At 39.7% G+C, this 288358-nt stretch overlaps 2 protein-coding genes and 3 pseudogenes across 5 annotated transcripts; 4 read left to right on the top strand and 1 right to left on the bottom strand.

The window, feature by feature from the left end:
• Positions 1-27634: 27634 nt before the first annotated feature.
• Positions 27635-29771, top strand: LOC119819088 (annotated as a pseudogene).
• A 27175-nt stretch (positions 29772-56946) lies between these two features.
• Insm2 (INSM transcriptional repressor 2) lies at positions 56947-58434 on the top strand. Its single transcript, XM_038335717.1, has one exon. The coding sequence runs from the start codon at positions 56947-56949 to the stop codon at positions 58432-58434; it is 1488 nt and encodes a 495-aa protein (XP_038191645.1).
• A 1926-nt stretch (positions 58435-60360) lies between these two features.
• Ralgapa1 (Ral GTPase activating protein catalytic subunit alpha 1) lies at positions 60361-269435 on the bottom strand. 4 transcript variants are annotated; one of them, XM_038335966.2, is made up of 41 exons: positions 269278-269316; positions 249819-249885; positions 243624-243734; positions 242924-242973; positions 239854-239911; positions 234300-234343; positions 232936-233113; positions 229363-229478; positions 223197-223335; positions 221892-222100; positions 216003-216242; positions 207049-207246; positions 204200-204334; positions 202221-202369; positions 196738-196867; positions 194188-194425; positions 193079-193240; positions 178983-180518; positions 177124-177248; positions 175567-175783; positions 173892-174068; positions 166633-166785; positions 161794-161987; positions 161269-161367; positions 160505-160660; positions 157882-158010; positions 152717-152842; positions 151822-151880; positions 149530-149638; positions 148016-148126; positions 140124-140192; positions 135179-135313; positions 134618-134801; positions 125630-126491; positions 122658-122729; positions 113098-113221; positions 107158-107313; positions 92646-92804; positions 90925-91052; positions 69605-69729; positions 60361-61735 (listed from the first exon to the last, which is right to left on the bottom strand). In XM_038335966.2, the coding sequence occupies exons 2-41, from the start codon at positions 249832-249834 to the stop codon at positions 61587-61589; spliced, it is 7527 nt and encodes a 2508-aa protein (XP_038191894.1). In that variant the 5' UTR covers positions 249835-249885; positions 269278-269316; the 3' UTR covers positions 60361-61586. The 4 variants fall into 4 exon arrangements, with proteins under 4 accessions (XP_038191894.1, XP_038191893.1, XP_038191896.1 ...); XM_038335967.1 differs by lacking the exon at positions 249819-249885 and adding an exon at positions 69061-69091 and having other exon boundaries at positions 61599-61735; positions 269278-269435; XM_038335965.2 differs by lacking the exon at positions 249819-249885 and having other exon boundaries at positions 269278-269435.
• Positions 186571-186838, top strand: LOC119818515 (annotated as a pseudogene).
• Positions 246692-246860, top strand: LOC119818516 (annotated as a pseudogene).
• Positions 269436-288358: the final 18923 nt, after the last annotated feature.

The following is a 288358-nucleotide window of genomic DNA, read 5'->3' as shown; positions in this document are numbered from 1 at the left end:
AACATCATCCATTGAAGTAACAAGGCTGCTCAAGATTAGAATTTTATTTCTCAAAACTTAAATCTTTGGAAAGTCTGGAGTTTGTGGGAAAGAGAAGGAGAGGTTCTCAGTTGGAGGTAGTATGTTATCCTGGCTGGTTTTGTGTCAGCTCGGCTCTAGCTAGAGTCATCTGAAAGAGGGAACCTCAGTTGAGAAAACACCTCCATAAGATTCAGTTGTAAAGCATTTTCTTAATTACTGATTGATGTGGGAGGGCCCAGCCCCTTGGCTTTAGGCTCACCCCTGGGCTGGTGGTCCTGGGTTCTATAAGAAACCAGGATGAGTAAGCCATGGGGAGCAAGTCAGTAAGCAGCAGTCCTCCACGGCCTCTGCATGAGCTCCCGCATCAGGTTTCTCCTCTTCTTCAGCTCCTGTCCTGACGTCCTTCAGTGAGGGACTGCAGTGTGGAGGTGTAAGCCAGATAAACCCTTTCCTCCCCAACTTGCTTTTGGTCATGGTGTTTCTTTATCACAGCAATAGTGACCCAAACTAAGACAGAAGTAAGTACCAGGAATGTGGGACATTGCTGGGATGAGACCTGACCATGTGTTTGGAGGACTGTGGGAGGATTTTGGAACTTTGTGCAAGATAAGTCATGGAATGTTCAGTGCTCTCTGAGCTGTTCTGTGAGGACTGGGAAGGTGAGAACCTGGAGAGCATTGCAGACGATGGAGGCCTGGCTCTGGAAGTTTCAGAGGGAAGTTGAAAGAGACTCTCAGGGACATTTGTTATTCTGAATTAAGATTCTGTGGTTCTGGTTAGCTGGGGCTGAAGAATCAGCTGTGGTTAACAAGATACCAGAACTATTAAAGTGAAACCTTTGCTGGCATTCTTAATGCTTGGTAGCCGGGGTGGGGAAATTCGCAGTGACTAAGAAGAAACCACCATTGCCCCGTGATGCTGGCGCACGCCTTTAATCCCAACACTTGGGAGGCAGAGGCAGGCAGATCTCTGTGAGTTTGAGGCCAGCTTGGTCTACACAGCAAGTTCCAGGACAGGCTCTAAATCTACACATAGAAATCCTGTCTCGAAAAGCAAAGCAAAGCAAAACAAAGAGACCAGCACCACTGAGTTGAAATCTCCTGGGAAGTGTTTCCCCTGTCAGCATAGAAGCTGTGTCCTAGGAGCAGTCAAGGTTGTTTTTCACACTGGCAACCAAACTTGGTAGTTAGTGTAGGAGTCACCCAGGAGGTCCTGGTTTTGAATCATGAAGGGGTCATGGAGAATAGCTGAGGCTCGGCCTTGTGAGAGGCCAGGAGAGGCCATTGGTGAAGATGCAGCCTCAGTGGCAAATGAAGGCCCAGGACTGAAGAGGTCACGAAAAAAAGTTGAGGCTTGGCACCATGAGGAGAGCCTAGGAGAGGCTATTGGGGAAAGTGCAGTCCAGTTGCCCCAGAAGACCCCAGCACTTTGGAGATGCCAGATGCCATGGGATGACCACCAAGAATACCAGCAACGGTGGGGTGGAGCCTGCTGGAGCCAAGAAGACAGACTCTGTCTGCTGCAGAAGTCACCCAAGCCCCTTGGGAGGAGTCCAGAAGATTTTTAGCAAATCCCAGACATTGGACATTGAGTTATTTACAGTTTTGGAGTTTGGTTTTGATTTGATTTGGTTATGGCTGTTCCCTGGTTCTTCCTTCTTGAAGTAAAGACATATTTAACATTTCTCCTTAATTTTACAGGAGCCCACAGTTGAGAAGCTGAATGTTTAGAAGAGATTTTAGGTTTCAAAGAGACTTTTGATTTTTTTTTAAAGAGACTGAATTCTAATGTGTTTGAATTTGTAAAGACTACGAGACTTTTAAAGTTTATAAAATGTTTTATATCTTGATGTTGGTGTTAATGTGTGGTATTGGGGTGAACAAGAAAGGAAAGGCTTACCAGTGATGTTGTGTGTCCAGTTGACAAAGGGTCAGTTGTTTTGGATAATTTTATGTCAACTTGACATAAGTTAGAGTCAGCTGAAAGGAGGGAACTTCAACTGAGAAAATGTCTCCTTAAGTTCCGGTTGTAAGGCGTCTTTGTAAAATTAGTGATTGATGCTGAGGGCCCAGCCCATTGTGAGAACAATCACCCCTGGGAGGGTGGTGGTCCTGGGTTCTATAAAAAAATCAGACCGAGCAAGCCATGGGGAGCAAGTCAGTAAACAGCAGCACCCATGGCCTCTGCATCAGTTCCTGCCTCCAGGTTCCTCTCCTGTTTGAGTTTCTGTCCTGACATCCTTCCGTGATAGACTATGGCATGGAAGTGTAAGCCAGGTCAACCCTTTCCTCCCCAACCTGCTTTTGGTCACGGTGTTTCATCCCAGCATTGGTAACCTAAGACATATGTCCCAGAGAGATGAAGATATAGGGTTTTCTCAGCACTCCATTCCAACAAACACGACAGACAAACTGAAACACACACATCACACACACACACACAATATATTAGCAGCACAAGAAGCATATCTAAATACCAGAGCATTGTTGTCCAGTCCTGGCTCTTTTGCAGCAGAGAGCTAGGGCAAGGAGCTGTTGCTTCTGAGTGTATGAAGTTCAGTCAGTTTTAAACAAGAAGTAGAAGAGAAGAGCCAACGGTGGTGCCATTCTGTAGTGGAAAGAGCGGCGGAGGGACGCTTTCCGCCACCCGGCTAGCTTTACCCAAAATAATTACAGTCAGAAGTTAATTGTTTATGTAAAGTGATATTTCTCTCTATATGACCAAATCTACATAGTGCCTTCTTCCATTTAGGCTGCATATATCTTATCTATATCTATGTCCTTAAATATCTTTCTATCCGGAGGGCTTATACACAGCACAAGTTTGTTTCCAATAGTCATGGAGGCTGGGAAGCCCAAAATCAAGGCGCTGGCAGGCTTGGTGGCACCTGCTATCTGGTTAATAGAAGGAATCCTTTCCTTCTGTTCTCAAATGGCGTAAAGAAGAATTCTTTCTGCTCTCTCATCCTTACCAGATCACTAATCCCCTTCTCGAGGGTTCTGCCCTCATGACCAAATCACTTCCCAAAGACCTCTCCTTCAAATGCCATCACTTGAAGGTGACATGGGGCTGGAAGGATGTCTCAGTGGTTAAGAGCACTGGATGATCTTCCAGAGTATCCCAGTTCAATTCTCAGCATCCATATGGCTGCCCACCATAGTTTGTAACTCCAGTTCCTGGGGATCTGATGCCCTCTTCTGGCTTTCATAGACACCAGGCATGCATGTGGAGCACAGACACACTGCATGCAAACAAAACATACAAACAAATAATAAACAAGTATTTCAACATGGGAATTTGAGGAGTGCCACAAACATTCAGACCATGCCTATTTACTATTTATGATTAAATTGCTGAGACTCACCAAAGTTGCCTAAACTCAAAGCTGAAAGAACCCCAGTGTTTAAGGAAGTCAAACATAGCTCCAGCTGTGTAGAACTCATGTGCCAATGGCTGGGAATGCTGCTGGGCCAAAGCAGACAGCTAGTGTAGGTAGAGGAGAGGAGTAGACAGGATCCTTCAGTTCTTGGCACACACCATTGTCCGAGAATCTTTCTCCTGCTTTATTGTTTTTCCTCCTCCCTTAGTCAGCTGTTTGTCAGTGTGATTAAACATCCAAGAAGATCAACTTAACAAAGAGGTTTGGGCTCATTGTTCTGGGGTCTTGGGTGGTGGTCAGAATGACCTGCTGATTTGGGGCCTGACGCAAGCATCACTGCGTTGGAGCTTGTGTCAGGCACCTCATGGCAGCCTGGAAGACGAGAGAGAGGGAATGTCGAGCATTCAACATGCTCTTCAATAGTATGTCTCCAGCGACCAAGCCTCTACTCCAAAGCTCTGCCCTTTAAAGGTCCACCAGGCTGGTCACCAAGCCTTTATCCTGTGGCTTTTAGGAGACATTTTAGACCCAAACTATCATACCATTTAGGCACTTAGTCTGCAGGCTTTTCCCAGGGTGATCCCGGGAGGATTGCAACAGTCCAAGTATCTCATAAAAACAAACAAACAAACAAACAAAACCCCCAAACAATTCTCTGGGCTACACAGTGGGTCCATTGAGACGGCTATGTAATGGGACCCCGTCACAAAGGAACCAAACCAAGGGTTTGAGTAAATAGCTCAGTGGGCACCACCACTTGTGGTGTATGAAGATCTGTGTTTGAATCCCCAGCACCCATGTTAAAGTCAGGCATAGCTGTGTGTGCCTGGCACCCCAGCACTGGGGGTTGGAACAGACTGATTCTAGAAGCCTCCGGCCACTCAGCCTAGTGGAAACGGAGAGCTTCAGGTTCAGTGAGAGATCTTGTCTGAGGATATAAAGCAGGGAATGAGAGAGGAAGACCCCCGATGTCCTTTCCTGGCCTGACACACACACACATACACACACACACACACACACACACACACACACGCTCACACACACATACACATATACACACACACACACACAAATCACTGTTGCAATACCCTCCTGGGCTGGGGCTATAGCTCAGTGGTAGACTGTTTGTTTAGTATAAATGAAGTCCTAGGTTTTGTCTTCACTCTTTAGAAAACCCAGACAGACCCAAACCTCCCATCAAACAACACCATAGAAATAAAATATCCAGTTTTCACATAGACAAGTGTCTAACAGGTTCCAAAGGAGTGAGCTGGGTTAAGTCACCTAGAAGACTCTTCCTATGTGAAATGAAGTGGGCAGCCGTCCCTATGTCCAACACAATACTGTACAGAGAAGGAAACTGAGGCAATGATTGGGAAGCCTCAGGCAGCTCGCAAATATCGGCTACGCTAAGAAGCCACGGGAATCTTAGGGCTCTGATGGGGACAGTCAGAAGTCTGTCTTCATTGGTATGTCAACCACACATTGGGAGGGCAACTTACTGACCTGAAAAAACACATTTCGAACCAGTGTGCGCTCCGGCTAATTGACTAATCAGACCAAGAAAGACCCGGATGACTTTAGACTAATTCAGATCAGAGTCGATGCTGATAGGGCAGCTGGTGAGTGGCACAGAAAGACAGATTTAATTTATTTACTCGTTGTTTTCTAGTTTTGTAATTTTAATTAAAGAGAGTAAAGAATCTTGCCTAAGCATTTTTTTCCCTCCCTAGTATGAAAAGCGTTGACACATCATGTCATTGAGTTGGGAAGATAAAGACAGGAAAAGGATTGGAATTTGGTGTGAATTAACATAGCGCAGGGCTCTCGAGCCTGTAAGAGGTGAGGAAACAAAAAACACACGTGTTAATTCGACTCCCGCTGCAAAGGGATGCTGTCAAGGCATGCGGGCTTGCATGGCCAAATGCTGTTGATTCCAAAAGTGTAATTTCATTTGATGGATTTTATTGTAATTAACACAGGGAGTTGCATCAACTCAGAACTCTTAGCATGGTGTCTTGGGAGGAGTTATGAAATTCGTGTACTTACAAGATAGGATTCATATCCTGCTGAGGGCTTCTATCGCTAATAGGTCCTAGAAATCTTCTGGGATTATGTCTTCATACTTCCAGTTAGAATTTCTGCATCGCCCTCACAAGCATGGCTACCTGGAGCGTGTTAGCTTATGTGGCATTTACTAGAATGTGGAAGCGATTCAGCTCAGGGATCCCGTGTTCTTGCCCTATGGCCAAGCACTGGCTTTCGCCGCTAGGGAAGCCAGTAGTCTCTTCTCATGAGCACATCTGCTTATTTAAACCTGGTGGAGATCATCTCTGACACTGAGCCATTCCCTGGAGCACACTTTTCATGAACACACTAGCATGTGTAGAGGGCTTGTTATTTATTTTGATAATTGAGCAAAGCCTTCGAGATTTGTGTGGAGGTAGAGTAAACAGGAAACGCAACAGGAAAACGGAAAACAGAGGATGGGATTCCATTTGGTATCTCAGAAGAGAGTTGCCCAGCCTTCACTTCAGGGTGGGACCTGCCTGAAGGTTGAGCTCAGCTCACAACTTGAATACTGTAAAAGCAGTGTGTGTGTGTGTGTGTGTGTGTGTGTGTGTGTCCTTTCAAATCTCTCCTTGGGAAACTAATTAGCAGAATAATAAAAAGGCAAGACCAACTCTTGTCTTGCTTGTTGGGGATATAAAAAACAGTAGTTCTAATTAGCAATAATTAAAATTTAATTAAGAAGCTCTTCACAATCCATTCCCTCCTCCCGCGGCTGACGCTGGCCAGCTCTTGGTGGAAGAGCTGTTTTAATTCCCGTGGTGCCGAGTCATGGCTTAATCAGAAGCCACAGATCTCCGCTCAGCCGGCCCCTGCTAATCGCCACTCCCTTCCAAGAGGGCAGACACACAGTCCATGTTTAAAGAGCATTCCTCAGTTTTATGATCATGAATTTTGATTCTTCTACCCTCTTTATCAGCCGATTACAGATGTCATTGCCTTTTTTTTTTTTAAAATAAAATACTTTTTATCACTTCCTTTCATTTTTACCCCTACCAAGAATACAGGACCCTAAATTCAATTTTTGCAGCAGAAACTTAGCTTAGGACTAAAGACAAAGTCACTGACAAAACCCTGGCTTTAAAAAAGGAAAATGTTTGAGGCTATTAAAAAAACAAATAAAATAGCACATTCTAGTTGAGAATCAGGGAAAGCCAGTTTGGCATTTAATGTTTCTTATAAGCTCAGATGGAGTTTAAGTGCTAATTTTAATTTAGGATATTTCAGATTCCAAAAGGGACTAATCATACATACATACATATACATACATATGGATCTAATGGTATATCGTGTGTCCTATAGATTTTATTTCCATAGAAAAATGAACTACAGGCCTGACTCTGTCCTAGTTTTGGGCATGAAGATTAATCTCTTAGTTTACAGAGAGGAAAAACCAGAAAAGCCCAAACCCCAATGTTCGATAGTTCATTATCAGCAAAAGAAAAAGGAAATAATCAAAAACAGAGGGAAATTAGTTTTTTAAAAGCCACTAGACTAAGAAGCATAAACCCGGCTCTTTAATTATTAAGGGAAGGCCCTGAATCCGCTCCATTATCTTAATTATGTTTCTGGAGCAAACATTATCTCAATGTGATAAAGGATGACACGACACTGGGGGTAAAGCCGGCAGATGTTACGTGGGTAACAAGCCAGGAGGCCCACATTCTGGTAATTTCTTCCCCACTAGACATGTTCTCATTAATCTGTGATTAATAGGATTTGAGTGTAGTAAATGATGATGGTCTATTGTCTGTCTGTGGAGCACCATGGAGGGAGCAATTTGTCAGCTCAGCTTTTGTGTGACTATTTAATAGCAAAGCGAGAGAGAGAGAAAAGACGCTAATCTTCTAATTGGCATCTGAAGAGATGACCTGGAATACTGTCTGTTTGGAAAGAGCCCCCGTGTAATTCCTATGCCCGAGGACGCAAATGTGGGCTATATGTATCCTTTATGCCTCTGTGCCTTGAAGAGCGGAAAAGATGGGGGGGGGCGGTGAGAAAGAAAACACAGCAATAAGACAATCCGTAGAGATCACAAGGTAACGGCTATTAGCCTAGTTATGAGGCTTTGTCCATGGTAATGACTTGCTAAGAAAGGGACAGAAGAAAGAAACTATTTTTGGTTAAAATTAGTTGCCCAGATAGACCCTTCCCCCACCAAAATGCACACTCACATATACACTCATACATCCCCCCCCCCCCAGGTCACCACCATCACCATGACTTCCAACAACACTATGCTGTAGTCATAAAAAGGTTAACGATTGGACTCATGGGCTGTTTGGAGCTGGCAGAACGATGTCCGGTGCCACGCTTTCCCTGCCCCCTTTCCTTTCTGACTTTTAAATCTTCCCGGGTGTCCCCCTATTTGTGCTGTCTCAGTTACTCGTCTGCTTGCTGGAAATGAACAGGACACGGTCTCACTGGGAAGCCAGCAATTATTAGTTCACAGAGAGCATGTAATGAACAGCTTCTCCCGGAGCAGGCTCGGGAAGAGAGTGGGAAAGACTAAGAAGAGGCACCTGGACCAGGAACATAGGTGCCAGGATGACAGCCCTGGGTGCTACCCTGGCACCTTGTAAAGCAGGCGTGTTGCCGCGTTCCCGTAAAACTCAGGACCTGGGTGGTAGAGACAGGGCGATCAGAACTTCAAGGTCATCCTCAGCTACAGTTTAGTGAGTTCTAGGCTAGCCAGAGCTACAGGAGACTGTCTCTCAAAAAACCAAAATAAATAACTAATGACCTGGGCTTGCATATGAAAGGAAGCATTTGTCTTTCCACGTCTGGCTTATCTTCCCCATTGCGGGCATCTCCAGTTCTGTCCTTTCATTCTTCTTTACAGCCCAGTAAAGCTCCATTGGGTGTTTAACCAAGTTGTCTTTGTCAAGCCATCCACGGATGGACACCCAGACAGATTCCATAACTCGTCTATTATGGATAGCACCATGACAAACATGGCTGTGCAGGTTCTCTATTCTGTGCTGACCCTGATTGCTTTGGGTTGTATACCCAGGTAAAGCAGGAACGTGCTGGTTTGGTAGTTCTATTTTTAGTTTTTTTTTTTTTTAAATTGTGCATCCTGCCAGCAGAGTCCAAGGGTTTGCCTTCCCCTTCTGAGACTGATAAACACCTTCTCTTATTCTTTCACCTTCCTTCCTGCCTCCTCTTCCTCTTGTTTCTTTTTAATTTAGCTTTTAAGTTTTTATTTTTATTCTTTTATGTTCTTTTTGCTTGGATGTATATCTGTGCACCACTTGTGTGCCTGATGCCTGTGGAGGGAGAAGGTATTGGATCCCTTGGAACTGGAGTTACAGTTGTGAGCTATGTTGGTGCAGGGAACCTAGCCAGAGTCCTCTGGAAGAGTGGCCAGTGCTTTTAACCTCTGAGCCATCTCCAGCCTACTGTTTGGTTTGGTCTGTTTGTTTGTTTAAGCAATAGCTCAGGCTAGCCCAAACTTCCCAAATTCTGGGATTACAGCCATGTCTGACCAAGGAAACACGTTTCCTGTGGTGATTAGCTCCAAATTCAGGCCTCATGCCCTGGACACTCAGGGCCCCTTTTACTCTTGCCAGAATATCCTCAACATAGCTCAGAAATCATTAGAGTAACCAGATAAATAAAGCAAACTTATGAAGGTGATTTAGGTGTGCTATCATTAAAACATATGCAAAATAAGATGCACTTAGATTGATACATATGAGCTAAGACGGAAAAATGTGCATGGGACCACAGAGCGCCAAATCCCAGTTTGTAGCCATCTTGGAGAGAGGGAAGTTTCAACAGCATTTCTAGTATTTATTAAAACAGCAGCAAAAGCATCAGAGTTCCTGAATTACACATAGTTCTTAGGAGGCTGTGGTGAAGGACCAATTTGAGCTAAACTTGAAGCTAGCTGCTGGGAAAGACTACTGGAGAAACAGGCAAACATAGAAAAAAAAAGGTGTGTGTGTGGGAAACAGAAGATATATAACACAATTGAAGACTGGATAATTCTTAGGAGTATACATTTGCTGTACTTCCTATTTTTCAGAATGTTTTTAGATAGTTGACTATTTTTAAGGCGAGGTCTCGCTGTATAGACCAGGCTGGCCTTAGATTCACATAGATCCACCTGCCTCTGTCTCCTAAGTGCCGGGATGAAAGGTGTGTGCCCCCACATCAGCCTGAAATAGCTAATAGTTCTAAAATGCAAAAATAAATGTATATGGGTTAAAAATAATCGTTGGCTTTTGGTTTTCAGGTATTCATGCTGTGGCAATGCAGCTTTTGCAATTTGACAGAGGGTATGGTGTGGCTATGGAGTACCCTATGTAGACACACACAGACAGGCATGGAGTACCCTATGTAGACACAGACAGGCATGGAGTACCCTATGTAGACACAGACAGGCATGGAGTACCCTATGTAGACACAGACAGGCATGGAGTACCCTATGTAGACACAGACAGGCATGGACTGGCTCACACATTCTTTTAGCTATGTATTAAGAGTCACTTTTATACTAAGTAGGCTAAAAAATGATTTATATAATACTAAAAATTATTATTATTTTATTTTTTGTATTTCTTTATGTACGTCTGTGTGCTTGTGAGTGGATGCATGTAACCACATGTGTGCAGGAGCCTGTGGAGAGAAGAAATTACAGATCTCCTGGAGCTGGACCTACAGATGCTGCGAGCCATCATGTGGTGCTGGGAACTGGACCCAGGCCCTCTGCAAGAGCAGCCAATGCTCTTCACCACTGAACCATCTCTCTAGCCCCATATTTTTTTAATCATTTATTTTTTAAGTTTTATTTGTGTGTGGGTGTGTGTAGGAGCACACTGGAGACCAGAAGAGAGCATTAGAGTCCCTGGAGCCTGAGTACCAGATGGATGAGCTAGCCAGGATGGATGCTGGGATCCAAACTCTGGTCCTCTGGAAGAAGAGTTTGTTAGGCACTGAGACATTTCACAGCCCTGTACCATGGAGATGGAACATGCATTCATCTTTGTAGGTAGGGTGTGATAATTTGATTTGTATAGACAAGATGTAAGGGTCAAATCGGGGTAATGATTATAATTCCTCTTCTAGGTCAGGGGCTTCATGCTCCACAGTTTCTTTTCTCTTAGTATAGATTAATTGTACAAAGTAGGAGTTTTGTTATGACATTTCCATACAGGCATAGGGAATCATACCCATCCCTGCTTCCTTCTTAAATTTTTAAATAAATATTTAGTGTGTGTGTGTATGTGTGTGTGTGTGTGTGTGTACAGGCTCACAGCACACATGTGAAGTTCAGAGGACAACTTATAGGAAGCTAGTCTCTCCTTCTACCCTATGGTTCCAGGGATGACACCCTGAGCCACCTCTCCAGTTCCTCTTCCTTCCCCAATTGTTGAAGATGCTGAATCAGGAAAACCTTTCTTAAAGGTGCCACGAAACCCCTGTTTGCCAGCAAACAGAGCCTATCTGAAAAAATACAGCTACTAAGAAGTTGTGCTTGGCTCCCATTTTTTGTGAGTCTAGAAGTCCTCTTTTTTTAAGTTTTATTTTTTTTTAGGTCTTATGTGGATCCATGCCTGAGAGAGTGGGTGCCAATCTGTTGGCTGCTTGTTAGTTCCTGGCCACCCAGACCCGAAATAATCACACAGAAACTGTATTATTTGCAATACTGTTTGGCCTATTAGCTCACGCTTCTTATTGGCTAGCTTTTATATCTTAAATTAACCAATTTCTATTAATCTGTGTATTGCCACATGGCTGTGGTCTACCTTACTAATCTACAGTAAGGTTCTGTCCAGTGTCAGGAGTCTGTCTCCTCCGGCAGCTACATGGCTTCTCCTGACTCCTCCTACTCTCTCCTACTCTATCTGCTTGGAATTCCCGCCTTTCCCTATTCTGTACTGCAATAGGCCCAAAGCAGATTCTTTATTAACCACTGGTATTCACAGAATACAGAGGAGAATCCCACATCACCACTCTGTCCTTGAACTCATAATCTTCCTGCCACTGTCTCCTCAGATTAGAGCATTAAAACATTTTTTTAAAACGATTTTTAAATTAAATTTAATTTTTTTTATTTTTTTTGTATTTGAGAGTTTTGGTTGCATGTATGTCTATTCACTATGTGTGTATCTGGTGTCTGGGTTCAGAAGAGGGCATTAGGAGTGTGGGAACTGGACTTAATCAATGGTTGTGAGCCACTATGTGGGAATTCAGCTTTCTGCAGCAACATGTACTCTTAACTGCAAAAACCAGTCGAGAAAGCTTTTAAAAGCCCTCGCAATTCTAAAAATGTCAATGAATTCTGCCTTTTTGCCTTTCAGATCAAGTTAGTTCAGGCTAACCTTGTCTGCTCTGTAGCTGAGGATGGCCTTGAACTCTTGTTCTTCCTGCTTGCATCTCCTACTTGCAGAGAGTCGAGGCATGCACTACCCAGCCTGGCTTACGTGGTCCTGGGGATTGAACTCACAACTTCATGCGTACTCGGTAAATACTAAATCCTCACCCCTTACTCTGTTTTGTGTGTTCACTGAAAACACCTCCGTTTATACGAAACCAAAATAGATGAAAAAGATTTTCTGAGATTTGTCCCCAAGTCACTCATAACATTTATATATTCATTCATGAGATGTTTGGAAACCATGATTGAGCAGAGTTATATATTCATTCATGAGATGTTGTATGGAAGCCATTGTTGAGCAGGGCACACAGATTTGGAGAACGTATTCCTTCTTCAAGAAGCATGCGAGGAGAGAGCTAGAGAGAGGCCCGGCAGACTTTTAGACAGTCATGTCTGTCGATACAGGTTACTTATGTAGGAACTTCTGGTATAATATGCAAAGCATTTTGCCTTGCATATTAAATTTCTGAACAGGAGTCTGCACTGGGGGTGATTATTTTCAGACCAAGCGATGAGTCAGATTTCTTTGGTCCCACATGCTGAGCTGCAAATATCCCCCCCAGTGACTTTAATCACTTAAGTTAGTCTATGAAAAATAATAGAGGAAAGTTATTCCGCTCTGCTCAGTGATAACAGCTGGCGTGGTGGTAGGTCCTTGCTGGCCTGCAGTCTCAGCCCTTTGGGATGTTGATTCTTGGCTCAGACAGAGATGATTCAAGAGGACAGAGGTAGGGAAAGGCAGATCATATTGCTTTCACCTTAGGGCCCAACAGATCAGATGTTAGGTAGAGTATTTCCAAAGGCTTCTCAAGCTCTCCTTTCGTTTGCTCTAGGTTGAAAAGGAATCTGTCCCTTACGCGCTGTGTATTTTGCTGTTCTGAAGAACCAAATCCCAAGGCCGTGTGCACGTGAGAGAAAGGCTCTGCCACCTCTAAATGCTCGCACGCTGCACCCCACCGAGCCCCACTCCGCACCCTACCTCTTCTGCTTTGGTTGGTAGGGGCTATACTGTGGATTGGTTAGAAGAACAGACTGCATCCTTCTTGCTGTCTGGCTTTTGTCCTCATCATTCCGCAGAAAAATATTCTAAAACAAATGGCTCCTTTTTTTCTCTTCTCCTTTTTACCTTTATAGATTCTCAGGAGTTGTGAAAAATAGTAGAAAAAGGACCAGTGTACCCCCATGTGGAAAATTTTTATATAAAATCTTATATGAAAAGATAAAGGTGCTTATCCTTCCCAAAATTTCTGCCCACTAGTGCAGTAGATTTGGGGAGTCTACTGGGTGGGATTGACCAGGGAAAATAGAGTCTTCTCTTAGGGCCCTTAACCTCATTAATAAAAGAACTTAAGAACAGATTTAAAAAGTCTTAAGGACGATTTTATTACAGTTGAAAGGCAGAGCCAAGGCTGGTCAGCTGTGGATCTCGACAGCTGCCAGGATGAGGAAGATGGAGCAGAGGGAGAGAGAGACGTCATACCCTTGGAGTTAAGCTGGCACGGAGGGGCACACCTGCATGGCAGGAGGGAACTTAGAGAAGGAGCAACGCCTAAGTGTTAGAGGCAGAATGCTCAGGAGAGAGACAGAAGGAAGGGAAAAGTCACGCTTTCCTGAGTAGTTCTGGGTGGGAAATACACTTTTCCATTATATAGTCTTATTAAAGGGTCGATTATTTCTTCCCACACTGGCAGGTTGGCTGAAGGTGAACCTGCATTCCTGAGGAGTGGGGCCTTGCCCGGCGATTGGCGCGCTCATCTGGATTAACGCTGTTCCTCAAGCTTTATTTTTATTAATATGTGTTGTGTACACCTAGTTGCCTGTGTGTGTATCACATGAATAGACACACAGAGGGAGGCCACGAGAAGGTGTTGGTCCCCTGGAATGGAGTTACAGGCAGTTGTGGACTAACAGATGTGGGTGTGGGAACGGGAACTGACTGAGCCATCTTTCCAGCCCCTACATTAACTCTTTTTTTTAAAAAAGGTTTATCTTTAACTCTCTCTCCTCTCTCTCTCTCTCTCTCTCTCTCTCTCTCTCTCTCTCTCTCTCTGTGTGTGTGTGTGTGTGTGTTGAATGTCGATGCCCATGGAGGCCAGAGGTGTTGGACACCCTGGAGCTGGAGTGACAGGTGGTTGAAGCTACCTAATGTGGGTGCTGGGATTTGAACTCCAGTCCTCTGGAAGAACAGTGCTTGTTCTTAGCCACTGATCCACTTCTCCAGCCCCTACATTAACTAACTCTTAAGGGAGAAGCAATGATGTCTCCACCCAGATAAGAATATGCTCTTTTGGCTAAGAGGTAAGGGCTCCCCTTAGTGGGTTTTCAACGTGGCTGTAACAAACGGTTTCAGTTCTTTCAAGATTCTCTAGTGAAAATACTGAGCCCAGAAGCTGTGTTTACGGATCAGTGATATTTTATATTTGTTTGTTGGTTTATATATCCATATTTGGTATTCACCAAAGCACACCCTGCTTCCTGGCATTCTAAAACCCTTGGAATCTCTGAAGAAATATCTTCTGGTATGCTAACGAGGTGATGGATGGTTGGCATCCCCAAGGCGGCTTCAGGATGGGGTCTGACTGGAAAGATCAAGTCAGGCTTCTGGGTTGGGACTTTTAGCAACTTCTCCTCAACCTATGGGAATGGGAGAATGGTCGAAAATGAAGGTGATCCCCAGTGGCCTTGGTTGAATCAACTAATCAGCCAATTATGCTTAGATAATGAATTAACCACAGAACGCCAAAGGACAGGTTTCTCAAAGCTGATGGGATAGCTGGCATTCTTCATGGCTTCTGGGTGACAAGCCAGAGAGAACATGGAGGCTTCACACCACCCTCCCGTGTGACTTTGCCAACCCATCTCCTTCTCTGGGCTTGTTTCTTTTGCGTTAGTCTTCACAGTTAACCAGCAGCCATCAGCAAGCATTTCTTGGATTCTTTGAGCTGTTCTAGCAAACTGCTTGGGTCTGAAGAAGGAATTGTGGGAACTCCGGTTTGTAACCCCGGTTTGCAAGAGGCACAGGGAAACAGCCCCAGAGACTGTGATCTGCACACGAAGTGGTGGTTGGAGCAGACAAGCATCCGTCCTGAATGGCATCTGCTGAGGTCTGATGCTTCAGTGTGAAAGTGGGCAGGAAAACCCCACGCAGGAAGAGGTGAGCACTCATGAAATGATCTTGTGCCTATGCTCTGAGAGAGCCTGGAAAGAGCAGTTGCTCCCCGTGCTGGGTTTCTGGTTTATTATACTACGTCCCTTGTGGTTTTCTGCACTACCAAGACAGAAGAGGTACGGGTTATTTTTAGATTCAGAGTGGGGGGATAAAGTCTGTTTTCACTGGACTTTTAACTCTGGCCACCACTACAGAAAATTTTAAGGCTGAGACTGTTGCTTAGTGGCCGAGCAATGGCCTGCCTGGGCTTGAGCAGCGAGTAAGAGGAGATACCAAGCTGGCTCACGGCATCCCCCCCAACCCCAGTGTGCAAGCCTTATAAGTGCAGGTGCAAGGCAGCAATCCCTGCCATTTTTGGTGGCGTAAGTGCCACACAGTTTCATTCTGTGAATGTCCACTGCTTCCTATATTACTCTAATATCCAAATGACAGAGGGCATGTCACCCTGTGGTGACCCGAGAGTCTGACCATGCAATGACATATAAGGACTGGTAATTTAGCCCAATGGTAGGGTACTTGGCTAGTATATGTGAGGCCGTATTCTCTATCCCCAGTGTTTTAAAAGCCACAGCAACAACAAATAAAACCAGCTCTAGGTCTGCCTGGAAGGGAAGTCTCACGCCAGTCACATTATCCCTAACCTCATTTGTAAAAAATAATTCCCAGAGTTGTAAAAGATCACGGAAGTTCTTCCATATTTCCTGACAGAACTCAAGGGCTCAGGTCTCCCAGTGCAGAATGTCAGCAGGCCATTGCCAACTGAAGTCATGGACATCAACACAGACCCTGGCCATGGTAGGGCTATGGAAGACTTACTTTTTAATGATATAACTTTGTATTTTCAATGGGGATTAAAAAAATTGTAACTCTGTTTCAGAAACAAGTAAACTAAGTGCAGTATGCAGACCTCTGATCCAAGCACTAGGGAGGCCAAGGCAGAAGCTCACATGTTCGAGACCAACCTGGGCTGCATAGTGAAACTCTGTCTTAATAAAAACCCTCAAACCAAAGTAAGCAGGGTATTATGGCTTGTGACTATGATTCAGCCACCATTTCGGAGGCTGAAGCAGAAGGACTGTTGCTAGGAATACAAGGCCAGCCAAGGCTACAGTGTGACACCCTTGTCTAAAAAAACAAAAACAAAAACAAAACAACACAAAAAAACCCCAAAAACCCAGATCTAAATAAGCCAAAACCAAACAGCTACCACCAAAAAACTCCAAACAAACAAAAACCTTAAACGGACAAATTACCACCCAGCCACACAAGCTTCCCAATTATTTGGTGACACTCTGTGGTCACAAAAGAGTGTTTCCATTGGTGTCCCCGGCAGGTGAGGCCCTTTCAAGCTGGAGTTAATTCTGTGTTCTAAGTCAAGAACTGTAAATGCATCGTCTGAGGCTCCTGCATACATACTGATCTTTCTCTTGTCGGGGTGAGGGGATACAGAACCAGCCGCCTTTAAAATTCTGCCTGGAAGAGAACTCAGGAAGGAAGTGAAGTTGGTAGCACAATCCTTGAAACCGAGAATCAGAATCAAACTCTAATCTCCGGCACCCTTTCTTCTGAAGATTCTGGGGGATGCATTTTGATAGTCTGAACCAAATCTAACACAGAAGCAATCGCTAAGTGCTAACGAGCAAAGGAAAAGTGTAACTCAGTCTAAGAGGATGGTTTTGATCCCCAATGAAACCATTTTCTCTTCCTGCTAGTCAGGCAGAAATCTAATTACTCTTGTCTGCTCTGCTCTGGGGAGGCCGAGGCTGAGTGCTATGGATTATGGACAGTTGTATTGATTTTAATCTTAGAAATCAACAAGTGAAGATTTTACACTTTGCACATAGTTACTTAACCGGTGCTAAGAATAAAACACAATCAATAGCAATCATTTTTGTTTTACTGTGACTTGTTCTAATTTTAATGTGAGGTTGTACTGTTTATGTGAAGGCTTTAAAGATAACCTCTCTCCACACGAGAGTTTAGCATGGAATTATTTTTAGCTCCATATAATGTTTTGGAAACCAAACTAGAATACAACTTAAAGATACTGCCTGGTAAGGCTGGGGGCAGAGAGGAAGATGAACTAATCGAGATTAACCCCATCTTAGGGCTGAGGGGTCTAGGGCAGAAGGAGGGCACTTGCCTGGCGTGCTTCAGGCCCCAAGTTTGACCTCTAATGATGTCCTTTCTAAAGAAGGGGCTTAAAGGTGGAGCAAGCCTCTTTTAAGCTGTGCCTGGTCACCATACACGAGGATAGGCAAGGGTGGGTCACTTCCCTGTCCCCATGTTTGCTTGGTTCCCTGCCACGCACTGCGCCCCCCGTGTCTGTGCTCTGTGTGCTTGAACCCTGTTACCGAGCTTCCGGCAAGGGGGCTGGAGGTTAAAATACACAGACACACACAGACAGAGAGACAGCGACACGGGTCATCCTTGAATTCCCCAAGAATGCCCCCTTTATTGTGTTCAGGGGCAGATTATATAGAGATAGCCATGCCCCAGCCAAACCCACCAGAAACCACTCTCCTGCCATCAGGAACTCCTGAAGTTCTCGTGCTCAGGGCAGCTGTAGGCACTCAGATCAGGGGATTACAAGAAATTCATGATCTGGGGTCTCACTGCTCCCAGCAGTTCCCAGATGTCTAAGGAAGCCTAGGCTGTCTGTTCAGACCTGGTACTGAAGGAGAGAACCACAGGGCCAAGGCCAAGCCGTGTGTGGTGACTCACACCTACAATCCCAGCAACTGGAAGGCAGGAACAGGAAGACAGCTCCAGTTCCAGGGCTTCTCTGGGAGACATGATAATTTCCAGGACAGCCTGGGCTACAGAGTGACTGCCTGTTAAAAAAAAAAATGGTGGTGAGAAGGTTTGAATTGCTTGCAGCTGAACCTGATAATGACTGGAGTTTGAGTCCGTGGTAGAAGGAAAGACCCGACTCCCTCAGGTTGTCCTGTGACTCCCTCCTCCCACCTCCTCCCACCTCACTCGCCCACAGTGGTGCACCTGCCTCCACCACCTACAAATAAATGTAATACTCCCCCCCCCCCCCTTTTTTTTTAAGAAGAAAGGGCCGAGGCGTGGGTCTGGTCTCTTACTCTACACTCCTTATAGTCCTTGAAGCAAGTCTATTAAGAAAATGGAATGACTCCTTTGACAGGCAAGGGAATGGGACTTCTGAGAGGTAGGCAACATGACCCAGTAATAGGATGGACAAGGAGGAAATATTTTGAAGATCGGATGAGATAATGCTTAAGAAATGACTTTGGCAGCTGTCGAATGCTGACTGAGCGGTGCATGCCTGCTTCAGCCCTCCACCGGGGAACTGAAGACCCATCCCAAGTGCTCCTTCCAGACCTGAGATCACTTACTCTGCATTAAATCGGCTCGGCTCCCTCTCCAGACAGCGTGATTAGCGTTAGAAGCCGCTTCTGGGGACCTGCGTACGCACCTGCAGAAATAGTTTGCCAAATTGGTGACAAGCGGAAGACGAAGCAACACCATCCCACCTTCCACATGACTCTGCTAGGATTTCATAAAATCCTGCTATGTTCCTAAGACAGTGAGCGTGGCAGGCATAGGAATGGCAACTGGCAACGGCTGGGATCCCATCTATCCCGGGGGAAGGTTCCTCTGCTGTTGAGACTTCAGCCAGGCTGTGGCAGCGCAAGCCTTAAATTCCTGCAGTAGGGGAGGCAGAGGTAGGCAGATTTGAGTTCAAGGCCAGCCTGGTCCACAGCGTGAGTTCCAGGACAGCCAGGGCTATGCAGAGAAATTCTGTCTCAAAAGACCAAAAACCAAACCAAACCAAAGCAACAATGACAAAAAAACCCCAAAAACAAAACAAAAAAGCTTAGCAGTCACATAAGCGGGCCACACACAACACAACCTATTTGTCAACTTCGCCTCGACTTCGCCAGCTGTCATCTGTGCTGTCTATGAAGCTTCCTATCGTCCAGGGAGTTGTGGTCGGTGCAACCTGGTGTCTGTGGGGCAACTGGCAGCTTCTGCGGAAGAGGCTGCACCCTCTTTCTCACAAGGAAGCTGACAAAGCACCCCATTCATGTTTGTTTTCCCCGTGTCTATAATCACCACTGAAACCCACTTCTGCAGGCAGGTTATAATAATAAGCAGAAAGAGGAGAAGCTTATGTGTTCTGACTAGGATTGTGTGTATGTGTGTATGTGTGTGTATGTGTGTGTGTGTATGTGTGTGTGTGTGTGTGTGTGTGTGTTTTAATGCTGCCCCAGCTGATGCTACCTGTGATAATTTTTTGCCTGCTTTGCTTCCCAGGATGCAATCATCCAGTATGGCATTTTGTTAATTCTCATGATCAGGATGCATCTATGTTCTTTGTTTATTTTGTTGGGAAAGACTTCAGGAATTGGCAGGCCAGCTGATAGCAGGAAACACGAGTGGTAGAAGAAATCCAAGGACCTGCCATACTACTGGACTCTCCAGTCCACACCAAACGGCCATTTTGGTATCTTGGTTTTTTTTTTTTTTTTCTTCCATTAAAAAAAAAGTGAAAGTAAGAATTTCCCTCTTAGGCTCTGAGCATGAGCGGAATTGACTGAGGTTGTGCCTGTGGCCCGTGATGGCCAACACTGTCCTGCTGTACTGACCGACACGCCAACCGATCCCTTCCTCCCAGACTCAAGGGCAGCAGCTGTTCTCTGCCCTCTGCCCCAGACAGCCCCTAGTCCTTCTGCAGGCCATGTAAGCGATCTACCCCTAGGCCACAAGCAGAGCCATTGAGGTTTTCTCACCGGGTGTTCTGACATCTGTCATACAGTCCAGGAGGGTCTTGAACCCAGTATCTTCCTGCCTCTTTCCCTAAGTGCTGGGCAGCCAGGCATATAGCGCTCTGCCTAGCTGTACTTTTTTTTTTTTTTTTTTTTTTTGTAAAGACAACACCGATATACTGCTACTATGTTTATAGATATGGGAGTGGAGGTTCTTTTTTAACTGAAAGTTTCTTAGCATTTGTCTGTGTTCACATGGCTGTGTGTGTATGACCCTTGTTGGACAGAGGACAACTTTGTGGAGTCCGTCCTTCCCACTTGAACATAGGTCCTGGAGATCAAAGTCAAGTTGGCTGTCAGGTTTGTTCTGCAAGCTCCTTTAGCTGCTGAACCATCTTACAAGCTGGCCTTGGTCTCTCTCTCTCTCTTTCGTAAGGATTTATTTATTTATGTATTTTATGTATACGGTGTGCAATTTGCGTGTATGCCTGTGTGACAGAAGAGAGGGTCAGATCCCATTACAGATGATTCTGAGTCACCATGTGGGTGTTGGGAATTAAACTCAGGACCTCTGGGAGAGCAGTCAGTGCTCTTAACCCCTGAGCCATCCTTCCAGCCCCTGGTTTCTCTTTTATTCAAGACAGGATCTCATGTTACATAGGCTGAGCTTGAAGCTGATCTACAGCTAAAGCTGGATTTGAACTCCCGAATTCCTTTCCCTCCATCTCTCAAGTGCTGTTGTTACAGATATGCTACCACAACTGCTTTAATGTACATCAAAATTATTTTGTAATATTTATGTAATAAATGCAAATTTTAATCCTAATTAAGTAAAGGGCTTATCTTAGACCAGCGGTTCTAAACCTGTGGGTTGTGGCTCCTTTGGGGGTCACTTATCAGATATTCTGCATATCGGATATTTACATTACAATTCATAACAATAGCAAACTACAGTTATGAAGTAGTGGCAAAATAATTTTACAGTTGGGGATAGCACAGTATGAGGAACTGTATTAAATGGTGGAAGCATTAGAGAGATTGAGATCCATTGTCTTAGACCCCATAACTAGCTGTGATGTCCCTCTTGTGATCATTTTGTTCTCTTCTATGTCCTGCACTAACTATAGCTTCAAAAAGTTTAGTGTGTGTGTGTGTCTCTCTCTCTTTCTCTCTCTCTCCTCCCTCTCTCTCCCTGTCTGTCTGTGTTTGTATGTGGGAGTGTGGGCACATGTGATCCACGTGTGTCTGTGCGTGTTTGTATGTGGGAGTGTAGGCACATGTGATCCATGTGTGTCTGTGCATGTTTGTATGTGAGTGTGTGGATGCATGTGATCTATTGTAGTGAGGAGCTGCCGGCAGGCCTGCTTTTCATCCTGCCTGGCTCCCGGCCACAGGCTAGCTTATGCCCCAAAATAATTACACGGAAACTTTATTCTTTTAAAACACTGCCTGGCCCATTAGTTTTAGCCTCTTACATCTTGACTAACCCATATCTAATAATCTGTGTAACATCATGAGTGGTGTCTTACCGGGAAAGATTCAGCATGTCTGACCTGGCGGCTGGCTTCATCGCATCTGTCTCCCTGAGGAGAGGCGGGGCAATTGCCCAAAGCATCTACTTCACTTCCTTCTTCCTGTTCTGTCTACTCCACCCACCTAAGGGCCGGCCTATTAAATGGGCCAAGGCAGTTTCTTTATTAATGAATGAAATCAACACAAACAGAAGACTCTCCCACGTCAATCTACAGTATCCATGTGTGGAGGTCGGAGAACTACTTTGGGTGTCAGTTCTATCCTTCCACACCTTGTTTGACAGTCCTTTGTTTACCATGGCTTACCTCAGGCTAGCCTCTCTGCATTCTCCTGTCTCATCTTGCTTCCGGAGTGCTGGGGTTACAGATGCTCATGTCTGTGTCCAGTTTCACCTAGAATCTGGTCCTTATGCTTGTATGGCAAATGCTTTACCCATCAAATCACCTCCCCAGCCCCTGTTTTGTTTTGTTTTTGAGACATATGCTTGCTGAGTAGCCCAGGCTGTCCCTCAACTTGTGATCCTACTACCTCAGCTTTCTGAGTGTTGAGATCATGGGGCTGTACCAACCATGCTCAGCTGATAACTATGATGCTTTAAGATAGTTTTTATTTCTCACATAAATAGCATTATAGAAAAATATTTCAAATATCTATTCTTTGACATGAAATCAATAGTTTTAATTGACTGTTCTGAGTTGCCTCTGGTACTAGAATATATGTATTTATAACTCTATGCAATTGAAATTACAACACAGGTAGAATTTTATAATCTGATTTTATTTATTGATTTGCAGTGTTGGGAATCAAATTGATGGCTCATGCAGATAAGCAATCACGGTGCCCCTGCGCCACATCCACACCCGGGTATTAAGTCTTCATTAAGTACTTCATAGACTCCACCACCAAGTCATCCTGCCATGGACTTCTGTCTTTATTTGGGAAGTTTTAGGTCATGGCTGTTAGAAATAGTCTGTCATGGTCTCCACAAATCCCTCAGTCTTCATTTTTGTTCCTCAGATTTAATTATGCAAATCAATGTTTTTAAATCCCCGATTCTAGCTGGTTGTAGTGGTACCCTTAGAAGCCCAGCATTCTGGGAGTGGCGGGAGGAAGATCAGGTGTTCACGGTCAACCCCAGCTCCAGAATGACCCAGAGGTTAACCTGTTTTACGCAGGGACCCTTGCTTAAAGAATAACAACTAAAAAGCCAGCTGTGGGCGATATGCTTTTAATCTCAGTGCTTAGGAGCAAAGGTGGGGGATCAGAAGTTTGAGCTAACCCTCCGATACATAGGGAATTTGAGATAGCCTACGCTACACGAAACCCACCCCAGACCAAATCAAGTCTCCCTTTAAGTTCGTTGATGCGTCTCAGGTCTTTTCTGAGCTCCCACCATGTCCTCATCACGCGTGTGACTTTCCAAATTCCCCTGGGAGTCTTTGTGAACAGAGGTGCCCCTTTTTATTTTTAAATTTATTTATTTTGTGTGTCTGTATAAGGGGATACATGTGGAGACCAGAGAACAGCTTGTGGGAGTTGGTTTTCTCCGTCCATTTTGTGGGTTCTGGGGATTAAACTCAGGTTGGCAGCAAGCACCTCTTTACTGGATGAACCATCTCACTGGTCCCCATGGGCGATTTCCCAAAGAATCACCCTGAGCCTTAGGGCATCTGTGATGGTCTTCATCTTCTACCCTCAGTATGTGTGGGTCATTAGCTTGCCTTTGGAGGTTTTGTTTGTCCCTTACTGAGACTGTGCTCTTTGGTCTCAGCCTCTGCAGTAGCCAGGACTACAGGTGTGCAGCCATGAGTTATTGTTGCTGTTTTGACTTGAGTGAGTTCAGAGTTAGAGAAAACTGAGGTCTGCCTTGAATCAGTCCCTTGGGCAGCCTCGGAGTAGTAGGCATAGACATGCATAGTAATTTGCAGATAAGTTAATCTCTTCTCCCTCAGGGACCAGAAGCTAGGGCCTATACTAGGAATACAAGTGGCTGCCACTTCAACCCAGACATTACCCAGTAGGAGACCCCTGGCTTTCCCACTAGTCCCCAATTGCCTTTTTTCTTGACTGAGTATTTATTCGGATGCTGTAAACGTTTGGCTGGATTTCAGCTTGTGCTCTGAGTTTTTCAGTTTCTGGTGTTCTGTAGTGTTTCTGTTGGGAGAGAATAGGACAGGAGAGCTGGGAGCTAGCTCGCCCAACCCTCTATGGAAGACAAGACACAGATCTTTGGAGCCACCCTTCCCTGCTTTCTGAAGACTCAGGGACACTTAGCAGGCTGAATTTTGGTTTATAAAGATTCTCTCACTTCTGTAGTGACTCCCTGTTTGTTGAGTAGTATTGGTCCTAGCTCATTTCTCCTATTAGAGACAGAGGTTGTCTCCAACGGCTGCAGGAATTTGTGTGTAGATTCCTGTGAGTCATTAGTTCTCGACCTTGCTACATCTATGGGGTTTTTTAAAAAAAGATTCTCAGAATTCTCTTCCCACTTGGAGAATCATAAGTTCTTGGGGCAAATAGTGAGTGAAGCTAGGGTTCTGCCATTGGTCTACTGTGAAGGATTGTCCTCTACAACTGTGCGCGCGTGCGCGCGCGCACACACACACACACACACACGCACTCACTAAGTAAATTAAAATGTGATGGTGTATACCTTTAAAAACTAGCACTGGGGAGGTAGAGGCAGTCAGTCTCTCTGAGTTCAAGACCACCCTGGTCTACAGAGAGAGTTTCAGGCCAGACAAAGCTACACAGTGAGACCCTGTCTCCAAAAAAAAAAAAAAAAAAAACAAAACAAAAAAGTTCTACAAATCCAACAAGATGGCTTAGTGAGTAAAAGTGCCAGTCACACATGACTGAGAGCCTGAGTTTGATGTCCAGAACCCACATGTAAAGAAACGTCAGGTGAGATGTAGGTGTGCGTCTATAACCTCAGCACATCTGCAGTGGAAGATAAAGAGGGGAGAATCATACCAGGAGCTCACTGGCCAGCTATCCTGAAGTACAGAGCATAGCAATAAAATCAAGAGAGACCCTGCCTGACAAGGTGGGCGGGGAGAGACCCTGCCTGACAAGGTGGGCGGGGAGAGGCCCCGCCTGACAAGGTGGGCACTGAGAGACCCTGCCTGACAAGGTGGGAATTGAACTCTGAAGGTTGTCCTCTGCTCTCTACATGTGCTTTCCCTCCCTATGTTCACAGAGCTCGGAATAAACATAGAACTTTGTGTCTGCTGGACGAGTCTGCCATGAAGCTGTACCCTCACTTTGAAATTTGCATCAGTGCATCTTAATAAGAAAAAAATTGGCATGATGAAATAGATCTGTAATTACATAGCTCAATAGTCATTAGCAATGTGACAGTATTGATTATTTTTGTAGGGTTAATTTGCTTAGCACATTTGATTTTGGGAAATATCAGTCTAAAGTAAAACATAAAGAACAACAGCTAAAGGTTCATCATGAAGAGCCCTGAACCCCAATGGTTGTCCCCAGAATGCTTTATTTCTGCCATCTGAACTGGTCACCACACCATCTCCCCACATGCCACCCCGCTTTCTATAGTTGAAAGGCTCACAAACACTCTTTAGTTTAGTGTTTGGCAGCGCTTGATGATATTTATCATCAAGCATTTTCCTTCTCCAGAAAGCCTGTCTATGTATCCTTCCCATTTCTCTTTTTAAAGACTTGGACAAAAAGAAAATGGTCCACTCTTTCAGCAGAGGCACGTTCATGTCCCCTCCTTAAACAGGAATGTACAGAAAATGCCTTAGGACAACATGCTAGACCAATGTCCTCGGTGCTCCCTTTAATGAAAGACACTGACGTAACGTTGTCCTCGAGAGCAAGGTGGTACCCTCTCATTTCTACTGTCTTTGTATAAGCCTTAGACAAAGCCTATTGAAGAGTGGACGCGTTACAGAATCCCCCCCACCCTGCCGCTGTCCCTCCCCACCAGGCAGACACACTCACTACTACGGCTGAACACTTTTGTTCATTCTTCTACTTTATTTTTCTTGATAAATAGCCACCATATTTTAGGAATCTCACTCTCCATTATTGTTTTTAACATGATATTTGTATTAATTCTTTGAGAATAGCACACACACATACAATGTGTTTTGATCGTCTTTATCCAGCTCTTCCCCCAACCCCTCCTAGCCCTGGCCCCCACTCTCTCCATGTTCTTGGCATTGGCTAGGGTCAAAGAGCCGAGGTGGGACAGGGAACGCTGGAGTCTCTGCATTATCTCACGAAGTGCTGATCCCCAGGAAGGCAAACGGCCTATCTCAAGATTTGCTTTGCAAAGAATATAATCAGGAAATCTTCTGAAAGGACTGGACAGAAGGTGTGCTTAATCTCTTGTAATGCTGGTTCACTCCAGTTTCAGACCAAGAGTGATGATACTTGGGGAAAAGATTGGGAATCTGCCTGCGGGCAACATTCACCCCTGATGGAGAGATTGCTACAGAAAGCTAACCCTGGGAAGTTCTCAACGTCCAAGGAAGGATTTATTAAAGGAATTAATATCTTTGAAGGCTCAGAAAGCAATCCCGTTTCCTGCAAGACGGATGAAAGGCAGAGATTTCAAAACATTTGCTAGAAAACATCAATAGCCAATCCTGCTGATTTAATTTTTTCAATCCCTCAGGCATCAAAAGGAGTTGTGACTTGTCCACATTTACCTTGGAAGCAAAGCAATATTGTAAATTAGAAATGGCCAAGGCTTCGCTGGATGCGTTTCATTTCTAATTAGTTCAAGTTTCAGGAAACTTTGGAGTGTTGCTTCCGCAGAAGCTGAAGAGCTTGCCCCTTGCATTTGTTGTGCACGCAGGCGTATCTGGCGACATTCGCTTACATATGACAAATCTTTCGGGTCCAGTTGCCCATCACAAGCACCCCAAGAATGGCATTCAGCCACCCCCACTTCCAGTTTATTCTTGAGTAAGCATACATCTTATTCTTTGGTTGGGAGCTCACCAAACATTTACTTGTCAAAGGTGGATCCTAAAAATCAAGTTTCTAACCACGCAAAACACCTTCGTTGCAAAAGGGCTGAAGTAGTGGCTGATTTTTCTTCTCTTGGTAAACCCATGGGAGGCAACACTAGGGTTGCCCATGACTTTGAAATTAAGGTTTCCTCTGAATATAAATCTAAAACAGAGGTCATATAATGCAATAGCCCGAATCATTCATTCACTTAACATACAAGCCATGTGGCAGTGTGAGTTTGTCTCTGCTTGCTACTCAGGATCATTTGAGGCCAGGAGTTCAAGGCCAGCCTGGATAGCATAGTAAGGCTCCTCGCTCAAAACACAAATCAATGAAAACTCCAAAGAACAAAAAATATTTTATTGACTACATTAAATAAAAATTCAATGTCTCTGGCTGGAAATAAACTCCCCATCTTCCTGCATTAGCCTCCTGATTGCTGGGATCTCAGGCCGCACTGCCATGCCTGGGCTAGTTACTGGGTGTCTAACAGTATTTCAAGTACCCAGTATTTTTAAGATAAAGCAGCCAACAAATCAAGTCCCTAAATGTCAGGCAACTTATGTTCATTCATGGAAATACCTAGCCCTGAACAATAGCTCAGGAACACCTGACCTCTACTAGAGTAGGAAGAATATATCTTCTCAAATAGACTATCTTAGTACGATGACTAATCTTGATCATCAGCTTGATGGCATCTGAAATCAGCTGAAACGGAAACTTTCGGGCACTCCTGGGAGGGATTTTCTTGGTCGAATCACCTGAAGCAGAAAAACCCTGAATGTGTACAGCACCTTCTGGTGGCAGCTCAGTCGAGGGACACAGAAGAAGGAAGCTTTTGCTTTTTGCTTGCTTGCCCTCACTCTTGTAGGTAAGTTCATCTGTTTTGTTACAGCAGTGTTCCTCTGTGGATATTAGAGGCAGCTTCTGATAAAAGACCAGCTCTCCAGGGATCCTCTACCTTCAGCACCAGACCGAGACTGCTGAGACAGCCTGCCTCGGGGACTGAGCAACTACTAGGTTCTCAGCCTCTCTGTGAACTAGCTGGGCCATCTCTCTCTCTCTCTCTCTCTCTCTCTCTCTCTCTCTCTCTCTCTCTCTCTCTCTCTCACACACACACACACACACACACACACAAACACCCACACTCACAATACTCTTACACAGACACACACTTACAGACACTCACACAAAAACACACACGCTCATACAGATGCACACAGACACACACAGAGTCACACAGACACATACACTCTCAAATAGATGCACACAGACGTACACACACCCCCCCCTCACATACACATTAAAGAATAAAAGTTTTTTTTAAAAGGAAGGGATAATAGGTATTTTAGTCTTAAACTTCTATACTGCTTTTATATCAGAGATTATATTTAATTATAAAAAAGTATTTTATAAAGTTATGCCATTGTAAGATTTTTAGCTTAAAAAAGAGGCTTACTTGTTTTTATTCTATGTGTAGGACTGTTTCTGTGTACATATGGTCAACACATGTATGCAGTGTCCGAGGCCGCCAGAAGAGGGTATTGGGTGTCCTGGAGCTGGAGTTACAGGTGGTTGTGAGCCACTCCATGTGGGTGCTGGGGACCAAACTCAGGTCCTCTGCAATGTCAGTAAGCGCTCTCAACTGCCGAACTCCAGCCCAAGATCTTAAGTTTCGGTTAGGAAAATTAATTTGTAGATCCTTGTAAAAGAAACACACAAAAGTAATTTTAACATGAATCTTTGAATTTCAGATGATTAGCCGGTTGGAAACTGCCACTTTTCTTGTTGAATATTAACTTTTGAGCCCGGTGGTGGTGGCGCATGTCTTTAATCCCAGTACTGAGGAGTCAGAGACAGGTGATCTCCTAAGTGAGACCAGCCTGATGTGCTCCCCGGCATCACCAGCTGCACAGGCTGTGTTCTCTCGGAACACGCTATAGATCCAGGTTCTGGTGACCCTAGCAGCATTGGCTCCACAGGCCTCTCGCTCACCAGCCGGCTAACCCCCTCCTCCGTGCCAGGAACGTGCGGCCACCAGCACTATGTCCTACCCATACCCAGCACTGACCCCGGAGCAGAAGAAGGAGCTGTCAGATGTCGCTCACTGAGTTGTGACTCCGGCCAAGGGCATCCTGGCTGCAGATGAGGCCACTGGAGGCATCGCCAAGAGGCTGCAGTCATTGGCACGGAGAACACGGAGAATAGACGCTCCTACCGCCAGCTGCTGCTGACTGCTGCCGACTGTGTGAATCTCTGCATTGGGAGCGTGATCCTCTTCCACGTGACACTGTACCAGAAGGCAGGGATGGAGTCCTTTCCCCCAAATTATCAAGCCCAAGGGTGGTGTTGTGGGCGTTAAGGTAGACAAGAGCGTGGTGCCCCTGACAGGAACTAATGGCGAGACCACCACCCAAGGGCTGGATGAGCTGTCTGGACGCTGTGCCCAGTACAAGGATGGAGCCGACTTTGCCAAGCGGCGTTGTGTGCTGAAGATTGCTGTCATGGAAAATGCCAATGTTCTGACTCGGTATGCCAGCATCTGCCAGCAGAATTGCATTGTACCCATCCTGGAGCCTGTAATCCTCCCTGACGGCGACCATGACTTGAAGCGCCATCAGTGTGTAACTGAGAAGGTACTGGCTTTGAGCCACCTTGTCTACCTGGAAGGTACCTTGATGAAGTCTAACATGCTCACCCCAGGCCATGCTTGCCTCTGGAAATTTTCCAGTGAGGAGATAGTCACAGCATTTCCTCACAGTGTCCCCTGCTGTCCTGGGATCCCTTCCCTGAGGAAGAGGCGGCACCGCCAACCTCAAGGCTATCAACGAGTTCTCCCTGCTGAAGCCATGGGCCTTGATGTTTTCCTATGGCCGAGCCCTGCAGGCTTCTAAAAAGGCTTGAGTGAGAAAACTGAGAACATGAAGCTTGCCCAGGGGGAGAACATTAAGTGTGCCCTAGCTGACAGTCTCACTTGTCAAAGAAAGTAACCCACCGCACTCCAAGTGGTCAGTCAGGGGCAGCAGCCAGCTGACTCCCTCTCTGTCTCTAACCATGCCTACTGAGCAGAAGTGACCTAGGGCTGCCCCTCCAACACCTCAGCCCCGGCCTACCCGCCTGCTCTTGAGAAGGAGGCCTCCGGGCTCTTTCCTGTCAGTCACTCTTGCTGGCCCTCATGACTTTGGTGTGTGGTCTTGTCTGTGAATGCTGACTCTGCCATCCCTTCTAGCCCGCTGCTCATCAACAACTATATATAAGGGACAAAGAGAGCCCCCTCCATCCCTTTCTCTCGAAGACTGGATAGGAGCGGATGGAGTAGAACATCAAATCATCTTCAGGGTATGTCTCTAATATCACTTAAAGCTTTCCTGTTGCAGCAAGTCTACTTCAAACAGGTGTTTCTTAGTTTCCTGCCTTCTGCCTAGGCCCTACTGTAAACTTAGAAAACTGGACTGTTTTGACAGTCAGCAGCTGCCAAGCCTCGGGTCTACATATCAGCAAATGTGTTTAACTATCTTTTCACAGTCATAAGAGAAATAAACATATAAAATAAACGCATCTCAATGCATAGCTGTGCAGAGTACAGATGTTTTATTAATGAAAATGAATCCAGCTTTTGGTAAGTCATGGCAGCAATATAACATTTCATTGTTTGGTTCTGTGCTAGACAGTCCCTGCTGTTTCCACAAATTCCTGTAATGCCTAATGGACATCTGGAAGAATTCAGCCAATTAATCGAATCCACATAGGAGCTGGGCTAATGGCTGTCTGAAAGGCAGATTACATTAAATCAAACTTGCAATATGAATGAAAGCACTTAATCATACATGCAACATTCATTAGATGCGACACAGCGCGTGTTTTGATTGCTTTAATGAAAGATCAGGTAAAGTGCATCAACTGAGCAGATTGAAAAGGCAGCCTGCTTACAAATGTTTGATTATGCCGAATATCAACAGAAACGGTGCCAGTAATTTATAGCAAAACATATTTGTGGGCGTCTAGAGCTACTGAAGGCAGGGAAATGCGAGCTCGGGTGAACAGCGATTAATATGTGATAAAACTGTAGTGTCAGGAAGAGACCGGGGTTCGGTCATTTGTAGGCACGGGTACCTTCATGCTGTGAGTGACGAGATCTCTGTGAACCCCAGTTCCATTTACTTCAAGGTTCTTTCGTGAAAAGGTAACACCAGAGTAGGAACCCCTGAATTAAAAGAGAACTCACCTCTGGAGGAGGGGGAGGCTTCAAAATCTTCTGGCAGGAGTCAAAATCCTAGTGTCCATGGTTATGCCTGCCCTCTAGAGCCGTGGATATTTCTACCTTCCCTGTATTTTCTTAGTAGACCATCCCAGCATTCTAGAAAACTTACAAAGTATGTTTCCTACATTACTGGATTTACAAATTCTAGAATGAAATGCCATTTGCAGATTTTTTTTTTGGCAGAAAATAAGGATTAAGAATAAATGATATATATATATATATTTTTTTTTTTTTGGTTTTTCGAGACAGGGTTTCTCTGTAGCTTTTGGAGCCTGTCCTGGAACTAGCTCTTGTAGACCAGGCTGGTCTCGAACTCACAGAGATCCGCCTGCCTCTGCCTCCCGAGTGCTGGGATTAAAGGTGTGAATAAATGATATTTTAAAATTACCTTTAATGTATAGGTAGGTTTGTAAAACAGGGTCTACCTATATAGACCAGGGTGGTCCTGAATTCAAAGTCTTCTCTCCTTTATCTTCCAGGGTGACACTGTGTACCAGTGTACTGAAATGAGGTGAGCAGGCCCGCTTTTCGTCCTGCCAGGCTACCGCACGGCTAGCTTAGCCCCGGAAATAACAACACACAAACTGTATTCATTTAAACACTGCCTGGCCCATTAGTTTCAGCCTCTTATCGGCTAATTCTTACATCTTGATTAGCCCATTTCTATTATTATGTGTAGCGCCATGAAGTGGTGGCTTACCGGGAAAGATTCAGCATGTCTGTCCTGGCGGCTGGATCCACGGCGTCTGACCCAGAGAGGAGAGGCATGGTGATTGCCTCACTTCCCTCCTCCTCCCAGCATTCTGTTCTGTCTACTCCACCCACCTAAGGGCTGGCCTATCAAATAGCCAAGGCAGTTTCTTTATTAACCAATGAAACCAACACAAAACAGAAGACCCTCCCACATCATACCAGCATACCCAGTAATACATTTGGGATTAATTTTGTAATTTAAAAAAAACTATAAAACAAGAACAATTGCATTTTACACAACTGTGTATGACTTCTCTATGGTGAATTTTAATATTGGACAGGACTGTCTTTAGAGATGGTGAGAACCACGCTTTCTCCGGGAGCGAAAGAAGAACTGACTTTCATTGTTTTAGATTGGTAGTAATGGAGTTCTGAAAACAGAAATGAGATAGCACCTGGCAGATCCTACTTAGACATAGTCTCCAATTCAAGCAGACCCCCAATGGAGCAAGGGTTCCATTGCTTTGGTGGCAGGGGAGACACCAAGACAGCAAGAGTGGAGTTGTAGCCACAGGTGTTTCTAATGTCCTATCCAGCAAGGCATTGCAAAAGAAAACCGAAGCAATTACAAGCAAGAGAACAACTCAGTCCAGAACTCTCGCAAGCATCAGGAAGTAGAGATTTATGAATTTTTTAAAAGAAAGGCAGGGAAGAGTTGGAATGGGAAAATGGATATCTGAGACGCTTAGTTCATTCGTTAAGAAATATGACGAGATTATTAAAAAGCCGCTGTTGAGGAAGGAAGCCGCCTTTGACCCGTCTGGGCTGCTGTAACAACGTTACTAGGAACCAGGTGACTTATAAAGAACAGACAGCTATTTCTCACTGTTCTAGACGAGGAGACGTCCAAGGTCAAAACTCGTGCAGGCAGTGTATCTGGAGAGGGTCTGCATTCTGGCGCCACCTGTACCCCGCTTCCGCGCTTCACTTGAGAAGGTTAGAAGGTTCCCTCACCACTTGCCAAGGGCCTCGCTTCTCAAGGCCACCCACTTAGGGTTCCCCCTCAGTGTATGAATTTTGGAGTCACATGCATTTAGACCATAGTAAAGTATACAGAAACTCGTGTGATTGCTGTTTTATCTATCCACACTATATATACGTTTACAGAAAGAGAAAAGAAAGATGTCTGGACCAGATGTAGCCTTTATTTATTACATCTCCCACTTAATGGTCCTTCTATTCTCTCTCTCTCTCTCTCTCTCTCTCTCTCTCTCTCTCTCTCTCTCTCTCTCTCTCTTTTGAGACACAGACTCATGTTCCCAGGTTGACCTCAGCATAAAACATATGTAACCAAAAATGAATTTGAACTTCTGATCCTCCTGTCTCTGCCTCTCAAATGCTGGGGTTACAACCATGCACCATCATGCCTGGTTTATCCAGGACTGGGGATTAACCCTAAGGCTTTGTGTATGTTGTTAATTAGTCTATATCCCCAGATCTTATCTGAAATAAGGTCTCATGTATTTCAGGCTGGCTTTGAACTTGCTTTAAATCTTTGATCCTCCTGCTTCAGCCTCTGGCCACTAGAATTATAGGTATGCACCACCATACCCAGTGTATCTACGATCCCTTGACTTTTAGGGGCGGATAGACCTACATGGTGGCTTCATGTAATGCTGCTGCTTGCTTAAATCTATCAAAAACATTTACTTAAAAGCATCCACATTGTCAATCATTTCACCAGTTTATAGGGGGGAAAACCCAGTATTATCCTAAATCGTTTGCTTTGTCACAGTTAATATTTGTTATTGTGAAATATAGTAGTGTATTATAATCTTAAAATTTCAAGTTATTAATGCTTCTGTTTGGAAATATAGTTATTATTTAGATTCACTCAGGCGAGTCAACATACACTAAAAGCCTACATTCCTCTCCTTGGGCAAACCATCCATCTCTTGGAGTAAAGGGCAAGCAGCTGACAAACAATTTTTTTGCAGCGTCCATTTTGACCTCACTCACTGTGGAGACCCCCTCCTCTAAAACAATTCTAATAACAATCCCTGTCGCCTTCTGGTCTACCCATCTTCAGGAATCAGCCACAGGATAACATGCCGTTGCTGTTATAAGCAGGCCCAGGCTCTGCTCATCCCTCTACTCTTTGGATCACTTTGTCAGACTTGGCTGGTGAGCAAAGGACTTGAAATGTCTTCCTCCTTTCTGGACAGCAGCCCCGTGGAAAGTGGAAGTCTTTCTATCCAGGTTCAGCGGCTTTATTTATTTAGGGCCTTTTTTTTCTTCTTTTGAGAAAAAAAAAAACCCATCGTTTTGTAGTATGGTGTGAGTGTGGACACACGTGTGCCACACATAGGGTGCACGCAGGGGTGAGAGGACAACTTTGGGCCTGAGTCTTTATCTCCCCGCCGTGAGGCAGGGTCTCATGTTCTGCTTCACACACCAAGCTGTCTGGCATTGCAGATGTGTACTCTCACACTTGGTTTCATGTGATTCTGGGGGTCTGAGCTCAGGGGATCGTGATCGCAGGGGAGAGTTTACTCACGAAGTCATCTCCCGAGCCCCTTAGTTTTTTGGAGATGGGAACCTTGCTATGTAGCCCAGGCTGGCTTCGAGCTTGTGGTGATCCTCCTGCTTCTGCCTCCTGCATGGGAGTCTATTTGTAGGTGTGTTTCACTGTACCTGGCTTCATTGTTCTTCTGCCAAAGGCTTCCACCCTCCAAATGGAACTCGGAGTGAGATAGGACAGGGAGAAAGTTGTCATGCCTGATCCTGGCATGCTTTAAATGGCGATGAGAAAGCCTTTTGTTTAATTGCTCCACTAAGACAGCAAGGGCTAATATACCTTCTGGAGGGCAGGGAAGTATATTCAGAGGCTAAGCAAGTCCCTCAAGGTAACGGAGCAAGTTTCCCAGCCGCGATGAGAGGTCACATGTGTGTGGCTTTCAGGCGGTGTCGGTAAGCTACATTTACTCAGCTCTGCTTGGTTGTGTGATGTTTTACCCTTTTGACTTTTGGGGGGCCCATCACCCAACTCCCAAATAAATCACACAGAGGCTTATTATCACTTATGAATGCCCGGCCTTAGCGTGGCTTGTTTCTTGTCAGCTTTCCTTATCTTAAATTATCCCGGCTACCTTTTGCCTCTGGGCGTTTATCTTCCTCTACTTCTGTATACCTTACTTTACTTCTTCCTCCATGGCTTGCTGTGCAGCACCTAGGTGGCTGCCCCCTAGTATCCTCCTCTCCTTGTTCTCTTGTTCGTTCTCTCTAGTTCTTCTATTTATCCTCTGCCTGCTAACTCCGCCTAGCCTAGCTACTGCCTCACTATTGGGCATTCAGCTCTTTATTAGGACCATCAGGTGTTTTAGACAGGCAAAGAACCACAGCTTTACAGAGTTAAATAAATGCAGTGTAAACAAAAGTAACACACCTGAAAATAATATTCCCCAGCACTGGCTCTCCTTGCATGACTCGCGTCTCCCTCTGTCACCAGTGTACTTTTTGTACAATGCTTCTCTTTGTAGCGTCTGAACTGTCCTAAGTCTCTTGTGTTTGAGACAGGGACAGGGGCTTGCTATATGACCCAAGCTAGCCTTGGTCTCTGCAATCCTGCCTCAGCCTTCTGTTGCTGGGATGATAGCCATAAACTTCCACATCCAACTAATCTGTAAATTGTAGAGTATAATCTTTATTAACAATTCCACAGAGAGGAATTCAGTTATACTTCTACACAAATATCCATAAAATTGTTTCAGATCAGCTTCCAGGGCTTTGCCAAGTGACTCTCAACAAAGGGACTATTTGGAGTGTGGAGATAACGGGCAGAAGCATTACTACACTGAGTTCATTTTGGCTCCGGGATTTCTGCAGTGCACGATCTAAGAAAGCCTATGATTTAGTTCTATTTAATTGTCTAGGATCGTCTCTTGAATATTTGCTATGAGTAAAACATTGTTCTGGACACTTTGTGGCTAGGTCCAATCAGTTCCTTCACTTAATGCTGTCACATGTTTAATTAACGTAAACACAGAGCTGGTGGCTAGAGTGTGAGGTCTCAAGGTGTCGGGTGGTGGTGCATGGTGCTGCCCTCCTATACTGCTGTGTGGGGAGCTGGTATTCTGGAGGCTCTGTGGGTCTGAGATGAAATCACCTGTAGGCGCTTCAGTCACAAAACAGACCACACTCCAGTCAGTTCCTGCGAACGATCCGCGATTCTGTGGTAGTTAAACTCTGTGGGGTCACAAGGAAACCGAAGAAAGCAGAAGTAAGCTTCAACATCCAACAGCACAACAATATTTCTCCTCAACAGTCACACAAAATAAATAAACAAAAAAGGAAAATGGCCACCTTGAGAGGAGCGAGAAGGGCAGGTGACAGCGCAGCTTTGTCTCCATTAGCTCTCACAGCGAAGGCTTTTAAAGTACTTTACAAAATATTATGCCTCGCCCTCCGTGAAAGAGGAAAGGGTTATTATCTCCAGAGAAAGGTGGAAGGAAGGAGGAACAAAGGGTTACTCCTTTTATGCCAACTGTTTTGTGGAGTATTTGAAATGAGACTTGAAGCTAGAGAAGCAAGAGAGAGGAGGCTGGAAGAATTTGTAATTGAGGGGCATAATTTCACACGACGTAAGTGTCTAGAGAATGTTAATACAGCGGATCTTCGTGCCCAGTGAAGTGGAATGAAAGCCTTGGCTGCTTCCACGCAGCAGCGCATCCCGAGAAGAGCGATCCCAGCTTCAGAGACCCCTGCACTCACAGTTCGGTGAAAACCGCCGTGATGAGCATTCTGGCACAATCGTCCAAAATGTGTCCTTGCTGTTCCGCTAGGCACACACGCTTTCTTGGGCGGACTATTAAGTATTTGCAGGACGGGGCGCGGACTCCAGCGGTAGGTGCAGGGAGACCTGGCGCAGCCGGATTGTGGTCCTGTCCTTTTCATACTGCTTTTCTTGCTTTGTAACCCATTTCTGTGATTTGTCTCATGGAACTTCCATGAAGGAATTCTACACAGGAAAATAGACGTAATAGCTTAATAAGAAAAATATTGCTCTGTTTCATAGTTATGAGAAAGTCTATAAAATCTGCACACACAGTAACTTCCTTTGAAGACTCCTAGTCCCAATGTTGCCATGGAAAAAAAATGGCACCCATCGTTATTTACATATATTTATATATACTTATTTTTATGTGTGTGTGTGTGTGTGTCTGTCTGTCTGTCTTCATGTGAATATGCTACATATGTGCATGCCAAGAGGTTAGAAGAAGACGTTGAATTCCCCGGAGTCCCAGTCAGTTGTGAGCTGCCTAATGAGGGTGCGGAGAACTGAACTCAGGCCCTCTGGACAAGTGGCAAGTGCTCATAATTGCTGAGACGTCGCTCCAGTGCTAAGCATTTTTTAAAGAGATGATGGCCTCAATCTGTTATTCAGGATGACTAGCCACGAACTTCTGGGTTCTAATGGTCCTCCTGCCTCAGCCCTCTGAGTAAATGACACTCACGAGCAGCTGATGTGGACACACACACATACACACACACACACACACACACACACACACATGTATGTGTGTGTCCACATCTATACACATATGGTTATATATACTTTTGGAGGGCAGTATTGGGAGTTGAATCTAGGTCCTCTTACTGTAAAACAAACACCCTGCCCCTGAACCACAGCCCCAGGCTGTTTCATTTTGTTTATTTCTAGTTTTTAAATAGCACCCTAACTCTTAACAGTCACTGCGTGCATGCTCCATTCTAGGGAACCAGGGCACGGTGGGAAGCCTAGCCAGGCCTGAGGTTGCTAGGCAATGCACTTCTCTTCCCCCAGTGGGGAGCCTTGTGCAAAGCCCAGGGCAGGCTCTATGCCCTGACCCACCCCAGGTGAGGGAGCTCCTTAGCTGGCACTGAGCTCCTCTCATGGGTGTCCGGAGAAAGGAACCCTAATTTCTTCTCAGCATTGGCTGTGTGGAACCTTCAAAGTCACAAGCAGGGGGAGCCTTCTGTACTGCTGCAGGCGTGTTCACTCTTTGAAGCTTCTGGAGAGAGGAAGTCCATTCCGAAACGTCCTCAGGGAAGCAGGGACAGTGCACTGATGGCCACATCTCACTCCTACTGGCTGCTGCAGTCTTCTGGTTTCTGCATCTGGTCACGTGGTCTCTTTTGTGAGTCAGATCTCCCTCTACCTTGCTCTTTTGTTTAGAATTTTCTTATCTATTATCTGACATTAGACAGTGTGTCTTGATCAAATCCACCCAACCCCTCCCCTACTCTCATCTTCAGGTCTTCCTCCCCTTCCCACTTCCTTTTTACAGACCTACATGCCTGTACATGGGTGTGATGTCATCCTCTGTACCTGCATGCCTGTACATGGGTGTGATGTCATCCACTAGACCTACATGCATGTACATGGATGTGATGTCATCCTCTGGAAATACATGCCTGTATATGGGTGTGATGCCATCTTCTAGACCTGAATGCCTGTATATGGTGTGATGACAACCACTAGACCTACATGCCTGTACATGGGTGTGGTGTCATTCACTGGATCTGCATGTAGGTACACAGATATGATGTCATCCATTACAGTATGAACAACCTCTCACCTGTCACCCCAGTCCATCCACCAAAGAAAGATGACTCCTCCCCTAAGCCAGAAACTCCTCAGCTAGGGTGGAACCTCATGAACCACTCCCACATCCATCCAGGTTATTTGACTTGATCCTGTCCAAGTGACTGTAGCGAGTCCCTGGGTGTAAGGTCTGGAGCAGCCTTCCCTGCCCTTGGTTCTTACATTCTTTCTGCTCCTCTTCTGAAATTGTCTCTGAGCCTTGAGGGCATTGGTGCAGAAGCTTCATTCAGGGCTGAATACTCGGTAGTTGTGGTAGCCTTTTGACCAGTAACGGGCCTCTGCGGCGACAAGGAGACCCTGCAGAAGAATCCTCCATCACCAGGGTTGAGGGCAGCACCAAGCTCTGGGTGCACGCGCAAATATCACGAAGACGATTTGACAACATGTCTCTATGCATTTCATTGGAGTGCTGGAGGTTGAAACGTTCAGGAAGCGAGGTTGTCCATCAACAAGTTGTTGCCGAAAATATGAATGAATGAAGTCTATTGATCTGGATGCCTAATTAGGACGAGAGAGTGTGTGTGTGTGTGTGTGTGTGTGTGTGTGGGTTACAGATAAGCACGTGTGTTCTGTGTGCAGGAGTGTGTGGAGGCCACAGGTCAGCTGTGGGGGTCTTCTTCAGTTACTTTCCACTTTATTCATTCATTGTGAGACAGGCTCTCTCACCGAAACAGGAGCTCCCTTATTCAGCTAGGCTTCCTGGCCAATGAGCTCCGGGGATTTTCCTGACTCCACCTCCCTCTTTCCACACCCCACTCCCATGCTGGGGTTACAGCTGCGCGCTGCAATTCTGTTGTTTTTCTTTTTTGCTATTGTTTGTGCTTGAGAGTGCAGTACTCTCAGAAACCAGCAAGAAGCTGCCCTGGAGCTCGAGCTGAGCTACAAGGGTGCAGGGAACGGAATTTAGGTCCTCTAAAACAGCAGTAAGCATTCTTAACTGCTGAACCATCTCTCCAGCTCTCAAGATATATAATAACAACAATCACAACATCAATTTTGCTATTTATATTTAATTTGATATTTACATATTATTGTTGTTGTTTTGAGACAAGGTCTCATCATGTAGCCCTGGCTGTCTTAGAACTCTCTATGTACACCAGGCTGGCCTTAAACTCACAGAGATCCACCTACCTCTTGTCTCCCGAATGCTGGGATTAAATGTGTTCAGCATCATGCCCCAGCCTACATGTCCTTAACAACCTCCCCTCCTCCACACCAGCAGTAATAATCATGCCTTTGGTCAAATCTTTACTGGGAAGTAAGGTAGTCCTTTCCCTAAAGGCACTGCAGTTAGCATGCACCTGGGCAGGTAAAAGCTTTCTTAATGATTGACAGCTCTGATATACAACGCTCTCCAGGGAGGCCAGTACTGTCATTACTCCCGTGTAAAGTACCTAGAGACGTGGAAAGGGTAAAGGAAATGAAACCAAGACTTAATACGCATCCTTTCCCTTCTCAATAACACTTTCCAGCAGAGTATTTAATGCATTGCACTAAAGAAGCATGGTTGATATCTGAGAGTAGAACTTCAGAACGCAAGAAAACATTAGGATAATTGATCCTGTGAGTTATGCCCTTCATTTAAAAAGCAAAGAAAACAGACGGCTTCCCAGTGAGAGCAGCGAGGACCAGAGGACACGCTGACCTTAGGCCTTCGGAATTCCTTCCTGCCTGTTTCTCCTGGGTTTTGGCCACTTAGTTATTACAATGGATTTTTATTATTTTATAGACACTTCAGCTACATTCTTCTGGTAAAGGAGATAGTTTGGGTAAGTAAACGAGGATGAGTATTTTTTTTTGTTTTTTTTTTTTGTTGTTGTTGTTTTTTTTTGTTTTTTTTTTTTTTTTTTTTTTTTTTTTTTTTTTTTTTTCGAGACAGGGTTTCCCTGTAGTTTCTAGAGCCTGTCCTGGAACTAGCTCTTGTAGACCAGGCTGGCCTCGAACTCAGAGATCCGCCTGCCTCTGCCTCCCGAGTGCTGGGATTAAAGGCGTGCGAGTATTTTGTTTATTTTGTCTCTCCTGGCTTGTTTGGATCTTCTCACAAATGACACTCTCCTGAGTTGATTGCAACGGGTCCAGCAATGCATCACACACACTTAGTGGGTACATTATCCCTTAGCAGTTATGAGTGGATTTCAAAACGTGGGTTTGTTTTGAGCGTCTCTAGCGATACACCGAGAGCATCAGGGAAGCTGCCCCAGTAGTCCAAGCGGAGCCTGAAGGTAAGATAGCAACACAGAAAGGAAGCAGAAGTTCGCTCCTCTCTCTCCCTTTCCAGAAAAGCATTTTGCTCGTGCGTTAACTTTTTCAGGTAGCCTGGTGCCTGATTTGATTGTCTCAAAGTTAATGCATAGTTTTAGACAAATGCCACTTATAAAGGTCAGCTACAGACTTCAAAGGCCGTCATAAGTATGTGAAATTGCGTCAACAATATCACACCTTCCAGGGGAGGGGATCTTATGCCGGATGGTGAATAGCATTTGCTTATTTACTTTGATTTTTTTCATTAGTTAGTTTGTTTTTGAGACAAGATGTCACTATGTAGTTCTGACTGTCCCAGAACTCACAGAGATTCACCCTCCTTTGCCTCTTGAATGCTGGGCTTAGTGGTGTGTGCCACCATGTCTGGGCTGCTCGGTTATCTTAGAATAAAGAGAGCCTATCCTTCCATGTGGGTTTGTCTGAGACAGGGTCTTGTGATTTAACCTAGACTGGGCTTGAATTTACTATGTAGTCCAGGCTATGCTTAAATTCTCAACCATCCCGAGTTAGCCCTTCAGGGCTAGGACTACAGGCACGTACCACCACGTCTGACATAACCATAATTTTTCTTGAAGTACATTGACCATTCTTCCATAGCACAAGGTATAACATTTCTCAATAAAATCATATCTAATACATCTCATTATTAATTTCTGATATAAAATTCGATTTCAACTAAATGTTGTCAATTACCAGGAAATCTAATATTACTAAATACTAAAGGCACATATGAAGGAAGATAATTTTTTTTTTTACATTTCCTGTCAATGCAGTAAAACACAACTTAAGCTATTTAATACCATGGTTTAGGAAACAATGTTGCCAGCTCAAGCTGTAGCATGGTTGAACACATAGTATGTTTCAGGTAACCTATCAAATACAAACCTTTCGGAGCTAGGCTTGATTGGTTTAGATACTTGCCTGCTTGTTGCGCAGAGCACTTCGTTAAGTGAAAGGAAGAATAATGTCTCCAATTGGAAAACAGAGGGAGTTTGGGGCTGGCAGAATGCAATTGCCCAAGTTAGAGCTGGCCAAATTGATCTGAAATCATTTAGATAACAATGTGATAGGCAGTGGAAAGCATTTGTTTACGAAGACAGATAATGCCAGGCAAATCTGATTTATTTGGTCTTATAAAATTACTCGACAAGTTGGTGGCTACAGAAAACTCCATGGACAAGCATATATCTAAATGTTTGTAAAAGCCTTTGATGTGGGTCTGCATAGGATTAGGGTAATTGAATGCTCGGAAGATGCCGTCCAGATAACAACGCAATTGTGCGCCTATCAGATTTAAACCAGAATAATCGTAAAACAGATCATAATGTCTAGCTATTATATTTGGCACAGACAGTAGAAAGGGCCAGTATCTTCACAGACCAACGCTGTAAGGAAATATGAAAATGATTTAGCCCACTTACATCAGCTCTTCCTTTCTTCAGAGGTACACACATGAGAGATTTGTCTAAAATGTCTCATGACTTGTTTTTCCCTCTGCTGAGGTTCACAGAATTTGGAATCTGTGGTTTTCCTCAAAGGCATTACGATGGAGTACTGCAAGTCTGGGTGGTGTCCAAAGCAGGGTAAATTTGAGTGAAAATTTTATGTAAATAAATTCCCTTGCAAGATTTTTTAAGAGCTGAAATATAATTTATGAGAGAACAACCATGAAGATGGGCACATGCCTTTAATCCTAGCACCCGAGAGACAGGGTTTCAGGACAGCCAGGGCTGTTACACAGAGAAACCCTGTCTCAAACAAACAAACAAACAAACAACAAACAAACCTGTCATACTTTTTTTGAGAAATAAAAGCAGAAAATAATCAAATTAAAGAAATTAAAAGGGATAAGGAAGAAAGTATGTTTTATTTAATTGTTTGTCTTTTTTTAAAAAAAATATATTTCCTGTGTATAACCACAAGGGTGGCAATAAAAATAATGTAATTGAGGTGGCTACTAGCCCGTTAGAGAAAAGGCGGGGCCACAGACCTCACCCCAGGCCTGGGGTTGGACGTTCTGGTCGGGATGGTGGAAAACAGAGGTGTGGATTTAGCTGAGGCTGGAGACGCGGGCTGAGAGCGCGGGAAAGCCTTCTCTGACCGCTGCGGAAGCATTTTCAAATTTTAACAACCAGTGTAGCTTTGCTGGTGGGTTCCAGCTGTGAAATTGCCAGAGGACTCCAAGGGAGCTACGTAACAGCAAGTCGGATACGGTTAAATCACAAAAAGAAAGACTGAGTATGTGGCTCAGTTACTGAGAGCTTGTCGAACACACACGGGGCCCTGAGTTCGAGTTCCAACATAAAAGGAAATGAACTATCACATTAACAGATTACGGGATGTTGAATTCCATCAATAATAAATGCAAGTTTGTTTGAAGACAGCAATACTCTTAGCTTATCTAATTGTCCCTCATAAGTGACAGAACATAATAACCAAAGAAATAGGGCAAGTGGGACTTTTTGCCTGCTGATCCGCATCAGATAGGCAAGGATAGATTGGAAGGATAGTTTGCAATATTTAGTAAAATCTTTGAAGATGCTTAATGTAGTATTTCTGATAATGGCAGACTCTTAGCTGCATCCTCCCAGTGAAAACAGGAAAAGTGCTGGTGGCGGCCAGGGTGGCTCAGCAGTTTCTCGTTCTCGCAGAGGACCTGGGCTTGGTGTGCAGCTCCCACACCTCCCAGCCATCTGCACCTCAAGACCTGACACTCTTGATTCTTGGGTATGATACACACATTCTGCCTCCATACCTTCAGGCAAAACACTCATAAACACAGAAAAGGAAAAAGCATTCTTTAAAACATAATTATTACTATTGTTATTGTTGTTGTTGTTATTTGTCTGCCTGTATGTCTGTTTCTCTCTCTGTGTGCCCACCCGCAAATGCCCTTGAGTGGTTGTGCATTGCCACAGTGAGTGTGGAGGTTACTCTTCTTCCACATGGACCCCCAGGAATTGAACTTATGTCACAGGCTTGGAGGGGTAAGCATTTTAACTCACTAAACCGCATTGTTGACCCTGAATTTCTTTTTTAAAATCTCCTCTAGCTCTTGGTGGAGACCCAGCTTAGCTCTTCCTGTGTCTCTGGTTTGGCAGGACCAGTCCCTTCATGCATTCCAGCAAGCATAGATGGGGTAGATGTTGGGGTGAGCCAACTCAAAGACCTGGAGGTGTGCTTGGGTGGCAGCTGAGCTGGTCAGTTGGGCAGCTGGGACCACCCACCTCCGGTAAGTTGCAGAGTCAGCTCTTCCACGCCCGCGGTGAGGGATGGGTCCAGCTTTCCCAGGCCCAGGTTTGGATGCCACCATGAAGCCACTCATATCGGCTTCATATCGATGCAAAAATTCTTCATAAAATACTTGCAAACCAAACTGAAGAACACATCGAAAAGATCATCCACCATGATCAAGTGGCTTCATTCCAGAGGTGCAGAGGTGATTTAACATATGAAATCAACAAATACAGCCCACCACATAAAGAGACTGAAAGACAAAAATCACATGATCATCCCATTAAGATGCAGAAGAGGCCTTTGACACAACCCAACACCCCTTCATGAGAAAGTCCTAGAAAGACTAGACCCAAGGGACATACCTCAATATATCAAAGACAGTTACAGCAACCCACAGCCAACATCAGCCTAAATGGAAAGAAACTCAGAGCATTTCCACTGAGTTCAAGACAAGAGTGTCCACTCTCTGTATACCTTTTCAGTATAGCACGTGAAGTCTTAGGGCAATAAGATAACTGAAGGAGATACAAACGGGAAAGAAAGAAGTCAAAGTATCTTTATGTATTAAGATTTTATACATAAAAGACCCTAAAAACTCCATCAGGAAATTTCTATAGTTGCTAAATGCTTTCAGTAAAGTAACATAATACAAAATTAATACACAAAAATCAATAGTTTACCAATATATAAATGACAAATTTATATATTTATCTCTAAATGAGAAAGAAATCAGGTCTCACTGTGTATTTTAACTACACCCCAGGCCAGGCCAGAATGCTCAGGAGGAATTGGTCAATACAAAAGTAACTCAGTGGTATTTTTTTGTAAACTTCTTATCTTGTTTAGCTTTGTTTGGGCACTTTTTTTTTGTCATTGATCTTTTGCTCGCTTATTTTGGTTTTCATTTTTGTGTTTTTTTTTCTGGTGTGTTTCTTGTTTTGTTGTTATTGTCGTTTTGTTTCTTTTATTTGAAAGAAAGGAAACAAAGTTGTGTGGGTAAGGAGATGGAGAGAAATTGGGGGTGGGAAAACATGATCATATATATTGTATGAATTTTTTAATACAAAGTTTGAAAAAAACTGTATTTTTCTTTATGTGTATGTGCATATCTATGAGTATTTATGCCACATATGTACAGACATCTGCTGAGGCCAGAAAGGGGCACAGAATCCTCTGTAGCTAGAGTCAGAGAGGTGTGAGTTGCCCAGCATGGGTACTGGAATCTGAGCTAGAGTATAGGATAAGTAGCAGGGGCTCTTGGCTGCTCAGCCATCTCTCCAGCCCTTACAACAGTCTTTTTTTTTCTTTTAAGATTTTATTTATGTGCATTGGTGTTTTGTCTGCATTTGGGTCTGGGTGAGGATGCTGCATCCCCTGGAGCTGGAGTTACAGATGGTTGTGAGCTGCCATGTGGGTACTGGGGATTGAACTCAGGTCCTCTGCAAGAGCAGCCAGTGTTCTTAAGTGCTGAGACATCTCTCCAGCTCCCACTTTATAGCATTCTTAAAGCATAAAAAGATCTGAAAGGACAGTGTGAAGTGGCTAGGCCAAAGTGAAGAAATACCAGCAAGCAGAGGAAGCATGCACGTGGAGGAAGATGATGGAATTTCCCTGTCCATGATAGTTAGGAAGATCTGTCTCGACAGATGTGCAGGACAAGAGAGACAGAACCAGAAACAGGACCTGGATAAAGGAGGTCTAACAGAAGATCTTCCCTTACAAGATGCTGGCATCCAAGCCTTCCAGTTTTATTTATTTATTCAAATTGCCTTCCACTGAGTCTCAAGCCCTGAGCTCAGGTGAAAGCAGTCTGGCTTGCTGTGTCCAGGAGAAGCAAATTCAGGTCCTCTCTGAAGTGTGATTCCTTCATCCTGGGCCTAAAATCACTGTTGAAACAACCCTTCCCCTGAAAGGTTGATCCCATAAACCAAGAAACCAAGCCCATCAAATAAACAATGACCCAAAGAGTCATAGGGCTTCAGATACTGGGTTTAATGGCTTAAGGCTATAAGATAATAACATAGAAAGTAGTTTCTCAGCTGCTGAAGGGATTTGCCATTCAAGCCTGAGCACTTAATTTGATTCCTGGAACCAATGTAAAGATAGAAGGAATGAACGGACTCCGCAAAATGGTCCTCTGACCTCCACATATATGCTGTGTGGTGTGTGTGCCCTCTCCTGACAGACAGATAGACGGACAGACACACACACACACACACACCCATATACAAGTAAAGAAATAAATAACGAAGTTTAACATTTTAAAAAGACAATAAGATAGTAATGAAGAGCTTGTTTACATTTTTATTTTTAGGCAGTCCTGGGGATTGAGCCTGAAGTATTGTGCGTCCAAGGTAGGTGCTCTTCCACCAAGCTACAGCCCCAGACATAAAAGACCAGGGTCAGTGGCAGAGACTCAGCAAGATCAAGTCAGCAGATCTGAGTTCCATCTCCAGAACTCACATGATAGAAGGAGAGAACTGAATCCCCCAAGTTATCCTCTGACCTCCTCATGTGCACTGTGGCATGCATGATGCATGCGTGAGCACACACACACACACACACACACACACACACACGCATACACACACTCATAAAACAAAAACTACAAAGGACATGCAAGACCAGCTTTGGTGACCCCTACAGAGAACATGAAGCCTTGCAGAAAAAAGCAACTGTAGCACGAATTTTAATTGGTCTTAATAAATAAAACCCAGAGTCAGACATTTGGGAGTAAAAGCTGAAGGATCAGAGAAGCAGAGAGACCTTTTACCTCTATCAATGCTCAGGCTGAAGGGGCGATCCTGTCCTCAGACTGCATCCTCAGACTGCACTGAGCTCCGGTCTCCTTCCACCTTATATTCCTCTCTCCGCCCAGAGATATCACTCCTGTCTCCACCTCCCTAGTGCTGAGATTAGAGGTGTGGGATTCCAAGGGCTGGGATCACCTTTGTGTAAGCTCTGCTTCTCCTTTAGACAGATTCTGTTGGGATTAATGAGTCCTGGCCTTCAGTTGCTTTTCCCTCCTAAAACCTTCTAATATACATTACTAGAAGCTGTGCCTAGTTAGAGGATCAGAGGATCACCTGTTGACTATTAACTGCAGTGTATTTAAGTCTACATGGTGTTAATAAAGAGAGGCTTTCTGAACCAGCGTTGGGAGTTCTATGTGTCAGTCTGTCACTGCGTCTGAGTTCTCAACCTCCAGCACCTTTCCTGAAGCTCTCAAACTGAGGTCTAGTACATAGAGCACAGACCGGGGCCGAGATTTCGGCAAGATTCAATCTCATATAGACCAGGGTGGTCTTGAACTAACAGAGATCCCTCTGCCTCTCTCTCCCGAGTCTTGGGGTTAAAGGTGTGTGCCACCACTGCCTGGCCTCTGGTGGCTTAGCTCTGTACTCTGATCTTCAGGCAAGCTTTATTTGTTAAAACACAAACAAAATATCACTACAAGCAACTGCTGGTTCAGATAGACAGAGAGATCACACCAGCCAACAGCAAGACATGGGACAGCCAGCAGCAACTCTTGGCTTGCCATCGCATGGACCTCTGTGACTGTCTTGAAGACAGCCTATGCTGTTTGTTCTGTTCTACTGAATGCTGAACTGAACCCCACTGTGACTCCGAGCGGCCCGACGAGCAAATAGAAATCACATGTGCACAAACAACTAACAGAAATGTGCTGGATAATTCAGAGCCTCAAACTGTGGGGATTGGGTTTGTTTATTATGAGGCAGGCAGGACTTTGTGTATCCCAAGCTAGCCTCAAACTTCATATGTAGCCAGGGATGACCTCGAGCTCTTGTCTCTACCTCCTAAGTGCCAGGGCGTCAGATGTGTGTTACTGTGCCTAGCTTTAAACCAGGAGGTCTTTAGGGAACTTATCGTGATTGCTAAAATTGTCACTCTAGGTTGCATTTTAAGATTGATATTTTCAAATAACAAAGATTTAGAAACTACAACAGGCATTGATGGTGATTTTGGGTGCCGTAAGTTTCACTATCTTATGTAAATTTAGATGGATTATTTCTTAACAATCAGATTTAAACCTGTCTGTATCAAGTGAGAATTTTTTTTGCATGATTTCTATAGACTCAAATCTCAACACCTATTACTTGGTTAAACAAAATATCATCTTACAGCATCGGTCACCACACGGTGTCAACTGTCAGCTGCGTGCAGCGATAGCTCACCAGTGTACAGACGGAGCATCATGCAAATGGCCAGTGTGCCCCATGATCAGCGATCATCTCGACAATCAGTCCCTATGCATCCGTGATACGCTCACAGCAAGGCTTATCGCTGTGGTCTTTCCATGTCACCCACGTGACATTTTACAAAAGTAGAGAGGATTGGAGAGAAGGAAGCGGCCAGCAGAGCTGAAGGTACAGCGAAGCACGAAGCAGGGAGCAAGGGCGATGCTGTGATGATCTCTGACCGGAACGCGTGCGCGCACATGGCTGCAGAAGACTGACTGCGTGTGTGTGGGGGGGGGGGGGGGGGGGGGGAGGGGGGGGGGGGGCGCTGGTATTGCTGCTCTTCCTAGAAATGCTTCAGAGGAACCTGGCGAAGGCAAGCTACCGCCACCAATGTGACGAAAAGCATCAATATGTCCCCAAAGAAAGAAAAACGCCACATTAAAGGATATATTGTGAATACAGCAATGTTTTATAACGCTGGAAAAAAAAAGACATCAAACAATAGAAGCTGATCTAAATTTAACGGGAAGGGGACCAGTCACCCTGACACAGCAAAGAAAGATGTGTGGTGGCAAATGTTACTCAAAGGGCAAAGTGCTGTTTATGCCACTGTGGTTTTCTTTCGCATGTGTGTACATATGGTTTCCAAGTGCATATTGTGTTTGTATGTGTGTGGGTACTCATGTGTGTGGATGCATTTGCTTGTGGAGACCTGGGGTTGCTGTCGGTAATCACCCTGGGTCACTCGTTGAGTCAGTTCTCCCCATCAAACCTGGAACTTACGGGTATGTCTGGTCCCGCCAGCCAGCTTGCTCTGGAGTACGGGCTGGAACCACAGGCGGGGCCAAGACAGCTGGCAGGCATTTCGGTGGGTCCTGGGGATCTGAACTCCAGGCGAGCACTTAAACCATGGAGCCCTCTATCTACCCAGCCTCTCAAACTGCTCTGGATTTTGACAGCGAAACAAAACTCTCCAGTTCTCAGTGTAGAAGCCTTCACTTTCTTGTGTTCATCACTGAGAGCGGGAAGTTTTAAATACTTTAACAGAATTTTAAAGGTCACAGAAGAACCCTGTTCTCCCTCACAATATTAAAAACAGCCAGGATAAAGGTGCATTACTTTCAAGAGAGCAGCAGCTACCAACACTTGCCCTTTCCCTGGTACAAGTGGGAAATAAGAAACAGCGCAATGGCTTTACTATTGGCTAACAGATACCAGGAAGGCTGCTCAGTGGGTAAGCGCATGCGCACGTGTTGCTCCTGGAGAGGTCCTGTCTTGATTTCCAGCATCCAGAAAACCCTGTTCTGGCCTCCGTGGGCATCTGCTCTCATATGTACATACCTCCCACCCGACACACACACACCTATAATTAAAGAGACCATAAATCTTAAGCTAAATTTTCATAATAGATAAAGCAAGGCATTTCAGGGCCAGTGAGTTGACTCAGTTGTCATGTTTGACCCGAGGGGACCTACATGGTGGAGAGAGAGAACTGACTCCCACAAACTATCTTTTGACCATCGGACACACAAAACAAACACAAAACAAAAAGCACAAAACAAACACAAGATAGAAACATAATAGCTGACTGTTAAAAATAAAAACATTTCAGATATGCTACAATGGATATATTTACCACTGCTGAATCTGTGTATGCACACGTATGTAAATATATATCAATAAATTAAATCTGTTTTGTTTTGGAGACAGGCTCTCCTATAGTTCAAGGTTGACCTTGACATACAAGCTGAGAGGGACCTTGTGCTGCTTGCTTTAAAGATTCACTGCTACTATGTGTCTGTGTACACATAAGTGCAGGTGAACCAGATGCATTGTCTCTTCTGGAGCTGGCTCTAGGCAGCTGTAAACCCCTGATGTAGTGCTGGGAAAGTGTTATCTAGTTTTAAAAACAAGGAAGGAACATAAGTGAAGGCTTTAAGCTGGTTAAGAGGCGTTGTATGTATAAGAACCAGACACTAACAAGGAAGAAAAGAGGAGAAAGAAAGAAACGCAACTGAGCAAACACAAAGCCTTTAGAGAGACAGCAGATTCGATTCCAAATGTAATAGCGATTAGGCACAGGGAGGGGCTAAAAGTTCAGTTACGTTAAAGCCATCACTGGCTAAAATAAATGGGGACTGTTATTAGTAGGACTCACTGCCGGCGTAACGATAAAGAGAGGTTGAAAATGAAGATATGGACCTTGGGGACAACAACCAAAAGACAGCTGACATGTCTCCCAAAAGAACAACCTAGCCAACGCACTTTATGGCAGAAAACATCCCTGCAGATACTGAGAGTTGATGGTGGTGAAGGGTTCGGTGAGCCAAACAGATGTGGCAGTGATTAGTATGAACCTTGAAACTATCAGGATTATATTCAGTAGCAGTTGCGAGACAGCAAAGAGAATACTCTGTAACTTGCCAGGTGGGGCAGGCGTATAGATATACTTACATAGTCTTGGCATGTTCAGCTGCAAAGTGCGTGTTCTTTCAAGCATGCAATTGGATAGGAAGTCTAATAACATATGCAAATAAAAACTGACAAGGCCTTACTCCCCCAGCCAGGCAACACTTTCATCAAGTGTCCAAGGTGCTCAAGAGGCTTGTTTGGAACGAACACACGTACATTATTTGTATAACAAAGAGTGGACTGCATTGTCTCTAGCCCTGTGAGTTCACACCCCCAAGTATGGATACTTGTATTCTCACGACAAGCGTGACCAGGAGCCAACACTGCAGATGATTCTAGTTTATCTTGTTTAATTTATATTCTATATTCTACATATTGCAATGCCTAATTGAGAGCCAAGGAAAAACACATTTAAACACTTTCCAGTAAGCTGCAGTGCCAGGATTCAAACCTGCATTATTTTTCCCTGTTCAGTGAATGCATTTCAGAAAGTACTTATTCCTTTGACACTGGAAGGAAGGAGGGAAGTGTGCTTACAGGAGAATCTGTAGTAATATTTGGCAGCTACCTTTATGCACTGCTGACAAAGGCTTTAAGTATCTGTGGTGTGGGAGCACTACACCCTGGGCACAGGAAATGTGTGAGGGGTCTTGGAAGGGAAGACTGAGCTCTGGAGTGTGACGCTGGCTGGAAGGACCCAGCAGGCACCCGGCACGATGGAAACTAAACTCTCCTGTAGGACATCTCCTGCCACTGAAAACCCTTTCCTGCAAGTTCAAGTTCGCTATTTTCTCATTACTTATAGTTCTTGAAATGAATCCCAATTTCAAAAGGCAGCCAGCCTTTCGCAGGCAAGTGAAGGTCAAGTGGTACGTCCTCTCTACTCTCAAGTTTTTCAAATGTGCATCTATTTTACTGCTTAACACGGGGAGAGCACTTGGAAAGTGTAATCACATAGTTTCAATCAATTATTTAAATATATTCAGCATTTTAATGATTAAGCCCACATTATCTTCTATCATGTCCTATGATATTTTCTGGCCTGCCCTACTTGCCTCACGGTTCATCTTTCTCTCAGTTTCTCCACATCGTCTCCTCAGCCCTCCAGCTTGGCTCCAACACAGCCCGTAAACTGATCTTTCCAAAATAAAGATTAGAGGTGGGGTGGAAGGGGGACACGGAGGAGGGTGTGCCATGATCAGAACGAAGTATAATGATATATATGCATGAAAATGTCACCATAAAACCCACTTCTTTGTAGAAGAAATTTTAAAAGTTAGCTACTGGGGACTTGGGAGATGGCTCAGTGGATAAAACAATTGCCCCAGAAGCATGAGGGGCAGGGTGGGATCCCCAGCACCCACATAAAAGATAGATGGGCAGGTGGGATCCCCAGCACCCACATAAAAGATAAATGGGCAGGTGGGATCCCCAGCACCCACATGAAAGCTAGGTGGACTAGTGGGATCCCCAGCACCCAACATAAAATCTGGCAGGGCAGGTGATGTCTTGTATTCCCAGCCCTCTGGAAGCAGAGACAGGATCCCAGGAACATCTCTAGCCAGACTCACCCTGTGGGTCGAATGACCCTTTCACGGGGGTCACCTAAGACCGATGGAAAACACAGATGTTTAAATTATGATTCATAACAGTAGCAAAGTTACAGTTATGAAGTAGCAACAAGAATGATTGTCTGTGGGGGGATAGCCACAGCATGAGGAGCTGGATTAAAGGGTCACAGTGCCGGGAAGGTTGAGAACCACTGTACTGGCAGAAGAAAACAACCTTAAGGTGGGAGAGGGCTTGTTCCATCTGAAGAAACTAAGAGGGGTCAGTGTGGATGGAACAGATGGAATGAGGAGCAGGGATAGGAAATGTGGTTTAAAATAGCTAAGGGTCGGGGCTTGGAGACTTACTTGTGTAGCACGCTACAGACCGTGGGCTAAACCTCCAGCATTGAGGAAAACACCCACCCACCCACCCACCCAACCAACCAACCAACCAACTGAGCAGGGACCTGGTTGAGTATATGCTAGAGACATTTGTAGGTGGGCTGATGCTTTCACCTGACATTTTCAAGTAAAACGGCGACATCGGTTCCCTCTGCTACTCTGAAGAGCGTAGGGGAGAGCAGTGGTGGAGGCGGAGGCGGAGGCGGAGGCGGAGATGGAGGCGGAACGTGACGATGAGGAACCTGAGAAGGATTCGGAGTCAGGAAAGGGTCTGAAGGTAGAAATGGTAAGAACTGTTAAGGGGTTGTGTATGGGGTAGCCTGAGCCGGCCTCTCGCAGTGACAAATGATGTTAGTTTTTACAGGAACATTTGTAGGCAGACGTGACAGGGTAGGAAATAGGAGATAAAGCTGTTCTTGAGCAAGACCCCAGATAGTCAAGGGATTAAAAAGTAGACCCAGCCTATCTCATAGACACGATGATCGCAGGGCAAGGGGATCGTCTTTCTTCCTAAGTATTTCCTCAGTATTTGAGTTATTTTGCTGTGGTGATGGTATATTGTTTGTACAAAAAATGGGTTTCATGATAACAGTCCCATGCATATATGTAGTGTGTCCTAATTTGCTTTCCATTGATTTGATAAATACCATGACCTGAAACTGAAAAGCAAAGGACACGGTCAACAAGACAAAACGGCAGCCTACAGAATGGGAAAAGATCTTCACCAGCCCCACATCAGACAGAGGTCTGATCTCCAAAATATACAAAGAACTCAAGAAGTTGGTCATCAAAAGAACACATCATTCAATAAAAAAATGGAGTACAGACCAAAACAGAGAACTCTCAACAGAGGAATCTAAAATGGCTGAAAGACACTTAAGGAAATGCTCAACATCCTTAGTCATCAGAGAAATGCAAATCAAAACAACTCTGAGATTCCATCTTACACTTGAGAATGGCCAAGATCAAAAACACTGATGACAACTTATGCTGGAGAGGTTGTGGGGTAAAGGGAACGCTTCTGCGTTGCTGGTGGGAATGCAAGCTGGTACAACCCCTTTGGATGTCAGTGTGGCGATTTCTCAGAAAATTAGGAAACAACCTTCCTCAAGACCCAGCAATACTACTTTTGGTTATATATCCAAAGGATGCTCAATCATTCCACAAGGACATGTGCTTAACTATGTTCACAGCAGCATTGTTTGTCATAGCCAGAACCTGGAAACAATTTAAAGGCCCCTTGACAGAAGAATGGATAAGGAAAATGTGGTACACTACACAGCAGAAAAAATAACAATTTCTTGAATTTTGCAGGAAAATGGATGGAGCTTGAAAACATTATTTTGAGTAACGTAACCCAGACACAGAAAGACAATTATCACATGTACTCACTCACAGGTGGCTTTTAAACATAAAGCAAAGAAAGCCAGCCTACAAATCACAATCCCAGAGAACTTAGACAACAATGCGGACACTAAGAGAGACTTACGTATATCTAATCTACATGGGAAGTAGAAAAAGGCAAGATCTCCTGAGTAAATTGGGAGCATGGGAACCTTGTGGGAGGGTTGAAGGGGAGGGGAGAGGCAGGGAGGGGAGCAGAGAAAAATGTAGCGCTCAATAAAAATCAATTTAAAAAGATAAATACCATGGCCAAAAGAAAATTATAGAGAAAAGGGTTTATTTCACCTTACAGCTTACAGTCCACCGTGAAGGGAGGTGGGGACCTGGAGGCAATCTGAGGTAGAGCACATAGAAGAATGCTGCCTACTGGCTTGGTCCCTCTGGTTTGTTCAGCTTGCTTTCTTAAGCAGCTAACGCTGTTCTGAGAGAGGGCAACCTGGCCTCTTACACCCATCATGAATCAAAGAATGCCCCAGAGATATGTCCACAGGTCCATATGGTGCAGGCAACTCTGAAAATGAGGTTCTCTCTTTCCCAGGTGACTCTAGTTTGTGTCACACCGATGAAATCTAAGCAGTGCAGTAGGTGTGGGTTACATTGGGCTCACGCCCACTCTTGTGTCCCCCCCCCACCCCCGTTCTTCCCACTTGTCTCCCTTCTGCTGTCAAGTCCTTTCTCCCTTCAAAATTTATGAATTGAAGTCAGACTTATTCTACAATGAAAGACTTAAATCTCGAGAGATGATTCCGCACACGCGAGTTTTTGTCCAAGTATGACAGAGTAGAAGATGGTTCTACATGTTTAAAAGGAGGAACATGTTGGCAACCTGAAGAGGAAGGAGGTGGGTACCACAAACTTTCACTCACTTTCTGGGCCCCACTCTCTACATCTTGATGCTTTAGTGAGAAGACAGAAAGGATTGCTGGTGTTCTGAAGAATCCTCCAGGTTTCTACCCCAGAGGGAGGTGTGCTACAAGTCCTTTCGTTCACCAACGTTTTAAATCTTTCCAATTTTCAACTCCTAGGAGTGCTCTCCAGTTGGAAGGTCTACATGGCAGAGACTGCCACCTCTGTGTCAGGGACACAGAGAATGCTTAGTAAATCTACAAGTCTCCATTTGATGTTTGTGGTGTCCTAGGGAAAGCTGCCACATTTAATTCTAGCTTTTTGGGTGATGTATTCTTTATTTTTTGTTTTTTTTTCCTTCTGATACCCAGAGTTGTGTGTTCTTTTTGCAGGGTACTTAAAAGATCTAAAAACTCTTACAATTCTTACTAGGTAGAGGAACAGTACAACAACGCTTTGGCATCGTTTCCTCCCAGTGTCTGCATTTTATTCCCCCATAGTTGAGCTCCGTAGCACGTGGGCACCGTCATGCCCTGCCGTTTGCGCTTACGGCCACGATGCACACTTTTAGTTCCGTGGATGCTCATGGCTAACTCGCCATCTTCAGCTTCACAATGATATCCTTGAGGTAATTTCAGATCGTCTACAAACACCAATACTAGGTAGTAAACAGTTTTCTTACAAATATTTTCCAGAAAGTGGCAGATTAAGATTTTTTTTTTTAAAGTTCCTGGTGTCACTGCTTTCCAGAGGGCTGTTATTGAAGGGGGCGGGGCGCTATAGAATCTTAGGGAAAACATGCGGCAATGTTTTTTGGCTCAGGGAAAAAACCTTCCTGGCAAGGGTCTATCTTCAAGTATTGCCATTCTTACACCTGTGTTTCTACATCACAGGTATTTCTGGGTCATGAGAAGAAAGAATAAGAGGAAGACAGAGATAAGTTTGTGTTAGAAGTGATGTCATGTGTAGCTGACATGTCAGGAACGATCAGCTTGGGAAACTGAGCTTATCAAGCTACTTAGGGCCACGGCATTTTAGTGATTCATGATATGAGTTTTGATTGCAAATTATTGTACACGACTCCACACTATTTAATGAGAAGCACCGTAACTTCTGGTCTTAATCCAGTCCTTAAAACACAATGGGACTGGCCAGAAAACCTGAGACTCTAGTGTGTTGTTAAGTATTATTTTTTGAAACTTGTTTTCAGGTGTGTGTGTGTGTACTTTAAGACTTATTGCTCATTATGAGAGGCAGTTAAAGAAGTAGTTTGAAGTTACTGGTATAATGGAAAGAATCTAGGCATTGGAATCTGCCAGGCTTTGGTTTGAATTTGTCCTGTGTGATTCTTGCTGGTCATCTACATTCTAACTTAATCTACCTATTGCGTAAAGAGTACTCTCTCTCTCTCTCTCTCTCTCTCTCTCTCTCTCTCTCTCTCTCTCTCTCTCTTCCTAGCATAATCTGATACATAATCAGAGTCAAATAGATATTTGTGCCTCTTTCCTTAAATAGTGTCCTCCATGTAAAATCACTTCACCGATAATGGGGACCTTAGTCTACATTCCACTTTAATCCTGCCTCCAGATTTTTAAATTTTCTTTATTTTTATATTATTATTATTATTATTATTATTATTATTATTATTTTGCGAGCAGTCTTGAGCACAGTTCTTTGCCCTTCCTCTTCTCACACTGCACAAGTTTTTGTTATCAAAGGCTGGCACGGTCCCTCTGCCGAATACTGGCTAATAATTTCACTGTGCACTTAGTATTACAAACTTTAAAATCTCTTCTGGTTCTTAACAACAACAGCGAAGTGCCGGACTGGTGGCAGGGGGCCAGACGACAATCTGTTGAGTTTGGTCTACCGCACATCCCTTGCAGCGTCCCTTGTCATGTACAGGGAAGCAGATGCGATGCCGATTCCACCAGCATTTCTCACTCAGTCTTCTCCATGCTAAACAGGCCAGCTAGGCATTAAGTCATGTCTCTGGGTAGCTTAAGTGGAAAGTGTGAACAGAGAAACCACTTTATGTGAGGACAGCCGAAAATTAGATCCCTTCCCCTCCCTACTCCTTCCCCCAAGGGAGGAGGCACTTATCAGCCAAGAGCTCGATGCCCGAACCGTGCAGCGTCCTGAGCTCCAGAGGTTTGCCAGCACGCACGATCTGCGGCGCCGAGAGCCCTTCTCTCCAGATGAATTCTCATAGTATCACAGACGCGCGCAGTCCGGATCGATACTGGATGGCAGACGTGCTCTCGCCGTCAAGTGTAGGCACAGGACGGCGGATTGAGCCGCCCTGCAGTTTGTTCGCTGCTTCTCATCAGCTCAGTCCTGACAGAGGACATTAACCCGTTCCCGCACGGATTCCCGCCCTGTCGCGGCGGTCGTCCCTCCGTTGTCCTCCCGCGGGGGCGTAGTCTTTCAGCCCGACGCCCAGGCGCGGGCTCGGTCTGCTCCCGGCGCGTGGCGGGCTGGTGGCGCCCGGGTCCCCAGAGCGCGGTCCCTGGAGGGAGGACAGGGCGCTCCAAGCTCCTCGCGCCCGCTCGTCTTCCCGGGTCCGGATCCCGGTGCCCGGCCTGGCAAAGGCCCCGCCCCGGGATCCGCTCCCACTCCTGATTGGCCGGCGCAGCTCGAGGGGCCCGGCCCGACCCGGCCCGGCTTCTTAGCTATAAAGCGGGTCGCCGCATGCCTGGCCCGGCTCAACCCGCCTAGCTCCGGGGCTCGCACACGCACCCGACCCACCATGCCGAGGGGCTTCCTGGTGAAGCGAACCAAGCGCTCGGGCAGCTCCTACCGCTCGCGCCCGGCCGAACCGCTTTTTCCCCCGCCGGGTCCCCGCGCAGCACCGCCCTGCCCCGAGGAGCCCGGCCGGGGGCTGTCGGGGTCCCCCTGCTTCGAGCCCGCGTTGGACGGCGCCGAGTGGGGCGCAGGTGGCGGAGACGGCCCGGGACCCAGCCCCGCGAGGCCGGCGGGCTCCGAGCTGCGCCGAGCGTTCCTGGAGCGTTGCCTTCGCTCACCAGTTTCGGCCGAGTCCTTCCCCAGCGCCACTGCCTTCTGCTCCGCAGCGCCCGCGGCCGCGACCTCGGGGGAGCAGTTGGAGCCGCCTCGGGTCGCCGTCCCCAGCTCTGTCCCCGCACCCGCGCCCGTCGCTGCCCCGCACAGCCTCCAGCGCCGGGGCAAGGGCGCCCTGGGCTGCACTTCAGCGCCCGCGGCCGTCAGGAAGCCTAAGGCGGTGCGGAGGCTGAGCTTTGCAGACGAGGTGACCACTTCCCCGGTGCTCGGTCTGAAGATCAAGGAGGAGGAGCCCGGGGCGCCTGAGCGGGCTTTGGGCGGCGTCCGCACGCCGCTGGGGGAGTTCATCTGCCAACTGTGCAAGCAGCAGTACGCGGACCCCTTCGCTCTGGCTCAGCACCGCTGCTCCCGCATCGTGCGCGTTGAGTACCGCTGTCCCGAGTGCGACAAGGTCTTCAGCTGCCCCGCGAACCTCGCCTCCCACCGCCGCTGGCACAAGCCACGTCCCACGCCGTCTTGCGCCGCGAGTAAACCTCCCTCCGCGCCGTTGACCCCTCCGGACCCTTCCCTCGCGGCGGGCAAGGAGAACGGCCGCATGCCGCGGACCGGCGATCAGCACCCGCAGGTCAGGGACAGCTCCGGGGACGGTCAGCACCGGGACAGCGCCGCGCGCCCAGGCCTGCAGGCGTTGGTGCACCCGGAGGTAGCACGACCGCAGGCTCCCTACCCCGAGGTGATGCTAGGGCGCCGCGGTCTCGGGCCAGGTGGTGCCAGCCCGGGGGCGACATCTGAGGTCTTCGTGTGCCCGTATTGCCACAAAAAGTTCCGTCGCCAAGCCTATCTGCGCAAGCACCTGGGCACCCACGAGGCGGGCCCGGCGCGAGCACCAGCCCCGAGTTTCGGCTCGGAGCGCACAGCCCCACTAGCCTTTGCATGCCCGCTTTGCGGGGCGCACTTCCCGTCCGCGGATATCCGAGAGAAGCACCGGCTATGGCATGCTGTCCGCGAGGAGCTGCTACTGCCCGCCTTGGTCGGGGCTCCTTCGGAAGCGGGCCCTGGAGGGGGATCCGACGGTAGCACTCAGCAGATTTTCTCATGCAAGTACTGCCCTTCCACTTTTTTTAGCTCCCCGGGCTTGACCCGGCACATCAATAAGTGTCATCCCTCAGAAAGCCGGCAAGTGCTGCTGCTGCAGATGCCACTGAGGCCTGGCTGCTGAGGGACCCAAGCCTGGAGGGATTTCCAGATGGCTGGAGAAAACAATATGGGGACTCCTGTGGGGCTTTTTTCATCTTGCAATTTCCTCTTTCCTTCCCTTGCCTTCCCTCTTAAAACTCTCCTAGTCATGATCCGTCCGGGGAGAAGGCAGCGAGATGTAAAACCCCCTCTAGAGCAGGTATGTATCTGGCATAAAAATTCATGATCAAAGCTGACAGCTTTAAATCCTCATTTCCCCACTAAAATAGGGCATCCCCTTCCTTAAAACGCTGGAGACCCCAATGAATCCTATACGGTTTGTAGTTCCTATGGAAAGTCGCAGTGAACGCGTGCAAGTCTCAGTGTGTACACAAGGTTCTACCTGAAGTGGTAGTCATCAACGATTTCTCCTCTTGCCACCACAGGCACTTCTGTCGTTTCTGTCTCAATAGGGTCAGATTTCTTGCCTTGTATATTCTGTGAATCAAGCTATGTGACTGATGCCAAACTTGCAGGGAAGGAAGACTTAGACCCTTGTAGTTGGACAGGAATATAAGAGGATGCTGCTGTCCGGTGTGAAAATATCCCTGGAACTTTCTTTCCTCAATTGAATGTATTTGTCCCTTCTTTTAAATTAGGTTTTGGAGGTGGGGGAGGTGCTGCTTAATGGGAAGGAGCTGGTGTGCCCTCTGCATTCTTTAACTGTTTTATGTGCTGCATCCAGGAGGAGCTACTTAAAGGTTTTCTTTACATAACCTTTTTTTTTTTTTTTTAAAAAAAAACCCACTATACTCATTCCTAAAGTTTGAATGTTTTAGAAAGATTTCATTCAAATTATTATGATTTTGCTGTAAATCTGCTGCACACTGCATCGTAAACTGTTCAATTTAAGGAAGATGTTAACACCTGTAGCCCACTATGGAACTGAATGTCAATCAATTCACTCAATATTCTATATTTTCTTTTCAGGAACATTTGGATTTCTTTGTAAATCATATTCAATGTATATTCTGTATCTATTCCCTCAATAGCCAGAGTCTGGGATACTGGCTGAGCACTGTCCAACAATAGATTTGTAAGCTGCTTCCACCAAATAAATGTATGTAGACTGTGCCTCTTTCATTGTCTTATGTGGTTGAATACAGTGTATTTTCCAAGGCACATCTCTTACTTCCTCAATACCAACATTTAACTTTAGGATCTTAGGGACCCGTTTTGACAGAGTACAAATGCCATCTTGCAAGTGACTATAATAGTGTTGAAATGCAGCGGGACCTCCTCCTGTAGAGTCTACTACAGACTGCAGCTCCATGGAGGAGCGAATACAGACTTGCTTTTTTTTTTTTTTTTTTTTGCTTGTTTTAAGTCTATTCAACAGGGTTACAGAAATTATATAAATGGTGCTAATTAGTTTCACTATTTCAAATCAACATTTTTGTTTGTCTTGTTACCTGTTATCAATACAATAGAAATATATAAGAAGTTTGATTTTTCTTTGAAAAATTCTTTCTGTTGGCTGTGGAAACTACACTGTTTTAAACACATTCCCACAGGTTCTCTCTACTATTCCAATTGTTTTATTTATGAGCACTAATTTAAAAGGTGCACAGGAACTCTAAAAATTCGCTTAGAAAAATTTGGTAGAAAGTTTAATTCCTGAACATATACTAAAAAACACTGAAACGTAACAAGTCAAATGTCATGAGAGAGATACGTTGATTTTGGTCGAGTTTCTGGCAGCCCTAGGAAGCAGCGACTTCCTGTGCTGGAACTGGCCCTGGGAGGACCTCTGAGAAGCGCGCTGGGCTGCTTCTGAAAATGGCGTTTGTGTTTATTTTTTCATGATTAGCTAAGCTACCTTAGGGGGCATGTTACATCGCCCAATCACACAGCCCTGCTGCTTTTAAGTCTGAAAATACATGAATAGAATACAATCACGGACAGGAAGTGTGAAGAATATTTTATTGTGTTTTATTAAATACCATGTCATCTTTTTGTCCCATTACAAATCTGCAGATACTGCATGAATGATACATAATTTATATTCTGTGGCTTGTCAGGATGATGTATTTACACATGCAGTTGGTATCAATCATGCTACATTTCCTTAGGAGATGCCCATGTTAAACAAAAGGGGGCAGCTTATTTACTACAGGAAATACTTCTGGAGGTGGGATGCATACCAACCTGCACCTGCAGCAAGTTCAGTACTAAAATATTAGATTTAACTTAGACTCCTGGGTTATTTTCCCTTACTTTTTAAACAATACACATAATTTGAGCAAACATTTATATGAGAACAGTCTTCCACCCTCGTCTCCACCACCTTCTCTATTGGTACTCTGGAGCGCACACAGACACACCAGGATAAACTGGTCAGTGATATAGGACCACAGCCTCCAAACAGAAATGGTACTCAACAGTGATATCACCTCAAACAGCAGAACAAGGTTGTTTGGGACCTAAAAGAAATCAAAGTCCTGTGGTGATTTTCCTAGTTATTCGAGAGGTTGTGTCGTCATCTGCGCTGCCGAGAAATGAGAAAAGTTAATGAATGTAATTTCAGTTGGAATCTGAGCTGCTGCATGGCCATTAGATGTCTCTGTGTCTGTAGCAAACAATCTGTACACATGCTACACAAAGGACAGATGTGCAGCTTTTGCTCTCGTTTTATAAAGGCTTATAGTCATTTTTATTGCAGGGCTGGGCTGTGAAGGACAGTGTGCTTGCCTAGCGTGCTTGGGATGCTGGCTTCCATTCCCAGCACTACAAAAAAAGGTTACATTTGTAAAAACTATGGATTTATTAAATTATAAAGTTGTAATGAGGCAAATAAATAACACAAGACTATCTGTCCAATTATATTTTGGCTCAACATTAATCATGAACTTGAAGGTAGCACTACTTAGACATGATTATCTAGGAAGGTCAAGAGTATGAATTAAAACTCGATCCCCTCAGAATATGACAGCATGGAGTGTGGGAAAAAAACTGAACTAAATAAATAGTCCAAATTTAAAATAAGAAGTTGCAAATTGCTTTAAGTCCAGTGTTTTCTCAAAGAAGTGTACAGGAAGAAACATGAATGCTGTGGCAAACATGAGGCCTGAAAGAGTTAACACTATGTTTGTGCCAGGGTGGTTACTGTTGATCACTGCTGGGCTGTTTGTCTCCTTAGGATTTATTGGCTGAGCCAGAGGACCGACGCAGCTTCATGGACATGCGGCTTTTGCTAGTTCGAGGAGACATTGGAGAGGCCAGGTCAGCCCCATCTACCTGTGCTGCTGTGGGAGCGTCACTGGGTAGACTCTCTGGGTAGGATCCTGTGGGAGAGAGTGAGCATGTTAGTATTCTCCAGTCCCAGACCGTAACCACCTCCTGCTGCTATCCAGAGCAGGATTCCCCACCCTTCACAAGGACTTCAGAAGTTAAAAAAAGCAATCCCCAGAGTTTACTAATGTACCCGAAACCCTGTGATCTGGTGGCTCATGTCATATTAAAGAAAGCACCAACCATCATGTCCAGAGCCAGTACCCTGGAAACAGCAATGGGAAATAAAATCTTTGGGTCTGAAAGACCAGCAACTCAAAGCACCACCAGCATGCAGGGCAGGGCACGGAAGGTGGGAAGGAAGACCAGCCACACTGCGCAGCCACAGGGCATCCTCATACTATATGCTAGGCTCCAAACAGGAAGGTCCTCAGGAGACCATTCTAGGTACGTAATTGTTATAGAAAGAGCAGACAAATTCTTGCGAGAAGGAAAAAGATAGAAATTTTCATTTGAAAGCCAGTCAGAAAAGACAAACCGACCTCAGAAAAATGTCTTTGGCCGTAGGTATTGCTTTTTGTGTTCATTAGCTTAGATGTTTACAGTTAGCAGTACAATTAGTAGACACAGAATTTTAAAATAGGCAAAACAAATTCGAATAGGAAAATCCTGTGTCATTTACAGGGCAGTTCTTCTCACTGACATTTGGGCTTGGGAATAATTATGCTAGTGTTTCAATGTAGTGGAACACCCATGCTTAAAATGAAGGTATACATATTTCTAAGAGAAACCAAAAATGCTTACTAACAGATCCTGTTGAGGTATCTTAAGAATATATCTCCAAAGAGTTCTTCAAAGTACTTTTAAAGGAAAAGTAGTAAAATGATACCTAGGGACAGATGAACATTTCCAAGGGAAACTGTTATGTCACTTGTACCTGTGAACTGCCTGCTCAAAATGTCTTCCCCAACATTTCCTTTCTAGCCCGGATGAGGCTGGCCTATAAAGCAGGAAGTTTCTTTGTTTTTTTCAAATTTACTCTTCCCGATGATCTGAGCTGGCTCCATAGTAGACGCAGACTAGAATACTCAGAGAATGTGCGTCCACAGCCCATTTAGGGAAGCCTGGCACCAGAGTGGGAAAGACAGCGAGGAGCAGCAGCTGAGCTTCCTGGTGCCACACAGGTGCTGCTGTGTGAGGAGAGGTCTTCCCTCCCAGCGCTGTCTCTGGCGGAGGTTGGGAGGGCCAGAACTAGCAGTACATGCCTTTCTGCTGTGAAGGAAGAAACGTAGTAGCAGGCAGAGTGGAGAACAAAAGAGAAGATAGACAACAGGCGTGAGGGAGACTGCGGTGCTACAGGCGTTACCTGAGTAACGGAGAGCAATCAGGGTGGTATTATGAACACAACTGGCATGCAATGAGTATGGGTGGGGGACGTTCCACAATGGCTAGTGCTCCTCTGGTTCAGATGGCATACTTACCAACTAACAAAACAAGTTCAAACAGGAAAAGAGAATAGGAAAAAGTCTGTGAGAGAGCCGAGAAACACCTACTGTCTAACGTGTGCACTGATTGTCTTACAATCCAGTCCCTGGACCTCAGAGACAGTGTAATGAGGTAATAGCTACAACTATGTATGAGGTAATAGTTCAGCTTTCATGTAATTAAAATTGGAAATTGAAATTCCTTGCTACGCTAGCCATATTCAAGCGCTGAGTCACGCCTGGTTAGCTGCTGTCATCTTGGATAGAGCAGACACGTGACATTTACATCACCACAGGAGTTTACTGACAGGAACCTGCTGTCAAGTCTCCCAGTAGAGAGCATTTCTTTATCCTCAAACCCAGTGCTAGAATGAAGACTCTTTGGAGAAAACCAAAATTTTTCCATCAACTTTTTTTGTTGGTTGAAACTCTTGAACTCTTGAAGGCGCCTGACAAGAGAATTACTGGTTTCCCACGACTTTTTAATGACAGTAATGAAAGCCCATCTCTGGGCATCAGGGTGTATACCCCATTTCCCTATTTAGGATCTGCTTTCTTCAAACCCAGCAATTCTCCCATGCCTTCTTTATTGCCTCCCAATTTGGTCATAAGAACTCGATAAAGGAACTGTATAATGAAGTAGTTATAGCCACATTAAAAATGATTAAATTTCCTTTTGTGCAATTAAAAATCAACGGAGGCAGGCAGGGCTGGTGTAGGTCTCACGCTAACGTCGCTGCAGACGACACAAGTGGAGGACTCAGCACAGCCACTACAGCAGCGCAGGCGAGGCAGGCCTCAGCTTGGATTTGGAAAGAAAACAGTCACACTTGCCATTTCCTGACACAACCTACTCTTCCTAATTATGATTTATACCACGGAAGTCATGAAGGTAGGACTGAGTTGTTCCTGTGTCTAATGTATCTTCCAGGGTAGTGTAAGAAAGTATCCATGGCTCCTACGTTCATGCAGTACAAGCTGGTATACCGCATGCTGAGTACAATAAACCATCATAAATGATACTATGGATATGACTTTGGGGGCTCCACAGACATTTTAAAAGGGAATATAAATGGTTTTAAAATTTATTTTGGTTTGGTCTATACTGTCTGTTGGTAAGCATGGCCACTTTAAAACTTCCTCAAGTATTTGGCTAATAAAGTCTTTAAAATATTGTAACTTTGAAAGCAACTTCAATTATATGAACTAAAAGACAATGTGAACATGTTAGAAAGAATGGATTAGGCACTTCTGGACTCTTCCTTTATAATAATAATTATTATTATGTATCCACATTTATTTATTTGTTTTTTATTCTCTCTCCCTCTGTGTGCATGAATGCCATGGTACATGTGTGGACGACAGAGGACAGCTTGTGAGAATCTGTTCTCTTCCTCTACCATATGTTCCTGGGTATCAAACTTGGGTTGTCTGGCTTGGTGGTAAACACCTTACCTGCCGAGCCATTTTGCTGACCCATCTCTTGCTTTACTGACTGCTCCATGTCGGGCAAGCTGACTGGAGTCATTTTCTTATTTGTGAGATGGAGACAAGAACAGCTACCGTGTCAGGTTGTGGAGATTAATGACTACGCAGCAAAGGGCCTAGTGTGCAACAGGTACAGAGCAAGTATGGCTACATAAAAAGTTCTTAGAGAGCAAATAGGAGACTCTGAATCAGAACAGATAAGGATTTGGAAGGAAGAGTAGAAACTAGAAAGATTTTTGGATAAAATGATTGCCTATGAAATATAATCATTCAAATGTGGAGAATATCTGTAATGTACATTTAAGTTTAACTTTCAGAAATCAAAGAGTTTGTCCTCTTTTATGTTGACTGTGCTATAAATCCAGCCTTAAAGGTTGACAGAGCCAATGACTGAGATTGCATGGACACTGCCCCAAACTGTCGCAAAGGAAGTGTCACATTATTCAAAACAAACTGTACAGAAATCAGGCCAACAAGTGGTTTCATTCTAAGAACTGAAAAACTATCGCTGTAGACATGAACAAACCAGGTCAGGTTTCTTGTATTTTCTCTCTACCTTACAAGTGAGAAAACTGGTATAGCACAGACTGATTTGACTTCATGTAGTATAAATGTCAGGACTATAATTTAAATCTAGTCTATTTCAAAACATACTTCTTCCCTGGCAACCCCCCCCCAAACTCTTTTTAAAGAATTTTTCAATGGAAAAGTAGAGCCCTACAAACACAGATTTCTAATGTCTCTGAGTTGTAAATGTGATGGGTATTGGGTAATCACTCTCTCTCTCTCTCTCTCTCTCTCTCTCTCTCTCTCTCTCTCTCTCTCTCTCTCTCTCTCTCTCTCCTTCTCTCTCTTCTTGCCTTCCTCTCTCCCTTCCCCTGACCCTCTCCCTTTCTCATTGCTAGCAATAACAAGGGCTGAAAGACCAATGGCAACTGTGATGTTGAGACCGTGGGCTCTGGAGGCAGACGGGGTCAGGGTACAAGGCTGACCTCGCCACCTGTGAGGTTGCACAGACATGCTGTGAGGATGTAATGAAGGGGTCCACAGACTGCAGTAGGCACAGTGTCTCACACTCAATTATTACTTCATGAGTGTTCTATATGAAAACTGAAGCCAGTTATTATTGCCACAAATTATGCTATTTAACTCAATTTTTATGGTTAACAACATAAAAGTCAAATTTCTAAGTTTAAGATACTAAAAAGAACTCATGTGCCTGCCTACAAGTTTAGACTAATCCACTGACACACAAATTTGAGCAGGAAATACTTTAACATTTAAAGAACCCTGAGCTTAAAGTACCTAAAACAATGTCTGATTTTGATGACATGTCCTCCTCAAAGATTTAGAAAGACTTGACAGCCATACATTCTAAAGTATCACACATGGCAACACCTACCATGGGAAAGAACAGCAAGATTGACATTTTCTAAATACACATATAAAAACGGTGTAAATATAAACTTATCTACATATACATATATTCATGTACATATATGTAGATAAAGTTATTAGTCAACTCATTGATTGTTAAAGAATAGCTAAGCTGCTGAAAAACAACTCAAAAATTGGTAGTATTAGAGCTTACATGTAATTCCAGATATACTATATAATATTTTATGGTTGATACAACAAAAATACTAGTACTAGAATTCTGGGTATATTTTTAATGGTGAAATTATGAAAGACAAACTAATTAGTATTTATTGTTCACAACAAAATAGGATTCTGTTCCTTAATAGAATTTTATAATTTTTAATTACAAAAAAATCCAGGTTAACATTAGGGAAAAATATGAATATTTTTGAACTATCACTGTAATATGGGTCAGGAACAAGAACAATTTTATTTTCAAATTTACAGTAAGAAGAAATGTGTCATATATATACATATACATATATTTGAGATTTTCCACATTCATGCCTGACAAAGATAAAGCAAAATTTCCTGTAACTTTTTTTTTAAAATAAAGGACAAGAAAAATTTAATAATGTTTTAATGTAGTTATGGAAGATCAACACTGTGTGACATCACAGTATTTCCCTCAATGACCTTAGGGATAAAAATAATTTCCCTTAAGTTATCAGTCTAGTGGCACAGACAGTACATTTTGAGAAAACACAGTTATGAAATTTATGGATCAATTATATACCGAAATCTTTCACATCTATTTAAATAAAGTTACATGAAAATTTTTTTTTAGATTTAAATGTCACCACTATTAGTCGATTACTGTTAACCAGGAAATTTTAGATGAACTGAATTATATAAATACACATACACTCCCCCCACTCATCCCCTCCCCAGTTAGGGAATGAGCTCAGCCAGGGCTCTGAGTCGGTAAACATACATCTACCACTGGGCTATCCTTCCAGTCCTCTATGAATATAGTTCTCAATACTATTCCACTGAGTCTAAATAAAGTATATTACAGGGTTGGCTACAAGGAATACCTATATATCAGCATTCTTTAAGAACTTAATTTTATGAATATAATTATTGATTAGTATTATTTTACATACACAGGATATCTAAAGTTGATTCTCAATTGCAATAATCCGTTTCCTAAAGGGGGCAAAGAAACTTTATAATTAAAAAACTTGGTGCAAGCCTATATACAATCCTAGTGTTCACAAGAGTTCAAAGCTAACCTGGGCTATACAGTAAGACTCTTGTCTCAAAAAAAAAATCAATAAACATCGTACTATGTCAGTTTTGCAAAGGAGCAGTCAGGTCCCAATTGTTATGACATACTTATTTCGAAGTTTCTCATTTTGACTTAAAGTATGAAAGATTGTTTTCTATGTAAGAGGTGAAATATGACAGGAAAATAAAGATTTGAAATAAATGGGAGAAAAATTATTCTTCAGGTAGTATTTTTGTAACTATAGTTTTTATTGTGTTGAACTGTGTAGTATCATTCTGAAAAAAATTGTCATAACTATTAAAGTCTACAATAAATGGTTAATATTGCTACATGTCATTCGGAGTTAGAACACCTTTTATAAAACCAGAGCACATGTCTAATGGTCCAAAAGGCAGAGACAATTTAAAAAATTTTAACTTAAAAATTATAATACAATAATAGGTCCATGTTTAAATTCATATTTTTAATTATTGTTTAGATAACAATCACATCAAGTGTCACGTTGAATAAATTCATAAGAACATTCACACATTTAAAATGAAGTCAACGGAGCCTTGGATGGCTAAATGTTCCAACGCTCAAAATGTCACTTCCTACGTGTCTACCTGCTAACTGTTCAGGAAATACAGCAAAAGTAAAAAGAACTTCAAGATGACAAATCCTAAAGATTCAAGCTGGTGAACAGCAATAGGAGTGGAGCAGCATTTGTGAGCAGATGCAGAGAGCGAGCCCAGTGTGGAGCCCACTATCTCCTGACCATGGAACTTGTTAACTACAGGGACAAAGTCTTATTCCTATCACTTAGCATGGTCTCACATCTCATCAGATGGCTCTGTGACTGACAATGCCAATGCCCAGGTATACAAAAGGGGTTTTCATTCTGCCGTTCACTAATTCACCTCTGATACCTTTCCTATCTTTCACCTTTTTTTTTTATCTTAATGCCAAACTGATCATTTTTATATAGTGTCCATCTATGAATGTGAATCTTACACTTTTTATATTATTTTCAAAAAATTTAAACTCAGATAACCTATTTCTCTTTGCTAGGTTTTTTATTTTAGTTGAAAGGTTTCTAAGTTCTTTGGCAAAATTACTTTTCTGATGGCAAATTAATTATTACTGAAAGGAAAACTTAAATTTGACTAATGAAACTTCAACTGAGAATTACAATTCTATTTAAAAACAGATTAGGTTACAAAAACTGCTGTGCGTCTAACTTTATCTGCTACAAAGAGACAGAGTTGACGTAATGAGAATCAGAAGCAGTATATTGTGGCCAAGTTCCTATTATGCTTGTCCTACTTCCCTTGACATCACCACAAGACCCATCCCTGGACTTCAGGTGCCCAGTGCAGTGCAAGGCACACAGAGAAAAGCCAACCATGAGTTCAGGAATCTGGTAACAATAGAATGTGTTGCAAAAATACAAAGACACACGAAGTCAATTCAATAGCGCTACTTTTCATGCTGAGAAACAAACAGACAGAAGAAGTCAATATAACAGGGCATAACTAGTTCAGCCAAGGAGTCGACCATTAGTTACTTTATCCCCAAACCATGTTAGTGTTCCATGCAGACCTGGGTTAGTTAGTGTAATTCTGGGAAAGAATTTAGTGACAACTTCTGAAATGTTTAGTATGAACCAGGGCAGTGTTAAGTCTGCTTATTGTCTGAGTTACAAGCACAGAGCTTGCTAGTTCTGGAAAAAGGGAATGGGAGAACAGAAGATGCTTTGGTTGACACTTTGTCTTACCTTCAGATAAACAGAACTGATACTTAATGATCTAAAGAGGGAAAATAAAATAAATGAAACAATCGTAAGGAGTGCAAGATATTACAGAATAGGAAGGCCACGAGTCATTTTTTCTGATTTGTTTAAAATTAGTTAATTGCATTAATGCATTACCCTCTTAAAATCTTCAAATAGCAAAACATAATTTGCTGTACTAATTGCTTCTAAATCTAGACTGGTTTAGCTTTACTTATAAAGTTTTAGATGATGACATTGTGTCTTTGGCCATAAAATCTGATCCTCTGAAGTGGGGAGTTCCCTCTGCTTCAGAACCTCAGGAAACACAAGAGTCAGTGACTGTGATGTGGACCATGTATTATTATGAAGATTATGGATTTTTAAATGAGCCACATTCAGATAAAAGAAAATGAATTTACAGGCCAAACTCAAATAGCCATAAATAATATATTTCAATGACCAGAATTTTATTCAACCAATATTTAGAAGAAAAGGGTATTGCATTTTGAGTCTGTAACAAGTAACCAAGACCTTCGTTTCTTCTTACCTGTATCAGAAGGTGAGTGATGGAAGGGAGCTGGAGAGAAAACCTGTGCTGCAAAGTCTTCAAACGTAGTTGGCTCTAAATGGTGCTGGACAATTGTTTGCAGGTACCGCGCTCTCTCCTCATAGCTGGTTCCCTTCTGTTAAGGATGAACTGAGATGCAGTGTACACTGTGAGCAAGCACATTTTATGTGAGGACCATAAGAGTGCATCCTTACTTAGTCAACTGTTTCCTGTTCTTACACATGACTAAAAGTGTCCCTTCTTAAAGTATAAAAATGTACTTTTTAGTGGCAGTTTATTTCTCTTGACTCCATAACAATGGATAGTTTAATAGGAATTTACTAGAGAATAATTACACCAGTTTGTTATTAGCACAGTTTGAGGAAAGACGCAACTGATAGCTGGTCAGCCTGAGCCCTTCCTCCTCTTGTTAAGCAACATTCATCTGCAGATTTACTCCCAAAAGTCATTCAATGAAAGTATTATATTGCATTTAAAATACTATGTCCCAAATTCTCCACTTTTTATTTGTAAAGTCTTATTGTAAAATTCCTACATATCTTCTTCAATTTTTAAAATCTCTGTATTTTTTCAACAATTGTTCTCGTTTTGAATGGAAGACTAGTGTTGCTATAATCCTTGAATAACTCCATGCAGTTACGATAAATGCATAGCTGAATCTGCGTGTCAGTAAAAAAAAATACCCCACCAATTACAACCCGGAAACAAGCAGGAGTATTTGTGAGGAGTCCACGGGGCTCCTAACTACTGTCCAACAAAGCATCTACAGGGCACTGACACTGACAGAGAGAGACTGTACTCCGCTCTCACCACACATTATTCCCTGATATTATTGACAAGCAACCAGTACCTTGAAGTGCTGTTGCTTTTGAACAACCCACTCCAGGCTTCCTGTTTCAGCAGGTCTGATTGTGCTGTTAGCATAGAAAGGGCAAGAAAGAGAGAGAATATTTCTGTTGTTCATGAAAGCAACTATGGAAATGGCTGTCAAAGTGTAGAGCAGCAGGCAGCAACAGACAATTATCAGGAAAAAACACATGTCGACTTCGTGTGGTACAGTTCCTGAACTGAGAAAGCACCTAACGTTTCTTCTTCAGGTTTTAAGTTTTCGGGCTGTATCTGGTGACATGTACATAGGGACAGTGAACAAACAAAGACAATGGAGATGCACACAGAACATTTACATAGGGCAGTAAAAATTCACACAGTAGTTTTCCTTTGTCCATTGCCTTTTTCTCCCCCTAAAAGCCATTTCAGTATTTCTGTCTTAAAATTTTTATTCTCTTTTAAAAATTATAATTCAATATTTCAGTTCTATAATTCTAGGAATTACAACTCAAACTAGGAAAAATCATTTGGGAGCTAATTTAAACTGATAATTCAATGGGTGATATTACGGACAGCTATGTTTACAAAAGTTTAATAAGAGGCGGTGAAAAGCTTGCTAGTTAGAGGCCAGACTGAGTACCATCGAGACTTGACTTTGATGAATCATTCGCTTTTTTAATGGCTTGTATTCTAGCTTCTTGGATTAGAATTTATTTTTGTGTCAAATATTGAAATAACCTGGATACTAGCTCTTTATAATCTATTATTTTCAATTTTGTACATTGCAGCTGAACTCTAAAAGAATTTTACTTCTGAGATAGCAGCAACAGGGTAAGACGTATTGAAATGACGGTGTAAGGAAGGATTTTATGGAAGGATGGCAGACATTTATGAGGCAAACTTAACATGGAAACGTAGCAGAGCAGGTTTATAAAGAAGATGCATGGTTCTAAATGGAGGAGGATGAAACTGACTGCTCAATCTAAATAATACCACATATCTCACAACTTGTTGGAAAGTACTTTTTTCATTGGGGGAGATTCACAGCTGCCGAATTTTCTGCAGTTAATAGAGTCCTTTGATTCACAGCAGTGCCCCTTGTACAAAAAATACTGGCCTTTGTGTATTACCAGAAACTAATTTTCTATTTGGCTGAAAAGGGAAAAATGGGGTTATTGCTTCTCCCTCCTACAGAGCTTTTCATTATGCCTGATGCACTCAACTTCTAAGCTCTTCTGAGAAAAAAAAATAACTGAAGAGGCAAGAGGTAGAAAAGTGAGCTTGTTAGCACATTAGAAGTGAAGTATCTTGGTGGGCCCTAGAAACTCCCAGTGGTGTGTTAACTTATCACTCTATGCATGCTGGCACTGATAGTCTCCCAATTGATCACTCGCTTTTCGCACCAAAGGTGCTGCCAGGAAGCAAAGGCTGAAGGCCCACAGGAGAACAGTCTGCTATCAAAACAAGCTGTTTTTAAAAGTCTACTTGAATGGGTAAAACGCTTCATGAAAAGCAGGGTAGAGACAGCTACCTGCTTTGAAAATGCTCTACTTTAGTGGGTCTATAAATGAAATATTTTACTTTATCTTATTTAGAGTTTACATAAAAAACTAGGCAGAAAAAGCAAATGTTAATATTCTTAAAACAAGGAGGATCGTTCCATTGTGCCAAATTTATCAAAGCAAAAAAAAAAAAAAGATTAGGTAAATAAAGCACAATGAAAGGAAACATCTTGCACTATATAAAGTAACTCGAAGCCATAATACATAGCCTTATAAAATGGGAGGTGTTCCAGACATCTAACATTTTATATAAAATACACAGTGTGTTTAATAAAATCAGACTTCTTAATTTTGAGAAGTTTAAGTCTCTGTGATGAAAGAGTAGCTTTTACACAGGAAACTCCTCACATATTAGCGCAGGCTAACACCCAAACTTTCCTTTTTGTGGGTTAAATTCAGAAAATACTGCTAGCTTGGTAAATACTTGCAGCCTAAAGGATCGCAATGTCTAAACGTGAGTGTTCTTTATAGTTCCCCTTTAAGAGTGCTGCAGTCAAATTAAGTAACACAAAAATGAGCCAACTTAATCTACTGTACAAACACTATCACAAGTTGTGGCTCAGAAAACATACAATTAGGAGATGGATAAACTTGCACCACGGTCCTGGGTCCACACTGTTGTGACTGCAATGATTATAAAGCTCTAAGGAGTAGCTTTAGCATCTGAGGTGTCATCAGCTCCTGAAGCAGCTAATGCCTGTACCTCTTCATAACAGATCTTAAAGACTCGTAAAGAGGCAGCTCTCTAGGGAAGAGTTATCAGTACCTATAAGTTGGCTACACAGACTATGGGGCTAGCAAGAAGAGAACAATTCAAGCTACAGTCCTATTGTAATCGGGTGTTGCAAGTGGCATTAAAATTAAAACACCGGAATGAGCAAGATGATAAAAAGGCGAAGGGAAACTAACAAAAATATTCAGAAGCAAAACTGAATTAAAGTGAAGACCTCAGCTGAGTTCATAGAAGCGTTTGTTATAAACTTTAAGACATCTCAAGGTAAAATTATCTTAAAAATTTGATAAAGGAGACTTAGTTGGTAGGCATCTTTAATACAGAAGTAGTCTATCACACACACACACACACACACACACACACACACACACACAAACCCTCATCCCTATACTCCCACCACACCCTTACACATACATACACCCTTACATAGGCCCTCACACCTACACAATACCCCCTACAATACACCCCACCGCTACAACACTCCCCTATACCCCCACCCTTACACACTCCCCACCCTCACACCCACCCCCACACCCTTACACCCTCACCCTAGATACACAATCACATCCACCACACCCTTACAGATACACTTCCCCACACCTACACACACACATACACCTCATACCCACCCTTACATACACCCCACAGCCACACACTGCTCCCCTTCCCATGCATACAGGTGCTACAATCCTCGCACTATAATCGCCCACTAATCCTGTCCTTATACTTTCTGCAAAGCAGAAAAGGAAGGGACATTACAATTCTGAACATGACGAAGGATACTACACATGTTCTGTCACAAAATAGCTTAAATCTAAACTGAACTTCATTAAGTTTACATTAGTAGACATTGTGAGTAATTGCTTTTAATTTTAAATTTCAATACAGGCTGTTAAGAAACTAGAGATCAGCTTTATCCTGACCCTGGAAGAAGTATGAATTCTCTTTTCTACAGTTTACAGGGACATCGCCATCTGTCCTATTTACTTTATCAGGGCTTTAAAAATATAAATAAAGGTGCCTCTGTATCTGAGCTGAGAATTATTTATTTTCATTGCTACTGTGGTACAAATGCTGTTATATATTTCTTGAACTTAAAATTTATTTAAAAGTATGTCCAATACTTAATGAAATATGGACTGTAGCTGGATAAATAGTTTCAATGAGCTTTTTAGGAATTATGAAACTCAAAGTAACTCTTCATCTACTCTACTGGACAAATTCTCCTTTGTTAGCAATGTAACCAATATAACCAATACATTATTTTTGCACTAGTTTAGTGTTTGGCGCACAACTTTGTAAATGGCACATGCTGTCTACAGCCCCCCTTCCTATCCTGTCCAAGCTAACCTTGAACACAGGACCTGGAACTACAGGTGCACTCCACCATGCCCTGCTCTAGGGAAGTTTTTAATGCAAGGCAGGAAGTGCATCTCTGTTGCCAGATATGCTTGCATACACCTGTAATCTTAGCACTTCGAAAGCTGAGACTTGGGCTACAAAGTGATCAACCATCTATCCATCTATCCATCCATCCATCCATCCATCCATCCATCCATCCATCCATCCATCCATCCATCCATCCAAAACATAGCCATATTCATGTGTCAGGACTGTATAATGTCAGTAATGTTTCTTATTTGTGGTCTGTACAGAGGGCTTTTGATTTATTGATATAAGTAAATTAAACATGAAGAAAACATTAAGCACTAAATATTTCCATTTTACTAAACTGCAAGGAGACTAGACTAAAAGGGAGGTTTGTTCTTAAAGAAGTTACAACCTTCAGTCTCTACAATTGTCTTTTTTTCTTTTGTGACATGGTCTCCCTATTATGTAGCAATGGTTGTCCAGGAACTTGTTCTGTAGACCAGGCTGGCCTCCGACTTCCAGAGATCCACCTGGAAAGTTCTGCACGCACATGCACTTTAAATACATATACACAGAATGAGTAAAACGTAATTCATGTGACATGAAAATTTTAGTTGTAAACAAATACCAAATATTTTTAATATTGCTTACTTTTCTCTCTTATGGTTTAATGACTTATCTCCTAAATGGGGGGGGGGAACACCACAAAGATAGTTTCTTTTAAAGGAAGCCTGAAGTTGGTATCTGTTATCAATGGCAGTCACACGGAGGGATGTAAAGCCTACTTGGGAATTGCTGACTGTCTAGGCATTTCTACACTCAGCCTGTGCCTTCTCTGTAGCTTTGAGTAGTAGTTCCTTGCCTCTTCTCTGTATTCCAAGAATATTATCCCAGGGAGAATTCTGACAGAAACCATTATTTAGTAATCCTGACTACTGAATGAACAACTGTATTGGAGAGTGTTATTTAAACTGCACTTTTAGTTGTAACTGAAGTAACTATAATCTGAGTACTACTTAAATCATTAGAACCAACTGGTCAATAAACATGCTATCTGTAAGACAGCTTTGCAACTTGTGCTAGGTACCAAAACTACAATGATCAAAAAATGCATGGCCTCTGCCTCTGCTCAAGGCATCAGTCTCTCCCCAAGTCTCACCACAAAACAAAACACGGATAAACATGCACAGAACCTCTACTCTACGAAGTGCAACAGCAACACTGAAATTCCACCAGAATCTACTCCTCAAAGTCAGTGACAGAAAGGACTTTTTCTCTTCTTTCCTGTTTCTTGAGATAAGGTTTTAAGTAGTCCAGGGTGGCCTAGAACTCACTGTGTAGCCAAGGATGATCCTGAACTCCTGATTCTTCTGACTCAAACTCCCAAGTCTGGGATAATAGGTGTGAGTCACTGACCCTGACAGAACTGATTTAAGAGAGCGTAGTTTACTAGAATAAACACCAGGAAAGAGACTATAGAGATGGGAAAGGGAAAAGCACCAATACCAATTTTTAAAAAAAATGTGTGAAAGAGAGCAAGAAAGAGAGAGATGGGGGGGAGGAATGGAGGATGGATATGCAAGTATCTTTGGGCCATAGTGCATATGTGGGGAGGTTAGAAGACAGGCTCATGCCTTCTACCTTGAGACACATCCCTTATCTCCCTCTGCTTACACCAGTTTACTTAGCTTGAATCTTCCAGGGATTCTAGCATTTTCCCCTCCTGTCTTGTGAAGGGACACAGTTACAGGCAGAACTATGTACTTCTGTGTCTTGTTTCCTATATGTCCTTCTGGGATTTGAATTTGGATCTTCATGCTTGTCCAGTAAACACTTATCCCATTGAGCCAACTCCCTTAATCCCAACTCAGCCCATTTCCAGTTATTCTTATGAGTATACTTGGTTCTGTCCCACCTCTTGATCTTGCTGACCCTTTGAATTAAAAAAAAAAAACATAGAAAAAAAAAAAGAAAAAAGAAAAGAAAAAGCAGTGTAGCAGACGCAGATGCCTTTAGTTCCAGCACTCCGGAAGCAGAGGCAGGCCAATCCCCATGAGCTCTAGGCCATCCAGGGTTACACAGCGAGAACTTTCTCACACAAAAAAAGCAAGCACAATGTATAAATAGGTAAAGTTTAACATCAGCAGAAAGGAAAACTGGATTCTGCTCTTTAAATATTTTGAATAACTGGTTAAAGAAAACATTCTATGAATGCTGTAAAGAATTATAATGCATCATAATTCAGCACTAAAACAACTATGCACCCCCACTTTCAATAATTCTTAAAAGGAAATTTAACATTTCAAATTTCTTTGTGATTTTATAATAGCATTCTTAAAGAAAATCCATGTAGGTAATAAGATGTGGGTTAATTTAAAATAATTTAGGGCATGTTTCAGCTTGGTACACAAGGACAAAGGCACTATTTTAATATAGTGGCACATGCCTAAAACCCCAATGCTTAGAAGGCTGGGGCAGGAGAACTGCTGTGAGTTCAAGGTGGCCAGCCTGTGCTAAAGAGTGAGAGAAACTGACAAAAATAAATAAAGAGCTTAAAAACATTTAAATATAGATGAGCTTCAACTTATAATGGGGGTTATTTCCCAATTACATCTACTGCAGGTAAAAATTAAGTTTAAAATGCATCTAACACAGCAAGTCTATTGAACATCCCAGCTAGAACACTGGCACGCTGAGGAGTTCAGGGTTAATTTCCACTATCCCGTGGATGAGTAGGAGGGGCAAGTGCACATTCCATAGTCGATGGGTATGCAAATGCTGTTCTTCTGAATGTCCCTCTTTCTACACAAGGGGACCATATAAAGCTGACCCAAAATAAACATGAGCTATCTTTTTTTTTAAAAAAATGTTTTTGAAGACAGTCTTGTTTTGGGGCTCAGGCTGGCCTAAAACTCATCATCATCCTACCTTATCATATGCCTGACTGTTTTTGTCCACCCCAAAACCAGAAAAATGTTTATTCAGCAATAAGTCCTCCTTGCTTTGAGGAGGACTACTGCAAAGTATACACAACCAAAGCTGCTGCTGAGCCAGTGGGGCTGGACACCTGGCCTAACGGACGCCTCAGTGCTCCTTAATCCAATCTCACTGCTCTGTGTGTTTGAGGAGGAGAAAAAAATGCTACGAGTCATGTTATCTCAAAGATGGCCAAGACAATGAGCATTAGCGAAATTCCGAGGCTGTTTTGAAAACATGTTTGTATCTCTACACTATAATTATTGTACTTTAATATATATACCATAGTAAAAAAACCCATATAATAAAAAACAATTCAAGTAATATTTAACAGTTTAGTTTTAGAAGGCCATGGTATACTTTTAAACACTGTGAGGCAAAAATCATTGAGTAGCCTTGAATCATGAAGATGAATTTTATTGAGATGTGCAGTATGTGTATCTTAAAAATACATTTCAAAATTTTTATGTTACTATTTATCATAAAGTACTATATGAGCCTGACATATAAAGGGCAACTCAAGCACCGGATGAACTAATAGGCATTATTCATTTATAAAATTAATGTAAACTACATTGTTTACCTTATAAAGCAATGTCTGGTAAACTAGTGATCTGGCAAGGGGAAGGATATTCCATTTCTTTCCTATTGTACTAACTCCGCTGAGAAACATGCAGTCTAGTTTACTTGCAGTGAAAACAAATTCTCCTAAATATCATAGTTTAACTGCACCACGCTAGCAGAAGTCCTTCTCAAAGAGCCTGCAACAGGTTATGATCAACTGTCTGCTTTCTGACATCCTGTATTAATGCAGTTCTGTAGTAGCTGACTATCTACACCATTAGGAAAAGCTGTGATTTGTCAGCACGGACAAAGCTGGGCTTTAATCCATCCTTTAGCCACACTGCCAAGTCCGCATTGTTTTCCCTGCGTCTCAATTAGAGATAGGCAGGACACCTGGTACTTCTTTATCGGAGTCCCATGGCTGCCAGATGACTCAAAATCCATAGCAGGTGCTAAGGCAGTGTGAGCATAGCCCATTGCTGAAAGCTGGAGTAGAATACATTTGTACCATATGTAATTGCTCGTAAATCAGTCAATTACTAAATGAAAACATTAGAAGAGTTGATAAGTCCATTTCTACCAATGTTCATATAAATACATTAAGATTAGCCTCAAATAAATAGGCTTAAAAATTCAAACCTATCTAAAGTCTCTGAAAATACTTCCTGATTTAATAATCATTAGTGATTTCCCAATGTCAATAGCATGACTACCAAATATTTATATATCCCTCTCCTACCTTCAAAAAAGGTGCATGAAACAAAACATCTAAAAGAAAAACTAAGTTATCTGTACTTTAAGTGTAATGAAATTAAAAATTTGTACCTATTCTTGTTAAGATATACTTGAGAATACTATCATTAATTTGTAATAATAAAGTTTTCCTACTGAGTTAAGAACTGTTCCAAAATTACTGCTATTAGAGCAAGTTTAAAACTACTGGGAGGTTTGAGAAACACAGTGCCTTTGTGCTGTTCCATTGGAGAACAGATTTTCAGTACATCAAAGCAGAGAAAATTAATGCAGGAGTTTCAATTAACTATTAAGCTTGAACCTTGTCGGATGATTGCAACAACAACAACAACACACAAACACACACACAGAAAACAAAAATGAAAACCACCCCAAACCAAAAAGTTTCCTAAACTCTAAAGTGAGATTTTACAGTATACAATTACTTAAGTGTTATCTTTACTTAAATGTGCACTAATGTAATTAAGATTTTAAATGCTGTAATTATTGGGATATAGAAAAGTGATTTTATTATCATAGCAAGTATTAACAAAGCACAGCAAATTGCCATTTCAAACGTGGTCACAGAATCTATGATAAGGAGTACATTGGCTTAAACTAATGCACTGTGTGCCCCCAGGGAATGATAGCCTGGGACACTGGGCTTTAACATCAAATCTGTCCATTAATCTTGACTTTAAATATAATCTATTCTGCAGTAGAAGGAAGAATGGGCATTCAATGAATTACTGTTTTTGAAATACTGCACTAGTGCCATTTACTAAAATCACTTAAGAGGATACAAGGAGAGGGAATTCTAGTAAATTTACAGATTCACTAATTTTATAAACATGCACTCGACTCTCTTCAACTTCAACAAGAACATCTCATTATATAAGAAGTTACAGTAAGAAGTTTTAAAAATTGCTCTTCCTGCTCTTATATAAGGGCAGCTGTCTAAAATTGTAACACCAAATATAACTTAGTCAATTTAATTTCAGCTGGAAAAAGAATCACCCATGGATATACACTGTGGAGTCAGATTTCTGGAGGCTTAACTTAAAAAAGAAAAAAAAAGCAGATCACTGTTTGCATGCTTCAGAATGATCGGCTTGTTGAGAAAGTTCCAGAAGGACATAGAAAGCTCCTGGAGTGTTTACACAAATTCCAGGGCATATGACAGTTCATAAAAAGGAAACAGCCATCCTGTTTTTCAAAGATACTCAAACTCGTCAGAACTCATTGAGGTAAGGGTACATGATTAAAACTGCCCTTAGTGACTTATCAAATGGTAAATGGTAAATGTAACAACTGACCTTAAGATGTGCTGAATCATTTATTTTAGTAATTATTTTAGCATCTGTAATTGTTACAGTTGATTTACATTTCTATAATAATATATGATATAATATATATATATATATACACACACACACACATACACACACACACACACACACACACACACACATTTTCAGATGTCACTTGGGAATTCCAAGATGACAAAGTGTAAAGGAAACTAAACTAGATAGCTTTATCTGACATATGAATTGTGGGGGTTTTAAGCCATTCTCATCTAAAAATTTTATGGATTTAAAATACGTTTTCATCTAAACAAAAATATATCATGAAATAAAATCACATTGCTGTAGTAGAAGCTGGTGGGCTGAAAAGAGACACGCATATTAACACAGGAGCACTGCAGGTGGCTGTTTAAATATATTCATTTGCTTTCTTTTTGATAGTAGCTAGGTACTAAAGGAAAGTCAACACTCGTATCAAGAGAGTAAGTAAATGTGGAAACATCAGTTCTACAGCAGCTATTTTTGCTCCTTCTCTTTTTCTGAGCAGCAATTAGTAAAGCAAGCCCTTCCCCTCCTCCCTAGCTGTCAAGCTGTTCATGGCAGTTTGCGACTTGACAATGGTACCATTGTGAATGCTCTCTGGGCTTCCTTCCCACAGAGAGTTAAATGGGCAGTTCCTGCTGCCCATGATTGGTGTCCAGTGAAATAATACTCAAGAGCCAGGTTTTATCAGCTTCACGCCAAAGAAGTGAAGCCAGGGAGCCCAAGCCTTCATATCATGCTGGACCATATGCCAACCCTGATGGCCCCGAAGGTTTATCACTAAGAATCAGGATCCGTCATGTCCCCTGTGCAATGTCACTGCACATACCTTATGTGAAATGCACAGCTTCACTAAAACTGAACCTTCTTTGCAACTGGCATGAACAGATGGACGCTAACAGTGGTTTGGCATAGGTTATACTGTAGTGTTTGAGAGAATATGTCTAGAAGAAAATGGGGAGATTTGTGACCGATGCTTTAATTTTAATTCTATTATTGAATTAATAAAAATTCAGTTTAAAAACTCTTAGTAAAATGATAAGGCTTAAAGGCACTTCAGGTCCTATGTCAAACAGGTTTAATGAATTAGACTCATTTCTATCTTATAGCTTTCTTTGTTTGTTCTCTGAATCCCCCAAATATCAATTGAGTCTACAGTTTTTTTTTTTACATTTAAACAAAGACTAGAATGCAATTTGTACATCAGTGTGGGGAATAATAATATAAATATACCAGCCTATCCTTATCACTCACAGAAAACAGGTTTTTAACACGGGGAAGAGAATCCTGTTTCAGCACAGGTGAGAAATGAAAGATAAAAGCAGACCAACATCAACTCTGGATGTTTTCTAGAAGCAATATGTCCAGGCCCTCAGTGAGTTCTCTATGTTGCCTCTGGTATACTGAGATATGACCAAACTGTCTAGACTGGTATTTGTGGACCATATTGTAACACTAGATTTGACAAAAATGTATAAGATAGTAGAAATAGTTTTTTTTGTCATGAAGCTAAGATATAATAATAGGGCATCACCCCTAAAGAGATGGGCCATAAGAACTTCATTTGCCAGTATTGTTTAAAAGCATAATACATAAAAACAGTAAGTTAAGATTGCTATGTAAGAATGCATAGTCTAAACCAGGTAGGGAGTGCACATCCGTAAACTCAGGAACTCGGGAGGCAGCAGAGTGCTTGTGCAGTGCACACACACTGAGCTTGATTCTCGGCACTACAAAGAACCTGTCATGGGAAACATAAAATCTCAAATGTTCTTCAAAAAAGTGACAAATGTGTGCAAATATTATCAAACACTACAAATGCCTTCTCAATCTAAGAAAAAAACATACACTAGCTATTACTTTTAATAGCCTGACAAGAATTGCTTGATAAAATATTTAAAAATTGAGATTTATGAAAATGAGTTAATAAAACATACATTGGCAAGGCTTCTCCAAGGATAAGAATTCTTAATTCAAACTGTGATTCCTCTACTAATCATCAGGCAAAAGGCATACAAAAGCAGACGGGATTGTCACTGGGACCATACTGTCAGAGCACTAGAAAACTTAGACACATTTCATCTTCACCTGCTACTGCTCTTCCATATGCACGGCATCACCCAACAGTGTGATCTGGGGCAGAGAAAATGCACGTGGAGTCAGAGAACAACTTTTGTGTGAGCTGGTTCTCTTCTTCCGCTTTGTTTTGGGGCAGGGTTTTCCATTCTGGCAGCTGGAGCCCTGAAGCGAGCTTCTATCTTGCAGAGACGAGCTGGGGATACAGATGCACAGCACTGCACCTGGCTTCCATGCGGGCCAAGAGGGATGAACTCAGGCTGCTGGGTTTTCATAGCTGATAGTTCAGTTTTACTCACTCAATTATCACCCCAGACTGGTCCCAACTTGCATTTCTTGACCACATTACACTTCACATGTTGCCATGTCCCTTTCCCACCTGAAAAACTTTGATTTTCTCTAAGTCCTGTGTATTTTTTTTTAATCTGCAGAACAGAATTCTTTGATAAAGTCATTCCTAATCCGCTCCATTCCAACACCATCTTTTCTCCCTGACAATCAATGAATCACCATTCCTCTCCTACTTTGCAGGTGTCACTCCTGTCTGCTGGGCTCTTTCTGTGTGCAGTTCACTAATCTAATCTAGTGCACAGGGTTCTTCTCTCCCACACCATACTGTGTGCTTCTCAAAATGGTGTTTTTTTTTTTTTTTTGACAAGGTCTTACATGCATTTTTGGCTGTTCTGGAACTCAGTAACTCACTATGTAGATGAGGCTGACCTCAAACTCACAGATTCACCTGCCTCTGCCTCCTAAGTGCTAGAATTAAAAACTGCGCCCCTGCATCCACACCTGGAGTAAGCTGTGGCTTTTTCAATTCCAGTTTTTCTCTGACAGTGTCTTTAGACTGAAGGTGGACAACAAATATGTAAGTGAATAACCTCAAAATCCTTAGTGATATGGTTAATATTAGTTCTTGGTAGAGGATAAACTCTGTATCTCAGATGACAACAGTGTTTAAAAAAATAATATTGAAGCCAGGCGGTGCAACTTTAATCCCAGTATTCTGAAAGCAGGGGCAGGTTAAAGGCCATCCAGGTCTACAGAGTGAATTCTAGGACAGCCAAGGCTACACAGAGAAAGCCTGCACAGGGTGAGGGGGAAGTAAGGAGAATAAGAATATGGTACCTTTAGATTATTGGTTCAATTTCACAGAACAAACTTACTCAACTATCATCACATATTTATTACACACCAGAGTTTCAAATATATTCCCTTTCTTTTTTGGGTTCCCCTCCCCTCTTCTTCCTCCCTCAACCTCTTTTCAGTATTAGAGATTTGTGTATGCTAGGCAAATGTTCTTCCATAAAGTTCCAGCCCCTTTAAAAATAAACCTTTTCGTTTTTAAATTTGGAGACATAGTGAACTTATGCATTCTAATCTGGTCTAAAACTTGTAATCCTCCTGCCTCAGCTTTCCAAGAAGTTGGTTCTATAGGTGTTTGCCACTATAGCTGGTTGCTTTTATTTTTCCCTTGTTGAAAGTGGAAGTCAGATTTGGTATTTCCAAATCAGTAATAACTTTAAATATGTGTGATAAAAGATTTCTACAATGACTGAAAAGAATCTACTAGAGAATTAGTAGTGTCACCAATGAGCAGATACTTTCCATTCAATATGAGTAGCTAAAAAAATTACGTAGTAAGAAATCTACAGTGTCACTATAGATGTGCTACATATATCCCAGGGCCCCTGTTTAAACAACTGCTCTGTTTGCAGAAACACTGTTAGGGTCAGCAACAAAATATAGGTCAATGGGATATATAAGGATACCAAAATTTTCTTTTAAAGTAATATCCATGTCTTTAGTACAGAAGAAGTTGTAAATAAATGCTCCAATTAGAGACTGTCAGTCAAATAAGAATATTTTCAACTCTTGGAAAAGTCCTAACATAATTACTCTTAAGAACAATGGCTGCAAGCACATCAAAGACCCTCTTTTCATATTTCTGAGCACATTAACTAGCTAACTGATTTGTCCATTAACTTCAAGATAGTGATTCAGAAAGTATGAAGACCAATTCCATCAGATATGGAGGTTCCCAGTGGAACTGTTAATGATACAAATAATACTGGTACAAATGTTCCAGCAGTGAGCACCCAGAGTACCGCAGCTCCCTCTGCTGCTCACGTGTGGCTCTCACCTTTCTTGCCATCTAATGTGTGAGCATTTGGAACTTTAATCTTGGTAAAATGGTACAAAATCTTCCATAGCCACTGCCATAAAGTCAGACATGTCTTGGTTCACTTTTCTCCCTAACAGATACTCTTTGCCCCTTATCTTTGCATTATCTTTGCCCTATTCATCTCTGAAAATGAATGTTCCTCATTAAACATAATGTTCACTAATGAAAATACACCAACTAACCAATCAAAACACAAACTTTTGGGGTGTGGTGGTACACACCTTTAATTCTAGTACACAGGAGGCAGAGGCAAGCAGATCTCTGTGAGTGCAAGGCCAGCCTGGTCCACAATTCTAGGCCAGCCAGGGCTACACAGTAAGACCCTTTCTCAAAAACCACAACCCTTCCTATGTATATGCTGTTGTTTTATTCGTGTGCTGTGATGGCTATTCTTAGTTGTCAGCTTGCCTAGAGAATGGCACACCTTTAATCTGCGCCACATCTTCTGCTGGAAGCCTTTATTTATATAAGGACAATGGAAGAAGGAAGACTTCCTTGTTCTTTGCTTGCTTGCCCATTCCTTCACTGGTATTGGAAGCTACTTCTTTGGGATTTCAGCATACATGAAGGCCAGTTGAGACACCCAGGCTTGTGGGACTGAGCAGCTATTATATTCTTGGGCTTTCTATTCATAGCTAGCCATTGTTGGATTAGTTCAACTGCAGCCTGTAAGTCATTCCAGTAAGTTCCCTTTAGATATAGTGTGTGTGTGTGTGTGTGTGTATACATTCCATAAGTTCTGTTACTCTAGAAAACCTTGGTTAATACATGTGCCAAAGGCAATTTCTTCTGGTTCTAGGTTTCCTCATTTTACCTACCTAGCACACTCTTCAAAGTGGCAGCTAGGTTATAATTTTTTTAAAGACTTATTTTATATGTGTGAGTACTTTTCTTGCATGCATGTATATGCCCCACATGTATGTCATGTGTCAGTGGCGTTCACAAGAGGATACTGGATTCCCTTAAACTTGTGTTACAGATGGTTATGCGTCTCCAGTGGGTGCTGGAAACTGAAATTAGTTCCTCTTTAAGAGTAACGAGTGCTCAACCTTTGAGCCATCTCTCCAACCCCATGCAACTTAGCTTAATATGAATTACAAATAAATTTTTCTTTTACTTTTCAAAAATTAAACTAATCATAAACTTCAAAAACATAGTTAATGGACTGGAGAGATAGCTTAGTAGTTAAGCATAGTGCTTTTCTCTTGCAGAGGATCTGAGTTTACTTCCGACACCTATGTTGAAAGGCTTGTAACCACATGTAACTTCAGCTCCAGGGAGACCTGATGTCTCTGCACTCACATATGAGTAAACACACACACACACACACATACACACACTTTCTATCTTAAAACACAATAAAAAAATCTTTAAAAACATAGGTAATAAGAATACATGTGAACTTCAGGAAATTTAGAGTACACTTGGAATTGAGTAGCAATTTTCTGCTGAAGAAAAAAGTTAGCTAAGACTCCATCCATGAATGGTACCCTTTGTTCTATTATAATAAGCCACCACTCATTTACCATAGGCCAAACACAGTGCTAAGTCAGTGAAATCAGGAGGAAGGTAAGATTTACTAATAATGTGCACAAACACATAAGTACTATAGCAAAATGTTTTGAGGCAGTGTGAGCAGTAATTTTGCCTAGTGGAGAAATTATTTTTATTTTTTGCCCCCTAAAGATGTTTCATTTAGGTCATAATGAACAAGTGTATTAGATAGAAAACAGCAGAGATACATATTCTTGGTGTTTAAACCATGAGCATTCACAGAAGATGAATTAGGTTTACCTGGACAAAGGTAGCTTCCTGTGTGTTAGTGCAGTCGGCGAGCACTGCAGAGAAGGGATATGGGGTTGAGGAGGTGTGCGGCTATGCTGACAGAGCTGTAACGAGAACTACAAGGCTGGGAGGGCAAGATAAAAGAACAGTTTGCAGATGACCAACCGAATGTAGACCTGTTTCAGTAGGCAGTGAACTGCTGCATGCTGTTAGCGTGCCCAGGTCTCTGTTTTAGACAGCAATAATGCATGTCATCAGTTCCTACACAGCTACAGTGTTGGAGCTGCTGCTGGAGACGACAGGAAGGCTGACTAGTGCTTTTCACAAGATATTTTTATTTAATCCTTACCCTAATCTTGAGTTTGGTGCTATAATTATCTCCTTCTTACAGATTAAATTAAGGATGGTCCATATTTATTGATGTTATCTTCTAAGAAAATGCTTCACAAAAGACAGTAAATACAGAAAATTATGTAATTCTTCAAGAATCTCATTTTCTTCTAACACGGAATGGCAGCAATATTGATGAGGTCCCCTAAGGAGCTTTACAATGTCCATCATGATGAAAGGGAACTGCATTAGTGGAGCCAATCAATTACCATTCATTTAGTTTTGGCTCTCATACTTCGCAACAGGTCCCTTACATTTGGGTAGTAGAACTGCAGCATCAACTGTGACTAATTGAAGAATTATCATTGGATTTTGAAATCTGTCTGATAAAGTTAAACAAAGCCAATTCTGGCATTCAAGAACAAGTCAATCTACACAGATTGAAAAAAAAAATCAAATAATATTGGTTGTGGTAGGAAAGCATATTAAGCCTAGGTATAAAGAATTCTTTAAAGATGCCTTTTAACTGTATAGTACCTTATACTGTGTATCTCAGAGTATCACATATATTGTATATAGATACATACAAAGCCCCAGCTATAAATCAGAACAACTATACATTGGCTGGGCCTGGTGGCACATGCCTTTAATCCTAGCACTCAGGAGACAGAGGCAGATGAATTTCTGAGAATTTGGGCCAGCCTGGTCTACCCAGTGGGTTCCAGGACAGTCAGGGCTACATAAAAAGACCCTGTCTCAAAACTAAACCAAACCAAACCAAACCAACCAACCAACCAAACAAAAAACCCAAAAAACCAATAACAAAAAGAATTATAGCATGTGACATTCCATCTATTCAAATCCTATCCGTTGAGATCCAGACTTTCTACATAATCTTTCCTAATTTTATTCCAAACTAATTTCTTCCTCCATGGGACTCTAATACAAATTTGCTTGTAACTTTACTTAAATTATAATCATTACTATCCATATTCTTCCTTATCAAATTATTACTTTTATAAGAGTATCATCTGAATGTTTGCATTATTTCAAAATTGTTGTGAATGTGTAAATAATATGTGTATATACATATATATGGACACATCTATATGTGTATATACATATATGTATACATATACATACATGCATATGTTTTTTTTTCTTTTTAGATAGAGTCTTGTTATTATTGCCCAGGTGGTTTCAAACTCAAAATCCTCCTGTCTCAGGTACTACCATGCTGGAACTTATAGCTTTGTGCCACTGGCCCTGGTTTTTAATAAATATACTTGAGTCTGGCACCATAGACCACCTGGCTATCTTGACACCCCAATAAATATTTATGAAAGAAAAAACCCTACAGTTGTATTTCTGACCTCTTAATAGTAAGTATAATAATACGTCAACATTTAAGATATAAAGCAAATCATAATATGTTAGTGAATATTGTGTGCCAACTTGGCTGGTTACAGACACAGTGTTTTTCTGAACAGCAGTCTATTTTGTCTACTAAATTAGTAGACCCAAGCAAAGCCCTTTACCTTTGTAACACAAGGAGGCCTCATCCAGTCAAGGTTTTTTGAGAACAACCTGAGGCCACTTGAGAAAAGAAGGAATTCTGCTACTAGATGCCTTAAGACTGACAGCAACATCAGCTCTTCCTAGATCTACAGAATTGGTACTCACTTGCCAATCCCCACAGCCAGGGAAGCCAATTCCTTAAAGTGCACCTTTCTCATTATTTATTTAACATTTACATTGTATTAGTTATAATAAGCAATCTAAAGATGATTAACATAAAGAGAATTTGTGTGGGTTATATGAAAATGTATCAGTTAATATAAGAGAGTGGAGCTCTGGGTTTATTAATGTGATCATATACCACAAATTCTGAAAATCCCTACATGTCCCAAACCCCCACTCTGAAACAGGAAGCACAATGGCAGCACTATACTAAACACATGTATGCTTAGAGTCACAGTGAGAACTAAGAATCTTAAGGATCAAAACGATTTCTTTAAAAATGTTTACTTAAGGAATAGTCACAACTAGTAAGGCCATGAAATAAAAATTTTAGAATTATTTCCATTGTAAAACCTAAAACTAAGCAACCCAACTGGAACTCTTTCGAGGTAGCTAATCCAGTGATGGCCTAAGAGAACTGAAGCACTCCTCTGGCTCAGTGGCCACCCAGAGTCTGACTGGCCTTCCTCCCGAGTGTGGCAATTCAATTCTAATTGTATGATCAAACCAACAAATTGAGCTGAAGAGACAAAAGTACCTAGCTGACAAAATCAGAGGTTGCATGAAAATGTTTCTCCAGTACAAGTCATGTGAGAAACAACAAGTGAAGTGAGGGAGACTTTCAGAGCTTGAAAGACAGTCATCAATACTGACAGATTACTGTAATTCTGGTCGCTAGCATGATCGATTTGGGCAGCATATGACAATCAATATTGTCCTCATTTTCTGAACATTAGATTCATGGTTAGAGAAGCTGTTCCTAGGATAGAATTTAAACTCCATTTAATGATCATAAATAGCACAATTTATGCTGTGGAATCTTAGTAGGTACTATTATTGGGCATAAGATAACTGACCCAGCAGTATAATTACAATTGAGTTTATTACATTCTACCTCTTTACTTCTTTGATGAGGATTAAAGTATTAGTTCTGGTGGATTTCAAAACTGATTTCTATTTCAATTCCTACTAAAATTTATGTTAAGTGTATTGATATAGTTCATGTTAAGTATATTTTAGAATACACAATTTCTCTTCACTGAAAATCTGATGTCAAAAACATACATTTAAAAATCTGACACATTTATGAAACCAGAATGTTACTTAAAATGAACAGATATCCCTATTCTTAAATACCTGTAAATCAAGTATCCAGTTTAATTTATTATATAACCCTTCATGCTAAAATCAAGTAAAGGCGTCACTTCCCACACATTCCTCCCTACTACCATTCATTCATTCAGGCTTCTGAGCTGAGGTCACTCTGGATGTGGTTTATGTTCAATTCTTGATCTGAAGTGATCCTCCCAATCCCATACAATAGAATATTCTTTAGTTAACAAACAATAGGAATATATATAATTACATATTTCTATTGGTATATTGGTATCTGGGTGGTATTTTTCCCACCCAGGAACTACCACGGATAGCAAAAATCTGTGGACACTAAAGTCCCCATTGTATAGTGGTAAGGTATTTGCATATAATCAAATTTCTGTATTACATATAGTAATAGATATATAAGTACCATATCAGTAGTTGTTACACTATGCTGTTAAGGGGATAATGATAAGAAAAAACTCATTTTTTTCCTAAATATTTTTCACATAAAATTGGATTAATTTTTCAAATGAAGAACTCATGGATATGGAAGGCCAACTACTGTTAAATTGTGTGAATAAACAATTTTCTATGCCTTAGAAAAAATTTGTTTGGTATACTATATAATGTTTTTACTCTAAGTGTTCTTTTTTAAAAAAAGGTTTTAATTGTGTGTGTGAATGAGTACAGGTTCCTGAAGAGGCCAGAAGCATCAGAACCTTCTGGAGCTCAAATTACAGATGGTTGTGAGCTGTATGATGCGTGTGCTGGGAACCAAATGAGGTCCTTTGCAAAAGCAGCACATGAGCTTAACTACTAAGCCATCTCTCCAGCACCCCATTCTAAGTATTCTACAAGCGATTCTGTTGACAGGAACTGCTCACATTTGATGTTTTTAAAAAAGTTTTCAGGCCTACCATTTTAATAGAAATCATTTCTTTTCATTCTAGAATATTTTCGAATGTGGCAACCATTATCTCAATATGATAAAATACTGAAAATGTCATAAAGTAAAACTGAGAATTCACTTTAAGCAACTAATCAGCCTAATAGAAAAGCTCAATTAAGCAACTCCTTAATCTTGGGTGGAGATGCTTTATATTGACTGTAATACCTACAAATAGTATAATTAATAACTACATAAAATCTGATAATAATAATAATAATGCTGACTCATAATAATGCTGACATAATATTGGAATCCTTTTATAGATAAAGAAAGTGAGATTCAAGGGTACCGTAACTTGGACTGGGATTATGACTCAGTGGTAGAGTGACTGCCTAGCATGCTCAAGGCCTGAGTTTAATTCTAGACACTGAAAAGAAGAACAAAACAATACAAAACAAAACCTGGTTCTGTAGCCTGACCAAGATCATGAGGAAGTTACTGTCACTGAGTTCATTTCCTAGGCAAGTGTGCCAGGGACCAGGGAGGTTATCCAGCTCCAGACTGGCAGCACCTGATCAGACAGACTGGCTCCGTAAGTCATGTTCCTAAGCATTTCCCCATCTTCTCACACCTTCATGTCTCCTCAGCATGCTGCACCCGGTTTAGAAGGTTCTGTTCCATTTGATTATTTTTCCTAAGTGTTTCTGGACACAAACTTACAGTTGAGTGGCAGACCCCTTGTTAGTATACATCCTGCACACTCCTCTTTTAAAACACAGTAATGAAGAAATACGTTTTTCCATGTAGACTGAATTCTTTTCAATGATTGTTTTGATTATTTCTACACCTCCAGAGCAGCACAGAGCATGATATATAATGCCATTCTAAATAACTAGGTCAAAGATTAATATTTATTAAAAGTATATAAGAAAACAAACCATTCAAATATAACTCAATCACTAGGGAGGAATTCTGACATTTCAATAAACAGAAACGCTTAAGTCTTAACACATAAGATACCTTTACCTTTTGTAAAGCAGATGTACACTAGTGTACTAACCACATGGTTAAGAAAGGATACAAGTTTTGATACAATGGAATCAGTGATTTCAGAGCACGGCTAGCATTTATTGCTGTGGATCGAACCATGATGGGCAGAACTTTTCCATTCACAATAGCACCATCAAAAAGTGGACCAAAGAAGGGAACCTGATGGAGAGATCAGAACACAACTTTAACTGTAGAAAGACTGGAGTAAAACAAACAAGATCTTTTACACACAAATGTTGTTGCTTCCTCTTTGTTCTTTCAATTAAAAACATTCAAATTCAGTTCTTTACATGATGAATCACCCATACTAGCACAACAAACAAAATGCCCAAGGTCAACAGGGTGTACATTCAAAAGAACTATGTGCTTTGTGTAATTAAGTAATTTATATCCTCTGCCAGTTTCTAAAGTTCTGTAATTTCAGCTATGCACACACACCATCAATTCCTCTACTAAGTAAACCATATGTTTACTTAGTAAACAGACACATTCTTAAAGGCAGGCAGTTAGATGATCATTTTTGTGAGATACCAGTTTTTTTATTCTTATGGTTTGGACATTAAATGTCTCCCCCAAACTCATGCTGAATGCTTAGTTCCCAGGACCATGTTTAGAAGGGTAGCTCTGGGGAGAGACCGGGTCACGAGAGCTTTGACCCAAAGGCACAGAAGCAAGAAGCCAAAAGACCATGGACTGAAACTATGAGACAAAATATATACATCTTTCGTCTTATAACATGTTTTCCAAGATTTTGTCAGAGTAACAAAAAGTAAGTATAGAACCTAAGACACACTTGGCTTGGTCAGTTAAAAAACAAAATCTGTGCTTTGCTAACTAATGGTCACTTTTATTAGCTGACAAGTTAGAACTGTGATGGATACAGGTCAGTGGTAAAGCACTAACCTAGCTTGGTGTAAGGCACAAAAAACTATTAAATATGGTTGACAAAAATGGTAGATCAAGGCAAGACAATTCTCTGTGGATTACATAGTGTTATAGACTTTGTGGCCATATGATATCTCACTTTTGTGAAATTTACAATTTTTGTAAAAATGCTTGAAAAATATAAAAAACATTCTCAGTTTGTAGGCTACTCAAAATTAAGTTGTGCCCTGTCATGAGCTGACTTCTGGTTTATATAAACCTTAAAAAAATACTTGTCATTCAGGAAAATTTACAGACGGAAGCCTGGCTCAATTCAAGGAATTCTGAAGATTCTGAATCAACTGTCAAAACAATTTTCTATTAAAAGCATTCACCTTAAAAAAAAAAGAACACATGAAAATAATGCCAAACTTTTATTATTTCAGAAAGAAATACTTCTGAAATAGTTGTTGAAATACTGTGGTACATCTAAGATATGCAACTGGAGGACAGGTAAGTCTCTTTAACATTTAAAAGTATTTGCAGGCATTTCATTTATTATCTTAAAATTACTTTTGGATAGAGGCTCATTAAGTAGCACAGACTAGCCTTGAACCTGTGGTGACTGATTATCTTGCCTCTGCTCTGCTGGACCATGACTGTACCTCACTAACAGATGGCTGCTCTTACTGTGCCTTTTGGGAACTGTAACTGTTTTCTGTGTCACTAAAGGGTGAGCTAAGCACAAAGGAACGTCCACCCAGGTCCCACCCAGCCGCCTCAGTTTTTCTAACTAGGCTTAGGACAAGCGACACAGCTAGAGTCTGGCATTTCCCCCATTTTACAACTGAAAATCTATTACTAAGGCAGAAGCGGAGGAGTTCTTACCTCTGGTTTCTTCATGATCTGGATACTGAACATATGGTTTTTCATTGGATATATAACAATGAGGACATCGCCAAATTCTGTAGGAATAATTCCTCTTCTGTAGTCTCTAGTATGTTCTGACCAAACAATGTGTACTTCATCATTTCCTAGGTGTCTCAACTGGAAAAATCAAGGAAACAGTTTATAGTACTTTATAAAAGCCGTGTGAGCATAGTTATACAGCTAGTGACAACAGAGCACACCGAAGAGAAACAGTCGATCATTTTCATGACACTCAAGATACAAACACTCAAAGCCATCAAGAAGACCAGGCACTCTCAATTCCCAGTCAACAAGACAGAAAGACTGCAGAGAAGAGACACAGCCCGCTCTTTCAATTAGCAACTGTGCCAATGCAATTCCACACTCAAGCCTCTCAGAGACTGTTTTAAAGAGCGACTGACTTAAGATTCTTCTCCCCTTCTTCTATGCATTTCTGAAGTGCTAATGAATAGCAAGGTGGTCTGAAGAAGGCAGTCAGAAGAGGAGCAAAGCAATAGGTGACTGTGCATTTTATAATCCTTACTCAGCACGAGAAAGTTGGTCTAACAAATTAATTTCAGCACCTCCCCACAATGTTAACTTAGACACCCTCCAAACAGAGCCTGGATATTGATTAGACCCTAGGAATGTAACTTAGATATTTGTGCTGCTGACAAAGGTGCTCCTGGCAATCTTGAGAGGGTTTGTAATTAAAACTGTAAGAAAGAAAAGTATTAAAAGTTGTGTTTCCCTGGAGCCACCTGAGGGTTGTCAAGAGACTTGACTCTAGAGGGGTTCCCAGGTTTCCAGGGAGACGCCCCCAGTTAGTTCCTTGGGCAGCTGAGGAGAGGGAGCCTGAAAAGGCCAGTTCCTATAGCCATACTGATGAATTTCTTGCATATCACCATAGAACCTCCACCTGACGATAGATGAAGAAAATGACAGAGCCCCACATTGGAGCACCGGACTGAGCTCCCAAGGTCCTGATGAGGAGCAGGAGAGAGAACATGAGAAAGAAAGTCAGGACCGTGAGGGAACCTCCAGCTGGCGATAGATGGGGAAAATGACTGAGCCCCACATTGGAGCACTGGACTGAGCTCCCAAGGTCCTGATGAGGAGCAGAAGGAGAGAGAGAACATGAGGGAGAAAGTCAGGAACGTGAGGGGTGCGTTCACTCATGGAGACGGTGGGACAGAACTAATGGGAGATCACCAACTCAAGTTGGAATGGGACTGATGGATCATGCGACCAAACCCGTCTCTCTGAATGTGGCCAACAGTGGGGGCTGACTGAGAAGCAAAGGACAATGGCGCTGGGCTCTGATTCTTCTGCATGGACGGGCTCTGTGGGAGCCTTCTCAGCTTGGTAGATCACCTTCCTGGACCTGGGGGGAGTTGGGAGGACCTTGGTCTTAGCATAGAGTAGGGAACCCTGATGGCTCCTTGGCCTTGAGAGGGAGGGAGGGGAGGTATGGGTGGAGGGGAGGGGAGGGAAGGGGGAGAAGGAGAGGAGGAAAGGGGGAGGAGGAGGGGAGGGAGGGGGGAGGAGGAGGGGAGGAGATGGAAATTTTTTAAATATAAAAAAATAAACCATGAGAAAAAAAATAAAAGTTGTGTTTCTAGTAAGTTGTTAAAAAATGAACACAATGCATGTTACTGACTTTTCCTCATAGAGATTATGGTATAAACATCACTTTTATTATAAACTTCTGTCATCTAGTGTATCTGGAACATGTGAGTCTATGTTTGGCAGATGCTTTCCCCTGGCCTTTCCATTACTGTCAGGTATCTAGCCACACTGTGGTTGGGAAAGTTTAGAAGAAGAAAAAAGATAAAGCCAGTCTGAGAAAATGTACGGTGATTTCTATTTTTATATATGCAATTGTTGGATTAAAAACCATAAGGCAGGTATAGAAGAATTTAATGTCTGACAAACAAAAAGAGGACTAAAGTTCAATTTCTGAAAGGATCTTTTCAGCCCCTCCTTAGCCCAGGAATTGACTCCTTACACCTGTGTATACAAACAGGCATAACATAAATGCAGACTTAGACTATGCCATTTCTAAAAAGAAAAAGAGAAAAAGCAAAAAGAAAAAGAAAAGATTACAGAGCCTAGAAAAGCTATGGCTCCATAATTTCATTTTTTAATCAAAATACTTTAAAAATATCCTTCCTATACAGCCATCCCCATGTGTCAGCTTCCCTAATAGGTTTATGTTAACTGAATACAAAAGAAATGTGAAATAAATGTAACCAGGAGGGATGATCCAATCTAATTCTGATACATTAATGTCATATGCTGTACATGTTACAATAGCAGCCAGATCTAATACTACGCTCCAGGCTATCCTGAGATTTCCAAATGGCAGATTGTTCTAAGTGATATCAAGTATAATTGAAGTAATAAATGATAGTAAAAGCTGAGCACACTGTCAGGAAGAATTTAAGTATTTACTTTTTAAAATTAAATGAGTTAGGCTAGGAAAGACAAGACAACTGAAATAATGCAGGTCTCAATTTACAGAAAATTCCTTTTATTTATCTGCTACATTAACCCTTGAACTCTTGCCAAAATTACCTATAATTTCTAGTGCCACTTATCTAAAGAAATAAGAGAACAAGGCACTGTACTATTATCTTTTAACCAAGGCTGTCTTCAAACATCTTCCACATAGTATTTAAAGGGCTGCTATAGAAGCTTATAAAAGCACACTTAATTTATTTTTTTTTGGTCAAGATGTTGTAATTTTTTTTTGCATAGAAACATGTGTACCAACAAATCATTCTACATGTGTTTGATATTTAAAGGAAGAATTTTCATGAAAACTACTTTATTATTTAGATTCAAATGCTAAAAATATAATTGTTTGAGGCTGTCCTAATGATATCATTAACTTTAAAACATGCAGATGTTAATCATCGATGTGCATTGGGGGTTTCTGAGAGACTACTCAAAGATGGCTTTCTAGTGACCAAAAGGTGTCAGAAGTCATAATGCCAGCAATAAAAACAAGTTAGCAAACACATGTCTACATTGGTACATTACTTTTTATACAATTTTATATTTATATTTATTTATTTCTTATCTCTTAAGGACTTAAAAGACTATGTCCTAGGTATACTCAGTAAGTTTTTCTGTACTCTAAAATTTCTCAGAGGAGTACCTATCTATATGATATTCTCTCTCTTGTTTTTTGAGACAGGGTTTCTCTGTGTAGCTCTGGCTGTCCTGGAACTCAATATATAGATGAGGCTGGCCTCAAACACAGAAATCCTGCCTCTGTTTCCTGAGTATTTGTACTAAAGGCATGTACCACCATATCCAGACTATCTGATTTTGAACCCATGTGCAAATCACTTTTTGAAAGAGCAGCAGACTGCTGTGTATATGGGACAGATCTTTCTGACGACTGGCAACCAAAGTATCCATCTAAATTCACTTTCAAGTGGTACTAACATCACTCTGGAACCTAAACTGTACTGTATGTTACAGATGACCAGCATTAATCCATGAAGAAAATACAATGAAAGTCAACATGTGTAAACTGAAGTCTTTTATCCATTACAGGATGTTAATATTGGAAGATATGCTAAAGGAGTAATATCACACCCAATACCTCAACTGTGATATCCCAAAGAGTAGATATCTGACCTCTAAAACTTTTAAAGTTGGAGTGTAGTTGTTCATAATTAGCCCAGTCTACCTCTAAGGAGTGAAAATCATAACACTCTTTTACATGAAGCAAATGAGCCTTACCATATGAATCCAATATGTATTCTATCTTTTTAAATCTTTTCAGGTATTTGAAGGTCCTTTCAATATCTGCACTTTTTTTCAGGCTAAAAGTGTCTTTTTGCTGGATTACTGTCTTAGTATTCTGGTAATTCTATGAGACTGCAATGTCTGGAATGAATATCAAATATATTCTCTGATACAGTAAACTCTAATGTGACTATTTCTTCCTCTGTCACTAAATTATTTTCTGAAACTTTATGGCACCAAACAGCTAGCCAAAGTTCTTTTTTAAAAATCTTGCCAGGCGTAGTGACTCCTCTCTAGTAGTCCCAGCACTCTGGTAGGCAGAGATGAGTGGATTTCTGAGTTCAAGGCCAGCTTGGTCTACAACGTAAGTTCCAGGACAGTGAGGGCTACACAGGGCTACCCTGTCTCAAAAATCTAAAAAAATTCTTACAATATCCAGAGGGAGGGAGGGAGGGAGGGAGAGAGCGCATATGTGTTTGCACACACTCCACAGTGTAAGTGTGGGAGTCAGAGGGCAGCTTGTTCTCCCCTTCCACCATGTACATTTATAGGGAACTGAACTTAGGTTGCCAGGCTTGGCAGCAAGCTCCTCCATCTACTCAGACACCCTCAAAGTTTTTTAAGCAGGTAAAATCAATTGCTCCATTTAAAGAAAGGATTCCATATTTATTGTTACCATTTTACTTTGCCAAGTCTAGGTTATCTTTAAGCTTGCTAGGGTCTATTGTTAGCCTGATTCTGCTATTCAATGTGCTATTCAATGTGCTGTTCATTCTTTTCTAGATCAGAGTTAACATTAAGTTAACATTCCTATGACTTCATTCAAGTTCTGAACATAAATATCAAATGGCTGACATAACAGTCATTTGCAGGTTTTCACTCTGCTTAAAAAGACACCTTTCATTTATTGAGGGTATTTATTACATATTATTTATTAAGGGTACACTATTCTATATATTCTATGATAATTCATTTCATTATCACAACAATTAAAAAGCAAGTACAATCAGTATTACTACTATTTTTCCAGATAAACATTTGAAGCTTAAAGGAAAAAGTTTGGCTAAGATTAAAAAAAAAAAGCTGTGAGAAAAACAACATTCAAACACAGGCAGTCTGGGTCTAGAAGACAAACTTGAGACACTTTGCAGTATTTCCTCCTGTTAAAGCATTTTTATGCTGAATATGATTATACAACCAGTCATCACCATGCATACCAAACTGTTATGACCATACTGCTTCAACTTACACACAACAAAAAACTTCACACAGTCTACGGTTGGTCCTGAACTAGTAATCCTATTAAAACAAATTCAGTTTTATGTGATTAGTTGTGCCGAACTTACCACAGCTCCTAGTGATCACCCCCTCATTATCTATACTCACAAGCCATCTGCAAGTGTTGGTATTTTCAGGGGCATGGCCTGTTTCACACCCCACTGTAAAGCCAGATGTTTGCCACTGTTATAGATGTCTGCATGCTCCTAAAGCTTACGTGCGAGCCTCCACTGGATGCTATTAACAATTTGGGTCCCACCAGGTAGGGACTTGGAGAGGTGATTACATCATTTTTAAAGGGGTTAGTGTCCATAAAAAAAAAGACTCCACGGGCGGCGGTGGTGCACGCCTTTAATCCCAGCACTCGGGAGGCAGAGGCAGGCGGATCTCTGTGAGTTCGAGACCAGCCTGGTTTACAAGAGCTAGTTCCAGGACAGCTCCAAAGCTACAGAGAAACCCTGTCTTGAAAAACCAAAAATAAAATAAAATTAAATTAAATTAAAAAAAAAAAGACTCCAGAGAGCTTGTTTGCCACTTTCAACATATGTGGTTATTGTGGGCAGCCCAGTCATCTGTGAACAGGTTAGTGGCTCCTCAACAGACACGGATCTGCCAGTCTCCTGATCTTGCCAGCCCCTACCACTGTGAGGAGAAACTTGTATGTCATCCAATCCCTGGCATTTTTTACAGTAGTATAAAAGAACTAAAACATCCACTTATGGCAATACAACACATTCATTTTTATCAACAAATAATCTGGAGCTAATGTTTTACTTCCTTAGTGTCATGAAATGGGGTTGGGGACTAGAAATCATGGAAGGTAACTATTTCTGCCTCATAAGTTAGACTATCCTCTCTCCCTCTCTCCCTCTCTCCCTCTCCCTCTCTCTCTCTCTCTCTCCTCTCTCTCTCTGAAACAGGGTTTCTCTGTGTAACAATCCTGCCTGTCCCGGATTTATTAAAATACAAATAATATGTTTATTTATTTACAAACAATATATGTATTATTAAAATACAAATATTATCACTGTATTTCCATCTTTGTCTATAATAAAAAGGCTATAAATAATACAAGAAAACTATATACAGCAAGTACAATAACTACAGGCAATAAGTACATCAACAATGTTCAGTCCATTTGCATTGACAAATTCAGAGAAAATACTTTACATCTATCCTATCTTGGTGAGTTCAAATTTTGGTACCCAATTTACTTTCTAAGACAACTTGCATTACCATCCCAAACTATCTTTTGATATCTCTCAACTTTATACTTTATATACTTTACATTTCTTTAGTGGATTTTTCTGAATATCGTAAAATAAGGGAGACTATAACTATCTCATCTTCAACTGCCTCAGAGACCTGAGAAGGAAATAATATTAATTGATTAAGCATGAAGTGCAAGAAAGTGACTTCTGAAAAAAAGTAATGACAGAAACAGTTGGCCTCGAACTCAGAGAGATCCACCTGCTTCTACCTTCCAAGTGCTGGGATTAAAGGTGTGGGCACCACTGCCTGGCCAACTCCATTTCTGTTAAAAGCAGGAACCAACTAATTACACTCTCTCAATCAAAACCCGAGTCTTCGATCCTCCTGGCTGCATCACCACACCTCTAACAAGCTCTCCATTTGAAAAAAGTGTTAGTTTTTGTTCTTTCCTTCCTATTTCCTCTACAGGTGCTCTACATTAAATAATTCATCCACATACCCAAACTAGTTCATGAATTCTCAAAAAGCTCTTCTCTCTTCTATCCTTCTTTACTTCCTTTCAACCTACCTTCTTTCTTTTATTACTAGGTGAGTCTGAAAGCTGTCTGTACTAGCTTTTGCAAATGCTCTGAGGATTGACAAATGTGATCTCTGAGCTCAAAGCCTTGGGTTCCATGAAAACAAAAGTAAAATAAGCTAACAAACACCAAGTAAGTTACAGACAACGTTCCAAACAGTTTTTTTTCTGAATATAAATAGCAAAGGACACCAGTCTATAATGGCACTTGCACTAAAAGCTAAAGTATACATACAATATTTAAATTACGAGTTAAAGTACCCATGGAAGCAGAAACAGCCCCTGTGAGGAAATCCAAACAGGACTCTTACTGCTCCAATCTCACCCACTGAGCTAGATGGGGTTTTACTATGTAGCCCAGGCTGACCTCAAAGTGAACTATGGCAATTTTCCTGCTTCAGCATCCTGAGTATCATATATAATTTTATAGTTTAAATATTTTCATACACTCATTAGCTATGTGGGTCATTCATTATAATCAATTAAGAAAAGTTTAACAGGATATGGTGGTCCAAGTCCTGGATCCCAGCACTTGGGGCAGAGGCAGGTGGATCTCTAAGTTCAAAGCTATCTTGATTTACAAAGAGAGTTCCAGACAGGGCTAAATAGAGAAACTCTCTCTCCAAAAAACAAACAAAAGTTTCTCTTTTCAAAGATTAATTTTTTATTATCTTAAATTATGTTATGTGTGTTAATTCACATATGGGTATGTGCATGGGTGCCAATGACCGCAGAAGCTAGGGGCACTGGAGCTGGGACAGTAGTGGGCCACATGAACTGGGTGCTTGGAACTGTACTCTGGTCTTTTGCAAGAGCAGTAAGTGCTCTTACTCATCGAGCCATCTCTCCAAGAAGAAAAATTAATTCTTAAAAGCCTCCCGAGTGCTGGGATTAAAGGCGTGTGCCACCACCACCTGGCTAGATTCAGTAACATTTTTGTTCATTACACCAATAGGCTTAGTTCTAGGTTCTAGAAATACAATACTTAAGAAAGTCTTTATCTTTCTTGTAGAATATGGTATTATAGTGTGTACATGTGGGGAATCAAATAAATATATAAAGAATAAGCAAATAGTGAACTTGAAACCTTCTAGGAGAGGGAAAGCTGGCTCTCCCCAATGGAGTGGCACTGTATACAGCCACACTTCCAAGACGGACTCCAGGCCCAGGAGTAGGAGCTGCCTAGGCAGAGTGGACTCCTTGGTTGGTTGTTTTTGTCTGTTTTATCTTTTGTTTGGATTTTTAAAAAATCGTTTTTTAATTTGTTTGCTTCTTTTTTTTTTGAGAGCGAGAGAGAGAAAGAACATGAAGTTGGGTGGAGGTGTGGAGGATCTGGGAAGGGAGAAAATAGGATTAAAATATATTGTAGCCAGGTAGTGGTAGAATACCCTTTAATCCCAGCATTTTGGAAGCAGAGGCAGTTTGAGGCCAGCCTGGTCTACAGAGTGAGTTCCAGGATAGCCAGGGCTACTCAGAGAAACTCTGTTTTAAAAAACCAATATATAGATGATATATGTATATTTTAAATAATAAAAATAAAATAAGCAAACATGATAACTTTGCACGGTGACAAGTGCTATAAAGAAAACATGCTAAGGTAAGGAGATGACTTAGAGGGTAGTGTTTGACATGGAAGCATGAGGACATGCGCCAGGTTCTCAGAACCCAGGAACGTCAGGAGCTTGCCAGCTAGTCAGGTGTACACAGTGACAGAATGAGAGAGCCCAACTCAATCAAAGTAGAAGGTGAGGACTGACAATCTGAGGTTGTTTTCTGATGACTGTGTATGTGTGGCGGGCACTGCTAGTATGCACACACATGTGCACACACACCACAAAGATTTGAAAATGCAATGCAGAGCAAAGGGACAGCGTTCCTGAGTAGAGGGAGGTCTTTAGCTAGAATGAGCCGTCTGAGCAACTGCCAAGCAAGTGTGAGAATAGGACAGTGAGAACGAAGCAGCCTGGGGAAATGCAGACTGCGAACCCTTCAGGATCTACAGCCGCACACAGGAGCGCACTTGATTTGGAGGGCGATGAGAAAGGTGAAATGAGCAGGACAGAAAGACGACCAGAGGGGAGCAGAGAGCTAAGCAGGAAGGTAGTCACACATGTGGAGGACACTGCGCTTAAGTCTTACCCAGTGTGCAACGAGGAGCTACTGCTTTCCTGTCCAGATCATGCTGCTCACAGTAGTGAGAAAGGCTGGCATGGAACTACTGATATTACTTCTACCCTCTGTCTTTTTCATCAGGAGTACACTTAAGAAAGGTGGGGTTATGGGGGAATATGATATTGAATAGAATTGTAACATTAATTGTTATATTTTTGATCTGAAACTATGAGCAGAATTTCTGTGTCTGTTTTTGTCAACCTGACAAAGCTTGGGCGATCTGGGAAGAGGGAACATCAACAGAGAAGATGCCTCCCTCAGACTGACCTGCAGACATGTCTGGGGGGCATTTTCTTGAGTAATAACTGATGTGGGAGGGCTCAGCCCACTATGGATACTGGGCAGTTTGGTCTTGTATAAAAAAAGGAAGCCAAGGAAGCCACTAAGGAGAGTTCCTACATGGGCCCTGCTTCTGCTTCAGCTCCTGGCCTGGCTTCCCTCATGGAGGGACTGTGACTGGTTTATACAAGCCTTTCTTCCTTCACATTGCTTTTAGTCATGGAGTTTACCATAGCGACAGGAAGCTCTAGGACGATTCCATAATGCCTATCAATTATATTATTAATCCCATTTTTACTGAAATAATAAAACCTTTTTGGTATTATTCTATAGTTGTTTTCCAGTTAATTTTACAGATAATATTTAGCTTGTAGTCCTTTGGGAAATCTCTCACATGCTAATTTTATTTTAAAATTAAAATAAAAATAGATTTGAAATACAAGCTGGACCAAGTAGAGTCTTTAAGAACCGCTTATTGAGAAACTACTGTGGTCAAGTCTCGAGACATGACAGGTTGTCCATCACACTAATAGTGTGATGTTTCAAAGGAAATAGACTTAAACAGAGTACTTCTTTTTCCTCTTTTGGGGGTTCAGAAAATGAAAGAGAGCCTAGAGAGTCCAACTAAGTATTTTACAATTATCTCAACTTGATCTTCACCAAACTTCTAAAAGGATGACTCAGCTACCTTGGCAGCAGAGTGTCAGCAAGTGGCTGTGACAAGGGGACAGAGGAGCTGAGAGCAGTTCCGCTCAGCACTTTACACCAATTCTTGCTGCACTTTTGATTTTTAGGGGTGAAAACAGTCAGCTAAGTGGAAATTATTTTTAACCACTTTCCATCACTCTTTCTCAGGTAGAAATAATTTATAGAACGGATGGCTTGGAGTGGGGTCATATCAGGATTTTTGATACAGTGGCATAATATTCCTAAGAGAGATTTTACTAGATTGAATGGATAATTTGTTCAAAAAGTATAGTTTATATTACAAAAATTCTGCTGCTATTATCTTGGGCTTTGAAATACCTTGCTTCACTTTACACACACACACACACACACACACACACACACACACACACACACACACGCTATACTTAAATAGATCCAGGGACATTAACTTTGTATTCTGAGAAAATAAAATGTTTAAAAATAATTTACAAAAGTACTACGTAATATTTAAAATAAAAAGTCAGAACTAAATTTAGTTTTTATAAAATGGATATAAATGACTTTTCTTCAACCAAGTTTAAAACACAGAATCAGAGTCATAAATAATTCTAGCTTGCCAGAGGCATGGCTATTTCTTTATACTGACTGTTGACTATCTAATTTAATTAGAGGTATTAAACTCCATGTTGAGGTCAACAAGCTTTACTTCCTCCAATATTACACTGCAACCGGTGCTCATTAATGTGTCTACTGAATGGATTAACACACCTGAAGATATATGTACAAAGGACAGGGGGGACAACCTAATGAAATCCAATTGTTCATTTGTAATAGGACATGTTCTAGGCCTCAACTTATTACCACTAATGTGGAATTTATTAAATTCGGGAGAAAAAATACCAATACAGAAAGTGATTTTTTATTAAAAGGAACTGGTGTAAGACAACTGGCTTCTATGATTAAGTTTAAACATTTAACCTGTTAGAAAAAAGTGATATTATAATAAAACTAAAATATAAGGCTGCTATTGAGAAAAAATATTACTAGGATGCTTGAAGAGCATATTAACAGGAAGCACCATAAAGAATAAAGAAAAGGGAAAATTAGTATATGGAAAAAAACAGTATGTTTTTGTTTTTGATGTCTATGAAAAGGTTTAGAGTAGCAATACTGAATTATGAGATTATATTTATATCTTCTGTTTGATTTTGAGAGAGACAAACCCTTTAAAATTGCCTTAAATAAAAAGCTAATTTAGGCTGGGTATTTCTTCAACAATACTTAATTTAACAGTAATGCACATGCCTATATTATAAAAGTTCAAAAATTATTACCATTACATTAAAAAAATTAGAAGGTGCCGACAAGAGGGTTCAGCAGGTAAGGCGCCTGACAGCCTGAGTTCAACCTTGAGAATCCGTAGGTGGAAGGAAAAACCAACCTCCTCAAGTTGTTCTCCAACCTCCACATGTACTGTGGCATACAGGCAAGCATGTGTTCATGTACACACACACACACACACACACACACACACACACACACACACACACATACTCCAAACAAACAAACAAAGATACATACATAACAGGCCAGAAAGGTAGCTCAGCAAGAACAAAGCTCCTGTTGCCAGGCTGATGAGTCAACGTGCACCACTGGGACCCACATGATGGAAGCAGACAGCGGGTTCTCAATGACCTCCACGTTTGTATCGTTACAAGTACACAAAATAAATTCTGAAATGCAATAAAAAAAACCTCAAAGGCACAACACTAATTGTACCTGATGTTATCTACAGGTTCAACATATCTCTATCAAAATCCCAACAATTTAACAGAGGGACCAAAGTAACACTATATGTATGTATAAAAATGTCATAACTCCTTATTTTCTACTTGGTAATTAGAAAAGAAAGAATTCCAGTAGATTCTGGAATAGAAATAGAAACCCATTCTAAAGCTTTTATATATAATTTTAAGAGCTGTTTAAAGCCAAAACAATCCTGAGAAAAAGCTGGAAGATTCATATTTCTTGAGTCCAAATTAGAATGGGATAGCCATCAAGAGTATGGAATTGGTATAAGGACAGATATGTAGACTAATGAACTAGAATGCAGCAGTTTCTCTATAAATAGTGATGAAAAAGACAGGCATTTATAGATACAGAGTATCTGAATCTTAGTATGAATAGAGAACCTAGATGCCAGGAGGTAAAACTAAAAAAGCTCTCTGAGGAAAACAGAGAATCATCGCCATGGTACTGGATTTGGCAATGGTTTCTTGGATTGACATTAAATACAAAGGTAACAAAAAAAATCAAATTGGAGTCCATAAATATTGATCAATCATAGGATAAGGGATTAATATCTACAATATATAAAGAACTCCTAAGATGACATAAGACAGTAAAAAATGCGCAAAAGACCAGAACACATATTTCTCCAAAGAGAAGTTAAACCAAAGAGGTGTATGGAAAGGAAGTTATTTTCCTGAGAATGTGAAATTAAAATAACGACAAGCTTTGATGGACGGTTATTATAAAAAGAGGAGAGCACTGCTGTGAGGGTGTAGAATGGAGCAATCACGGAACACAGCACAGACCGCTAAGAAGAGAACGGCATGTGAACTACCAATCTCCCTGAGGACATGCACAAAGAGGTGAAGCCACCACCCGCTCCAGCTTCCTTTCTGTCAGTGTGAGAAAACTCTCGGACCTAAAGCAACTTAACAGAGGAAAGGATTTATTGTAGCTTACAGCTTATAATATATTCCCAAAGGAAAGAAGGCAGGAATTCAAGCATGAACTCTTCACAGACATGAAAATACAGCAAGAATCATGGGAAATACTCCCTGCCAGCTCTGGTCCATTCTTAGCTAGTTTTTGTATTCAGTCCAGAACAATCTGCCAAGGATACAGAGTGGGCAGGCCCTCCTGTATCAATAATAATAACAACAACCCCCTCTCCCAAAGACATGTTTCACAGGCTAATCTGATCTAGGCAATTCCTTAACAGAAGCTTTCTTCTCAGATGATTGTAGGCTGTATTAAGTTGACAAAGTGAACTAGGCTATGATCTCATAAAGGTATGCACACTCCCAGGTTTCTTGCAGAATATTCATAAAACCTAGGAAATGGAACATCCTATAGATCTGTAATAGCTAGCTTTATCGATCAATCTGACACAACCTAGAATTACCTCAGAAGAGAGTCTCAGTGAAGGATTGGGTTGACCTGTGGGCATGCCTGTGGGGAACTGTCTTAAGAAAACTCATGAGGAAAGGAAGGACCAGCCCACTGTGGGATGCACCGGTCCCTAGACAGGGGTTCCTGAACTATTAAGACTGGAAAAATTACGCTAAGTAGAAGCAAGCAAGTGGGCGCACATGTGTGCATCATTGCTCTCTGCTCTTGACTGTGGATGATGTGATTAGCTATTTGAAGTTCCTGACTTGACTTCCTCACAATGACAGACTGTAACTTGGAATCATGAACTAAAATAGACCTTTTCTTCCCTAATTTTTATCACAACAACAGAAATGAAAGCAGGACAGTATCCATTCACGAGTAATGGAAAAAGAAAATGTGATTTGTGTGTGTTGAACTGTTGATTAGCTTTAAAAAAGAAGATTCTGCCATTTACTACAACATAGAAAAACCTAAGATTATGCTAAGAGAAATAAGTCAAACAAAGAAAAATTTGACCTTGTTTATGTACAGAATTTTAAAAAAAATCAAATATAAAAAACATATAATAGTAAGCCAGATTTGTTTTGGTATATACTTATAATTGCACCACTCAAGATACTGGGCAAAAGGATCATGAGTTCAGGGACAGTTTGAACTATACAGCAAAACTATGTCTACAAACAAAGAAACAGAAAAACAAAGAACATATACCAAATGAATAAAAAATCAAAACCAAACCAAAAATAGCCATTCAGTTAGGGAGGGAAATAGGGAGATAAAGGTCTAAGGATACAAAGTAGCAGGTGTATAGGTTAACACATCTAGGAATCCAGTGAACAAGAGGATTGGTTCAATAATGAGATTTTTGTCTTCAAAGACATTTTAGCTGCTATTACCACAGAAAAGTAGCTACTTAATGGATGATGGATAAGTTCATTTGCCTCATCACAGAAATAATTTATCACTTATATGTATTTTCTAACCAAAGTGCTGTAAACTTCAAATATACAAATTAAATTTTATTAAAAACAGCAAAGTAAGCTAAAGAGATTGTGGCTAAGAGCACGTACTCCTCTTCCAGAGGACCCGAGTTCAGTTCTCAGCAGCCACACTGGGTGGCTCACAAGTGTCTTTAACTCCAGTTTCAGGGAGATTGGAGAGCCTCTCCCGGCCTTTTCTATACTAGTGCACATGTACACACTAACACAAACAACAGACAAAAGTGATTACAAGGTATTGGTTAAAGAAACAAGCTCTTCATCTTTCAGCAGGGCTCTATCAATTGGATGTTAGTATTTTATGTGTTAATTTTCTTAACTAATAAGATTTAACTTCAAAGTACTTTAACTTAGCACTTACTTTTTTGGTAAGAGAGTCATCAGAATCAGAAGGCATTCTTGTTGATACATGAAATATCACTTCTACTGTAGAGGTAGCAAAGTATGGTGTGGTCAGTCCAGTGCTTTTGTTCTTTTGTAGTCCTCCCATGAAACCACAGTGATTGGTAAGATTTACCTAGGAACAATGAATAATTACATAAGCATCATCAACAACAAAATAGCAGAAACACTGTTAAAAAAGAAAAAAACAATCTACAAAGATGTTAGGAATAAAGTCTTTTCATTCTGCTAAACTCATAGATCAGTGTCTTGCTCAGCCATCATCAGAGAAGCTTCTTCCTGCAGTATATGGGAACAAATACAGAGATCCACAGCTGGACAGTGTGTAGAAAATGAGAGACCTGGGAGCACTCTGCCCTAAACACACAGTATCCATCAAATCTCTTCCCTCGGGGCTCAGGGAATCCTACAGAAGAGCGTGTAGAAAGTGTAAGAGCCAGAGTAGATGAAGGACACCAGGAGAACAAGGCCTCTAAATCAGCAAGTCTGACCCACATGTGAACTCACAGAGGCTGAGGCAGCACACTCAAGGCCTGCACGTGGAGTCCTTGAGCTGAAAGGAGAAATGGGTATGTGGCCCCATCCCTAACTCAGAATCCATCTCCAACTGATAAACACTTGCAAATGAAAAGTTAATTTTCTCCAAGAAAGTCTCACTGGGGAAACCAACTATTGTTAAGGGTATGTGCATGGCCAACAGTAAATGGACAAGAGAAAACAAACTCAATGGTATCTTTAGAAATTTCTTGTCTCATAATGTTATGTGTCAGAACTTTTCTTTTTTAAGGTTTTAAAATATTTTTATCTTATTACTGTTTTATCCAACAGGTCCTCTGCATATTATAAAACAGCTTCCAGTTTAGTGGGTTTTTTTGTTTTGTTTTGCTTTGTTTTATGGGATTCTTGAATGTGTGAATGAGTGGGTCGCGGTTTCTTGTGCCTTCTTTTAGGTTATTTACCTTCTGGTTTGTTTTGTCTTATTCTGATGTGTTAGTTTTTGTTTCATCTTCTATTACATTTTATTATTATCCCCTAGAAACCTGTTTTTTAATGAGGCAGAAAAGGGGTGAATCTGGATAGGAGGGGAAGTGGGAGGAACTAGGAGTAGAGGGAGGGATATAGTATGTGAGAAACATAATCAGGATATAGTATGTGAGAAAAAAATCCATTTTCAATAAAAGGGGGAAAAAGGAAGGTCTTTTATATGCTACTGGTCAATATTAAATCTAGCATTACAGCTAGCTCTCTGTCTCTGTGGGGTCCACATCTACAGACTATACCAACTATGGATTGAAGGTATTCAGAGAAAAAAAGACCTTGTACCAAACAGGTACAAACTTTTATCTTGTTATTAATATTTCCTAAATAATATAGTGTGGCAACTAGTTTGACACAGGGTTTCACACAGCCCAGGCTGGCCGGCCTTGAACTCCTAATTTCCTGTCTCTACCTCCCAAACGATGGGCTCAAAGGCATGTGCTACCACACATGGCCTGATGTAACAACTATTTACACAATGTTTACATTTTATTGGGTATTATAAGTAATCCATATATCATTCAGGAAAATGTGCATTATGCTGTCATTTTTATATTAGGGATGTGAGTACTGTGGATTTTGGTATCTGAAGGGGGTCCTTGAACCCCACATATGCCAAGAGGCAACTTTATTAGAGGTGATTTGTTCACACCAGTAATTTTTTTTTAAAAAGTATTTAAGGAGCTCTAACTAGAAGTTACTTAAGAAAGAAGCAGCTGATGTTTGCTATGAACTTACATTAGACAACTAGGTTTCAAGAGTAAACTAGAAAGGCTTTGCAGCGTCACTAAGATCAGAGTAAAAATCAAATCTGAGATGATTTGGAAGAATGTTAAAACAATGTCAACTTCAAAAATAATTAATTAGATGTCTCATATTTACTCATAAAACTGTCTTCCTAATACCCATTACAGACTAGAATAAAAAAATTTGAAAAAAATCACAAAATTTAACTGCACTTCAATTACATTTAAAAACCTATCAATTGATCTGTATGAAGATCTAGAAACATTTTAGGTTATGATATAATATATAATATGTGTCAGTATCAGGGCTGTAGAACTGGATGGTTCCCTTGACCTATCTAATGCACAGAAGGTAAGAAATTGTTCTGGTAAGAGATGAAATCATTGGCTTTCTTGGCCTTCTCTGATGCCATCTGATAGTACCTCAGTGTGGAGAGCTTCTCATTACTGCCTTGTGGAGATGGAAGTCTAGGTTTCCTATCTACCTTTGGCGTATATGTGAGTTCTTCCAGGGGCTCCTTTCCTGGCTGTCTGGCTTTTATAGGTGTCTATATGTTTTAGGTTACTGGCTCTTCAGCTGAGACGCACTGTACCCCAAATCAGGAAGCAGAGTGCAATGAATGCTCTGCTCAGCTTGCTTTCCCCTTTTATTCTGTCTGGGACCCCAACCATGGAATGATATCATCCAAATTTAGAGTGGAGTTTCCTTCCTCCATTAATCTAGATTAAAAGGCTCCTCATGTCCAGAATTTGTTTCCATGGTGATTCTAAATCCCATCACATTGACAATCAAAATTAAGCACCACAGCATTCATTCCTTTTTCTGGCTATGCTCGATTGTCGCGATACACTACATCTATTTACCCATTCACTCACTAATGGACATAGAAATGGGTTGTTTTGCCAATTTATTATGCAGCAATGAACACAGATTTTTAAGTTTTGTATAAGTTTAAACTTTTACTTTTCCTGGGTGTGCATACAGCAGAACTATTTTGTTACAAGGTATCCCAGCTAGTTTTATGTCAACCTGGCACGACCTGGAGTTATCTGGAAGGAGGGAAACTTAAATGAGAAAATGCCTTCATAAGATCTGGTCACTGTGAGCCTTGTCAGTTTGGTTGCTCACCTTCCTGGACCTAGGGGGAGCTGGGAGGACCTTGGACTTAACATAGTGAAGGGAACCCTGATGGTTCTTTGTCTTTGGAGAGGGGTGCAGTGGGGGTATGGGTGGAAGGGAGGGGAGGGAAGGGGGAGGAGGAGGGGAGGAGATGGAAATCTTTAATAAAAAAATGAGAAAAAAAAGATCAGGTTGTAGGGCATTTTCTTAATTAATGATTGATCAGGGAGGGCCCAGCCAATTGCGGATGGTGGCACCCTTGGGCTGGTGGTTCTAGGTTCTATATGAAAGCAGGCAGAGCAAGCCATGAGGAGCAAGCCAGTAAGCAGCAGTCCTCTTCATGGCCTCTGCATCAGCTCCTGCCTCCAGGTTCCTGCTCTGTTTGAGTTCCTGTCCTGACCTCCTTCAGTGACGAACAGCGATGTGGAAGTGTGAGCCAGGCAAATCCAAGCTGCTCTGGTCATGGTGTTTCACCACAGCTATAGTTAACCTAACTTGGACATATGGCGCCTTTATGCTACCCAATCAACTACGCTACAGCATGTTATGTCTCCTCTAGCAGAATATGAGAGCTCAGATTGCTCTAAATCCTAGCCAAAGATATTACTTGACTTTTTAAATCTAACCATCCTTCTGGGTGTGAAGAGATACTCCTTGTGGTATTCTCCTTTTCTTGCTTGATAGCTCATGATATCAAGTCTTTTCATGTATTTACTAAACATTTACCTATCTTTGGAGTATATCTATCATGGTCCTGTGGCCATTTTATTAATTGGAGGATTTCATACATGAGCACATTTGCATTATTTTCACCCCTCTCCTCCAAAACTCCTCTATGTCCCCTCAATAATCTCTTCTTGAATTCATGACCACTTTTTCTTTATTTTTGTTATTCCGAGTCCCATCAGTGTCACCCATGTTTGCATGTTTAGGTAGGTATGACCACTTAGGATTGTGGTCCTATACCTGAAAACAATCAAACAAACAACAAAAGCAAAAAACTGGTTTTTTCCTCCCTCAGCAGCCACTGACTGCCTGTTGTTATTTATCTGGAGTAATTTTGTGAAATTTCCTTCCATCTATGTTGTCATGTCCCCTGGTAAAGATTTTGGGCATTTATTTTTATTTTTTTGTTTTTTGTTTTTTTTTTTGTTTTGTTTTGTTTTTTTTTCGAGACAGGGTTTCTCTGCAGCTTTGGAGCCAGTCCTGGAGCTAGCTCTTGTAGACCAGGCTGGTCTCGAACTCACAGAGATCCGCCTGCCTCTGCCTCCTGAGTGCTGGGATTATTTTTTTAACTGAATCACATGCTACTTTTTTTTAAAACTTGTATGAGTTCTTCAAATATTCTATGTACAAATCTCTTCTCAAATATAGAATTTGCAATTACATCCCCCAATCTGTGGAGTTTTTCACTTTGTGGGGTCCTTTGAAGCACAAAAACTGTAATTTTGATGAGTGTTCTTTTCCTCTTTGCTCATGCTTTTAGTTTTAGATCTAAGAAATCTTTATCAAATCCAAGTTATAAATACTTGCACCTATATTATCTTCTAAGTGTTTTGTAACTTTAGGTCCTTGATCCATTTGAGTTAATTCTTATATATAGTATTGTTTGACATAAAGATTACTTTAATTACGGGTGTGTACTGATTTTGTTAGTGTTTGTGTGCACGTGTGGTGGGGAGGTCTGTGGAATGACTGCAGAAGCTAGTGGAGGGTGTTGGATACTGTGGAACTGGAGCTACAGGCACTTGTGAAACTCCCAACATGGGTGCTGGGAATCACTCTCTTAACTGCTGAGTCATCTCTCTAGGCCCCTGACTTTTTATGTGTGTGTGTAGGGGAATATGGCTATCTGGTTATATCAGCAACATTTGTTGAAAAGATTATTCATTCTCCACTGGATGGTCTAGGTAAAAAAAATCGTTGACTATAAACATGTGTACTTTATGTTCTATTCCACTGATCTGTATATTTATCCTTTTTCTAATACCATACTATCTTGATTAGTATTGCTTAGTAGCAAATTTGAAATCAGAAGGTATATATAACCCTCCCAATTTGCTCTTCTTCTCAAGTATCCCTCACTCTTAGTAATGATTCTATAGTTCTTCAATACAAAAAAACATTTGTTACGTTTTAAGGCATATTTACATATACCATCTTAACTGAATTTTTTGTCATCTCTGCTGGGTAACAAAGTACATTGTAAGTATAGAGGCTTAGAGAGCGTACATAATCCACATAAGGTGAACTAGCTTGTAACCCATATAATAAATATAGAGTGGGATAAGAAAAGCTGATCTATTAGACACTGTGGAAAGTACTGGTATTGAAAGCAGAAGTCAGTAAGACAGAGCGCCAGCCCCCGACAAGCTTGCTGCCTAGTTCAGTGGCCTTCAACAACTCTACCAGACACCGCAATAAAAATTTTGTGAAATAACTGTCAACTATAAGAAAAAAAATTTTATTGTAAGTTTAAATGGCTACCAAGGTTATTATTTCTATGATACTGCTTTAAATATACATCCATCAATACCAAAGTCATTTGTTGAGCCTGGAGTTTGTGGATTTGGCTATCTAGTCAGCAATTGGGATTTGGCTATCTAGTCAGCAATTGGGGATCTGTTTGTCTCTATTCCCCCAGTGCTGGGTTACAGACTCCTCTGCTGTGCCTACCTTTTATATGGGTGCTGGGGATCCAAACTCAGGTCCTCATGCTTGCTAGGTAAGCTCGCAAGTGACTGATCCATCTTCCCAGTCCCTCTTGTAATTATTTCTTAAATAGTATAGCAGAGCAATGGAATATACAGCATTTAAACTACTTTGGATAAGTAACTTAGGTATGCTTTAAAGTATACAAGGGGATATGCATTAGTTTTAGGCAAGTATTCCATTATTTTGTATGAGGGACTGGAACATCCTTGGATTCTGGTATCTGAAGGCTGACTGAGGGCTAAGTATAAAAATGATGGTTGGTATAACCTAAAAACAGTACCTCCCATCCAAGACCGGCTACAAAATCTTCATATGCTTGGCTTCCTCCTACATTGGTGAGAATGGAGTATTTATCTTCTTGTCCTTCAGCAACGTAAAATACTGCAATCTTGTGTGTCTCTCGGCTACAAAAACAAAAGGTTACATCATTCATTTGTCTGCTTATTAAATTCCATATACAGAGAATATGAAAAAGACTTAGATGCTATAGTCTACAGAAGAAGATAACTAATTGCAATTTAAATAAAGGAATCAAAAAAGTAACAAAACTGCCACTGGACCAGAAGAAAGGCATGGTTACTTCTGACTGGAAAAACTAATACTTAAAGTAATAATGAATTAGGTAAAGGTACGAATTTGGAAAATGAAGGCAGAGTACGGACAAGGATAGATACATATGGATGCATGATCATCTAAAGAGTTGATCACTGTGCAGTGTGACTGAATCTCAGCGTTAAAGTGACAGTTTTAGAATCGAGCAACCATCAGTAGGTAGTGTATTCCCCCAAACTGCATACAACAACAGAACATGAACACACACACACACACACACACACACACACACACACACCCTGCATGGGTTAATTGCCAAATTCTTGGACATTTAACTTTTAGTTTTCTTTGAATTTAAAAGTGTTCATAAAGGCAAACTTCTAATAACACATCTAGCAACTCAGGCGAGCTAAACCATTTATGTTTGATGAATGTTGGCAAACTTTAGTACCAGAAAAAAAAAAAAAAGGAAGAACTCATACATACTTACTGACTTTAAAATTGGACCAGTAGTAAATTTTCTTGCCAAATTATGTAAGAATAATAAAAAAGCGATCACAGTTACCAACAAAGAGATACAAACAAATATTTAAAACTGAAGTCTGCAGCCAGACTTTCCTACACATTTTGAAGAGTTCAGCCATGACTACAAGTTTCTATGTGAGCAACACAGATGCTTCAGCAAGGGTCTGTCACTCATGCCATTCCATTCCATTCCATTCCCCGTGTAAAGACACAGGGAAACTTCCAATGTGCTCAATAGAGTGTTAGTATAATCCAGTCTAAGTAGCCAAGTGTAACTGGGGGAGCGAAGTGGCGGGGGTGGGGGGGGAGGAGAGGGGGGGGGAAGCCAGAACTGCAGAGTATAGATCTGGATGGCTTTTTTTTGCAAGTAAAACCCAATTTAACTGGTAAAAGTTATTATTTAAAAAATTCTAGCCTGATGTGTCCTAAAGGCATAAAGAAACAGAAAATCTTGCCCCCTCCCCCTCCAGTCCTAAGAGAGGGCAGGGTACCCTGCCCTGTGGGCAGTCCAAGGCCCTCCCCACTCCATCCTGGCTTAGGAAGGTTTGCATCCAAATAGAACAGGATCCCAAAAAGCTAGTCCACGCAGTAGAGACAAATCCCAGTGCCATTATCATTGGTTTCTCAGTCTGCTTCAAATGTAAGCCACATTCAGAGGGTCCAGTTTGATCCCACGCTCCTTCAGAACCAGTCCCGTGTAGATATTTTTTGCCTGCATGTTTATACACCATATGCAAGCAGTGCCTGAGGAGGACAGAAGAGAGAGCTGGATTCTGGTATTAGAGCTGCAGCCATATGAGTGCTATGAGCCAAATCTAGACTCTGCGGGAGCAACACATGTGTTGTTAACCGCTGAATCCTCTCTCCAGCCTCCACTAGTAAAACTTCTAATTCAAACTGCAGATAAAAGTGAAAACAAAATGGGAAGACACCATGCAAACTGTAGCAGAGAGCTGAACTGATTCTACCAATGCTACACTAACATATTCACCCCAGACAATACAGGAAAAGCTGTGAAACCAAGGCTGGTTCTTTAAGACAGCTAACCAACTTTTCTTAATATTTTTATCTAGTTGAAGGAAAAAAGAATTCTGAGCAGGCAAGATGGCTCAGTGGGCAAAAGCACTAACAGCATAAGTCAGACAGCCTGAGTCTAGTCCTTGGCACCTACAGAAAGGTTGGAGAGAACTATCTCCCAAAAAGTTGTCCTTTTATCTTGCCCCCTCATCTCTATCTCGCCCACACCCTCTCCCTACACAATAAAAAATTAAAATAAGAAAAAGGAGTCATGCTACCAAAACCATACTTTACACAAAAAGATAAAGGTACTATTAATAAATATGTATGACAGTATGACAACAGATAAATTAGATTAAAAACACAATTCCCAGAAAAATATATACTGCTAAAACTAAATTTAAGAAAAAATTGAGTATCTGGAAAATGTTAACTATATAGTAATCTTCTCAAAAGGAAGATGTCACATTATTTCCACTTGTAGATATGATTTTATATATAGAAGACATGGAACCAGCAGGATTGCTCAGTGATTAAACTGCTTGCTGCCAAGCCTGACAACCTAAGTGCTGTTCTCACAGCCCACTGTGGAAGGAGAGAACTGACTAACTATTGGAAGTTGTGCACACACACACACACACACACATGCACACACACGTGCGCACAATTGGAAGTTGTGCACACACACATACGCACACACATACACACACGTGCGCACACACACACACACACGCACAAATGATAAGTAAAATTAAACTAAAAAAAATCCTCAAGAATCTAGTAGAAAGTTATTAGAACTACTAAGTGAATCCAGTAAGTTTGGAGGAAATGCAGTCCATACACAAACTTCAGTGTATTCCTACACATATTAGCAATGGAGAATCAAAAGAGAGAAAAAATACTTTCATGCTGGTATATAAAAAAGAATAAAACATTTAGGTATAAATCTAATATGTATAAAATACATACTTTGAAAGCCAGACAACACTGCAGAGAGAAGCTAAGGCCTGAACAAAAGGACTCTTCTATTCACTGGCTCAAAGACTTACTACTGTTAATGTGAGAGTACTCTCCACAAGCCTAGATTCGGTTCAGCCACTGTCGGAATCTGGGCTTTCCATCTTACAAGAATTGTCAAACTGATTCTAAAATTCAGAGGGAAATGTAATAGATAGACTCAATAGACAAAACAAACTGAGAAAGAATAGAGTTGACAGTTGAAGAATTTATTTATTTATTTTTAATTAAAAATTTCCACCTCCTCCCCTCCTCCCATTTCCCTCCCCCCTCCCCCCACCCTCCTTCTTCTCACTCTCCAGTCCAAAGAGCTGTCAAGGTTCCCTGCCCTGTGGGAAGTCCAAGGTCCGCCCCCCTCCATCCAGGTCTAGGAAGGTGAGCATCCAAACAGACTAGGCTCCCTCAAAGCCAGTACATGCGGTAGGATCAAAACCCAGTGCCATTGTCCTTGGCTTCTCAGTCAGCCCTCCTTGTCCGCCACGTTCAGAGAGTCCGGTTTGATCACATGCTATATCAGTCCCAGTCCAGCTGGCCTTAGTGAGCTCTCTGTCCTGGAACTCACTCTAGACCAGGCTGGCCTTGAACTCAAGAGATCTGCCTGCCTCTGCCTCCCAAGTGAGCTCAGGGATTAAAGGCATGCACCACCAAAATCCACTGGAGGACTCATATTTTATAGTCTCAAAACTTGTGCTAAAATGAATCAAGGCACTGTAGTACTATCTGACAACAATTAAATGCTTAGAAATGAAAAGCTCTCACTATAGAGCGGAGTCCAGCCTAGAACTTACTACGTAGCATAGGCTAGCCTTAAACTTGCCTCAGCCTCTCCAGTGTTTGCATTATACAATTGTCAAGTCTAGTTGGTCAGCTGTGTTTTGATAATGGTAAAACTGAAGTTAGGTGAGGAAAAAAAATCTCATTAACTAGTGGTGTGGGAAAAGAATGAAGTCAAACTCTTACATCATTTAAAAAAGTTAAATTAAAATGAATCATAGGCCCAAATGTAAGAGCTGAAACTATTAAAGTCTCAGAAAGAATTCCAGGACTTTGAATTAGGTCAGGTCTTAATTTTATTAGTAGAGAAGAACCCTTACTAATGTCCACCATAGTGTAAAAAAGCCATTATCAGCCCTGAATTTATAGTGCTACAGATGATATCAAAAATAGTGAAATGAAAAATCAGGTGTTCATAGATTTGTGGGTTAAGATCTGGGTCTTCTATTCGATTCCATTGGTCGACTTCTCTGTTTTTATGCCAATACCAAGCTGTTTTCAATACTGTAGCTCTGTAATAGAGTTTGAAGTCAGGGATGGTAATGCCTCCAGAAGTTCCTTTATTGTATAAGATTGTTTTGGCTATCCTGGGTTTCTTGTTCTTCCATATAAAGTTGATTATTGTCCTCTCAAGATCTGTGAAGAATTTTGATGCGCTCTTTACGGGGATTGCATTAAATCTATAGATTGCCTTTGGTAATATTGCCATTTTTACTATGTTGATCCTCCCAATCCAAGAGCAAGGGAGATCCTTCCATTTTCTGGAGTCCTCTTCAATTTCTTTCTTCAAAGACTTAAAGTTCTTGTCAAATAGGTCTTTCACTTCCTTGGTTAGAGATACCCCAAGATATTTTATGCTATTTGTGGCTATCGTGAAAGGTGACACTTCTCTGATTTCTTTCTCTGTTTCCTTATCCTTTGTATATAGGAGGGCGACTGATTTTTTGGAGTTGATCTTGTATCCTGCCACGATACTAAAGGAGTTTATCAGCTGTAGGAGTTCTTTGGTGGAGTTTTTCGGGTTGCTTATGTACACTATCATATCATCAGCAAATAACGAAAGTTTAACTTCTTCCTTTCCAATTCGAATCACCTTGATCCCCTTGTTTTGTCTTATTGCTATTGCTAGAACTTCAAGCACTATATTGAAGAGATAAGGAGAGAGTGGACAGCCTTGTCGCGTTCCTGAATTTAGTGGGATGGCCTTGAGTTTCTCTCCATTTAATTTGATGTTAGCTGTCGGCTTGCTGTAAATAGCCTTTATTATATTTAGGAATGACCCCTGTATCTCTAATCTCTCCAAGACCTTTATCATAAAGGGGTGCTGAATTTTGTCAAATGCTTTTTCTGCATCTAATGAGATGATCATATGGTTTTTATCCTTCAGTTTATTTATATGATGGATTACATTGATAGAGGACGGGCTCACTGTGAGCCTTGTCAGTTTGGTAGCTCACCTTCCTGGACTTAGGGGGAGCTGGGAGGACCTTGGACTTAACATAGTGAAGGGAACCCTGATGGCTCTTTGTCTTTGGAGAGGGGTGGAGTGGGGGTATGGGTGGAAGGGAGGGGAGGGAAGGGGGAGGAGGAGGGGAGGAGATGGAAATCTTTAATAAAAAAATGAGAAAAAAAACTCTATGTAAAATATTGGACTCTAAACAATAGGAGACACTGTGGTCTCTGCAGATTGGATTCAAAGTGTAAAATCCTAAGTGAATACCCATCACACCTGTATCTAAGACATTACTAGATGGTAAATGTGTATATTTCTAGACTGTCACACATACAGTAATCCTCTTATTCCACAGAAGAAAACAAATATACATATGACTTATGTCAGTAAACCTTGAAACAATACTGGTTTTGTAGCTAATTTCCATATTTTTAATAAAAACAAAAACCTATCTAGAAAAAAAATAGTGAAATGACAACCTAAATAATGAGAAAAATATTTATAAGTTATAACTAATGAAGAATTTGAATCTAGAAATGTATAAAGAACTCTTATAATGCAATACTAAAAAGAAAAACAGAAAAGTCTGACAAAGATGGGCAGGAGAGATGGCTCAGCAGTTAAAGGAATCAGCTTCTTTATGATGACTCAGGCTCAGTCCCAGCACCCACATGAAGGCTACAACCATCTATAAATCCAGTTCCAGGGCATCCAATATCATCTTCTGGTTTCTGCAAGTAACAGGCACACACACGTTGCATATACATATATACAGACACACACTATACATATGAAATAAAAATATCTTTAAAAAATGACAGGCGAAGAATTTTGTTTCCTAGGATGTCTGTGACAAAGAATATGAACTAGGTGGTTTTGACAATGCTGTCTCTGAAGGCAAGGGGTGAGAAGCCTTCCCATTGTCTGGTGGCTGTAGCAATCCTTTGCTTGCTCACATTCTACTGTATCTGGGAATCTGCCTGGCCACTTACATTCTATGTGCATGTCTCCTTCTTATAAGAACAGCAGCGAGATTTGGGAGCAAATTTAATCCAGTATGACCTTATATTAATTATAACTGTGCCCCGATTTCCAAATTACACTCTGAGATTCTGGGTAGACAGGAAAATTTTAGAAGGCATTATTTAATCCTATACAAATTTGAATATCTTTGAATATTATTTGAAATTTGAATATTATTTGAAAATATCCTTTTCGATATCGTATATCCAAAAGATACACAAATGGCTATTTTAATTACTTAAAAATGCCTTATAGTATTTGGCAAATCAAAATTCACAAGATATGACTCCCTATTCTACAAAGCTGAATTTAAAAGGCAGGCAGTAATAGCAGGCCATGACAGAGAAGCAGAGCCTGCACACACGGCTGGTTAGGATCAGAAACGCTGCAGCTGCTATACAAATCAGGTTGCCATTTACTCAACAAATTAAATGAAAAGCAGCTCTAAATTGGATTGTACTGATGGTTATTCAGTAAACACATTGCTATTAACATACTAGTTAATAACTGTGTTTCAATATTGGTTTGTCAATTTTAAAGCTGCACACTAAGACAACAAGATGTCAATAACAAGAGAAGCTGTTGAGCAAGATGCCAAATGGAAACACTTAATACTTCTCTTACCAACTTTATTTTCAAACCTAACACTGCTCAGATTTTAAAACATGCCTAAATTGGAATTAAATTTAGTGGATACTGCAAATCAAACCTGGGTTCTCTGCAAGCACAACAAGTGCTCTTGCAATTGCTGCACCAACTCTCCAAATATATATAGTTTTTATGCTGAAATATAATAGACACTAATGAGTTAAGAAATTCAAACTACAGGAGTACCTGAGTGGAGGATAAAAAAGAATTCTGAAGAGGAAAGGGGAGAAATGTTGTACTTACATTATAATCTCAAAAATGAAAAAATGATAATGTATATCACCACCATTTTATTTTAATATTTACTAAAAAAATCCTACAGGATAAGCTGCTTTCATAGCATGATCAAAATGGTCTATTTTAAACAAACAATCAATAGCTTTTTCTGAAGAAGAAAGGAAAGAAGAGTTACTCTCACTACACTCAGGACAGGCAAGGATGTCCATCCACTTTTTCAACCTTACTTACTATTTAAGCTCAAAGTTCTAGTCGGCACACAGATATAAGCAAAACTGACTATCAGAAGAGACTGCAGATAATGACTGTGTACCTAAACAAATCTAAAAAAGATGAATAAAACCAAAAGATGCTTAAAAGCAGTATGAAAGCTCACTAAAGTGTTGGATACAAGATAAATATTAAAAATGAAAAAAAGCCAATATAATATCAGGGACTGGAGAGATGACTCAGCCATTAAATGCTAGGCTCACAACCAAAATGTCAAAAATATAACACTGGAGATCCTATTTAGAATCAACAATGAAATAACAAAATACCCAGGAATTACTCACATAGGTAAGGTTTGGGTCTCAGAATAAGTAAAAAGATATTAACATAATTATGCACAGAAAATGTATTATATAGCTGTAATAAACTAAACATTAATATATGTACAAAACCAGACAAATCAATAGAAATACACATAGCTCTGAAGTACAAAGTTTTAATGTTTGATAAAGTCTATAGTAAATCAATAGGAAAGATTATAGAGTTAATTTAAGAAATTATAGAAATAGATCATTTTCAAGATTTAACTTAGTTTTAATTATCTTTTAAAATTATTTATGTATTTATTTTTATAGATTCATTATATTGCTATTTATGTGTGTGTGTGTGTGTGTGTGTGTGTGTGTGTCTGCAATGGGTATGCACATGTGCATGTCAGTGCCTGTGAAAGGGAGAGGAGGGGTCAGGTCTTCTAGACCTGGAATTACAAGGCAGTAAGTAGTTGGCCACCTGACATGGGTGCTGGGGGCACTGGGCTCAGGTCCTCTGCAAGGGAAGTACCAGCTTTTAATCACTGAGTCATCTCTCCAGCTCTACCTTTTCCTAAAATTTTTTACTAACTATTACTATTATTATTGTCATTACTAATATTATCATGTGTATATGTGTGCACGTAGGGTGGTCAGAGGACATTTTCTAGAAGTTGGTTCTCTTCTCCCATCATGTAGGTCACAGGATTGAACTCAGATCATCAGGCTTGATAGATACCTTTATATACCATAATTTAAAAAATACATTCTAGAAAGAATAAAGAACAAAATGTAAAATTTAACTATATTAAACAAATATTTATAAAAAATACAGAATGAATGATTTCAACACAGAACTCTGTAAGCACAAGTAATTGAGGAAAGAAAAATACTGAGAAAGATGACTATGCAAAAATGAATGAACTCCATCAATCTGAAGCTCAAAACTGAAAAGTTAAGCAGTTTCCACAGATATAAAATAATCCTTCACACACACACACACACACACACACACACACACACACACACACAAATGCAAAAAATTTAAAGAGACCATGCTGAAGAAAGCCAAAAGCGCCTCAACAAAAGCAGTTAGGAAATACAGAAGTGAGTCAATGGTGACATTTCCTCATATATTTGGTAGAAAACAATATGAAAGGAATAAGGATTATAATTGTTCTAGTTTGTTTTTCTATTGCCAGGATAAAACTCTGTCCAAAAGCAACCTGGGGAGGAAAGAGTTTATTTCATCTTACAGGTTACAGTCCACCATCCAGGAAAGCCAAGCAAAAACAAGGCAGTTAATGAAGCAGAGACCATGGCAGGACAATACTTACTGACTTGTTCCCAGGCTCATGGCCAGCCACCTTTGTTATACAACCCAGAACAACTTGCCTAAGAATGGCACTGTCCACAATGGGCTAGGCTCTCCTACATCAGAAAATGCTCCACAGACATATCCACAGGCCAATCCCATGGAGGCAATTCCTGAAATGAAGTTCCCTCCTCCCGAATGTGTCAAGCACGTTTGTGAAAACAAAGAAATACAAGACAGAAGAGGACCATACCCAGGCAGAAGAGAGGCAAACTGGAGCAATGAATGAATAAAAGGGTAATGTTTCTGGAACTGAAAGCGAATAAATGGCTCAGCAAAGGGCTCTGAACGATGCAGAGATGCTCATGTAGCAAAGGTACACATCAGTTCATTTCACTCTGAATCACTGTACAGCAGTGATGTCATACAGAGCAGGCAGCTTTATTCAGACTGGCTTCCCAATCCATCTCAAGCATCAGAACAGTGAGTGAGCTATGATTAAGTACGGTACAGAAATCTAAGGATATTTTACACATTCAACTGGTTTTCTCCAATTCAAAAGAGGATTGTGAAATACATACAAAGAATATAAGTGATTCAAATATATCAAGCATCTTAATGAGGTTCTAAATTTTTCTTAAAATTAATTTATCTAAGGTCCACACAGTTTCCATTAAAAAGCGACAGTACAGCATTACAGTTTACATTGCTAATAGCTGAGGGTTTCCAGTTGTAAATATGAAAGTTTCCCAACAACTCACCACTGCCTTGAATCCAAGTTCCTAAGTTCTCTAAGCAGCTTTTCATTTTTCTTCAGGAGATGGAAGCTCCTCCTAAATAGAGAGATTGATAAACATTTTATACCTTTGCAGGGAAGGGCATGACAGTCTTGAAATACTTCCCATTCTACTCATGCAACTTTTTACACTTTTCTTGCCTTTCCATACTTCTAACACAAAAGAGAGCAGACCCTAAAAAAGATGTAAAGAATATGTCATTATTCCTCCCAGGCTTTCATTCATTTGATAATGTGCTGTTATCAAGGCCAGTGTAAACTCTCCTTGTAGATGTTGTGAGCATCCCAAACTTACATCCAGAGAAAAGGATACAAGGACTTCTCTAAGAATTTCCCCCTTGTTTTATATTACAGGTATTAAAACATTATTTTGCTGTGTGTGTGTGTGTGTGTGTGTATAGTGTAGTGTATGTGGTTCAAGAGAATCAAATAAGAGGCTTACATGTACCAGGCAAGTATAATATCTATATCTATTTGTCTCTCTCTCTCTATGTATAATATACACACACCCTGAGTCTTGTTATTACATATACATGTGTGTATGTGTATACACATATTTTATATATTCTCAGTCCTATTAGGTGTTCTTTTAAAATATGAATAAATATGTAGTTTAAATTTATGTATACTAAATATGTAAATAAAATTAATATTTACTGTCATAAAATACAGCTTTCTATCTTTAACTTCCCTTAGGAGACAACATATAGAGTGCTCCATAACAAAAAACTACAATGTATTTCTATCATAACTAAAGGACAATTATCTGTAGTCAGCCGCAACAAAAAGCAAACTGTGTTCTTTATATAAAATGGCTTAGGGGACGGTAAGGTGGCTCAGCAGGTAATAGTGTCTGAATCTGAGTGTAAACCCTTGAACTCACATGGTAGAACGACAGAAATGACTCTTTTGAGTTGTTTTTTGACTTCAACACATTTGCCACTGCATGTGTGTACCCTCATTCCTCAGAAACTGCAAGAATACTGTTTAACAAATGGAAGGTTTTAAGCCAAGCAAAACATAAATATTAAGTAAGAGGGGAGAGCAAGTCCATCTTAATATCCCACATGTACCTGAAATATCACAGATTTATTCTATTCATTTTGTCATTTCTAAGCTTCTCCCTCCTACTATAAGAGGATATACTTCTACTATTTAGAGATGATACATTTCTATTATTTAACGAAAGTAAATAATATGTCACCTTCCACTCTCATAGAGCTTTTGATAGCACAGAAATTAAAAACAAAATATAGAGACTGTGCACGGCATGCCTAAAGTCTTGTGTTCAGTTCCTAATAAAAACAACAACAAAACTGACATGTAGCCAGGCGTGTCGGCACACACCGTGGTCTGAGCACTTGAAAGGTGGGGACACCCTCAGCTATGAAGCCAGATCAAAACTAGCCTGGACTGCATGAGATCTTGTCTCAAGAAACCAGAACAAACAAAAGACTTAAATATTTATTAGCAATGCTTTATATAAAGTAATTCCTAAGCGTTTTGTACATTATTTCTTTCTAGTATTGATGTAAAAATTATTCTCAATTTAGATACTCTAGGCCAAAGTCCAAAGACAAAGTATCTCTAACCTAGTTTTGATTTAAGTCCAACATTCTTTTCATTTAACACATAACTTAATTATTGTAGATATTTGTTTTTGGTATTTTCTGTACCGGAGGTTAAACACAAGGCCTTGTAGGTGGTAACTGTACCTTACTACTGCACTACACTCCAGCCCTATCCTACGGCTACTTTGTTTTGATTTTGGAGAGAGGGTTTCTTATAGCCCAGGCTGGCCTTGCTTACACCTTCAGAATGCTGAAATTACAGGTGTGGACCAACATGCCCTCTATTCAATTTTAAGTTTTTATTAAGATTTTATAACATTTATAGGAAAACAAAATAGGAGAAAAAAATATTCTTTTCTTTATATGAATTTTGAAATACTTTCTTAATTCAAATCTGAAACAAAACCACTGACTGGTTTGAAAACTGATAAGCTATAATAAAGGTTTATAAATTTGATTTTTTAAAATTATATAATTTCTAAGCTATACAGTTTTAGTAGTTACTATAAAAATGTTAAAATGTAATGGATTAAATTATCTTTTTATTTCCCCAAATTTTAATATGTCTCAACAGTTTAAAAACAAACAAACAAACCCAAACAATTTGCCTATTGCCTAAAAAAACTGATTGGTGGATAGAAAATATCAGTTTTATTTTCTTTATAAAGAATTTTTTGAAAAGATTCATGCTATTTTATATGTGCGAATGTTTTGCTTGCATGTATATACATACACCACATGCATGCCCGGTGCAGAGGTTAGAAGAGGATGCTGGGCCCTCCAGAAATGGAGTTACAGACAATTGTTAGCCACTATGTGGGTGCTAGGCATAGAATGTGGAGTCTTTGCAAGAACACTCCAAACCACTGAATCAACTCTTCAGCTCCCAGTGTTTTGAATTTTCTCAATTATGTGCATTGTGTATGCTTGTGTGTAGGTGAGAACAATGCCCAGGGAGGCCTGAACAGGGCATTAGGCTCACTGGAGCTGGAGTCACGGCTATGGGGTGCCTACCGGGGTGCTAGGAACTGAATTTGGATCCTCTGAAAGAGCAGGATACATTCTTAGCTGTTGAGACACCTCTCTAGCATGGTAGATAGAATTTAATAAGAAAAAGAATACAGACATTTTTTTTTCTCTTTTTGGTTTTCTTCAAGACACACTCTTACTATGTAGCCTTGGCCATCCTGAAATTCAGTCTGTAGACAAAGCTGGCCTTGAACTCACAGACATCCACCTGCTCCTGCCTCCCAAGTGCTGGGATTAAAGGTGTGTGCCGCCATTGCCTGAGACTAAAATTCTTGATCAGAAGAACTAATGTTTGGAAAAAAAAAAAAAAAAAAAGGAAAACTTCTCCTCTCCTTACCGTTTGTCCCAGGAATTCATTCCCAATATACTAAGAAGCAATCTGCAGTAATAAAATGCTGACTGAGGCTTCTGAGGTATTGGCTCATCTTGTTCTGAGGCTTTCATGTTTAAATCATTAAAGTGCTTCTCCACAAATTCCTTTTCTTCCGTGTATTGCTTAAGGATAGCATTAATGACATCGTTCTCCTGTTTTTCAGAAATGCACACAGGTTGTGGAGCCGGAACATTGAGGGAGACCCCAGTTCTCTGCAAGCATTCAGGACTTGTAGTGCCTAAATACTGCAGGAGCTCGTCAAGAGCATCTTCCTCCTCCCTTATTGTAGACCAGGTTGGTACAGTTTCTCTAAATCTTCTAAGCTGGAGAGAAAGATCATCTTTTACTGTCATGTTTTCTAAGCATTCATTAGATGTAGGAGGCTCTTCTGGTTTCTCTTGGTGAGACATTGAAAGTATGAAAGATGTAGGTTCAGACACACCACTCACAATGGGTGGCCCATACAGTATGGCAGAATCCCATGAGTACTTTCCAGAGAGGTCACGCACTATGATTCTAACGTTTGAATTGGCTGACACAAGGCCAGCGGCTAGTCCTCCTCCAGGCATACTCTCTTCTGCTCTTATCTGGATACAAGACACCAAGGTTGTGTTATTCAGCACAAAGAACTGAATGTTTGGACTTTCAAACAGCTCGGGAGAAAGTTCAGTACTCTCACTGTAATGATTGTCGTGGTTTTCACAGACCTGACTGGTCAGCATGGCAGGACCACCACTCATTGGATAATGGCCCAAGTGATTCACCAGATGGGTAATAACAGTACGGGCTGCTATAGAGATCAATCCTTGTTGCATTTGAGTTTTCACTGAAAAAAAAAAGAAGGAAAAAAAATCACAAATGAGTAGAAATAATACTGGTTCCCAGGAATCATAAAACATATTAGAAAAGAAACGAGGACTTTATCACATTGCTAAAATCACAATCAAATATCTGAATAAACATTAATGCATACCATCTAGCTTTCTTATTATAGGAATAATGGCTAAGAGTAGAGGAAACTTTACTGACGAAGTAGTTTAATTTATTTTATAAGGAAGTCCTTTTGAAACTGTTGCTAATGGATGCACAATTTAAACAAAAGCTTTTAAATGTAGATCACCTTTGAAGATCAAAAGTATCAGAAATCAATTCCCTGAAATACACTAAGCATGTAAATTAAAAAGCCAATGAAATCTATCTAACTGATATGTTTATCTCATGAAGACATTCCAAATTTAGAGACATAGTCTGCAGCATCTTTAAATGTCATTTCATTCTGGGTTTTACTGATGATAAAAAGTATGTCAGAGAAAAGTGGTATTTAAATAGGGAGACAGTAAACCCTTATATGACAAGGAAACTTTAAAGGCCAAACTCCAAATATAAGGTGTTGGGGCTGGAGAAATGAGTCACTGGTTAAGAGCACTTGCTGCTCTCTCAGAGGACCCAGGTTTGGTTCCTAGCACCCAAATCAGGAGGCTCACAACTGCCTGCCTGTAAGTCTGGCCCAAAGTGACACAATCTGCCTCTTGCTTCCGTGGGCACTGTACTTATGTGCATATACCCTGTAAGAGACATTTATACACATAATTAAAAACTAAACCTAAAAAAATATGGGCAGAGGTATAGTTCAGTTGTAGAAAATTTGCCTAGCAACAGCGAGACCCTAAGACTGAACTCCAGTCCTTTATAAAAAATATAAACAAATAAAAGCAAAATAAAAAATTAAAAGTTGACAATAGGTCTACTTGTTCAGATGTTATAGCTTTTTAAGTAAGTTTTGTGGATCAATATGCTCTAGTCTAGAAGTATGTGAAAAGCACTTTTCCTTCCCTATTCACATTAGGAAACCAGCTGAGCATACTCATGAGTATGAATATGAAAGAGCAAGATAAGAAAACCCAGATGACGCAGTAGTTTTAGAGGCCTGGAAAAGCAAGATGCCTGACTTACATTAGGACCTGAAGGAGGACAGAGGAAGTGATGGAGGCGGGTCTTCTATCAATCTGTTGATTTTATTGGTTAATTAATAAAGAAAACTGCTTGGCCTAATAGGTTAGAACATAGGTGGGTGGAGTAGACAGAATAGGAAGAAGGAAGTGAGGTAGATGGCTCAGACAATTGCCCTGCCTCTCCTCTCTGGGTCAGTCGCCATGAAGCCAGCCACCAGGTCAGACATGCTGAATCTTTCCCGGTAAGACACCACTTCGTGGTGTTACATAGATTATTAGATATGGGTTAAAGCAAGAGATGTGAGAATTAGCTAATAAGAGGCTGGAACTAATGGGCCAGGCAGTGTTTAAATGAATGCAGTTTGTGTGTTGTTATTTCGGGGCATAAGCTAGCCAGGCGGCCGGGAGCTGGGCGGCAGGAACACAGCCCACAGCTCCTCACTACAAGGAAGAGAATATGGGGAGGGGAGGTGGTTTGAATGAGATGACCCCCCATAGGTCTTGGGTATATGCATACTTGGTCTACATCCAGTTGGAGGCTATTTGGAGGATTACGAGTTGTGGCCTTATAGAGGAAATATGTTACTGTAGACGAGCTTCCAAATGCCATTTCAAGTGAGCTCTCGGCTGCAGTTGCAGCACCCTGCCTGCCTGCTTCCATGTTCCCTGCCATAACTGTGATGGTCTCCAATCCTGAAACCAAAAGTTCAGATAAACCCTTCCTTCTGATCATAGCGTTTTATTACAGCAACAGAAACAGACCTAAGACAGGAGATGAAGACAAAAGCCACAGAAAGAGGTAGGGTGCAAAGCCAACTGCTAAAATGTTGGGCCATGATATATACAGACAAGTGCTTTGTCATTTTCCGGGTAAACATGGAGATGTACAAAAGGCTAAGTAAATAGTTCCAAGATCTATTTGGGCCTATGGCTAGGTGGAGTTCCCTAGAGGGTAGGCTGGATAGGTAGCTCTTAGAAGGCAGGTGGTCACCCAGCTGTGAGTGCCAAGGGAATAATAAACTTGATACTGAGGGGCCTGTCCCAAAACAAAGCTGGTGCTGCAGTTCTAAGGCGGGATGATGTAGAGGCTGGTATTGGAGTGGTGTTAGGAAGACTGGGAAGAGACTGTTGCTGGTAAGGATGCATTAGATTTCATGCCAAAAGAGGATACTTTGTCATATGAGGGGTGGGGAGGAGTTGGTGCTCTTGCCTCTACTAAGATTTAGACAAGAATCCCATTATCCTGTAAGAACAGCCTAGGCTTACATGTAAAGATGAATTAAAAACTCTTATGTACAAGGCTCAAAATAATAAATACAATATAAACTATATAATTTTGATAGCATTATAAGGGTACACCTTTGAAACATTTCTCTCTTGAACTTGCTTATAAATAAACCTCAAGAATGGGTCAGCTCATTCTGTAGAACATAAACCCTCATAAACATAAAGTCTGGGCATTAGTCTCCCCTACACAGCCTCTGCCAAAGAAGGAGACGGAGAATTTAGTTGAAAAGAGCTTGTGGAGCAGACAAGGAGGTACACAGATGTAGTCTTGCATGTGGGCAGGCTGAGACAGGAGAATGAGGGAAAGCTCAAGGCCTGAATACATAGTAAGACCCAGTTCAAAACCCACAAAAATTTAAAAAAAAAAAGACTTATCCACTTAAATACTCATCAAATGCTTTAAGTAGAATACAAAACCAGCAAGCCATAAAACTGCTATAATCTACTATAATTATTAACACTGAAAATACTTAAAGGATAAATTTCAAATTTAGATATGAGCCAAATCATTTTTTTCTCATAAGTTGCTTTGCTAAATTCAGGATATATGCATATACATGAAAAGACCAAAATCTTTTAACTTGTTAGTTGGGTGATTAGATTTATTATTATTTTTGAGCAATAAACTAAAGAAAATATCTCTCTCACACTTACCTGTTAATATAGAAAGAAGACAGAAATTCTCTAATTTAAAAATTAAAATGAAATTTTAAAATAGCCAGTCTGGTGAGAAAATGCAAAATGGAGATACCAATTCTAAGTCACTGTAAAACTAGCATTCATTAAATAAACCCAGCTAGTCAGGGTTATCTGTTCAGATAGTCACATTAAACAAGCCCTACATCATTTGCAGCAAACCCATAATTACAGATTATTATGGCATACAAAAGCAGCAAGCCATAAAAAGCTGCTGCAATTCACTGTGCTGTAAAAGACATGCAGAGAAAGTTAATTTTGGCAAATGCTTTAAATATTAGCTTTGTATAATATGTACAGGTGAAACTATAATTAGGAAAGAATGAATCTTTGGAGACTCCTTTCACTCTGGCCCAGCAAATGATGACTTTTTTTTCTAATAAAATACTGCCATTTGACAAAAAGCCAAATTCACTACCTTCCCTTGTTCTGTAGTAAATTTAATAATTATAACCACTCCTGCCAATAGTTTTCAAATCACTTTTCAATCCAATACTGAGCTGATTATGGGCACTCTATGTTTAGAATTCATTGGCCAAAAAAGTACTTGAAGACAACGAAGCATGTCTTAGACAAGGACACAATGATCAGTCAACTCTGCCTTTAAAAAAAGCCTCAAAAAATCCCTACAAAGCACCCCTCCCAAAACTAAGCAAACCCGCAGCATGTAGTCCAGAGCCCAGAAACTTGAGAAAAGCAGTATCACCTGTTGATACATCATGCAGGTCCTCGATGATTCTGAACTGACATGAAGCACAAAAGGGAGCAGCACGACACAGACAGCAAAAGGATGGAGTGCTTGCTATCAGCACTAAGCTCACCTTTAAATATCTTTTCCTCTACTTATTGCACTCTATAATAAATCTTATATAAAATACATTAAAACTCTTTTGAGGGTGGAGTGAGATGGCTGAGCAAAGACAATTGCTACCAGGCCTGATGACTTGAGCTCCACCCCGAGACCCCACACAGAGAAAGCACAGAACTGACTCCCACAAGTTGTCCTCTGATGTCCAAACACATGGGTGCATATGGACTCTACATGTTTTTAAAAGTAATAAAAACCCTTTATATAAGCAAATTTTGTTTATTATTGTCTAAAATATACTGTCTTAGAATGTTACCATTAAATATAAAGAACAACCATATTTTTCTATAATATTGAGTAAAATAAACACTGTACTCTGTGATAGCTAAAGAGAAAGATTTTCATTACTATCAATTATTGTCTAAGATTTTTTTGTCCTATTACACTACCCAGAATGTTTTTCAGAGCTAAGTAATAACAAATTTTTATGTTCCTATTATTTTATGTACTTGTGCTCCAGATAATTATTAGCAACTTATTCAATTATGTTCACCTCAAAGCCAGTTTTGATCAATTTCCTTGACTTTCCAAAATTTTTTTATTTATTTATTAATTTAAAACCATTTTTAAAATTTTACATACCAATTCCAGCTCCCCCACCTCCCCACCCCATCCCCTATCAAAGGGTAAGGCCTCCCATGGGAAGTCAACAAAGTCTGTCCGCAACACTTGAGGCAGGACCACGGCCCTCCCCACTGTATCTAGGCTGAGCAAGGTATCCCTCCACAGGAAATGGGCTCCAAAGAGCCAGTTCATACACTAGGGAATGTTAACTTAATCTTGGCCTCTAAACTTCCAAAGAATCTGGGAAAGTTTCTACAGCTTGTATGATCAACTGCTATTTCAATGGGGTTTTACTTGTTTGTTTTGTTTTCATTTAATTTTTATTTTATTTTAACAGAGGAGAAAACAAAACAAAACAAAAACCCAGAGTAGTTTCTTGACGTGAAGTAATGTAGGTAAGCATTAGTGGACTTCATGTATATGCACCAGACTAGAAGTAGTTGTTAAACAGACAACCTAGAAGAGGAGAAAAGTACTTCACTATATCTTTTTCCTTGTTCAGAGTCAAACTAGCTTTTGAAGCATTTGTTGCAGGAAATATAAAGCACTCTGCCAATAAGAAGACATATTTGTTAGTGTACTAGCATACCTAGTGATACAGCAAATTATACTCTTCAGATACTTTTTAAATGTGGCCAAACCCAACTTTAATATAGTAAGTGGAGTCCTGGAAGTTGAGACATAATTACATAGATAAAAATGTTACTACAGGGTTAGTGTAGAGATTACAATGATCTGGAAGGTTTTACTGTGTGATCTGAACTCACTCTGGTTCCAGCCATACCCTGATGCACCTCACTCAGCGGTTAGCCATTCCAGTTAACAATCATGGTAGTCGCTTATGATTCTAAGCACCATGATCTTTTTAAGAACAGAAATATTGGGGTGGGAGAGATGGCTCAGCGGTTAAGAGCATTGCCTGCTCTTCCAAAGGTCCTGAGTTCAATTCCCAGCAACCACATGGTGGCTCACAACCATCTGTAATGAGGTCTGGTGCCCTCTTCTGGCCTTCAGGCATACACATAGAGAGAATATTGTATACATAAAAAAAAAGAACAGAAATACTTCCCCATGCAAGCTTGATTCTAATTCTAGTTTATTTAAAACATTAGTAAAACTACTGTGTTTTCAAAGGTTGTTACAATGTGAAAGAAAATGTCACCATACTTTTTTTAATGTCTCTTTATTCATCAAAAATAAAGCTCCAATTTCCTTGACTTTTAATTTCATAACTTCAATTCTATGTATGTCATTAATCTGTTATTAGGATCAAGTCTTAACTCTTTTAATCATTTGCAACTTTTTTTTCTTTTTATGTTGGAAAAAACAAACTCTTCCTTCATAGACTACTCTTTAACCATACTTCCTAGTCCAATTGTGTGATTTTTAAAGATTTATTTATTCATGTATTTTATGCATGAGTGCTCTGTCTTCATACTCACCAGAAGAAAGAATATGATCACATTACAGATGGTGTGAGCCATCATGTGGCTGCTGGGAACTGAACTCAGAACCTCTGGAAGTGCAATCAAGTGCTCTCCACTTCCATCTAATTGTATTTGAGGAGCCCTTGAAAAAAAGCCCTGAAAGGTGACTGGCTAAATCTCTAGGCTCCACTCTAGTGAAGCTTTATTTTAAAAAGTTTTACAAATTGGGCTTCTTTATAAAACTTTCTTGAAAAAATTCTACTCCCTAAAACACCACTGTATGAGCTGCTGGCACAGCAGACCAACTCTCAGTGGCTCACAACCATGACTGCAGATGACTCACAGGTAATGAATGCTGCAGCCCTGGAAAGCCCAGCAATCTTAGAAGATAGACCATCAACATCTATTGAGGGAACTGGATCATCCATAGTCTAATGTGAGCTAAACTGAGAACCACTGTTTTATTTTCTTATACCATCCACATCTACTTTCTACCTCTTGAGAACACTCTACTTTCTCCCTAGCTGTTGGTTACTCCTGGAAGCAGTTCTTCACCCAACTTGGGTTCCTAATGTAAACAGAAAACCAATATTCAGATATTCATAGGTTTTTTTTGTTTTTTTTTTTTTTTTTTTTTTTTTTTTGCCTGGTTAGACTCACCTCACTAACCGATGACTAGTTCAACCAAAAGTTTTTGATAGTTTATTTTTCATGGTCTCTTCATGGCTCTTACCAATTCTTTTAATTCACTCTCATTTTTCTTTCCTTTCTAGTACCAAATAAGGACAAATCCTAGCACTAATGAGTCCCAGTGTACTTGTTCATGGACTTTATTCTTTAAATAGTACTCTACTCACTTATTTTGAGTAAGTTCAACTACTTGAATATCCCTCAGTATCAATGGACTCAATTCACCAATCAAAAGACACAGGCTAACAGAATAGATATGAAAACCGGATTCATCATTCTGCTATACACAAGAAATGCACCTCAACATCAAAGACAGACATTACCTCAGAGTAAAAGGTTGGTAAAGTATTTTCCAATCAAATGAACCTAAGAAGCAAGTTAGTGTAGCTATCCTAATATCTAACAAAATAGACCTCAAACCTAATTTAATCAAAAGAGATGGAAAAGGGCATTTTATACTCAAAGAAAATTCACTAAGCTGATGTCTCAATTCTGAACTTTATGCCCCAAATTTAAGGGCACCCACATTTGTAAAAGAAACATTACTAAAGCTTAAATCACATATAGAACCTCACACAGTAATAGTGGAGGATTTCAATACTTAACTCTCAGCAATGGACAGGTCATCTAGACAGAAACTAAACAGAGAAATAACAGAAATAACAGACATTATAACACGAAAGAATGTACCTTCTTCTCAACACCTCGTGGAACCTACTCCAAAATTAACCACATACATGGTCACAAAGCAAGTCCCAAAATATAGAAAACCATTGAAAAAAATCCCCTGTACCTCATAGGACCATGACAGATTAAAGTTGGATTTCAACAGAAACAACAGGAAGCCTACAAACTCATGGTAACTGAACTCTCTACTTAGTTATTACTTATTTTAAAAAAATTCAACTCACTTCCTCCTTCAAAACCTCCTTCACATGATGGAAGGAGAGTTGACTCCCGTAAGTTGTCCTCTGTGCATATATACATATACAAATCAAATATAAAAATTTTAACAATCTCTGAGTGCTGAACTCACTATGTACTAAGGATTGTGCAAGGGATTTGCATATATAATCTCAGTTAGTACTCAAAACAATTCATGCTGGAACTAATATTATTAAGTGCATTTTATAAATGAGGAACTAAAATGTCTCAGGGACTGAGAGTCACTACAAATTCTGTCAGACTTCAAAATTTTCTTATTCTTCAAAAATACTATGAAATCTACAATAAAATATTCCTTAGTGTAAGTCAGCCAGAATATAAAGGGAATATTATCATATGTAATATTAGTTAGTAATTGTACATATGAAGTTATTTCTTAAACTGAAAAGTATCTTATGATAGGTAACTACATGGTTAGGCAAACAGCTATAACCAGAAACCTATCTATGAAAATAGGCCTCAAAGCATATCTTGTCAGAACCCAAGCAATAACACTGTCTTGAGGAAAACTAACTCACAGTACCTTCTGTTACGGGTTGGAGTTTAGAAGACCGTTCTGAATCAGGAGAGTGTAGAGGTTCAGGCTCTTTTAAACTTTCCAAATGCATAAAAGGATCATAATCTACAGATGCCAAATCAGAAAGGCTTATTGGAAAATACTTTGGATTGCTAAAACATTGTGCTCCATATACACACCCATGTAATACCTAAGGGAAGAGAAAATATGAAAATAAAACAAAGAAACCAGCAACATAAAAGCTTGGCAAAAACTTGAATATTTTAAATCTTAGCTCTTCAATGAAGATAATATTTAGCAACTTAAAAGATGCATGAAACCTAATCAGTGATTCTCATATTCAACACAATCTAACCCCTCTCAACTTCTGTGACGGAACAAGGCTGTCTTGTAAGAAGTACTCATAAATTACTTTAAGTTTCTATAAGAAAAGTCTATGTATTTTAGAAAATACCAGTTTTAAACAATAAAAATGTTATACTTAGAAATATTATTCAATACTGAATAGTGTTTCTGAAGTTTTAAAACATTTGGTTATCAAAAATAATAAAGCAAGCAAAAATTTACCTTATAAATGCAGTTGAGGACAGATTTTTCTGTCTTATCATTTTCTGCTCCTGTAGCATGGACTGGCTGAAGTAGTGTCTTTAAAGGTAAGGCCATGATCCAGTCCAGAAGGCAAAGAAGTAATGATACAACCAACTGTACCAACAATAAAACGAATATCAATGTAAACTTGTTAGAGAAGGGTTTCTCCACCCCCCACCCCCGTCCTGTGAGAAAGGGTCTCATGTAGCTAAAGATATAGGAGATGATGATTTAAAATTGATAATCAACTTGACAGGATCTAGAATCACCTAGGAGACAAACTGTTGTATGTCTATGAGCTTCTAAAGTGGATTGAGAGATTCTGTCTCAAAATAATAATAAGGTGGAGAACAATTAAGGGAAGACACCAAACATCGACCTCTGGCTTCAATATACATATGCACACATTTGTGCATAAGCATACACATACATACATACATACACATAGGAAAGTTGGGGAGATGAGATGGATGGGTACAGCCTTAAAGTAGCACTTTGACATGCACCATGGTGCAAGACAGAATAAAAAAATGAAAGAAAGCAGGGTGGTAGTATTCTCTGCTTTCTGCTCCCTGACTACACACTCAGTGTGACTAGTTGTCTCACAGTCTTCCTTTATTCATTTATCAAGTATTTTATTGCGAATAGAAGAAAAACACCTAACACATTAGCCATGGATGACCCTGAACTCCCATCTTCCTGTTTTCACTTCCCAAGTGCTGAGACTACAAACCTGTGCCAACATACCAGGTTTATGCAGTGCCGGGGATTGAAGTCAGGGCTTTGTCAATGCTAAGCAAGCATGTTACCAAGTGAGCCTTATCTCCAGATTGCCAATAAAACATTATTAATAAGCAATAAATCACTTTACTTTTCTTGAGTTTCTAGAATTTATTAAAGGAACCATAATTCATCCTAAATTCAACTATGAACACTGATACTGATACACAAACAATTAGTTAATTTTAACAGTAATATTCATTGAGGCTGAGAGTTCAGCCAGGGGACAGAACATCCTGAGCTTGACAAAAAAGAATAAGGAAAACATAACTGCATTCAAGTAACTAAACAAAGTTCATATATTAAAATCATATTTTTTCCCATTTTTTCTATTTATTTATTTTTCTATGTGTATGTGGAAGCATTTGTGCCAATAAGGTTGTGGAAGTCAGAGGACAACTTGTGGGAATTAGTTTTCTCCTTCTATCATGGAGATCCCAGAAATTAAGCTTAGGGCACTAACCTTGGTAAGAAGCACCCTTACAAATTGAACCATCTCATATCCCCAACTTTCCTGTGTGTATGCATGTGTGTGTATATGGAGGCCAGAGATCCATATTTGTTGTCTTTCTCAATTGCTCTCCATCTTATTATTTGAGACAGAATCAATCTCTCCCTGCACTGAGTGCTCACCGATGCAGCTAGACTAGCTGGATAGCAAGCCCCAGGTAGCCCCCCCACTTCTGCTTCCCCAGCACTGGGACTGCTGGCGTGTACCCTCAAGACCTGGCTCTTTATGTGGTGATGGGATCTGAAGTGGGGTCTTTATGCTTGCACATCAAGCACTCTACAGTCTAAGCCATCCCTCTAGCTCCCTCCATTTTCCTTTCCTTTCCTTTTGTAATACTTCATTGAGTATCCTGCCAGAAAGCATTTCCTCCTTTTATTAAATAAAACCTTTCAGTTTAAAAATAATAGATACCATAAACACAACACTTCTAGTACAAAACACCGGATTAGTTTTTGTGTTAGATTAAAAATCATAATTAATGCTAAATAACTAATAGTGTTATAAAAGTGGCAATCAGGCAGCAACTAGGATCTGTTCATCATTAAAACTCTCTAAGTCAAGGTTTTAGCCTGTTTTAGCCAATGGACCCACACAAAACCTAAACATTCCATATGATCATAAGATAGAAATTATCTATGGTGATTTGAGTGAGACTAGCTCCTAAGGGCTCCTATGGAGACTCTGTCCTCAGATAGTAGAACTATATGGGAAAGATTAAGGGTGCAACCTGGTTGGAGGAGCTGTGTCATCACATGCCATTTATCAGAAAAATAGATGTTCTAATAAACCAACAATTATTGAAAAACCAGCCCATAAAAAAAACTTTAAGATGTAATAGTATATTTACAAACAGAACACAGGTTTGGGCTTTTCATTTGTTATAGAGTACATTACTGAGCTAGCTAGTGAAATCTAAGTAAGATTTATAGATTACATTACAATTAACAAATCAATGTTATCACCTAAATGTTGGTAGCTATACTGCGTTTATAAAGAAGAACATAATGAAGTTTGTATCATACACTGTAGCATATAGAATGCATACACAACACCGCAGAGGGATAAAGCCAGTGTGGACTAAGGGGACGAATAAAGTGAAATATTTAACAAAGATTCCTCCTACTATTCTGGAAACTTCCTTATAATATGAACTTATGGCCTCTGTGGGCTTACTTAATTTAACATGGAGGAGGCTCTGAGTTCCATCCTCAGCATCATAACAAATCAACCCAAATTAACCCCTGAAATTAATCTTCTAATGTAGAACTGAAATCAAAGTTCTGAATTGATGTCAATAGAGAGAGTAAAGGTTTTAGACTCTATCTGCCAATGATAAGCTCCTGTCTTCAGTTTCATATGTAGTAACAATTATATGACTTAACCTAAATTTTATTTCTGTCAACTGGGGCTAAAAAAATGTTTTGTTGTTATTGTTTTGAAGTAGCAATAATCCCTAAAGTGCATAGTGACATGATTTTTTTCCTTTTGTTTCTTTCTTTCTTTTTTTTGAATCACCATATAAATGACCTTTACTCCTTTTTCTTGTTTGTTTTTCTGGCAGTGCTGAGGATCAAACACAGGGCTTCATGCAAGCTAGGCAAGTGCGCTCTAAGTGAAGTGTATTTCTAGCATTTTTTTAACCTCTGTCTACTAATATGTTCAAAATTACAATGTTATATTCACCGATAACAATAAATCTAAAATTCCTTGCTTACACAGAGCTTACTCATGCTCTTATAAGCCTGTAATTAAGAAAGGTGTATAAACCGCATTGTAAGTGATTTGACTTAAGAAATGCCTCTCCATATTGTGTCTTGCTTAACAATATTAATAGTTCTTAGATAAATAGGAGGCTTGTCTAAGTGTAATACATAAGCTTCAAACAAATTCTTGATGGAAGATGATAAGGTAAAAGGATGAATGGAAAGGTATAAGGATGCAAAACATTGAAGAAAAACCAGTGAAAATCTTTTTAAAGTCAAAAGTCTAAAACATTCATATAGTCTCAAACACTCCTTATCACATATGCATGTATGTTTAAAATACATTGACATTCATATATATATATATATATATACACAATATATATCTCCTTTATACATACTTCTTATCCTTTATATTTATAGTTCTTAGTAAACTATTCTTCATCTTTAAAAGGGATAGTAGGTAGAACACAGCAGTAAAAGTGGAGGAAGGGGAATAATAGAACAGGAAGGGTTAAATGGGGTTGGGAATGGAAGGGTAGGACAGAGGAGGGAATACAGGAAGGGACAAAAAAATATTAAAGACCTTCTGGAAAAGGTCTAAAGGTAAATGTCACATGGTAGAACCTTTCTGGGGACAGAGAAAATTCCTTCTCTTAAGAGGTGTACTTCTAGGCCTGGAATTTTGGCGTACACCTTTCATCTCAGGATTCAGGAGACAGAGGCAAGCAGATTTCTTTCTGAGTTTGAGACCAGCAGGGTCTACAGAGAGAGTTCTAGGACAGCCAGAGCTACACAGAGAAACTCTGTCTCAAAAACAAAAACAGCAACAAAGGAAGTATACTTATAATATATTCATGTACTCTGTTTATTATAAATGTCTTTACCTTCCACTGATAACAGCTGTAAAAAAACAGGTGACTGTCTTCAGAGGTGGTAAATTTCTCTGAATCTCTAACAACGTCACAGTCTGGCAAGCTATATTAAAATCATTATAAGTAAACAAAATGTTTGCTAAGTTTCCTTACTACTCTGAGATTTCCAGACAGCCAAATATTCATGAGATTAAAACTAAACTGAAATTTGTTTAATTTTTTTTAATTTAATGTGTATAAATATTTTGTGTACATGTATATTGACCATTTGTACGCCCGGTGCCATTAGGTCGAAAGGAGTTGGATGCTCTGAGACTGAATTTACAAACTCTAATGAGCTTCCATGCGGTGCTGGGAATCAAACCTGGGTCCTCTATAATAACAAGTGTTCTTTTTTTGTTGTTGTTGCTACTTTTCCTTTTTCTTTTTTTTTTTTTTAAATTGATTTTATTGAGCTCTACATTTTTCTCTGGCCCCCTTCCTATCTTTCCCTTCCCCTTCAACCCTCTCCCATGGTCCCCATGCTCCCAATTTACTCAGGAGATCTTGTCTTTTTCTACTTCCCATGTAGATTAGATCTATGTAAGTCTCTCTTAGGGTCCTCATTGTTGTCTAGGTTCTCTGGGATTGTAATTTGAAGGCTGGTTTTCTTTGCTTTATGTTTAAAAAATGTATGAGTGAGTACATACGATAATTCTTTTCGGGTTTGGGCTGCCTCACTCAAAATAATGGTTTCTAGCTCCATGCATTTGCTTGCAAATTTCAAGATTACATTAGTTTTTTCTGCTGTGTAGTACTCCATTGTGTAAATGTACCACATTTTCCTTATCCATTTCTTCAGTTGAGGGGCATTTAGAACAAGAGTTCTTAACTGCTGAGCCATCTCTCAGTACATAAAATGAATTTTTTTATATTTATGTAATAGAAAGTTATAGTTTCACCATAGTTGATTGAATACAGATGATTTATCATACAAATATTTGTACCTTTAAAATCTTAAACATTCAATACATATAATATAAATATATATTAAATTTCAAAAAAAATAAAATTACCCTCTTGTCCATTTCATATGATGAAGCTTCTGTACTTGGCAAAAGGTGTGTGACAGTAGCTATTAGGATCTGTAGGTAAAAGATGAATAAGTAAATGAGTTTAAAATACACGACATTCACTGAATTCCCTAAGACTTAAATACTACATGATTAAGTGATAGAAAATCTATTGCTGTAAATTTAACATCAATATAACACCTTTATATAACACAGTTTCTAACCCATATACTGTTATATTAGTTTGTAAAATGTAAATTTATTAGTACATTTAACTGTTATTCATTTATAATCCTCATGAACAGAATGAAAATTACAAGAGATAAATTCTGTCGATGGTAAATCATTTTATACTAATTTAATTCACAATCAATGTGTATAAAAACAGATATCCAGGTCCATTAGAGGAAATACAAAGACAGAGGTAAAGAATTTATAAAGATCTTTATAATCCTACCACCTCAAGAACTACATTCCTATGCCTTTCCAGATCTCCCTATCTATGTTGACTGAGCAGCCCACAACCGACATGCTTCAAAATCCAAAAAATTTACTGTACACTCTGAAAGATTTTGTGGTTGGGGAGATCACGCAGTTGTAGAGTACTTGCCTAGTATGCAAGATGCGCTGGCTCACAGCCACAAAAAACATAAAAATGGTGGGACAGGCCAGTAATCCCAGCACTGGACAAGCAGGAGGATCAGGAGTTCTAGCTCATCCTTAGCTAGCCAGTAAGTTTAAGTCCAGCATGGATTATATGAGACTATGTCTCCAAATGCAGAAGTTTTGAGTTTTAAAGAATTTCAAATTTTTGAATTAGGGATGTTTGACTGCTGGAGTCTATGAAAGTATTCTAAGACAGAAAAATATGAAAGTATTCCAAGGTAAGAAAATAAAACAAAACAAAACAAAAAATACTTGAAATCTGAAAATACTCTGGCAAACAAACATTTCACATAAGGAATATTCAAGATAGATATATATGCAACATGTAAATATAGTCTTTGAGATAAGTGTTTTAAATGAACACATATTAAAAGCATCAAATGTTACCTAAATACATATGAAATGGAAATATGAAGTTATAAAAAGGAAGTCATTAAGGTAAATTTCATCTGTTTGGAAAATACTTAAATTTCAATGACTTTTTTTGAGATGCAGTCCTGCTACATTGCCCAGGCTAGCTTTAAACTCGAGGTTCAAGTGCCCTTCCGATCTGATCCTCCAGAGTATATATCAGTATAAATATGTGGCACCATCCCATTTTTTTTTTAAGAAAAGGGATATTTATTTTATCTGCATGTGTATTTATCTACATGTGTATTTTGTATATGTGTTTGTATGTGTATCACATTCATGCATAGTAGCCAAGGAAGTCAGAAGGTGGTGAACACCTCTGGAACTCAGAAGCTGGAGCTGCAGATGGCTGTTAGTCATAATGTGGCTCTTTGTTCCTCTAGAAGAGCATTAAACAGTGTTAGCCACTGAGTCATCTCTCCAGCTCCACCCACCTTTAATAATTTTTATTTTGACTTATATGTCCATGTGTATGTCTGAAGGTTTGTATGCTGTTTGTGTGTGGGTGCCTGAGGAAGCCAGAGAGTGGTACTGATCCCATGGAGCCGACACTAAAGAAGTTGGGAGTACCTGATATGAGTGCTGGGACTGAGTTCAAGTTCTCTGGAAGAGCAGTCAGTGCTTATAATTGCTCAGCCATCTCACCAGCCCCATCCCCAGCATTTTTCTCCCTTTAAATTTCTGTGTATATGTTTGCCTGTTTGTGGGTATGTGTATGTGAGTGCAGGCTGTGTGGAGGTCAGAGCCATCGGATCCTCCTTTAGCTGGAGATTCAGGCAGCCATAAGCCTTTGATGTATGTGCTGGGAACTAAACTCTGGTCCTATGCAAGAGCAGTAGATGCTCTTAACTGCTGAGGCAGCTCTTTAACCCCTATTCTTAGCTTTTATTTAACATTTCTTTTGTAGTAATGGTGACTGAATCTAAGCCTTGGCATGCTAGGCAAGTACTCTACCACCATGCTACCTCATCTTTTAATTGAACAAGGGGCCCATGTTCCAGCCCCAGCAAGCAGTAGAACTTGGCAGCTTCTGACATGTTTCTGGCTTAGAATGAAGGAGCAACGACTAAAGAAAACTGCTGAGGCCAGGCATGTATCAAGGGTGTTCCTGAATGGAGACCTAGAGAGGCCACTGTGTGATACTGTGAAAGCGAGGTCTGGATTGCCTTGGAGACCCCAAGAGGTTGGAGATCATCTGCCAAGGAGAGCTGAGCTGCTGACAGAGTGGAACCAGCCCACCAGTAAGAAGTGTGTTGCAGTCCACAAAGCTGGAAGGAGTTGGAGAGCTGAAGAGCGTTTTGATATTAGACATGGAGATGCAGAAATCAGAGATTACCCAGCTGGCTTTCAGTCTTCCTTTGGCCCAGTATTCCCTCACTATCCTTCCATTCCTTTTGAAATGGTAATATATACCCCGTGCCATTATATGCTGAAAATATGTAATCTGCTTTTTGATTTTGATTTTACAGGAGATTACAGTTAAGAGATTGCATCAATCTCACAAAAATCTTGGAACTTTTAAACAGAGACTATAGGGCCTTTTAAAGTTGGACTTAATACATTCTGTATTATGCTGTGGTTATAAGCCTATGGGGTACAGGGGTTTGAATAGGTATGGCCCCCACAGACTCACACATTTAAATACTTGACCATAGGGGGTGGCTTTGTCGGAGGAAGTGTGTCACCGTGGGGGCAGGCCCTGAGGTCTCCTATGTGCAAGCCATGTCCATTGTGGCACACAGTCCCTTCTGCTTGTGGAATGATGAAAACAGACTGAACCTCTGAAACTGTAAGCCAGCCCCAATTATGTATTTGACTTTATAAGCATTTCTGTGGTCATGGTGTCTTTTCACGGCAATAGAAAGCCTAACTAATAGAGCAATCTCATATACATGTTGCAAATGCAGTAGAGGTGCTGGTACTAAATATGTGTATGCCTGTGAGGGTGCACATGTATGTATGTGAAGGCCAAAGGTCAGCGCTGGGTTGTCCTCTTCAGTCACTTTCTACCCTGAATTCTGAGAAGGGGATTTCTCCTTCAACCTGAAGCTCATTCATTTGGCAAGACTTGCTGCCCAGTAAACCCCAGAAATCCTCCTGTATCTACTTCTCCAGCTGTGGGACCACAGGTGTGATCTTCAACACCCAAATTCTATGTGAATGCTAGAGATGGAACATAGGTCATCAAGTAAGGACTTACCAACTACACCATTTCCTCAACCCCTGGAAATAATTTTTATTGCATTTTTACTGTACTGTTATTGTACTTATACACTATTATATATTTTTGACCAACTGTTTCCATGTATTAATTAGAAAACTTCTTCTAAATATACCTACCATATAAATTCAAATAGCTCAATAGTAAGGAAACAGACTGAACTTTCATGAGAAATTTTTTGACTAGACCATTCATCAAAAGAACATTTACAAACCAGGCAGTCAGTGGTGGCACACACCTTTAATCCCAGCACTTGGGAGGCAGAGGCAGGTGGATATGTGTGAGTTCATGGCCAGGTTGGTCTACAAATCGAGTTCCAGAACAGCTAGGACTATTACACAGAGAAACCCTATCTCAAAAAATCAAAAACAATATATGTATATGTGAAATAAGCTGAACATTAAGACTCAACAGAGAAATGCAAATAAAAAAGACAAAAGAAAAATGTTTGAGAAAAGTGTTGTGACATGCAAATCAGTACATTAAAAATGGCACAGCGGTTACTCAAAAATTTTAAAAAAAGAACTTCCATATATAATATAACCATTTCACCACGGGATAAACTCCCAAATGCAATGAATTCAGAACCCACAGGTGTCTTCGACACTGCATCCAGCCTCTCCACACAGCCAGATCTCCACATCCATCTCCAGGATCTAGCCTGATCCTGTCACAAAAATCATAATAATACAATTGATCAAGCCAGCATCTTCTCTCCAAAACCTACCAGTTTGGTGGGAATGCTTGCCAGTGAGAATGACCTATATGAAACCCAACACAGGATTTGAAGCTTATCAAAGAATTTGAGGAGTTTACAGAAGACACAAAGAAACAGCTCAATGAAAGAAAGGAGAAAGAGTAAGGAGAACAACACCCAAGTGATGGCCAAGAAAACACAAACATAAAGCTGAGGGAAATGGCGATGCGGGACTCTACAAGAGAATTCAATAAGGAGATAGAAACACTGAGGAGAATTCAAGCTGAAATGAAAAAGGAACTGAAACCCAATAACTCAACGAAAAAACTCAAAGGAAAGTCTTCTAAGTAAAATGAATCAAGCAAAAGACAGAATTACAGGACTTGAAGATAAAGCAGGATCTAGAACAAATAAGAAGTATGAAAAGTCAAAGGAACATGCAGGAAATGAGGGAAACCATGGAAAAAAAAACCCCTTTCAATTATAGGCATAGATGAGGAAGAATCATCCCAGGACAGTGACAGATAAGAACTTAAACAGGATCATAGAAGAAAACTTTCCCAATCTAAGACACACGTTTACAGAAAAGCATATGAAGAACACAGAACACCAAATAGACAAGATCAAAAAATAAAATTCCCAAAGCATATAATAGTTAAAACACTACATAGTGCAAGAGAAAAGGCAAAAATCACAAAGAAAAAAAATCCCACAAAAATAACAGATGATTTCTCAATAGAAACTTGGAAAGAAGAGCCTGGAGAAATGTATTCTAAGTCCGAAAAGACTATGACAGCTAGCCTTAGACTAATTTGCCTGCCCAGCAAAATTACTTTCCATAATTGAAGAAGAAAGAAAAACTTTCCAAGATATAATCAGACTAAAAAATTTATATTCAACAAAAGAAACATAAATAACATACAGGAAGCATGACTTCAGACTGAAGAAAGGAGCATAGCAGAGAGACGGTGGAAAGAAATATGAAGCCATAATTATTAAAACACAAAGTTCCACTGAGAACACAACACCAAAAATTAACAATGTAATGACCACAACTGAAACACACATGTCAATAATAACTTTAAATATCAATGGCCCTGATTTTACACCCAAAAGTCACAGACTGAATAGATCAAGAAACAAAAAAGCACCTATCTGTTGTCTGTAAGAAACACAGTTTCGCTTTAAAGACAGGAACCACCATAAAGTAAAAGGAGGGACAAAAGCACTCAAATTCAATGGGACTGGGAAGCAAAGAAATACCTAACAAAATGAGCTTCAAACTGAAAATAGTAAGAGATAAAGAGAAACACCTCATTCTAGCCAAGGAACAGCTAACCAAGAAGACAACCCCTGGTATTCATATACCCAAAGAGTCTGGAATATTCTGGTGGAGGCTCTACCTCAATACCCATCCCCGATCTCTTTCTTCCCAAACCCTGTCCCATTCCAGAAAGCCCAACATTGAAAGCTCCTCCCCGGAGATGCTCAAGACTATGCTTACCAACTATTTAAGATCTAACCCATAGATCTGCCATGGGTGCCCTTGTGTTCTGTCCCCTGCCTTCCCGAGGGTCACCTGGAAGTGTTCTGCTTTGCATTGCCCTGTTTATTAAATCTGGATTTATTAGTTCAGTTTTATTTGGCTTATTGCATCGGAAGAGGAGGAGCTCAGCAACCAGGAATCCAATATCTAACAAGGACATTCAATTCTCAGCGTGGCTCACAATCTCTGCAACTTCAAGGATCTAATACCTTCTTTTGGCCTCTGTAGCTACCAAGAACACAAGTGGTGCAAAGACATATATTAGGCAAAACCCCTATACATATAAAATAAGAATCACACACTGAGCTGGGAGCAGTGGTGCATCCCTTTAAGTTCAGCATTGAAGGAGGAGGCAGGTGGAGCTCTATGAGCTTGAGACTAGCCTGATCTATATATTGAGTTCTAAACCAATCCAAGCTACATAGTGAGACCTGAATCAAAAAATTAGAATTAGTTATTTCTGAAGAGGCAAATGATATGACAACTGGAACTTAATAAATACGTGTTTTCAGCTTTCTCGAAGATGTTGTAAGAATACCAAGAAAGGCATACAGACTGAGGGGATTTTGAGAGAAGTAAAGCACTTCAGAGAAGATGAGAGTTAGGGGTACATCTGGGAGAGAGTAAGCAGACTTAGTTGCCCAAATATAGGCCCCATATCTCATGGGAAACTGTATATAGTTCTGGAAAGATGAGATGGGTCTTCAGTTGGAGGTCTGAATTCACAGCCAAAGAAAGGAACTTTATTTTATGGCCAAAGATAAATGTGGAAAAAAACTTTTTTAATTTTTGTTTCAGGTGACATGATAAAAAGTCATGTGAATGTTCATGATGCCCTAAAGGGGAAGATGGTGTGGGAGGTCCTTTTGTCTATGTGTTGCTTTTATTGGTTAATATATAAAGAACTGCTTTGAGCCTTTGTCAGGGAAGAACAGAACTAGGCGGGGAAAGCTAGGCTGTATGCTGGAAGAGAGAAGGGCAGAGTCAGAGAGAAGTCATGGAGCTGCCAGAGACAGATACTGGGAACTTTACCTGGTAAGCCACAGCCACATGGCGATATACAGATTTTTTTTTTTTTTGAGACAGGTTTCTCTGTGGCTTTGGAGCCTGTCCTGGAACTAGCTCTTGTAGACCAGGCTGGTCTCGAACTCACAGAGATCCGCCTGCCTCTGCCTCCTGAGTGCTGGGATTAAAGGCGTGCACCACCACTGCCTGGCCAATATACAGATTAACAGAAATGGGTTAAATTAATGTAAGAGTTATCCAATAAGAAGCTAGAGCTAATGGGCCAAGCAGTGATTTAATTAATATAGTTTCTGTGTGATTATTTCAGGGCTGAGCAGTCGGGAACCAAGTGGCTTCCTCCTACAGAAAGAAGGAAGTGCCCCAAAGGTACTTGCCAGGAGCAAGATACTGCAGTAGCAAAAATGATTGGCTAAAAAAGGAAGGAACAATGTCCTGATTCTGGTAAACTGAAAGGAGAACATGTTTAACTCACCTAAGAAAATGAGGCAGAACATAGATTTATAAACACAATGGTATTAAGAAGTTTGTATAAAATATATAACTTTCACAACTAATAACTATTTTCATGACTGAAAAAAATTTCATTCCAAAACAGGAAACAATACTTTTTTTTTGGTTTTGTTTTGCTTTATTTATTTTTTGAGACAGGGTTTCTTGTGTAACAGTCCTGGCTGTCCTGGAACTCCCTCTGTAGACCAAGCTGATCTTGAACTTGGAGATCCGTGTGCCTTGGCCTCCCAAATGCTATGATTAAAGGCATGTGGGCTCCACCACCCGGTGGAAACCATATTTCTAACAAAAATTACAAGGGAGGGGGCTGGAGAAATGGCTCAGTGGTTAAGAGCATTTACTGGTCTTGGAGAAAACCTTGGTTCACAGGATGGTTTATAACCATTTGTAGTTCCAGTTCCAGAGTATCTGATGCTCTCTTCTGACCTCTGCAGGCATTACACACATGTGGTGCACATATACACATGCACATAGAATAAAGGTATCTTAAAAAATTGATTTCCATGGGAGGCCTGCCCTTTTCTTAACAGAAACAAAGGAGGCGTGGATTGGGTAGGGAAGGGGAGTGAAAGGAGGGGAGAAGGGATGGGAGAAGAAGGGAAACTGCAGTTAGGATGTAAATTAATCACATAAATAAATAAATAATTTAAAAATATAAAGGAATTATCAGGAACTTTGATACAAAAAATGTAAGAAGAACACCAAATATTTATCTATGAAAAAACAGCACCTATTAAAATAATTTCATATTTAAGGTATCCCTATCTAGTAAATTTTAATATATGGTTATAATAAAAATAAAGAAAAAAGTTGTTTACCTGAATAATTTTCAAGGGCGAGTCGGGCTGGTAGGCCTGCAGTCTGGGTGCATAGTGAACCAGCATGTGAAGCATGTGACACGCCACATGGGCAACGGTTTTATTCGTGAACTGCAACAAAAAAGCCACTGTCACATAGCCTTCTTTATGCCTATGCGTCAATATTAGCTTCTGGCAATTTAAACCTCATGTTTCCTTTTAGTATAAATTTCAGCTATTGTATCATACATCTCTCAAAGCTTGTACCTGTACAGTTTCCATTTTATTCTTCACTTTGCTTAGCAAAGCGCCTCAAACATAGCATATAATCAGAATTATCTGTCAATTCACTGGTATTACTCAAAAGTGCTTACTATGCATATCACATGTTTAGCCTTAAACAGATGCTGTGGTATTAAAAGTTTTAAGACAAGAATAATAAATATTCTTTCATAAGTAAAAATACTCATATAAGCAGGGAATGGTGGAACATGCCTGAAATTTCAGCATGCAGAACGCAGAAGCAGGAAAATTATGAGTTCATGACAGTCTGAGCATTCTACTGAATTAGAAGGTAGCCTGGGCTAAATAGTGAGACTGTCTCAAACAATAATAGCAAAAACAAACCCCCAAATAATACTGAAACGCAATAAATTTTATAATTTTATTCAGATATTCTACTTGATTAGATTATCACTAATTTTTTAAACTCTTTTGTGTTGGTTGCCTGCATCTATGTATGTACACCATGTATGTGCCTGGTAGGCAAAGAGGCCAGAAAAGGGCACTGGGTCTCCTGGAACTAGAGTTATAAGGAGTTGTGAGTTGCCACATGGATGCTGGGAATTGAACCCAGGGTCCTCTGAAACAACAGTAAATGCTCTTAACCACTCAGCTATCTCTCCAGCCCCTAGATTGCTACTTTTAAACAAATTCTATTCTGGCTATAAAGAGGATATTTATTTTGATTAATAAGTCAAAAACTCAGTAATTTAGGGAGTAATAAAGATCAGAAAGTAAGTCACAAAAATACTAGTTAAAAATCAAGAGGGCTGGGAAGGTGGCTCAGCTTATGCCTAAAGCTGAAATGTGAGGATATGAGTTCAAGTCCTCAGCATTCTATGAAAAGCTGCCCATGACTTTGGCCTCAGCACACAAGCATACACATAAACATATACCATACCTCTCTCCCTCTCCCTTCTCCCTTCTCTTATGCATACACACACACTAAATCATCTCCCTTCTATGTGCTGTTTTATATGACCGGTTTATTTTTAAGACGTCAATCACATATTTTCTAGGAAAGAAATCAAATATAGAAAAGTTCAGACATAAGAGCTCATCACAAAAATACCTTCAATTCAAGAGTGGGACCATTCTTAAAGTGAGTCAGAATCAAGGAGTTAATGTAATAATACATGATGAAAATGACGATTGAATATTATAGTCACAGGGGACCAGGATTATTAAATGTGTGGGAAAAAAATCCTGTGTCCTAATGATCTCAGTATTTTTCATGAAATAGATTTCTTTACCTTTAATGAAACACAAATTACATTCAGAGCTTCTTTAATTTGAGGATGATGAGATTCATGAACTAATTCTTCACAAATCCAAATACCTAAACTGCAAAGTGCTACACATCTGAAAAAAAAGATACAATGACTTTAAATAAAACACAACATTTAGTACATTCACTGTTTAAATGAATCAAAGACTTTGCTACTGTATAAGTTAGCTGATAAGTGAGGAAAAGCAGAAATAAAAACACTGCCAATAGGAAGCTAGTTTTCTCCTGTAACTCTTCACCAATGGCGATACGACAAGCAGAGCAGGAGAGCTGGGAACAACACGCAGCACCTTTCTGACAAATCCATGAGATTAAATTGACAAGAAGTCTTCTTCCCAAACAAATGGAGAGCCTGCTTTCAACAGGAGAGAGTCTAATATTCTTGACTAGCAACAGGAAAATTAGCTTATATAAAAATAAATTGATGGAGTAAGTAAAATATTTTTGTTATTCAAATTTAACACAGCTAGCCACAATTTTCTTTCTTTTTTTTAAGATTTATTTATTATGTATACAACATTCCTTCCTTGTGTGCCTGCAGGCCAGAAGAGGGTACCAGAGCTCATTATAGATGGCTGTGTGCCACCATGTGGTTGCTGGGAATTGAACTCAGGACCTCTGGAAGAGCAGCTGAGCCATCTCTCCAGCCCCCCACAATTTTCTTAAACAAACTGAAAATAATTTTTAAAAACTCCAGAAGAAATAGACCTTGTAGGGCTTGCTTCTCTAACCTTATGGGGGTTTTATTTTCCTAAAAGTGACTCAGCTAAGATTCAGTTGGAAGTTACTTGGTAATCAGAATCAGGAAGACTTCAATGTACTCAAGTTTAAGCTTCTGATAAACCGTTTAACAGTTCTCTCCAAGAATAAAAATAGCCTACTATTTGTAATTCTGGCATACATACATGTATTAATACTGATATTCTTATACTACATTTTAGAATAGTTCAATGATTTTTTTTCTTCTAGAACACAGAAGAGTCTGAAGTCTTCCCTTATTGTGTTGACTGTTGTTACCCAACTGTTAACCCCAGAGATGACCAAGACGTCTTCAGAGTAAGGGCTACTGCCTTATTTTCACTCCTTTGGCATCAACCCGTAATTCTTACATAGTATTGATAGATCTAAGTAACTACGTTCGCGGTTTCAGCAATAGCAGTATATGAAGTCATAAAGCAACAATACATTTTGAAATGCAACAAAATGTTCCATAAACTCAATTAACCAAAAGCAGAGACTGGGAGTACCAATACGAACTAGTTTTTGTTGGAACATCAAGGGTTGGCTAGGTGTGTTAGTTCCTGCCTATAATTCTAGCACTTGAGAAGCTGAGGCAGGAGAATCAGGTCCTGTTCAAGGGCAATCTTGGCTATATAGTGAGCTTAAGGCCAGCCCATATTTACATGAGATCCTGTCTCAAAAAACAAAAATCAATGGATTAAATTAAAACATTGAAACATGAAATAATAGGCTACAAACAAGATGTTTCTAAATTTGTGTATGTACACCAAGAGAAAGTAGAGGGCACAAAACAGACTATGGTGTTTCTTCCCTAATTTATTAAAATAATTAAGATTATTTTCGGATTGGGAGATGGCTCAGTGGGTAAGAGTGCTTACTACAAAGCATGAAGACTTGAGTTCAGACACCCAGCATTCCATACCTGTAAAACCCCGGGCATGTCTGTGTAAACCAGCAACCCCAGTGAGGACGGGGAAGCAGTATAGTGCTGGACAACAGCCTAGCCAAAACTTGGTAAGTTCTAGGTTCAGGGAGAGATCCCATGTTTTAATGGAGTAAGGTGGAAAGCAACAGAGGATACCTGATGTCTTCCTCTGGCCTGCACACATGCATGCATGAGCACCTGCACAGATATGTGTTCACATACATATATATACATATGCACAAAAAGGAAAGTAAAAATCTTCCGATAGTGTATTAAAAATCATGATCAAATAGGTGGCAATTAAAGTATACTATTTTCTTAGATATATCAATTTCTGTAATCTAAATATTTTAATGAACATTGATCTCTACTCTGTGCTTCAAAGCACTATATAACTAATGAAACGTATGAAACTAATGAAACTAATAACTAATGAAACGTAATGATGAAGTAAAAGGTAGTCAAATAAGATTAAAACAAATTATTTTCTTTATGAAAGATGAAGGCATTTAGAAGTCTGGAACAATTTGAAGTGTTGTAATTTTTACAAACTGCTAGGGATAGCTGTTACATTAAGAACATCTGACCTACCGTGCAGGACCAGAGGGCTCATCTCTTGCTGAGCTTAATACAGTTTTAATTATAAGTTCCTAAAATAAGAAGGAACAGAATAAATGATTACAATTTCAAATGTACTAGTACAATGAATGAATTAGTACAGTGTACTAATTCAACAAATATTTACAAGTTGGCCATTCTGGGCCAGATAGTGCTCTGGGCGTTAGAAATAGAGTGGGTAAGTGAACAATTCGTTCTTAAATTCACTTTTAATAAAAACCCAGAATTATTCTAAAAGGTGGCTAACAAATCATGAAATTTATAACTAAAGTATCTTTTAAAATAACTTTATTCATGATTAGGAGAATAATAAAGAATCACTACACAACAGAACTGATACCTAAAAGGCATGAATACCTTAAATGTTTTTTAGATATAGTATTTGAACGGCAGGGCCAGATGGCTTCACTGGCCTATTTTTATCAAACCTTTTTAAAATCTGAAGAAACAAGTGTCATTTGTCATGTCTGTTCCTAATGAATGTGCAAGCCCTTTAATGCTTCAAGTACAGAAGATATTCCATATTTCATACAAAGCAATAAAGTTCGATCAAGAATAGAAAGTGGAAGTTAAAACATTTAGCTTTAGTGACATCTCAATCTGAGAAGTCTTGTATTAGCAGCATAGGTCTTGGGTCACATATTCAGTGAGTGAATTAATGACTCCTAAGGGACAGACATGTGAGCAGACTCGATAATGAGAACAGGTTTCAAAGTTTTCAGGTTTAAACCTGAAAAGGCTTTGTTCCTAGCAGACATTCTAGATTTATGACTGAAATATTAACATTCTTTAGTAACTAGATTTCAAAAAGAAAAGGGAGAAGACAGATTACATCATATATGCTAAATACTAGCGTCTGATTTCTTACCTTAACATCTGTAAATTGAGACACAGCAATCTCAGGGATGTTGGGATGGAGAGCAGGCAGTTCACAATATAAGTTGGGAAAGCAAACTAAGGATCCCAGAAGAACTTGTGCTTCCACTCTTGGTGCCTGTGTATCAGATGTAAACACTCTATAAAAATGCTAGCTAACTGTGTTCTTAAACTACCAGTAAATATTTTGTTCTGTCATTAAATAATTTGTTCTATAATTACATTATACAGGGCAGTGTGAGCATGCAATGATTCAAAAGGGGAATGTAAAAGACTTAAGTTTCCATCTAGAACTTCTAAAGAGAGTGTGATTATTCTCAGTAAATACAATGGACAAATAGCAAAATGTTCTTTAAAAGCAACCAATAAACAGAAACTATCTGCAGTTAATGACCTTTAAATAGGAACATAAAATGGTAACCAGAACACATTTAACATAATTAAAGAAAAATGAATATTTTATTTACTTATTTAGTTAGAGTCAGGGTTTTGCTACATAGTCAAGGCTGGCCCTAAACTCACTTTGTAGTCCAGGCTGGTCTTGAACTTGCGATTCTCCTATTCAGCATCCCAAGTGCTGGGCTTATAGGCATGTGCAACCATGCCTGACCAAATTACTTTAAATGTAGTTCATATTTCACTACCTATTGTTCAAATAAGTTAATGGCTTGATGTCACTGCTTTAGGATGAATAAGAAGAGATTAAAAAGTCAATTCTGGGAGCTGGAGAGATGGCTCAGTGGTTAAGAGCACTGACTGCTCTTCCAGAGGACCAGGGTTCAACTCCCAGCACCAACATGGCAGCTCACAACTGTCTGAAAATACAGTTCCACAAGACCTGACACCTTCATACCAATGCACATAAAATAAAGTTAAATAAATTTTAAAAAAGTTTAAAAAAAATGTTAATTCTGTCTTTAAGAAATAGGATAGTTGGGATATAGGAAGGGAGGATATGGGAACAAGGAATTATATATCTTAATTAAGGGAGCCATTCTAGGGTTGGCAGAGACTTGACTCTAGAGGGGTTCCCAGGTGTCCAGGAAGACGCCTCCAGCTAGTTCCTTGGGCAGCTGAGGAGAGGGAGCCATAAATATCCAGATCCTATTGCCATACTCATGAATATCTTGCATATCACCATAGAACCTTCACCTGGCATTGGATAGAGAAAATGACAGAACCCCACACTGGAGCACCGGACTGAGCTCCCAAGGACCTGATGAGGAGCAAAAGGAAGGAGATCATGAGCAAGGAGGTCAGGACCGTGAGGGGTGCATCCACCCATTGAGACGGTCAGACAGAACTAACGGGAGACCACCAAGTCCAGTTGGAAAGGGACTGATGGAACAGGGGACCAAACCGGACTCTCTGAATGTGGCTGACGGTGGAGGAGGACTGAGAAACCAAGGACAACAGCAATGAGCATGAACTCTACAGCATGGACGGGCTCACTGTGAGCCTTGTCAGTTTGGTTTCTCACCTTCCTGGACTTAGGGGGAGTTGGGAGGACCTTGGACTTAATATAGTGAAGGGAACCCTGATGGCTCTTTGACCTGGAGAGGGAGGGAGTGGGGGTATGGGTGGAAGGGAGGGGAGGGAAGGGGTTGGAGGAGGGGAGGAGATGGAAATCTTTAATAAAAAAATGCGAAAAATAAATAAATAAATAAATTTAAAAAAAAAGAAATAGGTACCAGGCTAGATGGTTTTTATCTTTTTATGCATATGAACAAAACTACTATCCTTAATATTTACTAACATTATAATTCATGTCAACATAAATCATACAGAAGAAAGTATTTCATGTTGTCTTTCATTTTATTAAGTCATCTCTTAAATATCAATATTGAACATTTCCTCTTCAGCCGTCTTGCATGTCCACCAAACAGGGACCAAAGCATTAATTTACAGACTAACTGGTTTTTAGGATTAAGAATACTTAATAAAAATGTGAAACACCAGTCAGTATATTAGCAACACAGTATTTCCATTCACATAAATCAAGACTCAGTGTCTAAAAGATTTGCATCTTAGTATGACTTAAGCTTATATGACTTTCAACAGAACAGGAACAGCTCGTTTTTACAGGGCCTGTTAGAGTATATTAAAATCCCCACACTAAAGAGGCTGGGGCGGAACGATTGCAAGCTGAAAGCCTGCCTGTACGACCAAAAAGACATTTTCTCAAACAAAACAACAAAACAAAAGACAAAACACTTCATGTCCAGATTAAAAGACAACTTAGACTTACAGGTTCGAAAGGGCAGGGTAAATTGACATCTGCCACCCTGCTTTAAAACTATACTATACACCGAGATATTTTATGCTATTTGTGGCTATTGTGAAGGGCGATGTTTCTCTGATTTCTTTCTTGGCCCATTTATCATCTGTGTAAAGGTGGGTTACTGATTTTTTTGAGTTTAGGTATATATCCAAAGGATGCTCAATCATGCCACAAGGACATGTGTTCAACTATGTTCATAGCAGCATTGTTTGTCATAGCCAGAAAATGGAAAGAACCTAAATGCCCCTCGAATGAAGAATGGATAAGGAAAATGTGGTACATTTACACAATGGAGTACTACACAGCAGAAAAAATTGACATCTTGAAATTTGCTGGCAAATGGATGGAGCTAGAAAACATCATTTTGAGTGAGGTAACCAAGACTCAGAAAAACAATTATCATATGTACTCATGCATAAGTGGCTTTTAGACATAAAGCAAAGAAAACCAACCTACAAATCACAATTCCAGAGAACCTAGACAATGAGGACCCTAAGAGAGACATACATGGATCTAACCTACATGGGTAGTAGAAAAAGACAAGATCTCCTGAGTAAATTGGGAGCATGGGGACCATGGGAGAGAGTTGAAGGAGAAAGGCAAAGAGGGTAGCAGAGAAAAATGTAGAGCTCAATAAAAAATCAATTAAAAAAATATAAAATAAAAAAACTATCCTATACAAATAGAACTAATTTTTAAAAACTTGATATTTAGCTAAAGGCATTAGTTGGGTAAGGTAACTGTAATGTCTGAATATGAAGCTACAACAGGAACAGGTGATTATGTAATAGCTAAGAAAGACAAAATTCAATTGCTTGTAATCTGCTTAAGGAAGGAAGGAATCATTAACAATGAGAGATGATATGGGTGGGATCTAAAATGAGAATTGAAAAAGCCAAGACCTGGAATTAGTATTTTTAACACCATCCAGAGGAAGACTGCCTCTAACCTTAGAGGGCACATGTGAGTGTCCAGCTGCTTTCTTATAATGATTTGGATTCTACATAGCCTTCCTCAGTAATAGGCAGCATGCAAATTAGCAGAGAAAGGGACTGTTGCTTGAATTATCCAAAGGATGTTGTTATATAACCAATATCTAGATGTAGAGGAGGAAAGTTAGTCACATAAAAAGCATCAGGGTTTATTTCTACAGAACTTTGAGAGAAGTTGCAGAAAATATGCTTAGTAATCTGGAGTAACTGGTTCATTGATAAAGTTTTCACAGTAACTTAATAAGAAGTGACAGTTATTTGAATATCAGTCTCCTTTGAGCTCTGTCAACTTTTGCCAGTCTAAGAGGTTGATTATCTGGGTACCGTGGTAATACTACATGGACTTGTAGTTTGTGTTTCACCTTTGGTTTGTTTTCCATGTAATCTACTCCAAAAGTAATATATTTATTTAATATTCTCAAGACACAGTTTAATTATCTCTTTACTTATTTTAAAGTATTACTTTAAGTCAGTATAACACTATAACCTGTTCCATAGCACTTAAAACATACTAAGATGCATCCCCCAATGACGTCATTCATCATCTATAATCTCATCACAACCTAGGTTCTGATTCAGTACTTCAGCATTGCTAATGAGCAACGAGACCATAGTACATGTTGTTGTGCTGAGCATGCTTTCAGTGATAAGGACAAGTTCCTGTTCCTCTGTAGACCATCCTCTGCATATATAAACAGGAAGAAAAAGTTCATAAACCACCAAAGTCTAAGCACAATGTTGAGGGTATACTGGTACTGGATAAGTACTTAACATTTTCAGCAGTAAGTATCTACTAAGCCCTGCTCTGTGCTAGACCATGGAGATACGAAGATACAAGACACTGTGAATGTTTTCCAGGAACAGTGGAAACAAAACTGGCTAGAAATACAGTTTTTTCCTTTTCATTTGCACATTTCCTCTGGGTGATCAACTGTATCCATGTTCAGGGCTTTAAAAATACTTCTAAAAAATCTCTCTTGACCTCCTGACTTATGTAACAATTATTCTATTGACCTCTCATCAGTATCCAATACACACCTTACGTCAGGCCACAAACAGCACTTTTCTCATTTACTGTTGGGCTTTTGCAAAACAGAAATAATCTATTAAATGGCTATGCATGCTTTTAAATTGTATGCCAGTATTTTCTCTTCCATATATCCTAATTTTTTTTCTAACAGGACATTAGAAAGTGATCTTTCTAAAATACACATTTGATCATGTTTCCTTAAATGATGACTCAATTTTCCTTAGAGAAAATCTAACCCATGTTAGCACTACATCCACAATTACTAGCTAGCTACATGTTAGCTATTCCACAATTCTAGCTAGCTCACTTCTGCTACTTACGTAGGAAATATTCCACCTACCCTTGTTTCTGTGCAATTATCTCACTGCTTCTTAACATGTAAAGGTTACTCCAAGGGCATATTTCTGGGTTATCCCATAAATATTTGTTCTTTATATTAAAATTTTAATTGTCAAATAAAAATTCTCATTAAAAAACATGATGATTTAATAAACACGCAGTAATGATTACTCTCCATGCTTCTTTATCTTTTCAATAACTTGCAACCATTTCTTCACTTCCGTCCCTCTTTCCCTACATGTCCCAATTTTAAATCTTTTTTTTTTTCCTATCAGATGTAAACCATTTTTTATAGCTTTTGGGGGCAATTCACCAACTAATTTTATTGACTTCTTAACACATCAGAATTTCTTTCTTTTTAATGTGGGAGAAGCAATCAATTCCAATCAAATGCTAAACTTTCCTGGACATAAATTTGTTATATTTTATCAGCAATAACACTTTTTGTTGCTTTGTGAGCTGAGTCTTGATAAATAGAGTTTATTACCTTAAAAGAACTAGAAATAAGGACTTACATTAAGAAAAGCTGAAGAAGCCACTCTCCCGGCTGCTATAATAAAATCCATAATCAGCATTGTGGCACCAGGCAAACCAAGTGAAAAAAACTGAGGTGAGCAGTGCTTGATGATTGTATTGACAATGTCCTGAGAAGACGAAAAAAAGGAAAGAAAAATGATCACATATGCATTACTGGGAATCAGCTAATCAATTTCATTAAAAAGTGTGAAATAAAAAATATACTGACTGACTACCTGGAAAGACTAATTTTAATTCTTCCAATTAATACATGTTTCGTATATTTTGTTAGGAAAGTAAACTTAAAACACACCTGATTAAATGACATAAACGCTAGTACTTTCTTTTCCACATTAGAGAGCAAGGAGGGCTCTTTGCTTCACAGCAAATTTTAGCCCCACATTTCCTGACACTAAATTACAGAGCAGTTTCTCCTAGTTGCTTCTGTGTGAAAATTCATACTCTACATCTACACTGAACCTATGTGATCTGCTATGTGGCAACTGAAGAGATTGGAAGTCCTTGAATAATAGATATATAACTTCAGAAACCTAAGGGTAGGTGTTTTTAAGTGAATATTCTTAATATGGCATTATGATTCTGGAATTTACCAGGAAAGATGCAGTGCATTTGGTTGTATTATTCAATGTGACTTTTCAGGAAGGGTTTTAATTAGCCTATATTGATTATATATGATGTGGAATTCCCCTCTATATGCTGTGAATACCATTAGTTAATAAAGAAACTGCCTTGGCCTGTTGACAGTGCAGAACTTAGGTAGGCGGGGAGATGGAACTGAATGCTGGGAGAAGGGAGGCAGTGAGAGGGAAGCCATGCAGCTGCCACTGCGGACAGACGTGCTGGAACTTTGCTGGTAAGCCTCAACCTTGTGGTGATGCAGTATGAGTTAGGCAATAAGAAGCTAGAGCCAATGGGCCAACCAGTGATTTAAATAATATGGATTCTGTGTGATTATTTCGGGGCTAAACTGTCAGGCAATCAGGATGAACAAGCAGTCCCCTGCAACAACATATAATAATATGGTTCATTATGACATTTTCACATAGGTACATAGTATACTTTGGTCATATTTACCCCGAACCCTTTCTTGTCATTGCCCCACCTACTCCTACTGATCCCCTTCTTCTCCCAACCAGTCTTCCCTCCACTAAATATGACTGACCTTAAATGAAAACTCTACTTTTGTAGTAGTAAGTATGTAATAGTATTTGAGATATGTTTATAGTGTTTGGACACTACAATTATTTTTAAATTAATGAAGAAAGTTTTCTCATTTGCTCAGAAGGAAATATAATTATCAGCTTTGAATATTAGTGTTCTCCAATGGACATTTAAACAAATTACAGTACTCTTCCACACTTTTGCGTTTTCCAATTAAGATCAAGATCGCTCAAATATGTGTCCTAGAATCTTATCTATGATTATTCAATGATCATAAAGGATACAGCTCCCAAGTTAATGTAATTATCATTATGGCAATGTAATTTAGTAATAAAAAATATGAGGTAAATTTTAGAGTAGAATAAACCTTATGATTGCTGTATGAAAAGGTGAGCAAATTCATATACCTCAAATGTTGATTAAGAATTAAGTATAAAATGCTTAAAAATAAGACACACTGGAATATTAAGAAAAGACAACGTAATCAAAGGATGGTTTAATCTCTTCAAAAAGTAAATTTGTTAGTATGTGAAAGCTAAGCTGTAAGGCTTGGGCAGTCTGTGGGGCCTAGAATTACCGCTGGTGCATGAACTGGCTTTTTGGAACCCATTCCCTATGGAGTGATGCCTTGCTAAGCCTAGATAAGGGGGGGGGGATGGTGCCTTGGTCTTGCCTCAGTGTGATGTGACAGACTTTGTTGACTTCCCATGGGGAGGCCTTACCCTCTTTGAGGAGTGGATGAGAGCTGGGGTGGGGAAAAGGTGGGAGGAGCGAGAATAGGGAAAAGGGGGAATTGGGATTGGTATGTAAAATAAAAAAAAGATTGTTTTAAAAAATAATAAAATAATAAAAAAACTGAATACTGCCATCAGTTCATTAAGTACTGCAATAGCTTGTTTTCAATCACCTTTCAAGAATAAAGGAGGTCATAAAGTGGAAATGAATTATAAATAAATTGTTACATATGAAAGACAGTTTTAACTCTACATCTTCTAGAGCAAGAGTTAGGCATAATTAAAAACCAATGTCTTAGTTTCCTTTCCTGTTGTGATAAAATACTTTGACCAAAACAACTCAACAGAGAAATGGTTTGCTCAACCCAGACCTCTAGGTTCCAATCCATCACTGCAGAGAGGCCATAGTAACAAGAACTTGAAGCAGCTGGGCACATTATGTGCACAGATAGAAGAGAGCAATGAATGAATTCATGCCATCCCCAGCTTCCTTTCTCTATCTTACACAGTCCATGATCCTCTGCACAGGAAATGGTGCCCCTCACATGGGCAGGTCTTTCCATCTCAGCTAATGTAGTCAGGGCAATCTCTCTCACAGACATGCTCAGAGGCCCATCTCCTATGTGATTCTAATTTTTGTCAAGTTGACAACTACCACTAACTGTCACAGCTGATAAAACAATGTTTAGTAGGTACACATGTTTACCTGATCAATATGAAGCAATCCACAATGCATTATATTGTAGAAATGTGTTAAAAAATCTCTGTTTGGAGATACATCTTGTCTTCTCTTCATTGTATTACAAATAAGTTTATATGCATGCAATTTACCTTGTTTATACTTATCAGTCAACATGGTTGCCTAAAACGAAGAAATCAGTTTTAATACTAAAAACAAAATATTGTTTATAAATATTTAAACAATCGAATATAATAAGCAATATCTATTTTCATATATTTCTTTGTTGGTCTACCCAGCTATAAGTCGGGACTAGGAAAACTATTGTTAGCCAAAATAATTCAGTATACATATGAATAATCACTGACTATTTCACTTGAAAAACAATATTTAAAAAAAATAAATCTCTAAAACTATAGTTTGTGCTTTCTTTTTATCTAAATACAATGAGACAGCCTCCTCTAGAGCTGTGGGTATACTCAGTGCTACAACACTTGTCTAGCATGTGCAAGGCTGTGGGTTAGATCCCTAACAAGGGAAAATGAATAAAAATAAGTACATTTTAAAACATTTTTGGCATACTTTTCTACACTTAGTTTTGCTTGATTAAATAAATAAAAAAAACAAATAAAAACGTAATTCTGCTATGCCTAACTCTCCTTTCTATGCAAAATTTCTTAAAGATACTGGCTACAAACTAAGTGTTCTTGAAGACCAAATAACTGTTAACATTTCTATCAATTGCTCAAGACTAACTTAGTAAAGAATAATATTTTATATGTCAAGCTTACCTTAAAAAGCCAAGGTGTAAGAATTCTTAACGGAGGAATCAAAACAGGTGGAGAAGGTGAAGTCAGGTTATCTGCTGAAATGCCAAGATTATCTCTGATCTATAATTTTCAAATAAACAATAACAAACATGTATTAAAACTATTTCTTCTTTTAGTTGCTTTACCTTAAACAGAAGTCAAATCCAGTCTCTACCATAACAACCTATTTCATTACGGCTAATTATGGCCAAGTGACTTCATGTTGAACATTTGTTTAATTCAAAACAAGATCAAAGTTGTAATTATGTTCTCAAATGCCTCTTCTTTTTTTGTCGGAGGGAGGTGGAGAGGATACTTGTTATTTCTTCAGACAGAATAGACAGGGCTTGTACGGAGCCTGCTATGTAGCCTAGCAAGGCTTCTACCCTGTCTCAGTCTTCCAAGTGCCAGAATTACAGGTGTGCAGCACCACAACCAGCCTTCTTCTATTTATCAATACTTAATTTTTCTTTCCATTTCCTCTTACAGCCTTTGTTTTTTTCTCACCTTGGCTAGATTCTGCCAAAGTTCACAGAGATAATCAAAAACTTGAGCATGTATTTCAGGATCCATAATAGCATTGACATCTCCCAGAATGCCCAGCATTCTTCGCCACATAACAGTAGCAACATCAGCATGCCACCCAGTGAGAGTACCTCCTGCCATTACACTACAGCATTCAGATGGAAATTCACTGATTTCTAAAGGGGAAAAAAAAAAAAAAAACACAATAGAGTTAGTACCGGAAAGAGGCAATTTAAGTGAATAATCTCAAATATCTATGAATGTGAACTAAAGGAATGTAAATATAAGTAACTTTTTCTGATGTCAAAATCTTTCTAATACATAATTCCCTATGTTGGTGATAATTTCTTATTAATAGGGATTTATTGAGATTTACTGAAGAAAAATATGCAACTACCACTTATTGTACAGCTACCAAAAGGAGAAATCATTATCCGTATATGTCCGTGATGTTTGTGTGAGAAGGCATGCATGCGTAGAGGTGGTTTTCCTCTTACACTGTGGGTCTGGGGACTGAAGGCAGGTGGTGGGGCTTGTGCTACAGTGCTCTTACTCACTGGGCCATCTTGCCGGCCTGTGATAGAGACAGTATATGGGACATAAATATCAATTTTATAAGCACACACTCTCACTTCTATATAATAGTAAGCCATATAATCAAGAAGAAAATTTTAGGCTAAAAGTAATTCCTGTAGGAAGTCTTCATAAGCCAATTTCTTTGAAGCTAGAGTATGCAAACAGTAACACTGAAAGAAGTATCACAACATAAAAAGACACTTGTACTAAAATTTGAACATAATAATAGTGTAATTAAGCCTTTTTGCTGTTGTTGTTGTTGTTTTCTGAGACAAAATTTCTCTTTGTAGCCCTGTCTGTCCTGGAACTAGTTCTATAGACCATGTTGGGCTCGAACTCAGAGATCTGCCTGCCTCTGCCTCATGCCACCACTGTCTGGCATAACGATGTTTTTTATCTTTTGTTCTTTAATACTGAAAAGGTGAAAACACAGGCAATCTTGATCTTTGTCTCATTTCTGCCACTAACCACGTTAAACAAATTATTTTTAACTATTTAAGACTATACTTCCTCACTTATAAAATAGATTGTTTTGCTAGGTTTTTTTTTACAGCTTAAAAAATCCATTATTACATGCATACAAGTGTATAGGAAATTATAAGGAAGTATAAATAGTACCTAAGGCCTGTAACCCAAGCTCTTAGCAAAGCTGAGGCAGAAGGATCTTTGCCAATTCAAGGTCAGCCTGGACTTTTGTTTCAAGAGAGCTCAAGGCTAGCTTAGGCTACACAATGAGACCCTGCAGTAAACAGGTAAACAAAAATAAACAAAAACGTTAATGTCCTTGCAGTTAATGCACTTAAGAAATTAAATGTTTTATGGACAAAATGAATTTTAAACAGGTTTTTTTTTTGGCGGGGGTGGAGTTGTTTCTGTATAGCCCTGGCTGTCCTGGAACTCACTCTGTAGACCATGCTGGCCTTACACTTAAGAGATCTACCTGCCTCTGCCTCCTGAATGCTGGAACTAAAGGTATGTGCCACCATCTCCCAGCTTAAATAGGATCTTTCATATTTGATAATATCCCAAATATATTGGTAATTTATAGTTGGTCCATTTTTGCAAGAAATTTATCTTATATTTTGTAATGCTTAAATTTTCTCTTTGTATGTGAATTATACAATAACTAATAACATTTAAAAGGTATTATGTAGTTAATCTTCAGATTAAAAATTGGCATTCAGTATAAAGCCAGTAAGTAAATCAAAAGAAAGAGATTGAGTTCTACACAGAGTTGTAATGTCTTCCTGTTCCACAGCTTCTTTATACATACGTGTGTGTGTGTGTGTGTGTGTGTGTGTGTATGAATAGTGAGATAAATCAATTCATTTGTCTCTGACTTAGCCTTCACAAAGTAAACTACAAAATATTAAATAACTAAGAGGGCAAGAAATAATAAACAGTATTTAGTTAAAATCTGGATCAAGCTGTATGGGCCGCTACAAATGCCATTGATGAGATAACTGAGGAAAGTACGGAAGTTAAGAGACCGGCAACTGATGCTAAATATTGTGAGGGAAGCTAATATGCTATGGCCATAAGGGAAGTATGCCTATATTATTGGGACAGAGCTACTTAAGTTTACAGGTATAAAATATTTAAAAATTTTAATTTTATGTGGAAAAACAGGTATAAACCAGCAAAACAGTAAAAGCCTGGTAAAATTTATTTGAATGATTTATGGATTTTTTAACTAGTCATGTTAACTGTTTTGTAATTAAAAATTTTTCTTCCAAATGGTAGAAAAACAATATACAAACAAATATTAAAGGTCACCATAATCCACAAAGCAGAAACACAGGAGTTCTAAAACTGCATGCTAAGGAATAAGCACTCTGGACCTCTTTAGGAAGAAGAAATAGATTTTGCAAGTGGGAACTGGAAAGGGACGGATCAGGTATATGCAGGGAGTAGAGGGAGACAGTGCAGGGAGAGATAACTGAAACTGGGGGGCATTGAGGGCAGTGTAGAAACCTAGTGCAGTGGAAACTTCCTGGAATTTATGAGGGTAGAGGTAGTGAGGACTCATGGTAATGGAGGATTTGGAGTCTGAACTGGCCATCTTTTGTAGCTAGGCAAGGCTTCCAGTGGTGGGACTGGGTTGTATTTGGTTGAGTTGTTGGCCAAAGGGGTCTTGTGGAGATCCCTGAATAACCTAGGTTGATGCTAGAATAGAAGATCATTCTCTGAAAACTGACAGTAAGACACCATTGCAGAGGGCAACATCCACACAGCTCACTGAAAGTCAAGAGATTGAGTTGGCCCTGCATCTTGGAGCCTTTACCTCTACATTCTAATCTCTTTAGTGCAGGAAGGTACTGTCCAGGCTAGAAAAAGAGATACCAATCCAGCCACAAAACCCTCCACCTACAATCTGCCTAGCCTGCCAGATGTGCTTGGGCAGTGGTGGTACAAAACTTGTGGGAGTAGTCAGCTAATGTCTGGTTCAACTTGAGGCCTATGCCATGGGAGGGAGTCAGTGTCTTATACTGCTTGGATGGCTGTGAACAGGAGACTGGATAGCCCAGAGACCAAACAACTGGCACACAAACAAACAAATAATAAAATCACTGAAATAATTCCTAATAATATTCTGCAATACTCATAGATTGGTGCCTTGTCCAGCCATCATTAGCGAGGCTTCCTCCAGCAGTAGATGACAGCGGGTAGAGACCCACAGCCAGACATTATGTAAAGAGAGAGTCTAAACTGGAGGTTTACATCAGATCCCTCCCCTCAGAGATCTGGAAATCCCAGGGGAACAGGCAAAGGAAGGATTGTAGGAGTCAGAGGGGATGGAGGATACTAGGAGAACATGGCCCAGCGAATCAACTAGACAGTGTTCACACAGGCTCCCAGTGACTGAAGCAGTTAGCACAGAGCCTACATGCAATATGCACAAAGTTCTCTGTGCATACATTATGGCTGTCAGCTTGGTGTTTTGTGAGACTCCTAAGAATGGGAGCAGGTGTATCTCTGACTCTTTTGTCTGCTCTTGGGACTCTTTTCCTCCATTGGATTGCCTTGTCCAGCCTCTATATGAGTGCTTTTGCCTTGTCTTATTGTATCTTGTTTTGTTCTGTATGGCTGTCTCTTTTCTGAAGAGGAAATGTAGGGGAAGTGGATCTGGGAAAGAGGGGAAGTGGGAAGGTTCTAGGCTGAGTGGAGTAGGGAAAACTGTGGTCAGTATGTATTGTATAAGAGAAGAATCTATTTTCAATAAAAACAGAATATCAACAATAAATAGAAAAACAAATTAATATAATTTCAGGAACACACACATACACACACACACACATATATATATACACACATATTTATATACATATAAATAAAATGGAATGAGCCCTTTAAAGAAAGTAGTCCAGGAATTAAGCAGCTTTCATTTCTTCCTTTGGTAAGAATAAATGTGCTATATGAATAATAAAAAATGGGCTTTTAATATGACTTATAAATAAATATTTGGTCAACTACGTCATTAACTAATTTTCAAAATATGCAGCCAAGTATTTATCTGATGCTTTTTATACCATGCAGGATTTCAGTTCCCTGTATATATATATAAAAAAAAAGGTAAAGTTACTAATTTGACAAATTGTTTTACTGAAAGCTTGGCTGACAAAAGATAGTACTGCTGCTTCCTCCTGTGAGTGAGCAGCATATTCAAATACAGTATTAAGAGACCTGAAACACAGTGAGCACACCTAGAACTCCAGCACTGAGGAAGCTAAGGCCGAAGGAGTTAGAGGCCAACCTGGACTACAGTGCAAAACCCTATCTCAAAGTCAAAATTTAAATTAAAATTTAAACACTTTTAATCCTAGCAATTGTGAGGCAGAGGCAGCAGAACTCACTGTGAGTTCTAGACCAGGCCACTCAGGGATACACAGTGAGCCTTTGTCTCAAAACAAGAAAGAGAGGAAAAGAGGGATGGGGGGGTAGGAAGAGGGAAAGGACAAATATATCAATAAATGATACAAACCCAAATAGTGCAATCACTATCACCAATTAAAAGCCTTAATTATAAGGATGTTTAAAACTATGATAAAATGAAAACAAAAAACAAAAACAAAAAAAAAAACCAGAGCTATTAGAATAATAGCCCCTTTTAAGGGCAAGAAAAACAACAGAAGACTCAGAAAAATCAAAGACTTTAAATAAGTATAAATAATCACAGCTAAGATGACTTAGGTTCTGATACTAGTACTCTGTAAGAACAGCAAATATATGAGTTGCAAACATTGCCTAGATCATCTGGTGTCTGCAGAACGGAGTGGTGGAGCTTCTCATCGAGCTGCAGATCCTTCTGTTCCATGTGATCTATATTTAGTGTAGATGGGGAAGGTGTCTGTGACCGGGATCCCAGAGTTGAATGTATTGGGGAAGCGCTTTCTGAACCTGCAAAATTAATTTCATAATATCATTGTGAAGAATGTATTCAGGGTACCTTCAAATACCAAAAAGACATAATTTTAAAACATCAAAGGATAAAGCAGGTTATATACAGTCCAAAGATGTCAAAAATATCATGATATTGCCTACCATTAGATGAACACAGGATCAGGAATACAAGGTAATGGGAGCCACCAGTGACAGTGGCAACCTCTATCTTGATTTTTGACCTACCTACAGAAACTAGGGTACCACTGCTATTCTCTTTTTCTCATTTGAATTTGGAACAGGTCAATAGTGACGGATCTACTCTTCTATATAATAATATAGATCAATGCTAGCTTGGTTTACAGTAGTTCCCAGCTCCCAGGGAGCCCTTATCTCTACTTTTTCCTACCAATCCATTCTCATAAAACATCAAAAATGCATGAAAATGCAATGATTCTATCCTCATTAAGAATTCTATTGAAATTAACACATATGCCTATAATCCCAGCACTGAGAGCTGTCAAGAGTTCAGTGTCTCTATTGTGTGGAATAATTTGAGGAGTTTTGGTATTAGTTCTTCTTTGAAAATCTTGTAGAATTCTGAGCTAAACCATCTGGTCCTGGGCTTTTGGTTGGGAGACTTTTGATGATGTTTCTATTTCTTCAGCAGTTATAGGTTTGTTTAATTTGCTTATTTAGTCTTGATTTAATTTTGGTAAGTGATATTTGTCCTGAAAGTTGTCCATATCCTTTAAGTTTTCAAATTTTGAGGAGTACAGGTTTTCAAAAATATGACCTGATGATTCTCTGTATGTCCTCCATGTCTGTTGTTATGTCCCCCTTTTTATTTCTGATTTTGGATATTCTCTCTCTGCCTTTTGGTTAGTTTGGATAAAGGTTTGTCTACTTTGTTGATTTTCTCCAAGAACCAACTCTTTGTCTCATTGATACTTTGTATTGTTTTCTTTGTTTCTATTTTGTTGGTTTCATCTCTAATTTGACTATTTCCTGCTGTCTAGTTCTCTTGGGTGAGTTTGCTTCTTTTTTGTTCTTAAAGTCTTCAAATGTGAGGCTACAATTACCCTGATACCCAAACCACAGAAAGACATTATTAAGAAAGAGAATTACAGATCAATCTCACTCAGGAACATTGATGCGAAAATACTAAATAAAATACTGGCAAATTGAATCCAAGAACACATCAGAGCCATCATCCACCATGACCAAGTTGGCTTCATCTCACAGATGCGTGGATGGTTCAACACACAAAAATCTGTTAATGTAACACACCACATAAACAAACTGAAAAATAAAAACCACATGATCATTTCATTAGATGCCGAAAAAGCTTTCGACAAAATACAACATCCATTCATGATAAAGGTCTTGGAGAGAGCAGGGATACAAGGAACATACCTAAACATAATAAAGACAATATACAGCAAGCCAACAACCAACATCAAACTAAATGGAGAGAAACTCCCAGTGATCCCACTGAAATCAGGAACAAGACAAAGTTGTCCACTCTCTACATATCTATTCAATATAGTTCTTGAGGTCCTAGCTAGAACAATAAGATACCAAAAGGAGATCAAGGGGATATAAATCAGAAAAGAAGTCAAACTCTCACTATTTGCTGGTAATATGATAATTTACATAAGCAACCCCAAAGATTCTACCAAGGAACTTCTACAACTCATAAACACATTCAGTAATGTAGCAGGATACAAGATTAACTTAAAAAAATCAGTAGCCCTCCTGTATGCAGATGATAAACAAGACGAGAAAGAAGTCAGAGAAACATTACCCTTCACAATAGACACAAATAGCATAAAATACCTTGGAGTAACTGTAACCAAACAAGTAGAAGACTTGTATAATAAGAACTTTAAATATTTGAAGAAAGAAACTGAAGGAGATACCAGAAAGTGGAAAGATCTCCATACTCTTGGGTAGGTAGAATTAACATAATAAAAATAACAATCTTACCAAAAGCAATCTATAAACTTAATGCAATGCCCATCAAAATCCCAGCAAAATTCTTCAAAGACCTTGAAAGAACAGTACTCAACTTCATATGGAAAAGCAAAAAACCCAGGATAGTCAAAACAATCCTATACAATAAAAGAATTTCTGGAGGCATCACAATCCCTTACTTCAAACTTTACTACAGAGCTACAGTACTGAAAACAGCCTGGTATTGGCATAAAAACAGACAGGAGGACCAATGGAACCGAATAAAAGACCTGGATATCAATCCACACACCTTCGAACACCTGATTTTCAACAAAGAAGCAAAAAATATCAAATGGAAAAAAGAAAGCATATTTAACAAATGGTGCTGGCATAATTGGATATCAACATGTAGAAGAATGAAAATAAATCCATATCTATCTCCATGCACAAAACTCAAGTCCAAATGGATCAAAGACCTAGCCACACTGAACCTTATAGAAGAGAAAGTGGGAAGTACACTTGAATGCATTGGCACAGGTAGACCACTTCCTAAATACAACCCCAGTAGCATAGACATGGAGAGAAACAATTAATAAATGGGACCTCCTGAAACTGAAAAGCAAAGCACATGGTCAACAAGACAAAACGACAGCCTACAGAATGAGAAAAGATTTTCACTAACCTCACATCAGACAGAGGTCTAATCTCCAAATTATATAAAGAACTCAAGAAATTGGTCATCAAAAGAACAAATAATCCAATAAAAACAATGGAGTATATAGACCTAAACACAGAACTCACAACAGAGGAATCTAAAATGGATGAAAGACACTTAAGGAAATGCTCAACATCCTTAGTCATCAGAGAAATGCAAATCAAAACAACTCTGAGATTCCATCTTTCACCTGTAAGAATGGCCAAGATCAAAAACACTGATGACAACTTATGCTGGAGAGCTTGTGGGGTAAAGGAAACATTCCTCAACTGCTGGTGGGAGTGCAAGCTAGTACAGCCCCTTCTCAGAAAATTAGGAAACAACCTTCCTCAAGACCCAGTAATACCACTTTTAGGTATATATCCAAAGGATACTCAATTGTGCCACAATGACATGTGCTTAACTATGTTCATAGTAGCATTATTTGTCATAGCCAGAACCTGGAAACAACCTAAATGCCCCTCGACAGAAGAATGGATACGGAAAATGTGGTACATTTACACAACAGAAAAAAATAACGACAGCTTGACTTTTGCAGGCATATGGGTAAGCTGGAAAACATTTTGAGTGTGGTAACCCAGACACAGAAAGACAATTATCACATGTACTCACTCATAGGTGATTTTTAAACATAAAGCAAAGAAAACCAGCCCACAAATTATAATCCCAGGGACAACAATGAGGACTCTAAGAGAGACATACATAGATCTAATCTACATGGGAAGTAGAAAAAGACAAGATCTCCTGAGTAAATTGGGAGCAATGGGACCCTGGGAGAGGGTAGAAGGGGAGGGGACAGGCAGGGGAGGAGCATAGAAAATTTAGAACTTAATAAAAATCAACAACAACAACAACAAAAGAGTTAAGTATCATCATCCTCAGCTACATAATCAGTTTGAGGCCAGCCTGGGCTTAATGAAACCCTGTCTTTAAAACACATGCAAATGGAGTTAGCAAGATGACTCAGTCAGTTAAAGGCACCTGTTTAAGAAATCTGACAACCTGAAATCTGCAGAATCTACATGATAGAGGGAGGCCGACTGACTCTGGTAAACCATCCTCCTACCTTGGTATGCACCACAGCTCATACCTTTACAACATACATACATAAATGTGAAAAAACTTCAACCCTTCCCTCAAAAACTACTAAACAGAACACCAACCAAACAAAAATCTTGCAAATCAATAGATATGGTGACACATTCCTGTAATCCTGGCACTTGGGTGGCTAAAACAGGATGATCATGAATTTAAGGTTACCTGGGCTACAACCTGAGACCCTAAACAAATAAACAAACATCCTCCAAGTTTTCTCATTGATCTTAGTAAACCCTCCAATTCACTTCCTAGTGTTCAGAGGCCTCTGAAATTGTCAGGGACCATTGTCCTAAAATATGATAGCAAGGACCACTGTCTTAAGGATGTTTGCAGAGAGCCTCACATTCCAACCATTTTAAGAACTGTTTGTTAACGGAACCCGCCTTACATTCCAACTATCTTGAAAACTGTTTGTTAATGGAATCACAAAAAGAATGTTTCCGCTTACACCAGGGGTGCTTTGCTACTCTGGCAAAAGTTCCTTCCTACCCCCACCCCATTCAAGGGCTATATAAGCTGTAACCTTCACCCTAATAAAGGAGACCTTGACAATAGAAACTTGCTTGGTCTCATTTCTCTCTCCAGCCCATGTTCTTTCAGGTAGCGCCCCTTCAGAGGACCTTGAATAGCTGACCCACAGGGCGGGGTACATGAAATGCTGTTGTACTCTACAATCTATGTACAATTTTTGTATTCTAGCTAAATGAACTGCATTTATTAAAATCATCATAGTCTAGACCTTTTCCATATTTTCTTTTCTTTGCACAGAATCCTGATTAAATTCTTGGTTTAGACACTGTTTTCTACTGATGCCAACTCCTGACCTTACCAAGTGTAACTCCCTGCCATATAGTTTGGTTGGCTTTCATACCTTCACATTATAACACTATCATACTGGTTTCAACATGCCTGTTCAGTCTGGAACACCCCTCAGTAGCACACAAATGCCGTAAGCACAGGCTTGCTACTTATTATATATTGCTGCACTGCTAGTGTCTACCACATGCATGACACACAGCAAACCATCTTTTTTTTACTTTAAGTAATGTGTAGCATAAACTGCATTACAGAACAGCCAATGGTTGTTGCATAGGAGAGTCCACTGGCCCTAAACAGGATATATATATATAATTTATATATATATATATATATATATAATTTACATATAATTTATATATATATATAATTTATATATAATTTCATTTTCTAATGTTGAATTTCTATCTAGCTCAGAAATATCAATGTTCTAAACCCAATAATTGTAAAATTCTGCCCTTTTCACTTTTTTCTATACAGTAAAGCAAAAATCAACTTAATTTACATATTTGTATCAATTTCCAAAAGAATGGTTCCACATTTTAAAAATGGCACAATAAATGCCCCAAATAATAACTATACTATATGCATCATGTTATAGCAATCACATAATTGGTCATATGATAATTATATATCAAAAGAATTTGACTCTACCTAGGATTAATTAGATGGAGGAGTCATATTATTAACTAGGTAGTTGTTCCTTTTACTTGACGTACAAGAAAATTTCTACGATAAGACAGCTGCAGAAACCTGAGGACTCTGAAGCTTAGCATAAGCACTGTCACACGGGAGGCACATGGAGAAAAATCTCCTTAACACTTATCAAAAACGCCAAGCATACTCCAACAGACAATATTTTCATCAAATGCTTTGGAATCCAAATCTATTTCTTTTATCTCCGTGTGTTATCCTGTTTCATAACAATCACTACATTAGATATTTTCTTTTATTTTTACATTAGATATTTTAGATTTACTCTCTGTGCGTGTGTACTCATTGACCACAGGATGTGTGTGGAGGTAAGAGGACGACTTGAGGAGATGTTTCCTTCGTCCACTATGTAAATCTGGGATTCAGGAATGGCAGCAAGAACCTTTTCCCAAAGAATCATCTTGTTATCCCTAAATTCATTTTTTTTTTTTTGAGACAGGGTTTCTCTGTAGCTTTGGGGCCTCTCTTGGAGCTAGTTCTTGTAGACCAGCTGGCCTTGAACTCAGAGATCCGTCTGCCTCTGCCTCCCAAGTGTTGAGATTAAAGGCGTGCGCTACCACTGCCCGGCCTAAATTCATTTTTTAAGACCTAAGATTTTAAAATCAGTTTATATGAACTATAAGAGAATCAATATTATCTTTAATTTTATTGCCAAGATTCTATAATAGCTGACAAAGTTTTTCCCTGTTAAAAGAGCTTTTTAAAGGAAAAGACATTTTTTACTGATACTCATATGCCAAATATGCATCGAACTTATATTAGCTATATTATTAAATGTCATATCTTTTAATCTTGCCCACTAGATTTTTTGTAGTATCTAAAAACTTCTTAGACATTTAGTTATTAAAAAAAGAGACCATATAAACCAATTCCTTGAAATATAATTTTTAATTTTTAGAATTTTTTGTTTGAACTATGTATTTACTTTTGTGTGTGTATAAACATGCATGCAGGTGCACTCATCTACATAAGCACATGTGGGAGCTTTATTTTTGATTAATAAAGAGAAATAAGAAAAAAGTATAGTGACATTTTCTTTCACATTGTAACAACCTTTGAAAACACAGCAGTTTTACTAATGTTTTAAATAAACTAGAATTAGAACCAAGCCTGCATGGGGAAGTATTTCTGTTCTTAAAGAGATCATGGTGCTTAGAATCATAAGCGACTACCATGATTGTTAACTGGAATGGCTAACCGCTGAGTGAGGTGCATCAGGGTATGGCTGGAACCAGAGTGAGTTCAGATCACACAGTAAAATCTTCCAGATCATTGTAATCTCTACACTAACCCTGCAGTAACATTTTTATCTATGTAATTATGTCTCAACTTCCAGGACTCCACTTACTATACTAAAGTTGGGTTTGGCCACATTTAAAAAGTATCTGAAGAGGATAATTTGCTGTATCACTAGGTATGCTAGTATACTAACAAATATGTCTTCTTATTGGCAGAGTGCTTTGTATTTCCTACAACAAATGCTTCAAAAGCTAGTTTGACTCTGAACAACAGGGAAAAAGATATAGTGAAGTACTCTTCTCCTCTTCTAGGTTGTCTGTTTAACAACTGCTTCTAGTCTGGTGCATATACATGAAGTCCACTAATGCTTACCTACATTACTTCACGTCAAGAAACTACTCTGGGTTTTTGTTTTGTTTTGTTTTCTCCTCTGTTAAAATAAAATAAAAATTAAATGAAAACAAAACAAACAAACAAGCAAAACCCCATTGAAATAGCAGTTGATCATACAAGCTATAGAAACTTAACCAGATTCTTTGGAAGTTTAAAAGCCAAGATTAAGTAACATTCCCTTGAGTTATTTTACCAGTAACTGTTGCAACTTCAGCAGAGAAGGCTTGCTGATTAAGGCTGCTTGTTTCTGAATCTAAATGAAGTGTTGTTAGGCTAGCCACTTCCTGCTCCTCAGTGCTCTGATGATGGCCAGAACCTGAATCCATATCAGCAGAGGAAGGGATCCCAATCTCAGTCCCAAAGCCAAAGTCTGTAGGAAGAAGAAACACTAGTACTTCAGCAACACAATAAGCAAATATTCACATTCTTCCTAGTCTACTCTTTGCATTATTTCATTCTGGAACATATAAGCAGCAGTAAAATTTTGAAGAAGATCTCAACTAGAAACATTTTAAGATTGTAACAACTTATTATTAACAATAATTGCTGTGGAACAATGCTCTTGTACTTTGTAAAGATTTGTCACTTGCACTGTTTTAATAAAACGCTGACTGGCCAGTAGCCAGGCAGGAAGTATAGGCGGGGCCACCAGAACAAGAGAATTCTGAGAAGAGGAATGGCTGAGTCTGCAGTCGTCACCCAGACACAGAGGAAGCAAGATGAGAATGCCTCACTGATAAAAGGTGCAAGGCCTTTTATCAAGAATAATGGGTTTATTTTAACAAGAATAATGGGTTAATGTAAGATGTAAGAATTAGTTAATAAGAAAGCCTGAGAAAATAGTTCAACCAGTTTATAATTAATGTAGGCCTCTGTGTGCTTCTTTGGGACTGAATGACTGTGGGACTGGGTGAGACAGAAACATCTGTCAACAAATAATTATTTTAAAATGTCATTCTTATGTAGTTTCTGATAGCTGGTAATACACTTACTACTTTTTAAGTATTCTTAAAAATCTGTCTCTCTCAGCCAGGTGGTGGTGGTGCATGCCTTTAATCCCAGCACTCGGGAGGCAGAGGCAGGCGGATCTCTGTGAGTTCGATACCAGCCTGGTCTACAAGAGCTAGTTCCAGGACAGGCTCCAAAGCCACAGAGAAACCCTGTCTCGAAAAACCAAAAAAAAAAAAAAAATCTGTCTCTCTCTCTTACTTTCTCTCTCTCCCATCATCATCATCATCATCATCATGTCTTAAAATCTCACCTGTTTGAGCTCAGAACAGTATATAATCAACTCATAAAAGATGGAAACATACAATACTCCAGTATACCTCCTAACTCACAAATTTGATTCCTAAAGTTTTTAACTTTATTCTCTGAATGCTAAGTCTACACTTAGAATTACACAGAATTTCAACAGCATAATCATGTAGTAACATATGGTACCAAATAATAATAGCTGATATTTGACATAGAGGAATATTCAAGGAAGAGTCTGGGTAGAGAGCTGAACAAAGGACAGCAAATAAGAGTGGATTAAAGAATAGCATCTCATAACTATGTTGGCACTTTATTTTAACATTAACACCATTCATTCTAAATAATTTTCTTTTCATATCTTTTGTCTTTAAAATGCAATTTCTTATGAGGGACAGTGGTTTTGGTTTTTTAAATAACTCCTGCTCCCCCATTTTTTTCAAATTAAAATGGTCTCAACCTGAGATGATTCCCTAAAACTTACTTCAGAAATTGTGAAATCAACATATACAGTAACTTCCTAAGTAACAACAGAGAGTAAAGTAAAAGCTACGCAACCCACATGTCAGAAAACAACTGACTGAAAACATGCTCAAACAGTAAACGATACTTACTGTCAAATTTTCGTCCATCACATTGGAAAGCACTGAAAGAATCTGAATGACTATCGGAGCTCATAAGATCACTGCTCCCTGCACTGGCAGGAGATGTCCATTCTGAGGGTACACCTGGGTCATCAACAGGACGCATCTGGCTCTGCTTGTTTAGAATATCAGGGAGATCTTTCGGAATTTCAAGGCTGCCTGGACTACTTCCCCTTCTTGTCAAAGTCTAAAACAAGAAACATTAAATTTTTTGTTTACAGTTAAAATTTTTAAAATTTTAAATCAAGCACCCAAAAACCTTTAGTTTTCAAGATAACCATCAGTATAAATGCTGATATTTAGGACCTCATTTGGAAAGGAGGAACATACTTACTGAACAATCTAAATAGTATGTAATGATATGTACCTGACGCCTAAGCTACTGTAGTTCTATTTAAAGCAAAGACCCAAGTATCAGGTGAGATGGTGTTGCGTCTAAAGCTCTTTAAGCAGAAGAAAAATAAAGCTTACAGTGGGACAAAAAAGCAAACAGAAGAGACAGTAAATGAAAAGATAGCAAAGATGTCATTTTATGATTCTAAAATAATCCCTACTCCCTAAGAAAGAAATTCAAATAAAAGGAAATGTAACAGTCACAGGCAAATTAAAACCCAAATGGAGTAAAACAAATTATTCTGCAACTAAGAACTAGAGATACATTAACTTCTATTTTCATTCCGATATTCAATATTTAAGATAAAAGGTAAATTTTAACATGAACTCTAGAAGTTATCTGATTTGTTTAAGAAATGTTTGTTATCAAAACTATGGGAACTGGGATAAGTGACTTCTGTTGTTTTTTCCTATTGACAGCAGGTGATACCAACTGTAAAGACAGTAAGAGGAACTAGGAAAGAAGTTGCTCACAACTACTAACAGATGGTCCAGGATGTCTGTAGTGAAAAGCTCCATGCTTCAATGTTTTATGTCTTTAAAAAACATTTAATTTAAAAACTTTAATTTAAAAGACACACATATTCCTCCTCCTACCCCCTTCTGGGACCTGACCTAAGGATTTGTAAATGCTAGACAAGCATTCAATCACTAAGATCAGTCAGCTCTCCTTTTACTTTTTATAAGACTGGATCACACTAAGTTGTACGGGCTGGCTTTGAAGTTACACTGCACCCTAGCCAAGGCCTTGAATTAGTATCCTCCTACCTCAGCCTCCTGAGCAGCTGGATAGAACTTTGTACCACTAAGTCCGGCTTTAAAAAGTTGTAAGGACTGGCAAGTCAGGGGTGAAGGTGTGTTTACTATGAAGGTTGATATACAGGGCAGAAGCAGAGAACTTCCTCTCCGAAGCTGTCCTCAGACCTTCACATGCATGCTATGGCATACAAGCACCACATATATACACACATAAAATAAATTCATGTTAAAATTTTTTAATTACTTTTTAAGTGAGGGCTAAATTTCAGGAAAATGAAGTTTTGAATACAAATTGCCACATATACATTATAACTATCTGTTAGTTCTCTATCTTTATCTCAAAAACCAAATAAATTAGAGAAAAAGCAAGCTCACCGAGGTATTCCCACTTCGAAGCCGCTCTGCTATGAACTCATCCATCAGATCAGGAACATTGGCACTGCTGCCACCAGTATCACTATTAAGAGGAGGCAGTTTGGGGCTCGTGTCCTCTTTACTTACTAGAAGCAAATAAACAACTACATATAGTGAGCAACAACTTAACTCTATCTTCTAAATCTGAAACAAAATAATCCAAAATAAAATACCTCTGCCATATCAATTATTTGCCAAACATGCACTTATGAATAATTTCCCTCCTTTTGGATTTAATATTTAAGAATTAGTAAATTGTATTTACTTTATTTAACTAAGCAGATGTTAGTCAATCTTCAGTATGACCTTAAACAGCAAGAAAGCTAGAGGTAAGCACTAGTTGAAGTCAGGTTAATATTGCCTATAAAGAAACTGGTATATTATATTTTTCTTTCTTCCTACTCTATGCTGCTCCAGAGCCTTAATAATTCACAAATCCCTCATATTTTCCCAGAGAGTAACTGTAAGGAATATATCCTTTCAAATCATGTAAATCTCAGTGAGACACAAACACACTTAGGTTTGAACACAAATTAAAATTTCATGATTTGGTATACTGTTTTTTAGATTTAGTCTAAAATCTAACCTCAGTGCTTAAAGAAAAAAGGGTTCAATTTTCGCAAGATTCAAGCAAAAATAAAACCAAAATAGTTACTTGGTTTGCTTAATATTAACACTACAATATAATTTTATAGTAACAAAATTATTTTCCCTTGGGAAACTAACTTGTGGGAAAAAAGATAATTATGTCAGTATCATATTGTTGAAAATTTCATTTCTCTGTAGAAGAAAAACCAGCGCTATTTATATTCCTACTGAACAACAAAGAATTTCAGACTGTGTAATACCATTGTCTTTATATTACTGGCCAGGCTTTGCTAAGCTGTAATATACTGCCCTCAAGTGGCATTAATGGCTCAATGCAAGATGCATTATACAGCGTTGTTAATCATGCTAACAAAAACCATGTTAAAACAAATGAAATCAAAACCTACCTTACTGCTGAAAGTTACGTTTCTGTATCTGTAAAGTTGTTTAATTTTGAAACAAGATAAAGTGGTTACTACAATCTTGCTTCCTTTTTCTAATCTGCACATTTAGGTTCCACATTGAAATAACATTAGCTATTATGAAACCTTAATGCACATTTAAAATCTCATAATAAAGATTTAAATCTTGCAAAGATATAACATATTATATACACAAGAATGAAAGTCTAAAGGTCTACAGCACTTTTTTCAGAAATGCCTTGAACGGAAAGTGATGAAATCTTTGAGATTAAAGAAAGGGTTTCCTCTTCAGTGATAGTTAAGTATAATGTTGGTGTTGGTTGTAGGACTTTGATTTCTGTTATGTTAGATGTCAAAGTAACCATCTCCAAGGAAAAAATACAAGACCAACTCAGCAGTAAGAATAAGTGAATTCAATTAGATACAGCTAATGCCCATTTTGACATAAAGTAGTGGGGCAAGAGAGAAAGTACAGCCAACTCCTCAGTAAACTTCAAGACTCTAGTGCACACTCAGAAAAATATTTAACCTTTGAAAGGTTATTAAATTTGTTTTTGCATCTTCCCCTTTCTATTTTATTGTTCAGCAGCAAAGAGGTTTAACTAAATGCCTCATAAGGGAAATTAGTAATTTAAATAAATATTGTATGCTGGGAAAAATACAGCTGGGGAAAGGCGCATGCATAACCAAACAGAGAGAAAGCAGTGACCATCCCAAAGCTTTTTGATTGCTTATAGCTTGCTTCAGTTGCATTAAGCCAAACTGGTGCTGTCTTTCTCCTTTTGCGCTCTGCACACTGTAAGTGCTCACCTGCAGCTTTCCTTCCAAAATAGCCCATTACATGACTGTACAGATCCCTCAGTGGAGCCTCTGGTGGCATTCTGTTCTGCCTCTGTGGGGAAACATTTGCCTTCGGCTTCGAAAGAGCATGTACAACAGTTTTATAAACGCCACCCAGGGAGCCCTGCTGTAGTCCTGCCTCGTGACTCGATGACCTAAGAGTACTGCGACTCCCTAACTGGTTACTTGCAATTCCTTCCTTCTGTGATGTGGCGGTGGGGATCTCTGTGGATTCCTTCACTGTTTTGCTAACTGATGCTGCACCAATCATATCTAGAGGTCTGTACACACCAGGTTTTACAAGGTCTGTACCACTAGTTGAGCTGGACTGTGTATTGCTGGTACTGCTATTGCTACTACTGCTAAAGCCACTGAGCTTCCGTAGTCTCGTCTTCCATGGAGCCTCTTTATTTTCCAGTGGATTATAAAACTGAACAGACTCAGTAGATGGCCTAAAAGTAACATGAACAGTATTTCGTTTCTTAGCAGCCATTTTCATGATTTTGGCCCTATGAGTTACTGTTTCAGACAAGCTCCTCTTGGTTGGAGAAAGCTTGCCCGTGTTGGAAACATGAGGCATTCTGCGGTTTACTGGTGCTTTTAGTGCAGTTTTCTTGGCATGCATAATATATGGGGTGAATTTTTCATTAACTTGTATACTCTTAAGCTTTTCACCTAGTGTTATATCTACACAGGCATCTACTTCTGTGGCTGTTTGTCTATATAGAGGTTTCTTTTTTTCTTTATCACAAGGGCTACCTGAACTAGGATCCAATGACTGTTCATCAAGATTTAGTTGTTTAGATTTTTCAGCAGTTTGTGTTCTCGCAAAACTAACTGACTGGTTAGGTGCAAGAGTACTCGTGGAGACAGCTGAGCTTGGTTCTTTTTGAAATGCTGTATTTTCAGGAGTCCCAACACAAGACATGAGATTTTCTGGTTTTAATTCCTGGCCTAGGCACTCTAATTTATCTAAAGATGGTATTTCATCTCTAGTTACTGCAATAATCACCTTCTGAGAAGCTGTATCGTTACCTAGCTCATTTTTACTATGATTTTCCTGGTTTTCCTTAAAGTATTCTTTCAGGGAAGAAAGAAGATCCTCATCTCCTTCAAGGTCAATGTACTGGATTTGTTCGAAAGCTGCATCTGCAAGTTCTACTGGACCTATTAAATGACAAAGATGGTCATATATGCTATCACCAACTTCCAGAGAAGACTCTCTGCTATGAGAATCAGTGATGTGGCTTTCAGTGGATCTAGTTATTGAAGAAGCCTCTGTGGAGCTCTGCAAGCCTGGAGCATGACGGGATGAACTGTCAACGACAGGAACTGCACCTTTGGCTCGCTCAACACTGAATGGCTCCACGATGTCAGAAGTGCTGCTGCTTCGAGGCAATGGCTGGTCCTCATGCAAAGCTCCAAAAACTTCATTTCCAGTGTCTTCACTCTGTGAAAAATGTCGGACTCTGGTGGAACGGGGAAGGATTTGAGCATCATCAATATCTGCAAAAGAAAAAATTATTTATAGTAGAAACTACAGAAATCTAAAAAAATTATTTCACCCACAACCCAGGAATATGCTTCCCAATAAAATTCTGATTATTTTTGTAAGTTCAACTAAAGAAAACCAATTAAAAAAATATAGCTGATTTTTCAAAACTATGATGGGCCCAAGGCATGTGGTGTCAATGCATTAGAAAATGACCAAGTACACGTGAGATGTTAACATGCATATGGAGAGTGGAGATGAAACACTTGGAAGTACAGTCTAAGATAGAGCTGTGCCAATACACCGAGCAATTCAGACCAGTTAGTTTTTCCTATTCAGATTGTGAGCAAGGGAGAAAAGAGATCATAACATGCAAAGCTGATCTAGATGTTCCATGCAGACTTTTAGAAATTCTGCTCCACTAGGCAGGAAGAAGACATTGCCTTTTCCCAACTGCGGCTATCTGGGCTGCCCACATATTATAGTAATAGAAATCTCCTCCCTGTCTGTAACATTCTCTCTATCAAGACACTATATGCTCTCTTCTGTTTTACTTTATTTACTATAATCTTAAGTTCTATTCTTTACCATCAAATATAATCAGTAGAAAACAAAGTATGATCAGTACATAATTAAGTTATTTTATGTTTTTGATAAAAACATTTAAATCTGCTATAGAGAAATTTTATCTACCTATGAGTGGCCCTTCTCATAAACAACCACTCTGCTGGGTAGTTTTTCATCAATTTGACACAAGTTAAGAGTCATCTATGGCTGGGTGTTGGTGGCGCACGCCTTTAATCCCAGCACTTGGGAGGCAGAGGCAGGCGGATCTCTGTGAGTTCGAGGCCAGCCTGGTCTACAAGAGGTAGTTCCAGGACAGGCTCTGTCTCAGAAAAAGAAAAAAAAGTCATCTAGGAAGAGGAAACCTTAATTGAGAAAATGCTCCCACCAGACTGGCCTGTGAGCAAGCTTGCAGCACATTTTCTTGATTTGATTAATGACTGATATAGGAAGGCCCTGATCACTGTGGGTAGTGCCAGCCCTGTGCAGGTGGCCTGAGTGTCATAAGCAAGATGTGACTGCCTCGCTGAAAAAGGTACCAAGCCATGTGGCTAACATAGACAAGAACAATGGGTTAATCTAAGTTATAAGAGTTAATAAGAAGCCTGAGATAATGGGCCAATCAGTTTATGATTAATGTAGATCTCTGTGTGATTTCTTTGGGACTTAACGACTGCAGGAACTGGGCAGGATAGAAATCCCTTGCCAACGTGTGTGTGTGTGTGTGTGTGTGTGTGTACATACATACATATATTAAATTTTTCAAAGTGTAATTGTGGAAATTAACACCATGCCTATAACCTTATTATAAAGTCTTGCTAGGGAGTGATGGCTCACACCTTTAATTCTAGCAGTTGGGAGGCAGAGGCAGATGGATCTCTGCATTTGAGGCCAGCCTGATTTACAGAGCAAGTTCCAGGACAGCCAGGATTTTTACATGGAGAAATCTTGTCTCAAAAAAGCAAATAAATAAATAAAAATAAAGTCTTTAGCTTATTTAGAAATTAAAAACCTGTATCTACCAGCAAAACAAAATGAGAATTTTAAGAGACTATCATTGCTATTTATTACACTTGTAATGTAAATGCTAAGTAACAGAACTAAGCCTGCCAAGGTGGCTAGAAAAGGATATAATCTAGCACTTGGGAGGCAGAGGGATGAAGAGCTGAGTTCAAAGCTAGCCTATGCTACAAAAGGGCACATTTGTCTCAAAACACAAAAGAAATAAACTATCACAAAAGCATTCTAACTAAACATTTAGATCAGAGTAAAGCTATCATTTATCTACAAGTACACAGTAATTTAGATTTAGATTTACATCCTCTAGAAGGAAAGGGTAGTTTCCTTGTTTACAAAAGGTAAATTGTTAGTCAGTGTAATTTCAGAATCCATAAAATAGCTAAAATGGTGGTATTACTGCTATCTTAAATAAACAAGAAAAAAAATTCTTGACCACTGAGTCAATGCTTCACGGAAGCCTATAATTTGTAGATGTGGCAAGTCTTATTTTTAGGTTTCCTTGGTAATATTTAGCATTAAAGCACTGAAAATTATTTTCTGTATTAAAAGGTACATCTTTCTGGATACTGTGTTTCAAAGAAATTTATTTTGCTAGTTTGAGAGGTAAATTGTGCATTAAAGTATTACTGTTAGCTTGCAGCATATAAGGGAAAAAAACCTTCCATTTAGGTTTCTTGAAGACTTTTATGCTGTTCATACAACTATCCCCATTTCTTTTAAAAGTATTTATCATACAAAATAGATATAATACAGAAGAAGGAAAGCATCAATTACATTAAAATGATGCTCACTGGGGCTGGACAGATAACTGGATGCTGAGAAGCATACACTGCTCCTCTAAAGGATCTGAGTTTGGGTCCCAGTGCCCAGGTCAGACAGTGCACAGCAGCCCATAGCAGCACACAGCCACCCACAGCAGCCTCCTGCTCTAGATCTGATCCCTCTCTGACTTCTATGGGTACCTGCACTCACGTGCACAAGCCCACACACAAATGCACACAAACACAGAGAGCTTTTTTTTTAAGCTGTTGCTCATTGGTAAAAATACTTCCTCGAGAACAGAAAGAACATCTTAAATTAGAGATTTTGGAGGCTGAGTGTGATGGCACATGCCTATAACCCCAGTATTTCATGAGAAGACGAAGAAGGACAGGAGTTCAAAGTTGTCTTCTGCTCTACAAGTGAGTTCAGGGCCAAGAATATGCAATTTGCAATTATGCTATAACTATCATATTATAAGTGCAAAGAGCTCCAAAGATGGATATGCTATTAAATGTTGATGACAGGAAAAAAGAAGTATCATTGCATAAAGAGGAGTATACTAGGCTAATTAAAGAATTTTTTTCGTTATTACTCAGCAAAAATTAGTAAAGAAAAAGGCCATCTTTCTTATGCCAGAAAACATAATTATAAATAATAAATTGCCACTATCATTAAAAATTTAAATACTCCTTTCATGAAGGCATTACTTTGGTACTATAAACAAATTTGCTTAAGAAACTTCTAAGCAGGAAAATAAGCACTGCTAGTCATAGTGGTAGCCCCTTGGGAGATGAAGGCACAAAGCGCTCAGTTCAAGATTAGCTTGGGCTGCACAAACAATCCCATCTCAAGTCAGGGAGTGGTGGAGCACTCAGAAGGCAGAGGCAGGTGAATCTCTGAGTTCGAGGCCAGCCTGATCTACAATGTGAGTTCATGGCAACACAAAGAAATCTGTCTCAAAACAAGCAAAAAAAAAAAAAAAATCCCTGTTTCAAAAGCAAAAGAGACCAGAAAGTCTGCTAAGCTCACCTTCAAATGCACATAAGTGGCGTCTAGTGCAATAATTCTCAACAGACGCTGGGGGGCAGACCAGAGACCATGTTTCCTTAGACGCCAATACTACTAAAAAGGTGTATTTGGAGTTTTTGCAAGCCCCAATATGCTGTATTAGAATTTGAGCTAAGGGCCTAAGAAAACACCCACCCAAGTATTAAAGACAAGTCTTATGTTAAGAAACAGTGTTGGAATAATGCCAATGACCTTCACTTGGTTACTAGTATAGGAAAACTCTCCAAAGATATTCAATAATTTAGTCCATAACTACATATGAAGTTCTAAGACTGGGCATCACAGCACTTGCAACTATGTAGGTAGAATGGCTCTCTAAAAATAAAGGAGAAAAAAATAGCTGGCAAAAATGGTACTTTGAGAATTGATAGTTCATCTTTAACAATTTTAGTATGTTTTTAAAATTCAATAGGTGTAGGAAAAATTAAAGAACTTTAATTTACCTCCCCACTGCCCCCAAGTTATTCAAGAGTATCAGGAAAGGGGATGGAAAAATGATGCAATTATATTTTAATTTCAAAAAACTATGAGGAAAATATTTTTCTTTTTTCACCTTTTTATTTGTATCAAGACAAGGTCTTGCTAAGTAACTCAGGCTGGCCTCAGCTTCTGGAGTGCTAGGATTTCAATCACATCACAGTGACAGGGATTGGTTAGACATTTTTCTGATAAACTACTACTTTAACTGAAGGCAGAGGGATTGCTTGTAACAGTGTTACTATTTGTGTTTGGTAAATTTGTTAAAGATCCTCAATTCCCTGATCTTACAGACACACACAGGATATACTGGTGTGGGAAGTCCTTCTGTATATGTGTTGCGTTTACTGGTTGATGAATAAAGCTGCTTTGGCCTATGGCAGGGCAAAATAGAGTAGGGTGGGAATTCCAAGCAGACAGAAGAGGAAAAAAGGCAGAGTCAAGGAGATGCCATGTAGCTGCCAAAGGAGAAAGACATCATGGGAGCCTGCTGGAGCCTTGCCAGTATGCCACAAGCCTTGTGGTAAAATACAAAATAATGGAAAAGGGTTAGTTTAAGATACAGGAGCTAGCTGGCAATACACCTGTGATTGGCCAAGCAGTGTTGTGATTAATACAGTTTCTGTGTGATTATTTGGGTCTTGGGTGACTGGGAACGAACAAGCAGTCTCTGCCTATGATACATTTTATTATGTGTCCATTTAAGGTTATAAGCATGGGGAGAAATACAGAAAATCCTGAAAAACATTGCTTTTCTCTATCTAGTTCTTTTATTCTTTTGTAGAATTTTGTTGTGGTAATGGGTTTGTTTGTTTGTTTGTTTGAACTGAGCCTGGTATGTAGCCCCACCTAGCATCCTACTCACAACTTCCTGCCTCAAAGTCCCCAATGTGGTAGTTAAGGACACGTGCCACCACACCCAGTTTATGAAGTCCACTTTCTTACTAATTCTCTCTGAATTCTTTTTCTATTTAAAGATGTTATCTTTTGTGCTCTCGATCTCCCACTCCTCCCTCATTCCCACTGGTGCTAGGATGACAGACCCAAATCACTATGGTCGGCTTACTTATGGCTTGACTGCCCATCAATGGTTTGTTCCCACACTAAACTACTCTAAAGTGAAATGTACGCAAATGTTGGAAGAAACATAAATAATTAACCAATTGGAATGGTTGAAGATTCAAGCCATGATTTGCTTATAATTTAGCACTAATTTTACATGCTTCTACAACTATCTTTTCTCTCTTCTCCACCTACCCCTTGAAGAAACAAACTCCAAGCCATCAATCTACTTCCATGAGTTACAATGCAAAAAATAAAGCAATAATTCACATTCCTACAATATAAATGGATATAATCATCTGACTTATAGTGTGTGTGTGTTTATTTAAAGGTTAAGTTCAGTGTCTTCTAAATTTGTGTCCTATGAACCTTAATGTTATATATTAAACTGTCAAAATGTGAGAGAAGGTATATATGCTGAAATAAACTTGAAAAATACTGAATTCTGTAGTTTCTATTTGTTAACAGACTTTTGGGGAGCCTTCAGTATGTTAGCAGACACTATGAATCTTCATTCGTGTCCTTTTTAAATCTCATTATATCTTAGTATTCTAACCGTTGAGTGCATCAGCTTACACATGGTGACTTCATCTTAAATCAGTTTTACCTAAATACTTAAATTTGTCATAGAAGGCATTCTATCTCAAATGAAAAAAATGAAGACCAAAAAAAAAAAAAATCATGGCCCTTAGAAAATCTTTAAATATTATCAAGAAATATTTAAAGGTCTTTTTAAAAGGTAATCTTTATGACTTAATATAATAAAGCAAGAACTGTGAAGTAGAAACATCTCATACTATTTGAGGTAACACTTGGAATATTTGGAAAGAAACAATATAGCCTGGGACCAGTACTTGGGAAGCAGAGGCAGGAAGATCAGGTATTTAACACCATCCTTGGCTGCATACTGAGTTCAAGTCCAGCCTTTACTACATGAGACTGTCTCAAACAACAGGGTCACTTGATTTGAGGGGTAGGGAGGAAATATTTCATTTTTCTTTTAGCATTTAAAAACACATTTACTGCTGCTTCTGGTGCTGTTAGTGTGTTCCTTTAGGGTAGACCTGGTGCCTCTTCTGTGGAGTAGTAGCTGAGGAGATGCCAGTAACCATTATGGCAGATGAGAAACCCAAAGAAGGAGTCAAGACTGAGAACAATAATCATATAAAGTTGAAGGTGGCAGGCAGATAGTTCTGGGGTGCACTTTAAGAAGCAAACACCTCTCAGTGAACCAATGAAAGCCTATTGTGAATCACAGGGCTTGTTATTAAGGCATTGGTTTGACAGGTAACCAATCAGTGTAATAAACACACCTGTGCAGCTGGAAATAGAGGCAGAAGATAAATTTGGTGTGTTCCAGCAGCAGACAGGAGGTGTCTAATAAACAAGGAGACTGCTACTTTACTATCGCATTTTGTTATAGATCAAGAATATATTCCCACCAGGCAGTGGTGGCACATATCTTTAATCCCAGCACTTGGGAGGCAGAAGCAGGCAGATCTCAGTGAGTTCAATGACAACCTGGTCTAAACAGCGAGTTCCAGGACAGCTAGGACTGTTACACAGAGAAACCTTGTCTTGAAAAACCAAAACAAAACCAAACAAAACAAAATAAAAATGAAAGAATACATTCTCAACTAGAACGTAGAAATTTAAAAGAAAGAAAGCAAGCAAGCAGAAATTTGGTTCCAAAATATCCTGACTACTGAAGTATAGATTTCTCTGTTTTTTTTTTAATTTCCCCATCCCTATTTCTTTATTGTACACAAATAACTGGTGTGAATCCTAGATAGTTTTCCCTTCAAGTCAAGCATCTTCTTGTTTAAATAAAATTCCTGTTTTTTAAAGAAACTTCAGCACCTAAGATAATTATTTGTCAAAATATAAAGTTTCTGACAAGAAATTTTCTAAAACCCAAAGGTTCTAAAAACAAAAAGGAAACTTACTGACAGTTTTTAAAATAAAAGACTATCTGATCCAACCAAAAAGTTAAGAATTAGTGACCAAAATTATTTTTAATTTTTCTAAATAAGTAAAAATTGTGGTTTTTTAAGATTTTAAAATATTTTAAGATATTTTAAGTAGAATGCTTTTAAAAGCCTAGAGCAAAATAATTATGTTTACAATAAACTAGGAGGTTCTCTTGAATTGTAGCTAACTCAGTTATCAGACAGAAACTTTGCCTTGTTTGCTAATTTAAAGAAATCAACTATAGTGATACATACACAGACGAAAAATCTGTGCTGTTTGCATAGAAATATGTTAATGAAAAGGAAAAATATTTATATTTTTATGGCTAATAAAAGTCAAAATATTTATATTTATTCATTTATTTAGAACTAAGAGCCACATTTAAGAGAAATATGTACCACTTTCATGAATTAAAGTATATATTATTCCAGGTATATACCATCCAACTGTCCTACAGTCTGCACTGATAGCCCTAAATTTTACTGATGTATTCATCAAATAGTTATGGATCATCTGGGCACAGTGGCTCACATCTTTAATCCAGGCACTCCCTGAGGCAAAGACAGGTGATTTTTGAGTACAAAGCCAGCCTGGTCTATAGAGTGAGTTCTAGGACGGCCAGTGATCTGTAGAAAAACAAGTCTCTAAAACCCAACCAAGCAAACAAACAAACAAAAAATATATGGGTCATCAAGTTTTGGATTAAGGCCAAATTTCCCACTTTACTTTTGGCATTTAACTGCAAGTTCAAATACCAATTTAATTATATACTAGCCCTAATTTATTATATTATGGTTTCAAAATAATACTTGAATATTTCCCAAATACACCATAATATGAGATTGGGCATGGTGGCTTGTGTCTGTTGTCCCAGAACTTAGGAGGCTGAGGTGAGAGGATCATTGTTATAGGCCAGCCTAAGCTACGTAGTTTTAGATTAGTTTGAGCTACAAAGTGAAATCCTGACTCAAAACAAGAACAGTGTCAGAATACTATTCAGAAGTAATTCTTATATATTCTATCTAGAAATTGCATATATCTAATAACTAACTGCTTTATTGTTCCATTTTGAGAAATGTAAATATTTTGTTATTTATAATTCTTCACAGAGCATCAAACATGAGATATATTTAGACATTTCTGCACTTACATATAAATATTCTCAATTATTGGAACCCTGATAATTTAGAAGAAAATTTGATCTTGTCGGGTGGTGGTGGCACATGCCTTTAATCCCAGCACTCAGGAGGCAGAGGCAGGCAGATCTCTATGAGTTTGAGGCCAGCCTGGTTACAAGAGCTAGTTTCAGGTCAGAGAAACCCTGTCTCAAAACAAAAACAAAAACAAACAAAAACAAAAACAAATAAACAAAACAAAAAAAGAAAATTTGATCTTGACAGAATATAGATGAAAGAGAAAAATTAACTAAAATATCATTAGCACAGATCTTTCAGTCCACTAAACTAAAGATAGGCTTTAAAAAGAAAAGATAAAAACCCCTACACATACACACAAAACCAAAAAATGCCAGTACCTAAAACAGCAATGTCACAGAAATACCTAAGCAAACTGCTAGGGAAGGTACCTCATAATGCCCAGGTTAAGTTCTCTGGAATACTACATTTTTCACAATAACTATACTCAAATTTGCTTCTGTCCAAAAGACATGATACTGTATAATTTTATATATAAGCAACATAAATTAAAGGCAATACTAACTGTGGTGATGAGTGGTTACTGGCATAGACTAACTAGGGAAATTTTAAGGCAGTGGAAATGTTCCATATTTTATTTGGGTGATGGTATATGTATAATTCTCCAGACTCACTGAACTGAATACATGCATTTTATTAAATGATAACTGTTTTAATAAAAGATCATGCCATCCTGGTGCTGATAATCAAGATCTAATCCAAAGGAAAAGCTGAGGTTTTTAAGTTCCTTGGAATTAGGACTACATGAAATGGCTTAAAGAGATTTGAGAACATCCTTTGACTTCTACATAGTGTTTTATCTAATACAAAGTAACTATTAGATTAAATGTTTTCTTCAGTAATTACATACCCTTAATTAGTTCCAAAAATACAGAAGGGAGGAAATAATATTTAAGATTTTCCATATTGTTAATCAAAACAGTAAAACATTCAATGTCTATTATCTGTCATGAGACATCTATGATACAAGTATTCATTACTATATCTATTACTATATAAGAAAAAAAATCAAATATAACAACTTGACCTTTTACAATAAAAAATATAAGACATTGGCACAGCACTAAACTTAGCACTTCCAGAATGAACTGCAAGAATAGTTCAAATAACTCAAAATGTTGATTTCTCAATTATTTTCCAATTTCCCACACCTCCCCCCAAAGAAATTAACTTTTGAAGAGTTTATTTGATTAAGCAAATTGGAAAGCAGAGGATTAAAAAGTGAACAGGGTGGTGCAGAAATTAGCAGAGGTGGCACTACCTGAAAGCTCATCAGAAAGGGGAGTGAGAACAATATCAGGCAAGAAGGGTTTGGAAGTATGGATCAGAACAGGAGCACTTTTAGCACTGCGAATATAGGCCGATGGCAGAGCACATTCACCAATGGATCGGCTTCTCATGGCTTTAAAAAGGAAAAGAAAGAAGTGGGGAGGAAAAAGAAGAGTGACTACAATGAAAGGCTGTGTCACAGAAAAAGCAGCAACAGAGAAAACTAAAAGATCCAAAGGAAGGAAACTTTAAATTAAAACATTTCAGCACGGCAAATACTGGCAAGCTGTAAGAAAAGAAATCACGACACACATTTTGAATGTAATTCTTTTGGTGTAAAGCAGGAAAATGCCTACTATTAGCAATTACAATGGAACAGCATTAAAAAAAACAGCAGACACTTCAGCACATTTTCAAAAAAAAAAAAAAAACAAGAAATGAGAGATCTATCAAATGGAATCACTGAAAATACTCTGTATCATTAGTCCAAAACAAGGCTGGTACCCTAGCTGGTCATTTCTCTGAGCAATTCTTTTTAAGAAAGCTAAATTCTACTAGCAAATCATTCCATTTTCATATCATTACCCAAATAAAGCCTATTTACTAATAGGTCCTTTATGCAGTTTGATTTGTCATGACTTACTCTTGTGTTCAGTAGCTGTTCCAGGTGAGAGAATACTTAAGCAAACCAGGGTCTGTCATTTACACTAGAGTATAGTAATACAACTTTAAAGCTTTAATTAAAAACATTTATAGAAAGTAGAACTCTCATCAACATGAAGAATCACATTCCTGAGTGGACATGGGTGCACATCTGTACTCCCAGCACTAGGGTGGTGAGAGGAGGGGGATCAGGAGTTCACAGTCATTTCCAAGCACACAATGGGTTCTAGGCCAGCCTGGTCCACAACATACCCTCTCTAACACCAAAACAAATGCACAATGACAACAAATATAGCATCCAGGTCTTAAGAAAAATATACAATTTGTGCTCGTACAAATAATAAACACATAAAAACTTCAAAGTCTCTTTTTAAAGACAAAAACTGTTGGGTACTTTCCAAAACTTATACTTTTGGTTGCACTGGATAGTTTCATAAAAGAGTCACTAGATCACAAAGGTAGAAATTTTTAGTTCCCATAGCAGTAACTAGCAACTTAAACTTCCCAGTAATTTCTCCTTCAGTTTACAAACTATTGACTATATGAACTTATAGGTACTGCTATGAAAGAACACTGTACTTAAATTGCACTGCATAGTATTCAGGGCAAATGACAGAGGCAAAAAGAAACAGAAAAAAAAAAAACTCTTGGCTTCAGGGATTTTACATTTTCACTTTGCCAAGAATGCATCTCCTACAGATTCTTCCAAAGTATGCTTACTTAAATCTATGTTCTTAAATTGTATAACACAGAAGCCTACCTTGATCTAAATCTTGCTCTCCCTCCTGCTATTCTCTAGTCTTTGACCTTGCCTTGCATTTCTTTGCAATTTCCAACTACATGTTATGTCGACTGGATCTGTAAGCTCAACATTAAAACTGTAAGTTCCAGTGACTGTTTTTAAATTTTGATTAGCTTTATCACTTCCTAGGTTTTTAATCAAGATCAAGTATTTGTTCTTAACTATATCCTTAATGTTTAGAACAGTGCATTAATACTGAATATTTAACTTTTTGTCCATTCAAACATATAAAATCCATGGTTAACCACAGTATATAGGCAATGTGTGTTAGGCCTCTAAGGGAATAAAGGGTCTTCAAAAGAATGTACAAGAAACTGGTAGGTCTGCCTCTAGTGAAGTAAATGGTGAAGACAGGGCAGAGGATGCTAGGAGGGCTTAATGGAATGCATGGGTTTCAGACTGAATCAAATAAGCACATTAATTCACCATAGTCATAAAACATTAACTTTAAAAATTAAGAAATTAGTCAGTCATGGTGGCTCTTATCTGTAATCCCAGTACACAAGAAGCTGTGACAAAATTACCTAAAGTTTGAGGTAAAGTGTTTCAGGCCAGCCCAGGGTACAGTGTGAGACCCTGTCTCAGAAAGCAAGACACAAACAAACAATATTTAACTCAAACTCTCAAAGCACTTTCCAACTTTATACAGGTACCTTTCTTCATAAAACTTTTCGTGATTTACTTTTTGTTTACTAGACTTGAAACCTGACACAATATCATGCAATTCTGTTTCAGGTGGGAGAAGTATTATCGCTACCACTAAAAAACGGAAGCACTTAAAACCTAGGAAGGGGAGCTAGATGGTCAGTGAGTAATGGCAACAGTCACCAAGCCTGACAACCTGAATTAAATTCTGGGACCTACATGGTGGAAACAGAACCAACTCAAGCAAGTTGTTCTCTGACCTCTTTATGCACAAAGTGGAAAACACACAAACACACATAAATACACACACATGCACACAAAATCATTTTTAAAATATAAAACCTAGAAAGATTTGGCAAATTGTCCAAGGTTACCTAGATATTTAGTAAGAGAAAAAGAGTAAGAAAGAACTTATGGCATAAGTCCTCCTTGAATTTCTGGCAGAATCCTCTCTACTATATAATTTAGTCGAGTTATATGGTTCTTAGAGGAAAATAAGACAGCTGCTAGTTCTACAGTATGCTGTGTTGCCTTAAGCCTACAATGCTTCCCACGGTGTTCCTACACCACTTTTTATGACATTATAAAAACTACTTTATGTGCTTAAAAAAGAAGCATAGATTTCTTCTTGACCTCAGTTGCCAGCCAACAAAGGGAGTGAATTAATTCCCGGTTGAAAGTTCCTAAAGCCAATAAGACTATGTAATTTTAATACTAAAAGTTTGCTACCATCTCCATATTTGTGAAGATAATTAGTTAATAAAAATATACCAGCTCATGCTTGAGTTCTGCATGTTGAATCCAAGTTCTACTTTTTGAATTCTATAAAATATAGATTTGGGATGTATAATATATATAAATATAATTTGTAAACAAGGATACCTAGAATGAAGTAAACTGCATAAACACAAGAGTATATATATTACGTTATTGGACTATGCAAATTACTGGGGAAGGAGGTGCTAGAAGTCTTTTATCTCCCCAAAGAAAAAAAACATACACAGACAGCAGCTATCCCTGTACTGCTCGTCTAATCCCATGATTTTAGAGTACATACCAACAGTTTTTTGCCGTACTATACTCCTTGCCTTTTCAGTTCCTGGGGAGCCAGTGGTTGTTGCACTTCTTTGTCTCATGGGTGCTTGGCCAGGCTGATCACGACTCCATCCTCTAGAAAATGACTTGTCAACTGAAACTTTCTGAAATTCATGTCCAACTCCTAGAAATGCAGTATTAGTATGTAGGATAGTGGTTGCCTGGTTGCCATCTTTAAATTATCAGGAATACATTGTTGCAGATTCTAAGGTTTCCTCATAATACATTAGAAAGTCACTATAAAGATTTTTTTTAACCTTATTTTGCATAAAAACCATAGTCAAAACTTAGGAAGATTTTCAAAATTATATTAATTATTTCATCAACAATAAACCATTATAATGCTCTACCATCTAGAGATAAGAAATGACCTAGAGGAAAGTCATCTTGTAGTGACAGTTTTTCAATTTCTCCAATAACAGTCACTTGAGAAATAAAAAGTGCAGGAAAGTAGTTTGGAAATATACTTAGCTATTATGACTAAATATAAAATGTGACAAGTATAATTTCTAGCTGGCAACTTATTTTTTAAAATTCCAAGGATATGATAGTGATATAATAACTATGCCATTGCCCCCACTTCACTTTAACATTACATAAATACTATTTCACACCTAGAGAATGTTTACTTGTAGTTTAAAATAAAATGCTTTCAAGAGAATTTTCCAAGTAATTACTCTATACTTTAAACACAGAAGAAAATGGAGTCATCTTTTCAGTTCTACAAAAAAATTGCTTATACTAAAAGGCAAATATAGCTTATAAATTTTGACTTGCATTAATCATTTAAAATAAAAGTTAAGATTCTATATTATTTAACTTTAGTTAAATATAAGACTGACCATAACACACATAAATATACATATAAACACACATACACACATATATATGACATTCTTTCTTACTAATTTTAAGATTAAGAAAATAACAATATATTTCTGAATTTTATTGTTGGAAATGTTAAACCTCCAGGATAAATGAAGGGAGAATAGAAAAAAATCTTTCTGGCTTGGTTTTCCCCAACTCAATTATTTGAACAGATTGCTATGAGAATCTTTCAACAACTCTTACCTTTCCCTTTGTGCTTTTTTTGTTTCTGTTCACTCAGCTTATCCAATGGCAAATCACTGAGATCCAAACTATATAAATTCCTGGCTAAAACTTTAGTTAGTGTCTCCATGGTCAGAGACCACTCAGTGGCCAATTCCTCCCAGTAGGTCAAGGACGACAATACTGACAGTAAGTCATCCCAGAGTTCTCGGGAGATGTATACATTTAGATTTGCTTTGATCCAGGCAACAATGAGAGTCTACAAAGACAAATATTCAAAAATAACAATGAGATTTGTTTGAAGTGTGACTTCAAAATCAACTATTCAATTCTTTTTATCTAAAAACCAAAAATAATTTATCACAGAATATGTTGTACAAGCAACTAATGCAATTACTACTACCTGATAAGAATTTCGGGTGACTGGGGGAATGGGATGGTTGGGATGGAGGAAGGGTAGATAGGGGAGCAGGGAAGAAGATATCTTAATTAAGGGAACCATTTTAGGTTTAGCAAGAGACTTCACTCTAGAGGGATTCCCAGGTATCCATGGAGATGTCCCCAGCTAGTTCCTTGGGCAGCTGAGGAGAGGGAGCCTGAAATGGCCCTTTCCTATAGCCATACTGATGAATATATTGCATATCAACATAGAAGCTTCATCTGGCATTGGATGGAGATAGAGACAGAGACCCACACTGGAGCGCAGGACTGAGCTCCCAAGGCCCAAATGAGGAGCTGAAGGAGGGAGAACATGAGCAAGGAAGTCAGGACCACGAGGAGTGCGCCCACCCACTGAGATAGTGGGGCTGGTCTAATGGGAGCTCACCAGGCCAGCTGGACTGGGACTGAAAAAGCATGGGATCAAACTGGACTATGAGCATGGCAGACAACGAGAGCTGACTGAGAAGCCAAGGACAATGGCACTGGGTATTGATCCTACTGCATGTACTGGCTTTCGGGGAGCCTAGTCTGTTTAGATGCGCACCTTCCTAGACCTGGATGGAGGGGGGGGGGAGGACCTTGGACTTCCCGCAGGGCAGAGAACCCTGACTGCTCCTAGGACTGGAGAGGGAGGGGTAAGTGGAGGGAGGGGGAGGGAAATGGAAGGTGAGGAGGAGGCGGAAATTTTTAATAATAATAATAATAATAATAAATTAAAAGAATTTCGGTGACTACTAATTCCCAGTAACATTAACTTTCATGTTGCACTGCATTACTGCTAAGTAAAACCTATGTAAGAGATGGTTCTATATTAGTTAGTGTTGAAATTGTGCTGAAATTGAGTTCTTAAGTGGAAAAACTTCAAACGACATTCCCAAATTAAAGATGGAAATGACTATACTGTGGAGGTTTGCTTTACTACTACAACTACAAAAAAGGAGGAGGTCCTAGAGATGTACTAAATGAAATATCCTTGAAAAATAATATACAAACTAAAGGTTAAAATTTAATTTTATTTTAAAGATACAACAGCAATTAAGAGCATTCTGTAATAAATCCAATTACAGTATTAAAAGCTTACACTTTAGAGGGCAGAAAATACTGGTTATCTGGTATCCCCTGAGGTTTTACAGATTGTTATTAAATATTTGTCCTATTAATGATTAAGTAGCAAAATAAAAAGTTTTCAAAACTGTAACTTCATGGATTTTGCTAAGGAATTATTATAAATTCATACATGAAATGTAAAGACAGCACTGAAGTGACCAGTGACCTTTCATTCTGTCTCTAAATGTTCAAACTTCAAAAGAAGTTATTTTGCACAGCAAGCTAAATTTGTATTTTTTGTAGCTCCTATCACTGGACTAGTTATAAAAATGAAGAATTTTCTAAAAGTTTAGATAACACGTTTTTATTTTAAAAGTTAATTTACCATCAGCAGAGATTTTTAGGTAGTGACTACAAACTGAAAAATGCCAATATACATGGCTACATTTATGGTTAAGGATTAGATAGGAAATAGTCTTTACCTCTGACATTAAGAATTATTTTAACCATGTAATTTTATTTAATGTGTTGTCATAAAAATATTTCCTGTTTTCAGAGTTTATAGTAAGTTTAAAGTCAGTACATTACCTTCATGTTGAAAAAAATATATAATTCCTGTATAATCAAAAGTACCACTGATCAAATCAACTCGAGGAAGGAGAACTATAAAAGTCTATGGGGCTGCAGCACAAGAATGACTCTTGGTTATGTACTACATTTTTATTACTACAGAACAAAATGAAAAATGTTTTTCCTAATGATCCCAGAGATTCGGAAACTCCTAAAACACTCAGGTATTATTCCTGAAGCCCTTTGCTAGCTCTCTGAAATCATAAGTATGTACCACCTCCAATCATAAGCATGGAGGGAAAATAAGACCATTACTCTTTGTCACAACGTTTCTCTTCCATTATGTGGTGAATTTGTGTGCATGGCTACTTAGCTGAGCGGCTTTTAATTTAGCTCTATAAAAGATACTTAAACAGATTTCTAATTTAAAGCATTTTCCCCTACTAACAAGCTCAGCTTCAGTGAATCTTTTAAAAACAAACATGCTTCTAGCCATCTATTTATTTTTATTGCCTGGAAAAGTGGTCCTGCAAGTCGACCTGCCAGGGTCATGGTTTTTTTCCCCTGGAACTGTAGAAAAGCTTGTGATGACATCTTCAGCACAGACTCTGTGACTCTGAGCAACACGAGCAGCATCTGTTCCCTTAAAGAAAGAAGATCCATTAATGTTTCTTCCTGCTTTGGGTTAGTGATCAATTGTCATATGTTGTGAAAATAACATTACCACTGGAATAACTCAAGTACTAAATCTTTGAAAGAGTACCAAGTTTTTAGGATTCTTTAATATTAAAATTAAGAATTGAAGTTTTGTAAGCTTTTATGAAGTTATCATGAAACTCTTTAGAGTACAATACCTTCAGGTACAAATTTTATGTTGTATGGTTTTAATAATCAACACTTGGGGGGAAAAAAGGTAACAATATTGCTTCTCTTCCTCCCAACCACTCCCCCATTTGTTTCTTGAGACAGGGTCTCATAAAACCTAGGCTGGCTTCAACCTTCCTATATAGCCAAAGATGACTTTGAACTCCTAATCCCTCTGATTCCATGTCCCTAGGATATAGAGGCTTGCCACCATACCCTTTCCTCCCTTTTAGTTTCAGTGATTTAGAAAATCATTTATGTTTACATGTGTATCTGTGTGAGTATAGGTCACATGTGTGCAGGCACCTGAGGAAGTCAGAAGGCATCCCTGGAAGGATTCCCTGAAGCTGGAGTTACCAGCAGTGGTGGACCACCTAATGTGGGTGCTGCGAACTGAACTCGGGTTCTCTGGAAGAGCATAAAGAGCTCTCAACTGCTGAGCCCCATTTAACAACTGTTTCAGTCTTTCGTTCTACATGTGTATTGAAAATGGAACTAATTCTAACATTGTCTTTACCTTAAACTCATTCTTCTAGATGATTCCTGCTGATACCATAAAACTACAGCTGATATTTGGAAACAAATTCAGCAACATACCGACATATGAGGCTGATAGCTAGGCATAGTGGAATGCACCTGTAATCCTCAGGGGACTGAGGCAGGATGGGTGGTATGTTTAGGACCACAGTAAGACCTTGTCTGCCAAAAAAATAAATAAGTAAATAAAAAGGAAGGAAGGAAAAGGAAAGAAAGAAAACTGACAAGAGAGTTTTAGTTGAGTATAGAGGCAAGCCAGAGTACAAGCCCCGATCAGAGTCTCCACCACAGAGGCTATTGTACAGGCCCTATTTAGGCAAAGCTTTAGGGATGGTCACTGTAAAGAAAAGTGGGTAAAGCAGTAGGATGTCCCAGATCTAGATGTCTTTTGGAGGGAGGAAGTGAATCAATAGAAAATTATCAATCAAATAAAAATAAAATTGCCTGAGGCTAGAGGCAATAGCAAAGCATTTGCCTGTAGTGTATGAGGTAAGGCTCAACACCATTAAAAAAAAAAAAGCAAACAAAACACACAGTCATTGTTCAGAGAATAAAAATCTGTTTTTAGATTTTTCTATAATTACTTTCTAAATCTTTTTAAAAAAACTTTCTTTATATTTATTCTACGCATCTTTTACATCATATATCTTGATCCCATTCATTTCTCCATCCCTTAGCATCTGCCCTCTACACCTACACTAACCCCTTCCCAAAATAAAACAAATTTTAAGAGACAAAAGGGGAAAAAGGGGAAAAAATTAAATATTTCATCATGAAAACTGCAGTGTGACACAGTAAGTCATGCATTAAACCCTTTGTCCATGCATTGCGAAAAGTTATTGGTAAGGCTCGAGGCCTCTGGTTTCTGCTACACTACAGATGCTGGGCCCTCACTAGGACTCTTCCTAGATATCCTATTGTTGCTTTGTGTCATGGAGATCCTGCAACTTTAGGTCTGTGAGTCAGGTCTCTTCACATGCCCCAGCAAATCACAGATGGAGTGGATGTTGGGGCCAGCCAAGTCATAACTCTGGTTCTGGGCCCTTGGTCTGCCTACCAGTTCTCCCCTGTCCTCACCACCAGGTTGAGCTCTCTAGTATTGCCCCTACTGATTCACCTCTTGCAGCAACGAGTCAGGAGTGGGGCCAGTTCTCCTGCTTTCACACTCAGAATAGGCCCTCTCACACCTACACCATTAGGGCCAGCTCTAGTGTGTTGTCCAGGCGAGGAACAGGGGCCACTTCCGAGTCCTGCAGCTGATAAGGTCAGCTGTCTCATATGCTGCAGGTGGCAAGGGGTAAGAAGGAGCATCTCTCACCCTCCCATGCTTACAACTTCAGGCTGGTTCACCTACATTGTGCAGGGCCTGCTCTCCCAAGTGTTGCAGCTGGTGGGCAGGGACAGCTAGCTCTCCAGCTCTTGTGACCTCAGGGCCAGTTTTGCATCTGCCTCAGGCACTGATGGGCGGGGGCAACTGTCCCCTGCCCATGCTGCAACAGGACAGATAGGTGATGGGGACAGCACACTCTTGCCCACTACTTCAGGGCTGGCTCACCCATATCTCTGCCAACATGGTTAGCTCCATTGTGTTGCCCAAGTGAGGTGCAGGACATGCTCTCCCTAGTGTTGCAGCTGGTGGGGGTCAGGGTCAGCTCTCCCATTCTTATGAGTACAGGGTCACCAGAGATTAAAATTTTAAGTTAAATATTTGTTACCTTAGGCTTCTAGCTTAGCTATATGAAATGAAAATCTAACTACATACAACACAGTTTATAAATAAACCTCATCTTATTTACTACTTAACTTTAATTCATATATAAGGTGACTCATAATTTATACTACAAAGAGTAACTTTAATTTGCACAGAAAATCTCATAAAATCAATGAAAATATGTGTACTCATATTGCCTTAGGCACTGTGACTTCAGCTTTAAATGAATTTCAAAGAATTCTGAGGGCTAGAGAGACAACTCAGCAGTGGAGAGCATGGGCTGCTCTTCCAGAGAACCTGGGTTCGATTCCTAGCACCCATCTCCTGTAATCCCAGACCAAGGAGATCCAGTACATTCTTTTGGGCCTTTGCAGCACCAAGCACACATGCAGGAAAAACACTCATATATGTAAAAATAAAATTTAAATTTTTAATTAAAACTATGAAATAAACTCTAAAACTGTGTTTCACATGGCAAGATTCCTGGCTCATCACTGATTCAAAACTTATAGAAAAAAAATCATAGGACCAAAAAAAGCATACTTTATGATGGGCAGTGGTAGCACACGCCTTTAATCTCAGCACTCTGGAGGCAGGGGCATGCAGATCTTGGAGAGCTTGAGACCAGCCTGGTCTACAAAGTGAGTTCCAGGATAGTCAAGGCTATACACTGAAACTCTGTCTTGAAAAACAAAGCAAACTGAAGAAAGTAAAGGAAAAGAAACTATACTTCTGTTTGGTATGATTTCATGGTTTTGTTTTGGAGAGAGTATAGCTCTATGTAGCTCAGGTGAGCCTCAACCCTGCAATCCTCCCACATCTGCCTCCCAAGTGCTGGATTACCAATGTACACATCCATCTTTGGTTTTTAAAATAGAATACTTTTCAAAAGGAGAAAGACTGTAATGCAAACTCTGTTTATCACTCATCATGAGTTCCATAAACAAAATCCAGTCATTGAATCTCCTGTGGCAAACTCAAGGAGACACACATTATTAAGGAACAATGTGAAATGCTTGAAAATGTCTGGAGAACAAAGGGTTCCAAATATGTTAATAAGCATTTCTATGTGCAATTCTATATAGACTTTAGTAAAGAATGTAGCTAGAGCGCTGGGAGATGGTCCAGCAGTCAGAGCACTGGCTGCTCTTGCAGAGAAGCCGAGTTCAATTCCCAGCACCACATGGCAGCTCACAAGGCTCTTTAACTCTAATTCTAGGGGATTTGGGAAGGGAGGCCCTATTCTGGCCTCCACAGAACCTAGGCATGCATAGTGTAGTTATAAACATGTAGGAAAAACACTTATACACATATAAATCTTTAAAGCCATTTCATTCTAATTAAGGAAACATAAATTAAGCACACCCTTTAACCAAGTGTTCCCACTTGTTAAAAATAACTCAAAAAATGTAAGGTCCTATACTCTCCTGCTCCAAAATAAGAAAAAATTGCCCATTAATAGATGCTGGTTAGGATAGTTACAGGCTTATATTTCCAGCTACTAAGGAGGCTGAGGCAGGAAGATCATACATGTAAGGCCTGCCTGAGCTACAGAGCAAGATCAAGGCTAGGATAGACAACTTAATGAGACCCTGTCTCAAAATCAGTAAGTTGTGGTAGCTTACAATCATAATCCCAACACTCAGGAGACTAAGGCAAGAGAGTCAAGAAGCCCAGTCAGCCTGGAATACACAGATAGCAAGATCTTTCAACAAAATAAGTCAAAAAGTAAGTAAGTATATAAATAAATAAATAAAATTTTAAAGAAAGAAAAAAAGAGGACCCAGGGATATAGTTATATAATTGTGTGTTGGAGAATTTCTTAGCATGTGCAAGGCCATGGTTCAGTACCTAATACTGAAAAAAACACACAATAAAAATATGCTTCACATGCTATATTACTATGCAATTGCATTGTGAACTGAGTCAAATGTATACAAAAGGACAAACGTCTCAAGAGAATGGGCTATGGGAACTTTAGGCTTTCCTTTTTGTTTTTTAACTTTTCTTGTTTTGATTATAACCAGGATAAGTATTATAACCATTATAAGCATTATTCTAACAAAAGCAATAAAACTGCTCTCCCTCAAAGGTTTACTTTTCTATTTAATTCACCAAGTACATAAAGGACTAAGTATTTAGTATTAAACTAAGTAAAGTAAGCATACAAAATTAAGATAACTGTATTATTCTTTTTGGTGGCTCCAACACATATGAGTAAACAGACATTAATACAAGTAACTTAGGAATCCAGACAATTTTGAGAACTATACAGTAGTACCCATCTAGAACAAAAGGAAGTGAGAAAAAAAATACATAGAAAAGAAATACAGAAAGAGGAGGTTGGAATCCACCACCTTTAGTGACCACAGAAAACATGGTAGACATTCTAAAGCAAAATTCAGGACATGCTCAGGAAAGATCACTTTGACAATTTTGGGAAGGATGCAAGGTGTAAGTTAAATTTAAGAGGTCAAACAGAAGGAAAAAGCTGGAAGGGGCCTGATCACACAAGGTTTTGAAAGTCACAGTAAAGAAATAGGCTTTAAAAGTTCAGTCAATCATCTACTAACATCTTCAATCACTTAACACAAGCAAAAATTAATTTCTCTGTATATGTAGAAATGCATGCATTCATTCATAGGAGAAAGAAATGACAACATACGCATAATTTAGATAGTTCGAGGGGTCTTATGGAAGCTTAATCAAGGATGTTTGGAATCAAATGAGACAGTCTACTGTCACCATTAGTATATAAATATTTGTACTTATTCAGAAATAGCACTCTAATATTGTCTCATGCCCTATTCATAGAGGTTATCCCTTGAAAAATTACTATACTTATACAGAGAATAATAACTATATAAAGATAAAGAATTGTTACCAGGTCTTCTTGTCCATTGATACTTGCACAACCATGTATCGATAAATGTTAAGAATACGTTTACACATATCTGTGTGCTCATCCAAAAGATTTTTTATTTCATTCGCAGGTTCAAGAAGAAATATGTTTGATGAGTTTATAATGAACACCTTTAATAAGAGAAATCATTAATTATTCATAATGACATTTCAATGGTGGTTTTCATTTTCTTGTTTCTTTAGGACAGGATCTCACTCTATAGCCCTGGTTGGTCTGAAATTCACTACATAGACCAGAATAAGCTGAAATGTGTTGCAATCCTGCTGCTGCTGCTGCTGTTGCCTCTTGAGTGCCAAAATTATAAGCATGAGCCAACACATCTGGCTGAATGATAAATTTCTTATTTAAAGAAAAAATTAGATTGGCATGCAGGGTTAATACCTGTAATTCCAGAACTCAGAAAGATGACAAGGAGGCTGAAGGTGTGAGGCCAGTCTGGGATAAAAAAAATAAGACTCGATCTGTCTCTGTCTCTCTGTCTCTCTCTCTCACACACACACAGAGAATGAGAGACAGAGAGACAGAAAGAAACAAGTACTGATCTAGAATAAATTTAAAACCACCATGTATTAGTTAATACTCCTATTTCTACTACCATTTTGGCATATGATATTTAAGCTCATTAACACTCATAGAAATGGATCCATATTAAAAGCACATTTCTAAAGTGAGTGGTCTATAGTCATAATCAAGTACCCAATTCTGGGTACTTTCACGAGAACAGTCAGGGAGACACGGAAAAATCAATGTGAAACCATCTACCTAGAGACTGGTCAGTGAGAAAAGAACAAGAGGGTGTGCTATTCTGAGGACAGTGTGGAAGGATCTCAGGGAGAACAACCCTCTCTCTGCACATGCTCCTCACTAGGCCAGCAGTCAGGTAAGAATGTAAAATGTACTTTTAGTAAAACACAGATGTGTGTACCTTTAACCACACTGCTGCAAAGGCAGAGGCAGATGGATCTCTGGGAGTTAGAGGCCTCCTGGTACATATAGTGCAATTCTACCTCAAAAAAATGAAATAAAAAAAGGACTTTTGATTTAACAAGATGATGTTAGAAGTGGTTTTGACAAGAAAAAAGAACTGGCGAGAGCACAGCTCTGTGACAAGATGCTCAAGCATCACGTCCTACGCCTTGGGTGCTGTACTAAGTACCATTAAAAAAAGCACAGACTGAAGAGAAGGAAAAGAAGAAAAGGAATATAAGAAACTCCTGCAATTCCTTTAAAAGAGCAAACATCTAACAGTGGGAAAAAAGCACAATGAAACACACAGCAAGTCAGATGAGATGTGCAGATGGAGACTCAGGGAGCATTTATGCATTCCTATTTCTGTACACCTGCCCATTGCATGAATTATCATATTATAATTCTTCACTGTCTACAGAGGATGTGAAATGTTGTTTTTTAAAAGTTTGGAGGCTAGTGACATAGTTTAGTGGGCAAGGCCCTTACTGCCAAGTCTGATGACTCCAGTATGATCTCTGGCATACACATGTTTACACATGGTTAGAAGAGAACACACTGGCACAAGTTATCTACTGACCTCTGCATGGCAAACACACACTTGTACCCCACAATACACACACTAAATGTAAAACAAAATTATATTTTCCTAATTCAGTTTACCTTTCCTTTATTAGTCTTGAATTTCATCATCTTTTACCATCTATGAACTATGTAATGTTTGTCAGTATGTATTTTATGAAAGACAAATATGGCATAGTGATAACTCACAGATATAAGTAGTATATATAAAACATAATATGAAATCTCAAACTACGGGCATTTGAAATATTTAATGACTTTTTTTTTTTCAAGCTGAAGGGCTAGATATGTAGTTCATTGGTAGAACTTGCCTAGCATGCCACAAAGCCCTGGGTTTAATCCCAGGAACTATAAACACACACACAAACAACAGTAAGTATAAAGCTACCCACCTGCAAAACTGCCTGTGTACCAGCTTGAATATTTTGTTCTGTGGTTTCTTCAGAGGCATGAAAAGCAACTTGATAAGAACCATTTTTGGTCCAACTAGAATTTCGAACATGCTCAGAAATATTGGTCCCATTTTCCTGAAGCAAAATGTCAAATATTTCATCAATGATAATGCTGCAACAAGTCAGTAACGTAAAATGTGTATGGAATTATTAGAGCCCACTATTAAACTGTGTCTTTCCCTCAAAACAGATTGCTTTAGGGGGTGGAAAGATGACTCAGCAGTGAAGAGCACTGACTGCTCTTCCAGAGCACCTGAGTTTATTAGTTCCTAGCACCCACATCAGCAGGCTTACAACTGTCTATAACTCCAGCTCCACAGGACTCTGGGGCTTCTGAGAGCACCTGCTCTCATATGCACATACCCACATGCGCACACACACAGATCTATACGTAACTAAAAATAATAAAAATAAATCAAAAGATAAAAAAAGTTTAACTAATAAGTAATATGTATTCACTGTATCACTGTAAAAAATTTTAACAGAAAAAATTATGAATAATGACTAGCTAGAGTTAATAACACATCATATATGGAGTCATTTGTGTATATTCTCACATATTCAACAATCATATTATACTATTCACAGCTTTATAAAAGATTAATTCTGTTCTATACTAAATGCCAAAATCTACATAACTAGAAAACAGATTTTTAATAACAGTAAAATTCTTAAAAACAAAAGGCACTGCTTCAGACAACTACTTCTGAAGCTTTCTGCTTGAGTTGGTGCTGGTAGGTACAGGCTACAAGTTCCCTCAAGTAAAAGCCTATTTTGTAGTGTTGTAAGGTGTATGTGTGTTGTGTGCATGTGTGTACACAGGTGTGTACAAGTACTTGTATCCAAGTATGCTTGTGTGGATACTTGATCCACTGAGCTACCCCGCCCCCACCACTGTTGCTTTTGAATATTCATAAATAATACCTCCTTTTCTTCCTCCCTCCCAGACAGGGTCTCATTCTGTAGCCCACATGGCCTTGAACTATTAAGTCTCTCTGCTTCAGTCTCCCAAGGGCTAGAATTACAGGTAGGAGCCACTATGCCTGCTCCTGCCCTTCTGTGGTGCAGGAATCCAACTCAGGGCCTTCTGTATGGTATGTAAGCACTCTACCACAGTGACACTCCTAGTCCTCTGTCATCAATAGTTCTAAAGAGCCGCCTTCTTACAGCTTGAATAGTGTTAATACCTACAACATATAGGTAGTTTTATCTAATACTCTGTCCTAAATAGAAACTGACTGGGAACTCAGCTCTGTGAGGAGTCAATACAACACTCCAAGCTCTAGCCCAGCCTTTCTCTTGGGCTCTGTAACTCTATGACAATATGTCTTCTGAAGTCTTCCTAAATGATCTGCAAGTATAAAGACAAGCCTTTTCCCCACAAACTCCCCATTCCTACCTACTCCAGCCACATTAGTTACAACTTAGACTCTATGACTCCTTTCCCACTGAGCCACCGGCTGTTCATACAGTATTACCACCTTCCTGCAGAGTATAAAGTGTTCTCCTTCATGCTCTAGGATCACAGCAGTAACAGTTTTATAACACATACTGTGCTTTAGAGGACATTCTGAACATTTTGGGGGTACTTTATTGGAAAATGCCACTGGAATTTAATGAGATGCACTGGAAATGCCTAATGTCCTACAAGGTGCACGAAAGTACGAAAAACTCACAGAAAAACAGCCCAGTGTCTTCCAAACATGTTAAATGCTATGCAAAATAAAAACCCATTCATAATTATCTGACTCTATAATTTCATTTTTATAACACCAAAATTTATGCAATTGTAAAATATACTGAACTAATCAGATGTCAATCAATTAGTGACTATATTGTTTGGGTTAATATCCTTACAAGAGCTACTAGCTCTTAAAAAAATCATACTGATAATGGCAATATTTATGTGAATAATCAACAGAAGATGAAGCTATCAATATATCTATATTATCAACTCACCTTCCCTCAACCCACTCATTCCTTCTATTTGTTTTTTGGGTGCAGTTTGTTTTTTGGTTTGTTTGATTGGTCTTTTGTGTGCTTGTTTGTTTTCATTGACATTAAGATAGAACTTCCAAAATTTCTAAAATGGCCTGAGAGATAGATAACTTCCAACATTTTGAACTACATATTTACAGAAAGTGGCATAATTAGCACTGGTGATTATAACAAAAATATCCATTAAATATTAAAAATAAGGAAAATTCTCATGTCCTCCAGTATCAAATACTCAGTCAAGTCTATTTCTGTTTCATATCCAGTCTATTAGTGTGGAAATTTGTTTTTGTATTTAATAAATGATAAGATTATATATATCAAACTCTTTAAGAATGGATTTCTTTATGATTTATTCTTAATGAATGATTCATATATCTTTTGCTTTTCCTTTCCCGACCATGTAGCACTGGCTGGCCTGACTGGCTGTGTGGAGGCGACTGCCCGCCTCCGCCCGTGCCATCTTATTTACCTCAGACACCTCTGTCTGCGCTGATGTACACAGTGCTATATGAAAACAGTTCACAGAGCCCTGATGCACACAACATAACCCTCGCTGTTACTTGTTTAGTTTTTGCTTTTAGATTATAGCATCAAAATAAAAATAAAATAAAATTATGACATCACAGGACTTTGCAAAAGAGTACTGAGATAAATACTGTGATATAAAATGTAAATTATACTGAAAGCGACCTTTATCTATCTAAACAAACTCATATCAACACATTATTATACTTTTGAAAAACTCTAATCTACTGACCTTACATTAAAACATATATAAGTTATCATTTTACCTCTTCTCTTTTTTCTCCATCTTCTATTGAAATATCCTGGTCTGTAACGTTTTCGAGACAAGGCATATCTGCAGAAGGGAGCACACGTTCGTCAGGCTCCTGCATAAACAAAGGCTTCTCCTCTTGTTGGATCCATTCTTGATACACTTTCACCACTTTTCTCATAGCTGCTGCTTCACAAATTGGTAATAAAAATGCCTAGTAAACAGGAAAAAAAGAAAAAGAATGATACATTTTATTTTGTCACAAACATACTAATATATTTCTCATCTCACACAATGAGGATATTAACAATTTCACAAACTTAACTCATTAACTACTAATCAATTCACAAAAAGCCTTTCATCTCCAGATATTTTGTGAATACCTTGAAAGAGAAATACTGTACATAACTATTCAAGTAGAAGGAACAAAGATTTTTTTAATTGCATTACTTCTGAATGGTAAGATAGTTTCATGAAATTTTACTCTTACAAAGTTCAAAATAAATATAACATCTCATGATAAGCCACATTTTATAAACTTAGATTTTCTGCTATTTTGAGAATTATTACTATTAAAATGTTCTCATAAGCCAGACGGTAGTGGCACACGCCTTTAATCCCAGCACTCAGGAGGCAGAGACAGGCGGATCTCTGTGAGTTCAAGGCCAGCTTGGTCTACGAGAGCTAGTTCCAGGACAGCTAGGAGTGTTACCCAGAGAAACCTTGTCTTGAAAAACCAGAAGAAAAAAGTGTTCCCATAAAAAGATTTACTGCAGATGAAGAATATAGACAGTTGAATAAAAATAAGAATAATGATGTGTGGTATGAAAGAAGTCAATAAAATGTACTGAAGAAAAATATTAAGTCATAACTAAAAGTTCTGTGCAAAGTTTCACCAACAGAATAGATGAAGGAAAGAAAAAATATCTGAGCCGAAAGACAAGATGGAGGAACTGGAACAATTCAATACGAACAAAATCAAGGTAATAAAAACGTGCACGTGAGAATTCCAAGACTCACATGATACTATAAAAAGACCAAGTCTAAAGGTCAGGGGCATAGGAGAAAAATTTTATTTTAAAGACACACAAAACTTTTCAAAATAATCATAAGAGGAAAGAAATGTCCATCCATATAAGGAGGGCATTCAGGACACCAAGAAAGAACTTCCCCTTGGATTCTAATTAAAATACTAAATATACAGAACAAAGAAAGAATACTGAAAGTAGCAGATAAATACATGAAGTTACACATAAAGGCAGATCCATCAGAATAAAAGCAGATTTGTCAACTGAAACTTAGTAAAAAAAAGTAGAAGGTCCTAGAAAGATGCACTTCAAGTTTTAAAAGCCAATTGCTAACCCACAAATGCTGCCAGAACAGCAGAGATATCTGTCACAGCAGAAGCAGAAGTAAACTTTCCATAATAAATCTGGCTAACAGAACTGACAACCATTAAGTCATCTCTCTATAGAAGCTACTTTAAAGAAATGTTCCAGACTAAAAACAAACAAACAATCCATCCACATGAAATAATAAATCACACCAGAATGTTAATCAGGAAAGAAAAAATAAAACACTATAAAAATCAACAAAATGACAGGAATCAGTGCTTAGCATTCAATAAGAGCTCTGAATATTAATGATCTCAATATTCCAAACCAAGATACAGACAAGCAGATTGGATCAAAAGCAAGAAACATCTTTTTGTTCCCTCTAAGAAAATACTTCACCACAAGGGAAAAAAAAAGACACTTAGGATAAAAGGGAATAAAAAGGTGTTCCAAGCAAAAGGACCTAGGAGACAAGCAGATGTCGCTGCTGTAACATCTGACAAAGCACAGCTCACTACAAAACTAAGAGAAAAGATAAAGAAGGCCACTTCATGTGACTGAGGAAATTAAGCATCAAGAAAATATTGTAATTCTTTACATATATGTTACAAGTACAGGCACGCCCATTTCCTCAAATGCTGCTAGATGTAAAGTCACGCATTAATCCCAACACTACAGTAGTGGGTGACTTCAATATCCTCCTCTCATCTACTGACAAGTCATCTAGACAGAAAACAACCAGAAACATCTGCATTAAATGAAATCGTACATCAAGTGGACTTAGCAGATACCTTGAGACTATTTTATTTAAATATGTATTTCACACAAAAATATAAATTTTTCTCAGCATCCTTTGAAATGTTGCCAAAAAAGATCATATATTAGAACACAAAGCAAGTCTCAACAAACACAGGAAAACTGAACTATCTTCTGGTATCCTATCTGGTCACAATGGAGTAAAACTATAAATCAACAGTAAGAACAACCTTAGAACATATACTCATGGGGATTAAACACCATTTTACTAAATGATGAATGAGTCCTTGAAGAAATTAAGAAATTTTCCGAACTGAATGAAAATAAAAACACAAGGCCTACTAAGACACAATAAAAGCAGTCCTAAAGGAAAGTTTGGAGTTCTTACTTCCCATATTAAATAATAGGAGAGATCTCAAGTAAATAATTTAGGGTTCTGAATAACGAACAAACCAAACCCCAAGCCATTAGAGGAAAGAAATCACAAAGACCACAGCAGAAATTAACATGTAACAACAGAACAAGGAGCTGTTTCTTAGAAAAGATAAAATTGTCAAACCTTTAGAAAAACTACAAGAAAAAGAAGATTCAAATTAATAAAATTAAAGATAAAAAGGGAGCCATTACAACAAATACCACTGAGATTTAAAAAAAACAATTAGGTTGTACCTTACAAACATATTTTATTAAGTTAGAAAAGCTAAAAATAAACTGTGATGTGATAAACAATTTAAATCGACCTATAACAGATTAAAACTAGAAAGATAAAAAATAAAATTACAGGCCAATCTCTCTAATAAATATATATGCAGAACATTTCAAGAAGATACTTAAAAATAAACTAAATAACATACAGAAAGACAATCACAATCAAGTTGGTTTTATTCTTAAATATGCAACATATATAAGTCAATTAATGCTATAAATTTCTAAATCTCTAAATCACATGATCTTTGTGAAAGATACAGAAAACACTTTGGATAAAATTCAATATCCATTCATGATAAAAAAAAAAAATAGAAGACAGATTCAATGCAATGCCCATGAAAATCCCAGCAAAATTCTTCACAGATCTCGAAAGAACAGTACTCAGCTTCATTTGGAAAAGCAAAAAAAAACAGGATAGCCAAAACAATCCTGTACAATAAAAGAAGCCCCCCCTCCCCAATCCCTGACTTCAAACTCTACTACAGAACTACAGTACTGAAAACAGCCTGGTATTGGCATAAGAACAGACAGGAGGACCAATGGAACCGAATAGAAGACCCGGATATTAATCCACACATCTTCAAACACCTGATCTTTGATAAAGAAGCAAAAAATATCAAATGGAAAAAAGAAAACATACTTAACAAGTGGTGCTGGCATACCTGGATATCAACAGGTAGAAGAATGAAAATAGACCCATATCTATCACCATGCACAAAACTCAAGTCCAAATGGATCAAAGACCTCAACATAAAGCCAACCACAATGAACCTTATAGAAGAGAAAGTGGGAAGTACACTTGAACGCTTTGGCACAGGGAACCACTTTCTAAATATAACCCCAGCAGCACAGACACTGAGAGAAACAATTAATAAATGGGACCTCCTAAAACTGAAAAGCTTCTGTAAAGCAAAGGACACGGTCAACAAGACAAAACAATAGCCACAGAATGGGAAAAGATCTTCACTAACCCCACATCAGACAGAGGTCTGATCTCCAAATTATACAAAGAACTCAAGAAACTGGACACCAAAAGTTTACATAATCCAATAAAAAATGGAGTACAAACCTAAACAGAGAACTCTCAACAAAGGAATCTAAAATGGCTGAAAGACACTTAAGGAAATATTCAACATCCTTAGTCGTCAGCGAAATGCAAATCAAAACAACTCTGAGATTCCATCTTTCACCTATAAGAATGGCCAAGATCAAAAATACTGATGACAACTTATGCTGGAGAGCTTGTGGGGAAAAGGTATCGCTTCTGCATTGCTGGTGGGAATGCAAGCTAGTACGGCCCCTTTGGATGTCAGCGTGGCAATTTGTCAGAAATTAGGAAACAACCTTCCTCAAGACCCAGTAATACGGGGCTGGAGAGATGGCTCAGAGGTTAAGAGCATTGAGTGCTCTTCCAAAGGTCCTGAGTTCAATTCCCAGCAACCACATGGTGGCTCACAACCATCTGTAATCGGGTCTGGTGCCCTCTTCTGGCCTTCAGGCATACACACAGAGAGAATATTGTATACATAATAAATAAATAAATTTTTTTTTAAAAAAAAAGACCCATGAGTGTGACAATAGGATCTGGACATTTCTGGCACCCTCTCCTCAGCTGCCCAAGGAACTAGCTGGGGGCGTCTTCCTGGACACCTGGGAACCCCTCTAGAGTCAAGTCTCTGCCAACCCTAGAATGGCTCCCTTAACTAAGATATATAATTCCTTGTTCCCATATCCACCCTTCCTATATCCCAACCATCCTATTCCCCCAAGCTCTTCCCATCCTCCACTTCACACTTTTCTCTCCCCATCCCCCCATTCCCCCATCCCACCCCACCCCCATGTTCCCATTTTTTGTCCGGCAATCTTGTCTTCCAATATCCAGGAAGATAACTATATGTTTTTCTTTGGGTTCACCTTCTTATATAGCTTCTCTAGGATTTTTTACGAATTATAGGCTCGATGTCCTAACAGGAGACCACCAAGTCCAGTCGGAATGGGACTGATGGAACAGGGGACCAAACCAGACTCTCTGAATGTGGCTGACGGTGGAGGAGGACTGAGAAACCAAGGACAATGGCAATGAACATGAACTCTACAGCATGGACGGGCTCACTGTGAGCCTTGTCAGTTTGGTTGCTCACCTTCCTGGACTTAGGGGGAGCTGGGAGGACCTTGGACTTAACATAGTGAAGGGAACCCTGATGGCTCTTTGTCTTTGGAGAGGGGTGGAGTGGGGGTATGGGTGGAAGGGAGGGGAGGGAAGGGGGAGGAGGAGAGAAAAAAAAATTTAAAAAAAAAAGACCCAGTAATACCACTTTTGGGTATATATCCAAAGGATGCTCAATTGTGCCACAAGGACATGTGCTCAACTATGTTCATAGCAGCATTGTTTGTCATAGCCAGAACCTGGAAACCACCTAAGTGCCCCTCAACTGAAGAATGGATAAGGAAAATGTGGTACATTTACACAACAGAGTACTACACAGCAGAAAAAAATAACGACAGCTTGAATTTTGCAGGAAAATGGATGGAACTAGAAAACATTATCTTGAGTGAGGTAACCCAGACCCAGAAAGACAATTATCACATGTACTCATAGGTGGTTTTTAAACATAAAGCAAAGAAAGCCAGCCCACAAACCACAATCCCAAAGAACTTAGACAACAATGCGGACACTGAGAGAGACTTACATAGATATAATCTACAAGGAAAGTAGAAAAAGACAAGATCTCCTGAGTAAATTGGGAGCATGGGGACCTTGGGGGAGGATTGAAGGGAGGAAGGGAGAGGCAGGGAGGGGAGCAGAGAAAAATGTAGAGCTCAAAACTATCAATTAAAATGGAGAAGAAAGCAGGAATAGAAGGAACATATCTCAATATAATAAAGGTAGAATATGACAAACCTATAGTCAACAAAATGCTAAATAATGGAAAACTTAGCAACATTTCCACCAAGACAAGAATTAAGAATTTCTGCTATTCAATATAGTGTTTGAAGACTTAACTAGAGCAGTAAGACAAAATGAAGTAAAAAGGCTACCAATAGGAAAGGATTTTTTTATTTCATTTGATTGATTCTATATGTAACAGTGTCCTAGACTTTAGCACAGTTGACTCCATGATAGAAGTATGACTGTAAAACTCAGTACATGGACAACACCACCTGCCAAAACTAAAACAAAGATCTAACCCACTAAAGTATATAGTTCTGGGAAAGTCTCTAAATGTACTAACCTTGCTTTCTGGCTTCTGTAGTTCTACTTCTGGCTAATAGTTTTCATTAACTGAAGTATGTCAACCTAAGACATGATTTTTTGTGCTTAAAAGTTCAGCCTGAGAAATGCCTGGGTCTACACTGGGATTCCGAACACACAGTATGTTCACTGGCCGACTAATCAAGATTTTTACTGGTTTAAACCCATTTGTAAGCAGTGGTCTCTGGTGTATACCCCACAGCACTACATCTGAGACTCAAAAGAATCTACCAGAAACCTCTCGGCGCTAATGAGCATCTTCAGTAACAAGCAAGGACTCAAATTTAACATACAAAATCAGTAGCCTCCCTATAAAACAATGATAAACACACTGAGAATAAATCAGAAAAACAACCCCATTCACAACAGCCCCCACACACAAACTTATGAATAAATCTAACCAAGAAGAAAGTGGCTCTTCCTACAGAGTGAGTTCTAAGCCAGCCATGGATACAGAGTGAGAATCTCTATCAAGAAGGGAAAAAAAGTACAAAAAATAAAAAATAAAAAACAACTAGATAGGCAAGATAACCCACTGATGCAATAGTGGAAGTCTGTTGTGAGTAACCAATTGCTTTCTAACTGGATTTGATGCCTGCTTCATAAGAAGTTCACATCTGGCATTGTAAACCCATTCAAATGCCTAGGTTAGGGAAATCATAAACTCTAGATGGGAGGCTATTGCTGTCATTTTGGTAAATAAGATATGTCTATAAAACTATATCTGTGTATATATCCCTTTTATGAGACAGGATCTCACTAGACCACGCTGGCCCAACTTTGAGAGATCCACCTGCTTCTGTCTGGCCTGCCAGCTTCTACCTCCTGTGTTCTGGAATTAGAAGCCATGAACCACCAAATTTGGTCCTGAAATTATTCTTTAAATAACTATGTTTATACTCACAGATTAGTACTACTATTAGGGTAGTCAGAAATACTTTGTGCAGAGGTCAGCAATGACTGCGAAGAGTCATAACCAGTCAAGGACAGGGAATAAATGACTATGAAATAGCCAGGTACAATGTGACTCTATAACGCACCCCCCCCCATGGAGAATATACAGAAAGAGGACAGAAAGAATGTAAGAGCTGAGTGGGAGGTATACAAGTGTGGAACACTGACTTCCAGGAATGCCGTGGTTGTCACACTCCGTAACTCTCAGTAGCTCTGATAACCTCCACAAGATCTGCCTAAGACTGGGCTGGTCAACATCCTGTCATTGAGCAGGGGAAGATTCATGGGCCCTCACCTTGCTATGAAGATTTATACACAATAAAGGGTTGTGGGGGAGGGAGAAACATTTTCTTCAGTAGTATAGCCACTGTTTACTCCCGTAAATGAACAACTGTAATGAAACTAGACATGAGAAGGAGGAGAGATTGCTGAGATGAGGAAGGGGGACAGCAGAAGTGGGAGGATACAAAAGAGAGTAACAGAGGACTGTGACATGTATATGTCCACGCATGAAAATGTCATAATGAACATCTATTTTAGCTTACAATTCCAGGTTTAGCCCGCTGCTGCTAGGAAGTCATGACAGCAGGAACTGGAGCAGTTAGTCATAGCACAGTCAGAAGCAGAGAGGAAAGAAGCATGCATATTTCCAGCACTGAGCTCTCTTTCCTTACACCTACACGGTTCAGTACACTAGCCCAAAGAATCATGTTGTCCACATGGGGCTGGCTGCTCCTGTATCAGTTATCATCAAAACAAGGCCCCATGCCTGATGGAGGATTCTCATTGGCTAATAAAGAAACTGCCTTAGCTTTTTGATAGGGCAGGATTTAGATAGGTGGAGTAGACAGAACAGAATGCTGGGAGAAGGAAAGTTAGTAAATCGCCATGCCTCTCCTCTCTGGGACAGATGCCTCAAGCAGTCGCCATGACTCTCCTCTCCAAGATAGATGCAGGCTAGAATCTTCCCGGTAAGACACCCCTCGTGGTGCTATACAGATTACTAAAATTGGGTTAATCAAGATGTGAGAATTAGACAGTAAGAGGCTGAAGCTAATGGGCCAGGCAGTCTTTAAAAGAATACAATTTGTGTGTTGTTATTTCGGGGCATAAGCTAGCCGGTGACCAGGAGCCGAGCAGGATGAAAAGCAGGTCTGCCCGCAGCTCACGACTACACATGCCTACCGGCCACCTGATCTAGATCATTCCTCAGATCCTCTTCCCAGCTCCAGGCTGTGTCAGGCTGACAAACTAATTAGCACAGTGTCTGACCAGTTTATGGTGACTTCACACAAGCCAAAGTCATCTGGGAAGAAGGAACCTCAGGAGAGGAAATCCCTGCACCAAACTGGCCTGTGAACAGACCTGTGCTGCGTTATTCTGGTTAGTAACTAATGCAGGAGGGCACAGCTCACGTTGGCACCACCACCCCTGGAGAGGTAAGAAAGCAGGCTGAGCACAAGCCATGAGGGCATGCAAGTAGCAACAACATTCCATGGCCTCTGTATCAGCTCTTGCATTCAAGTTCCTGTTCTGAGTTTCAGTCCTGACTTCTCTGGTTATGGACTACAAATTATAAATAAGCCCATTCCTCCCCAGGTTACCTAGGTGTCACGGAGTTTTATCACAGTAACAGAAACCCTAAGACGTACAGTGAATAATTACAAACTATTTGGATAATTCAGGGAATATGAAGGGGAGGAAAAAGAAAGGAATGGTGAGGGTGCAACTCCAGTAGAGCATGTGTTCTGCACGCACAAATCTCTGTGTTTCACTACGGGAAGAAAACAACAAGCAGGAAATAGGAGAAAGGAGAAATGTAAAGGATTTTCAAATAAGTTTAAGAACTTAAAATTAACTTTAAAAATCTTTATAGAATCATTTTTAAATAGTTAAACATCAATATAATCAGTAATAATGACATACATTTTCATTACAATCTGAAACTGTTCCCATGTATTTTACCTGACGAAATATCTCTGTGACAAAGTTTACATTACTTCTTTTGGATGAAAACACTCTGCGAACAATCTCGATGTCCGTGAGATGCTCTTCGTCAATGCTGCAGAGACTGGAAGAACTAGGCTCTCGCTCCGTGAGAGTGCTTGTGTTAGAATGAGACTGCTCTGGCTCGGTAGTTTTGTCTGCTTTATCAACATTATCATTTTTGTTTTCTTCTCTGGACACCAAACTAGCAGCTGCTCTCTAAAATGAAAACAAAAATGAAAGATATCATTATCACTCAACTCAATGTTTTGCTTTTAGTAAATACTGGCATACCCCAAGGCCTCATCCAACACTGTTAAAAGCCAGATAAACAATTGCAATCCATGCTGAAAAATTAAGCAGAAATGCAGATAATTCCTCAGTGACATAGGAAAAACTCAAATGTGTAATAACAAATCATCTACATACCCTTAATTAAACTGAGGTAATTCAATTAAGTCATCAATTAAACCCACATGAAAAAAACTTTCAACACAGTCACAAAGAGAGGAAGCTCAGGTCTTTAAGAATGAGTAAATAATTGACAAGAAAACAGCACCAGGCTATTTATTTCACAGTGCTAAATATTTAAACTTTCCTGAAGCAGAACAAGAGGAGTGTGGGGACTGCAGACCACCAGACCCTGAATTTCCTGTAAACAATTGAGCAGGAGACCCTGATGGCAGGGGAGTGGTTTCTGATGGGTCTACAGCTGAAAGATCCTGAGAGCTGGGGCGTGGCCAGAGCACTATATAAGCTGCCCTTGAAAACAATAATGGGGAGATTTTTGTTTCAACGATGACCCATGTCTCTGTCTCTATGTTTGTGTGTGTGTGTGTTTAAACCTCCAGGCCCTTGCCCAAGACTCATGAACTGTCTCTCCAAGAGCAGGCGCTGCACTACAGGGATAGTACTGTAGTACACGTAGTAGTACCGACAGTACAGAGAGGAGGAAGCAAGATTCATGACAGAAAACAAAAATAAAATTAAGAGAAAATCTTGGGAATTTTGAAAAATGCTATTCACTATAATAACAGAATACTCATCAAGCCTGGAAACCACGATTAACCTGATCAAACTGGTTTCTTACCAGAAATGCAGGGACAGTTCCACATATATAAATAAACAAACATAATTCCACACAAAAATAGACTAAAAGACAAAACTATGTGATCATCCCATTAGAAAAGGCCTTTGACAAAATCCAACATTACTTCATGATAAAAGTCCTGGAGAGACTAGGGATACAAAGAATATACCTCAACATAATAAAGGCAATTTACAGTAAGCTCACAGCCAATGTCAACCTAAATGGAGAAATACCAAAGCACTTCCACTAAAATCAGGAACACGACAAGGATGTCAACTCTCTATACCAATTCATATAGTACTTAAAGTTTTAGCTAGAGCAATAAAACAACTGAAGGAGATCAAGGGCATACAAATAGGAAAGGGAGAGATTCAAGTATTTTTATTTGCAGATGATACAATTTCTATACATAAAAGACCCAAAGAACTCCACCAGGAGACTTATACAGCTGCTAAACACTTAAGCAAAATAGCAGGATACAAAATTAAAACACAAAAATCAGTAGTCTTCCTATATATAAATGAAAACAGGGAACAGTACCTTTTACAATAGTCTCAAAAATACATATTGTAATAATTCTAAACAAGCAAGTGAAAGACTTCTATAATAAAAGCAATAAGACACTGAAGACATCAGAAGATAGGAAGACTTCCCATGCTCATGGACCCATAGGATTATTGTGAAAACAGCCATTTTATTAAAAGTTATCTACAAATTCAATGCAATCCCCCCAAAAGCTCAACACAATTCTTCACAGAAATTAAAACTTGATATGGAAAGACAAAAAAATTCAGGGTACCAAAACAATCATGCAAACAAAAGAACTGAAGAAGAAGTTCATTATCCCAAAGTTCAAGTTGTACGACAAAGTTACCTTAATAAAACCAGCATGTTATTGGCATAAAAACACGCATAAAAACACACACTGATCAATGGAATTGAATTGAAGACCCAGACATAAGTCCATACACCTATGAATACTTGGTTTTTGACAAAGAAGTCAAAAATAGACATTGGAGTAAAGATCACATCTTCAACAAATGTTTCTAGTCAAGCTGGATGGCTGAATAAAGAAGAATTCAAATAGAACAATTATTTATCAGCCTGTACAAAACTCAACTCCAGATGGATCAAGGATATCAACATAAGCCCAGACACCTTGAATGTGATAAAAGAAAAATTGCTGGAAAGGTTCAAGCTTATTGGCACAGGAAATTACTTTCGGAACAGGACATTGATAACAATAAGATCAACAACTAATCAATGAGACCTCAGGAAGCTGAAAAGTTTGTGTACAGCAAAACACACTATAATTTCAGCAAAGTAGCAGCCTACAGAATGGGAAAACATACAATAGAGGGTTGGTATCTAAATATATATTAAATATATATAAAGAACTAAAAAAACTAAACAAAAACACAACAACAACACAATTAAAAGTGAGATACAGAACTAAGCAGAGTTCCCAAAAGATGAATCACAAATGGTTGAAAAACACTTAAAGAAATAAATGGTCAACCCTCTTAACAGTGAAATGCAAACTAAAACTACTTTGAGATTTCATCCTATACCAGTAGGAATGGCCAAGATCAATAAAAACAAATCACATCACATGCTGGTGTGGATGTAGGGAAAGGGGAAACTTATTCACTGCTAGTGGGAGTGCCAACTGGTACAGTCTCTATTGAAATCAGTGTGGTGGTTCCTTAGAAAGCTGGGAATCTATATGCATCAAGAGACACCTATACCACTCTTGACACAAGTTCTTTCGATATACAGGGCTCTATATCCTACTACAGAGGTACTTACTCATCCATGTCCACTGCTACTCTATACATAATAGCCTGAAATTGTAAATAGCCTGGATGTTCATCAGCTAGTGAGTAGATAATGAAAATATGGTACATTTACACAATGGAATACTATTCAGCTGCTACAAAAATGAAAGTCACAGGTAAATAGATGGAACTAAAAAAAATAATCATCCTGAGAGAGGTGACTCAAACTTTAAAAAGGCATATATCGTATGTTTCTCTTATATGTGGATGTTAGTTTTCAAACCTTCAATGTGTGTGCTACAATTCCCACAAAAATTAAGTTTTTAATATGGGAGGGAATGGGAGTAGGGGAGGATCTCCCAAGGAAGGGGAAATAGAATATAGTAGTGTGGAGAGACGAAGGGAAAACTAGAATAAGAAGATTATACAGGGAGGGGGATGAAGGAGAAAGGTAAAGCAGGGAATATGGAGAGGAACAACTAACATTATGGCCATTTGAAAAACCATATGAAAACCTACTACTGCAGAAGCTTCCTACAATCTATACATAAATGAAGAATTTAAGTGAAGTCATCAAATAAGGGAGACAATGCCCCAACTAGACATCTTATGCAACCAAATAAAACCTCCAGTGCCAGGAATGGATTGCATCATTTAGTCGCTGGCTAAAGGGACCCAATGGAAACACCCAAACATCAACACTATTGCCAAGGCTATTGGTTACTCTCCAATAACCTGATGGAAAGACCCTATTGCTGAAGACACTTACGTCATCAGTATCACCCAGCTATAATCCGACTTCAAGACATCCTGATGCAACAATGGTACAAATGTCATGGGAGTAAACAATCCTTTTCTGATTGGATTTCAGGCCAACTTCAGGAGATGGAACTCATATCTGGTACCATCTGCTTAAGTGGCCAAGAACCTGAGACCAGAGAGTTCATGCTTTTAGGGGAAAAAACCCTAATACTATGTATAATTCTGCTACAAGTGCACAGCAATAAAATGGTTTCCAGTGACACTGGCATATGATTCTACCCATAGGTCAATGCCTCACTCAATCCTTATCAAAGATGCTTCTTCCTGCAGTAGATGGGGGCTAACAGTGAGACAGCAACTGAACAATGTGCAGAGAATGAGAGACTTTGGAGCACTCCATTCTAAATTGGGATTTCTTCATCAAACCTGCCTCTCAAAGTTCAGGGATCTATTTGGAAAAAAAGGCAGAACGATTCTAAGAGCCAAAGGGGACAGATGACAGCAAGGAAACCTTATTTTCCATATAGAACAGGACTGATGCACATATGATCTCACAGAGACTGTGAAAGCATGTATAAGACTTGCACAGATTAAAGCCAGATGGAATCCCAGCACTGCGAGGGTGAAGTAAATATGGGATCCCACCTTTACCAAGAAGCTATCTGCAGCTGATATCCACTGGCTAAGGAATCTCACTGGCTGTATTAGCCACACCTGGAGGTGGGGGGAGGCTCCATGGCCAGGAGGAATTGGCCAATACAAAATAAACTCAATGTTATTTTTGTAGACTTTTTGCCTCATTTTGCTTTTTTTTTTTTAAATTTTATTGGTCTTCTGCTTGTTTTTATTTTCATTTTGTAGGTGTGTATGGTTCTTGTTTTTGTTGTTGTTTTGGGTTTGTTTGTATTAAAGAGATAGGGAGAAAAAATATATAGTTGGGTGAATAGGGAAATAGGAAGGAGCTGGGAGAGCAGGAAAACGAAAAATGAAATCAAAATATATTTTATTTTCAGTAAAATTGTTTAAATTCATAGAAAGAAATAAAGATTTGACATTTAAGTCTGTGCCAACATTAGAGTCAAATAAATGGCATCACTCAGTAAACACACACACACATACACACATACACACACACACACACACACACACACACACACACGTTGGAGAAAGCACGGTATTAGGGGAAAAAAGAACCTGAAAAAGAAGTGTAAGGATGCCGGGCGGTGGTGGCGCACGCCTTTAATCCCAGCACTCGGGAGGCAGAGGCAGGCGGATCTTTGTGAGTTCGAGACCAGCCTGGTTTACAAGAGCTAGTTCCAGGACAGGCTCCAAAGCCACAGAGAAACCCTGTCTCGAAAAACCAAAAAAAAAAAAAAAAAAAAAAAAAAAAAAAAAAAAAAAAGAAGTGTAAGGATGAAATAGTGTTGAATTAAAAAAAAAAACAACAAAAAACAACATAATTTAAAATCCTAGTTTCGCCACTGTATAGCTATTCAACATTTTTTTAGACTCAGTGTCTGTCGAAAATGAAAGCATTTGGGCCAGATTTCAAATCTGTATTCTGTGACTGTTTAGAATGTAAAAAAATGAGGCTGGAAGATAAACCAGTAGGTAAACTGATGGCTATGGTGGTTATGAAAGCATGAGAATCAGAGTTAAATTAAACAGAACAGGGAAAAACAGCACACAAAGGTTCAGTACTATCTGCAATTTCAGGGATCCAAGGGATCTCCAAACCTATACTCTATGAATAAAGGACACCATTTTCTATTAAACTTCTGTGATAAATTGGAACCTAAGACTAATACATGACTAAAATTATCATCTATATCCCCCAAGATTTCTTAACTTTTTAAAAAAGAATTTTAGGTATTTACTATACAAACTTTATTTTCCATTAAGAAATTAATCTAATTTTTCTTCTCCTTTTTTTCAGTTTTGAAACAGGGTTTCTCTGTTTATCCCTGACTGTCCTAGAACTCGCTCCGTAGACCAGGCTGGACTCCAACTCAGAGATCTGCCTGCCTCTGCCTCCCAAGTGCTAGGATTAAAGGAATGTGTCACCACAACCCAGCTAATACTATTTCTACAATAATAATGGTTAAAGTTTGAGTTATGAGATAGATTAATGCAAATAAGCCATCTCTAGCATCTATTCTAAACATGCTGTGTAACTAAGGCAGATGAACTCTGGAAGCCATTTCTAACTTTAACAGCCTTGCTTTATTTGTATATTACCTGAATATTCTTTGGCAAAACTTCACCTTCCATCCCAGGAATATTAGGTCCTGAATGTGGTTTTGGCTCAAGCCAGAAAGAAACCAGCCAACGAATGACAATGACCCGAGCTTGGATGAAAGGCTCTTTTGTACAATATATTGCTTCATTGGTTTCAGCATCCTTCTTTATCATCACATAATGAGGCTTTGGTCTGATCTGTGGGATATCTATGTGAAAAATGGAAAGCAAAACATAAAATGAAAAATGCAATTACTCTTAGCTAAGTCTACATTTTTAAACTCTTAGGAGATAATCTGACAATACACTGGTTTTTGAAGTGTTCATTTAAAAATAATCATTTTATAATGTGAGATGCTAGTTAAGAACCTAGAAGAATGAACCATATATTAGACTAATATATAAAAGTATGACTTTTCCAAAATACCATCAATCCCAGAAGCAGAGGCAAATGGATCTCTGAGTTCAAGGCCAGCCTGGTCTACAGAGCAAGTTCCAGGACAACCAGATCTGTTACACAGAGAAACCTTATCTTGAAAACAAACAAACAAACAAAAAAGGAAAACACTCAATGAGATAGATGGCTATGATGGCAACACCGGAGCCTGCTAGTTGCCTGAATTTGCCACATCCTTCTTCAAAATAAATTTTCTGCATACAGACTTATCTCTTCCTCTCATATATAGATTGCCTAGGTCTTCCTCTAATCAAGATTTGTACACAAGACTCTAACGTAAGGCTCCAACAGGTCACTTGGCAAAACCACTAAAAATTGGACAAGAAATGACAAAAATAATTTAACAATTTCTAAAATTTGATTGTTCGCTGAACCCTTGAGAAATCATAGGAAAACAAATTCACAATATAAATTTTAAAGTTGGGCATAATAGCACATACCTGTAATCCCAGCACTCAGGAGGCTAAGACAGGAAGATCACAAACCTGGGACCAGTCTGGGTCTGAGTTATTGGGCTATGTATCAAGTTCCAGACCAACTTAGGCAGCTTACCAATTCTGATCAAAATTTAAAAAAAAAAAGAAAAAAGTACACACACACCCTAATGATCATAAAAACATTAGAATTCAATTTAATCTACTGCTAACTCCAATGGATGAGATCCAGAGAGTATACTTTTAGTGATCCCTTTCCATTCTCGGTAAAAATTTGTTACCACAAATGTACTTTCATTATGAATCTGGGTACAGCATCATACAAATGGTCAGTTTTCTGTAAGTAAATACCAACTTTACACTGACATTCTATTCTTATGTGTGTTCTTTTATAAAATTCAGAATTATACCTACCAAGTACAGGATGATATAAACTATTCTCCTTGCAGATGTTTGGGAAAATATAAGGCAAGTAAAACTTCTTAAAATGTGAAAACAAAAATGAAAATCCCCTTTCTTGGTTTTCTTTGTTCTTCCATTCTAAACTTTTTACCTAAAAATAAATGATATTGTTAGAATTATTCAATACAGAATCTCTTGAATATAGTTTAGCTGTTATAAACAAGCCTATAGAGGTTATAATATATTGAACCTTTTAGACTATGAACATAATAATATATAGCAAATGTTATTCTTCATTTTATTAACATAATATACAAAGTGGTTTCACTACACAATTTTCATACATACACATATAATGTGCTTTAATTATAATCCATCCTTTAAAACTGGTCTATATAAAACTGTATTACATATATTTTAAAAATTCTTACACTAAATTGTGTATTGCAAAATTGTGAAAATGACTTGTTTGGCTGTATTAATGACAAATACAGTAATGTTCTTTCCTCTCTATCTCTTCCTGGATAACTGTGATCAACAACAGAGGTATATATGGCCAGGAGTATGTGTGTGTGCATTCACAGTGGTAGTAGGCAAGTGCAGATACCAAATCTCAAGAACAGGAAGCATGTTATACATGAAAGGCAGCAGCTCAGTTGAGACTTTAAGATTGAGATGTATATAGAGATTGTTCAGGCAATGTAAAGTAGAGGAGTAGGAAGACACAGAGTAATAATACTCCATTTTGGACTTCCAGCAAAATGAGAAAGATACCTAAGAAAGGAGTCTACAAAGGCCCAAGGTAAATTATTGGAGTCCAAACAAGTTAAGGAGAATGTCTGCAATGCATGGAAATGGTATTTAGGTAAATATGATCACTTTTAAGAAGGCTAACTAAATAATATATTGAGAATATGAGACAAGCTTGTCACAAAGGAAAGGATGGACCAAAGGGGACAGATGTGTTTATTCTTTGAGTTTAGTCTTTAAGAGGATGCAGAAATAGCAACACTCAGTATTGACAGTAATGAGCAATCCAAGTACCTAGATACTAGATTTCAAGAAGGAGCCTCCAGAGACGGCAAAGGAAAGTACAAGACAAAACTGTAACAGTAAAGAATTATACTGGAGCACTTTTAATCACAGCACTCAAGACGCAGAGGCAAGTGAAATACTACGAGTTCAAGGCCAGCCTGATCTACACAGGAGTTCCAAGGCAGTCATGACTACATCGACAGACTCTGATTCAAAACAAACAAATTTAAGAACAGAAAAAAAGGATCTACAAGAGCGAAAAGAATTATACTGAGGAAGAGCAAGATGGCTCTGTGGGTAAAGGTACTGCCACCAAGCCTGGAAACCTACGTTCAATCCTCTAGGACACACATGATTGAAGAAAACAATCCTGTTCTCTGACCTCCACATTTACATCATGGACACCCCTTGCCTCCCTCCAATGAAATAAATAAAAATGCAACAAATTTTTAAAAGAATATTATTAGAGACAATGCAAAATAAGTAGGGAAGGGAGAAAACCTTTGCAGATAATTCCTAGTCTACATGAATGTATGCTATGACAGGATTATTCCTTTCTTTCTTTTTTTTTTTGTGGGTATGCCACATTAAGCAGACTTACACACTTGGGTTTCATTTGTAATCTGAGACTCTGGTTGTACTAGATTGTGAAGGTGTTTTAAAAGCTAAAATGACATAATATATCCCATAAGCTTTCTATTGGCATTACAACAAGCTACAACACATGCTGAATAAAAGCAACACAGATTAATCACCTTCCACTCTGTGACAGGATTATTTTTCAATGTTGGCTAAAAAGAGGAAATATTCAAATATCCCAACAGATACACACTTGGCATATACACATAATAAAAAGAAACAACTAATTATGCTAAAACATGATAAAGCATTTGCTAATTTGTAAAAGAAGCAGGTCAAAAAAAAAAAGAATTCACTGTGTGAATCCATTTTGACTTCATCAAATGAATTCATTTATTTGAAACGTTAAGATAAGCAAAAATAGATTAGTGTTTTCCTAGAGCAGGACATGGAGTGACACTGGAATAAGACTCTTAACAGGTTTGGGATTTTATTTTACGAGAGGAAACTAAAATATTTCAAAACTGCATGTAACAACAGCAGGACAGTCCTTAAGAACATCCACTACACTGCATATTCCATGTGACAGCTAGACTGCATGTCCATGACAGTTCAATAAGCCACACTCAAACAATTACTAGTTGGAAACCATCATAATAAAAATTCAGCCAGATGGCTGAGCAGTGGTGGCATATGCCTTTAATTCCAGCACTGGGGAGGCAAAGGCAGGTGGATCGCTGTGTGCTCAAGGCCAGCCTGGTCTACAAAGAGAGTTCTGGGACAGCCAGGGCTGTTATAGAGAGAAACTCTGTCTCAAGGGAAAAAAATTCAGCCAGAAGCCTTAAATAGATACTAAAACTATGAGTAAAATTTTGAAGAGGTTACATAATTAGAATGTATTTCCCCCAAATATTGACTGATAAAAGGAAATATAGTATTAATAGTATTATCACATTTGAAAAGCCTGGTAGAGGGTCTGGAGAGATGGCTCAGAGGTTACATTGCCTGCTCTTCCAAAGCTCCTGAGTTAAATTCCCAGCAACCACATGGTGTGGCTCACAACCATCTGTAATGGGGTCTGGTGCCCTCTTCTGGCCTCCAGGCATATACACAGACAGAATATTGTATACATAATAAATAAATAAATAAATAAATATTTTTAAAGAAAAGCCTGGTAGATACCACCTTAATAAAAACATCAAGATCTATACTACAGATGTACATGGATTCACTCAAAAAGACCCAGAGATCTCAAAAATAATCATTAAATTATAAGACTCAAAAATTAGAAAAATATCTTTTTGACACTGAAGTAGAAAAAGATTTTTTTCTTTTATTCCTTAGGGTATGGGGTTGGGGGGTCTTGCTATATAAGCCTTGGCTGGCCTGGAACTCACAATTTAGAACACACTGGCATACAACTCTTAAGAGATCCACCTGTTGCTATTACTACTGCTGGGATTAAAGGAGTGTGCCATTTATCCCAGCAAGATCTATTTTCTCCTTGAGAGCAGCATCAAAAATCTGGTTCATAAAAGGAAAAAAAAAAGACTTGATTTCTTGTACTTTGTCAAATTAAAAGGTATCTCTTCTTCAAAAGAAAATAGGGCAGGCAAAGTGACTCTCTGGATAAGTCTTTCCACACAATCCTGATGATCTGAGTTCAATTCCCAAATGCCCACCAACATTATAAAGTAACTGTGATATTTCTGTATGACAAATCTAAAAAACAAAATGGAAAGATACTGTCTTGTACCCTGTAAAGATGTGTCACTTGTTTTGGTTTAATAAAACGCTAATTGGCCAGTAGCCATGCAGGAAGTATAGGCGGGACGACCAGAATAGGAGATTCCTGGGAAGAGGAAAGATTCAGTCTGCAGCCTTCACCCAGACACATGCCTCACTGATAAAAGGTACCAAGCCATGTGGCTAACACAGACAAGAATTATGGGTTAATTTAAGATATAAGAGTTAATAAGAAGCCTGTACTAATAGGCCAGTTTATAATTAATGTAGGCCTCTGTGTGTTTCTTTGGGACTGAACAGCTACAGAACCAGGTGAGACAGAAACTTCCAACAACAGAAAGACCCTGTTGCTAAAAACACCACCCACTTTGGTTACAGGTCATACAGAAATCAGTCTCAAACTCACCAGAAAACTTTCTCCTGTTGGCTAGCTAACGTATTTCTGCAAGATATTATGAAGATTGTTGTGAGGAGTGGGAGAAGACTCTGGTGGTCTTATGTCAGACTGGACCCTGAATGTTACAATGTTGAGCTGCCAGGACAGTTATGCCTACTGATGTAAGAACAGGCATGATGTTATGGAGTTAAACAATTATTAGTGGATTAAAGGCCTGCTTCACAGGAGGGATCTCGTGTCTAGTACTGTAAACCTGGTCAAAATCCCTAGACTGGAAAGATCACAGGAACCCACGGTGATGTTTTGCTAAATGGTTATGCAGTCAAAATGTTTTCTAAATATTAATGCTTACATCCACTGATTTGTTTTACTCTAAATCATGGTCAGAAAAGCTTTTTCTTGCCGTAACAGTTAGTAAAGAAACTGGTCAAAGTGCTAATAAGAAGTGACTGTGAATGCCCAGCCATGGACGGGTCAAAATACATCTCACCTAAGGCTTACAGAACATCACAGCTGAGTAGATGGAGAGAATGTAAAAGTCAAAGGATCAAGAAAACTCCAAAGGCTGAATATGTGATGGTGTAATAAAACAAGATTCAATAAATCGTGATTGGCCTACAACTTCAGAATTCCAGAGGCTGAATCAGGAAGATTATGATTTGATGCCAGCCTAGGAAAGGCTATGTAGGTAGTTTCAAACTAGTATGAGGCTACAAAAGGAAGGGAGGGAGGGGGGAGAAAAAGAAAAGATGAAAAGGAAGATCCAGCAAATGATAAAACCCGATGTGAAAATTAACTGTATAAGCAATTACATCTCAATTAACCTATAAGACAGTTTTAAAAACTCCTATGATGCATAAACTTTTCAAAAACAAAATAATGATGAGAGTAACAAGTGCCCATTACAGAACACTTCCTGTGTGTTGTGCCCCTTGAATCTTAGCACTTTGCACTACTGAGGTTTAAATAGAACAGACCGTATTCTATAAATGAGGAAACCTAAATGTAGAATGGTTAGGTAATTTAACAAAGATCACACTACTAGTCAAAAATATAATCAGAATTAAAACTCTGCTAATCTTGCTCAGGATCCACATTAACAATATAATGTTTGTTTCTCAGGTAAAAGAACTTTTGCATGTGAATAATTATAAATAGTAAAAGTATGTGAAAAGGTATGTTCATCAACTCGAACACTCATATTTCACAACTAGAGTTGAGAAACACTTATTGTTTAAGTGTTAAATGTAAATTAGTTTTCCCCAATTCCTATCCTGTCAGTCACCCTCTTGTTACATCTTGAGAGACTGATCCTAAATCAAGCAGCTGTTCATATTTCACTGAAGCACCAGAAGTTCTGGTTATAATGGCAGGATCAGAAAGTAAGTCTGACTACTTGTGTAAGAAGCTCACACACATCTAAAGTCTACTTCACAGCAGGATGATGGCACACACCTGCAAACCCAGCACTCAAGAAGCAGAGGCAGGCAGATCTCTGAGTACTGGGTCAGCCAGAGCTACACAGCAAGTTCCAGCATGGCCAGAGATACATAGTAAGACCCTGTTTCAAAACATAAACAGAAGACTCTACTTCATGGGGCTGGGAAGTGGCTCAGGAGGTGAAGTGCCTGGAAGCATGAGGACCTGAACATGGATGCTAGGTTCCCAAGGAAAAACTATTCACCGTGGCTTGCATCTATGGCAGGACAGAGGGGCAGGTAAGCAGACCCCCGAAGCTCAGTGGTCAGCCAGTTTGGCTGAACTGATGAGGTTCAGTGACAGAATGACAGATCCTGTATCAAAAAGAAAGGTGGAAAAGGAACTGAAGAAGACAATTGATGGCAATCTCTAGCCTCCATACACAGATGTGCATGTACATACACACATGCACACATACATAAAAGAATCTACTTCATACACATTTCTCTCTTCAGCTCTAAGACAGTCTGAATAAGAATGGTAGTGTTTGGAAGGAGAGGACTTGTTGGAGAAGTACATCATGGGAGGCCGGCTTTGAGAATGTAAAGACTTGTGTCAGTTCCAGTTCATCCTCTCAGCCTCCGCTCCTGTTGCCACGCTGTTTCTCTTCAACTGTAAGCTCAAAACTCTTTGTCTTTCTTATTCATGGTGCTTTATCACAGCAACAGAAAGATACAAGTTCTCTGAGTTTCATAATCTCCTAATGATTTGCATTTGAGGAAATGACAATAACATATATCTTCAAAATTAAAAATTGTGTCATTATCCAAGAAAATAAGCAAATATCTACTATAACAAAGTAAGGATAATCCAGCAGAATGGAGAGTATCTTTTCATAAGGAGAAAAAAGAAGAGAAAGAACACCAGAAGGTTCCGGGTGTGCCTGCAAGTAAGCACAGAGAAAAGGCCATGTGCCCATGCAGTAGAAAGATGGTAACATACCTGAATTACTATATATTTTAAAAGTGCTTCAAGAAAATAGCTTGTGAGGTCTTCTTGTCCTTTATCTCCTGACTGCGGGGGAACAAGAGGGGTGACTTCCTCTATAGTTACTTGAGCTATCCGAAGACAAAAAAAATTGTATAATCATAAGACAAACTGCATTATACATTATACAAAAATATGACCAAATAAAATATAACAAAATAAGCAATGAAAACTGCTCTTAAAATTTTCTGAATATTTTATGTTGAAATATATCTGACTATATCCTGGCAATCTATAGTCATTGTAAACTTGAAAACTGGCTTTTTTGTGAATCCATGATTGAGAGGAAATTGAACAGGGATGAGCAGATATGTAGTAGATGAGGATGCATGGACCTCACTGGAGAAGATTCACATTGGGAGTGTCAATTACAGGTTGCCACAATATGATGAGAAACATTACTACAAGGTGCTTACCCATAAAGTTAGTATTCTGATTATATGTGAGAAATCTGTGTTTTACTTTTCAGATATTAATTCACTATAATGAATGCTGCTGCAAAAATAAATAAATAAATAAATAAATATTAATTAATTAAACCCACAGTTAGCAAAATGTTCTCAAATTTCCCAAACAGAACAATCAGTAACTGGTTATACTGCCCAAGTTAGTAAGCCCACAACAAAGCTATTTTTCAATTCTAAAATAATACACAGTATGCCATTTTGACACCCATTTTAAAAACTTACTATTTAAAAGAACAACCTTTTACATTTTGCACCCTGTCCTCACCTGGTAGTACCAGTGTTTTGTTTTGCAAAGCTATAAGCCCCCATTAAGACCCAAGGACTTCTAAGCAGCTATAGAGAAATGTACAGGTAGCTCTGTAAACAGCAAAACTTCTATCCTCAGGGCCGAAAGAGGGCTCACACAGTAGAGTGTGTACTGCTCTTGTTTGCCCCAGGTTTAGTTCCCAGAACCTACATCAGGTGGCTCAAAAACCACTGGACACTCCAATTCCAGAGGATCTGAGACCTCTTTCTGGGCTCTGTAGACACCTACGTGCAAATGGTACACAGACAAGTAGACACACATACATACACATAAAAAAAATTAAAGGAAAGTTCAAATTTTGTTCTCAGAAACAGAATGCAAAATAGTTGGTCAAAATGCATTTTAAACTAATAAAAAGAAAAAAAAGAAAGCTAGATCTAAAAATAGAGACAAAAGGAAACCTACAGATGGGATGGACGGCAGTGATCCAAAAGAAAAAATGTTCAAGGAACATTTGTTGAAGACTTCAGAATGACGTGTATGTAAATAAGCAGATATAAGTGGTCTGTTTAAACTGGTATATTTATAGATTTTTATGCAAACTTGGTTTTGTTTCTAAAATTTTATGCTACAAGTACAGTTTGCTTTGCTATAAAAACCTGTAATTTTTGGAAATATATATTACAATAATATGGAACATCCAATTGAGTACAAGTTATGGACTAAACTATGTACTCCCAAAATTCATTTGCTGGAACATGAACCCTCAATGTGATTGTATTTAAACATAGAGCATGTAAGGTTATACTAAGGCTATTAGAGTTCAATCCTAAATGTATGAAACTGGATATAGGGAGAGAAGAAACATCAGAGGGTTTGCTCTCCATGCACAAGCATGCAAATGCACTAAGGAAAAGATCATGTGAGCACACAGTGAGAGGGTGCTATATGTAAGCTGAGAAAAGGCTCGCCAGAAACTGGACCTGTCAGCATCTACTGTGATCTCCAACCTCCAGGAAATATACTTCTGCCTGAAGTCACTTAGTCTGTGGTATTTTGTTAGGCAGCCCTAGTCAACTAACACAGCAACATTTATTACAAATGCTTACTAGTAGCCGGGCGGTGGTGGCGCACGCCTTTAATCCCAGCACTCGGGAGGCAGAGGCAGGCGGATCTCTGTGAGTTCGAGACCAGCCTGGTCTACAAGAGCTAGTTCCAGGACAGGCTCCAAAGCCACAGAGAAACCCTGTCTCGAAAAACCAAAAAAAAAAAAAAAAAAAAAAAAAAACAAAAAAAAAAAAAAAAAAAAAAAAACAAATGCTTACTAGTACAAGAATATGTTTAACAAAAAAATAACCTTGATATTTAAGCAGAATAATAAAAGGAAAAAACTAAAATGTAAAGAAAAAATAACATCAGAAAATCTTAGGGCTAAAAAGGACAAAGATTCACTAGTGAAAAAGACTGAAGTCAAATAACACATCTAAAATCACAAATTCAATTTAAAATAAAAAAGCAACTTTCGATTTATAACATTTTACATGCAGCAGTTTATAGTCACTGCCCAAAGAAAAGCACACTTCTGTTTCTGTGTACACATAAACTAATTCCCGCATACAAAACAATACACATGAAACAGAAACTATAAATTAAAATCCAATACCTCCCAGTAGGAGGATCTTGTTTATAAGATCATCTTTTACTACATAGGGAATTTAAGGCTAGCCTGAAATATATAAAACTCTACCTCAAAGAAATACAGCAAAACATGATGTGAAGAGGTCTATATTAACCCTAATATGGTTTAGATGCTCTGATATCTAGGACTTGGCTACCAGAGATAATGTCCTTACTGGGTCTGGCTAATTCCTAGAGATAGTAATTGACTAACCTGCTAATGATGACTCTCAGATACAAACCACTCGGTCTAAATTCCACGCCCCCATACAGTCCTCTATACGCTTGAGTCAAGGGTATTATTTTCCTGCCTTGATCACTTCAGGACCAAAGACTAGACAACTAGGGACCACCTTTTTGTGCTAGAACCCACTTAAATTATTTAATACACTAGCTAATTTTTACTTGCTCTTACTGATTTGTCACTTCCTTTCATGAAACCACAATAAAATCTCCTGCCCATAATAACTTATGAACATCTGTTCCCTCTGACTAACCCTGATCATTCATGCAAAGAGAGCTACACACATACATTGTCTATGGCATGGAGTGTGCATCTTCTTGGAAACTAAGTAGCAAAGTACATTTCCAACAGCTCTCTTAACCTACAGGCCTCACCAAGCTAGAGTAATACCAATTTACCTTATAAACACTGCCTCAAAATACCATGTACCATAACTGTACAGACATCTGACATTAAAAACAAAAACTATACAGAGGGCTGCAGAGATGTCAGTGAGTAAAGAGCCTGCTAAACAAATATGAGGACTGAGATCAGATCACCAGCTCCGACACTAAAAAAGATTGATATGGCCTTGAAGAACTGTAGCCCCAATACTATGGGGCAAAAACAAGTAGACTGCAGGGGTGGATTGCTGCTAGCAAGTACAGTTGGAACGGTGAATTTCAGACTCAGTACGGAGAAGCAACTGAGGACGATATCCAGCTGTCAATGCCTGACCTCCACATGGCCATCATGGACAAGCACACTTGCACACATGTACATATACTACAAACATTTGTGCACCAAAATGCTACGCATACTGCATACTACACAAAATGCATATAAACGAACACGTTTTTAAAAAAGAAATTCTACAGAAAACATGCTGACAGATAACATCTCATCAATCTTACTTTCTTGAAGGTTCAGTGGAGGATTAATAAGATTATCTAAAGTTCGAGGTCCATATTCAGACTGTGGTGCTGAAAACCCAGGGATCAAGCATGAAAACATCCAGAGTTGTTCTTTGCTACAGTTATCCTGAAGAGCTTGCAACCATAGCAAGAAGAGACGAACACCTTCCCGTCTGATCTAAAATAATATAAAATGAAATACATTATTTTTTAATGGACATACTTTCTTGCTCCTTAGAACACAGTTCTTTAGAATGCTATTTTGTTGAAGAAAGAAAAAGACAGGAAGGAGAGTGAAAACAGATACACCCAGGACATCTCTACAACTTCCACCATTTTGAAATCTAAATTCAGAGATTTGTAAAAATAAACCTGTGCACAGTAGAAACATATGCAAGTCCCTGGGTTCAATCCACAGCACTGGGAAGAAGCAGCAGCCATGCTTGATGGAATCCTAAGAATAAACTACTGAATGGTAATTTCTGGTTGTGATAGATAGATAAGTAGATAGACAGACAGACAGACAGACAGATAGATGATAGATGTGTGGATAAAATTTATAGATGGATGGATGGATGGAATGAATGGATGGATTTATAGGTTGGTAGACAGACAGACAGACAGACAGACACTGATAGTTAATGACAGGACAAAAGGGTCCAGTAAGAATGGTTGCAGCGATGCTGGTAAACAACTCATCCATGCACTCATCCCGTCAAAGTTCTGGAGTTATTCAAATTATAAGAGTGAATTTATTTAAACAACTATTTTAAAATTTACTTAAAATCCCTCTGAAATGATCTTGTTTACTATTTACTTGTATCCTAGCTACAAATCTGGAATTCTGGAATAACCACTGTACTGAATGACCTAAACCAATCCTCATGCATGGAAGAGTACAAACACTAGAACCAATGAATGACTGCTCTCTCAGAAAGAGAGCAGAAAAGAGAAAAAGGAAAATTCACTCTCTGACAAGCACTGAACTCTAAGTGACTTTTCTCAAATGAATTGAAGACAATTAATTCAACAAACTTCAGGAAAAAGTCAAGGAGGAAAGTGTAAGTGGTATGGATGCTTTACTGGTTTTGTTTGTTGATTTGTTTTAAGACAAGGTCTCAGGAGAGACAAGGTTGATCTCTAACTGTGTAGTTGAAGATAACCTAGAATTTCTGATCCTCCTGCTTCCAGCTCTTCAGTGCTGGGGTTCCAGGAAGGCGTTATCACACCTACTTTATGCAGTTCTGGGGACCAACTCAGGGTCCTGCATATATTTAGCAAACACTCTGAGTCACCCCAGCCCTTTTACTCAGGGTTTTTTGGGGCTTCTTTTGTCATAGAAAATAAGTATAATTATATTATACCTTTAAGGAGTTTCCTGTGTGGAGTAGTTTCTTTAAAATCAAACCTGAAAAGAAAAACATGATTTTAAATATTCTTATTTTCTTATATATTTATAAATGTCAGAGTTCTCGGTCAGACTTGAAAACACTTTTAAACAAGTCCTTGGCAATCTCTAAATTGTTCTTGGTGACTTTGGTAAACCCTTTGATCAAAACTGAGATCAGAGGGGCATATAAAAAGTCACCTTTCAACACAGTTAAACCGAGACCAGCCTGGTCTACAAGAGCTAGTTCCAGGACAGGCTCCAAAGCCACAGAGAAACCCTGTCTCGAAGAAAAAAAAAAAAAAAAAAAAAAACCAAACAAATCAACACAGTTAAACATGTTTACTTTATTGACAAAATTTGATCCTAAAATTTTGCTTAACACAACAATCTATCCACCTCATATTTATGCTGAAAATATAAAGAAAACATTTTACCACTAATAAAAAACTATTGTAAAAGGTTTTAATTAACCAAAAGAACATTCATTAGTTTCACTATTTCCTAATAATTATTTTCATTACTGTAACATCCAGAAACGAATATTTACTATGAACAAATCCAAATACAATATTATGTTGGTTATTATTTAAACATTTATCTTTGTTTTACTTAACCATACAATGGCACATGGAAGCTTAAATCATTTTCTTCCTTTCTTCTCTAGAAGCATTATATATGTTTTGTAATTATCACTTACAAAAATATTTTTATATTACTACTTACTTATAAACCTATTCATTTCTCAGCATCAATCACTTAAAACTTTATATAAAGGGTATCATATACAGCAACTCATTTATAAGTTATTGCTTTTTATATCTGATATTAACTTTTCAAATTTATCTACACTGGTCTATGTAATTCTAGATAATTCATGTTTAACTACTTTAAATTTTATCATTATGCAAATATATTACAAAATGTATCTACTTTATACAAAGACATCTGGCTTACTTTCAATTTTCTGCCACTATCAAGACTACTGTAACAAATGTTGTTATTCATGACTGTTACAATATGACTTTTCTTAGAAATATAAACTGCAGTAAAATCACTCACTTTTAGCTTTACCAAATGTTAAGAAATTTTACAATATAATGAAATTTAACAATACCAAGCAGTATGTGACACTGCTCTGGTATGTGATGGCACCATGACCCAAAGACAGACTATAACATTTGATAATTAATCAGTGTTAAGATTTTATGTTTCCATTTGATGTTTTCTGGTGACAATGAATGTCCTTTTGTCTGTCCATTTAAATTTTATTCAATTGTTTATTATGTTCTTTTATAATTTTCAAGTGGACAAACTTTTATAATTTAAAGATCTGTATTGTTTTTATTTACATGTATGTGTTTGTGTCTGTGTGAATAAATGCCACGTGTGCAGGTGCTGGTGGCAGCCAGAAGAGGACATCTGTATTCCCTTGGAGTGAGTTGCTTGCTGTGGGTGCTGGAAATTGAACTCAGGTCCTCCAGAATAGCAGCATACCTTCTCATCCACTGGTTCATCTTTCCAGCCCTCAAGTTTTTGCTTTTGTTTAATATTAACAGTTCTTCCTCTCTCCCTCCCTCCTTTCTCTCTCCCTCCTCCCTCCCTCTAACCCCCCCCCCGTGTGTGGTGTGTGTGTGTGTGTGTGTGTGTGTGTGTGTGTCCTACTAATTTTCCGCCAGCTCTATAAACTGGAGCTATCTTTTCTCAAACCAGTAAGTTAGGTTTTTGTTGGGGGAGGAGTATTCTTTCACATACAGCAAATGTCTTAAAGTTTAGACCAGGTGCGGTGGTTCATGGCTTTAGTCCCAACACTAGGTAGATAGAAATAGGAGAATTAGGAGTTCAAGACCAGTCTCAGCTGCAGAGCAAGTAAGAGGGCAGCCTAGGCTTTGTGAGACTGTATCAAAAACAGCAAAAAGCAAGTGTCTGCATGTTTGTGTTTATGTGTGTATAAATTTCCCTATGACTAACACTTATATTTTAGGTGTATTTTCTTTTTATAAAGAAATCCTTGACTTTGGTACTACAAAGATAAACCAAATACTTCTTTCAAAAACTTATGAGGTGCCAGGCATTGGTGTATGCTTTTATTCCCAGCACTCGGGAGGCAGGCAGAGGCAGAAGGATCTCTGTAAGTTCAAGGCCAGCCTGGTCGACAGATAGAATTCCAAGACAGCTAGGACTGTTATACAGAGAAACCTTGTCTCAGAAAACCAACAAAACAAAACAATAGACAAACAAACAAAAATAACAACAACAAAAAAAACGTGTGAGGTGTTTTATTTTTTTTTAATTTTGGATTTTTGGCAAGGCTGGCCTGAAGTTTACAACATAGTCGAGGCTGGCATTTTGACAAATGGCTTCAAAAACTATGTGAGGAGGATAGACATATCCTAAAACTGGACTATGAGGACTATTTTCTAAAAATATTCAATTTTACTTCAAAGAATAAATTTTATCTATGCAAATTGTATATCTTAATGAAGTTATTTTTTAAATCAACTACAGTTACATTTTCTTTCATTAATAATTCATAAAACCAACAGCTTGTAGGAATCATCTGAATGGCAAAGAAAATCACCATTTGTGAATTTTCACAAGTTATACACATTTTTGGAATACGATTAATTATGACAACTAGGTAACATAAAGATCTTTTGGTGATTAAAGGCCACAGTCCTCAAGAAATAGAACACATCTAGCTGGGCAGGGGTGGAGCACTTTTAATCTCAGCACTCAGAAGGCAGAGGCAGGAGAATTTCTTGAGTTCAAGACCAGCCTGGTCTATAAAGCGAGTTCCAGGACAGTCAAGAATACACAGAGAAACCTGCCTCTAGAAAAGACCATTAAATAAATAAATACAACATTAAAAGTTCAACATTATATAGAAATGGATAAAGAAATGCATTAAAAGTTCAGATGTCTCAAAAAAAAAGTTTTACAAAGACAATCTTCAAAAAAAGACAATCTTCAAGAACAGTTTCATGAAAAGGAAGTTCAAATAAAAGTTCACTATTCTTTTGAGCACTTTGTTATGTGCTCACTGGTAACATCTTTTGTGTAATATATATTAAAATATTTGGACACCTTTTAAAGCTTGTCTTTTGAATATAGTATGATGTTATGCAAAAATAATTTTTAATTTGGGGGGCAGTTCTGAGCTCTAACCCATGGCTACTTGCATGCTAGGCATACATCCTACTGTTGAGCTAAAGCCCCAAGCCAATCCTTAAAGTTCATTTTATCTAAGATTTTGATGTTTTATTCATTCTATCAATATTCCCCCATCTCTGTCTAATATTCCTTTATTTTCCTGGGATAATTTGAAAAAGCTTCTATTTGCCCAACTGACCAAGAAATTGAGGCCTAAATAAACTTCTGGGTTTCCTTTCTTTTCAAATTTTATTTTGCGAATTGGATGATGGCTCAGAGGTTAAGAGCACTCATTCCTCTGTTCAGTTCTCTGAGCTCCCTTCAGGTGGGTTGCTCATTACCATCTTTAGCTATAGTTCTAAGGGATCTGCTGCCTTCTTCCAGCCTCCATGGCAGTTGCATGCATGTGGTGCAAATAGAGCCAAGAAAGCATATACACATATACACAAGATTTTTAAAAATTCGTTTTTATTTTTAATTATGTGTATATGTTTGTGTCTAAGTGGGAATGTGTGCATGTGCGTGCAGGTGCCCCGGGAGGCCAGAAAAGGGTGACAGATTTCCTGGCGCTGGAGGCACAGCTGTAAACTATCTGATGTGGACGCTGGGATCTGAATTCAGGCCCTCTGTAAGAGCAGCAAGCACACTTAGCCACTGAGCCATCTCTCTAGACACTGTGACTCTCTTTCCAAATACAAACATACACAAATTTCTAAGTAAATATAATCAATTGCATTCTGGCTCAACAATGTAGACATAGGGCCATTTACTCCCCATGACAAAGGGCATGAAAATCTCCAGCAACCAAGGCAGACAGTGCGAACACTGAAGAAGCACTGACTACTTACTTGCTGATCCCTTTTTTAACCAAGGGGGTTGGAAATAAGTCTTATAATAACAGCTCAAAAGCCCTGTGGTTATAATTTGAATGTAGCAAAACCTGACTTCATTGTTTCAGCTTGTTTCTTGATAAACAGAAAGTCTGTTTTCTCTTACTTGGTCTCCACAGTAATCTACAACATAATCTTTTGCTTTCTTCTTTTCAGCTTTTGTTTCATGAACTAGACAGCCATATTTTGATCCTTCAAGCAACAGTAAGCTTAACTCCAGTCCCCCTGCCTTGTTTTCAAATTTGGGGCTGTCATACATGGAGCATATGCCTGTAACCCTAACACATGGGAGGCAGAGGCAAGAGGATCATGGATTCAAGGTTTGTCTGGACTACATAGTGAGAACTTGTCCCAGAATTACTTCAGTAATCAAAGGCTGAAGCAGGAAGACTGCTGAGCAGTTGTGCACAGCTGAGGAGCAGCTCATGCGACATGATGAGCTCTAGGACAATCTGGACTATAACGTGAGAGACCCCACCACAGAAAACAAACAGAAAATCCAGAGGCCAGAGCTTCATAGATTCTCCCTTTTTTGCATTGCATTTCTCTCCTATTTCTGATTCATAAAGATATTTATCTTGAGTTGAAGCCTGCTTCTATTTTTAAAAATAATTCACCATCATTGTTAATGCATTCAGAGTAAAAAGGTAGATAAAAAACACAGTAATTGTGTACCAAGTTAATATATGTGTATACACACACACACACACGCGCGCGCACACACACATTCTCCTCTCTCTCCTCTTCCTCAACTCATCTTTTTCGCCTCCTTTGTGTGTGTTTACAGGAAACTGAACCAGTGCCTCACATGTAAACCATGAGATCTACCACTGACCATTGGCCCTTCATTTAAATTTTAGTCTTAGATCCCCAGTCTGCCTGTGTTTTTCCTCTCTATAGTACTGAGGATGAAATCTAGAAGCTTACATATTCTAGGTAAGCACTCCACCACTGAATTATATACCCAGCTCATTCTCCACTCTTTCATTTTTAGATGGGGTCTTGCTTGCCCAGGCAGGCCCTAAATTTGTGATCCTTGGGCTTTGGCATCCTAAGTAGCTGGGATTAGAAACCTGTGGCACTACACCTAGCTCACCCCTAAATTCATGTATGTACATGCACACATGCATGTGTGTGTGAAAAGTGGAGGCCAAAGATTAATATTGGTGCTTTCCACCTTATGTTTTAAGACAGGGTTGCTTACTGAACCTGGAATCTGTGGTTTTAGCTAGACTGGTAGGTCAGAGAGGCTCAGTATCTGTCTCTACCATGGCACTGGGGTTACTGGTATGAATGTGGTCACCCTTGGTTGCCACCCTTGGCTTTTTAGACCTGGGTGCTGGCCAGCAAGCACTCTACCTACTGAGTCATGTCGCTAGCCTCTTATAGTCTGTTTTCAGTAAAACAAACATGAACTCATTAAAAAAATAACTGATAAGCCATTGTATAATTTATTTCAGATGTGAAATATATATTTATATTACTTACCAATACTATGAAATTGCCATCGCTGATGAATTCTTTCTGGAAGAAGTTGCAAAATTTTCTAAAAATCAATATAAGCAAAACAAAGAATGAAATAAAAAAATGAGTCAATATATTGTGAAGTATGAAATATGAAGGCCACGTGAAGAGCTTCTTATGTTAAAGTATAGCAAATACAAACTAGTAAAATAATTGAACTTTCCTACCCAAAAAGTAATAAGCAATATTAAAGAAATTCTGGAAGAGAAAAATGAATAAAAATTATCTTTAACAGTAATAAAAAGTAAGTATGTTGTCCTTTTGATGGCTAATCTTGGTTGTCAACTTGACTGGATCTGGAATGAACTAAGATGCAAGCAACTGGGCAGTCCTATGAGAGATTTACTTGAATCTGGAAGACCCACCCTAAATTTAAGAGGAGCAAGCACACTCCAAGCATTCTCCAGGACACTTTTAATCTTCTCCAAACATTTGTGCTCACTATTCCACTTACAAGCTCCTCATGTAGTGACTTAACGTAGTTTACCTACCAAATAAAATCAGGTTTTAAAGAATTCAAAACCAGTGAAAATTAATTTCAGAGCATTAGTTACTGTTTTCTGGTACCTTGTTTTGTTTTACTTTTTTCTGAGTCAGGATCTCACCATGTAGCCCAAGCTGGCCTAAAAATTTGTAAGTCTCCTGCCTTAGCCTCACAACAGTTAGAGTGTAGGCATGTACCACCATGTTCAGATATACTCATTCTTAGAAGAGCCTACTCTACATAGGTGACTGACGTGCTCATGAACCCCCAGCTCGTGCATTCCTCCTGTCTATCTATCTGTCCCTGCTGAGTAGCGGGACTGCAGATGCACAAGCATCTCAACTATGAGAAATGGGCTTTTATGCTCTCTCTGATGTCTCTGAAGTCATCAGCTCTAGTCTTGGCTTTCTATCGGTCTCTAAAGTCTCAGTAAAGACAAGAATATTCCTATGATTATTTCCTCTGATAATAGTTATTTTAAAATAGGGATAAGAGGGGCATAATTTTTGAATGTGCTAAAAATATAAACAAATTTTAGCAGAGCTTATCTACCTCAAAGCAATGCTTTCTGTTTATTTATAAATATTTGCCCAATCCAATTCAAAGTGATCTAAAATAACAATTTAAAAAACAAGGCTATTTTGTTCAAATTTATAATGAAAAGTCATTAGAGCAGAAATAATGAGCTAGGCTAGTATATGCCTTTAATCCAAACACATGTTGACAGAAGACCAGAAGTTCAAGGCAGACCTGAGCTACACGTGTTGTATAGCAATTTCCTCCCAATTCAAACAATCCATCCTGGAGGGGATTAAGATCAGGAAGTTCTAAAGTGATTTCTTTAAGGCACAGGAAATAAGTAACTCAAAGTTTCAGAAAGTCCCTGAAACTTACTACGTACACCCTCCTCCCCAACCCTAAGGCTAAACCAACAGAAAGGACTGCTAAGGAGAGATCTCCTAAACCAACAGAAAGGACTGCTAAGGAGAGATCTCCCATGTCGTGCACAAAGCTCAAGGGTTCCAGCTTTCTGGAGTCATCACCCATGCTATGGTGGGCTTTCAACTGTCTCTGAGTCACTCATGCATATTCCTGTAAACCCAATAAATTCACTGGTCCATAAAGTTAGACTTTAGTGTGTATTACTTTGATCTTTCATCAGTTCTCTATCTGGAGTGAGTAAATGTTTGTTCACATCCACAGGAATAGTATCATACAACACTTTAAGACCCTGTATCAAAACTAAATGACAAAGCCTGGCATGGTGACACACACCTTCAATCTCAGAACTTAGGCAGAGGCAGAGGCAGAGGCAGAGGCAGAGGCAGAGGCAGAGGCAGAGGCAGAGGCAGAGGCAGAGGCAGAGGCAGAGGCAGAGGCAGAGGCAGAGGCAGAGGCAGAGGCAGGCAGATTTGTGTGAGTTCAAAGCCAGCATCGTCTGCATAGCAAGTTTTGGACCAGTCAGGGCTACATAGTGAGACCAGCTGTGAAATAATCCTGTACACTGTGAAAATGTGTTGCTCTCATTGTTAATAAAAAAGCTGATTGGCCGATAGCTAGGCAGGATTTTCAGGACAGACAGAACGCTGGGAAGAAAAAGGGAAGAGTCTGAGGAGTTGCAAACCAAACATGGAAGAGACGCAATATGGGAAGTTCATAGATGAAGTTAAATGAGCCTCAGGAAGCAAAAAGATTAATAGAAATGGGTTAGTTTAAGTTATAAGAGCTAGTTAGTAACAAGCCTAAGCTATCAGCCATACATTTATAATTAATACTAAGGCTCTGTATGGTTATTTGTGGGGCAGTTGCCAGGACATAGAGAAACTCCACCTACAGTGACCTTGTCTTGAGGAAAAAACAAAGCTAAATAAATAAATAAATAAATGATAAATCACCTAGGCAAAGATTCTAGAGGTTAAAATAATTGTGTAAACTTTATAAAAATTAAAATTCTCATTTTGCAAATATGTTATTAATTTTGCATCGTCAAAAGCATATATAATTTTGTCCCTAGAAATACAGAGTGCTGGGCCTGGAGAGATGGATCAGTGGTTAAGAGCACTGCCTGCTCTACCAAAGGTCCTGAGTTCAATTCCCGGCAAACACATGGTGGCTCACAACCATCTGTAATGATGTCTGATGCCCTCTTCTGGCCTGCAGACATACACACAGACAGAATATGGTAGACATAATAAGTAAATAAATATAAAAAAAGAAATATTAAGTTATAATTAAGTTCCGCAAAAAAGCTGGCAGATTAACTGTGTTTCATTATGTATCTGATAATTTTAATATATTTCTTCATATGTTCCCTGAATTATTTTTTGTAAGATTTATTTATTATGTTAACACATTCTCCTTGCACGTATGCCTGCAGGCCAGGAGAGGGCACCAAATCTCATTATAGAGGGTGGTGAGCCATCATGTGCTTGCTGGGAACTGAACTAAGAACCTCTGAGGAACATCACTGTTCTTAACCTCTGAGCCATCTCTCCAGCCTCCCAGAATTATTTTGGGGAAAGTTTAAAAGGTATGATTCACAGTACTTACCTCAAAAATAAAAAGTATAGCATCCAATTCCTCTCTTTGAGACTTGTGACCTGAAACATTTTTTAACAGAAAAATACTTGAAATATATCATTTTATACTCACTGTTAACAATAATTAATGAACTTAAATATTTCAATCCCTGGGCTCTTCTTCAGGGATTCTTTAGGGAAATGCTAAAGCATGGCCTATTTATTATACAGACAGTATTACGGCCCCTCTCTCTATTCTTTAGCATAATTACTCTAAATATAGGTTCTAGGTCTGGGGGTTGGGAAGTCTACACTTAACATGTACAGGGTCCTCAATTCAATACCCAGGATAAACACAAAGATTTAGGTTATACTAACACCTAATAACAAATCATATATTGTGGGTTCTAAATGAGATTTGAACATGAAAAACACTATTCCTATTCAAACATTCCTAGGGCAGAACAAAGAAGGTAGGTTGAAGAAGCCTGACCAGAAAAATACAAATATTCTAAGCCTTCACAAAGCAATAAGGATAGTCATACAGGTATATTGGTTTCCTTTCAAAAGTAAATTTTGATAGTATTAGAAAGGTATCAAAATAAAATAATACTAAAATTTTAATGCCTAGATCCTCTTTTTAAGTTAATGCTCATGACTATTATTTAAGTTAATGCTCATGACTATTAGAAACATAAACATACAAGTCATAATATACGTTAATATCTTACCTTTTTGTTTAAGACTAGCTTCAATAGTCACAAAATTTTCAAAAAACACATAGTATATATGTGAAAAATGTTGGTCAAAAAACTGTTTAAGGTCAATAGATTCTGCATTCTCTGAAAAACAACAACAACAAAACAATCCTTAACAACTATTCCACCAAGGTTAAATGATCATTAGCAAACATGCACAGTGCCAAATTTCCTTCAATGTCAAAGATCTGCACCTGAAATTCTATCATTTTCAAATATACGAAACAAATATTTATATAACTGCTTCTTTATTTTTGCAATTTTTGCCCTTACATATTTAAGTTTTACATATGGGTAAAGTTATCATAGTCTTTGTGCTTTAAAAACCATCAATGTGAAAGCTGGGTGCAGTGTTGCAGAGCTGTAACCTCAGCTACTCTGAAGGCTGAAGCAGGAGGACCAGGACATCAAGGCTAGCCTAAGAAGCTAGCTAGTGAGACCCGGTGAGGATAGACAGAAACTGACTGACTCAAAATCTAGGGCTCTATTTTGGGGATGGAGATGGAGAGTGCTCAGCGATTAAGAGCACTGGCTGCTCTTCTAGAGGTCCTTCAATTCCCAGCACCTACATGGTGCCTCACAACCACCTATCGCTGTAGTCCCGTGGGATCGGATGCCCTCTTCTGGTATGTAGATGTACATGCAGATAAAAACACCCATATACATACACAATAGAGAAATAAATAAATCTTTAAAATAAGATCTATTTTTAATTCCTGGCTCCAGCTTTTCTATTATCTTCCCTAACAGCTAAAGAATTATTATAATAATAACTTATAGTAATTCAGTAAATAAATAACCTAACAACAGACTTTGTTAATGAGCATTTGAGGATTATAAAACTTGAAACACAAACTATTCTCAAGAATTTGTCAGTACAGAATACAAACAAAATATACAATTATATGCACAAAAGAAAGTTAGATTATGAAGTTGAAATAAAAGAACCATATATGGAAATTCAAAACACAGAATTACATTCAAAGTTTAATGAACTGCAACTGCTGCCCATGTTCTGCACAGCTGTACTGTACAGCCTCCATCATGAAAACTACCCGCTACCTGAGTATAACGTAAGAAAAGGAGTCATAGAATACATCTATTTTGTGAATATGAAAATAAAAATTTTAGACAAGTATGATCAAGGAAAACATTTCCCTTTTGAATAAACTTAAGAACTATGAACTGAGAAGGAAATACATTATAGTTACCTCTAAATTTTCCAATCTTAAAAATACAATGTCCCAAGAGAAACAAGAAAAATAAGAATAACAAAACAAAAACTCTAAAGCACATGTGACTCAACCCAAGATTTCCCAACATATTAGGAGCTGACATATTGTCCCTCAATTTCCTTCCAGATGACTGGCTATGAACAAAGCCTGGAAGCTGCACAGTGGGGTATGCCTCATAAACAAGTACTGAAGCCAGGCAGAATGACGCACCCCTGAACTTCCAGTGGAGTTTAAAATGGGAAGATTATAAAGTTGAGGCCAGTCTTGGAATTATATAGCTCGATCCTGACTAAGCAGGGGAGGTGGGTCTATCCAAATTAAGCTGATTTTTGTTGCTGTTGTTGTTTACTTTCAGATTTATTTTTACCTTAAATAATGTGTATACCTGTATATCTGCGGAGGAGGACAGGGGGGAGTATGTGCATATGAGTGCAATTGTCTATGGAGGCCAGAAGAGGGCACTGAATTCCTTGGTACTGGAGTGACAGGTGATTATGAGTCAAGAAGTTCAACTCAAAGGCACAGAAAACTTATTTAACAAAATCATAGAAGAAAACTTTCCCTACCTAAAGAAAGATATCCCTATGAAGATACAAGAAGCTTACAGAATAACAAATAGACTGGATCCAAAAGAAAAGTCCTCTCATCAAAATCCTAAATCAAAATCCTAAATATACAGAGTAAATAAAGAATATTAAGAGCTGCAAAGGAAAAAGGCCAAGTAAAATATAAAGGTATATGTATCAGAATTACACCTGACTTCTCATTGGGCACAATGGAAACCAGAAGGTCATGGTCAAGCATTATGCAGACATTTAGAGACCCAGACTACTATACCCAGCAAAACTGTCAATCACCATAGGAGGACAAAACAAGATATTCCATGACAAATCTAGATTTCACCAATACCTAGCCACAAACCCAGCCATACACAAAATACTACAAGGAAAACTCCAACCCAAGGAAAATGGCTACACCAACAAAAACACAGAGAATTGATGATCTCATAACAGCAAATCCCAAAGAAGAAAAATGCACAAATTAACATCACCAACAATGAAAACTAAATTAACGGGAGATAGCAATCACTGGTCATTAATATCCCTTAATGTAAATAGACTCAACTCACCTATAAAAAGGCAAGGCTAACAGACTGGGTACGAAAACGGAATCCATCCTTCTTCTGCATACAAGAAATACATCTCAGCCTCAAAGACAGACATCGTCTCAGAGTAAAGGGTTGGGAAAAATATACCAATCAAATGGACCTAAGAAACAAGCGGGTGTAGCTATCCTAATATCTAACAAAATAGACTTCAAGCTAAAAATCAGTCAAAAGAGACAAAGACATATTAATCACAGGAAAAATCCATCAAGAGGAAACTTCAATACTGAACATCTATGCCCCAAATACAAGGGCACCTTCATATGTAAAAGAAACACTTCTAAAGCTTAAATCATACATTAAACCCCACAAGCTAATAGTGGGAGACTTCAACACTCCACTCTCACCACTGGACAGGTCAATCAGAGAAAAATGAACATGCATGAGTGCTCTGTCTACATGCCAGAAAAGAGCACCAGATCCCATTAAAGATGGCTGTGAGCAACCATATGGTTGCTGGGAATTGAACTCAGGACCTCTCAAAGAACAGCTAGTGCTCTTACCTGCTGAGCCATCTCTCCAGACTCATCAACCTTCCTTTTAAAGCCTGGATAGTAAATGTGTCCCTGGAAGTTTACTGAATTAACCTGGGAGAAAATCAAAAATTTGTCCTTTTTTCTTGTTGGCTGTCTGAAGGCAAGATGGGTCACCAGCAACTCTACTAAGTCTCCATGGGAGTTCAGCCAGGGTTCTCACTCTTGCCACATTTGCTCTAACCACCATGGTTTGACCCAGAAATGTGGGCTGGACACGTGCTGTCAGTGTTTCTGTCAGCACTCGAAGAACACAGGCTTCATTGAGCTGGACTAAGAGACCTAAGAGACCTTGAATGGATTACTCAAGACTGTCCACCTAGTAAAAAGATCGTGTTAGTCTTCATATGAAGAATTTTTTTTAAAAAAAAAAAAAAAGTGAAGACCTTAAAAAAAATCGGGCTCAGGAGGGTGGAATCTCAGGGGGCAGCCTCGGCCCTCACGATCCGGCCTGCCTGAAGGCATCCACATGCCCACTCGGCAACGTAGCTGTCAATATGATGAGCAAATATACAACGGTGAAATTGGAGATGGTTCCTGTGCTGTGGTAAGAGGAAGTTCTGAAGAAGCAAGGGCTGAGAGGAATGGACTAGTACTGATAGCCTGATCGCTACCTGAGACCACAGTAATGCCTGGACCTGGGCTCTGCCTCGGGCTCTGTCTGGGTCTGTGGTACTACTGCAGTCGGGACCTGTGTTGATGTCTGTGGCCCATGTCACCACCAAGACATGGGGATGCCGTTTTGGGGCCCCGTTGGTGTCCAAAGATGGGGCCATGCTGTTCTGAGTGGCCTGTGCTGCCACAGATGGACATGATGACACCCCAGCCCGAGCTGCTGCCAGGGGCCATGTTTGGGTCCATGGTCCTTTAGCAACCAGGGTCTGTTTTTATGTCCATGGCTTCACTAACCACTGAAAGCCATGAGGATGATCGGAGTCTGGTCAGAAAAATGAGTCTATTTGGTATCCAGGGACCATGCTATCACCAGGGCCATCCTAATCTGGATGGTCTGTGCTATCACTCTAGGGACATAATGACATCTGAGTGTCAGCCCCATCGCCACCAGGGTCTGGGCATCGATATACATGCCTCCTGATATCTGAATATATATACTAAAGCCATGCAGATGGGGATCAGAGGATCACGCTGCAGTCCGAGTCATACAGAGCTAAGTGACTTGCACTGTGCAACAAGGTGTCTTGGTGATGTCTGGGCCTGGGTTGCATCTGAGAACCATATCTGGGTCTGTGGTCCTACCATAGCAGAGGTCTGTGTTGACATCTGTGGCTTCTGTTCCACCAGGGGCTGTGCGGATGGATGCCCAGGGTCTGGAAAGCCACCTAAGATCATAATGATGTCCAAGAACAATGCTGCTGCCAAGGCCATACTGATCTGGCGGGGGGGGGGGGGGCTGTTCTGTCAATAGGCCATGTCTGAGCCTGTGTTCCAGCTGCAGCTGAGTCTGTGATGATGTCCATGGCTTGTGTTACACAGAAAGGTCACACAAACCATGCATGATGAAGTCTGAGGTTCATGCTGAGCCAGCACCACCCCTCACTGGGTCAGGATAGTTGGCCCTGTCCCGTTAGTCACTGCAGCAAGAGAGCTGCCCCCTTCCTTGGCACTCAGGAGAGATTGCCCCACCCATCACCACAGGTGCGGGAGAGCTGGCCCTGATGGCATGGGCCTCGAAGAGCTGGCTCTACCCCATGCCTGAGGGGGTGGTCATATTCTTGGGACTGACCAGCTCAGCTATCACTCAGACCTACACTGTGGGCCTTTTGGTTGGCCCATCCTAACATCTGCCCCATCTAGGACCTGCTGGAGTATATGAAGGGACTGGTCTTGTGGAATGACAGCTACAAGATCTCCATGACTTGGGTCAACAGCAGGATATCTGAGAGGAGTTTTGGTGAGGATCCAGGGATGATGGTGTACCAGAGGCCAGAGGCCTTGAAACAGACCAATGACTTCTTGCAATGAAAATTTGTGGGTGGGGCTGACTAGACAAAAGGATATACTGCGTGACACACCTCAGCCCCCAAAGCCACTAGGATGAATGAAGAAGTGTTAGAAAGGTGGGGAAGAGAGGTGGTTTTTTGTTTGTTTTTCTGTTTTGTTTCTAATTAACTTTGGAGAGGTTCTTTTGGGACATGCTGCAGGGATAAGGGGTAGATACGGAGAGATTAGGAGGTGAACAGGGTTAGGGCTCATTCATGTGAAATTCCCAAAGGGTCAATAAAGAATTAGATTAAAAAAAATTAAAAATTCAACAATTTAATTATCCTTCATCTACTAAATAGTAACTGTCATTTAGAACAACCTTTCCTCAAATGGTGGTACAATTTATTAGCCTGTAAAATGTAACAAATAATCTGCTTCTGACAATGAAGCAAACATTTTAAATTATTTCTTTAAGGCAATCGACAATAATGAAGATGGGTCCAGCAATATGGTGGCCTATCCACAAACCACTCTTTCAGGGCACACACTGAAATGCTGAATAATGAGTTAGACAGATGGCATGTGGTTAACAGCACTTAATACTTTTTCAGAGGACCAGAGCTTGGGTCCTGGAATGGCTAACCTTAGTTGCCAACCCATCCATTCCATCAGTTCTGTTCCTCTAGAGAACCCTGACTAATACAGCTGCCAGCACTCATGTTGGGTAGCTCACAACCACCTGTAACTCTAGCACCAAAACACTCTCCAACACACTCTCTGGCCCCGAGGGCACCCACACACATGTGCACACACACTTTTTAAAGTCAAATAAAGCCAGGCATAGTGGCACCCAGCACTTGGGAGGAAAAGGTAGTTCAGGGCTAGCCTAGTTTACATGGCAAGTTCAGGTCAGCCAGGGCTACACACAGTGAAATTCTATCACAAGCATAAAGGCTGGTTGCAATTCAATTGTTGAAAACTTGTCTAGCAGACAAAGCTGGAGGATCAGGAGCTCAAGGTCAACCTTGACTACACATTAGTCCTTTCTTTGAAAAAAAATAACTACAAAGTATTCCCTAAAATGCATGTACACATACATACACAATCTAAAAATGATTGAAAAGGATAAAATTTAAGAAATACAATCTAGATCCTAATCCAGACAATTATACTGACTCACCAATTAAAGGCAAAGTCAAGAATTACAAATTAAAGAAGGCTAATGAAAAGCAGATAAGATAGAAAAGACCAATTGTTGGTTACTGATTTATTGATTTATTTAGCAACTTACCCAAAGTACTGCTCATATTGCCTATTTGCCAAGCATGGCTTCACTTTGCTACCAGGAACAGAATGACCTGGAGAAGTAGTTGAAACAATGGGTCATTGCCCGTAATAACCTGTTGACTGCCAGGTACACTTCTGTAAGATCATGCTTGCTTGCCTGCCCCACTTGTGGTTTTGGAGTATAAAAGGAAAAAATACAAACTAGACCCAGCATGGAAAGCTTTCAGGTGTCCTGGCTTCAGTGTACTGCTGACATCTCTTCCACTCTCACTGGTGTCTGGGTGCTTATTCCAGAAAGAGTTCCACAACAAACATATTTTATAGAAATTGTTTTGGGTTTTGTTTTTTTTGTAAGCAGGAAGTTTTCTTGTACAACTATTTCAAAATATAAAGAAGCAAAAATAAGAATTCTAATGGGAAATTACACTAAATAGTGTGGCGGGTTTCTTGTATCTAAATTACGTAAAAGCTAAGGCTCTAGTCCAGTTTGCGATGCGAAGGGGAGAGATGAGTAAGGACACAGCACACTGGACAACAGAGATGGTCCTTTCACACTTGTACTCCAAATCCAACAGCTAGGCAACAGTCATGCAAAAGATATTTTAAAAATCTAAGTAAACCACAAGCTAGATAAAGTACCAAAAAGATAGCATAGAAATTAAGAGCACATACTGTTCTTGCAGAGGACCCAGGTTTTATTCCTAGCACCCATATAGCAGCTCACGACCATCTGTAACTTCAGTTCCAGGAGATCCAACACCCGCTTCTGGCGTCCATAGGCACCAAGCGCAATGTGGTATACATATATACAGAAAGACAAACAGTCATATGTATAAAATAAAAATGTAAAAATCTTTAAAATAAGTAATTTAGGATTGAAAAATGGCAGATCATACTCAGGTAGAGATATACAATCTCCAGGAAATTATCTCAGCAAAACTGATACACAGCCATCAAATAAGCAACAGAAATTCTATAAACAGCAGGGCGGGAGGAGAGGGTAGCTATACCCACAGCCATACCCAGGGCAGCAATAGAAGGGAAGCTAAGAAAATCCCCCTTCCCTTAGCACTGAGATGCTCGGAGCTGGCAACCAATAAAGCAGAAGCAATTTCAAAAGGAGGGCTGCAGAACCCTCTAGATTACACTCTGGGAAAACTCAGACCAAGCAGCCGTAAACTATATGCAGAAATCTGACAAAGAGAACACTATCAGATTGAAGAAATCTCAAGTCAGATCTAGACAGCATTCAGTGAGCTGAAACCCTGTGGGAACCAAAGTTACATAGGGATGTTCACAGACTCCAAGCAGCCTGCAGGACACTGGCAGGGCATGCATTCACAACTGGAACCCTGAAGGAATTCACAGAGGTATGACCAGATCTGAGAATTTACCTATGAAGAACTGTCCTTAGTCACAGACAGGATTAGTAATCCAAAACCCAAAATAAGCCTCAGGGCAGGTAGTAGAACTGCCCAGGGCAGAGCCCCTCCCAGCAGTGAAGAAGAATTGTAAGAGTCCAAACAAAAGTCAACAACCGGCCCAGTGACTTCTCATCTCCTAGATCTTTACTCAGCTCTCTTTTCTATATCTATCCCCTCTGTGTTTAGGACTCAATGATGATGACAGGAATTATGATGGTAAATAAGAAAGCTATTATTAGAAGAAAGAAATGAAGAACAAAATAAATCTTAAGAATTCATATTGTGAAGATAGTATCACAAATATATCTAGATTCAATGCAATCCCTACCCAAATCCACACAACGCTTTCCCCAAAATTGACAAGTTGATTCTATGATGTGTAGGAAAACACAAAGATTCTAAAATATTTATAATAAATCTGGAGAAAGAACAAAGCTGAGGAACTGATAGTAATCAAAACTGGTTCTGAGTGAAAGAAAGACATACAGATTAATGATCCAGAAACAAACCCTTAAACTGGTCAAGGATACCAAAACAACTCAATGGAAAAAAATGCTTATTTAAAAATAATGGTGCTCAAACAATTAGATGTACATGTACGATAAAATGAAGTATAACTTCTACCTCATTAAAAAAAAACTCAAAAATGACAGATGTAAAGTAATGATAAAAGTCTCTGAAGAAAACAAAGCACAAGCAATGAAAGAAAAAAATAGAAGGTGGCACGGAGGTAGAGCCTTTACTTTCTGTGTCCTGGGTCTGATTTCCAATACCACATAAAGAAAAAGAAAAAAGAAACTGGATTGTTGGCTTGCTTCAAAGAACACTATAAGAAACTGAGAGAAGTCCCCCTATGTAATGGAAGAAAACACGTGCAAACCTTAACGATTCTTAATACTGTCAAAATACACAATTAAAAATGTGTAAGATATTTAAATTTGACATTTCTCCAATAATATATACAAGTAGCCAATAAAAATAGGCATATGAAAAATGCTTGTCACCATTAGCCACCAGGGAAAACACCAATACCAAAATGAAGAGCTGGAAGTATGGCTTTATAGGAGAGCACCTGTGCAGCAGGCATAAGGTCCTGGGTTCATCTCCAGTACTAAGAAGAGGCGCCACTATCCACTATAAAGCTGTGGTCAGATTAGACATGAAACAAGAGTTGGCAAAGAAGTGGGAAATTTAAGTTGCTATTAATAGAAAATGAGTAGAAAAATCAGTGTTGTATACTGTACAGAGAAACTTTGTGAGATTTGGTAAAAGGCTTTCATGAGGATTTAAGTGGAAATTATGTCATTTTTTTTCTGTATAAACCTGGTTGTCCTAGAACTCACTTACGTGCTAAATATAAGTTGCTGCTATGACTATAAATGATGTAGCTGTTTTAGAAAATGATTTGGCAAGTATTAAAAAATGTTAGAGCATTACCACATGCCCCAGAAATCCCATTACAAGGACACATGCTGCAGAGCACGCATCCTCACCCACAATTATCCAACACTGCAAACAATTCAAATGTCCATGAATTGGGGAAAAGACAGACAAATGAATGTAGTGCTTTCGCATTCAACAAATACCATGTATTCATAAAAAATGAAGTACTGTTTAGAACACTGTGCTAAGTGAAAGAAGCCAGACACAGAGGACAATATATGTTTGATTCTGTTTATGTGATCCATCCAGGACCACGGAGATGGGAGATAATTAACAGCTGCCAGGAGAATTCAGTATGGAAGTACTGCTAACAGGTACAAGTGTCTTCTGTTTCTTTCTTCTTTTAGTCTCTTCTAGCTCTCCAAACATCCAGTTCCTTAGCATCCCAATCTGTGAAAGCTGAGTGAAGATCCCTACCTGGCTAAATGAATGAGTGCCAAACTTCCTGACCAACTGAAAACTACTACTATAAAAAAGAAATAAAGCTAATAAAGAACTGAAAATGCAGAAATCCCCCTAAAATTAAAAATTGCAAACTATAGTATCACAATGTGACTGATGATTACTGCAAATGAATACATAACCATCACTAATTTGAAGAGTACCTAACTCAGCATACTATTTTTAATATTATAAAATAATGCCATCTGGCCAGGCAGTGGTGGCACACGCCTTTAATCCCAGCACTTGGGAGGCAGAGACAGGTGGATCTCTGTGAGTTCGAGGCCAGCCTAGTCTACAAGAGCTAGTTCCAGGACAGGCTCCAAAGCTACAGAGAAACCCCGTCTTGAAAAACCAAATAATAATAATAATAATAATAATAATAATAATAATAATGATATCTGTTTTCGGAGTAGTCAAGAGTAATATTAATATTTTATAACCAGTTGCACATGTCCCAAAATAGATATCGCAGTTCATAAAGTCAGTCCTCTAGCAATGATTCTTTTGGATACTGAAGCGATTAGGCATAAAACTTTTAGGAATTTAAAATCTAAAACAGTCAACAATATAGGCAGACATAATAAACAATGAGTTTTCACACAATGCAAGTACTTTAAATCAAATATTTGCATATGTGAAATTGTGTATATGCTTGTAAATTTAACCATAAATAAAGCCTGTATAAAGTGAAAAACAGGTGACTGTTCTATGCTCTGAATCCTATTTGATAAGTCCAATAACTGCACATTTGGATGTTATAGTATTGCCAAAGTGAGATGAACCTCTCAACACATTCGACTTGTATGTCTGCCTTGCTGCAGATCTGTAATAAGCCACCAGTGCGTGTGTGCCAGTTTACAAACTATACTTGGTGTCCCAGTAGAGCTCACTATGGAAGGAATGGTACAGTTTCAGTGTTTAAGCTGAAAAGCCCTGACGGTGGTACCAGAGCAAAGAATTTCTGATATAAATACACAACAAAACTACAATTTTTAAAAAGAATAATGGCATAGCTGGGTGTGGTAGCAGAAGCAGACAGACCTCTGTGAATTTAAGGCCAGCCTGGTTTACAGAGTAAGTTCTGGGACAGCCAGGTCTACACAGGGGAAAAAAAAATGGCATCAAAGAAGTCATTTCCACTTAAATCCTCATGAAAGCCTTTAACGAAATCTCACAAAGTATCTCTACACAGTATACAACACCGATTCTTCTATTTATTTTTCTATTCATTTTCAATTAAATTGAAAATCTAAAGTGAAGTCTGATGTTTTGTTTTAAAACCTTCAAGGAGTACTGGCCAACGACTTTCCTGCAATCATGTCTGTGTTCTTGCCATTCGTAATCTTTACCCAAACTGCTGTTTCTTACTGTGTACCTTCTGAATTCGAATTCTCTTTCAAGGCATAGCTCAAACGCCCCCGTCCCCATGAAGGTAGTATTTTAGATACTACTTCTCTCTCATGTGCACAGCCTGTTTCACAGCTGGCATATGACTCCACATTACCAAGCCATCACCTCTTTAGTGCTCTACACCTGCTCAGAATATGACTGCTTAGATCCATCATTTTTAAATTTTCAAATAGGCATACACATAGATGGCTATGTTTTTAACATGGTTTTTAATTATTTTTATTTTTATATTATTATTATTACTATTATTATATGTTATTTGGTGTTTTGCCTGCATGTATGTCTGTGTGAGCATGTCAGAAGTCTTGGAACTGGAATTATAGGCAGGTATGAGTGAGCTGCCATGTGGCTGCAGGGATTGAACCCAGATCTTCTGAAAAAGCAGCCAGTGTTCTTAACCACAGAGTCATCTCTCCAGCTCCTCTTAAACATGTTTGATGAGAAATGGCATAGTTATTATTTTTAAAAGGTTTACATTAACAATTAACCTCCTTCTAGAAAGTTATAAGAACGCTTGATAGAAAGATGAGGAGGAACCTCCTCAAGTCTATGAACTTAAAAGAATTTAGACAAAACCAACAAATTCCAATAAACAGTACTTTAGCCTGGTTATTCTATTTTAGGTTTGGGTGGAGAGAAAGGGTAACAGTTTGTGGCTTCCTTACATTATCTGAAATAAAATACCAGTAGTCAATTTTATTTCCTTTGTTTTCTAGCATAAATTCACCATTTTCTAAGTCGCTAATTTTTACCAGATATGCAGGGCTCATTTATTCTTTAAAAACAAATCCAATTAATTGACTGAGTAGCATATAACATCCATTTTTGTGTTTTCTTGACCAGACCCAGGTCAAGTGTTCTACCTTGAGCTACAAGCCCAACCCTCTGATTTAATTAAACTTGAAAAATGCCTGAAATCTGCAAAAGTAGAAACTTTCAGATGGTAAACGTGATCAAAAGACAGACTGGTACAGGGACAGTGCAATGACTTCTAGTTCGATACTACAGTGTAACAACGCCAGAGTTGTAACTAGGGGAAACAGGTAGGCAATGAATGTGGTAGAAAAGATCTCAAGATGCTTGAAGGAGTCTTTTCAGGGCAGATTCTGCTTTTGAGATTAGGAAGCATGTCCGAGCTAAAGCCTGGAGTGTGATGGGAGTCATCTACAGGACATACGGGGGCATCTGAAGCCAGGGCAATTTAATCAAAGATTATACGTAGGTACAGAAACGAGACTTGTAAAGAGAACACTGAAAGCACTAACACTGGAGGGAGGATCTGGCTAGAGAAACAAGTGTGCAAAAGTGTAATCAATGAAATGTACTGATCATGATGGTGCCTCCCCAGAAAAGGCAAGGTAGGGGGAGCAAGGGGATCCAGGGGGTCTGAGGCCAGCCTGGTTTGACATAGTGAGTTCCAAGATAGCTATGGCCACAGAGAAACCCTGTCTCAAAAAACATGAGAGAGAGAGAAAGAAAGAGAGAGAGAGAGAGAGAGAGAGAGAGGGAGGGAGGGAGGGAGGGAGGGAGGGAGGGAGGGAGGGAGGGAGGGAGGGAGAGAGAGAGACACCAGAGGGAGAGAACTCAGAGCACTGAGAAAGTAACAGGTATCCCAAATCATGGGGTATTTTCAGATGAATGCAAAGGTGAAACAGAAGCTTAAGAGCAGTAAGACAAACACAGGATGCCGGCTTCCTCATGCATGGGAGAGGAGTGCCACTCATCAAAGAAATCTGCTATCAAGGAGAGAACTGGGATTCAGATGAGTTAAGTGAGTTTTAACAGAATAAAGTACCACTACATTCCTTTCTTTTTATGATTCAACTATATCACTCAACTGGAATGGTAAGATCAGATAATTTGATTGTTTAAATATAAGCTAAACATTCTGAACTTCATTTTCCTACAACAGGGATTCATGAAAGATTTAAGAACAGTTGGTGTGGCATACTTAGTAATGTGCTACAGAAAGTTCAGAAAGGGAAAATGATCCTCCTAGGGAAACCAACTAGTAAACTGCTACAAATTATTAAGCAAAAAAATAAATAAATCAATCAATAAACAAACAAACAAACATTTTAATAAAAAAATGGTAGTAAGAACAGTGAAACCTGAGCAGGATGGGGCTGGATAGGGCTGGGGCTGGAGCGAAAGCTTAGTTGGTAAAGTGCTGCCACACAAGTATGAGGGTTGTTGTTTGGATCCCCAAAGCCCATGTAAAAAGCCAGGGACTATGCACTTTAATTCCAAAGCTGAAAGTCAGAGACAGGAGGATCCCTAGAGTTTTTCTGGGGTTTTTTTGTTTTGTTTTGTTTTTTAGTAAGCCAGTAGAGCCAATCAGTGAGCTCCAAGCCAAATGAGAGACCCCAAATCAAAATTAAATAAATAAATAAGGAGAAACATTTGAGATATCTTTCATTGATCTCTGACCTCCATATGTACACATATACACATACACACACATGCGCTCCAATCCACCCACACACAAACAAAAAGATCAATATTTAGCTGAAGATGTAATGTAAAGATGTCCCACACAGACCAGGCATGGTGGCACATTCCTCTAATCCCAGAAGCAGCGGCAAAAGGCCTCTGTGAATTTAATATGGTCTACATAGTGAGCTCCAAGATAGCCAAGACTACATAGAGAGACCTTGTCTCAAAGGGTGGGAGGGAGGCCCATATATTTCAAATTCTGAGGTCTCAATATAAATTTACCATTTTTATCTATTATTAAAGATTCATGCCAATTGGAGGAAGGTGATATCACTTACAGAAACATAAATACTAATCACCTATTCTACTATTTTCTCCAAGATCTGTTTCTACTGTATGAATACTTCAACAAAGGTACTATATAATAAATATGAGTGCACACACATGACATACATAAATTTCAAATTAAATTTAAAAAATTTCAAAGTCAGTCATGGTGCAATGCTAGCACCTGAAAGGACAAGGCAGGGATATCTTAAACTCAAGGCAAGTGAGTGAAACAGAGACAGAAATGAAGAAAAGGAAGGTTTTAGCCAAAAACAAAGACACCAAAGACTTGTAACATGACCTTCCTCTTTTCACCTGAGCCACCAGGAAATTTCAGAACAGAACTCGATGACTTCGAGCTTTGATCGGCTCATCTCTAACCTGATGATGTTTCTCTTCACCTGGTGACTATCGAGTTGTTCTTTCTCTCTCTAATTATTCATGCTACACTTTATTCATTGCTTACTTGGATACAGTACAATCCTTAATAAATAAAATACTGACACAAAATGGCTTACTATATTTAAAACAGCTTGTTCTAGTAAGCACATGAACTAGAATTATAGTTTGAATCTTTTTATGTTTCGAAAGCTTGGTATCCAGCTAATCGTGCTATTTTTGGAGAGGTTCTAGAAACTTAAATGGTAGAGCAGAGCTGAGGAAAGTAAATCACTGCAGACAGATCCTTACAAGTACATTATCCCCAGGCTGCTTCCTGATCATGGTGTGTGAACAGTTGCCCTCTGCCACGGGCTACCATCTGCATCCAAGAAGCTCAATGACCTCCACATCAAGGAATATGAAGATAACCTAATGGCTCACAACCAATAAGGAAGGAAAAGAAAATCTTTAAAACAGCCATAGGAAAAGAAAAGATATGTTGCATACAGGACAGGATCCAGATGAAAAAAGACTCATCAGAAACACTGCAAGCAAGGAGACAGTGAAGTAAAAATTGTAAAGACTAAGGGGGGAGGGAACAAACCAACAAACCTAGGATTCTAAACAGAGCAAAACTATGTTTTGCATAATACATCTATTACACAGACTAGATATGGTTTCTATATAAGGGAATAACAGTACTAGAATGATACTAAACGGAGAAGAGTGTAAGACTCTCTTGTCACCTACAAATCATACAAAGGCTGGGGTGTGCCTCACGGGCAGAACACATACCAAGCATCTGTGAAGCCCCAATTTCTATCCTCAGCCATGAAAAACTTAAAAATCCTACAAAGATAACTATTTGCACAGATAAAATAATATAGCATTGGATTTGCAGGATAAAGCATAATAACAAAAGCACAAATATTCAAGTGGGGAAATGGAAGCACACTCTTATAAGGATCTTAAATGCAAACTGCTGTAATATCACTTAGAGGTGTAGACCCTGACCAGTTTACAGATACAAGCTAAGAACTAAACAAAAGGGGGAAGAGGGAAGGGGAAGGACAGGAACTAAACAAGTCAAACAGAAAACAAAAAGCAAGATGGCAGACTCAAACTTAATCATATCAATTATCACATTACATGCAATAAACTCTCCATTAAAACACAGATTACTAGGGTTCTCTTTAAAAAAAAAAAAAAGTCCTCACTGAGCACGATGATGGACTCCTGTCATCTCAGCATTCCCAAAGCTGAGTCAGGAAGAGAATTTCAAGTTTCAAGGCCAGCCTGGGCTACACAGTGAATGCCAGGTCAGCCTGGGTTACATAAAGATATGTTTGGTGTCTCTAAAGAAAGCATCAACTAACCAGGTGGGGCTGTGGTGTGTAGCTCAGTCAGCAGAGTGCTTGTCTATCTAGAATGCATAAAGCTTTGTTTGATCCTCAACACATACAAGCATGGAATCACAGGCCTGTAATTTCAGCAGCCAGGGGGTGAAGGCAGGAAGATCAGAAATGCAAGATCATTCTCAACTACACAGTGAAGTTTGAGGCCAGTCTGGGATACATGAGATAATACATCTTGTCACATCTATGCACAGCATGGTTCCTGGAACTCTAACTAGGGCTGACTAGTAAATGACACAAACACAGAAAAACTGGGAAACTGAAGTCTAGGTTCCCTGATGGGAAGCTACAGCACCCCAGAAGCTCAGTGTTTACCATATACAGTTTGAACTGGGAGGCTAGTGATAGCTAACCTCACTAGGGGCAGTCTTTGTAAGCGAGCAGTCTTCAGGCTATAAACACCCAAGAGGAGAAAGCTATGGTAGAGATTATTTTGCACACACTATCAACATCCACACACGGGCCAGGGAAGGGCTTTACCATCCCTCTAAGCCTCACCCAGAAAAGCCTTTGTCACTCCCGTGGGTATAAGGCATTGAGGTCCTTGACATAGCTATGCCCATGTCAACAACACACATTCACTCAGGACTTCATCTGCTCCCTACACTGGCTCAAAATGAATAAATTAAGGGGAGGGACAACCAAGTAATAGGAAACCCACATTAAACATAGTATATTTTTAAAAAATGGAAAAACTCTTATCATTCAACACTAATCAGATGAAAGCAAATGGGGCTATATTAATAGCAATTTAAAAGGGCTGGCCACCTACACCGAACAACCAGAGTTCCATCTCCAGAACCCTTGTAAAGGTAGAAGGAGAGAATCAATTCCACAAACAACCTCCACATGAGCATCGTAACACACACACACACACACACACACACACCATACACTATCAATTTTTAAAAATAGTATTGTAGATTATTGGACAAAAACTGTTATTAGTATAACAGGGCCCCAAATTTAGTAGGCCCAAGACCTTAGCATGACTGACTCCATGACAGAAGTACTACTCAGGCCATAAAACTCAGCACGTAGACAGTACCACCGGCTAAAATTAAAAAAAGACTTAATCCATCAAAGATCAAAGTCCGTAGTTCCGGGGAAGTCTCTAAATTGTACTAATCAAAGTCTCTAATCTTTGTTGTGGAATATTACTTTAACTAGGCAAAGATGTGTTAAATTTATTTATGCTGTGGAATATGACTTTAACTGTGTAGAGATGTGTTAAATTTGTTTATGTAAGGATGCGTGCTTAATTATATAAAGATGTGTTGCATTTGTTTCACCTTGCCTGCCTAAGGCACTGATTGGTCTAATAAAAAGCTAAATGGCCAATAGTTAGGCCAATAAACGGATAAGTGGGGTTGGCAGGCAAAAAGAATAAATAGAAGAAGGAATCTAGGCTCGAGAAAAGAGAAGACAGAGGACAGAATGAAGGGGAAAGAGAGGGAGTCGCCCAGGGCCAGCCAGACACAAGAGGTACTGAAACTAAGATACTCAGAAGGAAAGAAAAGGTAAAAAGCTCTGAGGCAAAATGTAGATGAAGAGGAACAGGTTAAGTTAAAGAAAAAAAGCTAGCCAGAAACAAGCATAAGCTGACGTCAAGCATTCAAAACTCAGGCTAGCAGTGGGCCAGTCTCAAAACAAGAGACTGTGGCTCAGTGAGGAAAGGCACCTGCCACCAAGCCTGAGTTTGATCCTTGGGACCCATATGGTGGTACCATAGTGCATATGCACAAAATAACTAGATAGAAATGAGCTTCTTTTTAACTCTACAAAAACAAAACAATACTAATAATAATCATAGACTGACTGGGGTGTAGCTCAGTGGTAGAGTACTAATATATTTAAGGCCTTGGTCTCTAATCCCCAGCATCACAAAGAAAAAACTGAAAGAAGGAAAAAACAAAACAAAAACCTAACCCACAATGAGTGTGATTCATAACATGACTAAATGAAAAAAAAATGTATAACCTGTAGTAAGCAGAAAACTCCAACGCTGATTCCTAGGTAAAGATCCCCAGAAAAGTAGGCTTGAGGAAAATTTTTTCTAAATTTAATATAAAATCTATCTCTTGTTTTAAAAAGACAAAAAATCCAAAGCTGGGGAGACAGCTCAATTGGTAAAGTATCATCTGCTGCACAAGCACAAGGACTTGAGTTTGGATTCCTAGTACCTACACAAAGCTGGGTGTGGTGGCTCGCATCTGTATTCCTAGCACCTGGGGGGGTGAAAGACAGGTAGAATTAAAGAGCTTGCTGGTCAGCTAGTCTCACAATCAGCAAAGTCTGGACTCGGTGAAAGCCCTTGCCAAAAAAAAAAAAATAATAATAAGATAAAGAGACACCTAATGTTGTAATGTTGACCTCTGGTCACCATTCATTTGCTCGCTCTCGCTCTGTCTCAGTCTCTGTCTCTCTGTCTCTCTCTCACACTCACACACACACACACACACACACACACACACACACACCATTCTCTCTTCTTTCATGTAAGAAAGTCTGCCAAAACTTCCACATAGAATCAGAATTTCTAAGCAGTTCAAGGCAAGAGGGGAAAAGGGGGGGGGGGACATTACATAGAGCACCTGCATTGGAAAGGGAAATAGAAGAAAACCGAGAGTATTCATCAAGTGTGGGTGGGGGCAGATCTCGAGGTGCAGAGTTGGCTCAGGGAATAAGAGTGGTTGTCTTCCCAGAGGACCTGAGTTTGATTCCGAGCATCCACACAGTGGCTTATAGCCATCTGTAACTCCAGTTCTAGGGCATCCAACGTCCTTTTCTGGCCTCCTCAGATACCAGACACACAAGTAATGCATTAACACACATGCAGGCAAAACACACACACACAAATATTTTTGAAGTCTGTATTTCCCTAAACTAAATATACTTAGAAATAAATAACAGAATAATATTGGGGGGGGTGTTTTTTAGTCGTTTTGTTGTTGTTTTGAGATGGAGTCTTACATCTAGTCCTGGCTGGACTGGAACTCAGAGATCCATCAGCCTCTGCTTCCCAAGAGCTGGGATGGAAGGTGTGTACCACCACCGATGCCTAAGACAACATTTTATAAGAGCTTCAAGAGTAGAAAATATTTAGGGGTGAAGTCTCGGCAAAGACCCACAAGCTGCTGAAAACAATGCAGCACCGCTGAGACAATTAAAGACGCCCTAAGGGAAACACATGGCTCAGGACTTGAAATATTTAAATTGTCTTTCTGTTTTCCCAGACTCTTGTCCAGACTCAAAACAGTCCCAGTCAAAATGGGTTTCTGTTTTGTTTAGAAACTGAGAAACTAATCTTTCATTTTTTAATGTTATTTTATGTGTATGGGTATTTTGCCGGCTTATGTCTGTGTACTATGTGCATGTCTGGTGCCTCCATCAGAAACCATGAGAGGGAATTAGATCCCCTGGAAGTAGAGTTACAGATACCTGTGTGCCACCAAATGGGTGCTGGGAACTGAATCCAGGACTTCTGGAATAGTCACTGAACCATCTCTCCAGCACCTCTCTTTTTTGGAGGGTCTCACACTATGATGTCCAGGCTATGCTTGAAGCAGTTGTCACAAATGATCCTCTGGTTTCAGCCTCCTGAACTGCTAGACTACAAACTAGATGAGACTACAGGCATGTGCCACCAGAATGCACTGGGCTTAACAAATTAATCTAAAACTCACATGGAAATACTAAGGGTCTGGCACTTCAAAAGCATAAGCAACAACAAAGAACACCTCTGAAAATGAAGAGAAAAGTTAGAGAACACTAAATAGGTTTCAGGATTTATTTTAGTTACAATAATCAAAATATTGTGGTATTGGCACCAGCACAAATAAAACAGATCCTGAAACAAAACAGTCTAGAAATAGGCCCACACATATTTAGACAAGCAAGTTTCAACAAAAGCACATGGGTAATTCAGTAAAGCAGTACTTAAGCAAAAGTCTGAGAAAGACTAGGGTGGGGAAGCACCCTACAACACACTTTACATCACACCTACAAAGCCAAGTAAATTTAGGATGAATAACAGACCCAAAAACAACCTAAAATGCTATTAGAAGCGTGTAAGAAAATGGCCAAGCAGTGGTGGCATACACCTTTAATCCCAGCCCTCAGGAGGCAGAGGCAGGTGGATTTCTGTGAGTTCAAGGCCAGCCTGCTCTATAGAAGGAGTTCCAGGATAGGCTCCAAAGCTATACAAAGAAGCCTTGTCTCAAAAAAACAAACAACATCAAACAAACAAAACCCAACAAAACCGTAAACCGTGGGTTAGGCAGATTTTAGATGACACTGTCCAAAAATTAGCATAAAAGAAAAAGATGACATAAATTTTTAATTAAGTTAAAGTTTTGGTTTTGGTAGTCTTGCTGGGAATCAAACCCAAGAACTTGTGTCAGGTAGGCAAATATCCCCAACTCATAAATATTTAATAAAAATTAAGGCTGCTAGGGGCTGAAGAGTTGGTCTGAAGTTAAGAGCACTGGCTGAGCTTTCGGAGAACCAGGGTTCAATTCCCAGCACTAACATGGATACTCAGTTCCAGGGGTCTTGACACCCTCTCCTGGCCTGGTATGGGCACTGCATGCACATGGTACAGAAACATACATGCAAACAAAACACTCATAAACATGAAATAAAAATAACAGTTTAAAAAAGAAAAACTTATATAAAAAACTTTAAAAACTGAGTTAAAAAAACAAAACAGTTAAAAAATTATATCGAGGGCTGAGGAGATGGCCTGCAGATAAAGCACTTTTGCCAAACAAAATGAGGACCTGCATTCAGATCCCAACCCTAGACTTTGGAAGGCAGGGACAAGTGATTTCTGGAGCAACCTGGCTTGCTAGACTAGCTGGTATCAGGAAGCTCTGGATTCAGTTTAGAGACTGAATAAGATGAGAATAAACCAGAAATATTCATAACCTCATCCTCCGATCCTGCACATACTTATGTACACACACACACACTTTAAGAGATTTTTGAGGAACTTTACTGGAAAAGTTACACAATGGAAGTAGGCTCATGCTATCAGACGTGACCAGTACACGTATTACAGAGGCTGGAATGAAGAGAACTGGCCACAGAGAGCTGCGTTACTGTATATGGAGGAACTGGTGCCCTCAACCTGCTATTGAAATGTTAAATGGTGAAAAAGAGATTGGCAGTTTCTTTTGTTGAGACAAGGTCTTTCTCATTCTGTAGCCCAGGCTAGACTGAAACTCATTATGCAGCTTCTACTAGCTTCAAACTTGAAGCAATCCTCCTGTCTCAGCCAAGTGCTGAGATTATAGGCATCAGCTACTGCACCTGGCTTTCAAGTTTTCACATTGTTTTTGTTTTGGGGTTTTCTTTTTTTTTTTTTTTTTTTTTTTTTTTTTTTTTCAAGACAGGGTTTCTCTGTGGCTTTGGAGCCTGTCCTGGAACTAGCTCTTGTAGACCAGGCTGGTCTCGAACTCACAGAGATCCGCCTGCCTCTGCCTCCCGAGTGCTGGGATTAAAGGCGTGCGCCACCACCGCCCGGCTGTTTTGGGGTTTTCTAGACAAGGTTTCTCTGTGTAACCCTAAAACCTCAGAGATCTGTCTGCTTCTGCCTCCTGAGTACTGCACAGTCACGCACCACCTCTGCCCAGCTGGCACGTTCCTCACATGTTAAATATACCACTGCCACTTGATCCAGCCATTCCATTCCTAGGTATCTCTCCATTTGAAATGAAAAGTCTGTCAAGTACACTTTGCAGCAGCTTCACTTGTAATAGCCCCAAACAACCCACATGTTAATCAACAGATAAGCGGGAAAGTTGTGGTCTGGTAGACTCAAGAATAAAAACACAAACCACTGACACACCCGAGTACAACACAGGTGGATTTCAAAATAATGAGACTGAGTAAAAGAAAATGAAAAACACTATAAAGTTTCAGTTATCCGCTATCTAATCCCATTTATATAAAACTCTACAAAATGCAAATGCAGAGAACAGATTGGGACTTGTCCAGGGATGGATAGGAAGGCATAAGCTGAGGAGGAAGGAAAAGAGGAAGGAGAGCATGGAGAAACTGTGGGAGGTTAAGGATATATTATCTTATGTATCTAACTATAGGTTTTTGGTGCTTGGCTTTGATGGCAGTAGTAGAGGTTGAGCCCAGGACCTCAAGCATGCTAGACAAGCACTCTTCCACTGACCTACAGCCTCAGCCCTCTTTTTTCTGTTTCTTGTGTTGTGGAGAAGATAACTCCAGGGCCTTGTACAGTGCATGCTTTATTACTGAGCTACAAACCCAGCTCCTAGCTATATTTATCTTGTTTGGAAATGTCTAATGTTGATTTCATGACCCATGTCAAAATTACTGTACAAACTTTAAATATGTGCAATTTACTGGATGACAACTGTACCTTAATAAAGCTGTTGAAATGACCCAGCAATAATCCAGGATTCTCAACCTTTCTAATGCTGAGATTTTTAATAGTTACTAATGCTGTGGTGACCCCAACCGTAAGATTATTTTCACTGCTACTTCATAACTATAATTTTGCTACTGTTATGAAATGCAATGTAAATATCTGATATGCAGGATATCTGATATGTGACCCCTGTGAAAGGGTTGTAACCACAGATTGAGAGGCACTGCAATAATCTATTCTTAGCTAAATAAGCACTTATATTTTTCATCCAGATGACTGAACTTCTAACTTGCCACTTTAAGCAGAAGCAAACCAACATTTCCAAAAGATGCACAATATGCCAAGCACTGTATTAGTCACTTCACACGTGCTAGCCTTCCTATCAGCACCCAGAGCTACTAGCTGTAAAACACAGTGGGAGGGTAAAAAGCCCATCCCCAAACTCTAGAAACCAGAAGAGGCTTCTTCTCTCCTCTGCTTAACCCTTCCAGTGCCTACAGACCAAACATGAGATCAGCAGTAAGCCAAAGCCATCAGAGGAGTTTTTGTTCTGTTTGTTTTAAGACAGAGTCTCACTATGTTGCCCTGGTACTCTCTATAATAGTATAGTCCAGAGTGTCTTAACTTGTAATCCTCCTGCCTCAGCATTGGAAGTTCAGTACCACACCTAGCTAAAATCTATAAATTTAACTAGAATTTTCACTACAGTGGAAGACTAACACTGGATATTTAAATTTTATGTTTTTATATAATAATTTTTAAAGGAAAAGAGCCTTTTTGCTTTTTAATAATGAAAGGAATTTTAAAAAAGAAAGAAAAGTGGGCTTAAGAAGGGACTCAGTGATTAAGAAACACTGGCTGCTCTTCCAGAGGACCTAGAGGTCCAAGTCCCAGCACCCACATGGCAGCTCACAGCTATCTCTAACTCCACTCCCAGAGTATCCAACACCCTCTTCTGGCTTCCTTGGGCACAAAGCACACATATATTGCGTAGACATACATGAAGGCAGAACATCCATACATATGAAAAATCACTGTTTTTTAATGAAAAGCACTAAAGACATCTCCAAAGCCTCAAATGTTGAGCACTCTTCCAGACCTCTGCCCTGTGAGGAGGGATCTATACGAAAGACCACACTAAAGCAGCTGTAGAACAGTGGTGCCCACAGGAGACAGGTCATGTCTGGAAGCACCGTTCCTAAGCGGAATTGCTATTCTATTAGCTGGATGTACATAATTCTCTATAAACACCTGCAATGAACAGCACTTTCGTTGGGTCAATTATGGTTCTGTGTAATTAGCCAAGTAAGTAACCAACTTACTAGTTTTCTCATTATATTTACTTAAACTCCTACTTATTTCCAAAAAGGATTTTTGGCTCTTCCAACTACAAAAGAGGATACCAGCTGGCAGGCCTCTAAGGGTTCAACTTTATTTCTCTCACTCATATTCTTAGAAATCTTATCAATCCTATTTTAAATAAAATAACTGTAACCATTTAAAATACAGACTATTTGACTAAATTTAAATATGGAAGCTGGACTATTGCTCAGCAGCAGAATGCCTGCTAGCAAGCTTGAGCCCCAGGTTCAATTCCTAGCCCTGCGGCAGAAGGAGAGAACTTAAAACCAAGCTTAGATTTGGGGGTCCATCCTTTAGTACGCATTATGACAAGGTCTCAGAACCTAGTATTCTGACACTTTGGACTTGAATATTGTTGTGACAGATTTTTCTGTTCATTCAGCAGTGTCTAGCGTACTATACAGGAACAACTCCTCGCAGAAAAAGTGTTTCCAGATGTGGTCACTGTCTCTATTGGCAAACTGTGTCTGGTTAAGCACCATGGTTCTACAACTACATTAGTGTGGTCTACTCTCAAGGCACAGGTCTGTAAGAATGTCCAACATCTGAACATCCTGAACAGTATCTTCCCCAGTGATTATTTTTTTAAAAGAGCCCTTAAATAAAGCAAAAATAGGTTATATTCTTTTTAAATATTCTATTCTTAAACTGAGGAAGCTGGTTCTACAAAATGTCCAACGTGTAGAGCTGTAATACATGTCATGTTTCCCAAGTTAGGACACACACACACACACACACACACACACACAGTGTGACACACACAGAACCACAGAAACCACATGTCACAGGAATATAAAGAAACCAATCCTTAATCAACCAAGGCGGTTAATTTAAGAAATCCCAATCCCCTGTTGTAACTCAGTTCTTTAGTTCTGCATTTGTGCAGCCCACAGCTCGTCTCAAGCCAGAGTCCCGTTCCACTCAGTGTCCAGTTTCAAACTGCCATTATGTTGTAATTCACGATGACTCTGTATGTCTCGGTCATATCTTTTCAGCCAAATCTTGCTTCAATGACAACTCCAGAATGAAAATAAAATGTTAAAAACCTCTATCATGTTTAAATGGTTTACATAAACTGGATTTAATTACTTTCTAATTCCAGAGGAGTAAAAACTTGGGCTTAAGATACACAGTCATACATGTAGGGAGGATGAAAAACAAATCACACACACAAAATCTGGACTTCATTTGGACTTCGTCAGCTCCGTAGAAACATGGCTTACCTTACACTTTCTCATTTGTACAAAAAAAAGGCAATAAGATCTCTTGTTTCTAGACAGATTACAAAGATCTACTATAATAATTCATGTGAAACCCTTTATTGATGGCTAAGCACCACACAGATGTTGGGTGTTATCAGTGGTATTGGCCAACACACTAAGGAAATATATCACTGAAACAGACAAACCACTAAACACATAAGTCATTTTCCAAAACTGGCAGTCATTGGGAAGGAGGCTTAAGAGGAAAAACTTTGATTTAGAATCCAGGCATCTGGGCTCTAACCTCAGTTATCCTACCTATCTATACATGAACTCTGGCCAACTTAACTTTTCATCTCAAATTTCTTCATCAAAAAAAAAAGTACAGACCCAAAAGTTCCATAAGTACATAATTCAGCCCTTATCAACGTTATCTATGACCAAGTATCCAAAACCCTCATTTAACATTATATCCCAAGCTCATCTCGGTTCGATCTTTGGAATAACTGAAGTTGAAGACGGCTGACAGCAAGAAAAATTTTAATGGAAACTGAATTGTGCACAGTTGTCGCGAATCTTGTTCTCTATATTTAGTTTTTCCTTCTAAAGGACAGCAAATGAAGAACAGGGTGTATTGAGAGTAGGGCGGATTCCTTTCCCACAAGCTTCGGGAACCACCCACTTCCCAAAGAGGTGTAACTGCTTCCTCCAGGCCCTCACCTGCCAAAAAAACTTGAAAGACTACGGGTTCCACTGCCCGAGCGAGCAGTTTGCTTTCCTTTCCACTTGGGTGGGGATGGTAGTAGTCAGCTAGCAAACACACCCTCTAAACACCATTACCCACAACACCAAGTGTCCCTGAAGTCTCATCAAGGACTTAAGTTTCTAGACTGACACTCGTCTTTTTGTTTTTTGTTATTTTAGAAAAAGAATTCAGACCACGAACTCAAATGTGGGTCCCTCTGTGTCGGTGCTGCTTGGTTTGTGCCAACTGCCAAGCTGCCCCTTCCCTCGCCGCCCGCTCGCCCGCCCTCCCGCGCGTGGGCACAGGCGCCGCCGGCCCTCACTCCCGACCGCGCCAGGTCGCGAGGGCGAACGCCGGAGTTCGCCCGCTCGCTCGCGGGGTGACGGGCCGGGCAGCGAGGCCGAGGCGTCGCCACTCCCCCCCACCCACCCCTCACCTCCCGCGCCCCCGGGTCGCTCCTCTCCTCACCGATGACGATGCGCAGGTGCTTGAGGCGGGTCAGCGCGTCCTTCTTGGTGTCCAGCACCTTCTGGGTGGACTTCTTCACGTCCCCGTGCGGCTTCTTAGAGAACATCCTGCGGCCGCCGCGGCCCCTCCCGGCCGGGTCCCCCCGGCCGAGCGCAGGCGGTGGGCGGGGAAGAGGCTTAGCCGCGGCGGCTCATGCGCTCCCCCGCCGCGCGGGCCCCGCTGCCAGGCCCGCCTCGCGCCGCCGCCGCCGCCGCTGCACGGAACCTGCGGCTCCGGCTCCAATATGGCGGATCCGCCCCGCGCGCTGCAGCGACGATGAGACGCTGAGCGGGGGCCGCCGCCCAGGCCGCGGCCCGGGCCCCACAGCCGCGGAGATGGAGCGCTCCGCCGCGGCGCCACTCCTCGCTTCCCTGAGGCCCCCTTAAGGTTGAAGCTTCTCCTGCAGCTTCAACCGCGCAGAGGCCCAAACCCAGTCGTGTGGGGGATGGAGTTTCACGACGCTGCCGTCGGTGGCGAACGGTCCCCCTGGCAACCGCCTTCTGACGTCAAGTGCTCGTGACGTCATGCTAGCGTGAGCTCATGCCTGCCGCTACAATCTCTCGGTTTCCTGTGTTCGCACAAAAGGAGAAGGGCAAGAAAGTTAAGGAGGGTGTTCTTTACCGTGTGCTCGCTGTAGACAGCAGTTCCTAGAGTTTTGTTTTGAAAAGGTCTTTTATCTCCGCTCTTTGAATCGCGCCTAGTAACTTAAACATCAAAGCAAATGGGCAAGGTCAGCTTAATGCCAGCTCTGAAGCCTTGGGTGTGATGTCATCTCACTTTCTAATTAGGATTCTTCCTGTGTTTTGTAAACTATTCACTTTCTAATTTGGATTATCCCTGTGTTTTTGTAAAATAATAATAAAAAATGTACTGTGCTTTAGAGATGCACAGGCCTGTGGTACATCCTTTTTCTTTAAATTACCGTGCACGTGGATGGCTAGGGTTACGGCTTGGCTGTAAGGCTGACCAGTGGGGCTGTTTTACTCTCAGATCTTCAGGCAAGCTTTATTTATTAAAATACAATTAAAATACCACTACAAAAAGTTCTGCTTTTAGACTTCTTTTTAAAAAAAAATGTGTCAGAAATGAGGGGAAAATTCTTTGTAAATATTAAAACATGAGCTGGGTGGTGGCGGCGCATGCCTTCAATCCTGACAGTCAAGAGACAGAAGCAGGTGGATCTCTGTGAGTTCAAGGCCAGCCTGGTCTACAGAGCGAGTTCCAGGACAAGCTCCAAAGCTATACAGAGAAACTCTGTCTTGAAAAACAAACAAACAAACAAAATCTATATTTCAATATTTATTAAAGCATGATTTCTAACTGTATAAACTGACAATATGACCACTCCATGGCATGGTTAAGGGCAAGGCTTTTATTGTAAATATGAGAGAGCAGTCAGAGGCATCTGGAAGAGTCCAGAGAAGACAGAGAAAGTCTGAGAGAGAAAGAGAAAGACTGAACATGGCCAGGAGAGGAACAGAGCAGAGGCTGAAGTAAGAGGACCTAGTTCACCGTGGGTAGTAGGTACCACCCCTGGGTACATGAACCTGATACTGTATGTGCAAACCATGGGGAACAAGCCAGAAGCATCATTCCTCTCTGTCTCTGTTTCAGTCCCTGCCCCCAGGTTCAAGCCTTAACTTCCCTTCTTAAGGCAGAAATAAACCTTTTCCTCTGCAAGTTGCTTTTGGTCATGCTGTTCATCAATAGGACAGCCACACGACTGTGAAATGATTGCTGTGAACACTTTCTAGAATGTTTTTATTAGTATTATATTTGCTCTATATGATAGCACATCGCATCGTGACATTTCAGACACAATGGAGCTACTCTCGCTTCACCTTTCCTGGATCCCTGTCTTGCCTCCCACCCCCCCCCCATTCCTCTGCCCGCTGCCCCACTCGAATTTCCATGTCTTTTCAATGTGATCGTAAGGAAGCCGACCCTCGCGTGGTGGGAAAAAAATGAGAAGAATAATCTTTTTCCCTAGAGACAAAAGCAAAACAGCTTCTTATGATTTATTTTTACTTTATGTGCATGAGTGTTTTTCCAGCATGCGTCTAAGTACAGTGTACATGCAGTGCTCTCAGAGGCTGGAAGAGGCTGTCAGGTCCCTTGGAGCTGGATTTAACAAGCCATCATCAACCACTACGTGGGTGCTGGGAACTGAACCTGCAGGTGCTCTTAATCGCTGAGCCATCTCCTCTCCAGGCCCAGCAAAACCGTCTTTACTATATGATGCTACAGAATAGGATGCCACCACAGAAGAAAGGCAAAAACGGCTGGCGTGCCGACTTGGCACAAAATAGCGTTTTGTTTGGTGAAATTCTCTATGGCAAGAAATTCCTGCGCTCTTTTTCTATAGGCTGGTACTCCAGAAAGATGCTCTTCGGGCACAGCACCCTTTTCAATTCTCTCTCCTACTGGTTTGACAGACTGCCTGGTACTTTCCATTTGCCTTGGTGCTCTGAGGCCAGCAAGTGCCAGCCTCCAGCTGGGAGAGAGGGAGACATAGCACCTCCTGCGTCCTTGTGACTCCGATGACCTCCAAGAACACCTCATACTGAAAATGAACCGTATCACTTACCTTCCACATGACCCAATGTATTTCATTAGGGCTATTTACAGTCTGGGTAAGAGTTTGCTTAAAGGAGCCTTGGGCAGCTTACCTGAGACTATGCCGCTGAAGAAAACATTTCTCCATCCCTCATCAGCCATAAACTGCATATGAATTCTCAGGGAGTCTCAGGGCCCCACAAACTACTTGCTCCACTGCAGCTGTGTGTTGATGGGTCCAATCTTGAGCAAATTTTCAGCAGGTAACCAAGTAACTCACAGAGCTGCTGGGAGCTCAAGAGGGCACCAGCACACCATAGGCTGGTCAGCGTTCCAAACCTCTCCCACTTACCAGCTCTTAGAGTCTTTACTCCCCTTCTCTGTTGGGAGCTGTGCGGCCAACACACACAAACCAGCATGTGAGAGCTTGTCAAACGGGTCTCGGCAAGGACCAGTGGACTTCGGGTAGTGCAGGATACTGCTGGGGCCTCTCACCCTGCATGCTCTCTTATCTCTCATTATGTTGATGATTCTCTTGGCGATTTTTAGTGTCATTTTGTCAGTCATGTGTGGGGCAGATGTGATCATTACTGGAAACCCTATTTTTTTTCTCGAATATTTTCCCTCTGAATTCTTTGGGAGCTGATGCTTCTCAGGTTTCTTGTCTGGGGATGCAGCTGTCACTCCAGACCGTGGGAGCTGTCCTGACTCCGTGAAGACAGGATCAGAGGCAGGTCACCCCTATTTCTGTAAATATGTTTTGAATGAGATTGTTCTTCCTGGAAATAAGTGCCTATGTCAATCATCGTTTAGTTCTAGCTGTGGTTGGACTGAGGCACTTCTCTAAAGTGTCCCCCTTTAGAGAGCAATATGGGTGTTCCATAATGGCCTGGCATTCAACAGTCAGTATCTATTCTCACTGCTTTGGTAAGTTATGAATCTGCAATAACTGCTGGCCACTGAAACAGAAGCTTCTCCTACCAAAGTTGACAGCAGCATATCTATGTGCATAAACCTAGTTATTTAGAAGTAAATTTGATGGTCACATCCTGTCCATCCAGCAAAACAACAGTGATTCTCTCCAAAAGGGCTAGGACCTCCCCAGCCACAGGCTTTTGAGTAGATTTACAATGTGGATTTCCTCCTGTGGAGAAGACGTCAAATACCAGGAGGAAGCTAGTGGTTACTGTGGGAACAGAATTCCCACTGTTGCAGCAGAGGCCTCAGCTTGCCTGTCCAGTTAGTTTGGTTGCAGTGTCTGAAGCTGAAGAAGGCTATTGATTGCTATTCTCCCTCTGAAGCCTGCATAACACCTTTCTGCACTATGAGAGCTAAGCTGGAGGGGGTGGCTGCCAGCCCTGCTCTAGCTGGATAGCTGCATTAAATGCCATTGGCTGGCTTCAGCAATGGGCCTCACCATCTACTTCTGATGAACAATCAATAGTAGTGGCAATTGCCTGTATAGTTTGGGGGTCTTGCTTCTAGGCAAGGCTTCACTATATATTTATATATTACATATTATACATATAGTAAATATGTATATATAATATGCGATATAATATATTATATATGCAATAACTTATATAAGCCAGGCAGTGGTAGCCCATGCCTTTAATCCCTTTAATCAGGAGGCAGAGACAGGCGGATCTCTGTGAGTTTGAGGCCAGCCTGGTCTACAAGAGCTAGTTCCAGGACAGGCTCCAAAGTTACAGAGAAACCCTGTCTCAACCGCCCCCCCGAAAAAAAGAATACATAATATATATAACAATGCATATTATATATTTATATACTTATATATTTAGAACCTCCAAATCCCCTACCTCAGCCTCCTCAGGGCTGTAGTTATAGGTATGCAACATCACACTCAGCTATGAAGCCTTTTGTTTATTTTATATTTATTTCTATGCATATGTGCATGTGTGGAGGTCAGAGCACAATTGATGGGAGTCCCTTCCTTCCACCATGTAGACTCTAGGGATTAAATTCAGTTCACCAGGCTTGGCTTACCTGCTTGGTTTACCTTCTGAGCCATCTCGTTGGCCCTGAGACATTTCGTGGCATGAAAGATACTTGGCAGTATCAGATGGTTCAGTCCCTAACAATACAAAAAAAAATGTGGATACAAAATGAAAATGTGTACACTATTAAATTTTGAGAGAAATTGTATTTGTAAAATAATTAGAAATAAAAGTGGAAAATACTCCTAAATAGTGATTATATTTACAAAGTAGAATTGCAAATATTTTTAGTTTTCTTTCTATTTTCCTCAGTTTCTATTTTCTCTACAAAAAGTATATGCTGTTTTTATAAAAAGTTTTTCTAACAAAGAAAATCTAGTGCACTCATCTTTTGTGTGTCTTATGTGTACACATAGCACATGTATGTGCTCACATGCTATGAAGACAGGTCAGCAATGAGTGTCTTCCTCAATTACTCTTCACCATTTATTTATTTATTTATTTATTTGCTTATTTTGAAGCAGGATCTCATTACGTAGTCCTGGCTGGCCTTGAACTCCCAGAGATCCACCTGGCTCTGCCTCCCAACTGCTGGGATTAAAAGGCATTCACAACCACACCTGGCCTCCACCTTATTTTCTTTAAAATATTTATTGTCATTGTTTTTAACCATAGGCATGTGTATGTATCTGCGTACTGGTGTGTGCACATGTGCACAGGTGCCAGAGGTGTTCGATCCTCTGGTGCTGGAGCTATAGGGGCTTCTGAGCATCAGACGTGGGTGATGGATGAGCAGAGGCCGTACGCAGGAGCAGTACACGTTCTCACTCACTGAGCCATCTCTCCACATCCTCCCCCTTCTTCTGGAGACAGTGTTTCTCACTGACCCTGGAGCTCACGGGTTCAGCCAGACCGGCTGGCCAGCAAGCCCCAGGATCCTCCTGAGCTCACCTCCCCATCTCTGGGATTACAGGTACACACTGACCTGCTGGGCTTTCCTAGATGAGTTCAGGCATTGGACTCTGGTCCTGGTACTTGCGCAGTAAGCACTTAAGTGACTGCGAGTTCTCCCTCGTCCCCAGCATCCCAAATTTAAACTTAACAACAAGTTAAGATGGACATATATAAGAGGAGAAACTGCTTAAAAATAAGTAGTGCTTAAAAAAATCTTAATAGCCCATTACAGCGTAGACCGACTGCTTATTGAACTTACAATTAGATAATGGATTATTAAGTGTGACGGCATACACTTGTCATCCTAACACCAAGGAGGCTGAGGCAAGGATTGACATGAGTTTGGGGCCGTCTTGGGCTTAAGATGGAGAACTTGTCTTAAAAGCTATATGATAGCGGCAACAACAACAATCACGGAAGGATGTGGCAACGCATGCCCGCCAGTCCAGAACTGGGGAGCTGCCTTGGCTACATAGCATGTTCTAGGCTAGATTGGGCCATGTAAGACCCTGCTTCAAAACAGGGAAGAGGGGAGGAAAATCAGAGAGGAACAGAACCTGGATTATTAACTGATAGATAGCAGGTAGTCTTAAATTATTAGCCATTCTAGAATCCCGCGTCTCTGTCTATGTCTAAATTTCTTTTCTTTTCTTTCTTTTTTTTTTTTTTTTTTTTTTGGTTTTTTGAGACAGGGTTTCTCTGTGGCTTTAGAGCCTGTCCTGGAACTAGTTCTGTAGACCAGGCTGGTCTCGAACTCACAGAGATCCGCCTGCCTCTGCCTCCTGAGTGTTGGGATAAAAGGGATGTGCCACCATCGCCTGGCTTTCTTTTCTTTTTTTAAAATTTCTCTTCTGAGATAAAAATTTTCCCTTTCCAATCAGGGACTCTGATTTTCTTTAAAACAGCCGTTCAAGACCGGCAAGATGGCACTTGCTACCAAACATGACAGACAACATGAGTTCAGTCCCCTAGGGCCCACATGGTGGAAGGAGAAAGCCCATTTCTTTCAGTTGTCCTATGACCTCTACATGTGTGCTGCGGGGTGTGTGTGTGTGTGTGTGTGTGTGTGTGTTCTCACACAAATAAATTTAAACAAAAAATTTAAAACCTACCCAAATTCAATATTTAATTTATTAACCTTTGCCATCTTTCACATTTTTAGAGCAATTGAGAAAATCTAATATACCAATTTTCAACTAAACAAATTACTATGTATTCATATTCATAATTAACATGAATATAATAAACTCTCAGGCTGGAGATGGAGCTGGGTTGGTAGGATGCTTAGGTGACATGGTGACCCATACCTGTAATCCCGGCACTGTGCGGGTAGAGGCAGGAGGATCAGTAGTTCACGGTCATCCTCAACTACACATGGAGTTAGAGGTGAGCCTGAGCCTGTCTACAAATAAACAAGTAAATAGAAACTCTTTATGTCACCTTTCCTCCAGCTTGGTGAGGCAGGATCGAGAGAGGACCAAAGTGGGGGGGGGGGGGGCAGCGAACAGTGCTGGCACCCGGCAGGACTGGGATCGTCAAGGAACACATCCTGGGCACTGGGGAATGACTAGACAACACAGTGGACCAAACAAGGTCCTAAAAGGGCCCAGGCTTGACGGGTTGTCTCGGCCCAGCTAGAAGTGAGCTGAGTAGATGGTGGAGCGATGGGAGGGAAAGAAGCGAGCAGATAGGTGGTGGAGAAACGGAAGACGAGTGATTTGCGCGCTACGAAGTGAGGCAGAACAGGAGAGGCCAAGGCAGTGGCTGTTCTTGCTCCTCCGGCAAAAGGTGAATTACACTGCCCATCAGTAGAGCCAAGCGCTAGGGGGTCTATGTCGTCTTCCTTTGAGAAAACCAACCACTGTATGTATCACCGTATGCGATCCCCAGAGCTGCATCCTAGCCCAGGAATCAGAGCAGTGCCTGCAGAACGGAGACCCACGACTGACTGGACATATCCTGCTGTGTTTACTTCTCATTATTGGCCTATCTGCTGATCTCTCTAGTTGGTTGTGGTGGCGGTTTAACCACGAGACTGGATGACTCTTACATTGAATTACAGTTTTACTGTGCTGTGTCTAACTTTGGCCAGAGATTTATTTCCTTAGGAAGCGTTGGGTTGGACAAATACTTGGAAGACACCCAAGAGCCCTACCCAGTGTGCGGCCCGCCCATAGCACAAGCCACCACACTGTGCAAGTATGGGGTGGAGAGGTGTGAGAGAAAGAAGGGGAACAGCTTGGGCACCGTGAAAATAGGTGGATTTGGAGACTCGGGGGTGGAGAGGAAGAGCCTGATGTGAGTAGCCTATGAAGTCACCTGAGGTGAAGTCCCAGCCCATGCTGCCGCTGAGAGCCATGTCTGGGTCCATGACCAAGCAGCAGCAGGGGTCTGCATCTCTGTCCATGACCCACGTTACTATCAAAGGCCATGTGAAAGTCCCTGGTCTTGATTGCAGCTTGAGGCCATGTGGCTATCCAAGGGCTGCACAGAGCTGGTCCTGTCCCTCACCAACTGTATCACTTGGGAGAGTGGGCTCTGCGTCTTGCCTGGGTAGCACGGTAGAGCTGGCCCTGGTGTTGTGGGTGTGGTGAGCCACACTGAGGGCATGGAAGGAGTACTGCCTCACCCCCTGCTGCCTATGGCACTGGGTGAGCTCGCAGGGCTGGAGAGCTCCCCCTGGTGGTAAGGATGCTGGAAAGCTAACCAACTCAGCTACGACCCAGACCCCGACCCAGGGCTATGAATTGGCCCATCCCAACATCCGCCTCATCTATGAACTGCTGGAGCACACGAAGGGGCTGGTTCTGCAGATCCAAAGTTTCAGGATCTCCACGACACAGGGCGACAATAGGATATCCAAGAAGAGTTCCCATGAGAATCCAGTATTGATAGTGTAGCAGAAGCCAGAGGCCTCCAACCAGTCCAATGACATTTGCAAGTAAAGATGAGTGGACAAAGCGTATGCTGTGTGACTCACTGTGACACGCTACAGCTGACATGATGATGAGGTTTTGGTTTTGTCTTTTTTTAAAAAATTTTATTTTATTTTGGGGGTGGAGTTTCAAGAACATATGACAGATAAGGAGGGACAGGGAGATGAGTGGGATTGGGGTACACGATGTGAAATCCACAAAGAATCAATAGAACCTTTAAAAGGTGGGGAGGGGGTACTTGAAAGCAATTGTGCAAGCCCTATGTAATGGCTGTTGTTCCTATAAACCCAGCTCTTGGGAGACTGAGGCAGGAGAACTGGTACAAGCCCCAGGTCAGCCTGAGTTTTGTGGTGAATGCCAAGCTACACAGCGAGTTCCTGTAACTTCCCTAAAAGAACCCAGACCCTGCCTGCCTCCCAGAATTTGGAACTCCATCTGAAGTCCTCTCCAGTGACATTCACCACCCTTTACTCTGCCTAGCCGTCATTCTGCATTACATCATGTTAGACAACAATCTCGACAGAAGGATAAACTCTAAGAAGTTTTCCTATGTTTCGCAATTCAAGGTTCTCTTTCTTCCTCTCTCCCCCTTTTCCATCTCCCTCTCTCCCTCCCCTGCCTCTCCCTCCTTAGGGCCCCAGTGATGCTGGCTGTGTAGTAGACAATCTGCAGGTATGCAAAGGTTATGTAAGCAGTAGGAACTGCTGACTTGATTTATGCAAATATATCTGAGCTGTCATTTTCTTTGATGTCAGCTTGATAATGACAATTTGCCTAAGGCTAAGACCAGAGAGGAGAGATGATGGTGGTGGGCAGCAGGGAAAAAGGGAAACCACGCTTTAATGGCAGCAAACTGAAAGTTTGAAAGGGCAGCTTGTGAAAATGGGTTGCACTGGGGAATATGAAGGCAAACATTCTCTGCTCTCTACGACAAAATCCTACACCTTAAATAGATCTTTTATCTCTGCAAAACTTTGAAACGTTGTATATTTTTCATTTGGAAAAGAACTGTACACTTAGATATCAGATGTTAAATTTCATTAAGTAATATCAAATAATCATAGTCTTCAAAAAAAATCCCTTAAAGCCGGGCGGTGCACGCCTTTAACCCCAGCACTCGGGAGGCAGAGGCAGGCGGATCTCTGAGTCTACAAGAGCTAGTTCCAGGACAGGCTCTAGAAACTACAGGGAAACCCTGTCTCGAAAAACCAAAAAAAAAAAAAAAAAAAAAAAAAAAAAACCAAAAAAAAAAATCCCTTAAGTATTGGAAGCCTATCATGGTCTTTAAGGTTTTCCAAATTCTTTTTGTTTGTTTGTTTGTTTGTTTGAAACAAGGTTTCTCTGTGTAACAGCCCTGGCTGTCCTAGAACTCACTTTGTAGACCAGGCTTGCCTCAAACTCACAAAGATCTGCTTGCCTCTGCCTTTCAAGTGCTGGGATTAAAGGTGTGCATCATGGCCACCCACCAGGTTTTCCAAATTCGTATTTTTTTACTGGTAAGTTTGATTTTTTCTATGCTAAGTAAGGGTCCTTGTACATGTGAGGCATGCAAGGCCAACCATTGCTCTACTGTATCCCCAGCCAGTACATTTGAGCTCTATCCCCAGACCTGTTTGATGTTTCTTTCTACTCTTTTCTTGAAGTCTAGAAAGACAGGTGTGCCTATTTTGTTCAGCAAGTCATCTCTTGAAATTTGCACCACACCTATCAAATAACATACATTCAGTAAATGATGTACTCATAAATATGAAAAGGAATTGGAGGGGGGAGGGGACAGGGTCTTTCTCTAGCTCAGACTGGTCAAGAATTTACTATATAGCCCAGGCTGACCTTCAACTCCAGAAGATCCTCCTGCCTCAGCCTCCCAAGTTTGGAGATTATAGCCATGAGCCACCATACCTCCCTCCCCATGCCCTGTGTGTATGTGTGTGCATGCATGTATGTGTGTGCGCATTTCTCTGTGTGTTTGTGTGTGTGCGCGCACACACACGCGTATAGGTAGAGTATAGGTATGTGTAACCTGGCTGTCCAGAAAGCCACCCCAATCCTCCTTTCTCAACTTCCTAGCTGGCATGGTCAGCGCTCTTCTATGGGTCCTGGAGATTCGAACTCAGGTCCTTATGCTTGCACAGCTTGCACTAAACCCACTAAGCCACGTACCCAACCCCTCCACTGAAAAGGAAATTTTAAATAATAATAGTAAGTCATGTTGGGAGAGTTTAATATATTTTATTCACTACTTTCATTTAAAAAATGAAAAACATATACAGTGTGGAATATAGTAACTCATGTTTGTAATCCCAGCACTTGGGAAGCTGAGACAAGCAGATCATAAATTTGAGGCTAGCCTGGGCTTTGTAGTAAGTTCCAGGTTAGCCTGGCATAAAACCAGTCTTCTCTGGTTGTTAATGCACTTCTCTTAAGCCTTGTCTTATAGTTGATATGACAAAAACTTTGGTACTAGTTATTAAATCACAGCCTCTGTTATTTTGTCTTAGTTTTATGGGCTTCCAGCATCTGACCTTGGTCCATCTCAAGTTTGGGGATTGTGTGACTGGTGTCTGAGCCCCACCATGTGGCAGATCTTGGAATTGTTTGCTTTCCATCAAACACAGGACCTACAGGCTGGAAACACATGAGGATAAATGAGAATTTAACAGGGAATTACAAGAGAGGAGTAGAGGCTCGTTCTTATAATACTAACACTGGGAAGTGAAGGCAGGAGGATTATTAATATCAAAGATAGTTTGGGTATGTTATTAGACTCAAAACAGAAAAGAAATTTTAAAAGGAAACATTGTTGGGACTGGAGAGATGGCTCAGAGATTAAGAGCATTGACTACTCTTCCAGAGGACCTGGGTTCAATTCCCAGCACCCACATGGCAACTCACAATTGTCTGTATCTCCAGTTCTAGGGGATCTGACACCCTCACACAGATATATACACAGGCAAAACACCAATGTATATTAAATAAGTAAATAAATCTTAAAAAAGGAAACATTGTCTCTGCATTTACTTTATAAACAGGTAGAACTGACAACATTGTAGTTTGGAACTCTTTGGGGGAAGTTGGTCTTTCAAGACAGGATTTCTCTGTGCAGCCCTGGCTGTCCTGGAACTCGCTGTGTAGACCAGGCTGGCCTTGAGCTCAGAGATCTGTCTGCTTCTGTCTCCCGAGTGCTCCAAGTGTATGGATTAAAGGCATACGCCACCACACAAGCCAACGCTATAAGTTTTAAAATAATTTTTTAGATAATTTACAAAACAATGAGATTTTTTATGTCGTTTTCATGTGTATGTCACTATACCCCACTCATATTCACCTCCCCCTCCTTCTGATCTCTTTCCTAGCCCACAAAATAGTTACCCTATTTCCATAGCTCATACACATATCTGTGTGTGTATATATCATAAAGAAGAGATGAGGCAGTACACGCCTTTAATCCTAGTACTTGAAAGACAGAGCCAGGAGGATCTCTGTGAGTTTGAGGCTAGCCAGGGCTACACGGAGAAACCCTGTCTCAGAAAACAAGGGGGAGGGAGAGGAGGAGAAGAAAGCATGCCTTATGTGTCTTTCTGAGTCTTACAACACCATGCCTCTAACTCCATCATTTCTGCTTTTGCAACTGACATGGCTTTCTTCTTTATGGCTGAATAAAATACATTGCATATACCTGCCACATTTTCTTATTTTATCAGCTGATGGGCATGCAGGCTAGTTCCCTGCCTTAGGGGTTGCGAATAGTGCTACAGCAGACATAGATGTGCAATTATTCCTGTGGCGTGCTTGGATTCCTCCAGATATATACAGAAGACTGGAGTAGAATAGTCATATGATACGATTTTGGTTCTATTTTGGCTTAGTTTTGAGGCATCGTCTCACTGTGGGATCTCGGGTGTGGGGCTGGAGCTTGCTATGCAGACTTGGCTAACTTTGAGTTTGCAGCAATTCTGTCGATGCTTCCTGAGTGCTGGGATTATAGGCATGCACCACCACACTCATTTTGTGTTATGATTCCACTTTTGGTTTGGTTTTGAAACCTCTGTATCAGGGATCTCAACCTTCCTTATGCTGCAACCCTTTAATACAGTTCCTCATGTTGTGGTGGCCCCCAACCATATAATTTTTTTGGTGTTACTTCATAACTATAATCTTACTACTGTTATGAATCATAATGTAAATATCTGTAGTTTCTGATGGTCTCAGGCAACCCCTGTGAAAGGATCGTTTGACTCCAAAGGGGTCAAGACCCACAGGTTGAGAACTACAGTTGTATTGTCTTCTATAATGGTTGTATCACTTTGCATTCCCACCAGCGCTGTGTAAGAACCCCACTCTGCCCCTTACATCTTCACTAATGTTTGCTGTTTGTTTTCTTGATGATAGCCATTCTGACTGGTATGACGTAAAACTTCAGTGTTAGGATTTGTGTTTCCTTGATGGTTAAGGAAGTTGAGCAATTTTTTTATTAGTCAACAAATAAAAGTTTTAATGTTTCCTTCCTTCCCCCTTCTCTGCATAAACATAATCCAGTTTTGTGATTCCGATGTACAGAAATTCTCATACATATGGTCTAAGAGACCCATGGAACAGTATTCATTCAGGCAACTAATTTTTATCTTTTGAGAATTATAAAAGTTATATTTATTCATGAAATTTTATTCATTTCCTTCCCTTAGGGAAATGAAGAGTTGCTTATGTACGCATTTTGCAACTAAGTTTTATTTTTATAAATTATATGTAGCACATAAGAATAACTGGAACAGCTAAAATCCTGACACTACAATTTGGAGATTTCCACTTCAGAGTCTCCAGTTTATCAAGTCTTCACCATACAAAGTAAAAACTAGAATTATACTTCTGCTACTATAAGACTTAGACTAGGGGGCTGGAGAGATGGCTCAGCAGTTAAGAGCACTGGCTATTCTTCCAGAGGCCCTGAATTCGAGTCCCAGGAACCACATGGTGGCTCACAACCATCTGTAATGAGTGAGATCTGGTGCCCTCTTCTGGCCTGCAGGCATACTATACAAAATAAATCTTTAAAAAAATAAAAAAGACTTAGACTATACTTTAAAATATAATAAAATACGCTATTTATTATAAAAACAAAAATACTATAAAATGGGAAGACTTATTCTAATATTATTGTATCCACTTGACAAATTCATACCTTATCTTGGCAGGGTCTTTCAAATGTTAAAAAAAAAAGAAAGGGCCGGGCGGTGGTGGCGCACGCCTTTAATCCCAGCACTCGGGAGGCAGAGGCAGGCGGATCTCTGTGAGTTCGAGGCCAGTCTGGTCTACAAGAGCTAGTTCCAGGACAGGCTCTAAAAAAAAAAAAAAAAAAAAAAAGCTGCAGAGAAACCCTGTCTCGAAAAACCAAAAAAAAAAAAAAAAAAAAAAAAAAAGAAAGAAAGAAAGAAAGAAAGAAAAGACAGGAAAAAATATCACCCTACTTTTGATACTGTGACTGCTCTAGGTCATTTGTCAAAATATTTAGCAAACACTTTGAACAATAAATTTTTCCTTCAAAAAAAAGGACAACTACTTTTAATAATGAAAGAGAAAATAGTTTCAAAAAAAGAGAAGCAAGAAACAAAAGCAAAAATAAAAAAGACATAAAAACAAAAACCAAAGCAACCATCTGAAAGATAAATAAGCCCAAAATGCCAAAACAAAGCAAAATGAAACAAAAAGCCCACAATATACCACTGAGTTCATTTTGTGTTGACTCCCTTCTTCTGGCCAAGGAGCCTGCCCTGATGTGTGGTTGATATACCCAGTGATGCATCACTGAAGAAAACTGATTATCCCTCTGTAAAAGGGTACCAATTGCAGATAGTTTCTTAGTTAGGGATGGGAATCTGTTTCTAGTTCACCCTCTCAGTGCTGTAACCCCATCTAGCTAGAACCCGTGCTGGTCTTGTGTATGCTATCTGTCTCTCTGAGTTCATATGTTCATCAATCCTGTCATATCTCTCTAGAAGACACTGTTTCCTTGGTGTCTTCCATCACCTCTGGCTCTTCGATCTTTCTGCCTCCTCTTTTACATAGATCCGTTAGCCTCAAGGCTTATAAACTGTGGTCTGGCTGGTCCAACAATGGCTTTCCATCGATGGGAAGTTCAAGAATCTAGTAGTTGTTCAGTTCACGGGGCTGAATGTCTCAACTTGTCTTCAGTAATACAGGATTTCTGAAGAAGTAGGCTCTAATGCCAGTGAAGGAATAGACTTGTTAGCAAGAGGGAAAGCAAACAGGTCGGGAGAGAGTGAGCTTTCTTCTCCCATGTTCATTATCTAGGCTGCCAACCGAAGGTGTGGTCCAGATTAAAGGTGGATCTTCCCACCTCAGAAGATACGGACTTAAGGTGTACCTTCCCAATTTAACAATCCCGCTTAGAGGTGGGTCTTCCCATTTCAAATGATTTAACTATGGAAAATTCTCTCACAGTTGTGCCCAGCCATTTGGATGTAGTTAATTCCAGATGTAGTCAAGGTGACAACCAAGAATAGCCATCACAAACAGATTAGCTGGGATGCCCAGCTTTCTAAGGAACCACCACACTGATTTCCACAGTGGCTGTACCCATTTACACTCCCACCAGCAATGAGTAAGTGTTCCCCTTTCCTGACATTCTCCCTACCAGAAGCTGTCATTTGTTCTATTGATCTTGGCCACTTTTACAGGTATGAGATGACATCTCAAAGCAGTTTTGATTTACATTTCCCTGATGACCATTTCTTAGTGTTTCTCAGCCATGTAAGTTTCGCCTTTTGAGAATTCTCTGTTTAGATCTATATTCCATTTTTTTTTGGTTTTTTGAGACAGGGTTTCTCTGCAGCTTTTTTTTTTTTAGAGCCTGTTCTGGAGCTAGCTTTTGTAGACCAGGCTGGTCTCTAACTCACAGAGATCCGCCTGCCTCTGCCTCCTGAGTGCTGGGATTAAAGGCGTGCGCCACCACCGCCCGGCTTCCTTTTTTTTTTTTTTAAATAAAAAGAATATTTGAAAATAAAGAGAGGTTGAATGTTTTATTTGTTGATTGTATATTCCCTTGATCTCCTTCAGTGGTCTGATTGTTCTAGCTAAGAATTCAAGAACTATATTCAATAGATAAGTAGAGAGTTGACAACCTTGTCCTGTTTCTAATTTTGATAGAATTGTTTTGAGTTTCTCTCTGTTTAGGTTGATACTGGCTGTGAGCTTACTGTAAATTACCTTTATTACGTTGAAGTATGCCCCTTGTATCCCTAGTCTCTCCAGAGTTTTTATCATGAAAGAATGGTGAACTTTGTCAAATGCCTTTTCTGCATCTAATGAGATGGTTTATGTGGTTTTGTTCTCTTGTCTGTTTATGTGGTAGATTACATTTACATATTTACATATGCCAAACCATCTCTACATCTCTGAAATGAAGCCATCTTAGTCATGGTGGATAATATTTTTGATATGTTCTTGGATTTGGTTTGCAAGGATTTTTCTGAGAATTTTACATGTGTGCTCATAAGGGATATTGGTTTATGCTTTTCTTTTTTGTTGGGTATGGTCTTAGGATCAGGATAATAGTGATCACATAAAGAGAATTAGGCAATTCTCTTTCAGTTTCTATTTGAGGGAATAATTTGAGGAATGTTGGGGCTAATTCTTCTCTGAAGGTCTGGTAGAATTCTGTGCTGAATTCTTCTGGTCCTTCCCCCCTGCTTTTTTTGGTTGGGATACTTCTAATTACTGTTTTTATTTCACTAGGGGTTATAGAGCTGTTTAAATTATTCATTTGGTTTTGATTTAACTTTGGTAGGCCATATAGATCAAGGAATTTATTCATTTATTTTAGATTTTCCAATCTGGTGGAGTACAGATTTTTCTTTAATTTTTAAAATTTATTCTTGCATATATTTATTCTGACCAAGATTTCCCTTCCTTCTTCTCCCAGCCCCCCACTTCCCTCCCATCCACAGTAAGACTAGGCACTTAACCTCATATTAAGGCTGGAGGACACAACCCAGTAGGAGGAAAAGGCTCCTAAAAGCAGGCAAAAGTAAAGTATATCCTTATGATTCTCTGAATTTCCTTTTCTTTCTTTCTTTCTTTCTTTCTTTCTTTCTTTCTTTCTTTCTTTCTTTCTTTCTTTCTGTTTTTCGAGACAGGGTTTCTCTGTAGCTTTGGAGCCTGTCCTGGAGCTAGCTCTTGTAGACCAGGGTGGCCGCAAACTCACAGAGATCCTCCTGCCTCTGCCTCCCAAGTACTGGGATTAAAGGTGTGTGCCACCGCTGCCCGGTGATTCTCTGAATTTTCTTAATGAGAATCTGTTGTCATGTCCCTCTTTTCATCTCGAATTTTATTCATTTGAATCTCCTCTCTCCATCTTTATTAAGTTGGCTAACTATTTGTCAACCTTGTTGGTTTTCTTAAAGAATCAACTCTTAATTTAATTGATTCTTCCTATTTTTGTTGCTGTGTGATTGTTTCTAATTCACTAGTTTTGACTGATATTATTTCTTGCCATCTATCCTATTTGGGTATTATTTCTTCTTGTTCTAGAATTTTCAGGTGTGTCACTAGTCTCAGGGAGACTACACAGTGCTACAAGTTCAAGGTCAATGAGCCTCTGTCTCAACAACCATGCTCATAACAAAACAAAAGCTTCCTTTGAAAAGATGTTCATATCTTGACATTCCATGCAGAAATCTCAACTTTAGTTTCTCTTGAAAATCTGAAGGCTTGATATTTTTAGGCTAAAATTCATAGATTCTGACAACGGGCTGATTGTAACATAGTAGCTGCCCCCCCCCCTCCCCATGCACGCACACGCACATTCTTTCTTTTAAGGATACGGGCCTGTCTACTCCTTGTCCTTGTATTTTCATCCTTAATGAAACAATCCTGTTCTTAAGGAACTCTCAATCTTGTAGGTGACTCACACAGACTGAATATAGACTCGTAGGGGGAAAAAAAAGACAGTATTGCCAAATTCAGAGCAGCAGCCTGGTGGAACACAAGAGCATCTGACATGGTGGAGATGCTGGTGGTGATGTGAGTTGTCATCAAAGGGCTTTGAAACAGAAAAGGAAAGGGAGGGGCTTGCAGAGAGCCTTAGCAACCATAACGGGAGCTTTCCTACAGAGTTTATCTAGGCTGGGATTGATTGACAGAAAATAATAGAAGTCTCTAAGTTGTATTTTAACATGCGGGAAATGGACAACTCTTGAAATGTTTTCTGTCATTAAATTACAAATCTAACTTTCAATGTAGTTTTGTCTAGTTGCTGTTATCACATTTGGTCTAACGCCCATAGACCTCATTCTTGAGAAAGAAATGCTGTGGGATGCATTGTGTTCTAGGAAAAGAATATTTTGAAACATTCACTTTAGATGTATTAATTTTATGTGTCTTAGTGCATAGTTGATTTTTGTTTGTTTGTTTTTTTGTGTGTGTTTTTTTTTTGTTTTAGTCTTTAGGGGCCCATCACTCAGCTCCCAAAGAAATACACGAAGACTTATTCTTACTTACGAATGCCCGGCCTTAGCTTGGCTTGTTTCTAGCCAGCTTTTCTAACTTAAATTATACAGTTTCTCTTTAGCTCTGCTTTGTTTCTGGGCTTTTAACCTTCCTTTAGTCTGTGCATCCTTCTTTCCCTCTTACTCTGTGGCTGGTAGGGTGACTGGCCGGCCCCTGGCGCCCTCCTCCCCTTTCTTCTCACTGCTCATTCTCTCTAGAGCCTAGGTTTCTCCTATTTATTCTCTCTGCCTGCCAGCCCCACCTGCCCTTTCTCCTGCCTAGCTACTGGTCATTCATCTCTTTATAGACCAATCAAGTATTTGAGGCAGGCAAAGTAACACAGCTTTACAGAGTTAAACAAATGCAACATAAAAGAATGCAGCACGTGTTTGCATCATTAAACAAATCTTCAACTAATATTCCACAACATTAGTGTTTTGCCTGCATGTATGCATGTGAACCACGTGCATGCATGGTGCCCGTAGAGGTCAGAAGAAAGCATTGACTCCCTTGAAACTAAAGTTAGATGATTGTGAACATGATGCCCAATGTCCAGGGCTGTGTACATCTACATAAAACCCGAGAAAGCTTTTTAAAAGTTTCTTAATTCCTAAAAAAGCTGCAGAGAAACCCTGTCTCGAAAAACCAAAAAAAAAAAAGTTTCTTAATTCACAGAAACAGACAAATGCAGCTTTCTAGTATCACAGTCTCGCGCCAGCTGCAGTGCAGAGACACATACCTGCGAGATAAAGCCGGCCACGAGCCTGGGTGGGGGGTTCCTGCAGCCTCTCACATGGGCAGTGGTACAGAGAGGTTTCTCCCAGTTGCTGCCTGAGAGGTTAAACTACATGCTGCATAGTGGGTTTGGGGTCTTTCCTCATGCAGGCAGGAAAGATTACAGGTGTGTGGTACAGACAGGTTCAGGCGGAGAGACAGACTAGGAGGATGCTGGGAGGAAGAAGGGCAGAGTCTGGAGTTGCTAGCCATATGCAGAGGGAGCAGAAGATGAAAGTGCCATGCTATGCAAATGGATGGAACTAGAAAAACCATCCTGAGTGAGGTCACCCAGACCCAGAAAGTTGTGCATGGTATGTACCCGCTCATAAGTGGATACTAGCTGTAAAGCAAAGGATAACG

The sequence above is a fragment of the Arvicola amphibius genome, chromosome 7 (assembly GCF_903992535.2).
Source record: "Arvicola amphibius chromosome 7, mArvAmp1.2, whole genome shotgun sequence".
Taxonomy (NCBI): Eukaryota; Metazoa; Chordata; class Mammalia; order Rodentia; family Cricetidae; genus Arvicola; species Arvicola amphibius.
Note: the sequence above shows the minus strand (reverse complement) of the source record. Positions and strands in the feature narration are given on the sequence as shown.

Coding starts and splice junctions, on each gene's coding strand:
- Insm2 (XM_038335717.1), top strand. CDS start 56,947: ATGCCGAGGGGCTTCCTGGTGAAGCGAACCAAGCGCTCGGGCAGCTCC.
- Ralgapa1 (XM_038335965.2), bottom strand. CDS start 269,383: ATGTTCTCTAAGAAGCCGCACGGGGACGTGAAGAAGTCCACCCAGAAG. Junction 122,730..125,629: donor ATGAATTCCTGGGACAAACG/GTAAGGAGAGGA, acceptor CTCTCTATTTAG/GAGGAGCTTCCATCTCCTGA. Junction 113,222..122,657: donor AACTTGGATTCAAGGCAGTG/GTGAGTTGTTGG, acceptor TTGTTTTTGTAG/CCGAGAGACACACAAGATTG.